The 264,131-nt window shown below is 41.3% G+C and overlaps 7 protein-coding genes across 11 annotated transcripts; 6 read left to right on the top strand and 1 right to left on the bottom strand.

Moving 5' to 3' along the window:
- The first annotated feature begins 2,250 nt into the window (after positions 1-2,250).
- On the top strand, positions 2,251-15,989 carry porcnl (porcupine O-acyltransferase like). Its single transcript, XM_072681844.1, has 14 exons — positions 2,251-2,398; positions 3,635-3,670; positions 5,282-5,423; positions 7,240-7,432; positions 7,655-7,698; positions 9,098-9,279; positions 9,992-10,122; positions 10,209-10,334; positions 12,063-12,163; positions 12,283-12,359; positions 12,725-12,788; positions 13,738-13,823; positions 13,988-14,089; positions 15,638-15,989. The coding sequence occupies exons 3-14, from the start codon at positions 5,288-5,290 to the stop codon at positions 15,734-15,736; spliced, it is 1,341 nt and encodes a 446-aa protein (XP_072537945.1). The 5' UTR covers positions 2,251-2,398; positions 3,635-3,670; positions 5,282-5,287; the 3' UTR covers positions 15,737-15,989.
- Positions 15,990-17,241: 1,252 nt separating this feature from the next.
- On the top strand, positions 17,242-34,575 carry csde1 (cold shock domain containing E1, RNA-binding). Of its 5 annotated transcripts, none has more exons than XM_072681845.1 (21): positions 17,242-17,332; positions 20,776-21,425; positions 22,414-22,709; positions 24,885-25,074; positions 25,326-25,498; positions 25,954-26,040; positions 26,552-26,649; positions 26,736-26,817; positions 26,927-27,055; positions 27,184-27,309; positions 27,399-27,614; positions 27,774-27,914; positions 29,248-29,418; positions 30,550-30,657; positions 30,956-31,131; positions 31,262-31,374; positions 31,544-31,663; positions 31,871-32,049; positions 32,177-32,340; positions 32,678-32,810; positions 32,892-34,575. In XM_072681845.1, exons 3-21 carry the CDS (start codon positions 22,584-22,586, stop codon positions 32,937-32,939), a joined length of 2,580 nt encoding a protein of 859 aa, XP_072537946.1. In that variant the 5' UTR covers positions 17,242-17,332; positions 20,776-21,425; positions 22,414-22,583; the 3' UTR covers positions 32,940-34,575. The 5 variants fall into 5 exon arrangements, with proteins under 5 accessions (XP_072537946.1, XP_072537947.1, XP_072537948.1 ...); XM_072681846.1 differs by having other exon boundaries at positions 26,555-26,649; XM_072681847.1 differs by having other exon boundaries at positions 25,326-25,435.
- A 2,005-nt stretch (positions 34,576-36,580) lies between these two features.
- LOC140556848 (ras association domain-containing protein 8-like) lies at positions 36,581-38,491 on the bottom strand. Its single transcript, XM_072680943.1, has 2 exons — positions 38,374-38,491; positions 36,581-37,914 (listed from the first exon to the last, which is right to left on the bottom strand). Exons 1-2 carry the CDS (start codon positions 38,474-38,476, stop codon positions 36,581-36,583), a joined length of 1,437 nt encoding a protein of 478 aa, XP_072537044.1. The 5' UTR covers positions 38,477-38,491.
- Positions 38,492-40,483: 1,992 nt separating this feature from the next.
- On the top strand, positions 40,484-43,872 carry apex2 (APEX nuclease (apurinic/apyrimidinic endonuclease) 2). The gene is made up of 6 exons (XM_072680944.1): positions 40,484-40,647; positions 40,751-40,834; positions 41,239-41,419; positions 41,523-41,666; positions 41,774-41,843; positions 42,451-43,872. Exons 1-6 carry the CDS (start codon positions 40,533-40,535, stop codon positions 43,570-43,572), a joined length of 1,716 nt encoding a protein of 571 aa, XP_072537045.1. The 5' UTR covers positions 40,484-40,532; the 3' UTR covers positions 43,573-43,872.
- A 598-nt stretch (positions 43,873-44,470) lies between these two features.
- On the top strand, positions 44,471-49,646 carry lrif1 (ligand dependent nuclear receptor interacting factor 1). The gene is made up of 5 exons (XM_072680945.1): positions 44,471-44,784; positions 46,017-47,553; positions 47,792-47,848; positions 48,025-48,261; positions 48,555-49,646. Exons 1-5 carry the CDS (start codon positions 44,777-44,779, stop codon positions 49,449-49,451), a joined length of 2,736 nt encoding a protein of 911 aa, XP_072537046.1. The 5' UTR covers positions 44,471-44,776; the 3' UTR covers positions 49,452-49,646.
- Positions 49,647-51,474: 1,828 nt separating this feature from the next.
- On the top strand, positions 51,475-133,986 carry dock8 (dedicator of cytokinesis 8). Its single transcript, XM_072681850.1, has 48 exons — positions 51,475-51,670; positions 68,432-68,543; positions 77,785-77,960; positions 78,668-78,739; positions 78,897-79,005; positions 81,605-81,820; positions 83,645-83,730; positions 84,643-84,709; positions 88,844-88,993; positions 90,002-90,082; positions 90,169-90,328; positions 91,027-91,157; positions 92,572-92,665; positions 94,083-94,245; positions 94,695-94,809; positions 95,104-95,174; positions 96,622-96,766; positions 98,399-98,500; positions 100,108-100,203; positions 100,323-100,557; positions 101,702-101,866; positions 102,224-102,393; positions 102,482-102,577; positions 103,128-103,223; positions 103,692-103,841; positions 104,981-105,094; positions 105,596-105,751; positions 106,536-106,672; positions 107,528-107,691; positions 107,818-107,966; positions 108,441-108,623; positions 109,228-109,354; positions 109,638-109,725; positions 110,059-110,155; positions 111,199-111,333; positions 111,555-111,707; positions 116,020-116,178; positions 117,481-117,581; positions 117,938-118,130; positions 119,108-119,251; positions 120,055-120,186; positions 120,317-120,451; positions 121,912-122,001; positions 122,239-122,475; positions 124,554-124,697; positions 125,256-125,362; positions 127,973-128,143; positions 130,928-133,986. Exons 1-48 carry the CDS (start codon positions 51,618-51,620, stop codon positions 130,977-130,979), a joined length of 6,279 nt encoding a protein of 2,092 aa, XP_072537951.1. The 5' UTR covers positions 51,475-51,617; the 3' UTR covers positions 130,980-133,986.
- A 2,103-nt stretch (positions 133,987-136,089) lies between these two features.
- On the top strand, positions 136,090-241,522 carry aopep (aminopeptidase O (putative)). The gene is made up of 13 exons (XM_072681851.1): positions 136,090-136,106; positions 138,418-139,309; positions 139,426-139,592; positions 139,713-139,857; positions 141,121-141,462; positions 167,388-167,577; positions 168,408-168,514; positions 185,518-185,620; positions 186,649-186,756; positions 194,189-194,249; positions 204,343-204,405; positions 206,717-206,800; positions 241,411-241,522. The coding sequence occupies exons 2-13, from the start codon at positions 138,585-138,587 to the stop codon at positions 241,440-241,442; spliced, it is 2,127 nt and encodes a 708-aa protein (XP_072537952.1). The 5' UTR covers positions 136,090-136,106; positions 138,418-138,584; the 3' UTR covers positions 241,443-241,522.
- Positions 241,523-264,131: the final 22,609 nt, after the last annotated feature.

The raw sequence follows: 264,131 nt of genomic DNA on the forward strand, positions 1-264,131 counted from the left end.
ACGCACTATTTCATCTCTGTATATATATTTGTATATTTGTATTCTGTATTTTTTTTTGCTTATATTTCTATATTTTCATATTTTTATATTCTATTCTTTAACTTAAATGTAACTTATTCTATTATTATTTTCTTCATTTTTATTTTATTTTTCTTTTGCACTTTTGCACTTTACTTCATTAAGTTAAGGTTTAGTTAAGTTTAAATGTAGATTTTTATTGTATAGCTTGATGTGGGCAGACTGTCAAAAAAGCATTTCACTGCAAGTTATACTGTGTATGACTATGTATGTGACAAATAAAATTTGATTTGATTTGATTTGATTTGAATTGGGTGGTGGGCCATTTCCAACACAGTGTGTGTGGTGCTCGTTTAAAGTACAGTGCCAAAATGACATTAGTATAGGTAGGAGTGAAAAGAGTTGCTCTAATAATTATAATTAAAATTGAATACCTGTATTGTAGCTTGTATTGTAAAGTAATTTCCAGTTTTCAGCTACTAGCTATGACTTACCACACAATTCTACCAGTGCTTGGATGGTAAAGGCTAGCATTTGCTTCCTCCAAATCACATAAAGCAAACTAACCACATCTGGACAGCTAAACATGCTTCTAAGAGAGCACTAACTACCAATTCTGTTACACCAGCTAACACACACCTGCACTTACTAGCATAGTGCTGAGTCATGGAGAGAGGGAGGGCCATCATACCCATCCAGAAAGAACCAGGTCACTTATGTTCTCTGGGACTCCTCCTTGAAACCAAAGAACCCTCTGATTACACAAACAAAAAAGGGAAGAAAGAAGCCAATAGTGATCATGGCTCTATAATGAACCATGGGCTTTACAGAAGAACTCTTAAAGAATCGTATTGAGTATTTTAAGTTGTTCTGCCTCAGAATGGATGATTTTCCTTTTAAGGTGGGCTTGTGGGAAAAGCTGGTTGGCTGGTTTATGTCATAGAAACAGCTCACAGAAGCATATCCTAGCCTAACTAAGCTTAGCACAATTGACAACAGTAACAAGAACAAAAACAATATTTTTGTCATCATCATCCCCTAATATTACTGGTAGACATGTTGCTGTCCACTCTAGGTCCTCTCTGTGTCAAGTCGGCATGGTGTGCAGCAAAATAAGATTGTAGCTGGTCGGCCTAGGATTAACGTTTAGTCACTCCAAAGGCTCCAGAATGTTAAATAACTGCACTGATCCTTGTTATTTTGTACATTTTGTACATTTCGGAGGCATACATAAACTGACTCAAGACATATTTTTGTTATAATTTACCACTCTACTTTTGTAAGGTTCTCTTTCGAAAGAGGACACAATTGTTTGAGGTTTACAGCAGGACACTACCATGTAGCAAACTCTCATTATGCAGCCAAATAAAGTTTTCCTTTATTATCCTATTCCTTTATTCATTCCTTTATTTATACAGCAGCTATTTTAAGAGTATATGCTTATTTATTGATCACTGCAACGCAATACATAGACGCTATAAGGAACAGGAACTAGACAAATTGACACAATATTGCAACTATGAGATTTCTTTTAGAGAATCAATTCCTATATTAAAAACATTGAAACAGCAAAAACAGATGTCTGATAAAAACTACATTTACTTGCACCTTGTTCCTCAGCTGTAAACAGGTACATTGATGGGTGAATAGATACATATTTGTTTTTATTTATTTCTTATTGAAAATGTATTTGTACAAGTATAAAGGTAACATTGATGTCAACAAAATAATGCAAATATAAAAGTATTTAAATAATAAAAATTAAAAAAATAAAAATAATACAACAATAATGTTGTTAGGATCCTCATCTACATACAGATTATTTGGAGTTGTTTCCCTTTACGAAGGAACCGCTTGATTTAATACTAATAAAAAAAACTGCATCTCTAATGAGCTGTGCTTCAGCCCAGACTGCCATTTAAACGAGGCGCAGCACGAAATAGCCAATCAAAACAGAGCTTATTTACATATCTGAGTCTTAAAGACGCAGTAGATTAAATAGAGGATTTGAAATAAGGGTAGCATTTGAATTACGACTGTTTTGGTGCAAACCACACAAACGTCGCAAGTGGACCCCCGGGAACAAAAACCCAGGCGGAATGTCGGCTATGGGCCCTTTAACAGACGGCGAAAACTAAACCAGGGTTCACCTGACCCCTACAGGCTGCTCGCGGTACTACAGCTTACGCGCTGCCTGAATCAAGGTTGGTTGAATTTGCTGGACTACTCCATTTCATCTGTTACTTTTCTGTTGGCCCTCCCGGTTCAGCAGATGTTTACAGCTGTGCCCCCGGCATGGAGAAGACCCCTGTACGAGCTGGGTGACTTATCGGAGTCCTGACTGTCCTGGCTCTTCGTTTCCGGGTACTGCGGCAGTGAGGTAAGAGAAGAGAGGCTCCTGAACTCAACGCGGTCCCGTACCGAGGCTGAAGTCTGCGCTACCCTCACACTTTACTAGCACTTCTGCTCCTTTGTCGGCCTGGAAGAGCATTAGCGAGTGTCTCATCAGTGCTACACTGCGCCTGTAGGGCGAAGGCGGCTCACTTCCACTGTGAGCGTAAAGGAAAAGTTGCAGGCAGTCTCCGGCAGAAAACCAAAGGCATTCCTGTGATTCCTCTGCCGGACACAAAGCAGCAGCAGCAGCACCTAGATTAGCTAACTTCTTCAAACGCGCCACAGAAAGCCTACATATCCCATATATCCGCCGTCTGGACTCGCAGTGCTCAGTTTTGACTTGGGGAAATTTGAGCATGCAGCACGTTGTGCCCCTGAGGCTGAGTTAAGAGAAAACTGTCAGGTTGTAGCGCATATCTTTGTGACCCAAGAAGAGTCCGGTAGAACCATGCACGGCAGATTTCTTCTACTGGAGTAGGAGTGAGGTGTACTGACCTTTAGTGTCTTTGGGCAGGTATGCCAAATTTCACGATGTTCCACAGGTTAAAAAAAATTAAAATAAATAATAATAAAAAAAAGCTTATGAACTTTTCGTGACTAATATCATTTTTAAGAAGCAGATCGGATAAATAATAAAATGCGATTATTACTTTGAAATACGTCTTAACATTTTTATTTTATTTTAAACATTTAGGCCAAATGTGCAGCTACATGTAAATACTCACAAAAATAAACTAAAAGAAATGATGTAAAAAATTATGAAACTTTATACATTATAAATCAGGTTTCTGTTTTGCTAGGAAGTAAAGCCAAAGTAGTTTACCATGTTCTGGGCCCTTTACAGTATGAATTTTACCTGGTTACCCAGAATTCTCTTGGGTTCTATATTTCATTTGAATTGCTTTACTTCATAAACTGTAGTTTGATGTATATGTATTTTTCTGTACACTAAATTGTTATATATTTAACAATATATTTCATAACATTGATGGTGGTCTTTGTTCAATTGATGAGTTCTGTCTGGAGGCCTGCTACTGTCATGGGACGGTTAATTAAATCCGAATGGTGATGCTCCAAAAAAATCAGTAATTATCTGTGACTTTTCTGTCAATACTGAGAAAACTACAAGGACGTCAATATTCATCAATATTATTGGCTCATTATTGGGCTCTAGTTGAAACCCATTGAACACAGACTAATGTCTTCCACTCTTTCCTCCTAGGTCCTGTGTGTGTGGGTCTGTGTCTGACAGCCTGAGGTGGGTAAAGTAGCTGCATTAAGTAATAAGATGTAAAAGTAGGAACCAAGATCAGCCTGAGCAAGAGTGTGAAATGTAACATCAATAAAGCGATTAGGAGCTAAATTAGGAATAGGAAAATGAAGGTGGAACTGAATAGAAGGCTAATTCCTCATGTACAGCACCCTGATAAAACAGTTTAACCCGTTTGAAGGATTAGTTCAGCGAAAAAAAATGGAATGACCTTGATTTTACCTTTAGCCTGCATGCAGTCGATCAGCTGAGACATGTTTGGTATTTAATTCTTTAATTTACAATGGGAGATGCTAGGCTAGTTGCTAACTAACACTGGAGTTGGATTGTCACCCATCTCCTCTCGCTTTATAAACAAATAAAGATGTGCAGATAAGTTTAGCGTTCATTTTATAGACCAAATTAAGTCATACCAACCTCTAACCTCTTAAAAAGACCACTCATCTTGTCTAGTTTAAAGACCTCCTTTATTCAAGAACCATTGATTAGACAGTAAATTTAAAGCTGTGAAAATGAAGGCCAAAAAAAGCATTCTATCAAAATTAGAATTACTGCTTTGTACAAGATAGGCTACAAAATAAAGTTTCGGTCAGTACTGTTGGATCAGTTGTGAGAAAATGGAAGCTGCATTATGCTGCCCAGGCACTGCCTTGACAAGGCCTTTCCTCAAAACTCAGCATCAGAGAAAGAATGGAACTTGTGAGGGAAGCCACAAAGAGGCCAACAATCACTTTGAAGTAGTTACAGAGTTCAGTGGTTCAGACTGAAGTGATGGTGCACCAGTCAGGACAGTGATGTCAAGAGCTCTGCATACAGCTGTCTTGTATGGGAGGGTGGCTAGATATTACTGAAGACAAACCGCATGAAAACACCAGATTGACCCAGCTAAAATAATGTTTTGTGGTCCGATGACAAAAGCTTGAGCATTTTGGCCAATATTCGAAATGCTGTGTTTGATCTAAATCTAGCACTGCCAGTTTCTTTAAAAAAATATACCCCGACCACCACCATTGTTAAAATTAAGGGATGGATGGAATAAAGGTTCTCTTTCCAGCCGGACAGTGATCATGAACATCAAAATTTTGAACAACAAAAAGGTGAAGCAATGGCCAAGTTAAAGTCTGGATCTCTGTCCAACCGAGGGTCTGTGGCACTTTTGATTTGAAGATCCAACACACCTGAAAAGCTTGGAGCAAACCAAGCTATCCTAAAGCATTGATGGTGGAAGAAACAGCACCCAAACAGACTGTTCAAGCTGTTATTACAGTAAATGGTTCTGCTACCGAGTACTAGGATTGAGATCTTATGCAGCATTGTTCAGTTTTGAATTTTGAAAGATCTGCTGACACTAATGAACATTGATTAGAAAACTGTGATTTACGATCATATTGGTTTTCAATACAAATCTGTATATGGGTCATTTGTAACCCCAGACATCTGGTGACTGTGGGGGATTAAATATTGGTACTCTATTTATGTGAATATCAGCAAGCTATTATTTGTAAAAATGTGCAAATCCATGAGTAAATCCATTCAAATGTTATTTACGTACATGTGACTGAATTCATGTAACAGCTCTGCTGACTGCATTCTTTGCAGGTTGCCATGGAGTCTTTTGGGCGGCAGGAGTTTTTGCAATTTCTGGCAGAGGGCTGCATTTTACCCACAGCGCAGCAGGGCCTGGAGCAGGTGTGGCAGCTACTGCTTGTCTGCCTGCTGTGTCGCATCGTCTGCAGACTGGGTGAGATAATCTGTTATCAGGCTTTTACTCTCACTAAGGGTGTTTTTGGGTGGTCCAAAAATAAAAAATCATATCTAATCAAAAAAATTGCCTTTAATCAGAAAAACCAGTGATTCCTTACAGCAAGTCTATTCAGTTTATATTGTTTAGTCATGGCTGTATTTTCAGTGTATATAGACAACATTGAAAACAATACTAGCTTGTTTTGGATTTGTATGTTTGTAAAAAAAAATTTGGCCAGAAATGATTATATACTTTTGCTGTGGGTTTCGACTCCAGTCCTGGGAACCTACCACCCTGCACAGTTTCAGGTGTTTTCTTCCTCCAGCACCTCAAAAACCTGCCTCCAAAACCTGATCCAGCTCATGAAGAGTTTAATATGTGGCTGACAATCTGGGTGGGGATCATTTGAAACTATACAGGGCAATGGTTCTCTAGGGACTGAAGGTGAAAACCATTACCTAATTGAATGTTATGATACAATTACAATCAATTCCACCATTTCAAAATCTATACAAATACTTGCACCTTCAGATAAATTTTCCACCCCGAACATACATTGCTGGGTAGAAGCTACAGGCAGTCATTAAACCGTTCACAAATATGTCCCTCAGGAGTAAGTGGGGGTTTTGCTAGTAAAATGCTTTAATACTATCCATAGACTGGTTTCTGTGCTACATCATCACAGAGGTGTGTGTAATTCAGAAAGCGAAAGAGAAACAAGTACAAGATGTTGTTGTGCAGTAAACTGCAGCAACCACAGAGAAGATGGATGGAAAATGTTCAATATTCCTTTGCCAAAACTGTAGAAAATGAGAAATGAAACAAACAGAAATAAATGGAAAAACAAACAAACAAACAGATCCGAGTCTGACATTGTATTTTATTATATATCAACTAGAATTTACAAGTGGTGTGAAATCTATGTTAATTACAGCAGTTGACTAATGTTACAATTCGGCTATGTTTCCAGAGCACTTTTGCCCCCTGGCTGTGTGTATACCCAGTAGTGTTTGTCTACAGGACACCTATCTATAATACTGGCATTATAATAGTCTGTACTCACTTTGCAACCAAAGTGTTGGTTGTCAGTAAAGTGATTGATATGTCAGTTAGAAGAGCACAGGTTTTGTAGCTGACTTCTCTGTGAATTCCAGCAATCTTACCTGCTTTACTTTAAAGAAGGACTGATTAAATAAACTGGGTGTTCAATGCTAACAGTACAAACTGATCTTCTTTTGTTTTTCCACTTAAAAACAAAATTACAATACATATTTGTGTATTTGTATTTATCTTACCCTCAGTGCTTTTCTGTACGAATAAACACTGGCCCTGTAATTAGTTTTACATCTACATACAGTCATATTTTATGTGCATGTCTTGCAAAAACGTTTTGCTGTTTATCACCTTTTGCCATAATTTGAATCCGGAAGTTGTTCTTTACATTATATCCAAGTTTTAATGATGTACAGACCAATAGAAATGCTCCAAAACTACACAATTGTTTTACATTGACTTATAATCAAGGGTGCAATATGGGGGAGGTTGTACAGTTCTAAGGTCCTGTGACTTAGTGTGGGGGCCAAAATCCCTGACAGTCCCCCTGTTTCCATTGAATGTTATGTAGGATGTTTTCTCCTCCTTATATACAAGTTTCCTTATATATATAATATAATATAATATTTTTGCATGACCATGACAATATAGGTCTTCTGCACTGTGCTGTATACACTTGTACATGTAGTTGTAATGACTTGCTGATTAATATGTGTCTGTGCTCAGTTTAATAGGAAACTACTTGTTTTTTTTCTGACAGGTATTCCAGCTCACATGAAGCACCTGAGTTCAGTGGTGGGAGGCTTCTATGTGCTTTATGTGTTTTTTGAGCTGCACATGGTATGGGTGATCATACTCAGCCTTCTCTGCTTCCTCATCCTCTTCCTCTGCCGAAAGTCCAGCAGCAGAGGAGTGTTTCTTTCGCTTGCCATCCTCATCTACATGCTTATGGGGTGTGTACTCGATAGACTGTACATCTGCACTCACAGTTCTGAGTCTGACAGCTAGAGCGTTTATGCTTTATTTAGAAAGCAGTTTGAGGATGACGTTTCCTTTGTGAATTAATGAGGCTTAATCACAGTGCACTGAAATCTTCCGCTGGTTATCTTGAGCTTTGTTGAAAGATTGAACAAGTTGTTTTTTTTTTTGTTGTTTTTTTTTTTTGTTCTTTACAGAGAGCTGCATATAATAGATGCAGAGACTTGGCATAAGATGAGGGGTAAGTAATACTTGTTAGATACATTCTTTAGAGTTAAGGCTCTTAGTTTAGGCAATGGACCCTTTTCATATTTCCGGGTTCTCACTTCCATCCGTTTCTGTTAGGAGGTCATTTGGTTTCTGGTCGAAACTTAAGCAAATTGCACAGTCCAGTTTTGAGGCATTTCGCTTATCATCTTAATTACCTTAGCTTTGCCTCTGATACAGTACATTAGGCTGTCCAAAAATCCTACCTATACTTTTGCTGGGAGTATTTTCCTATATGGTGCTTTTGGCCTATCAAAATACTCTACCTATATTTTATTAAGGCAGCTTTACATATAAATACACTACGGTAGCAAGCGGTAATAAGTCAAAAAAACCCTTTTACTGTACTGTATGAAACACTCAGATGGCTAAGGCTTTATTTACACTGCAGGGCAAATTTGAATGTTGAGAAGTGTCTAAATAGGACAGTAGGAGTGTATTTCTCTTAACAGTACATGTATTTCTAAAGCAATCTGTCATGGTACAGATGTCATAGTTCAGTGTTCAGTCAGACTGAGGATGCACAGTAAGCTGTAGAAGAAGTGTCCCCTTGGTGGACAAAGATTGATGAACGCAATGCAGAACTACGATTCAGAAGCACTCATTCCACTGGAAACCTTTAAGGTTTAAGACGTAAAGTAGCAAGTAAAGTGTGGCATTGTAGTGGATTGTGTCATCTTCCTGTTCGCTTTCTCTCTCTCTCGCTGCCTAATGTAAAGCAGGTGACTCTTTGTCCTTTATCATTCACTGTTCTGTTTGCAAGTGACACGACTGAAAACACTGAATAGATGAGGACTGTGTGTCAGTGTTGTTGGACAGCTGTTGGGAATGTGTGTGGAAACGCAACGCTATACCAGCTACCTCAGGGGGGACTATATGACACTAGGTGGAATTAGCGGAACAACTGTCTGTTTACAATTAAAGACAATGAAAAGAAGCATAGCTTGATGTATTTTGGGGATCTTGTTACCTTTTTTCCCCCCTGTTGTACCAAATTTGTGCTGAAATGTAATGTCCAACAACTGAACTATGGCTTCTGTGTACCATGACACTCTTAAGTTACCGCTCAAATTTATGCAAAAGAAATAGCACATTTTAAAAATATTTATTTTTCCTAATATGTTCAATTCAGAAAATAATGTCATTTCAACAGGGGTGCCCAAACCTTTGCGTTACACTGTATATCACGACAGTGCTGTACATAGACACAAGGTGCAACATCAGTACCATAAAACACCATTTATCAAGATAAGTAGGATGGATAAATTAGTTGCACCACTTGCCTAGATACAGAATTATTATTATTATGTTTTTTGTAAGAACAATACTTCAATGCCTTTATTAGGCTTAAGCTCTCTCTGTTGTATGTCCAGGCTCCCAGATGGTGGTGGCCATGAAGGCCATTTCTTTGGCCTTTGACCTTGACAGAGGAACCGTGTCCTCATTTCCCACAATGTTGGAGTTTTTGGGCTACATCTGCTTTGCAGGAACGGTCATCTTCGGCCCGTGGATTAGCTTCAGCAGTTACATAGATGCTTTGGATGGCCGCAAAATGGTAATTATTTTGTCGATGAAAGGTTCTGGTGGGTTTGTGAATGTGGGTTATTAAATTTGTAAAAACAGACTAAAAAAAGTCAGTGACGGCTATAGAAGTCATTAAAATAGTCAAAAAAGAGTCCTAATCAACAAAATACATACAAATGATAAAATAACTTCTGTTTTTACCGGATAAGAAAAACATTAAAAATGTGTCATTATTTTATTTTATTTTTTTCAAGTCAGAAATCCTGAGAAAAATGATTATTTTGACAATCAAGTGCTTTTTCACATGCAGTTGTTTCTCCTATATCTGATGGGAATGGGCTTCCATAAATGACAGTTAGGGGACAGTGTTAAATTAAGAGTGCTAAAATTTTATATGTCACTGTTGATCTCATGCACATGCAGTTCATTACACTGAACGTCGGTCGTAATAAAACATGGGAGGGGCTAACACTTATTTCTTCTCCCCTTCTACAAAAAGTGTGGGTCACATGCTCCACTTGTTCCATTGTGTCGAGACATAGTGTGAAGTCCCAAATTTCTCCATCATTTGATTAGATTCTTTCTGTGAACACATTGGTTGCACTGGAACTTTAATATGGACAACCCTACCCCCCATAATTTACACCAATCGAAAAGTAATCGAAAAGTGCCCTGCATGTTGCCATCAATGTTATTTGAGTTTAGATGTTTACAGTAATGTAAGTCAACTTGCTTGTTTGCAGAGCGTTGCTTGGTTTGGGAAGATTGCTATAAGCTTTGTGAGGAGTCAGGTTTGCCTTGTCATTTCTACCTGCATCGCCCCGTATCTCTTCCCGTACTTCATTCCTGTCTATGGAGATGGGCTACCTCGCAGGTCAGTTCATGTATTTGTGTGACGGTTTGAGGCTGTGTACAACAAGGATTTAAGAAAATGACATTTTCTCTGTTGTTTGTTTTCAGATGGCTTCATGCCTACGAGAATGCAGTGTCCTTTCACTTTAGTAATTACTTTGTTAGCTATCTCAGCGAGACGACTATTGTCATGGCTGGGGCTGGATTTTCTGAGCACAAAGACAACCTTAAATGGTATGTGGACATCATTTTCTTTTCTCTTTTTCCCCCTACCTACCACCCTCCCCCCTCTTTTTTCTCCCTTTCTCTCTTTTTCATTTTCTACCACAACAGAAAGTGCATCTCTATGGAATAAACCTAATTATCTCAGTAATTAGCCGTAATTAATACATTCCAACACCTTCCAGTGAATGCTCAAACACATATTCTCTTGCATTTCAGCTGTGTAAATTTGGCCATGTTTGAAATGGTTTATATCAGTTCATCACATTTAATAATAACAAACACTACGCATTATATTTTCAGCATATTAGGGCAGCATTACAGTATGACATTGTTCCTGGATTTAAAGTCGCCAAATTAAGGATTTCTTTAATGGATAAATCTTAAGTATGTGGCTGGTTTGGGTGAAACATGCTCAGATTTAGTTTTACAAGTTGCCTATTTACCACCCTGTTGTTTTGCCTCGGAATGAAATGCGCTGGTTTTCCTTTAGTTGCTTGAATAGTGCAGGATACAGGCACTGAAAATGGCTGCCAGTCTCTTTCTTAGAACTGCAGAAGACGTAATAAAAGTCAGGTCAGTATATTACCACTAGTGTACATACTGAATGTTTAACACTGCACTGTGGTAAACAATAAATGCCTCATATGCTTAATATTAATATTATTTTAATAAATAGACTGCTATGATGCTGAAACTCCCTGCAAGGTTAGCTTTTAGGGCCCTATTTGAGTGTTCTTTTGGCGACCCGTGAACCGCACACCGTACAGCTTGATTTAGGGCGTGACCTGTGTCTTTGCTATTGTAAAGGCGGGAAAAGAAACACGCAGAAGTTAATTAATCATGGGTGTGTTTTGGGACGTAACGTGCAATAAACCAATCAGCGTGTCACTTGCCATTCCCTTTAAGAGCCGGGTGCTGTCTGACTTTGGCGGATTGCTTAAAAGCAAGTGGGCACAAAGCAGTGGGCACGCATCTGTGTTGACAATTCACTGCCAAGATAGGAATGAACATCTGACTGTTAACGTCTGCCTAGGTTGTTTTCAGTCAGTGGCCTGTATTTTCCATTGCCAAGATAACAATATGCCAGAACTTGGACTTGAACACACCCTTATTTTGAAACCATCACACCCACCATATACATGATACACCCTATTTTCACACCTTGCATGGTTTAAAAAGAAACAGTGCTTGTGAATATATCGTGTAAGATTAGTCTTTTTAGCTTCGCTTTCATATTCTCCCAAAGTAGTTTTTGCACTTAAAGCTTGAAAAGCTTTCGCTTGTGGGCTGAGTGTATGTAAATTAGATTTTTTTTTCCACAAAAAGCATGTCACTTCCATGTACTCAAACTCTCATTACTCTTGCTATGCCAAGGTAAATGTAGTTTTCCATTCTAGGGAGTCTTCAGTAATAATAAGATGTGGACATGCATGTACATCTGTGCAAAAGTCGAGTTAATTGTCAGGACAGTGACAGTTTATTTGTGCAAAAAGAATGTTGTTTCATGTGTGCGTGCGTTAGCTTCACCATGTTTACACCTCTACTTATCTAATCAGTCCTTTATTAAAGAAAATCAGGAGAACTGCTGGTGAAACTGAACAAATCCATACAGTTGCTGGAGCAATTAAACCTGTGTTATTCTAATGAACATATCAAGGCCTTTACTGAATACAAGACTTTTGCATGGGGTTTTCATGTTGTAGAAAGCGTGATCTGAAAAATGCTCTTGGTTTATAGGGATATCACAGTTGCGAGACCACTCAATATTGAATTGCCTAGATCGATGGTGGAAGTGGTCACCTCCTGGAACCTGCCCATGTCTCGCTGGCTAAACAAATGTAAGCATTTTAAATAGGTAAATCTGTCTAGATTGCTGTATCTGACTGATACTGCGTAACCTACCGATGCTTTAGGACCAGGCCTTTCGTGTTTGTGAATTTGATGTCAATTTGTGCAGATGTCTTCAAGAGTGCTCTCAAACTTGGTACATTTCCTGCCATCTTGGTTACATACACAGCCAGTGCTCTACTGCATGTGAGTATGGGTCTGGTGAGATTTGTTATTTGAATGAAGATGCACACAGTTTTTTATAATTGATATTGTTAGTAGTAGGAGTGGTTGTAGTAGAAGTAATATTTATTAAATATTTATTTATTTAAAAATATTTACCCCCAGGCACCACTCCATTGTGATGTGTAGCTAGTTGGTTTAAGGCTGTTAATTCAAAGGTGGAAACAAATAAATAATTTGCAGTCGAAATGAGGAGCTGAGTCGTGACTTCTACTGTTAGACAAGCTTCAGTGGACGTCATAGCTGTTCATCTAGAGACCCCTAGTGGCCAGTACAAGGTTTTGCAAAGGCCAGAATGATGTAGAAACATAAACTCACTCTCTCTACAGGGACTGAGCTTCCACCTGGGTGCGGTACTATTGTCTCTGGGCTTCATCACCTACGTGGAGCACGGTAAAACATGTGGTTTCAAATCAAATCCCTAGTGTGTTAATTAGGACTTTACCAGTGTTTATATATTAGAAAAATACTAGTTAATTGATACCAAACAAATGGTATCAATATACTATGTTAAATAAATAAAATGGTATATTTAATTAAATTGATTGGGGTTTTTTTGTGAATAAACATAAAAATATAATTTGCACTAATGTTGCATCTGCAAAAATAATTTAGAAATCGTGAACGCATCCACAAATAACATTATAGAGGAATAAAGCATTAATGGGGGCTACAAATTGTATTGTTAGAAATGCAGTAAAATGCATGAATTGTACAATACTTTCATCATCAAATACACCATCAAATTTAATGCAAATTGTATTCATTCAGTCATTCATTCATGGATTCACAGGGTAGACCTGTATGACCATACGCTTCAATACACCTGCAAATTCAGCTACTTCACACGTTGTGCAGTGTCATCGGCAGGAGCCTGAAGTTAATACCATCTCAAACCTTCAAGATGACTAACTTTTGTCCAGGGAGCTTAAAATACCAATATGATTCTTATACCATTGTGAAGCCCTAAAAATGTTGTATCTGTTCTTTATCATCATCTGATTTATAATCATTTCCAAAATCTTCCAGTGAGAGGAAAAAAAAGAATCGAAAAAGTGACCAGCAAGGCTTACATAAGTATGGCCCAACATTCATCTCACTGTGGTTGTACAGTATTTCAGCTGTTTGACCTGTCCCTGATATACAAATCAAAATAAACATCTGCCTATCTGAGGTACAATAGCATGCAGGGAGTTTCAGCATCATAGCAGTCTATTTATTAAAATATTATTAATATTAAGTATATGAGACATTTATCGTTTACCACAGTGCAGTGTTAAACATTCAGTATGTACACTAGTGGTAATATACTGACCTGTCTGTTTCATTACGTCTTCTGTAGTTCTAAGAAAGAGACTGGCAGCCATTTTCAGTGCCTGTATCCTGTCCAAGCGCTGTTCAAGTGACTGTCATCATCAGAACAAAAAGGTAGACTGTTGTTTTAACAGCTTGATTTATTTATTTATTTATTGGATTGGACCACATTGTGCTCTTTCTCCTTCTAAAGAAAGATCAGTGATTACATTCCTTTTTCACAGTAGCTGTGTGTGTTTGTTTCGGAGTGCATTATAATTATTTTTTTGTCTCTCCAGGCTGTGTGGGTGTATGTGACAAACCTGTTCTTCAGTGCATTGTCCATTTTTCACCTGACATATCTGGGCTCTCTTTTTGACCTGGATGCTGAAGATGAGAAGGTTATTTTTACTGTTCTTTTTTCATTACTGGGGGGGTACGTCACGGTTCAGTTCGCACCGTGGTTTGGCTCTCACGGTTCAGAGTGTTAATTAAGCAGGAAAGCGATTATATTCACATATCCAGTGTGCTTCCACACACCCAGAAACACAGACGCATTGTCGTCATCCAGTCTACCATGATTTCATGAGTTGAAATAAAATGCTTAATTATTTTCAGTCGTCTCAAAACCAAAGGTCAGAACAGTGAGAGATTAACCCTCGGGAGTCTATGAACGAGACAATACATCTAATTCTATCAATATCGCCTCTGTGATAGTAATGCAGCACAGACATACGGTTTAAACTAATTTCCTGAATCTGTAGAGACTGCTTTTTTTATTGCACCTATTGTGAGATTGTTAGTGACTCACATCTGCTGTTATGGGGCAGTGGTGGCTCAGCGGTTAGAGCACCGGGCTATCGGTAACAGCATTGTGGGATCGATTCCCGGGCTCGGCAAGCTGCCACTGTTGGGCCCTTGAGCAAGGCCCTTTACCCTCTCTGCTCCCCAGGTGCTGGAGTTGGCTGCCCACCGCTCTGGGTGTGTGTGTACTCACTGCCCCTAGATCACTAGAGTGTGTGTGTGTGTTCACTACCATAGATGGGTTAAATGCGGAGGACACATTTCGCTGTGCAGTGCACACTGTACAGTTACAAATACATGCACCTTTTTTTTTTTTTTAACCTTTTTATGAGGCTGTGAAGACTGGTCAAGATACTCGTCTCTGCCTCTTGTCCTGCCTAACTGGTGGATTTGTGTGTCACTCATCTGCCTGTCATCCATAATTGATGGATTTGTGTGTGCGTCTACATTTTGTGTATAACTAAGAAATGAACACATTTACAAACACTAAAGTCTCTGAAGTCTGGCGAGGTAGACATGGTCGAAGGGCACGAGACAAACTGGTGGATTAAAGATGTATTTAAGAAGATATGCTCTTAGACCCCAGAGAGTTCAAAGTAAAAAGACACAAAAACAAGCATTTAAGTCTTTCTCTCTCTCTCTCTAGATGTGCCAGCGACAGCGACAGGAAGAGACACTATAGCGAGTAGGAGGGGTAGGGGGGCGGGAAAAACAAGACTACAGTTACCTTAGCAATACTCCCAAACTACTACAGTTCCCACAATAACATGCAAATCTAAAAGCTTACAGTTTAAGGTTGCCAGGTTTTACCCTAATAGTACTGTTTATTCTGTTCATAGTACTGTAACTGCATGCACTGAATAGTAATCTCCATGCCATGATGGTTCAGTACAAATACGGTTATACGGTTACACCATTATTCATTACCATTTAGGTCTGAGATTTAAAAAAAAGGAATTACTCAGGAACAACCCAGTATTGCTTACTAAACTGGGATAAGAATATATCGGCCTGTTCTTTCAGTCTTGTACATTAAGTAGAAGAACAACTGATGGCCACCAAACAATTGATGAAATATTGTGTAAGAACGTTACCATATCTGATATGTGTGTCTAAGACTAACCCTTTCTGGTTTTGTCTTCCAGGGTTACATGGCAAGCCACACCATTCAGAAATGGTCAGAACTAAACTGGGCCAGCCATTGGGTGATGTTGGGGTGTTGGGTCTTCTACTGGCTCATTTGAAGCTGGATGTGAAACTATGGATCAAGCTTGAGGACCTTTCTCACTCTGAAATCCCAATGGACTCTAAGCAGAACTACAACAGACTGTCTGTTCAGTGATCATGCATTGCAGAGATGCCTGCTTACATACTTTATATTGGCACTGTTATACATATCTTTAATCGTAATACATTTTCCCCCATGTACTGTATGTGGTAGATCTGGGAAATCTAGGTGAAATAGCTGAAAATGGTTTTCTAGTTTTTGTTACGTTTTATACATTACCAAAAACAACAATAAAGATATTTATTGTTTTATAAGAAAATGTGATGGTGATCTTTTGTGTACAAGTGGCATCTTATATGGCATACGCATATGAACACTAACTCACAGGATAAGTACTGATGAATCTAGAGGAAACCAAAGCTACATTGTCCATCAAAACTGTACAAAAAAACTTTAGAATTAAAACTGTGCCACCATGCAAAGACAGCAAACCCCAGAGCTTATAACCACCAACATATTATTCTTAATAAAAATGACACATATATGTGCATGTATTATTTTATACATGTAATGTTTCTTAATATGATAATATGCTTAAATTGAAATCCATGATAGCAGGTTAAGTAGTTATCCTGATTAATTTTATTTTGACATATGGCTACAGGCTCCATATATAATTAAAGGCATGATTGCATGATTGTAATTGATGGACATTTTAACCAAACATATAATTGGCCCATTGATTATTTGTATCTAACAAATATCTAGCAAATTAAGTATTTACATTGTAGCTTGGACTAATGTATAATACCAGAAATATGTTGATGTGTTTCATGATGTTTTTTAGTCTGCATATGGTGTTTAAGATTTAAAAAGACTCTTTAGACAATTATGGCTGTTAAGAAATTGGGTCTGTTATGACAATTCATGATCAGTAGATAATTCTTATTTTGAGCACACACTTGAGTTAAAGGCTTGTGATTTTTGTCATTTAATTAGTTAAAGTTAACTGCAACTTTTGTTGAAGTTTTATGGTTTTATGTTCTCTTTTTGGTGTCGTTTTAGTCTAAATCAAATCCATTTTATTTGTATAGGGCTTTTTACAACTGGCGTTATCACAAAGTAACTTTACAGAATCAGTAAGAAGATAAAATTACTACTACTACTTATAATAATAATAATAATAATAATGATGATAATGATGATGATGATGATGATGATGATAATAATAAGAAAAACCTAAAAGAACATTGACAGGTGTGACCATAACACTGTCACCAACAAAACATGGCATTAAACACAAAAACGAAATGAGTGATTGGTCTAAATGCTAATGACTAAAATGGAACTGGAACAAAAGATAATGATTTAAATAATCAACAATGTCTTGATACAGTTCAGTAAGTAAATATAAGACTCTAAGAGTCTCTGTCTATCTCTGATTATTATTATGGTAAGTGTATATATTGTTTTAGAAAAAACATGTTCTGCTATAACCTCATTATGTCACGCGCGCGCGTGTGAAATATCGCGATATCCTCCCCTTCTTCTCACTACGTAATGTGCCGTGCTGCTTATGGCGGCGCTGGTGACAGTGCTGAAAGCTGTTGGGGTAAGTTTTTCCTCTTTTATGTGCGAGATACGCAGATGTAAGGCTACGGGTTGAGTATGAACATCAAAACACGTTATATACGCTACATTGGGCGACTTCGGTGTCGTATTGAGGGCATGTATATTGTTTGAGTCATACGGGAAGGCCTGGGTGGGGGCCGCGGTCCTCACCGCTCGTTTCAGTGCCGCTAGCCCGTTAGCTCGCGGGCTAGTCGGGTTAATAAATCACAGCGGTAGCTAGCTCGTGCTCCCTTTAACTAAACGTGTCGACCCCAGCTTTAAAACAAAGGCTAGAGACTTCTCTAAGTGTGGCATTATGTTACTCAGCTAAATTAAAGCCGCATTGTTGTCTTAAGTTCGACGAAGTGACGAGATGCGCCGTTTTGTTGTTTCAACGTGGCTCAGTGCTAGCCAAGTCCGCTAACGTTAGCTAGCGCTAGCTCCCGTTAGCCCCTCACCGCAGTGAGATCCACTAGTTTGTCTTCTCTTTGTTGTCCGACATCTTAAGCTTGGGTGACACAAAGTGTATTTTAACCCTTGGAGGCACAAACACAAGCACTGATATGCAAACACACACACACACACACATGTCGCAGCATTTTCCCAAGACGCAACAAACGGCCAACATGGACCTCCGAGGCCGGGGTCGCACATACAGAAAGACGTCTTCAGGAATCGCGTGGTTGGGGGACAATAACTGTGTCAAACACGTTTAGCTGCATTAAAGCTGGAGTCTTTGCAGGTCGAGTTCAAAACACAGAAATCCGAGTCCTAAATCGGAACTTCTGGATAGTTAAGAGGTTTAATGGTTAAACTCTGGACGTGTTCTCGTGAGTGGTTGGAACATTTGGCAGGTTCTTGGTTGGTTAAATCCCTAATTCCTTTACTGCTTTAAACAAACGAGTCCCAATCTTTAGCTACAGATCCGGTTGCTTTTTTAGTTGATTTAATCTGATTTAAGTTTTGCTTAAAAGCAAATCTAATCTACTACTTGCTTTGTTTCGACGGGTGTCTCTTTAGTCCGCAAGACAATAGTCGACGAAGTCGGACGTTACAGAAGTTTTGTATTAATAGTCGGTGCAATTTCAACTGTTTTTTTTTTTTTGTTGGTTTTTTTTTGGGGGGGGGGGAGCAGGAACGCCGTGCTGAACGCTGGGACACGCTGCAGCTGTGGAGCGCGTGCCTGTTTTTCCCTCGAGCCTCGACACGCTGCAACTGTACAGCGCGTGCTTTTCAGCTGTGCGTGACGCAGCCAAAAACAGGGCGCTTCAGAGCCGCCTACCAGCGGCAGCGTCATCTTCCACATCCGAGAAGCCCTCGCTACGCACTAGCAGTGTTGAAACTTGAAAAGCATAAACACTACCTCGAGTGCCACTTTGGTATCTACAGGGTGGTCTCTTTACCTGGCGGATGTGGAAGCCTTTCAGTTTGATTTTTTTTTTTATTTTTGTTGCAGTAATGGGTCAGATAAGCATGCTCAAAAGGTTGGTGTAGTGGGTAATACCACCCTCCCCCGTGGCAAACAAGGGGTTGATTCCACCGATAAGAGTCTTGAGGCGAGACTCAGCATGTTCACCTACTTGTTACTCATGATTCTTCTTTATCTTGTCAAAATGCAACTAATGTAACTAGGCTGTATCACCATAAAACCAGAAGTTCCTTCAAATTAAGGAGTTTGATGGGGTAAACACTGCTAACCTTTTAAAATTATATAAAATCAAAGGTTCAAAATGGCATGTTTATGTATTAGCAGGTTGGCCTACAGCTTTTTGTTTTGGGGACTGCTCCCATTAAAGTTATAGGGCTATGGTCTTCAACCCTGCTCTGGGAGAGTTGCCTTCACACAGACTTTAGGGAAAATCCTAATCCACCTTCACCTGATCCAACTAATTACTGCCTTGGGAAGTCTTTGATTGGCTGAATGCAGGTGTTAGATTTGGGTTGGAATTAAAATCTGCAGACATTTTGAACTCTAAAGGATAAAGACGTAGGCAAATGTTTGTGTAAATAAACCTTGATTATAGTGCCAATTTCTTAGGTCACACCCAGGATAGCGCCTGACCCATTTGTGAGTCTTGTTTTGACCATTGAGATGGCAGTGTGGTAGTTTGTTGCAACACACTGACTATATTAAGTGTTGTTCCTGCCTTTTAAAGATGGCCTTTCCTCTAGTAAATCAGTGCCATCGATTGGCTAGCTTTAGCACCTGAAAAGAGACAACCTCAAAGTTCACCTGGAGCGGATCTTGCTTGAGCGTGTAATGTAAGGATTGTTGGTGCAGTTGTTGGCCATTTGAAATAAGCTCTAGGTCAGGGTAGTGTTCCATAAATACACGTCTAGCTGGAGGTATTCAGAGGCTTGTTGATCTGCTGGATGGGTGCGTTCAGTCAGCTGCCCTTGCATGTGTACAGGGCAACTGAGGAAGCTGTATTTTTAGGCCTGTGGGTGAAGAGAAGTCACTCAAGTCTGTGGGGTAGTTTGTGGTTTTTTTTTTTATTATTTTTTTTTAATAAATATAGGAAAGTACATTTAGAGAGCAGCCCAAATTGCCCTTCACATTTGAGTTTAGTCTTATTTTTGGCCCTGCTTTGACATTTAGGGGACATTTTAGTAGATCAATTACTCTCAAAATTTATCTTAAATGTCTAATAGTAGATTTTGGATAACTTTCTTGTAAAGTGAGGTGTTGTGAACTGGAGGGTGCAGTTTGCAACACATGGGTTTCTGAAGTGTGTAAATGCAGCATTTTTGAAGCCGTAGTTGGTTCTAAGATGTAATGCAGTAAATGGTGAAATGTATAGGTATGCATACAGTCTTAAGATTTAACACTCCCTCCTACTCAGCACAGTAATGTGTGTTCTGTACGTTGTAAAATGCAAAACTAATGACATGTGAGACTAAAACTTGCTCCTAGTGGTTGACTGCAGTCATCAGGCAGTTTAAGTGTGTAGTTTTATGAATGCAAAATAAAGTCGGGCCTATACTGGCATATTGGTTGAGTATAAGCCTGGCTCAACCTCTGCTTCTTTGTTAGCTTCTGCATTGCTGTAGTAGAGGTGGCATAATCTCACATTATTCATGTCCTGCAGCAGTCATGAGGTGTCTGAAGGTACCAAAGCAGTTTTTGCAGCGTGAAACTAGTTTGCAGTGAAACTTTAAAACTTCTCTTTAGTTCTAGCAAGTGGCAGTTATCTAAAAGACATTATACATGCTCATAATCTTGACGTTTTGCTCTGTAATTTCAGGTTCCTGTGGTTAATGCTAGCATAGATCTACATTTGTATTTTGTTAACTCAATTAGGATGTCATTTAGTGACCACATTTTGGGTCAGAAGAAACCAAGGCTGAAAAAACAAGTTCATGGTGTCTTCTGGCAAGATTTCTATGCAGTAGATCAATTAGTAATCTTTTCCTTTTTTTTTTCTCTCCTCTCTCTCTGAACAGTATGAAGTGAAAAAGAATTGATTTGTGTACCATCTGAAACTCCTACTTCAAGTTCAGATCACTCAGAAGAAACAAAACCAGGAAAAAAAGAACATCCCCTGAAAACGACCCAACGGTGCAACAACTCTGAAGACAGACAAGACGGAACTTCATTCTATGAAAAATTAACAGTGTAAACCAGAACAACCAAACAAAGCAACCAAAGATCTTCAAAAAAGGGAACGACTAGACTGAAGTAATCAACCATCAACGTTAACGGCAAAGACGATACTTGATCTGAGACAAGAAGTTTGTGCCTACTCAACAGCTTTGACAAAGCACACGTCCCAACGCTGCTCCAAGCCCTACTCATCCTCCCCGCACCTCTAACTCTTCTGGGGTGCGGAGAGGGCTGCTGTCTGCTAGTTTAACTTTCTTTCTCAGTTACCTCTGTAGCCCTTCTTTTTTGTCATTTTCCACTCTTCATCTTGTTCAAAGCATTGTTTCCACACCTGCGTTTGCCTTTTTTTCTTTTTCGTCTCCCTTTTTTATTCTTTCTTCGTTATTAGAGCGTGTGCCAGAAATCTGAAGTAAATAAGTGTGCGTGCTTAAGAACAAAGAATCTAAGTGTTTGACTAAGTGAAAACAGCGTTCCACGACACCTAAGCAAGGTAGGTCTTCCCCACTTCATTTCTTCTTTTCTATTTTTATTGTTGTTTGTCACTGCAAACCCAAATGTTGGTGGTGCTTATAGTGGAGTGTAGAACCAGTGACCCCAGTCCTGAAATGGAATTGCTTTTATATTTATACAGATATCATTGCTGATTCACTTAACTGCACAAATTAGCATTCCTGTGTAGTATGTTTTAAACAAGCCTGCTGCAAACCTCTGCTTTTTGGATTTAAATGTCTTATGATGTCATCAGATAAAAGATTATGAATCTGACAATACATAGCTACTGACCTTCAGGTTACATAACATAAAACAACTTAAACAATTTCAGAAGCAGTGACATGCTGCCCTTTTGCATGTTTTAAACACTCAAATGTTGCTAGAATTTATAAGATGCAGTAAATGAAGACGTAATGCTTTTGTTTTTCTCCACGCAAAGGCATGCCTGTTCTTGCTCAGTGTAACAGAGTTGATAATGCATATTGCTTGAATCTGTTAAACTGGGCCAGTACTTAAACGGGTTGAACGGGTTTAATTATGTGGCAAGTTATCATTGTGTGGGCTGGATACGCTTTCCAGTCTATTCCCAAAAAATCCAAATTCAAGCCTGGCTATGTCAGTTAAGGGTGAAATATTAAGTAGCTGTGGAACAGTGGATCAAAAAAGAAATCGTCTCCCAATGCAAAAAATGTGACCGTGTATTGTGGATTTAAAATAGCTCTTTAGCAAATGTGAAAACAAAGCTTTCAAAATATTTAATACATTTTATTCCTTTATTAAATAAACCACTTGGACTTTTCTTGTGCCATGCACATTCGGCTTGCCTAAAGCATTCCTGTCCCAACACAGACCATGGCTCCTTTTTGACCCAGACTGTGCAGCTTTGCTCACTGGCTGTTGTTGCTTTTTCTTCTCCCTCCTTTATTTTTTTTATTTTTTTTATTTTTTACCCCACCACCCTTCTCTCCCTATCTTCACCTTTGCAGAAATCCAGAGGTTTCAGCTTCACTTGACAAAATAACAGGAATGTTTAAATAAAAAAAATTTAAAAAAAAACTTGACCGGGAAAAAAAACGAAAAGGGGGACAAATTAGTAAACCTGTAATCCAGGTTAACCCAGGTGTGGCAAATTTGGTTAGAGTTGTATGGGAAAATAATGGGCAGTCCCTGGAAAGGCTTTGTAGAGTTTACCTTGCCTGCGTCGCCTCCTGCTGCGTTTGTTAGCGCTGACCTGAGCAGCACCTCCCCTGTTGGGCTCAGCCTGTCTCCGTACGGCCGATCCGTAAGTGCCACCCGTCTGCCTCTCACCCCACCGCCCTCCCTCATGCTTTCTTTCTCACTCTTCTCTCCTGTCTCTTCCTCAACCCTTACTCGTCCTTCCATCGAAACACCCCACTTTCGTTCCCCTCTGCACTGTCCAGCTTAACCTTTCCATGACCCCACCCAGTCACCGGGCTCAGAGACTAGCTTCGGCTCAGAGACGGTCAGAGAGGGGTGGCAGGCAAGGCCAGGGACGCTGTCTGGAGGAGTTGCAGGGTCTAAACCAATTTCAGTTGCTTTGTGACAAACCCATTACCTTCTGAGAAGTTGAAGGCTAGCTGTTTTGCTGGCAGCCAGTGAAAAGAGCCAGAGCCAGTATTTGGTGTTTAAGATGATTCGTTATGATAACTGATTTCCCCTTTTCACTGTCTGAACCAGCTCTTCTTTGATGTAATGAAGTCTGTGTCTTAAGCAGCTTTACTGGAAAGTTAAGTATTTTAGTGAAAAAAAGAGATTACGAAAAGTTACGCTTGGTGGCTCCATAAGAACAATTCTAACACTGGCAAAGTACGCTGTGTGAAAGCCTCATGACTGAGTTTGTTCAGGCAGATTTGTGTTGACCTATATATTTTTATTATTCCTGGGGCATTTGGTTTTAATCAGATTTTTTTTAGGGTTTGCCACCGAATGACCCAGTGGTCGAGGCTGGTCATTCTGTGCCCTTTTCATGTAACCAACCATTTGCCATCGCTGTTTTGTAGTAGCATCCTTTAGGTTTCGAACTGATCATAATGGCTCCCGAGAGTTCCCCCGGCATGTTGTAGAACAGAACAATGAATAGAATTAGATCTATAGTTACCTTGATTTATTTATTTTTTTTGTAGGCTTCATTCCTCAGCTGTCATGATGACCCTTCTGTTACTCCAGCTTTTCATTTTCCTAAAGCGGTGCATCTCTGATGGTCATGCATGTGAAATAGCTATTATTGTATCTACACCCACTTTAGGGTGGGGGGAGGTTAAGAATATCGGCTTTAGTGTGGCACATGTCTTGAATGTCAGTGAGAATACAAAGCTTTACCCATGGTGGGAAATGAATCTCAAGCTGTCATAGGCCTTCCTTGTGTTTGGCATGGGTTTAACAGGTTCTACATGCAGATCAGTCCCAGACGGTTTCCTGAACTGGGTCTCAGATGCCCCCTCTCTATTTTTATGCAGAGATGTGATGTAAACTTGGTGGCTTTTTGTTTTAGATAAATGAGTAGTGCCTTTTTTTTTTTTTTTTTTTTAATTGATCCTCTTTCCACCCCTCTCAGTTTCCTTTATCCGTAAGAACTCTGCTGAAGATGGAGAGGACATGCACAGATACATCTGCCCCTACTGTTGCTGCCCCTGTCCCTGCCCCTGACACTTCCACCTTCAGCCAACCAATCCCCCGCTCCGCCTCTGTCTCCTGCCACACATCTCGTGCGGCATCAGGGAAAAGGCATAAGCGTACCCCTTTGTATCAGAGATCTGTAAGTGGGCATGTTAGAGTGCTGCCCTACCAGTCTGACTTGTCGGACGCTAGTTGTCTCTAATTGCATGGTTTTGAGTTGATTTTTGAAGTATTAACCAGCAGTCAGTTTTCAGACTGAAGATTTTGTAGCTGAATGTATTTGGTTTTGCGACTAATTTTTCACCACGCTTGTTACTGATTTGGTGTCCTCAGTTGGAGTAACAAAAATGACACCACTGTTGCATGTGTTTACGCTGATAAATTGACGTGTGAGTGAGTTCACGTCACCTCTTTTGAAGCATGAGTTTCAGTGAAACAGCCAGAAGGTGCTGGCATTGTTTGTATTGATGTTTTAGTAATGAAGTGGTGTGAATCCATAGAGGCCTAACCCATATAACGCATTGGACTAAGTCTGAATGTGTCCCTTTTGTTCAGATCACCAGTGCAGGCCGATTACACTGGAAAACTGTCGCACGGTCCTCTGGGTGTGCTAACCACAATGAGGAAGCAGGGACTGCTTGTTGGGTTTCAACTGCTTTACAAGTTGTACATGAACCTAATTCACATGCCAAACACACATGGGGAAGAGATGTCGTGTCACACCTGTATCACTTGTGCTCATAAAACGTCTCACGCCTAATAAGCAGGATCTAACATTTCATTCCTGCATCTTTAGCTTGGTCTTATTATTTCCATTCAGATGAGTTTCGACCCAAGTCTGCTGCACAGCAATGGCTTTGCGAACGGTACTGGCGTGGGCCTGCGGGAGACTGGTGTGGTGGAGAAGCTGCTCACCTCCTATGGCTTCATCCAGTGCTCCGAGAGGCAGGCTCGTCTCTTCTTCCACTGCTCACAGTACAATGGCAATCTGCAGGAGCTCAAAATTGGAGGTAAGTGGGTGATTAAGCAGCTGAAAGGCCCAACCAAAAATGTTTGGCTAATGAAATCAGTGAGGGTTGTGTGAATTCCCAATGAAAATGCAGTAGATAAAACATATGTGGCTGCATATGATTGTCATGGTTTTCATGAAATGAGCTGTCAAAGAATTAGCGTTGCCATAAGTGCAATTGTGGTGGTGTTCACCTCAGTTCTTTAAGGCACACTTCTTATGTTTTCTTTCCCTTCTCTCCACTGCTTTCAGATGATGTGGAGTTTGAGGTGTCGTCTGACAGGCGCACTGGCAAGCCAATAGCTGTGAAGCTTGTAAAGATCAAGGCCGAGGTGCTGCCCGAAGAGCGAATCTCTGGGCAGGTGGGGCCTGACTTGCACGCCTCTCCCTTTACTATGCTGCATGGTTATATACATCCACATCCAGTTAAGGAACACATTTTCTCTTGGTTGTTTTTGTCCTCGTCTGATCAGTGTCAATTTGTTTATTTTATTTATTGGGTGGGAGGGTTCAGGCTCATTTTAAACTCACTTGTCTGGCAATGTTTGTTCAAAAGTGACTCTCATTGGATAATCTGTTTATTACTCCAAATAGTCAAATGTAGACTGGTTTCCCTTAATTGAGGAACTTTGCTTTTTTGTGGGTTCACAATGGGCTTGAATGTCTTTGATGTGTCTTGTTGTGTCAGTTGGTTTTTTTTGTGTGGTATTAGTGGGTTATGGGACCCGTTTTTATTAATTTACTGCTGTAAGCGTATCAGTTTTCACCTTCGTGTCTCATTTAATTGTTTAATTGACTCGTAATCAAACATTTTTAAATCATGTGCTGTTGGTTTTTTGCCAGTGCTTTCTCTAACTGTGTTGATGGTGCTGCTATACAGGTAGTCTCAGCCATCCCCAACCACCTGGATGGGAAGTCTGCACCTGGCCAGGTTCCCACTGGCAGTGTGTGCTACGAAAGGAATGGGGTATAAAACTCAGTTTCTACTAATCAGTGTAATCTAAACTTGAAACTAAACTTTAGTAAGGCTGGTTTCCATATGTCTGTGTAACTGTCTATGGATTTGCTTTTATGTGTTGACAATATTGTAACACTTTGGTCCTATTTGATCTCAGCTGCTGTTTGTACATACTAAAATAAAGATCTATTAGTTTGCTTGGTGCCTATTGAAGGAAACTGGTATTATGTCAACCTGTTAACCTTTAAAAAAAACATGCAATATAAAACCAATAGTTTTTAAAAGATAGATATTTAAAGTTTGAGCTGGCACAATACCACTTTCTTCTGATACTAGTGCAGTTTTACCATTTAAGGTGGATCAAAAAGTTTAGAAAAGGAGCTGACCTCAGCTTACTAAATTTGATTCTTTACTATTGTTGCAGTGTGTTGATCTGTGCCATCTCTAGTTGATAGAATGATATTCCTCTGTTGATGAATGTTAAGTGTAGATTAACTTTCTATATGGAACTTCCCCCCAGGAGGTGTTTTATCTGACCTACACCCCTGATGATGTGGAGGGTAATATGCATCTGGACACAGGAGACAAAGTCAGTTTCTACATGGAGACTAACAAACAGTGAGTACTCTTTTAAAGACTTATTGTACTAGAAACATCAAGTAACACTAATACACATGTATCTAAGATGTATGTTTGCCTTTTAGTACTGGAGCAGTCAGTGCCCGTAATATTGTGTTGGTCAAGAAGAAGCAGATGAGGTGTCAAGGAGTAGTTTGTGCCACTAAGGTAAATGTGCATCTATATCTAAAAATATGTAGAGAAGTTATTCATACAAAAATGATTTAAATAATATTTCAAGTGTCTGTCTGTTAAAGTTGTGGTCTTTCCTCCTTAGGAGGCATTTGGATTCATCGAGAGAGCGGATGTGGTGAAGGAGATTTTCTTTCACTACAGTGAGTTTAAGGGTGACCTAGAGGCACTGCAAGCTGGAGATGATGTGGAGTTCACCATTAAAGATAGGAATGTAAGTATTTACATGGATTTGCAAAATCTTCAGTTAGTTCAGACCAGTAAACGATACTCCATGTTGCCTTTCAAGTAGAATGCGTAGGCAAGCTGTTATCTGAACTCTTCCCTTTTCTTTCCATATAGGGGAAGGAGGTGGCTACAGATGTGCGTCTGCTCCCTCAGGGCACGGTTATTTTTGAGGACATCAGTATTGAACAGTTTGAGGGCACGGTCACCAAGGTTATTCCGAAGGTTCCCACCAAGAATCAGGTACGTTCCCACCCCCCCTTTCTAAACTGATTCAACTCCGCTGAGTGGCAGAAGTTGCCGTAGTCTTGAAGGTGGTGTTTTTCTCTCAGAACGACCCCCTGCCTGGCCGAATATGTGCTAGGATTAACTTCAATGAAAAAGAACTTCTGTTTGGAGAGAAAGATACCAAGTCTAAAGTGACTCTTCTGGAAGGAGACCATGTCCAGTTCAACATTTCCACTGACCGCCGAGACAAGCTTGAACGCGCTACAAACATTGATATCCTTCCGGACACCTTCCATTTCACTAAGGAGGCCCGGGAAATGGTGATGATCTCTTCCTTTAAGTTGATTGAATTAATATACAGAGCTAATTAATAAGTTAATAAATAAGAACAGTGTGGTATAATGCAAAACATTGGCTCTTAAAGTTCTCCTCAACCCTAGCCACCCTTATATTTTCTTACCTTCTCTGTCGGTCTCTAGGGCGTGATAGCTGCAATGCGTGATGGGTTTGGTTTTATTAAGTGTGTGGACCGTGATGCCAGAATGTTCTTCCACTTCAGTGAGGTTTTGGAAGAGAGCCCACTGCACATCTCTGATGAAGTGGAGTTCACCGTTGTTCCAGTGAGTTACAGAGTGGCAACACATTTTAATAAATTTTCATCCCTGTGCTGTCCTCCTTATGCATTTAGTGCACAGCTCTAGTCCTCTAGACACAGGCATGGAGCCCTCATCCAGCGTTTTACTGTTTTTAGCCCATAACTTTCAGTTTGGGCTTGGTGGCTTGTCCTTCAACATGGCCATATTTAAAACGTTTGGCTTGTTTGATTGGCTAACACTCTTAGGGTTTCAGCTGCGAATGTAATTACCAATTATCTTGGTCCACTAAAAACGGGATGAGAGTAATGTTAGATCTTCCCAGATGGATCTAATGGGATAAAATGTCATTGCAGAACTACAACAAACCGGGTGGTTTTTGGACCAAAAACAGCAGAAAATAGACAGCATAACAAATGCACTGTTTACCTGCTGCTCTCTAATTTATGCAGAGGCTAGGGGTTACTCCAAGTTTTCCTCTTCCCCAACTTTCCGTTCCGCCTTTAATAATGCAGCAGTTACGCTCTACTGTTGAAATGGACTCATTAGAACTGCGGCACTATTTCAGATGAGGTTTCAGGAGAGAAATTCACCTAAGAATCTAATTTTCACACTTGTTTTAGCTGCTAACTGGTAATATCTCTGCATTTATCAGTTCAAATAAAGCTGTTTAGTTTCCTTCACTGGAATAAGGTCTCGATTAATTCTTTCTGGAGTTGCTTTCCAAAAAATGAGAAGTTTGTCTGCAGCAGCTAAGGATCATGTCTATTAATGCCTAGAGGACGTCCCTGCTAGGGACGTGCCCTAGCAAATATAAGGATCCACACTTTAAAAGTCGGTACCCAATCCATTAAATATTTCTGCATCAGCCCTCGATCCTGAGCCACTGGATTAAATTGGGACATCCCTAAATGTTTTGCCATCTTATGAGGTAAAGCTGGTAGTGGTGCTCTGGTGCAAACGAGTTTAATACGCACTGGAGGAGCTCAGAGATGTGTGCTCTGAGACTTGATGCCAATCAAACAATTTCTCAGGACCCAAGGTAATTTTTAATCCTGTCTGAATAGGGCTTAAAACATGCAAGTCTTCATCATTCCAATTTTTCTAATCGAGATGCTGCTTTGTTCTGTGGTGTTTGACAGTCATTTTTTGGTGTTTTGGTCGGTGTGCTCTGTTAGGTATTGTATTAACAATGGCCATTTAAAGTGGGGCTTTCAGAAGGAATTGATGTGCACGCTCTCCTCTGTCTTACATTAAGTGTGTGTGTGTGTGCGCGCGCTAATTTGACTGTTCTTGATTTGAAGCTTAATTCGGTTTCCCACAAGCACTGGGCCCTAATGTGTCACTTGTCTTTTGTTAGGACATGCTGTCTGCCCAGAGGAACCATGCAGTGAGGATCAAGAAGCTGCCCAAGGGCACAGTGTCCTTCCACACCCAGTCTGAGCAGCGCTTCATGGGCATTGTGGAGAAGGAGGCCATGTGTGCTTCCAACAGCAAGACCAATGCCAGCCCCAGCAAGGGCAAAGAAAAGGTACATTTCTTGTATACAAATTAAATCAGACCCTTCCATATCGGCTTGCTTTCAGTTTGGAGCTGTCAGTATTTTTTTCTTTTTTTCCCTTCCTCTCAGCAATAAAGTAGCATTTAGGAACCCAGTTCTGTTTTTGCAGATTATTTTTCTTCAAGGCATGAGACCCTTCTGCCTCTTACTTTTTGCCTAGGCTTTCTTTTTCATCCTTTCTTTCTAATCTTTGTTTCCATTTCCTTTCCCTCCCCCTGTATCAATCATGCACCTCTTCATTAGAAAAAAGAAAAGGTAGGCTTCTGTTTTCTGCATGCTACCTTTCAGACAACATGCAGACACTTCTTACAAAACAAATGTCAGGGGAAATAGTTTACAACAAGAACACCTTGATGTCAGTTTGTTGCCCTATTTTACAGAGAACCTTATTTTTTTTTATGTGGAGGGCATAATGACTTAAATTATCTAATTTTTTTTTCATCTTTCAAGGTTAAAGTTGATAAGGTCAGTTGTGAGATTTAATGATTTAGTTATTGGCATGATTTTTTTGGATTGTTTGTTTTTTGTTTTGTTGTTGGTATTCTCCCCTCTTATGTATATGAAGTTTAAGTACCTGCTGTAGCAACCAGGGACAGGGATACTGTTTAACTAAAAAAAGGCTTCTGTCTAACTTCTAATCTACCACTGATTTCACCCCACGTTTCATACAAGTATTGCCACAAACATTTAATATTGATGGTTGATTTGATTTTCAACAGACTAATCACTCAGCTTGCATTTGTCTGATTGTACTCATGCTATTACTTTATAGCTGTTCTGCATTGAGTCAGTGTTCATAGAACAGCCTAATTAGCAGTGATTAGGCTAATTAGAGCATATTTTAAATGTTGCAAAAAAATGAGCTGTTATGCTTGTGTGTAACTTGCTCCTCTGTAGCATTTAACTGGAAGAATTAGGCATCCTATACAACCATCTTGTTTGAGAGCTGCCTTGTATTACAGACACAGATTAATGAAATCCTGTGTTAAATTTATAAATTGTTTAATCCGTTATTTTGGAAATTGGATTTGGCTTACTCTGTGTCTGGTGGACCAGTTCCTGTCCTGTGTTCTGACTGACCTTGTTGTGCTGTGTGTGCAGGATATAGAGGAAGGAGTTATTGCATATGAAGACTGTGGCGTGAAGCTGACTGTGCCATATCATATCAAGGACCTGGATGGATGTGTGTTCCCCCAGTTAGGAGATAAGGTACTTTACTTGATTAACTTTCTAAATACAGTTCAATCCACTAGTGTTGGAATAATGGGTGTTAGAATAATAAGAATTTCTCTTTGCTTCAAAACGTTCTAATAAGAAGGTGGATGAGGTGCACAGAATAAGCGTCAACATAGGATAGGATATTACTTCCACATGTAATTGTCTAGAAAATTTAATTATCTTTGCACAATGAGAGTGTAATCAGCTAACTGACCTCTATTTTAAAGAACCCCTATTTAAAGGGCCAGTAACTTTAATTAAATGAAGTTCGTTGTGTAATGCTCTTCAGGTGGAGTTCTCAATCAGTGAGGTGAAGAGGACTGGCCTGCAGAGTGCAGTCTCCCTTAAGATTCTCAACCGCACCACCAACACAAAGAGGCTTTTGGGCTTCATTGCAACACTGAAAGATAACTTTGGTTTTATTGAGACAGCCAATCATGACCAGGAGATTTTCTTCCACTACAGGTAATGCATATTCTGGCCAGGAGCTCAAGCTGTAATACATTTTTGAACATATATTTTAGAATTAAGATGTTTCATTTCTAATTGTTGAAGCCATTCTTATTTATTTTTTTATCTTTTTATTTCTGTACAGTGAGATGTGTGGTAATGTGGACAACCTGGAGCTGGGGGATGCAGTGGAGTATACTCAGGCTAAAGGCAAAGGGAATAAAATCAGCGCAGAGAAGGTCACTAAAGTCCCACCTGGTATGTAGGTGTGGGATGGGGTGTTTTTGGTTGTTTTTTTTGTTTTTTTTTAATTATATAAAAGCACTTGGTGGCATAAGTGTATCTGGTTGGCTATGAATCTGGTTTGCTGGTGTTTAAACCACAGAACCTGGAGCTTTATATTAAAGAGGTTTTTTGTTTTTCTCAGTGAATGGAGCCGGAGAGGATATTAGCAGTAACGTGTTTCTGGGGAAAGTGATTCGGCCCCTGCGCAGCGTTGACCCCTCTCAGACTGAGTATCAGGGGCTTATTGAGGTCACAGAAGAAGGTGAGCTGCTAAATCATCTATTATTCTGTTTACTTTATTCTTTCCAGTTCAAAATCATGTGCTTAATTTCTTCACTCTGGGCATTCAGAAGCAATACTTGCTTACTGGTTAGTCTTTTAGGCTAGGGCCTGGTTCTTGTTAAAGTTTAATCATACTGGTGTGATTCTTTACTCATTTGCCCTGCCTTGCTTAACCCAATCTTACCAGGCTCAAGTAAGACACAGAATTATCCATTTGGCATTGTGGGAATGGCCAACAAGGGGGACTGCTTGCAGAAAGGAGAACTGGTAAAGTTTCAGCTGTGCACCGTGCCTCAGACAGGACAGAGGATGGCCTGCAACGTTGTCCCGCAGCGCCGCGCTCTGGTGGAGTGTGTTAAAGACCAGGTAATGAAACTGTTCACAACGGTGTTGTCCACTGTGTGACCGTTTAAATAGCATCTTCTGACAGTTAATATGAAGGTTCTCTGTACTACCTGCCATGTTGTAACCTATCACTTCTTTATTTTCCCAGTTTGGTTTCATCACATATGAGGTAGGCGAGAGCAAGAAGCTTTTCTTCCACATGAAGGAGGTGCAGGATGGCCTGGAGCTTCAGGCTGGAGATGAAGTGGAGTTCTCAGTCATTCTAAACCAGCGCACGGGGAAGTGTAGTGCCTGCAATGTCCGCAGAGTCAGGTGTGGCAGTGATCACTTTTGTTGGGTATCTGTTTCAAAGGGGTGCTTCATTAGCTCATTTTCCAGTGTTTGCCCAGAGATTCTGGTCTTATGCATGGACCACACAAGATAATCCTGCTGAGTCTCCTAGTCGTGGCTAGTGTCTGGAAATAATAAACTAGTTGTGGTGAAAAATTGGTTTAAAAGTATTCTTGTGTTAAGAGGGCAAGTTTTGAGACTGCTGCTGTTTATAGCAAGTTTTAATTTAGTAAGTTGGTAATTTAGGTAATTATCTAAAGACTTAAGCAGTCTGAATCTACTTTTGAAAACTCACTACAAGTGTTTGTGTCCAAACCAGCGAGTGTCCTAAACCGGTGGCAACCCCTCGACCTGACCGACTGGTGAATCGACTGAAGAGCATTACCCTTGATGATGCCAGTGCTCCACGTCTGGTGATTATTAGACAACCCCGAGGTCCTGATAACTCAAAGGTAAACTCTCCAACTTTTTTGTTTTTGTGTAGGGAGGGAAGGATTTAACTTTTATAACCTGACCAATGTCTTTCTTTCAAGGGCTTCAATGTGGAGAGAAAGCTTCGCAAGGCCAGCGTGATCGAGTGAATTTTTATGTTCACTGCTTCTCCCTCTCCATGAAGACATGCAGCACCTCAGAAAACAGAAGCAATCAAGACTAAAGGACAGGGAAGGGATTTGCACTGTTAAACACCAATAAACATGGAGTCAGATACACATGCACACGTGTACGTACACACACACACACACACACACACACACACACACACACACACACACACACACACACACACACACACACACAAACATACATCCGCATGCACATGCCCTCTCCCTGTCCCTGAATCCCTTCCAAAAAAAAATCCACTCATCTCACTTTACCTTTCATGTTAGTGTGATGTTTGAGAGCTTAACAATGAGAATTCCCAGTTTGTGAGAGTGTATGTGTGTTTTCTGTGAGTTGCGTAACAAGTATTTTTTAAAGAAATCTTTGAGGGAATGAAACGTGTAGGCGTTGAGACAGAAAAGGAGGTTTCACAGTTCCAACACATGTGAAAGTCAGATGTGGAGAGAGTAGGCTGGCTAATATGTTCCTGTTTTTGGCTCAAAGTGAAAACGTATGGAATTGTGTGCCTGTTCCTTTTATTTTGTCCTTTGTATTTCTCCCTTGTGGCAGTGTGAGTGAGGGATGTCTGGAGCGTTGTAATTTCTTCAACTTCAGCTAATTTTGTTCTTTCTGTCTCTTACCGGAAGCATACTCACTTTGTTGAGCATCCCAATTCCAGATCAAGCTTTTCAGTGGAGAGATGTTTAGTGTGTTTCACAAGCTTCTGTTCCGTTGTTTAGAACAGCTTTTGCAACCACTTGCATTTGAAGCACTGCTCTAGGCATAGACTGCTCACGTTTGTGTTTTGTTTGTTTTTTTCCTCCCCCTTTTGTTTCCCCGCCCCAATTTAAGTTTGAGTTGATTTATTCTTTGATTTATTTTTTTTTTATAATAAACTTTACAGTTGTCCTTGATTTCACAAGCTCATTCATGTTCGTCAGATGCAGAATTCCTAATGGCTTCTTGTCCCCTAGCCCCCTTTTTTCTTTTTTTTCTTTTTTTTGTCCTCCTCTCCCCATTGCACACCATACTTTTGCTTTTTTTATTATACTATTTAAACTCACTGTCTGCTAATGGAAAATAAAGTAAGATTAAGGTGCCTAAAGTCTGTAAATGAAACAAAATAAAATAAAAAAAAAAAAAAAACCTTGGGGGGGGAAAAAAACGTACTGTTTCCCCAGTCCCCAGAACAATCTTAGGGTGGCTTTTTTTTTTCTTCTTCTTCCTTTTTTTTTTTCCCCCCCTTTTCTTTTACTTCTCCTCCAAGTAGAATTAATACTGGTCTGCATCCCAAGTACCGTGGATGAAAAATGCTATATGTAATGTGTGCTTTTTACTTAGTGGGAGGTTTCAAAAAAATTAAACAATAAAGCAAAGTGTAATGTGAGAAATAAAACAGGAAAACAAGACAAAATGATCTATTCGAAATCATGAAGATCAGGATTTCAATAAATGTGGATAGAGACTATTTGCTGTGCTTCTTACTGAAAATCAGAATATAACTGTTATGAATTTTCTCTGGAGACCAGTGGGTTACTGTTGAGCCACTTGTTCTCTGCTATACTTTTGTTAATGGTCTTGAATGAAACAATTGAAATAAACGTTTTATGAAAATCACTTCGCATGAGGTAGATTTATATGTTCTAATGCACAGAGAACATTTCCAGTGCAAAGGAAATTGTAGCTTTACAGGAGAAGGGGGGGGGGTAATGCTCCCAAGTGATTTTTGAAGCATTTTTATTAGTTTGTTCATTATGGAATTTTGATCTAATATAAAGAAATGCCTGATATGGCAAAATGGAGATGTAAGATGTTACATTAACATTATGGAGGTAATGGTTTTGGTAGTACTGTATTTGGATTGTTTGTGTGTTGGGTCTTTCCTGAAACAAGCTCTTAAACAAACCCGAACACTGCCTGTATTTAAATTAGTTTGAACTCCCAGGAAACAAAATCTATACATATGCCAAAGTGTCAAGAAAAGCTTTCCAATAACTAGTAAACATGCTGGTTGAAAAGCATGCTAGCTTGTATTTATTTGCTAAGCTACACAGGAATTGCTGAATGGCTTCCAGCTGCATATGTAAGCATTACTGTAGATCAATTAGAATAGGTATTTGAACAGTCCTGCTCAGCATGCTGTTCAAATTTTAATATCATGAGACCGAGACCAAGACAACACCTAAAAACTAAACAGTACCTCGCCATTGTGAGGCTTCAAACAGGATGTTCAGACTGAGTGTCATCAGCAGGTTGCAACAGAGAGACTGGAAAAGTGTCGCAGAAAGGCTTAGAAGTAGACGTCCTTTGGCCACATCCCACATGGATGACCACTTCATTGTGAACAGTGCCCTGCGGAACTGGATGTTAAATGCCACACAGCTCCAGGCACATGTAAGGGAGGTGAGAGGCACCCAAGTGTCATGTCAGCCCATTCGAAACCACTCACATCAGCCAGGGTACCTGACCACACCTCCACGCACAGGTGTCATTGTCTTGCATGGGCCAGGGAGCAGACGACATCAGTGCTGTTCACTGATGAAAGTCGATTCACGCTGAGCAGAAACGATGGCCGTCAGCGATGTTGGAGACGTCAAGGAGAGCGTTATGCATCAGCCACTGTTGTCACCAGATAAGCCTTTGGTGGTGTCTAGTCAATACAGAACTTTGTGTGTGGTACTGTTACAAGCCCATACTACTTGAATAACATCATTAATCCAGTCATTGTGCCTCTGCATGAACAACACAGGCCTAATTTCATCGTCATGGACGAGGTCGCATGGTTAGGGAACGGCTGCTGCAGAGTGGGGTACCTCAGATGGAGTGGCCTGAACTTTCTCCAGACCTGAATCTTATAGAACACCTATGGGAACATCTGAGTCGCTGTATAGAGGCTCATAACTCGTACCCTGCCCTTCAAGAAGAGTGGAATGCCATGCCTCAAAAGCCAATAAGTCAACTTGTGAACAGCATGAGACCTTGTTGACAAGCTGTAATTGATGCTCAAAGACACAAGTTAACACAAGTTATTGAGACACTGACATTTTATGTTGGGGTATAGCCACCACTGTTGTTGGCTTTTGTATCAATAAATTGCTTAAGATGAGAAAATCATCATCCATCACCATTGCATGCTTCTACTTAAATACCCTACTTTCATGATATAATATCACTGTAGCGTGAACCTTTTTACGGTTTCCATCAATTTCACCCGAAAGCCAAATACCCCTAACTTTTTGTGAGTAATATATTCTAGCAAGCTACGTATGTAGCCATGTTGTCCATCTTTCAGCTAGTCTGTCATTTGTCACATTGGCCATATGGTGCTAAAGGAAGTCTTGCCTTCTTTAAGGCATCACCACATAAAAGCTAGAAGATTGCCTTTGTTGTCTACATGTTATATGTCCCCATTGCTCTCACACACATCACTCCATATGACACTGGGAGTCTTACAGGGATGTCAATCAAAAGTGCTTAACTAACATAAAGACTACACCCAGACATTTCTCAGACAGGTCTGATTTATTGGCCTATTGTGTTTCATCTAACACCCGACATGTTGATGTTTCCAGGGACCTTAAACTGTAGGAAACCATCAGAATTGTCACCCATAATGCTCTTCTTAAACCCGGGTGCTCCCCAGGTATATTCTTATTTCAGAGCAGTGCAAAGTGTTCGGTGTCTGAGCCTCTGTCCATCGAGTCCACCATTCCCTTAACTCCGAGGGCCCACTCAGCTGAGACTCTGATATCTGATTTGCAGACACTAAGACATTAGGTAATTTAGGTTCCACACTGGTGATTACATTCTTCTCTTCGCTGTCTCCTTTTAGGTTGTCAGCTGCTGCTTTCCCCTCCTTTGCTGATTCGGAACATCTCGAAGCACAGTCTGGCTCAAGTGATTTTGCCATCCCTTCAGATGCTTCTTCCTGGCACTTCTCAGTTCTTAGGTTTGTCAGGTCCATTCGTTGCAGCTTGCGTTTATACGCTTCTAACTTGTTTTTGCACTCTGCAGCTTTCTCCTTCAGCTCTAGAAACTGCCTCTGCAAGTCTTTCTCGTAGCCCTCCTCCGCCTTCAGTTCGTTGAGCCAGAACTCAAGCTGTTCCTCATCTTCAGAAAGTTCTGAGGTTGACTGCCTTTCTGCAAGCTGCACTTCAAGTCGGCCAATCTGCTCATCAGTCGACTCTGCTTTGAGCTTGAGTTCTCGGAGACTAGCCTGCTGTTCGATGACCAGCCTTCTCAGTTCAGATGCCTCATCCTGCCCTGCTTTAAAGCATCTGTCCTGTGGGTGTGTTACCCCCATTTGTTCCAGAGTGTCCAAGCCCTGGTCCTTTTTTGGACGTTGATGTTGCTCGCCCTCTCTTCTTCCACACGTCTCATTCTCATTATCCTCTCTTCTGTGCTTTCCAAGGCAACTGATTATGCCCAGGTTTTCGGTTGTGTTTTTCTCTTTCTTGTCTCCTGCCTGTGGTTCCCCAGAGGCTAGAGGAATTTTGCCCACTTTAACCGGCACTTTATCCCCAAGGCAATCTCCTTTATCGTCCTTGCTTTTCCCCTTATCTCGTCCTAATTGCTGCTTCCCGCTCCTGCCTAGATTCTCCAGCCAGCCCCAAGCTTCCTCCATTAGCGTCAGCGACTTCCTTTTGGGTCTCTTCAATTCTTCGGGGGGAGGCTCGGAGTGGTTCCGAAGACGGGACAGCGGTGGCAGGCTCTGGCGGTGCAGGCTGGTCACACCACTGCCCCGCCGCATCCTCCCCCCTCCCTCAGCTCGTCTCAACTGAGCTCTTGGCTTGTTTGCCCAGTCCCCTAGAGAGGGCCCTAAATGCTGCAGGGTGAGTTGGACCTCCCTGGCTTGTTGACCGTACTTCTCCAGGGACTCTAACAGCCGCTCGTCAGGAGTCACATTGCGCTCGTACTCTTTGAACTTCTCTCTCAGAGTGTAGCGTCCCGTCCGTCCTGTGGGAGAAGACAAAGACCACAACTTTCTGTATGTAGTCTGGACTGAATACACAAGTCACATTTGTATGCGACCACATTTTACAGCCATCCGGTTCCAATGTAGGCTGCATTCTGTACTGACCCTTTTTTCGTACATTGGTTAATTTATTGACAACTGGTGTCCCTACATGATGCTGGAATTAGAGATAGTATTACCCACATCGATGGGTTTCAATATCGGGTCAGCTGATAGTTCCCAATCAGATATTGAATAGTTTATTGACTAAATCTTTAATAATCCATATTTTATCACCCAAGATGATACTGATATCGCCTAGAACACCCTGAAATTTTCTTATCATGAAAACTTCAAGGTTCTTGATTTACATCTTAGTCTCTATAGATATACATACTGGTCCTTTTTAATGTGCTCTTACTTAAGAGGCTTGTTTCCAGCAGGAACTGCTGTTTACTTACCCAGAGCTTGGGCTAAGGCGATGACTACCTCTTGACATGTTGTGTTTTCGGTGACTCCACAAACGATGCGTTGGACTCCTTCAACATACACCTTGATCTCCATTCTGGGTTAAGACAAAGTCCAGACATTTTGCCTTTCTGTTAGTCCGCATTGCCAGGCTCAATTTTAAATACTATATTCACTCTTTTATTTGAATGAACAAATCTAATACATTTAAGATGTTTATGTACTGTGGTAAATCATGGTATTCCATTCATCACCACCCTAAATGAAACAAGGACAAATACCACTTTTATAATGTTGTGCGCTCTGAACTATACAGTAGCTTATTCATATATGAATGATTAATATACAAATAAGCTACTGTAAGCTAAAGCTAGCACAAGAAATAGGTAGAAACCTCTACCTGTGTGTTTAAGTATTGATCACCCGATCTGTAGAGGTAGGTCCTTCAGCCTGGAACTGAAAATCCCTTTGTTGAGATCGTGCCGGCAGTGGTGAGTAAAGTGTGCGTCTGTACAGGCAGACACGTAACCCTGACTCCTCTGGTCATCCACCACTGCACAGAGAATGTACAAACCCTTCCTTCCAGTAAACACTGAGATCAAGACTGATAAAAGCAAGGGGGACAGAACTGCTCTATTTTTGTGCTTGCAATTATTTCTTTTTTTGCTCTTTTTGTCGGGGGTTTATCCTCATTCTCACTGTAAACACATTCAAAAGACAACCTGCTTTAAACAGTACAACAACCAGGGACATTCAGTACTGCCATGAAATGAAGCACCAACATCTCCGCCGCCCTTTAGGTGGGTTTAATGTTAGAGTTTTCAGATGATTCTGATTGATCAGAGAAGCTGCATCCCCTGTTTACTGTACTATTTACTGTAGCCTGCACAGATTGTAGGATGTTTCTTTATTTAAAGCCCAGAAACCTTTCAAAATCTCTTAAACATAAAGGTGCTTAAAAAGGTTTTTGAGCGATACCACAGAAGAGCCACTTTTGTAATTGAGCTGAGTGTGAGGAACCTTTTAGAGATTTAAAGCACCTACACTTGGTGTAAAGGTTCTTCACAGGTCTTCACACTCACTCAACTCTATCACAAAGATGGTTCTTCGAGGATCCGAACATGGTTCTGCTATGGCATTGTTCAAAGAACCCTTTGAGGTCCCTTAATTTTTAAGTATATCCATTCATTTCGCTTGTGCTTTTTGCAGTTTACAGTCAGACCCATCAATGTTGGTAGTTAGTCAAGCTCTCCTAAACTAAGTATACATTCATTTGTGTTTTCTCCAATGGCTTTTTATCTTTTTTTTTACCATACTTTGAGGTCCTCTATAGGGTTAAGTACTATAGTATCCATAAGTCCCAAACAATTGGGTTCGGTTTGTAACGTATAACTTGTACATATGTTTGCCTAGTTAAATGACTATATACATAGTTAGAGACTAATTTAACCAGATTGCTCTTAAAGTACTGAAATTTCCCATATCACAACAGTTTTTTACAAAAGTATTTTACAAAAATATTATATTTAGCATTTTCCTCTTACCTTCTACCATCACTTCTAGTTTTTTTTTTTTTTTTTTTACACTTGGGGAAACACTTGATTGTGTTTCCCCCTGCTCAGATTTAACTGAATTATGAAAATTAAAAATGTGTCGTGTTATTAATGATGAGCTGTAAGATTCAGCATTAAAGCCTACCTAACAAACGGCTCCATAGAACAACGAAAATATTTTATGAACATAAGTTATTAAAAATATTAATTTCTTTCCTATGAATTTGTTGTTTATCTTTTAGAAAATACTTTTTTTTATTCAGTATATTGTCGTTTTATTCAGTTACACATTCCCAGATGTCGGAATGAATTAATTTGTAAGTACTTTTTACTACATAAACTATTTAATAATGTGTATTACCTGTATTATATGTCATTGTTGTCATAAACATACATATAAACTTGTGTTATATGTAAACATACATGTATAAAACGTTATGTGCTCATTTCGTTGGTTTCGCTATTTTTGCGCCGCTAACCGTCTGTCCATGATCTCATAGCCTCATTATCTCGCGAGATGTGCGAGTCACGGCTTCCTGCGCGCGGTCCTGTGTGCTAATGGCGGAGCGGCAAACGCTGTCAGCAGCCCTGAGACGGTCATGAAGATTATCACCTGGAATATAAACGGAATAAGAACTTTTAGGAATGGCATCAAGAAAGCGCTGGACTCGTTCGACGCCGATATCATCTGCGTTCAGGAGACGAAAGTGACGCGTGAGTAGTGTGGGTTTAGGGTTATTTAGTAGTGAGCGAGGCGCAGGTAGTGTGCTGCTGGGCTCGCTCACACTTGGTCATTGGTGTCTGCTGTCTCGGTCAGGTGATCTGCTGGACGAGAGGACTGCAGTTGTAGATGGCTACAACTCCTACTTCAGCTTCAGCCGAGGACGCAGCGGATACTCAGGTCTGTTCAGTGCAGCAGAGGAGGCGCATGTCCTTTCACTGCGATAGCTAGTGTTTCCAGTTATTTCTTTGCTACATATATGTGTGTGTGTGTGTGTGTGTACAAGTTCACAGGTTTAGGTGCCCCTGGTCAAATTACTACAAGTATCTCCAAACATACAAAAAAAATATGTTTGCAGAAATTAAAGATATATATTCTCTGATCTTTGCCTAGAAAATGAACTATGTGTCTTTTGATCAGGGGTGCCCAAACTTGTGCATACTTGCAACTTTTGTCACTCATTTCAAAAATGAGTTAGTAAAGCTTACCTCCACTGCATATTACTGGAAAACAGAAACTAATGAAAGCGACTGTGATTGAATGTGTGTGATTTGACCTCGTTTTGACTTTGTAATGCTGAACAGGAGTTGCAACCTTTTGTAAAGACTCTGCCACACCATTCGCTGCTGAAGAAGGACTGAGCGGTCTCCTCGTCAACCATGCAGAGGCTGTTGGTTGCTATGGTGATCAGACTGCATTCTCCACTGAGGAGTTGCAGTCACTGGACAGCGAAGGACGGGCTGTCATCACCCAGCATAGATTTCCGTAAGCTTGTGCAGCACAACTGATTGAGGATGAGTTTTTTTTTTTTGTTTGTTTTGTTTTTGTGCTGACTGCCACAATTCTGATTGTTGATTGTTTTGTGCAGGGGAGCAGAAGGATCAGAGACGTTGACTGTCATTAATGTGTACTGCCCACGTGCAGATCCAGAAAAGCCAGAGAGGAAGCTCTTTAAGCTGCAGTTCTACAGGCTCCTCCAGAGCAGAGCTGAGGCCATCGAGGCGTCTGGAAGGTGAGCGGGACATCAGTAGTATTGCGTGCACATTTTGCTAGATTAGGTTCCTCCAGAGTTGCATTGTGTTTTCCTTTGCATTGTTTAAGTGCTTTCTTTGTGTCCAGCCATGTGATCATTCTGGGGGATATCAACACATCTCATCGGCCCATAGACCACTGTGACCCAGATGATGTGGTAAATATCTAAGGGCATTCTGCACTGTACAGTTTCTTGCAGTCAGTATTCTGTTCTGTAGGCCCTTCACAATCATAAAATCTTAGGTGACAATTCATTTTATCTAAACATTTATCATTATTGTCTTTTTTTTTTAATTCATTGCATGTAACAAAAGTACGAGCTGAAAGTGAAGGATCATGGATTGTAGCTGTGGAAATTAAGTAGCTATTAAATGATGTAATACACAGATCAAGCTCCGCTAAACAAACACTACTCTCCACTTTTTTCCTTTTTTTTTTTTTAAATGCAATTGCAAATGTTTGTTAGGCATATTCAGATATTTTTTAACCCCATGAGGCCTTCTTTCCACTGTCAATATGCAAACTGCGGTCATTTAATTGTGGGGAAAAACATTAAATTCCAGACTCCAAATCATTTACATATGTATGAAACTCACCATACATATGTATGAGTTTGAATATCTAAGTGTTATAACTTCTACCTTTTGTTGTTTTCGTAAAACCCATGCATGATGTCTTAATGAGTGTGTTTTTTTGTCTGTTATTTACATTCATAATTGTGACAAAAAACTTCAGCATTTATACCTTATTTTCTTCACATACAGGACAACTTTGAGGAGAATCCAGGCAGAAAGTGGCTGAACAGCTTTCTGTTTGGGTCAGCGGAAAATGGAAAAGAAAACGAAGAGGATGAAGAGAAGGCAAGTTCTGAGACCTCCCAATCTCCTGGTGGGAAATTTGTTGACACCTTCCGACATTTCCATCCAACGCGTGTCAATGCCTTCACATGCTGGTCTACGCTTACGGGTGCCAGACAGACCAACTATGGCACACGCATTGATTACATCTTTGCCAGTTGTTCACTGGTAGAGAACAACTTGCAGAATGCAGATATCATGCCAGAAGTGGAGGGTTCCGATCACTGTCCTGTGTGGGCACAGCTAAGCTGTACCCTCGTACCCAGTCCCAAGTGTCCATCTCTGTGCACACGCTACATGCCAGAGTTCGCTGGCAGACAGCAGAAACTCTCCCGCTTTCTGGTCAAAGTTTCTGAGCAACAAACTGCTTCCAGAGAAAGTTCTGAGAGCCTGCCTGGCTCTCAAGAAGCTGGGGAGGTACGTGAGAATGTCAGTCCTGAAACAACAGGCTTTAGTGCTGGGAAGAAAAGACCTTCAGATGGACCTCCTGAGACCTCTACCTTTAAAGGGAAAAGGACTAAATCCGTTAAAACAGCTGCTAAACCTCAGGGCAGTCTTTTGGCCTTCTTTAAACCCAAACTAACCCCTGAAGTACCTTCCAGCGAAAGCTTGAAGCCAAGTTCAAATCCTACTAACTGCATTGAGAGCAGCTCGGAGATCCATGAAAATGATGCCACGGACCACAACAGGCTTACAGAGCACCTCACAGAGGAGGGTGCGGATAACTCCAGGACCACAAGGACTAATATTGGGGTGGCAGGTTCTCAGGACAAGAACCAAAGCAATGGCACATGTGATAAAGAGACAACGTATTCCAAGAAAGGCACTGATTTTTGGAAATCGGTTTTTCATGGACCTCCCCAGCCGCCACTGTGCAAGGTACACAAAGAACCCTGTGTGCTTCGGACTGTAAAGAAAGCAGGGCCTACGTTGGGCCGGCAGTTTTTTGTATGTGCCCGTCCGCAAGGCCATGCATCTAATCCAGAAGCTCGATGTAATTTCTTTGCCTGGGTGGATAAAGGCAGATAAAAAATCTAGGCCTTGTATACACAAATTATGTTTATATCTCCCAGTAGAGCCACTATGATGCTGACTTTCATGTTTTTTTTTTTGTTTTTTTACATTTGTGTATATATATGTTTGTTTTACTGTACCAATAAAAGATGGTTATATTTAAAGTTGATTATTTCTAGTCTTTTAACACAACACACTTTTTGTCTGTGTTTTTTCTTTTTTCCCTCCTATCCATTGACAGTTAAAGCTGGATTTGACATGTCTGGGTCGGCGACTAAAACATAATCTGATTTCCAAAATGTTTTAAAGTTGAAGATGACATTTTTTTTTCAATATTTTGAACAAGATTACTTTTTTTCCCACTGTTTTTGTAACAGTTTTTGTAGCCAGCTAATAGTCTATCCATAGATTGTATAGGTTGGTGAATTTGGGGCCATGGCAAAATGTCTTGTGGTAGTCCGTTGTAGATGCTGAGGTTAGTTTGGGATCTTCATCCTGCTGAATATTTTTTGATAGATAGGTAGTGTAATGTTTGGAAGGTAGGTGTAATACACTGATTTTGCCAATAAACAATTTTTTTGCCAATACAATATTGATTTTTCTTTTTAATATATACACATACCACTTTGCAGATCAGTTCGTCCTATACTAACTGGACTACTTACAATATTTACAAAAAAAAAGAGGAAAAAGAAGGAAACTAAAGGTGCTCAATTGTTTTGCATGTCGCTTTAAAATGAAACTATGATGATGTAGGTGCTCCATATCTGCATTCTTCGTTTCGTGGACGATCAGTCATCAGTAAGGCCCAAAGCTACTACTTGAATCGCTTGATATCTGATACACTGATAGAGCCGCACTGCTGTACCCGTAGCACCCGCCCTATTCCCAGCCTCCACTTCTCTCTTGTACTTACAGGTAGCTAAAGTTGGGAGGTGCGGGGCTCCAGTCTCAGACTGCATATTACTACATCGAAAGAGTATGTTACAATAGTACACTAACACTACAGGTCTGAGTTATCTGGCAGTGCAGGCATTAGTACAGCTGATAGTAGTGCTCTGCAGGAGTATGTGGTCTAAGACGCAGCATAGGCTTTTATTTAAAAAGCCCTTCCGCCCGCCGCCGCTGCTGGATTCACAACCCTGACGGTCTGAACGGTGAGGAGTTCAAAAAACACCCCAACAAACATCTTCAAGTGGAATGTTTCCAAATATTCATCATGGAGAAGTGAGTATTTCAGTCCTAGGTACAGACATTTACAACGATATTCATGTTTTCTGTGCTATTTTCTGTGTGAACAGGTAAAATGGCGCTTGTTTTGACCGACGATGCTAATGGTAACGTTAGCGTGCTAGCTAGCTAGCTAAAATAAAGCGGTAGCTTTTCGTTAGAAATGTGACAAATTTGAGCTCTCGAAGCATGTAGCTTACGTTATTAAGTAGAAACGTGTCGTGTAATGAATAAGTAGATCGGTCATGTTATATTTTCCCTCTTGTTGTTCTGGTAGCAAACACTGGTGCTACCAGAACGCTAGCTAGCTAGATAGCTAACGTTAGCAAGCTAGCTTGCTAGCACCATTGGTCCTGTCGGGAGAAAACTGTTAGCAGTAGCTAGCTCCACTAATCGATAGTTCAATTGTAAAAATGTTGTTTTTGACCTAACAGATAATTAACATAAGCAGCATTAGCTACCTAGCTAATTCTATTTCTCTCGGCTTCTGGTGTACCCTGTAGCTAACGCTAGCTAGCTAGCTAACAACTCTGTACACTGTATCCGTGAGCAACTAGCATTAGCTAGCTAGCTAGCTAGCTGGATAGGGCTTTTCTTTTACTTGGCTAGTGCTGGCTAAGTTAGTTATTTTGGTTTTCTAGTGCCCTGGTGCACAAATAAGTAACTAAGCCTGTGTTTAACTAGTTACTGCTTAAATACGAATTACACCGTAATTTCAGCTTGCTAATGTAGCTAGCTAGCTAGCTAAAACTAGCGGAATTCCATCACAGTAGCTGATATGAATAATTCATAGATAGATGGTAGCTAACTTATCAATACAATAACTCGCAGGGCTGCAAACTCTCACGCAGTGGCCGTGAGACCCACGTAGTTGGCTGTAATCTCACTGATTACCACGTATCACACATTTTAATGATTCCTTTCACAACCCCTTTTCTCTAAATGAATTTGACTGCTTGTAAAGTTTGGACTAGTCATGGAAGCCTTCTGAATGAGGTTCATGTATTGAATCTACTCCCCCCACTCAGCCTAGTGCTTGATAGATTGACACTACTGTTGCCTCATATCTGTTCGGCACATTTGGGGCTGGACCAATCTCAATCTCCCCTCAAGTAAATCACTGAATTCAGGTGGCTACTACACAAGAGACCTATCTAGCTTAATATATTTACAGACAAAATGTATGTAATTGTTTTGTAACTGTTTCTTTTCTTTTTCTTTAATCACAGCGGAACAGGAGTTTACTACCAGGCAATGCCAGCAGTGGGACCTGATGGGAAAAATGTGATGAAGTTAATTCCAGTTCAGAAAGTGAATGGGAAATTTTTTCAGACACACATACCTTCTGCTAGGAATGATTGTCAACCTCAGATTTATCATCAACCTGCTCACTTCTCCCCTGTGTCTGTGCCACAAAATAAACTCCCAACGCTTCTGCCGACAGCAGATGGACGCTTTATTTTAAAAATGCCTCCTGAAAGCAACACTTCATTGAACCCTGTGAAAAGTCACCACCAAGGAACTATTATTAAGAACTTATTGAAAACCACTACCAATCAGGTATGTGCCCCAATAGTCACTCCAAAATTGACACAAAACGCATTACAGTTACCCCTGCAGAATAATAGCAAGGCTGTTGCTGTGATTAACAGTCCACAGCAGCCTGTGACTGCAAAATCGCCTGTTCTTCCTAGTGGACATTACCTACAGATCCCTCCCAATGCCACAGTTAGGACTGTCCCTGCCTCTGCACTCCCACAGTCCATCAAAAGCCAAATATGTAACTCTTTAAATGCCCCATCAAACCATGCAAAGGGTTTACCAACGGTTGTATATGTATCTCCAGTCAATTCTTTAAAACTAGGTCCCAGTCAGCAGTTGGCTGGTTTGAGAGAGAGTGAACACACCCAGAGTTTGACTCAGATCCCTTCCATAGGCTCTGTGAAAACTGTGAATGTGTGTTCTACATCTAGTCCCAAGGCTGATCAAGGAGCCACCACTCCAATGAAGTGGGTGGTCCAAGAAGGGCCAGGAAGCACTGCACCATACCTCATACCAGTGACTTCACCTAACATGACCTCTGACATTGTCAAAGCAGTCAAGCAAATTGAAACAGTGAAACTAGTGAATCAAGGTCCGACAGGAGAGCTTACATCTACTCATGCTGTCCAAGAAAAGATTAGTCCGGGAAAGGACAACGCCCTTGTAATGTGCAATGGAAAGGTCTACTTTGTGGCTAAAAAAAGTTCAGAGATTACAAAGGATGTGATCCCTGGAGCAGGAAGCAATCCAAACATCAAAAATTCAGTCCAGCCCTCTAGTGCTTTAAGTATAGTTCCGGAGCAAAACTCAATACACGTTCCAGTGAGTAAAAATCCAAACGAAATTATTGACCTGTGTGATGAAGATGATGAGAGCTCCCCATGCACAGCATCAAGCAGGTTATCTTCACTTGGTGAAACCGCAAGTGAGAATGACGAAGACTCCAATGTCATATTCGTGTCATACATTCCACCAAAATCTGAAACTGAGACCAGCACAAACATTGCAGAGACAGCTCCACAGAACAATTCTGGGAAAGATACGGACAACCCTGGATGTGATGCAGAGAACATGGAAAAAGGCTGCGAAAGGGACATTACACACAGCCCTGTCATTGACCTTGATGTCAGCAGATACAAAGATAATGCAGCTGCTGATAAACAAGTGAAGAGAGAAGCTGTGTCAGAACAGGCAGCGGAAGTCTGCAAGGAAGTCACAGAAAAGGTATCGTCACCATTTCACGCAGGAAGTTTTCAAACAAGAAGTTTGTTTTTTGTAGTTTTTTTTTCCATTTGTAAGCCTTTGAAACTATCAGTAATGCTATTTTACTGAGTTTAGAGTACGATAGACAGTGTTTTTACATTGTGGTTTGTGGCTACTAAAAGAAGCAAATGATTCATATCCTGTTTTCTGTGTATGTGCTAATCGAACAATGTATTTGCATATTTTGCTTTTTTTTTAGATTTCAGTGGATTTGGGTATCCAGTGCAAGCAAGGCAATAAAGCAGATACTGAAATGGTAGGTAAAAGGAACATATTGGCAGTTGCTAAACCCTGGAGGACATGGGACATAATTATTTGATTGCCTTTACTGCATATGCCTCAAGTGTCTTTTGTGATCTTGTATGTGTGTAATATACAAGGTTGTTACCATGATGCTAGAGTTAATATTGTCTTTTTGATGTTGTTGTACAGCCTTTGGACAAACCAGCCTGGGAAGAAATACAGCAGCAAAAGAGTGACTCTGACCTCAGAAAGATTTTTGGGATTACTTCTGATCTAAGAATTGGCCTAGAGAGGATAAATCAAGCTAAAGAGCCATATCCACAACCTGAGAGAAGGTCCATTAACAAACGCACTTTAGAGGGCATCCGCAAACTGATTCAGGAATCACAGATAGAGATAAGAGTCAAACAGCTGATTCATGCACAGGTGAGTTTCTTTCCTATGCTTAAGAAATATATTATGGATAAACAGTAACGTTTTTGGTGATATGTGAAATGTTTGTGTTCAGTTTGTGCCACGCTTTGATTTCTTTTTGTAGCATCTTTAGCTGCACATTGCGTCCAGTTGATGTGGGTAGAATAGAGCTTTGGGTGTGACAGCTTTGTTGGCTTGTGTTTTTATTTGTGTTCCCAGCTGTAGGTCAAAATCCCTACATCCCTTGCAAGAAACTAATGTAACTGAAGAGTACAACCTGAATATTGATTATGTTGCTCTTTTAGTCTACCAATCTGCAGGTACCGGTTCCCAGAGAAGAAAATGGCCCAGAAGATGCCAAAAGGAAACGGTTGGAGGGTGGTAAACAGAGGACCTGCTTTGACTCGACTTCATCCAGTGTCATTAATTCTTCACTGCAATCTAAGGGTACAGTCAAATATGACAAGCAAAGCGTGTCCGTAGATGCCTGTACAGACAGCAAGGTGTTGCTGTATTGTCAGGGTCCAGAGGAGGAAACTCCATCCACCAGTAGTTCTTCTGAGGTGGCAAAGCAGACTGTTGAGCCACTCAGTTCTTCCTCCTCTTCTTTTCAGTCTTTGGAATCTCAAACTGCAAGGATTCCTGCTGACAGTACGGCTTGCATATCTGTGTCAAGGAAGACCCCAGCCCGACAAAGTAAAGGGAGTGGGAGAGTGTGCACAGCATGTCCATGTGGAACTAAGGTTGGAGCAATCGCAGCGATTTCAGCATGTAAACCTCATGGGAAGCCAAGTATGCCTGCTGTCATTGATTCCTCAAATCAGGCTAGCAATTTAACAGAGACAAACAGAGATTGTAATACTGTGGAGAAGGTACTTAAGAAGTCTAATTCAAGCCCACCAAAAAGCAGTGTGTCGGCGAAGAAGTTTGGAGACGAAAAGGTACATAGCAACCAATTGCACATAAAGCCTGATAACGATCTGTTGCAAAATTTTTCATCTTTAACAATGCAACAAGATGCCGTTAGTCAACCAGGCTCGAGTTCGGAGGGAGCAATGAACGGCAGCAGTTCCCCCATTGAACTGTACTCTTCTGTAATGCTTGACTCTGAGGAGATAAAGCGACAGGAGAGAATCCAACGGCTTAAAGACCTTCTGAAGGCAAAGGAAGCGGCTCTGGAAAAGCTGCGGCAGAGCATGTGAGAGAAATTGGCACACATCTGAACTCTGAAGAGTAGAGCCATCAATACATGAAGCGGCTCTATGTTAAAGAAAAAAAAAAAAAAAAAGCAGCGTCTTGTTCTTCAGACTATGTAAAGGATTTTTTTTTATTTAGTGTGAATTTTGCAAGATGTTTTACGCAGTTGTTTCTCTTTACTACGTATATATATATATATATATATATATATATATATATATATATATATATATATATATATATATATATATATATATATATATATATATATATATACACACACACATATATACAGTTTGTATTTAATGCTTGTCATTTTTTGGTTGTTGTCATACTCTGTCAGCCAGCTTCCCAGACCCAGTCTAAGACTAGGCTTAAATGAAGTTTGGGACTGGTCCACTGTATTTAAGATATTCTTTGCGTATTAGCAATGTTGACATATTTTGAATACGTTTAGAACTGATGAAATGTGAAATATTTTAAAATACGGCGGTTTGATTGTACCTTTTTAACCTGCCTTTCTAAATGATCTTTTTGAGAACTGTCCATATCTGCAGTTATAGACATTCATTTAATAAATGAGAAAATGTACCTTTATGAAGGTTAGTGCGTACCTCCGCACCCATATTGTCCAGCAGTTTGCATGCTCCCATCAACTCCCATCTACAGAATTCAAGTCCTTGTGAACTTTCCTTCATCAGTACTGTTCATTTTGCTCAGTTTTAAGAAGTCAGAACTTACCCAATGTTTGTGCGCTTTTATTACATTGTTAATTAAAAGTGTTTTAACAGTCCTGTTTGGTACGTATATGTTTTTTTTCTGGGGGAGGGGGGGGGTAGAATAGAGTATAAATTGTACACACAGAGTTTTAGACTGTGATTGATTAGTAATGCCCCTTTTTAATCCCACCGGCCACAGGTGTGCACTTCATGTCTGTCAGTAGGGGGCGCTCTTAGACGGAGCTTTAAACACTTTGGACAGGAGATTACTTAAAAAAAAATTATGCTAAATAAATAATAATTGTAACTTGTTAGTAAATATGAATTCGTTGTCTGTGCACTCAGCAGTGTAGTAGTTATAGTCCCGTTACGGCGGGTTGTATTCGTATTGCTCCTCTGTCTGAGGAGAACCTGGATGAAGTCGTGTCCACTTGCAGAGATCAAAGCGCGCAGGTGGATTCTCACGTTTTCTCTTAACGTTTTAATAATTTATAGGATATTGATATTTTCTATAAATATAACGGCCGGTTTTCAGTCACGGTCGCTCAGTTCACCTCTTGTGTTCAGCATTAACGAGAAATCCTCTTCAGTCAAGACTTTCCTCCAAAAACTTGCACCTCGATTGAGCACCTACAGTGTCGTTTCCGTCAGCAGAGGGCGCCCTTTTTTTACCCTTTTCTCAGAGCTGTTGATCAGCTCCCCACCACAGCGGTTAACCCGTTTATACCCAACCTCCATATCACAATCCAAGGCCTCACAAACTGTTCTGATTTGTCTAAAGTTTAAAGTTTTTTTTTTTTTGAAAGCGCAATTATCATGAGCAATTCGCTTATTTCCACAAACATATTTAATATTCATATTTTCTGTTGACATATTTGGAATGATCTGTTTTAAGTTTGCCAATCTAACAAAACTCAAAAAAAAAAAAAAAAAAAGAAAATGATAAAAAAAAAAACACACATGTTTACTATCTCATGATTTAAGCCCGTTTACCTGCAAGAGAACTGAGCACACATGACGCCTCATGTTTTGGACATGGTGACCTAAGGACGAACATGGAAAATGTAAAAATAAGGGAAATACAATAAATATAAAATAACTAAAATTAAATCAAATAATAGTCCCGGGGGAATAAAGCTTCATAAATTCACGCGGAACCTCATTTATACACAAATCCAGACCTAGTAAAGCCGCAAGCCGCACGTTTCTATCTTTATGCCCCCCCCCCTCTCTCTCTCTCTCTCTCTCACTCACTTACTCACACACACACACACTCTGCTAAAGCGTGTGTCCACTGCGTTTGTGTGTGTGAGTGTTTGGGGAGTTCAGATGCGGAAGTTTCCGCCCAGAAAATCCACTGATACAGTGAAAGATGCTGCCCGCGATGTCATCTGCTCCTCGCTCGGGATTTTTCTGCACCTCCGGGCCGTGAAGCTCTCGGACTGAGCCGCTATGGCCACCATGCCAGCCTCCGAGCGGAGGGCGTTCGCTCTCAAACTCAACAGGTAACCCGTCCTTTTTTCACTTCACCACGTCTGAGCCCTGGACACAGCTGAGAGGAGCCTGCGTGGACTTTGAAACGCTGAACTTAAGCTGGCGGTTTTTTTAGGGATATGGGGAGGAGGGAGAGGGAGAGGGAGAGCAGATTCCGGAGCAGGCAGATACACGCTCTGAATGGCCAAAGCAGAGGAATGAGCTCCTCTCTGACGAGAAAGCCAGAAACGTCCCTGATGAACACTTCTCAGGTGGAGTTGAGCAATAGGGGGAAATATCGCAGAGTTCTGTTGGAACTGACACAGGGAAACAAACTGCTGTCTAAAAAGTTCAGGTTTGAGCAGTTAAAGGGGCATGCAGCTGTTCAGTGCTGGGTTATTTAACCCCTTAACACTCCCAGGCTTGTTACACACTAAGGCATGTTACTCAGTAACTACTGGGCCTTCTGTACAAACTGGTGGGCTATTCTTTGGTAACAGAGGCTTTTTAAGGGGGGAAATGGCCTGTTTTGTAGATGTATTTGCCTCTCCTATTGCATACTATTCCCCTTGGTCACACTTATTGCGTTTGGGTTGTTTGTGTTTGTGGACTGAGAACAGTTGTATGTCATTTTACAACTATGTAAGTTGGCACAGTTCTAATCGGCTGTCCTTCAGTCTAAAAGCAGTGCAGGATGAAACACTCATTAACTAGCTATAATGTAAACGGCAAGGCTGACCTGCTGTAGAGCGAGTGGGCGGGGTTACGGACATGCTTAGATCTTTGTGACATCACAAAAACAGGGAATTCATCGATATCGATAACAAGGTTGTGGGTTCGATTCCCGGGCTCGGCAAGCTGCCACTGTTGGACCCTTGAGCAAGGCCTCTCTTTAGCCTCTCTGCTCCCCGGGTGCTGGAGTTGGCTGCCTATCCCTCTGTGTGTGTGTGTGCTCACTGCCCCTAGTTCACTAGTGTGTGTGTGTGTGTGTGTTCATTACCACAGATGGGTTAAATGCAGAGGACACATTTTGCTGTATATAGTACAGTGACAAATATGTGCACCTTTTTTTTTTTTTTACCTTTGTTTACATACTACATCAGACAAGAGGGGTATGTTTGTTAGTACGTCATTAGGGACCCTTTAAGTATTGAGGATTTCCACACCTGCTCTGTTCTCTACACAGTGATCCAATTAGTACAGTAAATCATCTCAAAATGTGCCCCTGCGGCGTGAACGAGAAACAAACCGTAGAAGTGTAAGAGCTTAGACACTTCGACTGTAAAGCTATAAGCATTTCATTCCCTCACATCCCACTCTAAACACTGAGATCCGGCCTGTTGGATCATTTCCACCTCTGGTGTGAACCCTCTTTCCTGCCCTGACCATGAGGCTGCACAGGAACAGCCCCTGTTCGCGGTCCACATATGGTCCGGGCCGAGGTGGAAGTTCTTATTGTTCCTTCTCTCACTCATAGCAGGTGGTGAGGAAGTGCATAAAGCCATTGTACTAAATAGAGGTCCAGTGATACAGCTTAGAGCCCCCATAGGAAAGCATATCTGTTATGGCCCGTATCACACTTTAGAAACACAATGGTTCATTCATAAAAAAGGCTGTCATATGCTTGGGACGGTGCAGTGCAGCGATGATATGCTGCAAAATAGGCTGAGCCGCCACATACACGCATAAGTTTGTCTGAACGACTGTATACTGTCTAGGCGTTGTGTTGGAGCTCAGTCGTCAGCTTTATCCTGTAAGCCAGAGACAGTTACGTTTACTCAGGTACAGGGACTTGAGCACATTGTGGATGGGTAATTTCCTACGTTTTTATTTTTCACTTCCACTCCAGTGTGTTTGAGAGGAAATGAGTGTGTTTACCTCTTCAGTCATTAACAGTTCATTACTCATTAGTTCACGCTGGGTTTTATGTACAGCTTTGCTGTTGCTCAGATCTCTCATTCTTAAGGTTAAAAAGGGAAGAAGAGAAGAATAGACACATACAAACTCCACTTCCTATGCTGATAGCATCTGGATGTATTAAGACGTTCCAGGTCTTGGACGGTGTTTTTGAGCTGCTACTTTTGTTCTTCTGCTGAAATGATGTTTGGAAAGTTACTTTGAGATGATTTCACTTCTTTAGTTTACAAATTCTGAAAGTAGGAAATGATACATGACACTATGAGCTTCAAAAAAGCACTTTTAGCAAGAAAGGGTTCTGTTTTGCTACATACAACCATTTTCTAAACATTAAAGAACCATTTGCAAGGGGTGTCACATCACAGACAAGAATGAGAACCCTTTAAAGACTCGACTCTATCTAGAACCACAGCTTTGAAGAACCCCTTTCATTTCATTACTACTCTGGACGCTGGATGTATGTTTTTGATGTTGGTGGTAAAGACAGAATACGAGAGATAGGTGATGACAAATATCATGATAGTTTAAAAAATGTTCACAGTACAGGTAAACACTAAAGGCCCTGTTTACACCTGGTCACTTCATGCATATTGAGGATCAGGATTAGGTCTGGATCAGGCCAAGCCTCCTATAAATGCAGGTATAAACACACCCAAGACGCATTTAATCCAGATGGGAATCCAATCAGTCAAACCATTTCAGGAGGTGGTCTGAAACGCATTTGAACCGCATGTTATTGCAGTGTGAACACATCCATCTCTCCAGGACACATTCAACGACTGAAACCCCTCCCAGTACAGTCAAAACATCTGTAGTAATTACCATGCAACGAGCAAATTCACATATTTCGTTAAACACCACAATCCAGAAACCAGAAAGCCAATTTTAGTGTACAATCCAGATTCTAGTAACATGACATGAACAGGTATAAACAGGGTCGGATTGTGTTTTCTTTATAATGGCATGCAGTTTGTCAGTGTTTATTAAGTACAAATATAAGGGAACACCTGTACATCTACACATTTCTGCCTATTCATTCATTCAATTATCTAGATTTCTAGAACTGCCGATCTTCTGGGATTTTCAGCATAACAGCCTCTGGAGTTTACTCGGATTGATGTAATAAAGACATTTAGTAAGCCACAATCTGTGGACGCAAACGTCTGGGTGATGAGAGAGATCAATGGACAATGACCAGACTGCAGGAGAGCTGTCAGAAAGGCTACAGTAACTCAGATAACCACTCCGTACAACTCCACGACCACGTCTGAGAGCCATCTGCTGTATTTACGTCCGGTCAGGTTATCAGCCAAGAACAGAAAGCTGAGGCTGCAGTGGTCACAGGATGACCAAACCTGGGCAGTTGAGGGCTGTGGTATAGTGGGGGATTTGTACCATGAAAATGCTTCTGAGAAATCTGGGGAAATTGCGTGGCGCAATCTTGTCAACATGGACCAGAATCGTAAATGAAGCAAATCCATGTTGTGAAGAAGTGAGGCTGTTTTGGAAGCAAAGGAAGGCCCTATCCAGTATTAGTGTAGTGGTCATTGTGCTGAATGAGCGTACATTAACATTACCGATCACCACGAGGGGCACAGAATCCAACATTCAAACGCAAAGCTGCAGGGTAGAAGTTAAAGAGTTATTTTTGCTTTTTTGATACTCACTGTTTCACTTCCTCTGTAACATGACTAAAAAGGAAATGGTTACTCACCAGTGCTTAAGAAAGAAGGCCAAAATGTAGAATGGTGATGGACGGATGGAATGTACCCACATGCTGCTTCCCTCATGCTTTTAGCACTCAGGTTGGTCTCATGAGGATGATTACAGAGTTCTCTGCTTAAGGAGAACTCAGCATTATGGGAACTCCTGACCGGTCCGTATTGCTACATGCGACCTCAGTAGGGAATAAGGGAAATCATGTTACTGAGGACTGTTACTGTTTTCTGTTTTACCCTACATGGGCTAGCTCAGATGGGGCCAAGATAGCAATATATCCTGATGTTCCTTGTGTAAGACATCATTGAAACACTGCCAACAAATCTTGATATTTTATTAAATATTTTACTATACGGGAGCACTAAAGTCATTTTTGTAAATAAAGTCTGTTACCACTTTGATTTAGCAGAGTATCACCACTTTACAACTCCTCTAGGGGGCGCTAATCATAATGTGACAAGGGCCAGGCGAATTAATGTTATCTAACTTAGCTTAAAGTGCAGTAAATAATGCTGCCTTCAACTCATGACGAAAATATCATATTGAGTGCACATGAACGCACCCACAAACTCGTATTTCTGAGTGGGAAATTCAGATTTTTAATGAGCCCGACTTCGAAAAATCCTACTTTCTGTAGTCTATATTAATGGTTTGTTCTCACCCACATGTAAAAATACTGGATGAAAATATTGCTCACCTAAAGCTTTATAGAAATACTTTTGCTTGTTGTTTGTTTTGTTTGCAGTAATTGTAAACATAATTGCTCTCTGTTGGCAACAGAAAAACAGAAAAAAAAAGAATTTCCAGGGTGTTCATATTGTTTCTGACCAAAAAATCATACTTGCGAGCCACAGTGGGGTACACTGTGATAGACTAGCTCCCTGTCTAGGAGTTATTCCTGCCTTGCATCTAATGATTCAAAGTAGACTTTGGAGTTTATTGGGCAAAATATTTGGCCCAATGGTGTCCTCCTGGTGCCCTGCTTTCTTCCCACTTTCCAAAAACATGAAGGGTAGGTAAATTCACCATAGATGTGGGTGTTTAAGTATTGATGGGTGTGTGGTATCCTGGGTTGGACTGGTATCCTGTCCAAAAAGGTATGCTTGTCATGCGCCCAGTGATTCATGTCATAAACATTCATAAACATGTCAAAATAAACATTTGGATGTCTTATCTGATATGCATTGGGACATTAGTTATCCTTAAGGGTGAGCTGATACCCTCTTATCTAATCTCAACAAGGCCTTAGCGGAGGAGCTATGTTAGCTCAGTTTAGATGTTTTGTGGGGAAAGAACAAAGCAGTCGTTGCAAGATCTAAGGGTATTATTAGTGGATAAAGTGTGTGTATGATAGGGGGTGTGTATGTTTGCAGAGATTGTGAGGACGGGGCACCATATCTCTAATGCTAATGCTAGATCTGGCCCTGGCTGTCCTGGTGGGCCACTGCAGTGCACTGTATGCTGTACCGTAGGTATGAACATGTCGCAGGCTGCGCAGCATAGTGCGATTCCTGTAGGCGGTCAGTCAATAGAAAATTCCACACAGTTGCCCTTAAAGTACAGCCCGGCTCTATTTAACGCCAAGCAACCTGGCTGCCTCATCTCACCAGAGACCACTTTTTGCTGCAGTTGCACCTGCTTACATTTGCACAAGTGCTTTGAAAGTGCAACGCTTCAGCATTGAAAATGAGTGCTGGTGACTCTGCAGGTAGTTTTCAGCCGCTCGGGCACCAGCAGCCTCTTTTCTCTCCATCTTCTGCTGAGGGCTTGCTTTCATTTGCATGAATGATATCATTCACACCCCATGCTCTGGAGTTTACGGCATGGTTGGTTATTGCTGTGCTGTGCTCTGGCCTAGTCACACAGTTGCCCAGGTGTTTTGTTTTTTTCGTCTTGGTGCTCTGTTTCCTTTTGTTGTTTTGAACTGGAAGTATTCAGCACATTCTATTCAGTTCACTGCGTGTGAATCAAAACTATTTCATGAAAAGGGGGCAGAGATTTCATTCAAGTTGTCCATCAAGCTAGCAGCAAGGTGGACGGCCGCGGGGCCAGGCCCTGTAGTGAGAGTGGCATCGTGCAATAGAAAAACAGCAGTTTTGCATACTGGAATTCCTCCTGTCAGCAGGAAGGCTGTTTTAAAGGGAAATGCACGACCATATCATTGCCTGTAGTTCATCTTTTTCTGTCACGTTGCGCTGACGTTGAACTTTCAAGGAAACCCTAACCGAAGGAAGTCGTGAGGCTCCAGTTGTTTCTCAGTAGTGTCATGATTTAGTCATGATTTAGACAAACAAACTGTGGTCTCTGTTCTGTACAGCCCCAAAGCATCTGATTATTAAATGATCTTATCACTGTGTAGACCACGCTATTAGCATATTCTTTCCTAAATACAAATGTTCTTTAAGAGTATGTGATTTATATATATAAATCTGTACACACACATACATGACACCAACTTCCTCCCATAGGTCACTCTCTTTACAGAGCCTATTGACTTATTAAAGGTTTTATGTAAACACAGTGTTGCTACTGTTGAGCTCAGAGGGTAGATTACACTTTATTTATGTTTAAATATGGATCTCATAAATCTCATAACGTCATAAAAAAACAAAAAATGAATTCCTTGAACCAGTTTAATAGGCATACCACACATTTATTTGTTCTCCCGCCCACAAATTAGTGTGATTAAATGTTTGAATCAATTGTCATCACAAAAAAAAAAAAAAAAATACAAATAATAATGAAATAAGCATGAACAAAAACAACCCCCTTTTTTTCTTCCAGCACCAAAAGTGGGATAGAGCCTTTGGTCAAGCAATAAAAAATAGATAACTGTTATTTCAAACAAAACAATATTGTGGCAAAAAAACCAAATCAGCTTTATGGTGGCATTGCATTTCTATTGCAGTGCCTAGCTGCCTGAAATATGAAAAAAGTAGCCTGAGAGTAATAAAGACCACATATTAATACTTCAAAAACAGTGGCATGTGGTCTTCAAGTACTTAAAACAAACAGTACTGTGTTCTGGAACTCACTCAACCTGTTTTGGCATGGCATGTCAACAGTGGTGCCCAGCCTGAACATTAACACCAAACAGGTAACCCTGTTGATCCTAAAAAGAAGAGCACCATCATTATATGTCACTAACAACTTCCTTCTATATAAGGAGTCAGCTGTGTTTTGACTGTCAAACCGCTGAATAGAATCGGATACACTGGAAGCCCCTTGCTTAATGCCAGGCATGGACTAGAGGGGTGTAGAGCCCCCCAGCATAGAGCTGTGGAGCACTGGAACTGTGTTCTCTGGAATGATTGTTGGTGCCCCATCCAATACTTTTTGGATGAATTGGGGATGAGGTTGGGTCGTGATCAGCCAACATCCTGACCTCACTAACACTCTATTTATATATACATCTCAATGCTAGAGGCTTTATACTCCTCTAGCCCATGCCTGGCATTAAGCACGGTGCCACTAGGTTTATATTTATCTGCTCCAGAGAATCCTATTCTATTGGCAGTACTTCTCTACAGGGACTAGACAAGCTGTGTGTATGTGTGTGTGTGTGTACATTTACACATCTGTGTCAGCAATGGGTACAACTTAAAGCAGCTGAATGCATTCATTAGAAGGGGTGTCCACAAACAGCACAAAATTTGAACATACAATGTACATATGTCTGTAGACATAAACAGACATATGGGTGCACTGAATTCCTTTGAATTCCTTTAAATCATTAACCAGTGACAGCCTTCTAAAGGAAGTCAGTTCTGTCTAAACAGCAGTCCTGATGTTTGTCGTGATGGACAGTTTAGCTTGGGTTAACCCCTTATAGACGCTGTGGACCATCGGCAGGCAGAAAGTGTTATTACAAACTTAATAATGTAATGTATATTACATTAATTTATAATTAATAATTAATTAATAATGTAACTTAATGTAATAAGAGAATTGCGCTACCGTTTGTACAGACGTCCCTACTGAGTAGCTCCTGAGTGGTACAACTTAGTGTGTAATAAGGCTTGAAGTGATAGGGGGGAAATCAGCTGAGTGGCACAATCCTCCTTCATGAGGAGCAAATCTCTTACCGCAGTAATATTTACTCTTAACGCCACAGCAAATCTAGAGCTGTGTTTTATGAATCTAGCCCACAGATTTATTCTTCCCTAAATCGAAATCTATTATTTGTCACTGTGTTACTGTGGTTATTCCGTTCATTCATTTTTTTGGTTAAGACTCCATTTCAAACTAGGAAGATGCAGCAGTTGTGGCTGTTAGTAAAACAGAACAACGCACGTCAAGTTGACACTTTCCTCAATCATATAATTAATCTGGGTGTGTTTCTGCTCTTTGTCGTCTGGTATGTTGTGGTTTACCATTTATACTCAGAGGATGTTCTGCATCGCAAGCTAGGCCAAACTACACTTGATGACATTAACCTATTTATACTTTGCCCTGTGGTGTCCTGTACTCTTTTAAACAGCCTATGGGCCGCCGGCAGAGAATAGCCCAACCGGTTTGTACAGAAGTGCCTGTAGTTACTGAGTAATACACTTTAGTGTGTAATAAGCCTGGGTTCAACCCCTTATAGACATGCATAATATGTGTGGGCCTCACTTTAACTCTTAAAACTAACTAACTGACTTAAATATCCCTTTTATAGTAATTGCACTCTACAGTGCTTATGCTGATAGCAGGTACAGGATAATGATAAGAGTAATCACTGGAGCAGCATACTATGGACAAAATACCAGCAAACACAGGGACATAGGACATAGCAAAGTAGGGCTGGGCGATATGGTCAAAATGTTATTTCACGAAATTCAAAGACATTTCACGATACACAATATTTGACAATCGCAGACAAAATGCATCATTAGTGACAGGTTTTTAAAAACTACTACTACACTTCCGATACTCTCCTGTACTTTGTACAGTGATTCTTATTTAAAATGTGCTGCACCTCACCACAAAATTCAGCGTTGCTTTTTAAAGAAACATCTAATCAAGAATTTCACTGGTAGAGTAAGTTATGTATTCAGTTATTCAAGTACCAGGTTAGGTTCAATAAACTGTTGAACCAATTGAACCAGACCCAGTTACACGGTTTGGAATGAGATGTACAGTTGATCAGTGTTCTTCATACAAAATAAAAGTTTCAACAGTTTCAAAATAAAAAAGCAAAAGGGCCCACAGCAAAGATTTGGGCCACCTGCATGGTCCGTACTTAGTATTACACAGTTTGGCATAGCCTGCAAATGCTTCTTGCAGCCAGCTTAACGTCTTTCAGCCCTTGTTTGAGGGATTTGGAGTCACTCTTCCTCGCAAAAGGCTTAAAGTTTTGTGTGATTCTTTGGCCATCTTGCATGCACTGCTCTTTTGAGGCCTATTCACAGATTTTTAGGAAGGTGGAGAGGTAGGGAAATGGTGTGGGCCATGGCAAAACCTTCAGCTTATGCCTATTGAGAGAGTCCATTGTGGATTGTGAGGTGTGCCAGCTTCTATTTTACCAACAGTCTGATATTTGTTTCCAGAATTTGCTGGAATTATTTCCTCTATGGGGACCAAAGTATGGTCAGTCCACCCTGGTGTTTACCAGTTGGAGATATGTGTTTTGTCCATGAAATTCTGCACCAAAAGGAACAGGTACTCCAATCACTGCACAATTTAGACCACAACTCAGAGCATCACAGGGCTCCTGTGAGCATTGGGGCCTTACTTCGACAAATTTCAAGTCATATCAAGACCAAAGAAAGCTGTAGTAGATGATGTGTGGCTAGAGATTTACACAGAGGTTTAAAAAGGCAAATACTGAAGTTCTGATACCTCACCTAACTTAAGTAGCCTGGTCTTTTTCACCTCAAACACAGCAAGCTTCTGGAACAGTAGTAAGCTCATACCAATGCTTTCTGTGCTGTGTTATGCTACATGATGCTAAATGGCATTGTGGAGAAAGTAAAGAGATGGCTTTAATGGAGAAAGTAGATAGCTGAGCTGGTCTCGACACCAGACTTGAGGACTAGAAGACTAGAAGACACACAGGATAAGAAGAATAGAATCATTTAATACATGAATCTAACAGTTGATAAGGAAATTAACAGCGATTCCAGGCCTTTGAATGGAGATCTTAAGATCATTCACTGAATAATTTTGAATTTTAAGGAGTTAAGTAATGAAAACTGACAAGAAAAACTGAAAGCAGTAAAGCACATTATTGTCTAGTAGGAGCTCACTGTGACAGTGAAAGGACAGTCTTTGTCTTTCTACAGTAGGTTAAACCCAAAACAGACACATAGCCACCTTGGTTTGGGTGCCTGTTGGTTCCCTCGTTTGCCTTCAGGCCGAAGCTGGGGAAGTACTAACACTAAGTGTTATTGTCATGTCGACAGAGACCTCACTTGCATCTCGAGTAGGCGTCTGCATGGTGATTCTTCATGCTCTGTAATTACCTTTTTCTGCTCCAGAGGGCTGCTCAAGGCGACACAGTAAAATAATGTGGTTCAAACGTTTGGCACTGCTTTATTGGGAAGGGAACATGCTTGATGCTTTTTCCATGTGAAACAGCAGTTAAGCAAGTTTGCAACTGAATGTGGCAAAATGCAAAAAAAGCCTTTCACTTTTGATTTATTTTATAGGCTAAGCATGATTCTCAAGTTGTTTCTGTTGCTTCTGAGATACGTAATTGAGGCATAGTGTGTGGGGACGAATGTCTCATCATGCTTATTATGCCCCAGGCAAAATACCTGCAGCTCAATCATCAGGATGCAATAAACAGCATCAGTAAGAAGCTATGTGTTACTGTATGCGTCATATGAGATAAGTGTTTTTCGTTCTTAGAAACATACGCAGAACCAAACACAAGTGTGTCAGAAGCGTATTGTAGGTGTCACTATGATTAGTTCACTAATGAGTGTTTTCAGTAAAATAACACAGAATTAAGTTTTCCGCAGCAATCAAGAAACCCAGGAGACTGATTAGGTTACAGGGGAAAAGCCTCCATTATATTTAGTCCACATTCGAAGTGAGGAATATGACAAAAGCCAGAATAACCTCTCAGCTAATGGAAGAATTATAGGATTTGGTTGCGTGTCGCTCTCGCTACATCGTCGTTTTCAAATTAATGTCACCATGTCTCTTAACCTCATGCTCAACCACCTCAACCAACATGCTCACGTGGGGCTGAAATGGGTGGAACGTGGGCTAGGAGGGTTCCAGGTGGGCAAGAGCTCTGAGCGGGTGCCTACATGTGTTGTTACATCGTAACAGCCCACCCTAATCTCACATGTGTTTCCATCTGGGCCCCATGTGCAGTGTTTAACCCCACATGGGCATGTTATCTGGGTCAATGCAAAGCAATGCAAACTGGCTGACTTGTTCTTATGTTTCAACAGTGGGGCAAAGAAGTTTGAAGGAGTTTGTGAGGCTGATCTGCTGTGATACTTCACATCTGAGTTGCCCAAAGGAGGCTGCAGTAACTTTTACTTCTTTTAAAAAATAGTGGACTAAGGTTATGAGTGTATTACAAGGGCATTGAATTTTTTATAGGTCTTAAATCAGAGGCTATATTGCCTGAATTGAGTGGCCACTGCACTACATTTTATACATCTGCACAGCAGCTTTTTGTTGAAATTACTTTGCAATTTTTTGAATAATTGATTTATTTGTATTTTATACATTTGTATCATTTGTATAATCAGAGTTCTGTAGGAACAGGTTTGAACACAAAAAATATGAACAATCAAAACAAGTCTTGGCCTCAGAATCAGAAATTACATTGAATTTATATACACTGACAAGCCATAATATTAAAACCACTGAGAGGTGACATGATTAGAATTGATTATCTCACTACAGCCAGGGCACCTGTCAGAGGATGGGATTGACATATTAGGCAGCAAGTGAACAATCAGTTCTTGAAGGTGATGTGTTGGAAGCAGGAAAAATTGTCAAGCATAAGAGTCTGAGCCCCTTTGACAAGAGACAAACTGTGAAGCTGGACGACTGAGTCAAAACATTCTTGGAATGCAATGGTCAGTACCTAACAAAAGTGCTACAAGATTGGGCAAACGGTAAACCTGCTACTCAAGGCTCCCTAAAGAGATCCATGGAGGCCCCATCTCACAACTTACAGGACTTAAAAGATCTGGTGCTAACATCTTTGCTCCAGGACACCTTAAGAGGTCTTGTGGAGTCCTAGCTTTATCAGGTCTGAGCTGTCTTGGCAACATGAGGGGTACTTACACGATATAACCCAGATGGTTTAATAGTTTTAACTGGCCGGTATATATTACTTCTTGGATACACTTGGATATAAAATGCATGCATATGTGATAAAGTATAAATAATAATTAAAAAATGTGATTTTTGTTCATACATGTTGTGTCTTATAAAATAAGAAAAAATAAAGAGATTTCTTCCAGTGGCTGATGTTCAGTAACCGCAACAGTAGTGGTATTATTAATACTATTACTTTTTTAAAAAGATAAATAAAAACTAATGAAAGCTGTGGATGTTGGCTGTGAATTTTAGATAGATTGTTATTTGGCTGTTATTGTAGTTGTGAATAGGATCTACATTAGCTATAGCCTTTCATTTTCTATGTGTCTAGTTCTATGTGTATTATTTGTTTGTTTGTGCTGTGCGGGTCGACCTATGGCAGATGGGTTCCTCGGACTCTTGGTTTCTCCCAAGGTTTCTTCCTCTTAGTATGAGGGAGTTTTTCCTTGCCACTGTCGCTACCACCTTCATTGTGGTGCTTGCTCATAAGAGGCGTGGACCTGGATCTCTGTAAAGTGCTTTGTGAGAACATTTGTTGTGAAAGGCTCTATATAAATAAACTTTGAATTGAATTGAATCTTCATTATGGTCAGTTTACTTCCATTACCGTCATTAATGATCTGGATATTGTTGCCCTTTATCTTTTAGATATCGTTGTTGTCTGACAAAAACCTTGTTGGTCTAGTATTTATAAAACTTTGACACAAAGTAAAGAACAACTGCCAGATTCACATTATGGCAAAAAGTGAAAAATGGCAAAAATGAAGATGCAAGGTTTTTGTCTGACAGTGCTGATTTGCTATTTGTCTCTGCCCAAAAGCTGTACATTGGAATCACATTAGTGGGCCTTAAATATCTGTGTCAAATCTTCAAAGACATATATAGACATAGATAGTTTTGCATGGTGGATTATTTTTTTACTGGTCCAAGATTCCTACAAAATGTGCTCTACTGCTTCATTGAACATTAAAGGAAGAGGCTTAGTTCTGCTATCATGAAAGGGGAAGTTGCACCAAACTGTGCCAAATAAGCATTACTTCTGCAAAACCTTTCATTTCAAAATAACAGCAATAGAAAAAAAATCATTACATTAGAAAAGACTACTATATAGTTTATTTGGAGATAATAATAGTAAGGAATAATAATGAAATCACATTAAAATGATATATTTCTAACTATTTTCTATTCAAATGTTTTTTGTTATAAAACATTTCCATTACTTTTTTTTTTTTTCTTGCACGAAATGTTCTGCATACCAACTTAGCGGGGGTGTGTAATCATATGGCACAGGGTGTGTGTAGAATAATTACACAGGCTGACACAAGCTGACCTTTGCACTGTAATTCTGTAAGCAACTATTATGGAATCTGGCATTGAGGGAGCTGTAATAGACCTGCAGCGAACCAGAAGAGAAACACAATAGTGCACCAATATTTGCTTTAGTTCTCTCCTGGAAGACTTTGCCCTCGGCTGTGGAGAATTTAGATGAGCAGGGCTTGACCTTTTTGAGGTAGTTGTGGGAGAATGTGTGTGTCCTTGTACAGTTGTATTTAAAAGGTTTAAATACGCCCCTCTTCAAATGACATGCTGTGTTGATTTTCTATCACAGTATTACAGCACAGTTTCTAATCATTTCCATGCCATTCCATTTTGGATTGGATATGGATTTTCCCCCCAGTATGTTAAATTAAGACAATAAACATTGATCATGTAGTTAATTTGCCGTGACGTTACACACTTTTGAGAAAATGCAATTTTATTTTTTTGGTTAAAAATAAGCAATAAGAGCTTCAAGGTGTCTTGGAAGGAAAGATACAAACTTGGAACACTTGTTTTTGGACATTTTTGCCCATTCCTCTTGGGATATGTGGGGAGCATCAGTACACAGACATTTTTAGCTCCATCCACAGATCTTCAATAGGATTCAGGTCTGGGCTCTGGCTGGGCCACTTAAGGACATTCACTGAAATCACCCCTTTGTTCGCTTGGCTGTTTGCTTCGGGTTGTTGAAATGTTGGAAGGTAAACCTTAGCCCCAGTCTGAGGTCCAGAGCAAGATGCTACCACTGCCCTGCTTTACTGTAGGGATGGCATTAGCCAGGTGAAGAGTGGTGCCTGGTTTCCTCCAAACTCTCCTCTTGGTATTCAGGCCAACAAGTTCAATTTTGGTTTCATCAGATCAGAGAATCATTTCAGATCAGGAGTCCTCTAGGTGCCTTTTGGCAAACTTCGAGTGGGCTGTCATATGCCTTTTACTAAGGAGTGGCTTCCCTCTGGCCATTAAGTTGATATTTGTAGGATGCTGACTGGATGGTGGATCTTCTAAAAGTCTGGAACAACAAATAAGCTTTACGAGTGATGGTGGCCGCTGTGCTCTTGTGCTCTCACTGTCTGCAGATAATTTCTTTGTGGTATTGGCAATCCCCAATCATGTCCAATTAGTTGAATTTTTCACAGGACAGGGTGTCCACACCTATTATATTTTACATTTTGATTTTGAATAAATGAGCACAAATGTCTAAAGACCTGCTTCACTTTGTCATCGTGGGCTATCTTGTGTAGATGTTTGGGCTGAAAAATGTAGACTCAGTCTACTGTAGAATAAAGTAACATAATAAAACGTGGAGAAGATGAAGGGGGTGTGCAGACTGTATACTAAGGCCTTCCACCACCACCACCTCAGAACTATCTGGCACATTGGGGCTCCAGATGATTCTGCAGACTAAGCCACTTCCACTATGATCAGAGGATTCCTGGTGCAAACCCCAGGTCATGCTGCTTGCTATCAACAGCCGTAGCCTAAGAGAGCACAATTGGCCCTGCTCTGGGAGGTTAGATGGATCTCTCTCTCTCTCTCCACATCACATCAGTGTGATGCTGACCACTATCTTGCGGCGTGTATTATTCAGTAACTACAGGGATCTCTGTATAAACGGATGGGGCTATTCTTTGGTAGTAGAAGTCTGTAATAACACTTTTGGCCTTATGGCGGCCTATAGGCTCTTTAAGGGGTTAACTAGTAGAGACTAGTGCAGATTTGCAGCGCTTGACTAGCACCATATAAACAGTGATTAGAGGCTCAGCATTCACATCAGTAGACAATGCCAGTAAATAGGCGCAATTTATTAGACTTGGGGGAACCTTTTTGCCAGTGACCCATTTTTTGTCCGGGGCTTTAGATTGCTGCTTGCACAATAGCGCAGTGTTGTGGAGTAGAACTAAAGTCTGTTGGCGAGGAGTGGGCTGCGAGGCGACTAATTTTACTGCTCTGTGTGGCTGAGCCAAGAGGAAAACAGACAGCATTGTGAAGTTGTGTTGGCAGGGATGCTGAGGGAATATGAATGAAGTGGATTAGGTGTGAAAAAAGGCCTAATTCAATTGGATTGCTGTGTAGACACATTATGGTGATGAATCTTAATCAAGATTGTAGAGTAGATGTTGTGAGACACTTTCTGACTTCTGAATTACAGAATTACAGCTTCCTCCATATTGGGTTTGTATTTAACCTGTCAGGTTATGGTCTAATTGCTACTTATTTGATTTTGTCTAATGTGGTAAGAAAGCACAGGTGTCCAGAAACACACACATGCATCAATTAAACCTTCCTAATGCTCTGGAAAAGCTTGATCACACTGCCCAAATTTCATGCTTCATTTAAGAAATAGACTTCGTAGTGTTTTGATGCCAATTGCTTCAGCTGGTTTGAAAACGTCTTTATTGTGTAGTGTTCATTCTCGCCTTCCTGCCAGGATGCAACCATACAATGGTGTTCTTTGATACACTTTTGTTCTTTTTTTTTACACAGTTTGTAGACACCTGCGCAGCCACCCTCATTCTTCTGAAAACCAAATTAAGTAGTGAATTCGACCTCAGCAATTGCTGCAGTAACAGTCTCTACCTTTTTGGGAAGGCTTTACACTAGATGTTACAGCATTGCTCTGAGGATTTAATGGCACTTAACCACAGGAGTGAGAGTGAGAGGCCTTTATGCCTGTCAGTGCTTTTCTATAGAGAAACACATCTTAACTCACTAATTATAAGGAGTGTCTGGATCCTTAGTGTAGACACTCACTGCCCACATTATTAGAAATGCCTTGCAAGTGTACATGTAGTTTGTAGTCTGGTGTCCCGCAACATTTGTGTGCTTAGTTATAGACACTCATACCGTTACTAAATGAGATTTTATATGAATTACTCTCCACAACTATAGGGGGAGCCCATGAGCAGAAATGACCAATTCTCACACAATGCTGCTTTAATGTAAAATAAAAATAAAAAAAACAGTTTAAAGAGCTATATCACAAAGTAAGACACACCATATAGCTCCAAAACAGTTAGCATAGTAATTTTTCATATTTACATATTAATTTCTCAACGTAAACTGTACTGTTGACCAAACTGAGTTGAGTTAACTCAAAACTCAACAGTCAGTTGTTACTTCATCATTTCAACTTGACCTGACTTTCGTGTTTTACAGGGGCTGCTATCACCAATTCCTTATTCCTTTACAGCTGTTTTCTTAAGTCGCCTTGCTCCCCTACATGCTTTCTGACTGCAGGCAGACTGTTGACTTTATAGATGAAAGGTTATAAATATGCATCAGCTTGTCATGAAAGGCTTTATCATGTAGCTCTACAAATGCTGTGTGTCATAAGCAGTTGCTATTTGCAGTTTCTTCTCTTTACCAATGAAGGGAAGTGGACTAACACACACATATATACACACACACACACTCACACACACAGAATAAGACACACCCTCAGAAACACCTGTCATCTGCACAGACACTCCCCCTGGAGATCTGAACTAAACCCCCTTCCATATTTCTCTCTCCTCTCCTCTCCTCTCCTCTCTCTCGCTCCTTGTCTCTGGTGTGTGTCTCAGGCACTCGTCTGCTGAGATTCGGAAGCACTTCACTCTCGGCCATGGCACTCCACAGAGCGGCCTGCACCAACGCCACAGCTCCAGCATCTCAGCATCCTTCTGTTTCAGCGTCGTGAGTGACACTTCTTCACCTAGCTGCTCATACTGTGTGTCATGCATCACTGTGTTTCTCTCTAGGTTTATTTTGGCACAGAGGCTTTTGTATCGTGTCGGTGTGTTTCTTCACCGACCTCTCTGTCCTTCAAGCCTTGTGACCTGTAGGACATTCCACAATGTCGTGTTATGTTGGGGTGTGGTATTATTGCTTCATGTACAATAAAAGCAAATAAATGTATAAAATGTTTCAAATGAATCAACACAGGTGTCAGATAATCAGTAGGAAGCTATAATTTAAAATGACAAATTACTAAAATGATAAATATTACAAGAATATTTGTTAATTACATTCAGTAATTACAATTTAAATGTAACATTTAAAGTCATTTTATTCTTCTTTATATCATTTCTAATGTAAAAATATTGCATAATCCACTTAAAATATAATGTTTCTAGCATTCCAATTAGATGTTTACAGGTTTTAGAGAATCAGCAGGAATCTACACAGCTAAACTTTGGTCATTTAAAAATTACAAAAATGGTATCGCTTTATTTGGATGGTCCATTATAGAGGCCTTCTAGATGCTTACCTGACGTTCATATAACATTCAACTGAATGCCTATTAAATGCAGCTGAGCTATAAGCTGAATGTTAATAACTGTCTATTAAATGTAACCCTAACCATAACCTTAATCTTACCCTTGAATCAACTCTAAATCCTTACAATATTCTTAACCTTACCCTTTAATATTACCCTTTAATCAACTCTAAATCCTATTCCTACCCAAAATCTTAAATGTTATGGTTAGGTTTCAGATTAAGGATTTAGGGTTGATTTAAGGGTACGGTTAAGGTTAGGGCTAGTTGCAGGGTTACAAACAATTGTTTACATTCAACCTTAGAGTTTAGTTGCATTTAATACATATTCAGTAAAATGAGCATCTGTAAGGCCTCTACCACTTAAGTGAACTAGGTGGGTGAAGGGCCTTGCTCAAGGGCCCAGCAGTGACAGCTTGCCGAGCCCGGGTATCAAACCCACAACCCTGTCATCAATAGGCGGGAGCTTTAACCACTGAGCCACCACTGTCCCACTATCTACCAAATCCCATATTTTAGCATATATCATATACACATGATGTAAGTTACTGTTGTACTGTTGTAACATATTTAATATGCCAAGCAATTAAAAACTTTTGATCTGTAGTATGTGTGTGTTTGTGTGTGCGTTGGGATTGGAGATAGATACAGAGAAAGAAAGGGTTTGTGTGTGTGTTTGTTAGAAAGGAAGGACACAGATGTGGGGAAGGCATTGCGTATGTGTATCAGTGTGCTCCATGGTGTGTGTGTGTGTGTGGTTTATCTCTAACCTGCTTCTGATCCCTTTCTGATGGAAATGGGTCAGGGCCCAGCCCACCAGAGAGCTCCAGCTGCCAGTTAACCTGCAGCTTACACACGCACACACACACATACACAGACACACCAGTCTTTGATATCTGCGGATTTGGGATAGTGGAGGCTTTTGAATAACATAATCCCCCCTATGATGTTTTCCTATCACACTCCAGGCATCAGTGGAAGGTCACACCAGTGTGTGATAATGATGAAAGTATGGTGTTACTGTAGATTAATAACACTAGATACTGTACATCTACAGTGATGTGTTATCACTGATATTACAGTGTGTTCTGATGTGTTGCGAACAGTGGGGGTAGGAAGATAAAGAGTATGTGGATGTGGGTTTGGAAAAGCATGTTTTCAGCTTTGTGGTTAGTTGGCCCTTGTTTTGACTAGGAACGGATGATATGGCAAAAAAAAACCTTGATGCCTGATGACGTGTTTATGATACTCAGTTTGTGCTTCTATGCGTTTCATGTAAAAAAGTAATGCTATGAAAAAATTATTAAACACTTTAAAGGAATAGTTTGCTAGAAATTAAATGAGCATGAATGATCTCACACCCCAGATGGAGTCTGTCAACCAACACATGTTTGGTATGTTTTTTAGTTTAGAACAGGAGATGCAAACACTGGACTTAGACTGTCACCAATCTCATGTATGTAAATATACGCCCAAAAATGTATCTCAGGCCACTTAAAACTTTACTGTTTGTGGTTTAATATACAGTATGATTTACTTTCTATAAACACAAAAATAAACTTCTTCACATAGTTGAATGATGGGCCAGCGATGTCAAGTAACGGTTCCAATGTTAGATTACCTGTTTAAGTATATCTGTGCTATTTTATTAATTAGTTGTTTTTTTTACTTTTCAACTTTTTTAGCAGCTTGTTGTAGATTTTTGACGCTAATAATCTAAAGATTTTGGCAGGTATTAACCTAGAGTAGATTAATAACAGTCTAAAGCCCTATTCGGACGGGATGAGTTGGAGTAATGTCATTTTACTACAGGCCGTCTGCAAAATGTATGACCGATTCGCACAGGATAAGAAATCTTGGCATAAATGACTGAAATGGAAGTGGCTCACCTTATAACCCACTTATAGTAATGATGAAATTTTAACACATATGTAGCCTATAGGCCGTGCTACACAATGATCATTACGGCAGATGGAGTCCACCAGCCAAGACACCAGCTAGACTGTGAATGTTTACTCAGTGTGCTCAAAAGAGACATGTAGACAGTTTGTCTAATTGTGGATTGATGTACGCCCCGGTCTTAAGCAGCTTCCTGCATTTCTATAACACGTTTTCTATGGTCCTCTGAAAGCTGTTTGCATTGAGGCACGATTCACACTAACCAGTCTTTCTTGAGAAGAACAGATTTGTGATTAACCAGGCTTTGAGTGAAACCCACACTTGTAATCTCGTCTCCCTAATTCAAACAGCTTTTGCCAATGGGAGAAATCATTAACACACAGGTTCACTTACTTTTTCTAGCCTGCACTGTGGACAGAAGGTACACCTACCTATTCTTGCAATTGTATGTTATATGTGTATAACTGGATAAAAATATTACATACCTCAAGAGCATCCTTAGCATGATCTTTTTATTTGGGGTGCCCAATACTGGCCCTGGAGATCTACCACCCTGCAGAGCTTGATACATCTTGATACAGTGTGTGTAATAGAGGCCTTCAGGAGAACATTAGGGCCAGGTGTGTTGAATCGGACCACTCTGGGATGGTAGATCTCGCTAGGGAAAAGCGTATCATGGCATATAATAAATCACAGCTATAATAATTGTATCGGTGCTGACTGTGTTGTTTTGTGAAATGAGGGAACAATGGAAATGGGTCAATGCTTGGCCCCACACTGCTTGCACTGCTGACCAATGGAGCTGCAGTTTTCTCCACTGACTAATGACACCCAGTGGACATGTCTGCCACCCTCTGGATTGTGTGCCTTTTCACCAGAATTGACAAAGGAAGTGGTGATGACATCACATCCTCCTGTCAGAAGTCTAACCACATGGCGTGTCACTTTGCGGCTCGAGCTTGTATAGAGGAAGAGTTGTGCAGAAGCAGACGACCAAGGTTTTTATTTCCGGGCAACGCCATTTTGTCACTTTCCCTCCGGCTGGCCGTGAAAACACAGGGTGAGATTTTTTTTTATTAATGTGGTTTGTAGAGATGCACCTGTTCTGTTTATTGTACAGTAATGGATGCAGCTTGCTTTGGGTATGAGCAAGGCTCTTGCTATTCAGTTGATGGAAAAAATATGAATGTCTTGATGGTAATTATGGAGCAACAGGAAATTGGGTTGCTTTGTAACATCAACAGTAGGTTGGTGGGTTTCTGTTGAGATGAATGAGGTGGGATCCATCACTGCGTGTTTCTTTGGTGATGATGCATGCCAGAGCTTTCTTTAGAGGATGGTGTGTTCATCATATTTGCTGTGTTCATCACTTGCTTTGAGAATGCTATGATGTAGGAAAGGTCTAAACTTCTGTACTTTCACAATCTTCTCAGATTCTGCAGCTGTCCAGCCTTTTTTAACTAGCAAGACTCTATGGGCATTAAGCCTAGTCTTGGACTACATAGCGTTCTGAATGGTGATTCTCCATTGAAAGTAAACTTTAGTCTAGTACTAAGCTTAAAGCCTTTCTGAGAAACCAGCCCTATGTAAGGTACCTGCTGCTTAGAACCTGGTGGCTTGATAAAATATATATTAAGAAGTGCTGCTGGTGTGGGACTGTTTAGATGTTTGCTTCTTTGTAGATACTCTGTTTTCTGAGAATAGGCAGATTTCTAATAGATAAAGGGATCCGCTCAAAGAAAATTGTCTGACTGACTGCTCTCCTCTGCTTTCCGAGGTGAAGGGAAGAAAGAGAAAACACCCTTAGGCACGTGGCACATCTAGATTATGTGTTGACGCCTTTTTTTGATCAGTGCCTTATCGTGCACGTTCCAAGTATGCAGATATGCAGATAGAGTTGTCTTTAACATCAACACCGGCTAGATCTTGACTGCAGGCACATTTTGTTGCTGTCTAAGATTACAGAAACTGTTGGAGCAGAACACTGTGCAGGAGATATCGCTTGCACAGACCTTAAGCATGAACATCATTATGTAACTCACTAGCTTAGTCTTTGCTCACTTTATCTTTCAAGATCATGCCTAAAGCTATAGCTCTAGTTTGCACATACACTATATGTCCAAATGTTCGTGGACACACATTTTATTGAATTCATTCAGCTACTTTAAGTTGCACACATTGCGGACACAGATGTACAAAACCACACACACAGCTTGTAGAGAAATATTTGCCAATAGAATAAGACTCTGTGGAGCAGATAAACATGAACTTATGGGCACTATGCCTAATACCAGGTGTGGACTAGAGCAGTATAAATGCATCCCAGCATTGAGCTGTGGAGCAGTAGAACTGTGTTCTCTGGAATGATGGTGCTCAATCTAATACTTTTGGAATGAGTTGGGAAGTTGGAGATGAGGTAGGGATGGTGATCATCCAACATCCTGACCTCACTAATGCTCTTGTTGCTGAATACAACCAGATCCTTACAGCAATACTCCAGTATTTAGTAGAAAGCCTTCCCTGGACAGGAGACACAGCTACTCTAACAAAAGCAGGACTAACCCTTTTTTTACTACCTTTGTAATAAAACAAACAAAGAACGAGCAGGTGTCCCAATACTTTTGTCAATATAGTGTATTTTCTCCCATACCTAAAATATAGTAAGTGAGCAAAGCCATGTTTGGTGTTTGCAGTTTGCCTCTGCAGTTGTACAAAATTTTCATTCATTTGTAACGCTACAGAGATATGAATGTAATATCTCTCTGTAATCCTGACCCAAAAAGATTTCTACGTTATATTAATGTTTATGTATTGAAATTGATGTAAACAGTATGTGGAAAAATATTGAATATTGGCTTCAGCCCACTATTTTCATTTTTACTCCTGACACTGTGTGTAGCGGAGTGCGATATGACAAAAATATTACATACACAATTTTGTATCCCGATATGTATCCCGATATTTTGACACACCCACAAAACCCACTACAGAACTTTTTCACTAGTTCACAATTACCTACTGCTGAGTACTGATTTCACACACCTGTTGTCCCCTGTATATATATTGTCGCTGTCCAATGAAAGACATGTATCTTCATTTTTGTCTGTTTTTAGTTTTCTCCCACTTTGAACCCTGTAGCTACACTGTGTAAATAATTGTGGATAAATAGACCAATAGAAATGCTCTAAATTACTTGGAATAAACCCTAATTTTACATTGTCATTCCATTTTGCCTTCTTCTTTAAAGTCACCATTTAGGACGGTTTGTTACCTGCCTTAGTTTTGTCTGTGTGAACCGAGCAGTTTCTCTCTGTTTTGGATTTTTTGTTATGACTGTGTTTTGCCTTCGGTTTATCCCCTTTTGTTGCGGTAACTGCTTACTGGTTTGGACCCTTCCTTGTTTTCCAACTGCTGTCTGTCAGTTTTTTGCTCCTCTGTTGACTTGGTCTGGCACAACATTTTTTTGGTCTGTGTTTTTTTTTCTGCAAGCTTCTGACCATTTCATCCACTGTTACACTGCAAGGGTCCTTCAGGTAAAGGTAATGGTTCTGTATGCAGCTGAAAATTGACAGGAAAGCTATGGGCACCAACTGCTTGAATCCATGGACCCATTCTGCCTTGTGTCAACAGTCCAGGCAGCTGCTGGTGGTGTAATGGTGTGGGGAAAGTTAAATCAGCACACTCTGGGTCTGTTAATACTAATCAATCATCTCTTGAACACCCCAGTCTATTTGAGTATTGTTGCTGAGCATGTGCATCCCTTCATGGCCACAAATTACCCACCTTCCAATAGTTACTTCCAGCATGATAATGCAAAGCAGCGAGTGTTTGACCAGTTCATCCACCGTTACACTGCAAAGGTTCTTTAGTAAAGGTAATGGTTCTGTATGCACACATACAGAGAGGTCAGCTTAGAATGGCCAGACTGGCCCAAACTGACAGGAAGGGTACGGTAACCACTGTACAGTTGAGGCCTTAGGGGGGTGGGCTACAACAGCAAAAGACCTACTGAGGCACACAGATGGTAGGGTCAGAATTTTGCACCATCTGCTTAAACCCATGGACCCTTCCTGCCTTGTATCAACAGTCCAGGCTGCTGCTGCTGGTGGTGTAATGGTGTGGGGAAGGTGTTATCGGCACACTCTTGGCTTGTTAATACTAATTAATCATCACTGAGATTTAAGTGTTGTTGCTGACCATGTGCATCCCTTCATGGCCGTTACCCATCTTCTAATGGCTACGTCCAGCATGATAATGCACAACGTCATTTCTAACCAGTCTCTAGATGTAAATCCAATAGAATGCCTTTGGGATGTGGCAGTGTGAAAGTGCTCCTGTGAAATCTGCAGTAAATCTGAGAGATGCAATCCTTGTCAGCATGGACCAGAATCTTTCCAACATCTTATAGAATCCATGCCACGAAGAAAGTGTTCCCAGAGTTGCTTTTCTCTCCTGGGGGATACTTTAGGCTCTTTTGTGCTGTTGCACGTGTCTACGCTGCAGAGCGTTGCTGCAAAGCACCTCATTGACACGCCAGGAACTGTCTGGGCAAAGTCATGACACAACATGCCCATCCACTGTTGGATACTGAAGGCAATGCATACTTTCTGCAGGCACTGTTTAAGTGGTTGCTGTCGGCAATGAAAAGTCATTTATTATGCCTTATCTATACCAGCCCAGTTTTTCACTGAACTTCCCTATGTTTGCACGTTTGCACATTTTTTGTTGTTTGTACAAGCGTTTGCAAATTGCTTAGTACATGGTCTTGTGTGGTGTTGTGTTGCGCTATGTTGCACCATCATGGCCCTGGAGGAACCTAATTTACACAAGCACTATAAGGCATTTCCTTAATTATTAAAGAGTGAGATTAGAGGAATTTCCGATTTGCCGAAGAGCAAAAATTTGGGAAATAAACTGTCTTTAACTGTAATTAAAAGACTGCTGTCCTTCCTAACTGTCTAGGCCTCTGGGCTCAGTCTGGAGCTGCTAGACTATGTCGAACCTTGCTTTAACCCTTGTCAGTATTGCTATTTCTGTCTGATTTTCCCTTGAACACACAAGTGTCCTAGATTTAAATGCTAACCATGGCCAGTGCTCATGGTATTTGTCCACAATCAGAATGTTTTTAAACCATGACTATTGTTTGTTTTTGTCTCAGGCTGATTTTAAGAGATCTTTTACAGATTTAAGAGATTTTAACAGAACTTTTAATCCTATCCATTTTTCGATTGAAAAAAAAATAAAGACTACCTGCAGTGTGACAGTGTTCATCTGTTAATGTTAATATGAGCTTATGATGATCCTTTAGGAGAGAATTCAGCATAATAATACAGTATTTGATATGGGTTTTGGCTGCTGTGGTTAGGGTCGTTTCTTAGCAGCATAAACATCAGCCGGACAAACAAGAACAAGCACAAGCGTGTGGTTGGTGTGCCACAGCTGAATGATTGGAGAAACCTCAGTGTTTTCTTCGCATTCACTTTAGTTAGCTTATCAGTTCTTCTTCTGGAGTTTCTAACCTTAACCAAATCCAGATCTAAAAAAAACCCATTAAAATCATAACTCACTGGCTGTTGCTATAGCAATATAAATAAAAAACAAATCATATGCGAATAACACTGTTGTGGTGTCTAGTGTGGTGAAGTTGCAAATAAGGGTGCATAAAAGTGCATAATAATAACTTTATCATTATAGGTTATTATATATATTTTTGACGACTATGCAAAAACTCGATAAGGGGGAATTTTAATGAACAGCACGTTTATCTTGCTTGCTGTTCAAACAAGCAGATTTGAAATGTGTTGAGAATGTAACAATAACCTAGACTGTGGTAATGCTGGATGAACCAAAGCCCTGTGTAATGCACACAGCTTACTTAATACACATGCACTCTTAAAAATAAAGGTACTTCAAAGGGTTCTGTGAGCGATAGCATGGAAGAACCACCTTTGGTTCCTTAACGAACCATGTTTATTAAAGAGATACGTGAGCATGAAGAACCTTTACATCTAAAAGGTTCTTCACAATCGCACAAATGTCCAAATGTTTGTGGACGCCACTTGTAATGAATGCATTCAGCTACTTTACGTTGCACTTATTGCTGACACAGATGTGCAAATGCACACAATGCACAGCTTGTCGAGTCCCTGTAGAGAAGTTTTGCCAATGGACTTTCTGGAGCAGATAAACATGAACCTATTGATTTCTCCCCATTCACTTTTGTTTATTTGGCTTATCATTTCTTCTTCTGGAGTTTCGTACCTTAACACACTAGCCGCAACATATATTAAATAGCTGCAAGCTAAGACACACCTTAACAATGCTTATGCATGTATTAAGAAGTCCCGTTGTAGTAGTCATCAAATAATAGCACAGCTGTCCACATGAATGAATGAATTTCACGAAAGTCTGGGATTTATTAGACTACATAACATACGATCTGCAATGTGTTTCATGTACTGTAACATGGTGAAGATTAAAGTTGTGTAATGGTTACATTTAGTATATTTACACAGTTTCCCTCCAAGGTTTATGGCTTGCGTGAAGTTCCAGTCTTTAGGGTTGCCATTGCAGGCTTCCGTTAAAAGAGAACACATTGGAAATGAGAGAGAGAGAAAGAGAGAGAACCAGCCTCAAGATCACTGTCTTCTTCCAAACTCTGTGTACTGACTAGTGAATCCATACAGACTGTGTGTACACTAAACATATGTGTGCATGTGTGTGTATTTATGGTTGTGTGTGTGTGTGTTTTTTTTCTTAGCCTCATTCATATGACGCGGTGGAACCGGTGGATGTGGAGGAGTTTCTGATGACGCAGCTGCGCAGCGGGGATGCCGAGCTCATGCAGGAGCTGGGAGAGTTCCCAGACGATGACCTGGATGTGGACCTGGTGGACAGAGAATGCCGGACCATTCGCCACTCCATCCCCGAGGAGGGGTGCGTTCAAATTTAGTACACTGTTGTTATGAACGTGTGTGTGTGCTTTCTTATGAAATGCACTTTAGGAAAATGAAGACATTTTCCAAATCTAATAAAAAATAATTCATATGCCAATAACATTATGCTGTTGCGGTGTCTAATGTGGGGAAGGTGCAAATAAGAGTGCACAAAAGTACAAAATAATATTTTTTATCATTATAGGTTTTATTTTTAAAGGTTTTGATGACTAAGCAAAAACTCAATAATGGGTCTTTACTGAAAAGTCTGTTTATCTTGCTTGCTGTTCAAACAAGCGGATTTGAAATGTGTTGAGAATGTACTAATAAATAACCTAGACTGTGGTAATGGTGGATGAACCAAAGCTCTGTATTATACACACAGCTTTCTTAATACACATGCACTATGAAAAATAAAGGTACTTTAAAGGATTCTGTGAGTGATAGCATGGAAGAACCACATTTGGTTCCATAACGAACCATGTTTGTAAAAGAGATATTTGAGATATGTATGAAATAAAGGTTTGTCAGACCTTTAAAAGGTTCTTCACACTAATGAATATACTTATACATATACTTTATGTTGCACCCCTTGCTGACACAGATGTGCAAATGATCACTGACCAAAGCATTCAGCATAAAACAAAACTGTATAGGTGTATGTACATACATATGTGTATATAGATATATATATGTGTTTGGTTTCAGGGTGGAACTCGATCCTCACGTAAGGGACTGTGTCCTGGGTTACACTCAGCCTTGGCTGGTGGTCAGCAGAAGGTAAGCACATACTCCACAGTTACGTACCCTTCTGAAAAATTTGCCTTAGATTAGATATAATAAGATATAGATATAATAAGTTAACTGTTGGAACTGTCTGTGGCAGAGGTGTGTCTACTGAACCGGATGGTATCTGATCTGTTTGACTCCTGTCTAGATGCCAAGGGGATGGCTGGAATGCATACTCTGAGAAGTCAGGTTTTCTCAAGCAGCTACAAAAGCAGGTCTTTGAGACAGACGTTCAGCCTGAGAAACAGGAGCAGCCGGTACAGTGATTTCTGCTGTTGTTTGACTGATGCTACAGGAACTAACTGTTAAATGTTCTACTGTCATAAAAACACTGTTAAATACTGTTGTGCTGTAACCTACAACTTACAAGAACTAGCATATCACCTGTTTACTGTAAGTAGATCCTGGAGTCCTTTGCTGCTGCGCGCCCCTCTATTTTAGCTGTTAATTTAATAACTTGAAGTCAAGTTATTATTATTTTTTATAATATTTAACCTCTTCTTTCTTTATTTCCTCAAGGCCCTGCCAGATTTCTATTCTGATTTTGAACATTTTGAACGAGAAAGCATATGACTAGGAATATAGGTCACATATCACTTATGATTCATTGTTTTGTTTTGTTTTTTATTAAAAAAGCTCACACAATTACTTTTGAGAAAATATTGTGTATTCAACACGAGAAACCTTGTCTATCTTTTATAAAAAACACAGTGTGAACATGGATGCGGCACAACTACTCAGTGGGGCCTGCAGAAAGACCAGGCTTGTAAATTAGAATTAGTGTTCTTGATGATGTTCTTGCATAGATGCAATGAAAAAAAAATCTACAAGATAGTTTGTTTGAGCAGTAAGTGTTTATTTTGCTTAATAAATACAGATTTATTGATTTAGGATTTAGTTTACAGTGATGTTCATTTACCAAATTTCCAAACCTCTCCTTCCAATATTACATGAATATGTAGCTGTCATCCCGTACCTGGTTTGGCTTCATTAAGCTTAATTAGATGTGCTGCTGCTGGTGGTGGACGAATTATTGCGATGACTGGGATGGATGGTGATGGAATCAAGCCTGATTTATTTTCTTGCTTAAAATGAAAAAAAGAAAGAATTTCTTGTAATTTATTTTAACAGCATTTATGTTTATTTTAATTCATTTTAAAGTTTCTAATTTTCTAAAATTTCAGATGTATTTACAAATACAGAAACCCAGACAAGTTGCCCAGACAAATGGTGTTATGCTTAAACAGTTATTATATTTGACAATTCATAGCTGACAACTGGTAGTTACATCAGTTGGTAAACCACTGTATAACTAAAGCTGCTAAACCTACTGACGTGTGATTCGTTGTTGACCATTTGAATACTTCTAGTTGCTCTTCAAAATAAAGGTCCTGCAAAGAGTTTTTTGAGGGAAGCTATATAAGAACTATTTTGGTTCCATAAAGCCATAAAAGCATTTATCAGTATGAAGCACTTTTATATGGGTAGAACCCTTTATGCTGACATAAACTGAAATCTTTAAGGGGTTCTTCACCCATATATCTCTTTTATGAAAATGGTTCTTCTGTGCCATCGCTCAAAGAACATTTTGTAGCACCTTCACTAGGCCAATATTATCAGAATTTGCAGATCTTTTTAATTGCATTGTTAAGCCAGTACATCCCATAACCCAGTTACAACCACACTTGTGCATTTAAGTATTGATAAATCACTCAGCCAAATGAATGAAGAACCAAGGAAGTATTACATGTGTAGAGGTTGAATGTGTAGAAAGAGTGGAGCAGGAAAGAGATGAAAGGCTGGAAGAACAGAACAAAGGTTTTCCACCAACATTTTTGGCTCTGTCCCACCTTTGTCCCATCGGCCAAGGGCAGACACAATGAAGCTTGAATATTCATTCAGTTTGAATCCTCCCAGTTAGTGCTCCAGCCCTGGCTTGCCAAGTCTTAATTACCCAAACCAAAGCTACTTGTTTCAAAGCATGTATTTTTCATGAACTTGGAGCCAGAGTCCTTGGGAAAACTACCCCCCTTGCAGCCATAAAGGACCTTACAGGGCCCCACCATTCACTCTGGGCTTAATTAGCAATCCAGTGGGGTAGTAGAGAATCCGCCAACCAGCCCAGGTCTGGGTTGAACCAGGACATGGAGGGTGTGGACAGTTTATGTCATGGACTAGACATCCTATATCATGTAAACGTCCTTGCTGTTCAATGTGTGGGCCCATCCGTATGGTTCTCATGATAAATTGTGTTTAACACAAATCTCCTGTAATGTTCTGAAATTGAACTCACCAGTAATTCCTATGGGCTTTCCTGGAATGAGGCATTACTATTGGACTCATCAGCATGACCATTACTGATCACATGCTGGATAGCAGAGGCCCTGGCTGCATAGGGAGAGTCCTTGTAACTGCAAGTTTGCATATCCAGCCTGGCTGAAAAAAAATCCTAAACCCTCTGAACCCTGAGGAAATCCTGTTGCGAGGTGTTATTGTATTTGATTGCTAGACTATTCTCTCTTAGATTGCAAAATAGAGGGGTGTAACATACACTGATGTTACTGATATTAGGCTATAAGAATACTAAGATACTAAAATACTAATAATAAGAATGCATTATTTTTTAGTCAAAATAAAAAACTTTGAAAATTTTGAAATATATAAAGATTATTTTATACGTTTATATATTTATTATTAAGTTTTCATCTTAGGTACAAAGGTCTTGAAAGCTGTTGGTTTCCCTGATCTAACACACTTACTAAACAGTATCTGCTAAGTTGCACTTGATGCCACTTCTGGACACCCTTGCTCTAATCTGAATCATGTCGTAACTTTGTCACTGTTGCTGCTCCTCAGGTGAAATCTCCATCCCTGGCGGTGTTATGTGATGACGACAGCACACAAAGCACTGTCACCTCTTCGGACTTTGACCTGCGGGGGCTACAGCCGGACTCTCGGCTGGACAGCCTCCTGCGCTTCAGTAACCCAGAGGACCTTGACCGCTTTAATCTGGAAGCTAGGCATGGCAACCGCCACCCCGAACTTTTCTCCCTCTACCCACCTCCTGATGAGGTGAGCTCCGACCTGACGCCAGCCACATAAACATATGACATGGAATTATTTGAATATTTATAATTATACACAATCGAATAACTCTTAAAGGGCCCATTTTATGTTCCACATGGCTTGTCTAGTCCCTGCAGAGAAGTGTTGCCAATAGAATAGGACTTTTTGGAGCAGAACCTATTGCCACCATGCCTAATGCATTGAGCTGTGGATCAGTGGAGCTGTGTTCTTTGGAATGAGTACTTTTGGGATTTGTTGGGGATTTTAATTTGTAGAAAGTTTTCCCTGGACAGTAGAGACCGTTACTCCAACAAAGCAAGATAAACTCTTTTTAATACCCTTGAATTCAGTATGAATGACAGCACAAAAACAAGGGATTCAAACAGGATGTTTTGACTTCTCAGTTTCCTCCAACTGTATAAACTATATGAGGAGGTGGTTGCAACTAACTGTCAGTAAAATGAGCCCTTTACATTCAGTGCATCACGTATTTCAGTGTAAGAATACTGCATGGTATTTTGAGCAAACACTGCTCAGATGTGACATTTGAAGATGCTGAACAGCTTTCACATGCTGACGTTAAAGGTATGTGTCGAGCACGGCTCTCAAACTCCACAAAAAGGAGTTAGTGCTCTCCCTGCTTTATCACCCTGTAATTACCTTGACAATTAACCCTTTTATGAGTAATTAGTGTCATTTTGCAACACATTTGATTTACATGTTGATATAAATGTAATTACAAAGCTACAATTAATTTAACTTTAACTTAGTTAATTACATAATGAATAACATTTACATTTGACTTAGCAATAAGCTTATTGCACTTTTGACTTTCTTCTGCTTGCTTTGAAGGTAAACTATGATAAAAAGGCTCAATTTGCAAGTCCAAATTTTCCTCAAATGTAATAAATGATAATAAATTATCGGCGGTTCTACATGAAAAAAATTGATATCTATAATCCACATTTTCTGCTGAATTTTCTGCTGAAAATTACATACAAAAATAGAAACAAGTTACAAAATATATTCCCAATGTGGAATTGCCATTTTGACTCTATTCTCCCCCATTCCACAATCTAACCCCACCCACCCGTCTTCCTCAGAAATATATATAACACAAAAATATATAAATACAATGGACTGCATCTATTAATAGACTATTTAATTTAGTATCAGGCATAGATTGTAATTCGCTTATGTATGTCAGATCTGGTTCTCAGTATTGATTTTTAATTAATTGTTTGCATGTAAAGATTGGTGGCAGACAGGAGGTTAATTTTGGGTTGTGTGTAAACCCTGGTGACTAGATTGCTCATGTCTTCAGATCCCACTGTTCTGATTGCATAAATAGTGAACTTTCCTTTCACTCAGATTTTATGCTGATGATGGTGTGTTTTTTGCAGTATATGGAATCATAACAACTGTATCATGACTTATCATACTGCCAGGTTCTTGCCAATATACAGCCCTAACATACACCAATGGGGGCCCTAGGAGAGTTAACTGATTAACTAAGGCAGATGGGATGAAACAGGGAAAGCACTGAACTGTGCAGTGCTGCAGCACTGGGGTTTCAGAGGCCTGCTGTAGATTTTTATCAAGTTTACAGCGAGACATACACTGAAAGGAGTAATACACTGAACTTAATATTTCCACATAAATGAAAAAAATATTTTTAGAATATATAATAGATTTTTATCATCAGTGTTGATGAAATACATTTTATATGGTAAAGTTTGGAACATGTACATTTAATGCATTACGCTTTTCTTATAGGTCCAGTTCAGTGCAGAATTTGAGTTTAAGAGCTGATTTTCTTTTCATCTACAGGAGGACATAGTGGAGATCCGTCCCATTCCTGATTGTCCGAAGGAGCACATGGGCCACAGGATACTAGTGCGATGCCAAACCTTCAGGTAATCCCCTTCGTCTCCTTAATTTGAGTTTCTGATTCCCAGCATTTAAACTGGGCCGAGGCACTCGGCCAGTAAATGTCAAAGCACAGGGTCCTTTGACGCCAAGTCTTACTGCCTCTTTTCTGGTTCAGCACACATCATGCATGGGATCTCTCGTCTGCCACATCTGTTAGTAGAATATAGGCTAGTCAGAATGAAACAGTCAACGATTCCTCTTCTAATAAACAAGACATTTTTTTTGTCTAATTTTTAGTGTTGCCAAGTGGTCAGACTGTGTTTGTTCTATTCTAGCATTGCACACTCTATCCACAATATGTCCAAAAGTTATTAGACACCTGACACTCCAACATTTCTTCTAAAATGAAGAGTATTAATTGAATTTCTCCCCCCTATGCTGTAGTAATACCCTCCTCTTTGTTGAGAAGACTTTTCGCTAGATGTTAAAACATTGATGTGCCAATCTGATTGCATTCAACCCCAATCACATTAATAAGTAAGCTCAGGTACTGATGTTGGATGAGTTCTGGATCGAAAAACAGCAAGTCCATTGCTCATAATCATAGCCTAATTCCGGGGGGTTCTATACCCCTTCTAGCTGACCCTTGTCATTGACCATGGTCATCTTAGGCTCATGTGCAAATATTTGATAGTCTGTTTAGTTTCTGATGCTTCTTTGCTTTTTTCCTGACACTGAAATATGAATAGCTTATACTTATTGGCCATTGAATGGAGGGTGATCTCTGGCGTCTATGCGGTACTATAATAACAAAATCTTGTTACAATAATTAAAATTACATTTTACCACATTCACATTTTTGTAGTGATGATTTGACACTAAGATTAAGATTTTTGATTTTGCATAATTATTATGCTTTGTTTATTACACTGCTTTTATCCTTTTGTCCTCCACAGGTTTGAGATTGAGATTGAGCCCCTGTTTGTCACCATGGCCTTGTACGACCTGAAAGAAAAGAAAAAGGTCAGTATCTGTTTGGCGCCACAGAAATAGTGAAGCTTTCTCCTAAAGGCTATTGATTGAGCATTCCCATCAGAAGCACACAGACCTTATAAATAGCGGCTGTGTTGTTCTCTATGTGCGCCTTTTAGCCCTGATTAGGATGCTCTGCTCTCAGCGTTTTATGACTGAACTGACCTGCAGCACAGTGATTGCAGTCATTTTCATTAAGCATATCCGTATCCGTATCCGTACACGTGTGTGTGATTTTGGAGAGCAAGAAAAGCAACAAGTAAAGTAAGAAGTAGTGAGATTACATTTTTCACTTTTAATTACTTAGTCTGTAATCCCATTACAGTTAAAGAGAAGTAATTAGGCATTTATAATAGACCATTGCCATTTTTCTATACATTTTATTAACATTCTAAAATGATTAAAACATAATTATACATAAATATATATATATAAATACATGAATAATTACATCATTTACATTCAGTGTAAATAGAACAGGGATATGCAACAGACTTTATGTTGCAACATACATTTACATTTATGGCATTTAGCTGACGCTCTTATCCAGAGTGACTTACAAGGTTACTCGTATCACAGAGGTGGGCCAATGTAGTGTTAGGAGTCTTGCCCAAGGACTCTTATTGGTGTAGCGCAGCATAGTCACCCAGACCGGGAATCAAACCCTGGTCTCCCACATGGTGTAATAGCTCACTGGCAGGTAGTGGTGTTATCTGTTGTGCCACACCAACCACAAGATAGCAGAAACATTTTGCATAGCCTTTGCCAGTTAACCCACTCCTTCGTACCTTCCCCTAGCACTAGCAATGCTCCTAAAACTCGGAGGGTAAGGACTTAAAACACGTCTCCTCACATACATGTAAAGCCAGCCACCGCCTATTTTCAAATCATAGGATGATGAGGGGAGCTGGGGAGCACCATCTGCCCACCCAGAGAGAGCCACTCTCAGTGGTCAAAAGCTCATTATTTTAGCATAATAATGTCAATAATACAGTCAAATGATATTTCCTCTTCTAGTTACAAACACGTAGATCGGTTGAAAGCCTAGAATCGACACGATCAACAACATATTGCCTCCTGTTTTAGTAATAATATTTTAAAATATTCATTTACAACATGCTGTTGCCTAATTGAAATAGCATACATATGAGACCTTGTTTTGACTAACCTTTTTTTAATTATTATTTGTTCCCTCCTTGCCTCATTTCCTAAAGCCAGTCTGTTCCACTTGTAGGAATTTAAACTGACTGAATAATAAGGTGGAAAAGCCCATTTCCTTCCCAAGTGGGTTTTAGCAGTCTGTGCTGGTTCTTGGATTTTTGTCCACATCACATAAATAGACAGCAGATGTCATATTAGACAGAAATCTCCTAAAGTACAGCATTAATCCCCCCAACCCCCCAATCTGAGACTGCAGAAGGTTAATGCCCAGTTCTGACAGGAATGCTGATTATGTGCTAAATCTGGATGTTTCTGCTTGCTACTGTACTGGAAGAGTGAAGCATTTAGGGATAGGAGGAGTGCTTGTTTTATGATTTAAGGACAGCCACTGAAGCACCAGTTAGCATTCCTGCAATGTTTGAATGGCATTTGAATTGCTTGAGGAATGCTGATGATGATTTATCTTGGCCTTGGCATGCTGATTAAGAGTGAAAATCTGGATCTGATAAAAACTGAGGATTGACTTATTAGAGGTCAAAGCATGTACTATTTTCTGAGGACATGTGCATGTTTGTTGGCTCATTCATTGTCAGAAAAAAAATCAACAAAAAAAAATATTGTATTTATTTTGATTAAATGTACACTGTTAATGAATCGGATTAGTGGTTAGTTTCACTGGCGTAACTGCTGGGGGTGCATGGGGAAGTTTGCCCATGGCTCCATGGTTATGGGGGCCCTCATATAGATACTGACACAACTGTAGCTTATACCCGTGACTCACAGAAGGATTCAAGTCCTAACAAGATACATCACCAGTTAGTCTGCCTGTTTTTTTAACCCCTGTTATTTAGAAAGTTCATCCATGGTTATAGTTGTCAAACAGACGCTTAGAACCTTAGAACTCCTAAATCTTAAAAGAGCTAAATGATTCAATTTAAATGATGTAATAAAAATATGTTTGCTATGAAAGTAAAGATATGCCTTAGTGGAGCCAGGTGTTTCTTTCTGTATATCGCTGCTATCCAATGAAAAGCATGAATCTCCAGCTTTGTCCATTTTTAGTGTTCTCCATTGTTTGAACCCTGTAGCTACTCTCTACACTGTATTGGACCAGTTACTTGGAATGCATTTTTTTACATGAATGTTAATGAGGGTTTTTTCTACCTTTTTTCTGTAAAGTTGCCATTTTGGAGATCCATGTTTTTCATTGGACAGCGACAATATGTAGGTTATAAAGTCCTAGTTACACCTAGTTTACAATTTGAATGATGATCAGAGAATCACCAGACCAGTTATTGAATCAAAGTCAAATTAAATAATTTCAATCAAATTAAATCATAATAAAGCTGTATTTATTCTCATGAACACCCAGGGGGCAATATTAATACTCAACTGTTAACACTCAAATCACTTTTGTGTTCTTCACTGAAGAAGAGGAAACCCACACCTGTAGGATCTCACCAGTGTATGTATGTTTGCTTTTTTAGATTTAATGCATATGAATGACAATTCAATGTCACAAATGTTCCAAACTGTGTGTAAATGGAACAAAAATGAAGTAAATGAAGTAAACTATTTGATTTAACTAGCTTTGGTCCAGGCAGAACTTTGTAGCAGTTAGTAAACAGGCCAATACAATGTTCTTTTCAGTATTACAGTGGAGGATTCATTGTAAGACTGGAACATTAAAACATTTGTGCAGTGTTTTGGTAGAGCTAGCCTAGGCAGTGCCAAACCCTGTGTGATAAGTGACAATCACTGCTAGTGAAATTAGCCTTAAATTAGCAAAAAGTAACATTAAATAAAATGATTATTCTACATTGTGGGTTGTTTATGAAATTTGTAGCTCGAAGCAGCATTTAGTATTTTTTGAAATGATTAAAAAGCATCAGCTGAATTTGCTGATACCTGGAGATACCCTGATAATGCATCACTGAAATTTTACTGCTGTTTTTTCGTAATAGTATGACACAGAGTTTGATGGATGCTCACATTTAGTGGTATTTTCAGAGTGGTTGTGTGTTACTGTTCACTTAAGCCTATTTTAACAAAATCATAAAAGATCTAAATTATTCTGTTTAAATTAAATATTTTAACATATGTTAGCTATCAAAGTAAGTATGTGCTTTAGTGGAGCCCAATTTCATGTTGTATTTATAGGTTATAAGGTCCTAGTTATGCCTCTGATGATCAGAGAATCATCAGACCAGGTCATAAATCACATCACATCAAGTAAATTTTTTGTATTTTAATGCATTTATGCTGTAGTGTTGTTTTCTGAGTGGTTGTGTGTTACTGTGTTTACTTAAGCCCATTTTCATAGTTTGGCCTTAAAATAAACAAGCAGACAGAATACTTGAGAAATCATGAATATAATATATATCCCAATTGCTATATTATATATGAGTTTTTCCAGTAAGATTCAGTGTCAAAAACAGACAAAAACATTGGCAAAAAAGGACTGTTTTACTTTCTGCAAAACAAGACTATACACACTATATAAAACCTTTTGCCTACACAATCTGCTTTTCTGCTCTTGTGATCTGGTCTGAAAGCTTGGAATATGTACTTTTACTTAAAAGCTATGAGTTACGCTGTATTTTTGCCTGGTGTGTTTTGTATTGGGTGCCACATAGCAGTTCATTCATCACTGGCAGTTTAACTCCGGCAGTACAGCTACAGCTGTGGATTACTGTGTAGGTTCAGGGACATGCGTGGTGCGCATGTTTAATAAATTTTGCATGGTGGGTGGTTTTCCGAAGGCTCATGATATGAGTCACTATTTTAACATAACAGCTGGGAGCATCTTGAAAGTATGAATCTTTACACTCGTAGCCAAGTTCACACCTGCGCGGCTCTCAAACTCTTGCAGTTTTGTGATTGTATTGATTGTAGTGATTGTAAGAGAAATCATAGACACTGCATATTCTATCATAGTGAAATAATGTGATAATGTTTTGGCAGATTTCAGAGAACTTCCACTGTGATCTGAACTCAGAGAAAATGAAGGACTTCCTGAGCTCTCACACCCCTCACATCGACTCCTCTACCCAGGCAAAGGCGGCCATATTCTCCGTCTCCTACCCCTCTCCAGACATCTACCTGGTTATTAAGGTAACTCCACTGCGGTTTCCCCTCTTAGCTTCAGCAGTGCAGCTGAAGATGTTGGCTCCTAAATGCTATGTAACTGCTTCACTCATGCAGAAAATGTACTTGATTACCCAAGACATGTTTGCTTTAGTTTAACGCTAAAACTAAAAGGCTTATATTGCTAACAGCATAACAACTGAACACATTTTGAAAGGCAACATGTAATGGAAGCTTTTACTGCACCAATTAACATAATGGAAACTGTATGACTAAGTTATGTAACAAACAAACAACAACAAATAAATGGAAAGAAAAATAAACAAATAAAACACATCTCTCATCCCCTTTGAAGTAATTTGATAATATGTAACAAAATAATGTATATGTGTCATATCTGGGGCCTATATTTTGCTGTATATAAATTAGTAGGCACATTATTTATGTGTCTGTCTCATACAAAATATATCTGATAAAGCATTTTCCCCTGCACTTAAAAGTAAGCACTTAAATAAATCATTTTTAAAAATTTTATATTTTAAAACTTTTTATAAAACAATATTTAAACATACCAAAAAGTAACATAAGTTGAGTTATGAAGCTAATACAATTCAATTCAAATCCAAATTGACTTACTGACATTCTTTTTTACGCAAGTAGAAATCTCAATCTGAATTTTACTTTATTTCTTATTATTTATTCATTGTAATTAAGGAAATTAACTTCAAAAGCAACAGATTATGATGATAAATGATTTTCCATGACAAGTGGAACAACTGCATTCACCTCAGTTTAAGGCTCTTTTTCATTTACTCACTGACATAAGCTGTTCATAAACAGTCCAGCATTGCTTTTATTCATGCACATTCACATGTGTAACATAGTCCCTATATAGAGAGTTTGTATATGGATGTATGCTGAGTAAACCCATGTAGTCTGAAGACATGGTGTGAATTCATTGCATTTAAGTGTCCCTGTTTGTAAAAATAACAAATTGCAAATGATGCAATAATGACATGTATGTATGTGTGTTAGATCGAGAAGGTCCTGCAGCAGGGGGAAATTGGAGAGTGTGCTGAGCCTTACGTGGCGATGAGGGAGAGCGACACTGCGAAGGTGATCACAAAGAAAACAGAAGAACACAAGACATAACGTTGTGTGTCTCTTCAAACACCTCTCACGTCTCGTCTCTTCTCCTTCAGAACAAAGATAAGCTAGAGAAGCTGAGGAATCAGGCGGAGGGTTTCTGTCAGAGGCTCGGTCAGTACCGCATGCCCTTCGCTTTTGCCACGGTCAACATCGCCAGTGTGATCAGCACAGCCACAATGGAGCGAGACACAGCTGACTCGGACAGCCTGAACGGTGGGTGAATACGGGCCTGCTGAATGGAGAAATACAAACCATACCCTAACCCTAACCCTTTCTCGAGACCCCCCCCCCCCCTTGCCCCAGCCTAGCGAGCTTGGTCTGCAGTTCGCAAGCAATTCTTAGAATTGTTGTCCAGTGGATTAAGACGCTGCCACTATGATCAGAGGATTGCTGGTTTGAATCCCGGGCCATGCTGCTTGCCATCAGCAGGAGTCCGGAGTCCGAGGAAGCACAATTGACCTTGCTTTCTTAGGAATGGGTCGTGGGCGCTTCCTCCCTACATCAGTTCTAGTGTGATGTTGGTCATCACAGGTGTCAGCTGTGGGCACTGGGAAGCTTTGCGTCCCTCCGAGCGCACAGGCGTCCTAGCAAAAAAGATAGTGGCTGACATGAGGAGATGTGCTTTGTCTTTACCCTTCTAGGGTTGGTAGCATTGCTACTGATAGGGAGAGTTCACACACACAGGGATTGTGTAATTTAGCCTCCAAATAAGTGCAAAACTATGAAAAAAAAGAAATTTATTGTCAGTAAATTGAGTGAATTGAGACTGTAAAATGATGTTTGGTCCAGTTTTGCACAGTTTTGTATAGAATAATACATGCAGCTTACCTACTAATGTGGCATGCTGGGTTACTGACTCATTTTATTTACTGAAGTGTGTGGGGTTTTTTGGTTGTTGTTCTTTGAGTCAGGCCGGAGCAGTTTGGAGAAAAAGGCTTACTTGCCTAGGCGCAACTCTGAGAGATTCAGCATCCTGGAGGACCAGTTCAACCTGTCGAGCTCCAAACCCAGCTCCATAACTATTTCTACCTTCTTTAAACAGGTTAGTCCTTAAAGCGTTTGAGTTTAAAAATGTTCACATTTACATGAGTTTACCCTTACACCACATGTACTCAACCAGCCACAGTGACACAAGTCATGTTAATTTAATAGCTTTAAAATGTAGCTTCAAGGTTAATGTGGCAAACAAGTGATGTGCAGCACTTCCTAAACATCACACTACCTTCTGCAGTTTGCATACGGGTGGAGTGGAATATACACTCTCATTATTTGTTAGCTACATTAACCTTATGTAAGCCCGTGCTAAACTAAGGAAGCAGATTCCAGAGGTTAAATGTATGTTGGCTGATCAAGTCCAGTTGGTAAAAGAGAAACTACTGTAAATTAGCTACATTTTTCACCAAGATATAGCTTTAGAGGTGCCGGCATTTGTATTGTTTGAATTGTCTTTAAACATAAAAAGGGCTCAGATGCAGTTTTACAAGCCTATTTACAACCTTGTTATTTTGCCGCAGAATGAAACTGATTTTCCTTTCATGGTGGGATTGTGAAGAAAAAAAAGACGAGTCCTGCTTTTATTGGCTAGTTCATGTATTAGCTTAGCCTAACAAGAAAAAAAAATGGAGTCATTCCAGATGTGTGTTGTTATCCTCTCCATGCCCTCTCGAGGTGGTATGTGGTAAGGAGATTGTAATGGGATGCTGGCTAACACCCACTTAGTTCACTGGCTCTGGCAGTCTTTCGGCTTCCTCTGCTGAACCCTTCTCCCTTCTTTGGGCAGCAACTAGAATTAGCTTTTAGCCTTTTTAGCATTCCATATTCTCACAAAGCAGCTATTGTGCTTAACCCCCAAAGGCGTTTGCTAGTAAGCTGGATGTGTGTCAATTTTGTCAGTGTAAATTGACCTGTTTTATAGCTCTGTTATAATTATTGTGGATTTTCTTTTAAATAAAGTGACAACACAGTATAAGGATTGTGATTTGTCATTTCCACGCACTGAACTCTCATTATTCAGTTATACCAAGATAAATGCAGTTTCCCACAAACTGAACTTCTGAGCATTTTAAAATAGTGCCATGTATTATAAAATATTAACTATAAATATTAGCTCTTACTAAAGTAAATGTAAAAGAAAATTTTTGATTTCTACCTCACCAGTTTTTGCTGATCACCTTGAGACTGCTCAGGGCCACATTTTCCACATTTTCAAGCAACACTATTTAACACAATATCCACACGATTTGACTGACCTTTGTCTGCCACATTACATTCTGATACCATTACATCTCGGAATTGCAGAGGAGTTAAGCAACCTTGAACAGATAAAGAATCCCATTACTGCCACTACCAGGTGCTCTGTCACTGGTTTATTGTCACATCCAATTAAAATGTTCATTTGATGCATTGCTGTTTTAATATTATGAGAATAGTAAATAATGTCTGTGTGCGTGTTTCAGGAAGGGGAGCGTCTCAGTGATGAAGACTTATTCAAGTTCCTGGCAGACAGCAAAAGGACGTCCAACATCCAACGGCGAAGCAAGACGATATCAGGTGATGCTCCATAAACTCCCTGCATAATATTCTTGCATCAGTCTATATACCAAATATCTCATTACTGCTACTGGGAAAACTTATTTCCAACCGTATCTTTTAAACGGTGCCTTTAAAGGTTCTAGGATTTAACATAGTTTCTTCTATATTATCTAAGACAACTCAGAGACTCTTTATTCATTTTAATGTTTTAACCCCTTCAGCAGCCTATGTACTGCCTGCAAGTCCGAAAGTGTTATTACAAACTTCTATTACCAAAGAATAGCCCCACCAGTTTGTACAGAAGTCCCTGTAATTACTGAGTAATACACATTAGTGTGTAAAAAGCCCTTCTGTGTAAAGGGGTTAAGGTTTATTTACCTTGTTCAATAGTTGTTTATTATGAAACAACTTGTAGGCAGTACTTTATAGAACATTTTAGAACATGGTACTGTATAGCACCACAGAAGTCCCCCACAGTTACATTTACAACATTTTGCTTATCTGTAGCCACTTGCATATGAATCCTGTTACACAGGTAGAAGAATGTAGCATTAAGAGTCTTGCCAATGGACCACGCTGGGGATTGAACCCTAGTCTGCCATGGGGAAGATGGTGTTGTTACCCCTCTACACTACACCAACCAACTTGTTGGTTATGAGTCAATAGAATCCTTTCCAGTTATATAGAGCTCTTGTTTTCTTAGACTGTACATGAAGGGGGCAAGACATTATACCACATATTTTTAATAATTTCTGTTGATTCATTCATTATGAGAAGTTCACACATTGTAAAAGGCAGCTGTTGGTCACTGTCTGGCAAAAAACCTTGTGTGTAAAAAATGGCAGAAGAAAATAACCTTCTTAATTTCAAAGGAAGTCATTTAGAATATCATTTTAGAGCATTTCTATTGGTCCATTGGTTTACATTTATGGCATTTTAGCAGACGCTCTTATCCAGAGCGACTTACAAGGTTACTCGTATTACAAAGGTGGGCCAATGTAGTGTTAGGAGTCATTCCCAAAGACTCTTATTGGTGTAGCGCAGCATAGTCACCCAGACCGGGAATCGAACCCTGGTCTCCCACATGGTGTTGTAACTCAGTGGCAGGTAGTGGTGTTATCTGTTGCGCCACACCAACCACACACGTGGTCTTGCCATAATGTAAAAAACTGCCAGATTCAAATTTGAAAATTGCAGAAATGGAGATACAAGGTTTTTTTATGTGACAGCGGCATGTTCTTTTCATATGTTGTAAAAATGAAACCTGAAAAAGGTAGAATTACAAGGTTTTGATCAGACTATCCATCTGAAAACATGGAAATTCTGATCAGCTGTGGGACTAGAGATAAGAACCAGATATCAGAATGGAGTCGGATAAGTGCAGCATAGCATTCATGCTTTGGATATTCCTGTATTTGGGTGTGTGTGCTGGCAGGCTGTTTCAAACTGGAGGTGACCCCGTCTCCAGAATCAGTGATGCCGTGTCTGTCTCCTGAGCTCATCCCCATAAAGCCAGCTTCAGAGAAAAGCACGCGGCTGATCAAAGAGGTGCTTGAATTCCCCTCCAACGACGTCTACGTTCCACACAGCATATACCGGTCAGTTCCCACATGCACACAAGCACACATTTACCTCCGAAATGAACCTGGTTAGGACTGTCCTGTGCACACAGAGAGAGTTTTAAACATCCGCCACTGCCATGTCATTAACCTTGGCTTTCGTCCTCACATTGTGGCAGAACTAAATGTGACAGTTCCCCTTCATTAAATGGAAGAAGAGTCTGGAAATCCAGATGACTCAACGGATATCATTTGTCCTGACAAATCATGACCTCTGAGCTCTGGACATGGAGGACTGTGGGTTGCATGAGAACTCATGAGTGATTTGTGGGTGTTAGGCGCCATCTACTGCTGAATTATTTCACTACAGCAGGACAAAATCCTAGAATCTAATATTTTGGACAGTTGTCCATTATTTAATGTTTCAATATTGCTCCTCATATAATCTCCATTCCATAACGTTTGTCCTGTCACTGTTTTGTGTGCAGGAACCTGCTGTATGTGTATCCTCAGAAGCTTAACGTTAGTAGTCGCGGCAACATCCGGAACATTACCATAAAGATCCAGTTTATGAACGGAGAGGACGCCAGTGCAGCACTGCCTGTAAGTACACTCCCCCTTCACACATATTAGGACATGAGACCATGTCTTTAATATAAAGTCTATATAGGCATAATTTTAAAATCACCTGTTGAGACTGTTGTATAGGAGTTATATATATGTATATAGGGGTTGGGGTTATATAGGAGTTATATATATATATATATATATAGCAATTGGGGTTATATAGAGAAACACACACAGCAAGACAATTTGTCAACCCTCGTGCCAACTAGCTATGGGTGTAAACTGCTGCTACTTTATGTTAACTGTGCTTGTGATTGTCTTTCTGTAAAGGTAATATTTGGGAAATCCAGTGGTCCAGAGTTTGTGTCAGAAATCTGCACCCCCATCACATATCACAACAAGTAAGACCACTTTCTCTAAACTGCCGGGCTTCACTTTCTGATTTAGCTAGAGCGGGTTTTCTCAAAGCCAGTCCTTGGGGCCAATGCGGTACACATTTTTGTAAACTGCCCACTCCAACACACATGACCCAGTACATAAGGTAACTTCATTCATTGATTATTAAGCTACATTAGGTGTGCTGGAAGATACAAGGGAGTGTAGGGTCCCCAGGACTGGGATTAGGAACACCTAATAGATAGAGTGCAATACAGTCTTTCAAAAAGCTTTTAAATGATTTTCTTTTGTCATTATAATTGTTTTTCTGATGATTATTTTATTGGATAAAACAATAGAAAAACATCTTCTTTACTGTCTTTTTAATGTAATAAATATCTGAATATCATTTAAACTTTAATAACCTTTGAACACATTTCCTAACATCTTGCATTCCTTTCATAACTCTTTGAAATATATCTGATTATGTGACTTCTTATGTGAGCTCTGTTTTATGCATGTTTTTTTTATTTGAGAAGTAATAAACATAACCCCTATAGATTATCATACATAAATCACAATATTTTTAGCAGATCTAAAAATAATTACTGTGCAAATGTGTGATCACCTTACAGAGTCAGTACTTGTTTATACTGTCTTTGGCAGAAATCAAAGCTAAATCTTTGCATGCCTCTAGTTCTGAAATATCCTTGGGTCGTATTGCCTGCACAGCCTGTTTAAAGTTCATTCACAAATGTCCTATGATGTTTATGTGAAGAGACTCTGAGTGCCATTCCAAAAAGCTTCTCCTTAGATAGTCCATGATAGATTTTGAGGTATGTTTGGGATCATTATTCTGCTGTAGAATCCATTCTCTTTTTGCATCCAGGATCAAAACTGCTCATATTTGTTTTTTGGAATCCATTGTTTTCTCTCCACTCATACACTGTTGCCAATACCACTGAAGGCAACACAACACCAAACTATAATAGATCCACATTCATTGCAATATGTTTGCTGATTGTAACTAAACACTTTTTACTTCATCAGCCCACAAGCAAAGTTTGTGCAAGCAAAACTTTTAATGCAGGTTCTTGGCAATCATATGAGTGGGGGTTGATTTGCCTTTCTTACCAGCATATAAGCAGTCCTCTCCAAGAGTTTTCTTGGTTTTCCAGATCTCACCTTAAGATCCACAGTTTTCCTAAACTACCATTTCTTAATAACATTCTTCACTGTAAACACCGCATATGGTCATTGATTACCATTGATTACCACATGCGGCCAATGACACCATGCAGTCATTGATTACTTTTGTTTTCAGATGTCTAGACAGTTGCTTAGAGGAGTCCATGGCATGTACAAGGTTTAGTACAAGGACTCTTGAGATTGGTTGTGTTGATTACTTCTCAATTAAAAATGACAAAATGTGTTGTTTAGCCAAGGTCAGAACTGTTTATCTGTGGTGTGCAGGTCTCCAGATTTCTATGAGGAGGTGAAGATCCGGTTGCCTGCTCGGCTGACTGAGAGACATCACCTGCTGTTCACCTTCTACCACATCAGCTGCCAACAGAAGCAGAACCAGAGTGGCAGTGTGGAGACTCTCATCGGATACTCGGTTAGTCTCTGAACAGCAGCGCGGCCAGTTGCACCTGATACTAATCAAACTTAAGACTTGACTGATGAGCTACATTTGGAGTAAGGATAAATGTATATACACTGACAAAAAAATAAATGAAACATCTCATAATTTTATGCCAGTTTTATTTTAACAGTGACACATAGAATATAAAAAGAAAAACTGAGAAAATTACATGAAATGAGAAATAATACTTAACTTGAATTTCATTGAAGGAAAGAAGTATTTGACCCCCTAGTAAAACATCATTTAATACTTGGTGGCAAAACCCTTGTTGGTAAGCACAGCAGTCAGACGTTTCTTGTAGTTTTTATAAGGTTTGCACACACGTCAAGAGTAATTTTGACCCACTCCTCTCTGCAGATCCAAATCCTTAAGGTTTTTAGCCTTGTGTAGGTCAACAATTTTGTCCCTGACATTTTTAGACAGCTCTTTAGTCTTGGCCATGGTGGAGATGTTGGAGTGTCACTGAGTCTCTTGGCAGGTGGCCTTTTACACAGGTGACAATTTGGGACAGGTGTCTCTCATGCAGGTAACAACTTCACTGAGATTAGAGTGTGTCAGTGGTCTGTGGGAGCCAACATTAGTTATGTTTTTTAGGGAATCAAATACTTAGTTTTATCAATGAAATGCGAATAATTTTTATTTAAATATTATTTAATTTTCTAGATTTTCTTTTTGATATTCCATCTCTCACTGTTTAATTATTTGTCAGAGTAAAAATGTTCAAAATCGTTGGGGGATCAAATACTTTTCCTCCATTGTATGTCATTTTTCATGCACTGCAGTGTCCTTACAATGTTTGGGACAAAGACACATTATTCCCCTGTGTGTCACTCTAAAGTTGAAATTACAACACTTTTTACACAGTCTCCTCATTTTAGGACACCATAATGTTTCATTGTATTAATGTTCATTAGTACAGGCATTAGATATCTAGGCTTGCTTCTGAGAAGTCTGTAGTTGCCACTATTTAACATGAGGACAAGAGCTGAGCCAGCGAAAGTGAAAGAAGCTCTTATGTGGCTGGAAAACAAGAAAAACGCATCATTAGACGCATCAGTCAAACCTTTGGATTACCAGAATCCACTGGAATATCATATCATAAGAAGAAAGAACAAACTGGTGAGCTCTTTAATTGCAAAAGAAGACATCCACTGCTGATGGCAGAAAAATCCTCAATAATCTTCAGAAGACTTCATGAACAGACATACAGAGGCTACACTGCACTGTGCTAACCCCTGAAACAGAATGGTCAAATCACAGTTAGCAAAACAGTGCTTGCTGTAGAATTCTTGAAAAAGGTCTCATGGACAGATGATATATATTTAAATTTAAATACGTTTCAGTAAATGGCTCCAAACTTATTGGGTGACACTTCATCCTACAGCAAGATAATGAGCCAAACACACTGTTAAGACAACACAGGTGTTTTTCCAAACCCGTACCTGGTTTGTCTCGAACATTATGGAGCGCACTGTATTCCTTTAAAATAGCTATAATCTGTGTATTATTCCTTGATGGGATTAGCTTGCATACACACAGTGGCGTTTGTTTGCTTATCACTTATTCAGATGGCAAAGTGATTGATCTGATGTGTTTTGCCTGCAGTGGTTGCCCATCCTGAACAATGAAAGGCTGCAGATAGGACAGCACTGTCTACCCATCGCTCTGGAGCGGCTTCCTGTGAACTACTCAATGCATCCCCCTGAGGTAGAGTGTGCCAAATCACTACTGGCATGAGATCTGTTAAAATGAGTGCAGTTGTCTCATTTCATTACTGTAATGCACTAGAACGGAATGTCCTATTTGGCAGCCGGTTTGCGTCACACTTCCCCGTGACATTTGTGTTTATGTAAATGCACCGGAGACATTTTTGTTTATTTAGAGCTGCAATCAAATATATTTCACACAGTGATGCTTAGCAACTGTTTCTGATGTGTTTGAAGGGATCTATTCCTGTATCCTTAAAGGAACATTAGGCAAGGTTCATGACACACGACCTTTAGCAAATCAGTTGGTCAATACAACACTGGAGCCATTTTTCCCTCTTTAGAAGCACACCTCTCAAATGGCCTCATCATGCTACACACATACTCTACAAACTCTTCTTGCTATAGCAGTGGCAATATGGACAGAGCGAGCATCAAACTCCCATGTCTGAGGGGTGTGATGGTGTTTTGTACCCTGATATGTGGGTTTGCCCAATATAACATTTAGCTTCTTGATGGTCATAGTTTAAACCTATAAAGACTGGCTCATAGTGACAGCTGCTGTGAGAATAGTCAAACATGTTCTCTGTGTGATATTTCTTTATAATGCACTCCAACTGAGTTTCTCAGTCACTACCTGTGTTAACTAGTTAGCATCGTTAACTAGTCCTGCCACAACCTTGTATCCCTATTTTTTCCTATTTTTAACTTTTTGACATAATGTGTATCTGGCAGTTTTTCTGTAAAGTTGCCAGTTTTTGTGTGACATCAACGGTGACCCCGTTTACACCTGGTCATGTGAGCTAGCATCTGGATTGTATTCTATAAGGTGAAGCTCAAATGCGCCTCAGACCACCTTCAGAATTGGGATTTGGGAATTTGGTTTAAATGCATCTTGGATGCGTTTACACTTGCATTTTTATGTGGCTTCGTTTTATCCAGTTATAATCCTAATACTCAAGACACTTGAAATGACCAGGTGTAAACAGGTCATTGTGGATCCCTGAACATGGTTCACTCACTTTACTCAGCTTTCTATGTGATGAAGATGTATCTACTACCACTGTTCAACAGTTCAGCACATTATACAGTATACAATTCACAATGTTTGCGTAGCTGTTGCTAAATTCTGCATCCAACTTGATCCCCTTCACAGTTGTAAGCAGAGGCAGAGAAAATTGACCAATGCTCCTTGAGACCACTCCCTGTGTGCCAAAAACTAGCATGGTAGCAATGAACTTTGCATGGGCTCCATTAGACATAAATGCTCTTTGCTCGTAGTCAGAGGGGTCTAGTTTTTTATGCAAAAGGCCAGTGTGACTGCATGGTTTTATTCCAAACAAGCAGCAGCATACCTGATACAGCTCATTGTTCTTAAGACTGAGGTGGATTAAAAGCCCCATTTGCTGTATTTTTCTATCATTTTATTTTGTTAGTCTGACTTTGTTGGCTTCATTAAATATACTGTTTCCCTGAGCCATTAAGGCCAATGTATGTGTGACCTCTTTTTAATTGGATGCTCTGTGTTATGCTTGTAAATTCCTGTAATCCCCAGCTTTTCATGGCTTGTTGATTTAATATACACAAGCTCTGATTCTTTCCGAGCAGAAAACGCCGACCCAGGTGCCACCAATCAAGTGGATGGACAGTCATAAAGGTCTGTTCAGTCTGGAGGTTCAGTCGGTGTCTTCGGTTCATATACAGGTGTGTAAAACCCATCCCCCACGCACACATGGACGCTCTCTCATATAGAAATATTTACAGCTTCATATTAAAACCTGTTTATGACATATGTCTATGCCTGTCACTATGCTCTGTGCCAGGACTCTCATCTGGAGCGGTTCTTCACTCTCTGCCATGCTCTGGAGGGGAAGCCCACCTTCCCCATCCGGGTACGGGATGAGAAGCTGACAGAGAATAAGCTGGAGCATGAGCTGAAGCTCAGCATTATCTCACTGTCCTCATCGGCACTTGAGCCGCTCGTCCTGTTCCTCCACCTGGTGCTGGACAAGCTCTTCCGTCTCATCATGCAGCCCATGGTCATCGCTGGGCAGACTGGTGAGGATGCTGGTTTTGTTGTAAAGAATGAATTATTAGATGTTTATGGAAAGTTGTGTACATGCATGCATGCCTGCAAATGTTTGAATAAGTAAGTGAGTATATTTACAGGATTTGGCTGATGGATCCTATCCAGAGAGACTTACAAGGTTACTTGTATTACAGAAGTGTTAGGAGTCTTGCCCAATGGCTCTTTTTGGTGTAGCACAGTATAGGCTGGGAATTGAACCCTAGTGTTGTGTGGTAGCTCACTAGCAGGTAGTGAAAGTTATAGATGAAACATTCTTTCAACATTTTAAGCAAGAGTAGTGTGTTTGCTTTGTACAGTTTTGGAGGAGCGACATATAAATATTTGGTCAATCCAAGATTTGAGCTCTTGTAACTTTTACCAAGCTCTCAGGTCTTAATTAGGTTATTTGGACAATGCCTTTTTTTCACAGTTATTGTTAGGACGGGCCAGGTGATGCAAATTTCAAAGACTCTTCAGACCTTATCCTCGCAATCAACAGCAACAGACTTCGCTAAGCAGCTGCCTAGCACTTGAAATGAAAACAACTGATGACCCAAAAAGCTGTGTACATGAAAAAGAATACGTCATGTTGGTTCCCAATCAGGAACTTAGTATTGGTCATTAATTTTAATGACTTCATCAGCATGTCCAAAGAGATGACGGCACGTTGAGCATGACTACAGTAATTTTATCAATATTTTTTTTTAATAATTCTGTTTTATGTAAAGAAATGAAATTCTGAAAGTCATGTTATTGTGTTTGGCAGTTCATGCAGCATGACAGGGTTGAGTTGAGTTTTTTTTTTTTTTTTTTAATTTGGCCCAATGTCTCTTATTTGTGATAATTTAATTAAACTAATGATGATGATGACTAATTTAATGTCAGTTTTGTCGTTTGAATGGGAACTGCTTGTCCTCTCCTGTAGCACTCCTCCAACTCCACTGGAACATACTGTGACTACTCCTGTACTTCTAAATACACTATATTCACTTACATTACCAACACTCTCAAAAGATGGCTTTCCTGGAGTTTGCTCTCCAGAGACCAGTGCTGTATTCTGTTCATGACTTGAGCAAAATCGCTATTTCTGTTTACTGTTTTCCTGATCTGTGCCATTTTTGTTGTATTTTTTAGCAAACTTGGCCCAGATAGCCTTCGAGTCTGTGGTGTCCGTCGTTAACAGCCTTCACAACAGCCAGGAGCTGGCCAAGGACCACCAGGGCAGGAACTGTCTCCTAGCAACCTACCTTTACTATGTGTTCCGGTTGCCAGACACTCCCCTTGAACTCCTCCACACAGGTGCGACCATTACTTCACCTTGGATTAGCAGTACTGATGCAACACTCTGGCTGCAAGGAGCAATCATTGTGTGTTTGTTTACTAAATCAGATTAGATTTATGTCAGAAAGAACATTCAAGAAAGGGCTTCATTTAAAGAGGGAATTCTTTCAAACCACTCTCAAATCTAACTTACACAACTCCTCACACCATATCTAAAGTTTGCTTTTTTAGTTCTACACACTTGCCTCACATTGAATTTTAAGCAGGAAAATGATGTCATGCAGGCTCTGATGATCTAGGCCACTGTTATTTAGTAAAGTCCATTGAACCATGGAACTGCAGGCTGATCCATGCTGTGTGTTGGTGCGTTATTAGGTACAGGACCACTGTCTCAGGAGAGCAGGTACAGCACTATGGGTCGAGCCACAGCCACAGCTGTGGGCACCATGCTGCTGCAGTCCCGTATCCGCTCCAGCAGCAACCCTGACATACCTGCTCCACTCAGCTCAGAGGACGCTGAGGTCAAGAACATAATGGCTGGGAAGGTACTAACACACACACATCGCTGTCCTATCAGAATGCCTGTATTTTTTTTTTTGTTTTTTTATAACACCACATTTCAAAATATTGCAGGGCTTGAATCATCCTGGAAGCAGAATGTCCACTATCCTAGATGTTACCAGTCACTCTCAGAGTTCCTCTGGTAGCACACGGCCCTCAAACAGAAAGGTAACACACTAATTTCTGGATGTATCTGTAAATTTGTTGGGATTTTGAGGGACAAATCATTTCTTTTTAAATGAGCATGTTTTCAACTTTCATTTATGTATTTTTGCTCTGCATTAATTATTAGATCAAATTGACTCATATTTTGATGACCATGAAGCTTAGTGTTGCAAAATATACACCAAATATTAAAAAGGTGTTTATAAGGGTTTATGAAAATAAGACCCTTATAGGTATTCTGTTCTTACTTAATTGAAAAGTAACGATGAAAATCCTTGAAAGTGTTTTGCAGAGTGTGATGTAAGTGTTTGGGTTTCTGTGGCCCAATGTCTCTTATTTGTGATAATTTAATTAAACTAATGATGATGATGACTAATTTAATGTCAGTTTTGTCGTTTGAATGGGAACTGCTTGTCCTCTCCTCGTTTATAAAAGTTTTATAAAAATAAAAACCCTTATAGGTATTCTGTTCTTACTTAATTGAAAAGTAACGATGAAAATCCTTAGAAGTGTGTGGCAGAGTGTGATATGAGTGTTTGTGTTTCTGTTGCAGCAATTTCATGAAGAGCTGGCTCTTCAGATGGTGGTCAGCACTGGCGTCTGCAGAGAGAATGTCTATAAATACTGCTGGTTCTTCTTTGAGCTCCTGGTGAGAGCTTGGGTCGAGGGGTTTAATGATTGAGCTCATGCAGTTCCTTCAGAACAATCAGGACAGTCATGCATGAGACCCATCTTTCACGTCTTTACATTTTAGAGGAGAATGTTATGTATTTACGTGCTACCTAACGATACATTTGATTCATGTTCTGTATCGGCATAATCATATCTTCTGACCTTCTAGTTAGTTTCAGTTAGATGCCTGGACATAATGGATGGGCTTTCCTTGTCCTAAAAAAGGACTGAACACGCAAAAACAACTTTTGTTTTTGCTGCTCATTTCAATGAGCTGTGAATGGGAAATCATTCAATAATACATTAAGGAAAATCAATAAAAATACCATAAAATGACTTTATTACAGGCTTTGTTACAATCTTATCCACAACCATGACCTCTTGATAATTATGATTAATATTTCTTTTTTGTTTCTGTGTGTGTGTATATGTGTGTTTAATCTAGGTAAAAGGCATGGCCCAGCATGTCTCACACATGGAGAAGCAGGGAGTGCCCCGTAAGAGTCGCTTTTCTGACCGCTTCAAGGACGACATTACCACAATTGTTAATGTGGTGACGGCTGAGATCGGAACCATACTTGTGAAACAACAAAAGGTCACGATTTTAAAGTTGCATTTTGTCTTTGCCATAACGAAAATGGCTATATCCAACCTGGTATCTTTAGTGTAGGATGATGCTGTGAGATTCTCAGCTGCGTTTTCTTGCTGTAGCAGTGGCAGTTGGCCAGAGCATGCATCTAACTCCCATGTCTGAGGTGTGTGATGGTGTTAGCATTTAACCTTTATAGGTTATGTTGCCTATCACAGCATTTAGCTTCTATAAACACGTAGAATTGTTGTGTGTTCACTGTTCTTTGTCATGAGCTCCCATGAGTTGTTCAGTCGCTACAGCTGGCCAGGTTTACCCAAAGCTTTACTTCACTGTAATGATGAAGATTTATCTACTCTATCTATTATGTGTAACATGTGTCACACAAACACTTCAGTGCAATATACACTTTCACAACATTTACACACCTGTCCAGGAAGAAACACTGTTAATTCTATGTCTAATGCCACCTCCTTTACGTGTCATAATTTTGTCCTTTTTGGAAAAGCGCTTTGAGTGATGACTGTTTTAGCTGGTTTCTTGTGATGTTTTTTGGCTTACCATTTTCCGTCATGTTTTTGTATCCAAACAAATGGAGATGGGGTATCTCATAATTGTGATAATTAAAAAATTTGGTATCTAAAATAATTATAATATAATAGCTAAATAATAGCAATAATATACAATAAATAAAATAATATTTAATTACATACATAATATGTTTTATTGCTCCTTAGTGGATTGCCCATGCATTGCATGCACCAGAGAAATACATACAGATTTAGAATATACAGAATATAGATTGTAGAATATAGAGTTCAACTGTTCTGTTTTATATGTTGGTTTATAATAAAAGTCAAAGTGTTGAAGTAGTGTCAAACTTCTTTTTAAAATAGTTAGTCATAAGGTTAAGTACACATCACAGTATAAAAGAATTAGTATTTTCTGGCAATTATTTGATGGTTCAAGCTTTAATGGGCTGATACACATTATACTGTGTCACTAATAAAATGTATTTGTTTCATAATGTTTTACACTTTATTGATTTTATAAGAAAAAAGGGGGAAATCATTTAAAGAACCTTTTTCATTCACAGTGAACATGAGAGTAGATTCATAATGTGTTTCTTTTTCTTTGTCTGGCAGGAGCTGGATCAGGCTGAGAAGGTGAACATTAGTCTGGCTTTCTTCGTTTACGACTTGATGTCCCTCATGGACAGAGGATTTGTCTTCAACCTGGTGAAGAACTACTGTAACCAGGTAAGAGCTGCCAGTTTTGATTCATTGGACGTTCTGCTCTACATGCTTGGTAGATACACACTGAAACATCTTTAACTACATTGAACCACTTATCTATTAACATCACCTTAATGTTCCCAACCATGAATCCAGCAGTCACTTTAACCCAACCTTAACTTCACCTCAACACCTAAACCTAACCCTGAATAAAATCCTAACATTGAAACCTAATGCTGGTGAGAATCAGTTGAATATTAACTTGTATATTAACAGTTAACACTACAATATTAACAGTTGAATATTAACAACTGTAGATGAAAGATCATCTATAGACTGTCGGTAATCAGACTGTAGATCTGTAGATAACCTATACCCATACACTAGCCAGACAAAGTAGGACTAAGGTGTATAATATTTTAGTGTATTTTAAACAACTGTCCCACTACTGGTATTGATTCAGTCGAGTAGCATTAATGTCATACATTGTATTTGTGCTCACTGCTGTGTGACCTCACATTCCAGATGTCAGCGAAAAGTGTGTCCATGTCCACTCTGATCAGTATGAGGCTGGAGTTCCTGCGAGTTCTTTGCAGTCACGAGCACTACCTGAACCTGAGCCTTTACTTCAGCAGCCCCACCTCTGCCCCGGCCTCCCCCTGCCCCTCCATCACTTCGCAGGTCGGCAAGCCACACCCACAAACAGTGATACACACAGAGACAGACCTGTTTTCAGGTCCAGACCTCAGGACAGACTTGTTTGCAGGCACTTTTAGAATAGGATAGTAAGGTGTGCATGCCTTGGAAAGCATGTGTTTTCTTCCTACCTTAATGGCAGCAAATAAGTTGCAATATGACATTTTATAAGTAATAGGAAAATGTAAAAACTGCACCAATGCCAAAAACACCACTAAAAGATTCAGTCCCTTTCCATTAGTCCACTAGTTTTTAAAGGCTAAATATGAAGGACATTCATTTGAAGTAAGTAGTAGCTGTTTTGTTAAAACGTGACAAAGCAACTAATATGAGTCCAAGGCACTCTCTTACTGCAAAATATATTATTATTATTATTATTATTATTACCAGAGCCAAGATGGCAAGGATTAAAGCAGCTCTAATTCTGAAATAGCAGCTGATGAAGTTCTCTGAAAGTCAGCGATGCTCAGTGTCTTGTTGATTTTGTCCTTGCTATGAAGCAAGTGAAAGGTTGAAAGCTTTATAATATTTTCAGATGTAAGAGAGAGTGCCTCAAATTCATTTAAGAACAGGCTTCTCATAATCACTGCCTTTTGTTCCTTTGCAGAGAACATTTGCCAAAGTGCTGCACTCTGGTCATTTACATCAAAAGCTTGCAAAAGTTGTATAATTCTTGTTAGCTACCACCTTCAGACGAAATGCTCCACTAAGTGACACTGCTGTGTGTGTGTGTGTGTGTGTGTGTGTGTGTGTGTGTTTGTGTTTTTAGACCTCAAGCTCATGTAGTTTGCAGGATCAGAAGATTGTGGCCATGTTTGATCTGTCTCAGGAGTTTAAACAGCAGCACTATCTGACTGGGCTGCTGCTTACTGAACTCAGTGCAGCACTGGACATGGAGTCAGAGGGGTCAGTCAAATACACTTAACACAGACGGAAAATGTTGGCACTTTAGGCTTATTCAATGAAGGCTTATTATTGTACTTATGGTTGTAATGCATTAGTAACACATTTGCACAATGTTCAATGTTACTGTTTCGATTACAGTCTCATATACATATCAGAGTAAAATGAGATGTTTATAGCTACTGGCCTGTCTAGATAACTGTAGCTATAGCTGTTCAATGCAACGTGTTCTTTAACGAGTAGTAGTAGCTTATCTTATTACATAATGAGTAAATGGCCTTAAACATATGCCAATCTGAAGATAAAACCCATAATACATAATAATTCAGTCTATAAAGTTAAATGATCTTGTGCAGTGCTTATGCTGAGCTAATTTACAATTATGTCCAATTCTGTTTACCCTAACTGGGCAACTTAACCGAGCAGTCACACACGCTTTTTGTGGTAACATAGAGATGCATTTTATAGTCATGTATCCGCCGTTCCACAAAATAGAATTGTTATGGGTTGTAGAACAGAAAATGTGATCATTTTCTTTCTTGCGTCAACTTTTAATGTAACTTGAAGTACATGTCTGAAGAGCTGCGTCAGATCAATACATGTTTTGTTCAATGATATCCAGTGGATATAATCATCATTACACACTCTAATTAATGTGGGGAATAAGGTCACACAGCCAATAAGTTTTTATTACAGGTCTGCTGTACTGTCCATTCTGTTACATTGCCGGTCAAATGGTTAAGAATCCCACACATCTGTCTATGTTTCTTTTATTGACTGTTGTATTGCATTTAAACGCGAATGAAGAGCTCAAAATATTCTTCTGCTAATTGTGAGGGTGTGTGTATGTGTGTGTAGGGGTAAAGTGCAGAGAAAAGCCATTAATGCCACATACAGCCTGTTGTGTGCTCACGATCTGGACACTCGATGCACAAGGCCAGATGTGAGGACTAAGATTGCTGCCCTCTACCTCCCCCTAGTGGGCATCATCATCGACTCCATCAACTACCTTGACTTCACAGGTGCTGGGATCATTCACAACACGCTCTTTAATTCACACCAACTGCACTTTCATTTACAAGCTCTTATGCTAATATGCTGTTTGTGTGTGTGTGTGTATGTGTGTTTGTGTATGTATACTTCTGCAGTGTCAGAGTCACGTGGTGGAAAGGGCAAGTCCAACGACGAGGACGACTTTGAAAACATCACTCCCATTAACCAGTCTGTTGCCATGGCGATCGCAGGGAACCCCTTCAACACACTGGCGAGAAACGCACTGGTGTCTATGGCTTCAATGGTGAGAGGGTTTTGCCTCTCCATACCATAAATGTCCTTTTTACACTTGTCTGTCTTATGGTATCAAAAGTCAAAAGTTTGGACACATTTCTTTTCCATAAATGTAAAGACAGGCCTATACATGTCTTTTAAAGACTAATCTAGATTGTGAAGTTAATGTTTATCTCTATATACGCTTTATAATTTTAAAACGTTTTGGTTACTGCTTAATGTAATTTTTCAAATCTTTCAAAATGTGCAAAATAGTAAAAATAAGGAAAAGCCCTAAAAGTAGATGTGCCAAAAATTTTGACTTTCACTGTAATTCCGAAAGCTTTTTAAAATCATATTTGTTGTGTTTATCCTCTGTTTTCCTCATTTGTTGAGTCCTCTGTATTCAGCGTCTCCTGCACTGCGCTGCTCATGATCTTTGTCAGTAATGATCTTTGGTATCATTTGGATAGTCAATAAAGGCCCCTGTGTCTTTATCTCACAGTCAGGAAAAATTGGCAATACGCTGACAGCAGAGACCAGCCGCAACTTGCTGGTGTGTTTCCTGTGGATCATGAAGAACGCTGACCAGAACCTGATCCAGCGCTGGGTGGTGGACATGCCCTCCTCTCAGCTCAGCCGCCTCCTCGAGCTCCTTACCATCTGTGTCTCCTGCTTCGAGTACAGAGTAAGAGCTTGTGTGTTGTATTATGCAAAGCGGTGGGTTCTAATGGCCAGATGACAAATTGTGTTAGTTTTAGAAGTAGTAAATCCATTCACTGTTCCAACAATGCAGTTTTACCAATGCCACTGGCAGCAACACAGCCCCATGCTTCACATTTGTCAAAGTGTTCTTTTTACAACATGCTGCCCACTCTCTACACATACCTTTACTAATTGTGTGCAAATAGTTTGGTTTGATTATCCATTCATCCATCCATCCTTCCATCCATCCATCCATCCATCCATCCACCTACCTACCTATCTAGCTACCTATCTATCTACCTAATGGTCCAATATATCTATTCATCATCATTCTGTCATTTTAACATTTGCTCTTTGGCTCTAGTGTTCATTTGTACATTCATTTGTTTGTATGTAAATCTGCTCTGTTGTTGCATAGGCGGTAACCTCACGATGGATCAAGCATGTGTATGTGTGTAAATACACATGTTAATATGTTTTCCTGTTTGTGAAAGTCTGTGCATGCTTGCATTGGTGTGTAGATGTGTGTAAATCTCTGTCTTTCTCCATACATATCTGTACGCCTGTGTGTGTGTTTGCCTATGTAGGGGAAACAGAGCTCAGATAAGGTGAGCACACAGGCCCTGCAAAAGTCGCAGCAGGCTAAAGCCCGTCTGGAGGAGGCGTTGCTGGGAGGCATGGGGGCCAGAGGAGAGATGATGAAAAGGGTGGGAGGTGAGCGTTCTTCTTCCACCGCCTCAGACCCGTCAGACAGAAAAATCACTGTGCACTCAGCTTTCGGGCAGACGCAATGAATAATGTAGAGGCGCATGGATACTGAAGGAGCTATAAAAAATGATTGCTTTGCAAGACATCCGCATGTGGGAGTATTGTATTGTCTACGAGAAGTCAGACCTTTTTCCCCTTTGATGGAGTGTTGACTTCCTCAAATTGAGTTGTTTTCTGAGCGCTGGTATTGTCTCCCTCTCTCTCTCTCTTACTTTTCCTCCTGTCGTAGGTAACGACCGAACCATGGGTCAGAGGGAAAATCTGCGCTGGAGGAAAGACCTCACACAGTGGCGCCAGACCAACGACAGGCAGGACAAGTGAGTGCAGACAGCATGAGATCATTTCACCATATTTATGAGGAACTGTATCATTCCATCCAGCTCCCAGGCTGTACACCAAACCAAAGCTATTTGTTTATGCAGTGCTTTTCGTGGTCACAGTGCAATGCAAGGCTCCGTACAAAGTGACACACGGTTAGGGACATGTGAAATCAAAACAAATCAGTTTGAAGCGAAACTAAAACTATACAAAATACAAATATAAAAACGTACCAAAGAGAAATATAAGATTAGTGTTTAGAAATTAACTCAAATACAGCCAAACCGAAGTCCACGGCATCTGTGAAGTATTTCTCTGTGCTGTGTTTGCAGATCCAAAGCTGAGTTGGATCAGGAAGCCATAATCAGTGGGAATCTGGCCACGGAGGCCAACCTCATAGTACTGGACCTGCTGGAGATCATTGTACAGGTAACAAAGAAGAACATGACCTGTTCCACCTTGCTTGTTTATATAGTTCTTATTAAGCCATATTAAAGCACCCAGTGATGGCTCATAACAGTGTGGGCAGCTTTGACTGGTCCTTATGAGAGTTTACTTTAATCTAAAACGTAAAGAAACCAACCTATCCTCTTATAACCTTCTCATAACCTCAGAGGGTTGCTTAGAGGAGTCCATGTTTAATGAGTGTTAGTACAAGGTTTAAAAGGCAGAGGATTTATAAAGCTTGTAAATCTGATCCAGCTGACAGTTCCTAATTACAATTGATGATATGCCTCAGGCCTGATTTGCTAATCAAAGTCCTTGAGGCCTTGTAAAAACAAATGACGTTTTTATTCTCGAACAGTGGGGACATTTGGCTGTTCCCCATGAGGGTTCACTTGAAAATCTAAAAGACCCAAAAAGAACCAACCAAAGTGTCAGAGTAAGACATAATGTATCCATAGCAGCAGCAAACCTACAAAGACAGGTCATCCTTGATCTAAAACCACTGAAGGCTTTCTGACTGACCTTGATCTTGATCTGTTTAATGCCTTTTTTTCTGCATCATTCATTTTAAGGCAAAAATGAAGACTATATCCATTTCCTTACATTTACATTTACATTTAGGCTCTTATCCAGAGCGACTTACAAAAGTGCTTCGCTATTTACTCAAGAAAAACCTCAGCTAGTTTGAATAGACAAAAAATGTAAAGATACATCTAAGCTTTAGACACTACTAAACACAAGTCAATATGGAGACCATGGTACTCTGCTATTCGTCCAAGTATTCTCAGAAGAAGTGTGCATTTGAAGATAGCGAGCGACTGATATACCCCAGAAACATTGAGATACAAGCCTAGAACTTTCTTCTGGAACAGTAATTTGAGTTTCTGAACGGATTAAACAAATCTGAGATACTCAGTCTCTTTCTCAAATCTGATGATTTAAGGTGAATTAACCCTACAATAAAACACAAGTCAATGAAAAGGGTAGCAATACAAGTGTATGTTGTGTGTTTGTGCATTTTACAGGCTGTGCCGCTAGCTGATTGTAGGGACAATGCAGTCGGTGGAGTTCTGAGGGTTCTCCTGCACTCTTTAACATGCAACCAGAGCACCACTTACCTATCTCACTGCTTTAGCACCATCCGGGCACTCATCGTGAAGGTAGGCATACAAGCCGGCGATTGTCTTCCTCTTGAAAAACACAGTGAACATTCAGTGAAAAGCCCTCTCTGACTGGGCTTTGTAGAGGTACAGGTGGTAGGTTACAGGTTAATTAAGGCTGTGGAGCAGCAGAGTGGAGTTGCTGGAGCTGCTTGAATGTCATCGATCCTGTACGTAGCGTGAGCTGTGCTGTTGTAACCGTCTGTTTTGATGTGTTGTAGTTTGGGGACGTGCTGTTCGAGGAGGAGGCTGAGCAGTGCGCTGATCTCTGCCAGAAAGTGCTTCACTACTGCAACAGCTGCGTGGACAGCAACCGCAGCCAAGCCTGCGCTACGCTCTACCTCATCATGAGATACAGCTACAGCTCAGCCAGCGTAAGACACACACATACACACATCTTTTGATTTATACTTTATGTGTTTAATGTAATGTATTTGAGTCATATATTGATTTATATTGAAGACAGTTTTAGTGATTAGTCATGCAAAGCTTGGGTACTTAAGCGAGTATCTCCAAAAAGTTAAAACTTAAAAATGAAACTTTTTCTTACAATGTTTTAAGGATGCTTAGTGCATTATTTTTGCTTGGTTTCAATGTAAGAGTGGATAATGTAAAGAAGAACCATTCAAAAGTTTTGGTGCACTAAGAGATTTGAGCTCTCAGAGAACTTTTACCTCTGTAATTTGCTTGCTAGGACAATGGCTAGGAATTAAGAAATTATAGTTCATATATAGATTATAGTTATAGTATAGTGAAGTTGAGGTCTAAAAGGCCAAGAACATTTCCAGAGAGAACAGCTTATAGGATTGCTAGAACAGCAGATCAAAACCCTCCCCTGACTACATAAGCACTTTTGGGAGATTTAGCAGACAGTGGTGGTGTACTGTTCTCCTGTGCAGCGACACCTGTACAAATATGACTTTCATGTAAGAGTCATCAGAAGAAAACTTTCTTCGGTTCTCACTCAGTAATTGAGCGTCAGAGATTTTCAAAGTGACAGCTAAACAAGCCTAATGCAAGGACTGTTTCCAAAACACAGGTGAAGTCCACTATGGCCCTTGGCTTAAGCCATGCCACTTTGCCATCTGCAGCCAGAGTCAAAGAGAGCACAACTCTGTCCCCTCATCACTCTCAAAGTGATGTTGGCCGGCTCAGGTGTCTGTTAGCTGGTGTGGTGGAGCTGTAGATCCGAGGCTTTCCTCCGAGTGTGTTGGCTGCCTGGCATTGCCACGTTGAGCTGCTAGTATCAAGAGCGTTGCTGGTGCTAGGGGGAATTACAAATGGGTGGGTTAATTGGCAGTACATAATTGGGAGAAAAGAGGGTAATCATTCTTTGGGCTTGCGTTGCAGCCAGTGGCAGGAGGAACATTTCACAGGTACAGGGTTGGATTCCATTAAATACCAGCAAATTCTGGAAGCAAACATTACACATTCTGTAAAACAGCTGAAAAGGTCCCAAAAACATCTTACAGTCGCCTGTCACAGTCCCTTGACCTAAACATCATCAAAAATCAGAAAGTTGGTAGACCTCAAAAGAGCAGTGCATGTAGGATGGCATAAATACTCCTTCATAACAACAAAGATATTTTATACAAATATATTTACATACAGACTAATACACATATACACATTCCACAATTGTAACATAGCTCAACTTATCACACACAAACACACACCCACACACAAAAAGCCCCTGTCAGGAATTTCCAAAATAATGTCATGGCCTGCCAAGCATTTATCCCTGAGTTTACTAACAGAGGTCCCTTAAAATGGGAAGACGGTGGAGTTTCCACAAATGCAGTGTCACTAGAAGCAGCACAGCACATACCCAACATGATTTTCCATATTCTGTGAGATGCAGCTGGACTACCATACAAAATACTACAGTCAGACAAAAGAAAACGAACAGAGACGTTGCTCTCCACACTGCCTCAGCACAGGACAGATAACTAGGCTTATTATTATAATCAGTTACAATTCTAATGCCCACAAAATCTTTGTGTTCCACTGCTGCTCAGCAACACTGATGATGTCCTTTGAAAGCCTCCAATGCTGCAGTGCCCAAAACTAGCTTTGTTGGTTGCTGTGGCTTCTAATTGGGCCTTCAAAGAAGCTGTCACGCCAGCATGGCCTAACTGCATTTGCATCCAATTTCTTTTGCTCAGTAGTGTCACACCTTCCATATTCCATTAATGATGCCGTGTTTGGGAATGTCTGTATGTTGGAGTTTGGTCTCTGCTGTGCGTGTTGGTGGATGCACTATTTCCTCTTTTCATATTGTTTGTTCCCCCCTTCAACACCCTCCCTGACACACACACACACATACACTCTCTCACACACATCAGCCCAGCCCACCAGATGGCCATGTTGTTTGCTTTCTCATTCATCTTTAATGGGGAAAGGATGGATTTCTCCCGCTGTCTGTTTGCCTGATTGTTTGGTTTGCTCTGGCAGTCATCTCCATTGTCATTAGTATAACCTTTGAATGAGTCACGTCGATTTCCTTTCTGCGAGAACTGGCTTGTTTTTTCCTCTTCCCCTCCCGGCCTCATTCTAAAGCCTTGGAATCAGGTTTTAAGGCCAACATTGGAAAAATCACCCCTCCGATATCGACGCTGTACCATTCTTCACAGCGAAAGCTGCCCCAACATGAGAGACGGCGGTGTCTCAAGACGCCTCGCACATACGGTCAATTTAACATAATGGTGCCATCGAAATGATCCATTGGCAATTATGTCCGAGTTAATGGGGGGATCATTTTGCAGCTTCCTGATGCTAAGCAAGACGGATGGCGCATTTGCAGCCCTTGGCTGGGTCTGCCCCAGAATCAATGAGCTGAGGCTGTGACAGCGATGGCCAAATGCGCTTGGCACTGTGCCAAGTTTCATTCTCAGCCCTATCACCTGCACAATGGCATCAAACAACCCCAGAGGCTAACCCAGATAGGGGCCCTCAGAGCCTGAGATACAGGATGTTTTCCGTTTCCATGCTTAATCAGACTTCAGGGCCTGTTGACTTGAGGGCAGCTATTTTCCGTTCACTGTCAGAAACCAGATATCAGATCATGCTACTCTAGGGTTATGAATACACTAGGGCTAACCAGGGGGCAATTGACTGGGTCTCACATTGACTGGACCCCCTTAAAATCATTATTGAGGCCCCTCAAATAGGTGCTGACACTGGTGCACACCCATGACTCAGAGAAAGATCCAATTTCCTAACAACATACCTCACCATTTAGCTTCTATCAACACTACACACATAGACACACAACCCTGTGCCTGTTTATCCTGCTCTTATTTATAGTACATCTCCTCCATGGCATCCTTTTTCAAACAGATACCTCACAACCTGCAACGTGATGTATTTACTGTTGCTAACTCTCTAACACTAATTCTAAACTGAGAAAGAAATGATTATCTGTATACACAGCAGGAGTTCTCAGAAATCTGTGTGGCCTTGTGTCGTATCCCTAAATATGACATATATATATCCGAATGGGTAATGTAAGTAAACATGCAGGTTAGCATTAGATGCTAAAAGGTTGCGTGGCATGGCCTGAGAATATCAGCTTATTTGAGGCAATAGTGAGTAAACAAGCAACATCCAATTTTACTCATAAGTCATTTCACTAATTGCTTTTTGCAATGGGACCCATAAGATTTGAAAGCATGCTCCAGTACTACTAGCTAGCTTAACATGATAGCCCTCACAAAACATGACGAGTCAGTATGCCACGATGCCTTACAATACCTTTGCAAATGTGTAGCAACATCAAGCCGAGCCTAGAAGCTATAAAGGCTGTTAAGTAGGTACTTTATCCAGGTTGACTGAACTGTAACATTAGCTAATATATCAGTCATAACATTAAAACATGAATTATTAATACAGTGGCTTATTGAAACATTGTGCTGTGGAAAAATCATGTTCTTGGTTATGTTGCTTGGCAACCACAACCCACTGTTAACAAACTACATTGTTTAGCAGAACAATAGCTTATTGCGACTATTGTTATTAATAATAGGAAGCCTCCCAAGTTATACAAAAGTGTAGCAAACGGCTAGCCTAGGTTAGAGCGCGGGGCTATCGATAACAGGGTTGTGGGTTAGATTCCCGGGCTTGGCAAGCTGCCACTGTTGGGCCCTTGAGCAAGGCCCTTTACCCTCTCTGCTCCCCGGGCGCTGGAGTTGGCTGCCCACCGCTCTGGGTGTGTGTGTGTATTCACTGTCCCTAGCTCACTAGCGTGTGTGTGAGTGTGTGTTCACTACCATAGATGGGTTAAATGCGGAGGACCCATTTCTCTGTACAGTGCACACTGTACAGTGACAAATACGTGCACCTTTACCTTTACCTTATCTGGATGCAAAAATGGTGCAAGTCGTAGGTGCCCAAGGCTGATGTGCCTGAGGAGTGACGGCCTGTCTGGCTATGTGTTGTGGAGTCCATGCTTCGAATGATCAGTGCTGGTTTGGTAGCACGAGGGGTACCTACTCTATATCATGCAGGTGGTTTTAATGTTACGGCTTATCAATATAGAGATAGATAGACCAACAGACACTGCTACAGACAGACATAGAAGTAAAGTAAAGTTAAAAGACTTCATATGCTGAATGTGTGATGAATGTACTTCATTTAGGCAGTTTTTAAGGTGTTCTGGATGTGCCTATTTTCTTGTTCCCTGGGCAGAATTTCTCTAGAGTGAAAATGCAGGTGACCATGTCATTGGCGTCTCTTGTCGGCAAATCCTCAGATGTGCGCGAGGAGTACCTGCGTCGCTCTTTCCGGACCATTCTAGCTTACGCAGAGGAAGACGCAGAGATGCAGTCCACACAGCTCCCTTCACAGGTAATACCCTGAAGCTAAACCAATACAGCACACTGCTGTGTATTTAACATGTAATGCAATTCATAAGCCTCAAATCAAACCAAATCCTCCCAGTCTAGACTGCTCAGTCAATCAATAGCCCAGCAGGAACGCAGCCAGTGAAATTATCGTCTCATCCGTTTGCTTAAAGGCCAAACCATGAGAATAACTATGAGAGTTTTCTGTCAGTCTTTGATTGTTTGGCAGACTGAATCATGCTCATTTTTTGGAGTGCACTGAAATTTCAGTTCAAGAAAAAGGTTCCAGTTCCAGTTTTACTATCTGATTGGCTGAGCAAGGTTTATCCTGAAATATTCAATACACACAGTTGAATTCTGTATTAATGTATCAGGTTATTAAATAATAATCACTGATTAAGACCAGTGGTGGCACAGTGGTTATATAGCGCTGGGTTATTGATCACAGGGTTCAATACCAGGGTTCATGGCTGGCCCTGTGCGTTGACCCCATCCTTTGAAGCTGGGACATGTAAAGAGAAAATTCTTGAATTGACAATAAAGGTTCGTAGCTCGTGTTGCTTGGCAACTACATCCTAATGTTAACAAACTACAGTGCTTGGCAGAAGAATATTGCTTATGCAATATTGCTTGTAGAATATGCTTATTGTGACTGTTACTAATAATAAGTTGGGGGAGGGGGGCTCCCAGAGTAAATTTGACCCATGTTTTTTTTCTTTCCTGATGAAATGACGAGGCCAAATCAAATCTAAGTGCATTTACTGAATACCTACGTTGTAATAAATTCCAAATGATCATGTAGATGCCCATATTCCTGAGATTTACTCCCTTTTGAGGTCATTTTTTGTTCTGTGATAATTGATCTGTGTATTTACATTAAATTATATGTTAAAATAAATGGCAATGGGGAGGATTGTGGAGAGATCTATTATTATAAGTGGAGGCTCGTTAAGGTACTATTAAGCCCTGGACATAGTCCAAGATAACTTCTGATACTATAAGGCTCACCTTTTGTGGTACGGACAGAGCCATAGAAGTTCAGCCAGAGACGTTATAAATGTGAACAATGGTGCTGGTGTTGGAAAATCCCCTCGATTTAGAGATCTGTGCAAGTATTTTGATTACTAAATTAAAATAACACCATTTTATTACATTTACATTTATGGTATTTAGCTGACGCTCTTATGCAGAGCGACTTACAAGATGACTCGTATTACAGAGTTGGGCCAATGTAGTGTTAGGAGTCTTGCCCTAACTGTTAAAGTGCATGGCTCATTGTTTTTTATCTTGTGCGTCTTTCTCTCAGGTGGATGAGCTTCTGAGGAACCTAAACAGCATCCTCTCAGATACAGTGAAGATGAAGGAGTTCCAGGAAGACCCTGAGATGCTTATGGACCTTATGTATAGGTAACACTGACAGCACATACAAGCACACATAAATCTCACTCACAGCTACTGCTGCAATCTCCCCGTGACTGAGTGTTAGTCTCCATCTCCTGCCTCTGGGCTCCTAATGCTGTGGTTTCCTCCTCTGCTTCCCATTTGCCTGTGGTTTCTGCTGTTTGTCTACTGTTTTTGGACTTACCATGGAAACCATGTGGCTGCGTTTTAGCCCTTGATCTGGCCCACAGTGCGCAGAGGCTGCATGTAAATCTGTGAAAAGCACACGTGCCCTTGATTTCAGGATGTCGAAATTGGGATTTCGCAGCCTAATTGCTCTATCACAGCGAGCCGAACCCCACGTTTGCATGTGTGTGTGGCAGGATTGCCAAGGGCTACCAGACGTCGCCTGATCTGCGGCTGACCTGGCTCCAGAACATGGCGGAGAAGCACAACAGCAGGAACTGCTTCACAGAGTCGGCCATGTGCCTGGTGCACGCCGCCGCCCTGGTGGCTGAATACCTCAGCATGCTGGAGGACCACAAGTACCTGCCTGTGGGCAGCGTCACATTCCAAGTAAGTGATGAATACAGGTCAAAAGTACAGGTGGCGTGCCAGAATATGCACTCTGTTGTGTGATCCTTCTCACCTTCAAAATAAGGTATCAGATAACTGGAACATGGAAACAAGTACTCCCGGTGACTCATTCAGTGACTCAAAGTTAGGGTCAGGACCTTTTTTTACACTGAGAAACAATAATACACTTACAGAGTGTGGGAAACATGGGCTGATGAATGTAGGAATAGGGATGTAGGAATGTAGGAATAGGGTCTTCATTTCACTACCTTTGTGTCAAATTAAATGAAGTGTGGATTAAATGTATGTAACTCCAAAACAAATTGTGGAGTTTCATAATCCAGCTATAGGACAGAGGCAGTAAACTCTACCTCTGTACCACGCCACCACCTAACTCTGTCTATGTGTTATCACTTTTATCATCCCCCCTGGCCAGAGGAGGGGGCTATAGAGTCAGAAACACACTCTCTAAGGGTGTTCATACACTGTATAAGTGGAGCTGTCATGGAATAACCTTGTATCTCCAAAATAAAGGAAAAAACCTACATTCCTAACTTGCAATGGAAGTCAATGTAAAAAGATTTGAGAAGTTATTTCTATTGGCCCACTCATCATAAAATGCCACCAGTGTAAAGAACAACTTGCAGATTCAGAGTAGGTCAAAAAGTATAAAGCAACAAAACTAGGTTATAAGATACAAGGTTACAACATCTCTCATTCTTCACTGCATTTCATTTCCATAGCATTTACCAAAGGACTCCAAACAGTTCACAGTAGTTCCTAAATAATGATGTCTTAAAATGAATAGTGTAGGTTATAAAGGGTTAATCACTTTTGGGTTCAGACCTTTTGTGACATACAGTTATTAGCAGAAGGCTTGTTGTCTTATGATTAATATTTCAGCTATTCACATACCCCTACAGCATAATTCAACTCTTAGGCCCACAGAAGTAATCAGTGTAATTCCCCCCTGACAGAACATCTCCTCTAATGTGCTGGAGGAGTCTGCGGTGTCCGACGATATTTTGTCTCCAGATGAGGATGGAGTGTGCTCAGGACGCTACTTCACAGAGAACGGCCTGGTGGGCCTTCTGGAGCAGGCTGCAGAACTTTTCAGCAATGTGAGTTAAACGTACACCTAGGATCAGTTCCTGGACCTTGCTTGACCTGCCGTGTGATGAAGTAGATGTTAGTGGTTGGCAAAAGAATAGAACATAGAACCTGTGTGACTTTAGACAAGGTAAAGCAAAAAATGCAGCAGTCCCTAAGTTAGCATTGTGTGGTCAGCTGTAGTCTGAGGTAGCGCATGTTGTACGTTGGAGAGGAGAAGAGATGGTAAAGCTAGGGTTATCTTTTACCCGCTCGCCTCCTGCGTTTTCTCACAATATTTTCAGGACCCTAAGTGGCCGCTGAACTTTATCCTGCCGCCATCTCAAACTAAGCCAGGATATGTATACTTTGCGGGCGGAAATATTAGTCAAGACGTGTTGGGTAACAGTTTAGGATTTTGGAATTGGCCATTTTTTTGTTTATACAGTATTTGCATTTGAGGGAATGACACAACCGTGTTTGAGGTTCACAGTATGTCACTTCCATGTACCAAATTATTTAATGCTGCTGTGGAAAATACAGCTTGAAGCAAGGAAGGTTTATAACCTACTCATTAGCATCATACAGACTGCAAGCCTGATTTATCACACCTTTACCACTCTTCTCTCTGTAAATAGACTCTGTAATGTATGATATTTTTGATATTCCATAGTAAAACGAATTGTAGAACCGAAAAATAGTAGCAGCCATGAAACCTGAACATTGTCTAACTGAAACCTTTTCAGTGGATCTCAAATTGGGCTAAACTTCTTCTTGATCTGATCGTTGATGTCACATGACGTGCTGTGTCCTCTGCTGTTTTCTTTGCTGGCAGGGTGGGTTATATGAGGCAGTGAATGAGGTGTACAAAATCATCATTCCCATACTGGAGGCCCACAGAGACGTCCGGAAACTGTCCACTACTCACGACAACCTAAAAAGAGCCTTTGACAACATTGTTCAGAAGGTAAACCAGAGAGCAGATGGCGCTACTCTAGACCTTTGTCTTGGGCCAAAATAGCATGGTTTCACCAGACGGTAACTCTTAATGAAGTTATCCTCAGAGTTGAACCAGACATTTTTCTGGCTTATTTCAGGGCCATAAGAGGATGTTTGGAACATATTTCCGTGTGGCCTTTTTTGGCTCTAAGTTTGGGGATCTGGATGAGCGGGAGTTCATTTATAAAGAGCCAGGAATCACGCATCTGCCGGAGATCTCCCACAGACTAGAGGTATGTTGTGTCCAATGTAATTTTAAGAAATTAAATGATATAATTAAATGTACTCTATAGGCCAAAGGCATGGAAGCAAGCAATTTTCTTTGCTTTTATTTATTTGTATAGAAGAGTAACATTAGACACCTATTTCCATTAAAAAAAACCCTTTACATTTATCCCGTTGAGGGCTAGCATTTTTTTCTGGACCCAGGTCCATTTGTTTCTCAATCTCTGGTCCTCCTGAAACCAGTGGTCTGAGGTTTGTGTCAAGCTCCGCTGCAGGTGTAGAAGCTATCCGCTCCCAGCGCTGTGTGTGGGGTTGCATGATTGGTTCATTTTTCCACGCGACTGCCTCAACTTGTATGGCTGTATGGTTAAAACATTCCCCCTGTGAGAACAGCTCCTTGAATAGCTACTGAACAGCAAAACAGCAGCACCACAGAAACAGGAAGAGCGATGAATACACAAAAATGAATGATGAATAAAGAAACAAGGTGAGCCTGACCGTTAGATTTAGAGTCAAATTTATTTATGTAGCGCTTTTAACAACAGACAGCAAAGCAGCTTTCAGAGATCCGAGTCAGAGCCCCATGTGAACAAGCCAATGGCGTCAACGACAGCTTTGTGACCTGCCATTTTGAGGAACCAAGACTCAAAAAGGAAAACCATCAAATACAGCAAAAGCATGAAATGATGGATACACAGTAATGAAAAACAAATAAGGAAACGGAAAGGAACCCAATACCACACTGTGCAGAGATTAATGTTAGAAGTCTTTTCACTGGGAAGTGAAAAGACAGTTCAGACAGTTGCATTATGTGGAATTAACCATTGAAACCATTGCATGAGAAGTAACTCTGTGTTTGTATGAACAAATAAGGAGCTTAGTATAATTTGAGACAGATGAAAAATGTCTGGTCAGTGCTGTTTTGAAAATATTTTACAATGAAGTCAACGTGCCAGCAACCAACACAGCATATTTATTGGAATCTAGCTGAACCAAATGTGTTTCAGAATTATTTCATTGGTTTGCTGTCATGTACTCTTACTCTGATGTATTCTATGGGGAAAGCATTCGCAGCCTGTTGATAGCAGTCCCTTACACTAACCGTTTTTTTTTATTATTATTTATAAACTCCTCATTAAACACACCTGATTCAATTAATCAAGCCTTCAAGAGCGTCTGAATATGAGAATCGGATGGAAATGATTAGGCGCTAAAACTCTACGGCATAATCACCAGGAGCAAAACAAATGAAGAACCAGTGTGCTGTTGCTGCAGGCGTTTAGATCATACCCTTCTGATTTATGCTAATAAACATGCTACAGCCTATTATCTCCTAAACATAAAATGCCCATGTTTATTTTTAGAAAGTTAGTGTTGCCTCCAACCCTTTCGCTTGGAGTGTACATCTACAGACCTCACTAATCATTCTTATTGTGTGCAAATCACTGAATGTGTCTTGTTTCTGAAGAATTTCTACAGCCAGTGTTTGGGGGACGGTGTGCTTGAGATGATAAAGGATTCCACACCTGTAGACAGAAACAAACTGAATCCCAACAAGGTACTTAACACCAGACATATTGCTAATTTCAGCATCAGGACAATCAAGAGCTAATCAGGCTTTCATCAACAGCAAAGCCTCCTCTTACACTATAAACAAAGCACTTGTTTAACTGACACTAGGCTTGATTGTTAAATGGTACTTAAGTGCTACTAAAGTTTTCCATTGAAAAAGTTTAGCCTCATTGATGTGCAGCTGTGTGTTTCAACCTATGAACTATGGATTGTTTGGAATTAGGCTTATATTCAGATCACCTATGTGGAACCCTACTTCGATGACTATGAGATGAAAGACCGCATGACCAACTTCGAGAAGAACTTCAACCTGCGCCGTTTCATGTACACCACCCCATTCACAAAGAGCGGGAGGCCTAGAGGAGAGCTATACGAGCAGTACAAGAGGAAGACCATCCTGACCACCATGCACGCCTTCCCTTACGTGAAGACACGAATCAATGTCATTCAGAAGGAGGAGGTAAAGAAAGAACTTATCACCTACGAATATCATCAGCTTAGATTTAGGAAAACACTGAATGGTTGCACAAAGGGGTTGGAATGGTGTCTCAGGAGTGTTGCCAAAAGGTTGCTATAGTATGGTGCTACGCTCTAGTTGGTTGGGTGTTACTAGTATATTTGTGTGATTGTGACAGAAAGGGTGCACAAACCTTTGCACGTCATTCCTTCTGCAAACCCATTCCTTTCTATGGGCAAAAAAAATCTGGTATGCAAAAAACATACATTTAATTAAAAAGCTGTATACAAGTCATAATCACAAAAAAAGCCTTACCCAAAACCTAAACCTCACCCTGGCCCTAATCCTAAACTTAACCTCAACCCAGATCTATTCCTTTTATGGGAAAGAATCTGTAACTGCTGTAATTGCTGTAACGCCATACAAATCACAATGACACAGTCACACAATGACCCAGCACACTCTAGTGTTTGCGTTATTGCGTAACCATAATTACATAGTAGGAGTTACATAGATATGGTACATTCATTTTTGTGATTGTTTTGCTTACTTCACTGCCAGTAAATGCCAAAAACATGGCAAAGGAGTCAAAGAAAAGAAATGGTATTATTCACAAAACAAAACTATGCACAAACAGTTACTTATTTTAGTTTCAGCTGGATTACATCATAACAGACCAGACAGCACATGGGAATTCATGTCAGATCATTCTGGCAAAGAATAAAAGAGGTGCATTTCTGCCTCTAGAAGTGACTATTTGTTTAATTTGATTTATAGAAATGCTTGTAACACATTATATTGTAGTAATGTAATTATGTAATTTGTAAATACTCCAAAATGTAATAAAGTAGTGCACTTAACTTAGTCAAAAATGTAATCAAACCAAACTTGCCTAAAAATGTAACACAGAGTCTTGGCTGTTAATGTAATACCATTCTTACCAATAATGTGATATTTGTTACATTTTCAGGTTGATCATTTTTAATATTTTCTGGAATTATTATTATTACATTATAAGGGAGTTATTTTTAATACAGGAGACAGTATGCAGGTGCAGGTTTGCTTTGTCATTGCTCTATAGAGAGTCCAAAACTAAAGAGAGCTATTAAGTCCATACTTGGGAAAGAAACCCCTTAAGAAACAAAACCAGAGACGACAACAGAGAGAACGCAATGGAGGCACATACAGCAGTAAGCAGTTAAACTGCACAATTTGAGACAAAGACACAGAGCAAACACAGGGTTATTGTGCTGCGTTCCTGTGCTATCGAAAATATGGTAAATATGAGTTCCCGACTTTAATGCACATTATTTGAATGCATAATCTGTGTGTATTTAACTTGATATAGAACAGCACTATTTATTGTTCTATCCCTAGTAAATTGAATGACATTGCGTCCGCTCCGACAACAAAGCAATTGAACGTGACGTGCTCGTAATCTTACTTCACAAATAGAAAGTGAAATCTTCCGACTAGCACATGAATGCAGTGTAAGTGCTTAACAGACAACCTGAGACACCTGGTGGGTAATGAGAGGGCAGGTCTACAAAAGAGACACAGGTGGAAACACTAAAGACTGGGCGGGGCTAGGACGGAGACAAAGATCAAAATGGACACAAGGGCCTCAAGTACAATTTATTTAAGTATAATTAATTTATACATAAGTAGTTTATATATGATATATATTAGTATTATAAGTATAAGTGCCTCCCTACACTCTATTTTACCCAGCAAGTCTTATTCCACACTAAAGTGTATTACTCAGTAACTACAGGGACTTCTTGGTGGGGCTATTCTTTGGCTTTTAAAGAGGTTAAATAGGTTAATAGAGCTCTCAGTAACTAGGAAGAAGGCACAATTGGTCTTAATTGGTCAGCTGAGGTAACCTATGCAAACACAGATGTTTTGTTCACCTTAAACCCATTGTTAGAAAGTGTGAAGTGTGTGGTGCCAGCCAAAGGAGTGCTTTTCAGGTGAAATTGTCTCTATAGACAATGAAAACAAGTGCACTTGAGATAGTCAGAAGAGGTGTCATCTGAACGTCCTCTTATCCTCCTATTCTTCCCTTCTTCTCATTGCAGTTTGACCTCACCCCGATTGAAGTGGCTATTGAGGACATGCAGAAGAAGACCCGCGAGCTGGCCATTGCCACTCACAAAGAGAAACCTGACCCGAAAATGCTGCAGATGGTTCTGCAGGGGTCCGTCACAGCCACTGTCAACCAGGTCTGTCCGTCTCACCTGATCATTTGCGCTCACTCACTCCACTCGTTTACTACTGTTTCGCGTGGCAGAGAACTTTTTCCATCTCCGCCTCAGGAAATCTCTCTGCTGTAGTCTCAGGAAAAGCTTGCGGTAAGCTAAGCACAGTGCATTAAAGTGATGTAAGCCGCATAAGTCAGTCTGAAAGGTTTTAAAGTGATACTCCCCCTTTTCTGGGGGCCGTGCGGGGCTGTGGAGTAACAGTTTACAACACCAATCATGAGAAGTTTACTGTTGCGAATGTCTCCGAAATCCTGAGGAGATGGCTGTGGTTACGTGATAAATGCCAGTTGGAGGGACAACATAGGAAGCGTACAGCAATCCCTCCACCGCCTGGCTCCGCAGCCACATCACTCAGACAAAGACCTATTCATGATCTTTCCCTTATGTGTTGACTTTACCTTGTGGCCTCCAGTGCACGAAGCATTCATTTTCTACTCCAGCACCCAGAGTGAGAGAGAGAGACCTCTTTATTTGCCTCAATCCTTCTTACTCTCTCTCTCTCTCTCTCTCTCTCTTCAGGGACCTCTGGAGGTGGCCCAGGTCTTCTTGAATGAAATCCCAGCAGACCCCAAACTCTACCGTCATCACAACAAGCTGCGCCTGTGTTTCAAAGAGTTCATCCTACGGTGAGTGTGGCATTTGAGAAAGAGATACAAGTAAGCAACATTTCTGGCAGGTCAATGATCCATTGATGTCCTTTCTCAACTGTGTGACTTTTTGGTTTAAAAAAAGATGAAAAATACTACTACTACTAATAATAAAAACCAAGCAAAGCAGTTAGCTTTAAGAACCGCCATTACTTTTAATCTGAAACATTTGTAAAGATGGCTAACGCGACCAAAGAAGTCTCTAGAGAGGTCCGTTTGGGGTTCTTCCTTGCATATCCACTGAAAGATCTGGCAAGCCAAGGTTTAATGTCTTTCGACTGCATTTGATTTGCATTATGATTATATTGTTTAAACTAAGCTCCAAATAAACGAGACCCTAGCACTCTCTTTCTCTCCGAACATATGGAATGTTTGAGGGAATGTTTCAGCTCAGCTCCTGAAGGTGGCTTTCATTTCGGAAAAGTGTTCGTCAGGACCTTGATTGCTGCCAGAACACCGCTAAATATTTACTGTAATTTCAAAAATGTTTATTTTTGTCCATAATCCATTCAGGCTGGCATGCCGCTTATAAGCCACATTATCCGATAGATGTTATAGTCTTCTTATACACTGACATACTGACTGAAAGGGTTATGTACACCTCAGAAAAAGGGTGGACAATATGATGATGTGGTATCTGTGTCATGATAAATTATTGCTAAGAAAAAGTTCCACAACATTTGTAGCTTTCTGAGGTATTGCTCTACTGATGGAAGATGGCAGTAGAAGTTCAAATCTCACCTAATCATTTATTAGTGATCTTTAGCCATTTCCACGGTTTAACACAATAGAAACTGGGCTTTGGGGAGTAGTTTGTTGGCTAGTCTAACTTAACCAACACATGCTAATGTTGCTTACATGTTCTGTAGCCTATTATAGACACATATTCACTGTACTATACAGTAATATGCTTTACCAAATGCTAACAACCCTGGTATGATTGACCTGATTCCAAACTTACTTGCATTGGCCACCAACACTTATCACCATGGTTACTGTAGTCTCTTATGTTGAGACATTCCAAAATCGCACAACAAAAAGTAGTCCGACTTACATCAGAAAATATAAATAAAAAAACTGATGGAAGGTGGTGAGGTCAAATCCCACCTAATCATTTATTAGTCATTTAGAAGTAGCATTAGAATTGGTATTTCGTCCTCATGGGCTCCCCCTACAGGTGGAGAATGTAATTTGCGCTTTAAGCCAAACTTCAGGAAGAACACACTTTGCACATGCATTACTAGACTAGCTGAAAGAGACAGAACCGTCACTGAAAGGGGGAAAAGCATGTGGACTAAGGTGGTATTGGGTTATGCAGCGTTACACAGTTCTCGCAAGCGTTGTCCTGCCCACTTCACCAAAGTTCCATAGTTCAGTTGCATGCCGAGCCCGGAGTAGCAGTGAAATAGACACTATTCCTCCTGTTTCACGTCAGTGGAGCTTCACAAGGATTTTAAAGGTGTTATTGTAACATACAATGCTACATTATGTTAAGGAACTGTTGACTCTGCTCATGCCTGCGTGAAGGTAGTACTGATAAAGTTAATCGTTGGAATTGTGAGATTTTTGCTATTCTGTGTTTCCTCTACTGGATTTACGTTGGGTGGGCCTACACTGAAAGATGAGGATATTAATTCCTCAATCAATCAGACCAATCATAATCAGGGTAGTTTCAGGTAGAGTCTTACCCAACGACTTTTTTATTGGTGAAGTATGGTGTGCTTGCCTGGCTGGGGAATCCTAGTCTGTTTTAGAGGAAGTGGCAGTGTTATCCACTACGCTACACGAGTGAGACAAGTGAAACTGGGCTTTGGAGAGTAGTTTATGTAGCCATAGCTAGACCATTGTCCAACATTGGGTGGTCTAAAATGTTCACACAGTTCTGATTAGACTAATCACTCCATTCTAAATATAGTGTTGGACTTTAAGGATCGTAGTATTGAGAGACGAGACATCATTTAGAGATCTGCTGTTGGTAGTCTGTTTACATTTTTATGATGTTTTATGTGAAGACATTAAATATTGTTGTGTGTTGAGTTGTGTATTCAGATGAAGTTTTATTAGTGATCTCCATATAGACTACAGCAGCATATTTAAAAAAAAAAAATGTAGTCAACCCAAGAGCTTCAACAGATCATTTTTACAAACAGTAGATCATGTAATGAGGCTGTGTTCAGGAGGTCTGTGTGCCATTACTTTTGAACTGTGTGCCATTTATATTAAAATGTGTGCCCTTCAAATGAACAGACCTTTACAACAACACACGGGTAAAACCATTAGGGTGGCAGTAAATCTACTATCAGTATTTAAGCATGTCTTTGTTCTGACATGTTCCAGATTTGGATGTGGTGTGTGTATTTTTCAGGGCCGGCCCAGTGTGTTAATGTTTTTGTGGCTTTTCCCTTGGCCGTCCTTCATTTTATGTCTTCAGCTCTGAAAAGCCTTCCAGTAACAGAAAAAAAGCCTTTAAATCATGATCCCTTTCAATCACAATCACGCCCCCCTTCACAGTCCAGTTCCTACAGCCTCAGATTGCTCTTTTCCTCAGCCCTGTATGAGTAGCTCATTGTACATGTGTCCCTGTTGCAGGTGTGGGGAGGCAGTGGAGAAGAACAAGTCCCTGATTACGCCTGACCAGAAGGAGTACCAGCAGGAGCTGAAGAAGAACTACAACAAACTGAGGGAAAACCTGAGGCCCATGCTGGAGAGAAAGATCCCAGAGTTGTACAAGCCCATTGTCAAACCTCGCTTTGAGAGCAGGTACTGCAGTCAGGCAGGCACTTAATATGTAGCAAAGCATTAAAGCAATAGTTTGGAGAAAACAGTTTTGCTCTTACCCCCAGACATGATCGCTGTCTAAGCTTCTATAGTTTGTTTTTCTAACAAGTTTATAAGTAAGTACCAATTGCCATCATGCAAACAGCCCAATTAAGTTATCACACAATTTCCTTTTTCATCAAATGTTTAAGTAAAGTCCAGTACTAAAAGTAAAAGTACACAGTGGAGCAAGTTAGCGTTCCTCTAGGACTATGATGGTGTTGTCATGATCCACACGGTCTGACAAGAATGGGTGAACACTCACAGGGGATGGACCAAGGCGAGAGTTCATTGATCACAATAAACCATAAACAAAACAGAAATGCAGCAATGACTACCAGGGATAAGGAGGAACAGAAACAACAATCGTGACAACCAATACTGGGCAAACCAAAAGAACACACCTGGGGCTGGTGAGGCACTAGGGCTGTGCTAGCTGCCGGGGCTGAGCCAATACCGCTACTCAGAAACATAAACTTCCAAGCCGAGCTTGGGAAAACTAAGAACTAGGACATAAAGAGTAGCGCTAGTCAGGCGCATTGAACTTACTAGACTTGAGAGCGTGAGGAGTCAGCCGCCAAACCTAGACGACTGATCCGGTCCGAAGATGAGGAGAGCTAACTGCTGAAACTGGAGAGCTGGAGAGTCGCTCACTCCCAGAGCTCCTGGACCCAAGCTCGCTGAACCTATGAAGCTTGGCGAGAGATCGCCGCAGACCTGCAGTAGCTCCCTAATGGACCCTGAGACGAGAGCTGCCTAGCTAGTTAGCTTTCCCTGCTAAGCTAGCTAGGTTGAAAGAGTCCTCTGTACGAGGATGGACTCTACAGACTAGACCGGTGAATCCTGAGTCTCTACCGTGAACTCCATAACCTGGGTGCATGCAGTGCACTAAGAGTAATTCTCTGCAACTGGCAGCTGACACTAGCCCTCCTTAAATACACCAGCCCACAGGTGTAACACATAAATCAAACAATGAACAGACACATGACAAACACAACCTAAAACCAAGATGGCGATGATGGGTGTCAACACAAGAGTCCTTTTCAACATAAAAGTCCAGAACATAACTAAACATGACATGAACATGACAAGACTTTGAAGGGGGAGTTCTAGATTGCCTGTGAGCCGCGGCCTGAGACCGCCCCTGGGGCGGGCACGGCGGCGTGGGCGTGACAGGTGTAACATAGAGCAACACAACACTACACAAGACTACATAAAGTGAAATGTTCAAATCCTTGTGTAAAGAAACGTGTAAACATGCTAATATAGTGCTGTAGTCCTACATCCCATTTACCTCGGAAGTCGGACGTCACACCCAACGTTCCATTTAAACATTCCTATAATGGTACACTATTTCAAAAAGGTTTTTATTGTGAACCTAGTCAAAATATGTCCCATTTATATTATGCTATTAGTGCTGGGAGGCTGAAGGCTAGCATGTGCTTCCTCTGAGTCACGTAAAGCGTAGTCACGTAAAGTTTAAGTGCCAAGTGTAAAGTGTCAATTCTGTAATATCAGCTAACAGATGCCAACACTGGTTAGCAGCATGCTAAGTGATTGGGGGAAAGTGAGGATCTAACCACCCAGAGAGAACGAAGCCGATTATGTTGTTTTGAACTTCTGTTAGTTATGGAGCAGCTGGAGCAGTTACTTATGGATGGCTGTGGCATCACTGGAGATTCCACATGCACAGCATCTTACTCATATAAAACTGGAGATATCAGGGCAATGATATACTTATAATAATATACTTAACTGAAAGTTAAAAAATGTTTGATAACTGTGTATGATGGTGTAACACAAAGCACCGCAACACTACATGAAACTACTACTAGTGCAAGAAATAATGCAGTAATGCTGCCTTCCATTTACCATGGGAATGATGTCACACCCAAGTTGACCGCGTTCCATTTAAACGTTCAAACACTATTTCATCAATACATTTCCAAAGTTTTATGGTGAATCTAGTCAAAATATGTCCCATTCATGTCTCAGGTTAGCATTGTTAGCTAACCTTGTGTCAAAAATGACCTGCCTCTATGTGTACCAGCAGAGAAAACCCCCAGAATGATCTTTCTTTCAGCTTGAAATATGATGATCTTTTCTAGAAGGAGCCCAACATTAGAGAAAGTGAATCACTGCCTTCAGACCTCCATGAAAGCTGTACACCACTAGGGAAAAAGATGATCTCTGGGTTATCTTTGAGCCTTAGGACATGGAGAGTGTACAGAATGTTAAGACTACACAAGAGTTAACAAGATCTTAATAAACTGCCTCTTACACATTCCACAACCACTATGTCCACATAGTTTCCCAACACCGTCCCACAAGTTCTCATATCATGTTAGCATATAAAGTCATTTTTGTGGTTCTTCACAATGAGGAGAGGAGAGAGAGCCCTTCAAAGACATTAAGAACAGCTGCTAAATATCAGAGTATGACATATGTACATCTGAGCAGCTCATTATTTACCTAGGATCACACTTTTGCTAAGCCTGTAGATAGAAAGCCTACATGGGTGTTTATCACTGTACATCTCACAGCAGTTAGGCCTTTGATTCAAGCAGACGTCACAGCTTGGCTGTAATTGTCAGACCACACTCGTTGTGGTACAGTGCAGTTCTCTGTGTAAAAATTCAATATCATTGAAGCTCTATTTCAACTCATCAGATGAGCTGCCCTTTGAAACGCGTCTCCTCCTCCTTCTTCCCATTTTGTTTGGAACAGGGACTCCATCAAACGGCACAGTTTCCGCCGCACACAGGAGGAGAGTTCATGATGTCATGAGAATGGGATCTCCAGGGGACATCGGGAGGAGAACGTTCCGTCATTCAGAGGAGAGGAACACTGCTGGTGTTTGGAGTTCACCCACACAGTATTAAAGATGCCAGAGCATATCACATATCACATCACAAATATCATCAAAGTGATACTGAACATATAGATCATATCAGCATGACCTTTTACAATAAGCAGGGGTGGAAAAGTACTGAGAAACTGTGGAAGAGTGGAAATGTGTGTACTTAAATTTTTTGTGTGTCTTTCCCCAAATTCCTCCCTGATTTAGTCTTTGCCAATTTCCTCATCCCATGATGCTACCAGTGCTGGGCGGGTCAAGGCTCGCATGTTCTTCCTCGGAGTCACGTAAAGCCAGCCAGCCACGTTTTTTTTTTACTTTTAAAATTATCGGACAGCTCAACACGCTTGGAGGAGTGTGTTAACTGCCAATTACATCAGCTAACAGATGCCAACACTGGTTAGCAGCATGCTAAGTGATTGGGGGAAAGTGAGGCTCTAACCACCCAGAGAGAACAAAGCCAATTATGCTGTTTTGGACTTCCGTTAGTTATGGATGGCTGTGGCATCACTTTAGATACAACCTACACAGCATCTTACTTATATAAAAGTGGAATTAATAGACCAATAATATGCTTGTAATAATATTCTTAACTGAAAGTAAAAAAAAACTGTTTGATAGTGTGTAATGTGGGACAGCTACTAATGGACAGTACTAGTCTTTGCCCACTTAGACTAAAGATGGCTGGATTTCCCAAAAGCATTACATAACAAGGGCCATCTTTAAATGTTAGAGTAAGCATCACACTAAACACTCCCTCTACAAGTTAAAATGTATTGCCAATTAAAAAACAGGAACATTTCTAAGTTCTAAGTCTAAATAATACAGTAGGTGGTAATATTTCTTTTCTCTTAGAAATTAATTTAATAAAAAAAAAGGTTCATTTTTAATAATACTTGGGTAAAGTACAAATCGTCCAAAAATAATACTCAAATACATTAACATGTTCAGTCACTCAGGTGTTTTCCACCCCTAAAAGTCTGGTTCGGTCCTTGTGTTCTTCATTTATTCAGTTGTGCTATTGCAGATTTTCTGGCCGTGACTCCAGCAGGTTCGTACTTTGGTAGTTGGTAAATAACTAAGCATCAGTTGAATCAATCACATTCATTATGTGAGCTCATGTTGAGAATGGTCAGCCTTTTCCAACTCAATATCAGATATTTTTCTTGTCTAGAAAACATGACATGAAATCAAGTTAATATATACAGTCTTAAGCAACAACTTGGACACTCCAGGCACATTTTTAATTTTTTGTTTTTTATTAAGAAGTAGTTAACTCTAGATGAAGTCACTGTAGATAATTAACCATAACCTACTATATTTTCAGCAAATCTTAACATACAACTGCTCTGTCTTTCATAAAATTAAATAAAATGTAAAAATCTAGCTCCAGGGGCCTGGAGTTCAGGGTTCAATCCTTACAACCCATAGTTCCCAGTTGGCTCCTGACCCACTGTGACCCTGACTAGTATAAATCATATAAAAAGATGAGTGGATCAGTGTGTTATGTGCAAACGTTTGGCAGTAAGTTAAGAGAAACAGTGTGTTTGAAGAAAACTGCATTTCATGAAAAAAACACCTTGCCAACTGTGAAGCATGGGGTGGATCTAGCATGCTTTGGGTGGTGTTGTTGCCAGTTCTCATTGTAAAAGCATATGTTAAAAGACTGAAGCTGAAAAGAGGATGGCTTCTACAACAGTACAATAACCCAAAACATACCTCAATATTAAGCATAGCTTACCTAAATGGGGAATGACCCTCACAGTCCTCTGACCATAACATCAGAAAATTAGTAGATGGATGACCCAAGAATATCTCAGAACTAGAGGCCTTCCATAAAGAAGAACAGGGAAATTTCTGTTTATAGGACTTGAAAGACTTTTAGTGGCTACAATAGTCAGCGTTGTGATTTTGGCCAAAGGTGGTGTGTCTCAAACTTTTGCACAGACTATACTGATGATTTAGATTATTATTTTGTTTTATTGGTTAACTTAAAAATTCTGTATTTTATGTTTAAGGAGCTACAGGATGTTTTACTACTTCCAAAAAAAAATAGTGTCAGAATGTGTCAAGATGCCCAAATTGTTTCATAATATATATAGAGATTTTTTTTAATCAAAGCTATTAATTTATTACTCTTATGAAACAGCATTCCTTTGAGGGAACATACAGTTAATAGCTGTTATCTAGCAACTACCACAGCGTGGACTTTGAAATGTGGAAATAAGTGGAATGATTGGAATTTTTGTGTTTGAGAGAGAACGTTCCTTGGAAACACAGTTTGAACCCGATGTCATAAGAGAGATTTCTTGGATCTCTGCCTTTAGGCCGCTGTCACAGAATATATATATATAAATGTATTTGAACAGAGATATATGAAATAGATGTATATATGTTTTGCTGTATTTATAGAGAACTGTACTTACAATATGCTCACTGGTTCGATCAGCACAGGCTCTGATGCACCAAGAAAAGTGTCCGCATGACTAATCCCATCGGTATGAGTCAATAAGACAAATGAAAGCCAGCATTGTTTAAAATGAGATAAAGCACAGCGGCTGGATTTATCAAATGTTGAAAATGGATATTTTTGGTGTTTTGTTATTTTGTTGTGTTTTGGTTAGGACTTTTTAGCTGAATGTTTTCTTATATTTTTATTGTGCCTAATTCTAAAAGAAAAACGATTCCCCTTAGTCATGTCATCACAGACTACAGAAGCGTTCTGTTTCGTTACCAACATCACCCCACCAGTCGGTCTGTTACACACCTTGCTGCTCTTAACACTGTGAGAACTGTTTGGTTTTTAAGATGACTAGATTGTTTCCTGTCGCCAAGGTCTCATTTAAAAGCACACACGTGGAAATAGATTTATTATATTTTATTATAATGATGTTGTGCACATGAGTCCAATAAACTTTTAATGGTCAAAGCTGTGTAGCTGTTTGTCCGTTCCAGCTCAAGACCCGTGAAGAGAGACGTGAAGCACATTTTTCACATATTTTTGATGACATGTTGCTACTACACAGCGCCACAGAATGATGTGAATGAGTAGAATTATTCACTTCTTATACAGAAGTTTTATGTGTTTATAAATAGAATCATAATCAACATCATTTACAAAACTCTTTAACATCAAAGTGAACACTGATTTCTACATTGATGTCAATTAAATAAAAATTTAATATGTGCAACAGAGGTCCAGGTAGTTGGGTGCTAATAGTCTTACAGTGAAATGCATAAAGTATAGAGGCACCTGTCTGGAAGCTCCAGTCACTGACTACAAATACACCATGAAGGCAAACGAACAGTCCACGCAGCTAAAGTTGAGGTCATGGGTTAAAGTCACTGAATATCCCTTAAATCCATCGTTCACAAGTGGAAGGAATATGGCACATACTGGGAAATCCACCTAGAACAGGCTGTCCTCACACAATGAGTGGCTGTACAAAAAGAAGACTAGTGAGGGAGGCCACCAAGACTTTGTATGACTGACTCTATAGCAGTCTGCTTTCTTAGTACAGTGGACAGTCTCTCCGCCTGTCAGCACTGGACTGTTGATGACAGGGTTGTGGGTACGAGACCTGGGCTTGGAGAGCTGCCTCTGTTGGGCCCTAGAGCAAGGCTGCAGCGATGGCTGCTCTCACAGTCACTGTATGTGTTTAATTGCTTGAATGGGTTAAAGGCCGAGGCCAAATTCCGTCTGTGTCCAACACAAATGGTGAATATGGTTGTCTTGTCTTGATATAACTGAACTCCAGCGGATGTTCAGGAACTTTGATTGCTTTCCATCTCAGACTTGAGATTGTGTGGAGTGTTCTCTTGTCCTCATGGTGTATTTATAGTCAGGAATACTGATTAACCAGTGCCTGGACCTTCCAGACAGGTGTCTTTATACTACAGTCAGCTGAGACACATTCACTGCACTCGGGTGATCTCCATTTCACTAATTGTGAGACGACTAGAACCAATTGCCTGGATCTCTGTTGAATTAGGTCAGTCACTTTAAAGGGGTCATTTATTTTACATGATATATTTTTATTTAATTGACATCACTTAATAAAAGCAATAAAAGATAAGGGGATAAGAGGTAAATAATTTTATAGGCACTGTATCTCTGACTTTTGAGTTTCTTCTTTGTATTGTGGTGCAAAGATCTCCAGGTCTTATGCTGATAGATGCTGGATATTCTAAGACGCTACTCAACGCTTAAGCAGTATTTTAAGATGCTACATTTGTACTTCTACAGATTTCTTGATGGAAATGTGCTTTTACTGTTACTTAAGGCACTCTTTCACAGAACTCACAGTAGTTTTGGTCTTAAGTATGGGTTTAGGCTACTCTCCCCACCTCTGGATTTTAGTGACAGTATATCCCGGCCAAAAATCCTCACAAAAGACATTTTAAGCTAATAGGCTTTGCTGGTACTTGCTTTCAAATGGCTTGAGCTGGTCTTTGAAGGTCATGGTGACTGACAAGCTGGACCTCCAGGGGGGTATTTCACAAAGCAGGATTTCTCAGTTAGCCAGATAGCTTAAGCCCAAAGTTGAGGACTGTACGGTAGGGACGATCCTCAGCTCTTTTACTTTTCAGGACAGGCCTGACATTTCAGGCTTATCTGACTAAACTCAGAAATCCCACTTTGTGAAATACTGATCAGGGAGGTGATTTTTTTTAAGGTAGCCAATCTGAATTTTGAGCAAGGATTTTTTATATAATGATGCCTCTGACATGTCACATAAAATACCAGAGTTATTTTGCTTCACATTTTTGTTTTAATTGCCACCATTCGCTACTCCACTATTATTATTATTATTATTATTATCCGCAAGCGCCTTTTCTAGGGAGTATGAAGGGAGTACTTAGACAAAACGTGCAGTCAGCCACTCCGCCAGTTTATAAACACTGCGTGTGTGTGGGTGTAAGGCAGGAATGGTAAATCCCTATTGTATGTAACTCTACTGCCTGGCGCAACAAAGTGACGTCTCTCAACGTGCAGCGCGCGCGCTCGGCGGCTCCAGCACTTGCTAGTGGAGCCACGGGGAGAGCCAGGTTTGTGGAAGCAGCTGGTCGTGTTCACATAACATCCACAGCACGGCGGTCACTCGTAGCCTTGTAAGCGGTCTCACTTCTGAACACAGCCGTTACCAGCAGGTTAACGACACATGCGATGACCAGGGGGGGTTTTAGGCAGTGGTAGAAAAACAGCAGCAAAAGGTGTCGTTAAGGTTTACTAGCTGGGTGAGAGTCCCCCAGCATTTCATGACACGGAGCCCCTCAGTGTTTAATACAAGCAGGAGCCTGAGCAGCTCTCACAGCACTGCTGTTTCACTAACTTTAGACGTGTTTGAGGACATTTGAGGACATTGCTCATGCTCAGGCCTCTGGATATTAAAAATTAGTACTTATTTACCGACCGAGGTATTCAGCTAAATACTAGTGTCGACCAATGCTGTATAAATCAGCGGTTCAGGAGCGAAGCAGTCCGTGAACCAAAGAGTAGGCGTCCAAAAACTGGAGAGTTGGATAAACTACGTCCCATGTTTTTTAACGTCATTGACGTTTATTATAATTCACATGGAATTAAAAAAAAAAAGTTCTCTATTTTCGCCCTTTTTTGACAGAAACAGCCATATATAGTTCATACTGTTAGTATGAGCTGCCGCGGCACGCGCAATTTAGCGAACACAGCTTTCAGTAGTTAGCTAGCACTAGCTAGCTTGCTTGCTACACTACGTGGACAAAAGTATCGGGACACCTGCTAATTAATTCTTTCTCCTAATCAAAGTTATTAAAAAGCGTTTACTACTGTTTTTTTTTTTGTTTTTTGGAGCAGCTGTCTCAGCTATCCAGGAAAAAAGGCTTTCATCAACTCATCCCAAAAATGACTGGATGGAGCACCAACCGTCAGAGAACACCGCTCCACAGCTCAATGCCGGGGGGCTTTATATACCCCTCTACCCCAAGCCTGGCATTAGGCATGGTGGCTGTAGGCTCATGTTTATCTGCTCCAGCGAGTCCTATTCTATTGGCAGTAGCTACTTCTCTACAGGGACTAGGCAAGCTCTGTGTCTCTGTGTGTGTGTGTGTGCGCGCGCGTGCGTTGGCCCATGTGTGCAGCTTACAGTAGCTGAATGCGTTCGTAAGAAGGTGTGTCCACAAACATTTGGACATGTATTTATTGCTTCATAAACTTGATTATAACTCGATGTGGTTTGAGCCACTGGGTAGGAGAAGCAGTGAGGGTTCATCAGTTCACATTTCTATAGTTTCTCTCCATGGGTCACGTTCAGACATTATCTAATGAAGTGCACACTTTCAAGGTATACAAGAACTAGCCTAGGCTAATACTGTAGCCTAACTAGGCTGAAGTAGGCCACACTTTCCACTCTACTCAGCCTGACACTGTGTTTTAGTGGATGAGAGGGAATTCCAATGCTCCAGAAATAATTAGTTAAATCGATACTTGTCAAATGTTTGGACACACCTTCTCATTTAATGTTTTGATTATTATTTTTTTTATTTACTAACTTATTTCCCCCTACATTGGAAATTAATTCAGAAGTAATCCAGACTGTGAAGGCACACCTAAGGAATTATGTAGTAAACTTAAAAATGTTAAACAAACCAAAAACCATTTATTTAGGTGGGCTGTTATCTGGGCTGCTGTCAGCTTCTGGTTGCCGAGGCTGGTAACTCTGATGAACTTCTCCTGTGCAACAGAGGTAGCTCTTGGTCTTCCTTTCCCGGGGCGGTCCTGATGAGAGCCAGTTTCATCATAACGTTCAAAGGTCTTTGCAACTGCATTTGAGGATACTTTCAAAGTTCTTGAAATGTTTCGGATTGACTGACCTTTTCCTTTAAAGTAACGATGGACTTTTTTTTCTGGACTTAGTTGAGTAGTTCTTGCCATAATCTGGATTAGAACATTACTCAAATACAAACTCTACCACTTCACAACACAACTGATGTCTTAAAACTATAAGAGGGCAAGAAATTCAAGTAATTGACTCTTGACAAGGAACTGCTGTTAACTGAAAGCCATTTCAGGTAACTACCTCATTAAGCTGACGGAGAAAATGGCACAATGTTGTCTAAGCAAGAGGTGCCGACTTTGAAGGATCTAAAAGATATTGTGCTTTGTTTAACATGTTTGTTTGTTTACAAAATAATTCCATGTTTGTTTTCATTGTTTAGTATTAACCTCCAATGTAGAAAGCTTTATTACCACAATTATGAAAAAACACTGAATTTATTGTGTGTTTAAATTTTTGACTGGTACTGTATTTAATATCTTCTGTTTAAAAATATATATATATTTATCTGAATACTCTAATATAAAAGTGTATCTTTTCAATTTCAGGCTAATATGACTCAGGGAATGGAGACACTGAGTGCTGCACTGTGGAATAAATGCCAGTATTAACCATGAAATGAATCTGGAGTCATACTGTAAATCATATCCTGAAATAAAAAAAAAAAAACAAACAAAAAAAAAAACTCTGGCCGAACTGCTCAACACACTCAGTCATGGAGTCTACGCAGCAACTTGACCTGGACCCTAGTAAAGATGACCTGCCTTTGCGAGCCAACACCAATCACATGCTGGTCAGGCACTATGTGCTGGATTTAACTGTCGACTTCCAGAGGAAGGTCATTGGTGGCAACATTGTCTTGTTTCTTGAGCCTGGAAAAGGAGCTGATGGACTAAAGGTACATTCCACCCACTCGGAAGATCCATGCACTCCAGATGTTGTTGAAGGTGAGGAAGCCAGCTGTTCTGCTAGTGCTACCCATGTGCCTGGTGATGCAGTGCCATGTGGAGAGAAAAGTGATGTAAGTAAGTGCTCATGGGATGATGAGAGTGAGGACTTCACCTTGGTATTGGATTGTTGTGACCTGCTGGTGTCCAAGGTGGAGGAGGTGGATGTGTCCACTGTGCCTGAGCTCAGGAAACTTGGAGATGAAGATGAAATGGATGTGGTCTCCAGCCAACATTCTTCATTCGTTTTAGTTCAGAGATTAATAGCTATACCTTCAGACCAGTGGAGACAACAGCAGGACCTGTATCTCCAGTGCAGCCATGCTTCTGGTGCTCATACCCAGCCTCTACTGTTCCACATGGACCAGTGGAGCCTTCAAGTCAAAAAGAAAGGGGTGCAAACCCCCTGTGACTTCCCCCGAATCCTCAGGATCTGGTATGAGACCAAACCTACAGGAGGCTCTGTGAGGTGGACTAAAGACCAGGATGACAGGTGAGCCCAGACTACATCTTCTGACAGTAGAGGCAAAGGCAGCCTTGCCCTGACATGCTGTATACCTACAGGCCCAAATAATCTTGTGAATTATGCTCGTCTCTCCACATGTCTAGGGGCTGTGTTTACACCATGGGCTCTCCCATCAACAACAGAGCCCTTTTCCCATGCCAAGAACCACCTGTTGCAATGTCGACCTGGCGAGCACGTGTGAGGGCCCCGTGTGAATATACGGTTTTGCTGAGTGGCGAGAATCAGGCCAGTCCCGTGCCTGAGGAGACAGGTCAGTTGAAGTGCAGTAATTTAGCACATAATTGAACAGAAATGTGCGGTTTTGCTAACGCGTCCACTAAGAACCCTCTGTTGGATGAGCTTAACTCCTATTTATCGCTCTGTTTGTCAGGTTTCTTCCAATGGGATTATTTTGTTACTATGCCTATGCCTGCCTCAACTTTTACCATAGCAGTGGGCATGTGGCAGGAAGCCAGGGCAGGGGCTCCCAATCTTGAGGAGGGGAAAAATGAGGAGCCTAGCGCAGAATTAAGCTGGTATAGTTCTGATGTTCTTAAGTGTCGGGATTCAGTTGTCTGTGATATGAAGGTGTCTGTTTGTTGATGTTAACACAGAGTAGTGGTGCATTGGTCAGAAAGTGGCACATTCACTGCATCAGGTTTGGCATGTTAGAATTGATTGATGGGTCATAAAAATAATATATACAAAATTATATAGAAATAAAATATTGGTATAGTTTGGTTTTATTAACCTATGGCAGTTCTTAAATGTGCTGCAGGTGTAATGTTAGGAATATTATTTGCAGTTACAATAAAAATAAAAATAATAATAATAATAATAATAATAATAATCATAATAAAAACAATAAAAGCTGCAGGCAGCAATCCAATGGGTCCAAGCACCCCAATGATACCCAATGTGCCTTTATAGGGCCTATATAAGCAAATGGTGTCAGATCCTCTTTTAGAGGCTGTGCATGTGACTGAAAAACAAATGTCCAAGTGTCATGTCCAAAAAAAAAAAAACCTGCCAGAGGACCTGCCAGACCACTGTTTTAGAATGAATAGATTACATGTTGCAGTGAGGGTCGCATCAGCACATTGATACCATTTATTAAAATATTGTCCCCTCTCCACTCTAAAATAAAACTACTGCCTTCAATTTAAACAAACAAAAACATATCTTAAGTATTGCTGCTTTAATAAAAATTCTCAGTTAAAGAGAGAGAGAGTTAAATGTGTACTAAGCTTAAGTCTCTATCAAAAGGTGGAATTTATCCACAGTTCAAAAGACTAAAAACATATAGACGCCTCTTCACCTATGGTAATTTACTCGGGGGATTTGCAGAAGGCCAGAATGTGCAGATGTGAGATCACGTGGTAAAGTGTAAACACACACAGTCAGTGAGGAATGAAGGTGCTTGAGCACTTAAAGCTTCAAAAGCAAGGTACAGGACTTACTAAAAGATGCAGATAGCTAGTGCAGTTCTTCCAGAGCCGGGTGAACTCATACAAGAGATAGAGAATTAATTGATGGGGACAAACATAGGCCTAACTTTCTTTGTCTATATGCCACTCCTGTTGCATTTGCATATTTACATTACATTACATTTATTTAGTTCTGGATTGTACCAAAATAATCATATTCAATTAAATCATTGTAATTGATTTAATTTCATGATGAATTTAGTAATTTAATAGAGAACCATGCTTTTTAAAAATGTTAAAGGCTCAGATTTACACTCCTGCTTTGTGCTGTACTGCTTAAAAAACTTTAGAATTTGTCTGTCTTTATTGCAGCAGTAGCATGACTTCAGTTGGAAGCCGACCTACAGACCAATGCTTTAAGATTCAAAGCTCACGTCCCAAGCTGACCTTTTCTGCTAAGGAGGAAGATGAGCAGAGCTCTTGCTCCCATGTGAATTATCCATGCCGTTTCGTGAACAACACCTCCAGGGCGCAGGTCGTCTTACCGCATCGAGTGTTTGCCCCATTTTGTCACCTGCAGAAGGTAGAGGCCACCGTCCTGCCCCTCCTGCCCCTTTGTCTGGCTGCTGCTCACTCTGTTTTGGGTGTCCACCCATTCTCACGCCTGGATGTGCTCATCGTTCCTCCTGGTTTCTCCAGCCTGGGCATGGCCAGGTATGTGCACTAAATAAGTGCTGCTCTAATACTCCCGCTTCAACTCAGGAAGGGCTTGGTAACTAGATAATTAGTGCCCCCATTTTTTTGCCCCCAATCTTATCCGAGTGTCTTAATGCTGAGTATTGGCTGATACCGATCTGATCCAGTCTTTGTGTTTATATGAATAACACAGTGAATCACACAGTTTAGATAAGATGTGCTGCTGATTAATACAGTAGTAAAGTCACTTTATTTTTAGTAACAGTTTATATAATTAGACATTCTGGACTGATTTATTTAGTTAAGTAGAGACTTTTCTCAAATGTTTAAAATGCAGTCAAAACACTGTGTGTGTTAGGGTCTAGTGGTACACACTTTGGACTGATATCTGTTGCTGTTTGCCGACTACTGATGTGAAATAACTGGTTTATAGTGGGTGAATGTGCTATGTCTTAGGTTTCTATAGCGTGTGTAGTAGCATTAGCTAGTTCTCGGTTCTGAATGCGCTCTTTAGTTCTGGTTTGAAAACAAAGGAAGATGTGCGGTTCTCCCGCTGGTAAAGTGGAGCGTTTCAGCTATAGTTTTTTAAAGTTGCAGATATGGTGTTCTGTTTTCATAGTCCACTGTAAAGTAGGTCCACATTGCAGACTCTGAACTCTAACATTTTTGAGAACACTCCTCAGTGCTGCCGGCTTGGAAAAATATCTGTTAATGGTCCATTTAAGACACCAGGTGGTACTGGGCTGGGATTAAAATACCCGATCCGTTAAAATGTGCCTGGATTGGCCCCAATCCTGATCCTCTGGATGGGATCAGGACATTCCTAGCTTAAACTATATGCAGTTTATGAAGTTCCAAGAATCTGTAATTGGCCTGAATCTGCAGTTCTAAATGTAAAGGTGCACATATTTGTACAGGTGCACATATTTGTACAAATATGTGCACCTTTACATTTAGAACTGCAGATTCAGGCCAATTACAGTGTACACTGTCACTGTACACTGTCACTGTACAGTGTACACAGTGTACACTGTACAGCGAAATGTGTCCTCCGCATTTAACCCATCTGTGGTAGTGCACATACACACACTAGTGCACTAGGGGCAGTGAGTACACACACCCAGAGCAGTGGGCAGCCAACTCAAGCGCCCGGGGAGCAGAGAGGGTAAAGGGCCCTTGCTCAAGGGCCCAACAGCCAAGCCCGGGAATCGAACCCACAACCCTGTTATCGATAGCCCTAGCTCTAACCGCTGAGCCACCACTGCCCCATGTACTAGCACACTACACAGTATACTTATACAGTATGCTGCCTCCTGTACAACTTGTCCAGAGTTGAGCCCTTGCTGTGTGGCAATTTAGCTCTTTCGTTACACGGTACACGCAGCCTGATGTGTATTACACTGCCAAGTACATGTGGCTGCTTTGAAATAAAGTACTTTACAAGCATGTCATGACAGGCAACACGCGCATGATCTCCTGACGACGTTAATCCGCTTGTCTTTGCGCATACTTCCCATATTTTGCTTCTCGTCTTTTCCATCTTAACGTTGACAGAAGCCATGCTGGTGCTCACCGCTAATGCTCTTGGCATTATGTTGGTTCCTCAGAAGGTCAATGGAGCACTATTTAGCCCTGTTTACCAGAGAGCACCTCAGGTGGTTTACAAACACATCAACCCCGCTTGTTTAGTCTGCATAGTGGTTTCTGAACAGGAGGGCTTGGTGGAAATTCAGTCACCACTTGTTTCTGTATTCATCGATTGCTCTTGGGCCTGCTAGGGAGGTCACCATCTGTTTGTATCAAATGCTGTTGTGTACCAGGTACTCGGTTCCTGCACTCGAGGTGGCAAAGCAGTTTCTATGAATGCTTGCTTTATGAATCTGTGTAAACGTCTCTCCCCTGCGTATTTTAGAAGATTATAGCCAAGGGGGTTGTTCTGAAGAGGCTGCTAGAGCGGTACATTTTTTTAAAGCATTGATTTTTATATATTCTATATTTTTGGTTTTGTTTGTAGTCTATCAAGTATTATGCTCTCTCTCAAGCTTTGCATATTTTCAGATGCTAAACAAAGGCTGTAATTTAATAGAGCAGCGTGCCTTATAATTTGGAATGAATCATCTCCCGAGACATAAGCAAGAAGCAGAAAGGAGGGCCGTTTAGCTGCAGATCGAGTAAACATACTCTTGGGTGGCCGTAGGTGTGTTCCTGTGTTTTCCCACCATCTCTCAGTCCAGGAATAAGTGTTCCACAGGATATGAGGTCATTACGCTCTGCCTCAGGCAGGTTCCAGTCATTTAGCCAGAGAAAATGTCGCACTCTAATTAGCCGTAAGTATATAATCTACACGTTGGTCGGCCTGCCACTGTTTCTTCTTTTCCGAATTAGGCGCTCCCTCCCTCTTAGCCTTGAGCTAATACGAAGCGCAGAGCTCCACACTTCTTCTGGACGGCGTCTGCAGAGCATTATTGGTGGCCTAGCAGTTTGCTGCAGCTCGAGTCTGTTAAATGACACCTAGTTGACAGAAATATTGCTCGTTTGTAAGAGAAACCGATTCTCGCTCTTCCTTCCCTTCCTTTTGTTTGGGTCACGACAGTAGACAGGCAGCAGTTGCCCCCTCCTCAGGGAAATGGTCTGGTCCTGCGAGCCTTGTTTAAAAAAATAAATAAATAAAAAAGCCCAGATTGAACCAAATGAGAAGAAGGAGCGTGGTCAACAAGACTGAGTTTGGGGGCGGGCGAGAGGGGCAGCTTTGAGGAGCTGTTCCCCCAGGATGTGGGAGAGGATGTGTGTGGATTATTCCCAGCAACAAAAGCCATTAGCTCCTGGAACTACTTCAGAGACAGAAGCCATTTAATCTAAAAATTGGGAAGTATGTGGGCCTGAGTCCTTGGGGCCTAGCCAGCTGCTGCTTTTATATCATGCTCCTTCATTTACAGTCTGGGTTTGGGACATGGTGAAGAGGGGGGCATCTTTTTGTACTCTGATAAGAGGGAAAAGGGAGGGCAGGAAGTGAAAGATTAAGAAGTCAAGCAAGGGCAGGCCAGACCCTGACGTATGTGTTTGCACGCTTTGCCTTTTTTCTCCAATACCCACATTACCTCTGCTCTGGTCTCTTAACAATGGGGGAAACAAAACCCCCCATGGAGATCCTGGTTTATCGCAGAAGATCTCTCGCAGAATCAGTGCTCTCTATATTTCAGTCACGCAGTATTTGAAATCATAGGAAGCACGTCTGGGAAGAATGCGCTCGTCATTCCCGGGTTCGGGCGCTGTCATCAGGTCACGTAGGGTAGGTCTAGACCGCGGCTGGAGTGACATAATCACACACTCAGAGGACCTCCTATCTCCTGATCTGCAGCATGTCATGAAGCCTGAGACGCACAGGAAGGGCCTGGCGTTTTCCTCGGCTTTGAAGCTGCTCGTTTCGGGTCTCTTAACAGCTTCTTTTTTATGCTGTAGCAGGACATAGTCGGAATACTTCTAGTGCCAGATGTGCAAATATGGGCATCCACTGGAGAAGGCTTCTACAGCTCTAGAGTCCCGAAATGGCTTTTTTTTTTCACACAGCGTGCCAAAGGAGTGAGGTGCTAAATGAACGTGTCTAGATCTGGGAACCCGAATAAACCAAGTCTTTAAAGGAAAAATAATAATAAAAACCCCCCACAAGTTCCTGCTTTTGCTTTTATAAACAAGGTTAATATCAGTCAGTGTTGCATGGTGGAAAAGGGTACCACTAGCACTTGCTGTAATGATTTACGCTTCGTGGGACAAATTTTTGCCAAGCAGTAGATTGAAAGAATGCTGAGGTCTTTAGGGAGTGCTCCTCTTCAAGATGCCTCGTAGTCCTCCTGATGTTCTCACTAACACTTCTTATCTCTGGCTTTTTATACAGAACCTTTGCCAAACCACTTAGAACACTTCTTTCAAACATTAAGCTACATAAATAGCACATCACGGCCTATTACCAAGCAATTACTTTGTTTCTGGAGCTTTTAGCTGACCTTATATAGCTTGCCAGGTCTTCCTGAACTCGCAATAATTATTGATGCCCTTCTCAGAAGCTTTATACTTTTAAGTGTTTTTCTGGTGTGCAGCTGAGGAGATGAAGTATTCTAAGAATTAGCAAGTCATAAAAGCATGCTCTAGGGTCAAACTGAACCGTCATAGAGCTGTCACCTTCCTAAAGAGTTATGTGCTCCACCTGCTTCATGGACTCTTGAAAAATTAGCAAAAGGCCTTTACAGTTTTGCTTATCTCCTTTAGCTACTCCTGGTCATGATCACACCCTACTGACAGAGGGTAATGACAAAAGAAGCCAACAGCCCTGGGGGTCCAACTGCTGGCTATATTTCATAGTCTCACCTGTTGCACATAACAAGGTGGACATTTGACCCTTGGTGTTACCTAAGCTGTAAATGAGGACCTAAAGGAGAAGATCTTCACTCCCTTAGGGTGAACGCTAAACGGAATAGTTCAGGCGGAAATCTAATTTACAGTTTCTCTTGACCCCAAACATAGGCGATTCGCTGAGGCATGTTTGGCATCCACTGCTTTCTTCTGAAGTTTTACACTAGACCTGCTTATGTGGTTTCTGACACTGTATGACTTACTGTTCTCTATAAAAATTACAGCTGGCCTGAACAGTTTTGGACATGTTTCAAATGTGACGCAAATAAACCGAAATCACCTGTGAACATATTATTTGCCTTCTTTCAGATGCTAATTAGCCTAGGGCAATATGGAAGGCATGTAGCTTACTGAGAGGTGTTTGGATAAGGATAACCATAAATATAAGGATAACTATATTTATGTATTTGAGATGATTTATCAAACCTGTGTCGCATCCAAGATATACAAACATTTTTCCTGATGTCTCACTTAAAGACCTGGGATTTCTAAGACTATTTTTACACCTGCACTTTTTAGTTGGCTTAAATCTGTGTGAACACAGTAAACGAACTCTGTTGCAGACCAGAAAAACTACACCGACACCTTTGTGAAGAGATGGTCTCATCTTTGGGGCGAGAACGTGATCTGACCCCAATCCGGACCCTCTATCAGGTGTACTCTGTGGGTTTGAGCTAAACAGCTCCCATAGCCAGGTGTTAATCTGGTAAACTGCCCAGATAATTGACTATAGCTATGAAACAAATGTTGAATTGCACAGAAATGTGCACTAGTCCAGAACACAGGAGCTTCTTCCTGTGTTTACTTTAGTGCTCCCGGCCCAGTCAGATCTGACCAATAGGCAGACAGAACTTTCTCACGTGGTTTGATGTGGCGCTTGATTTATTTATTTTTTTTCTCGTGAGAAAACCAAACAGATATAGGCAAATTGCTCTATTAGCTTCAGGGGCTGCATTGACATTTTCTGTGTCTAAATGAAATGTATTTTAGGCTGAAGTTTCTGTGCCTGAAAAAAGACCATGCTTCCAATCAATCAATAAAGAAATGAATACTGACATAAACAAAGTATACAAATAGTTACACTCAGCCATCCCTGATAAAAAAGTTTTTGTTAATAAGCTGGAAAGCACATTATTAAAGTTCATTTAGGGATGATTTAGGAATACAGTTTGCTTGGTGTTAACTGGGGAGGTAAAAGCGTGTTAGCGTACTTGATACATTGCTACATTAGTCTTATAGCTAGGCCTTTCATGATAACTAACTTATCATACAATATATTGCCCATTGTGTTTATTGAAGTGTTTGTTTACATTAAAAGGATCGACACCAATATTTTAGCCAGTCCTGCTATTATGTTCTCTTGTATCTGCTCTCTGTGGGAGGCAGGGCACAAGTCTGTGAGCAGGCAGTGACACCGGTTGTGTAGGAAAGCGGTCCAGTGCTTGCAAAGTTCAGTGCATAAGTAACCATGCCAAGACGTGCTACTCAAGGCTAATAGATGTTTTTTTTTCTCAGAATATTGTATAATTTCAGCCAGAAAGTTTGGAAGAGTAATCACTTTCACAGCTGCGTTCCACCGCTACAGTGTAGGAACATTATATCAGTGGCATCAAATGATAAAATTACAGTAATATTGTTTATCGCAGTTATTTCTGGGCCGAAATATATCATCTATAAAAGAAGTTATTGTGTCAGGTCTACTTGTAGCTCGAGGGCCAAACACAAAGAAGTAGATAAGCCTTCATTTGCTTAAGTAAACCCCTCATAAGGATGCTGTAGATCATACCTAAATAATCATACCTGAAGACCCATCTCTTCCAAGAGTATATAGGCAAAGTGTAGTGTATGTTGGGTATCTGTCGTGTATCTAGGTAACCATGTCTTTTGTATTTGTCAGCATCTAGCTTGAGGTATCTTTTGGATCCTAGCCTATACAAGCTACCAAATTTCTGAGTAAACAGTGAGGCACTTTTGTGGGAAGTCACTCTGGATAAGAGTGTCTGCTAAATGCCTTAAATGTAAATAGGGTCATGTGAGGCAGCAGTGCTTATATGAAGTACCTACAATCTCTAACCTGCTTCTTTTCTTCATAAACTACAATCTGCCACATTCATTTGTGGAGTGTAGCCTAACAAAAGCGACCTTTATCATCTATTCAGCCTCATCCAGCAGAATCAAACTTAACTGTTGTGCAGACTAAATAACTGAGCACTTGAAAGGGACGAGGGCACAACAGAACATGGAAAACAAATGAGAAGCTCTGGCTTAATATCTGCCTTTCATACACTGAAGGTACCAATTGAAGTTTCATAACTGCTTAAAAATCTGTCCCTTTGTGAAGGCTTCATTTTAATCAAGGTGCATTTAGATGGCGAGATTGGCTTCAGGCCCTTCTCGAATGCTATATGTTTATTAAACTGAGGGCAAGTCTGATTGGCTATGCTGATTGGATGACTCTTAAAATGTCCCAGACAATGAAATGTTTGGACAGTATTCCACACCTCGTTGGTCTGCTTCATAATAATGACGGCGAGGCAGATATATTTGTATTGACTGTCTCGAAATGCTACTGTTATTTTAGGGTGATTTTTGTATCTCACAGTAATGCTGTTAAATTAGTATTAGAAGCGGAAGACTGTGGGTTTTTCCTTTAACTCTTCGAGGTCTATTCGTTATGATAGTTTTTTACCAGTTTTTCTACTTTTAGGTGGAATCAAGTCACCTTTTGGAAGCTTTTTGGAATATAAACATCATTCATTTACAAATATAATTCCATGTTAAAGTGGCCCTAGAATGTCTGCACTTTCCTTGGAATCGTTAAAATAGGAGAGTTTGGTACATGGAACTGCTGTATAGTTTGAGGACTAAAGTAATGGGATACCTGTGTTTTCGATGTTTCTTTCGAAATCAAAGGAAATTAAAAAAAATAAAAAGTGAATCCGTGCTTTTGTTGCAATAACTGTCTCAAATACCCAGGGAAGGCTTTCTACTAGAGCACTGCTGTGAGGATTTGATTGCAATCAGCAATAAGTGAGATCAGGATGTTGGATGATCACCTCCCCACCTCATCCCCAACTTTTTCTAAAAGTATTGGGATGAGGCAGCATCATTCCAGAGAACACAGTTCCACTATGCCACAGATCAATGCACGGGTGGCTTCATACCCTTCTAGTCCACATCTGGCATTAGGCATGGTGTCAGTAGAGACATGTTTAGTCCTGTTCTATTGGCAGTCCTTCTCTACAAGGACTATACAAGCTTCTGTGTCAACAGTGGGTGCAACTTAAAGTAGCTGAATGCATTCATTAGATGGGGGGGCCCAAACATTTGGACATGCAGTGTACCACGAACCACAATCACCAGTGTGTTCTCCTTCAAAAGAAACATGACATGACACCAAAACATGGCTGGAAAGGGGCCAATTCCAAATCCCCAAATCTGTTGCATAACAGTCTTGACTTGTTATAGTCAAGCCTCCCAGATTGTGCATGAATCTACATTACCCAGTCGACTAGCAAAAGCTCCAGTCAAAGCTAATAAAACTGTCAAATGCAGCATTGCTTTTTGGGAGAATATGGTGTTGTTGATCATGCTACCACCAGAAGTTGCTAATGCAGAGAATGCGGGTTGCTACGAGACCACGGCTTTTCCTGTGCCAGTGTTCGCAGAAGGGGAACTTGGCACATGACGCGAAAGCCCGGGATTCATTGTAGGGTAAAAGCTAACGCTAATCTCTTCTCTCTAGCATATATATATATATATATATATATATATATATATATATATATATATATATATATATATATTTTATGTTTTAAGCGCTATGGTTTTATTTGCATGTTTGCATACATACATATATAAACAAGTCTATCATAAAAATCAGCATGTTTTGTTCTAAGGCAAAACTAACTAAGGGTTGTAAAGAGGTTAGTTAAATGGCATTAGACCATTTTCCATCCCAACTAAAGTCACAAATTCCCGTTAACACATTAAGCACACCTTAAAATACTCAGAAAATGCATTCTTCATTTTTTTTATAGACATCTATGTTTTTGAAGCAAAATAGCTTTACAACAAACTTTTTAACTACATAAAACATAAAAATGACATTGGCTTATGCCTCACTCTCCACCTCTAAGCAAATGCAATTATGGAAGAAATGACCAGGTTCATGTCTGACTTTTCTTTTTTTTTGTTTCAGTGTTAAAGAGTGACAAAAATGTGCCATAAATGTTGTGTTTTTTTCTCTGTACAAAGCAAAATAACTTTCGTTTACAAAAACGCGCCCCTTTTATTGACAGCAATTTCTTTGCTTGAACTACAAGTTCAAGAGAAATACTTCATATAGAACGATCACCTCTGCAGCACTCTGATGCTGATTATCTCAGTACCTCACTACAGCCAGGTGCAGCTCTACTTCCAGTTCCGCCTGGCAGTTACAGCAGTTTGTGACCTGTCCTTTTTCGCTTGAGGAACGCCAGAGTTATATAAGGTGTGCTTGGCCCCAGGCTTTGGGGCCATTGTGCTTATTTGAGCTGTTTGAGCCCTCTTAAAATGACCATATGGGGGAAGGACGGCCAAGTCCCATGGGTGCGGAGTGTAATGTGGGCGACGAATGTGAAGCTATTGGAATGCGCTAGGCTAGCCAAGCCGAAAGGGAGGCTGAGATAACACAATTTAAATAGACTCTCTCTCTCTCTCTCTCTCTCTCTCTCTCTTTCTCTCTCTCTCTCTCTCTCTCTCTCTCTCTCTCTCTCTCTCTCTCTCTCTCTCTCTCTCTCTCTCTCTCTCTGTGTGTGTGTGTGTGTCACGCTCGCGCTCTCTCTCCTCCGCTCCTCTGTGATTGCTCGGTAACCTAAGAAGTGTGCGACAGAAACAGAGTCTTTCAGAGCGGAGGGACTTTGGCACGAGAGACAGCTGTTAATCAAATTGTCAAGGATGAGGTGTTTTTCTCTGAAAGTCTACTGAGAGGGGATTTTTGTCCCCCACCCCTTTCCTTTTCCATCCGCAGTGCACGCACAAAAACCCCAGCGGATGAAGGAATGCCAAGCACGCCTGCACCTGAAGAAGAAGAAAAAAGGGAAACGAGGCCTGTTTCAAAGGACAGTTTAGCGGTCATAAAGGCGAGACTTTGTACTTGCTGTTTGGCTCGTCCTCTCTGTGGCACTTTTTCACCTCTCCACGCTCCTCCTTTTTTTTTTTTTTTTTGGGTTGGAGGCCGCACTCAAGCCTCTTTCTCTTCTCATGTCCAGATGCCCTCTTTTAATGAAGATAGCAGGGTCCAATTTAGAGCACACGTTGTTATTATAAGTACATTCCTGCCTGGTTATCTTGGGGGGCCCTGCTTTTTACCCACTTTATCTGCCTTACGGGTAACCGTCTCTGGAAAGCTTCGGCTAAGGCAGAGGCCCCTACGTTTTGCCCCTTTGCCAAGCTCAAAGGCTGTCGGCAAGCACGTAACCGTCTTAGAACTTTCAAACAAGGCTCTGAACCTCTGTTCCAAATGGGTGGGAGATGTAAAGGAAATGAATGGTCAGTGCGGCGTGTCTGCGTCTGAATGAATCAAGGTCGAGAGAGTTTATTTTGGCTGGAGGGCTGATTTGAGGCAGTTGAAACGGTGGCGGAATCGCTTGCGCTCCTAAACTGCTACACACAGGAGCTGAATGCTGGGAAGCCATTGCACAGGGTCCCCGGGGGGGAGCATCTGCAGCCCCAACTGCAAAATATATGAAACCATTCAAAGCCTTCACAAAGTTTTCAGTTCACCTCATCCTATGATGCTTGGAGAAGGCCTGCCGTTAAACTTAATCAGAGTTCAACAGGCCAAGAGAACCACCCTTCCTCCCCGGACCTCCACTGAGATGTGCACAGCTGATGTTAGAGCTTAAAAAAAGAATTCTTAGAACTGTGTCGAAGATGGAGAGCGGATATTACTGCCGGGGATTTTGACTCTCCATCCTTCTTCTCCTTCTTCTTGCGGTTTCAGGATCAAAGCCTGAAGGAACATCTACATACGCGACCTGTCACCAAGAAATGTGTAGCAGAGTGTTTGCAAATAGGCAAATGACAGCGCAGCCAGACAGAGTGGTGAATCTGATTGCATTGCAGACTTTGTATTGGCAGCATTACGCCAGGCAGATCATCAGTCTTTCATGAGCATCCTGGGCCTTGCAAAACTCAAACTCCATGCACCTGGCAGCCTAAGATCATTTCTGTCGATACTTATCAGATTGGATCCCCTCTGCAGATCACCTTATTGGACCATAAATTGTTGTCTACTCTCTGTGTGACACTTTGATTAAATTAGTATTTTTCAGTATGGAATCAGATATAAAACCTTGAATAACCCAGTCGATGAATCCATGCTCTGCTTTCTGCCGTAGCTACAGTTTGGTTTCATCAGAAACTATAGCTCATAAAAACTCAAATTCAGGTGTGATTTTTGAAATTTGAACTATATGTTTATATAGGTATATATAAACCATATGTTAAAAATATGACTTCATGTGGTGACAAGCAATTAAACTAGGTTTATTTAACTCAAATAAATACTGAACTATTATTTGATTTAAAGTAATTATGACTTGAATAAACCTAGTTCAATATTTTTAGCGTGAATTAAACAGACAAACCACTTTATGCAATGTTATCAATGAAATTACAGTGTTATTAATAAATCTCAATTGGGTTGCACCATGGAAAGTGTGCTGCAAGGCATTTGAATCTCAGCTGTTAATAATCAACAGTTTAACAGCAACTTTATGGAACATGATAGTTGTGAGTTTTTTTTTTTTTAAACCCAGTTTTTGCCAATTACCCAACCTGCTCGTTAGTACTCTCTCCCTATCACGTTATGCTTCTGACACTGGGAGGGTAAGGACTGATACATGCTTCCCCCGACATATGCATCACCAGCCACCACTGCTTTTCCAACTGCAGCTAATCACATCACCAGGCAACCAACTTGCTCAGAGGAAAGCACCAGTTGCCCAGCTCTAATGCATCAGCCAGCAGACGCCTGTGACAGCCAGCGTCATACTGAAGTGATGTAGGGACAGAGGGAGTGCCATCTACCCAGCAGCAAGGCCAGTTGTGCTCTCTCAGGAGCAATCCTCGGGTCATGGTGACAGTGCTTAGTAGAGCACTTTCGTGGAACAAATTGAATCAAACATCTAGTCAGAATGTCAAAAACGCATCACATGATCACTTGAAACGATCCCTTTCATCCGTTCATTTCAGTGGAACAATGGACAGGAGGATAAAACAGTGGGTGGTATACTGAATGGTAAAAAGAGACTCTCCTGATCAAATTTATACAAGACTGAGTTTTTTATTTTGTCGATCACCAAAGTCATAACAAACCGCTTATCAAAGCTGACTTTTCTGTAATCTGTAAAACATTTAAGTCAAAGCATGTGGTGTTTTTGTTTACAGGGCAACAGCTGTTAAAGTGGCTACTCGTGCCAACAGATATTCTTCTTTGTTCGCCTGCTGTTATTGTGATCGATGTAAATCAATACTTTTCTCATCTCTTGACACTCCCAATTTTTTTACCCCGGGGACCCAAAGCATGAAAATTATTGCAGAAGGGGAGGCTGAGATGTAGTCCCTGATGAAGGCGCCTGTAGGACAGGACGAGCGAGTGAGCAATACTGAACATACGCAGAACAAATCAGAGAGACAAATATATTTAACTGCTGATGGATAAATAAATAATAATAGAAGATAGATATGACTAAAATGCTTTAGATGTGCGAATATAAACAACATTGCAAGTAAAAATGAATATTAAAACCATATGGACTAAAGTCTTTGGACACCTGCTCATTTATTCTTTCTTGAGAAATCATAAATATTAAAGAGTTTATCCTGCTTTTGTTGGGGTAACTGTCTCTATTCTCCAGATAAGGCTTTCTACTAGATTTTAGAGCATTGCTGTGAGGATTTTATTGCATTCAGCAACAAGAACGTTAGTCTGGTCATGATGTTGAATGATCATCACCTCACCTCATCCCAAACTTCCTTGACTCACCCCAAACGTATTGGATGAACCACTGTCATTCCAGAGTACACAGTTCCACTGTTCCACAGCTCAATGCTGGGGGGCTTTATACCCCTCTAGTCCACACCTGTCAATAGGTTCATATTTATGTGCTCCTATTTTTTTTTTTTATATCTGTGTCAGCAACAGGTGCAACTTAACGTAGTGAATACATTCATTAGTTTTGGTATCTTTAAGATGTTACATTCACCTCAAATCATGGAAGGAATTTCACAAGTCTTGGGAGGCCGAGTGTAGTTTTTGTTGGTTGTGCAATCAAGTTTTTAGGGATAAACGTGGTTGATAAGCCACATAAAACATATACAGTTGAGTCAGAGAGGCAGCTATCCCAACAGTGTGACCTTTCACATGCATACAAAATGCATAGCAGCTCACTCAAAATTTTCGAGAGTTGCACGCTACAGTCTCAGATTCAGTTCAATGAGATTTTTCCAACAGCCTGTAAAAGTTTTTTTTTTTTGGGTGGAGCAAAAAACAGGTCAGTTGACTGAGACTGTCTAGCACACCCCAAATTAGCTGCTGTAACAGACCAGAGCTTTAGACCAAGAAGCATCTGTCCACCACTCAACATTCTTTGTGGGACATAACGGAAGGAGGCATTTCCTCACTTTTTACCGGAACGAGAGGTCAGTGAGATTGCTGGGCGATAAAGTCATGAGTACAGTCCCCGGCATTCCACACACGCCAGAGTGCTGGTCTCATTCTCACACAGAAGATAACCTTGAGCTCATGAAGAGAGAGAGAGAGTAAGGGAGGGAGAGCGAGGCCTCACTGTAAACACGCTCCTTTATGCAAACATCTGCTTTTGTTCCTCAGGCCCGGATGACCATTCCTGCGCAGGCAAACGCCCCCGGAACTTTCAAAGCACCACTGCTGAACCGTCGTTAATGCAGCCCCAGTCAGTGTTAACATGTTGCGAAGGGGCCCAGCGAAGTACACAAACAGTGAAGGGGGGGGGGGCTTCTGTTTTTCCAACGTTCATACAGTAGTGGAGTTACACATGGATCACATTGCTCCTGAAAAAAGCAGCATGCCTGCTCAGCTATGAGATAGCATCTATAGCAGATGTTTATCGTCTTCCTTGCGTTCTGGAGGTCTTAGGTTGTGCGTCATTTTGTAGTCATGCCCAAATAAGAAGTCCATTGAAGGAAAATGAATGCTGTGGAGGGTGTATCTAAACTAAACAGAACCCAGCTAGTATGCTTATGTGGGGCTTACATGTGTGGAACATGGGCTACGTGGGTTCCAGGTGGGCATGGGCTCTAGGTGGGTTTGTAAATGTGTTGTTACTGGGACCTAGTTAGGCTTCCCAAATGGGCCTCATTTCATTACACCCTAACCTCACATTGGTTGTATCTAGGCTCCTTGTGCAGTGTGCAACCAAGATGGAGCTTATGGTTTACCTCTTCTGGTCCCATCACTGACTCTAGTGGGAATCCATATGTGGGGCCAACATGGAACCCATGGAGGTTTCCAGTGCCAGAGGAAGCAAAACAGCCACAGAGCACCGTGGCCATGCTTCACTGTAGGCAGGGCATTCTTTTCAGCATGTGCTTTATTCTTCCACCTCAGCTTTGCTTTAGCGCTCCTCAGAACAGAATTCCAAAGCGTCTGTGGCTTATTTATCTGGTATTGAGCAGATTGGAGCTGACTTTTCTTAAGCTTTTGGGTCAGTAGAGATGTACAGGCATGGAGAACTTCAGTGCTAAGAATGTGCCTTACTGTGCATACTGTAACACTTCAGTGTCTGTAGCTGACCTCCCTCTCCCTTGTACTCTTGCTTGTTCACTGTGCTCGTCTTGTACTGGCCCTTCATCTTTAGATGTTTGAAAATTGCTATATACATTAAAAAGACTTATTTATTATTATAATTATTACCTCCTGTTGGACAGAGAGCTCATCTGAAAGCTAATGGAAAATAACAAAATGACCACACCGGCCCAGAGGTCCACAGCTTCTGATATGGCAGTGGAATGTTTATTGGCAGGATTCAGTTTTTGCTGCATATAATGTACTGCATGTGGACAGGGCCCACACAGCACTCCAAGAACTGAGCTACAGTCCAGACAAGAATTCCAGACATTCAAAGTCAGGGATTTCTTTTTTTTTTTTGTTGTTTTGTTTTGGGGGGGAAAGAAGGGAAGGGGATTGTGGTAGGCGTTTGTTGTGTAAGACCCTGTCAGTCCTCATTGTGAAATATAAAGCGGGATTGGAAGTAGAGAAAGACAGGACCTGGATCGTGACAATAAGCAACCGCTCCTTTCAAAGCAGAGCAGTCTGTAATATATCATAGGAGTGCTTTTGAGAGATTATCAATGACCCCCTTTTGTCTGAAGCATCGTGTGCTGGCCTGTTTGATGTGCATTTATGAGCGATATGCTCTCTCTACTTGTGTACCGCATGGACATTTGCCCCACCTGTGACCTTCTCATGTTCCCAGAGTCGACTAATATGTCACCACCATATTGAAAGGAAAGCTGCTTTGTGAGGAAAGTCCATTTGTGTGTGTGTGTGTGTGTGTGAGTGAGTGAGAACTTCTTTTTCACTGTGGGTGTGAAACCAGCGATTGAACTCTTGAATTGATGTTTGGGAGACAATAAAACTTGGGTAAAGTCAAAAGAAATGCATCCGATCTTCATAAAAAGCCAGGTGAAGCACTCATTTTAAGGGGAGCCAGAGCTATGCAATGAGGTGACAACTACCACAATAGAGGGTCTGCACTGACGTCGCGTTCCCGCTGGAACACGCCCCCTTTAGTCGGACTGAGTGGCAAAACATTCTGGAACACTACTACTGCGTTTATTAGGGAAAACGGCCAAACCGTGAATGAAACATGCAACTATCTGCTCAAGTTAAATGTAGCGATCAAGTGATTGACAGTGATGTGTAGCCAGGAACATCCAGCTAACTAAGGCTCAAAGGATGAAACCTCATATATGGGAGCACACAGTCCAGTAAACTTTAGGTCTTTAGGAGTGTTTTCAGGCGCATTTAGTAGACTGGTTCATCCAGGTTTGCTAGCTTTTCCCTTTCTTAACAACTACAGTTTTTTAGAGCGCGTCTTCACCAAACAGTGACCTCTCACGTTTCTGATTCGGAATTGGAAACACACTGTTCATGAAAATCTCATCACATACGGTACCAGTCAAAAGTTGGACCCACCTCTCATTAAATGGTTTTATTAATTTAAAATAAAAACTATGAAGGAACATGTGGCATTATAAGCAAACAAATTCTATATTCAAAGGCTGCTTTTCCTTCACTCTGTGGTCCAACTCCTCCTAAACCACCTCAAATGGGTTTTAGGTTGGGTGATCATGGAGGCCAGGTCATCTGACACAGCACGCCATCACTTTCCTCCTTGGTGAGATACCCCTTACATTGCCTGGGGGTTCTACATAATTCCATAATTCTGTGTTCCTTCATTGTGTGGATATCTTCAATATTAATTGGAAATGTCGAAAATAATAAAAATAAATAAAAAACAGTGTATTCAAACTTTTGACTGGTACTGATATTGTACATATTTTACTTATGGGCATAATTTTTGCTTTGTATAATGCTCTACAATGTCCCTAACAGTTTAGTAATTGCAAGATGATTAAGATATTTTTTTTAACTCTCAGTCAAAGAATTTTGACCCCAGGTTTTTAGATCTGGTCTTGAAACACTACATAGCTTCTGCATGTAAATAATTATTAAATAAATGTTTACTCATGTGGTCTTTCACCATCTGTTTTTCCAACTTTTCCAACAAGTTATTTACAATATTTAAAAAAACTCCTGTTAAGCATTTAGGATTCTGGGGAGTTGTGCCAATTTTGATGCATACCAGGGACACCATGTTCAAAGACCATTAAATTCCCTAAAAATCTAGTTACTCTTATTATTTAGTCTACTGAAACATAAAGAATGCCTTTTGGTTTAGTTCTCTGACATTTGTAATTAAACTGTGTCGTAAATTGCACACCCTGTCCAGTATCCAGCTCTTAATTGTTTAAGCTCTACAGCTTCTTGCACTTGGGTCAAATAGTCTTTTTTTTGAAGGTCACTGATCAACAACCATGACCTTGCATATCGTTCAATCTCCAAAATGGTGACTTTACAGAACAAGGCAAAAATGCTTTTTGCTTTAAATGGAAGTCAAAGTAAAATAGGAGTTTATTCTATAGTTATAAGTAATACAGATATTTTCTATTGGTGTATTCAAACAATGGAGAAAATTACAAACTGGCAAAAATGGACATACATGTTTTGCATTGGACGGCAGCGATATGGATAGCTTCAGCGCTTTTTAACGAACATTGTATATCATAGAACAGTAGTAACACCCCTTTTGAAGTCAAAATTTTGTACTTTGGTAAATATATACCATTTTAAAGATGTATATAATTGCCTCAGAGCTTTAGTTCAAATCTTAAGATGCATACTTCAGACAACAGGCATTTCCTTAACACTTAAAACCCATACAAATACTAGACCCTCTCACACCCAAAACACATGCACAGACACTGCCTTGGTAACTGACTCTAGGAGCATAGCTAGTACACTAATGTTACCCTTGTAGGACTATGCTTCTCTGAGTCTGACCAAGCTATTTTTTTAGCTAGTGCTACAGCATAATTTAGCAGTTTGTGAGCAAATACAGTAACTAGCTGAGCAGCAAGCAGTAGTTTGCATGTTAAGGCTAGACCATGGCTTTACACACAATGACCGGTACATTGGTAACATCGCCTCCATACACACAGAGCAGACTTTGTCAGGTGAAGACTGCATAATTTCAGCCAGAAAACCGCATGTGTGGTTTGGCTTTAAGCTAAATGAGTGTGGAGAGCTCATTACGTGAAAGAGCTAGTATGTCAAAACACAACTAACCCATCCAGCTTCCTAAGCTAGGAACTAAAAACACAGTTAGACAGGGACCTTTCTAACAGTTTGGAAAGCTATTGCTCCACAATTTAAATATAAATGATCAATAAGTGATCATACAAAATGGTGGATGCATACAGATAACTTCCTATATAATCACAGACATGCTGCCATTAAAACACGGTCAGCACTAAGGTGGTTTACGCTAAAGTGTTTCATTCCTTAATTACAGGGATTTCTGTACAAACTGGTGGGGCTGTTCTTTGGAACCAGGACCATTACATTAAAATACAACTTCACACATAAGAGAAGGTAGCCTGGGGGGAACGGATACATGCAGTTGGTGAGTGATGGGTGTAGAGAGATGTCTAAAATGCAAATAAATGATGCCAGGAGCCATTGTGAAAATGTCAGGAACTGCATGTGGGAGCGCTGTTTTGTGCAAGCCCTTTCTGTGCAAGACTGAGAAGCCCTTTAGAGTTTGTCTGTTGGTGCAAAATCAGGGTGAAATCTGCTGACCTGACTTGTTTTTGCTTGTTCATGCAAAGTAATTCAGATTTCTTGATCTAAGTGACTAAAGTAAGTAGTTTTTACTATGAACAAACTCCCAAACTATTAATAATGAAAAGTTTTATTTGTGTAATTGCTTTCCTATACTGATAAATCTGCATTGTATCAGAGTCTTTAAACAACAATAATGTAGTTAATCACAATTCTTTCTGAGAATACATCACGACTGGTCTAAATGTCATTTGCTATGTAGGTGTTTTTACTTTGCCAAATATTACAAAAATGTACAATTGTTGACTCCACTTTACCTTAAGAGTAATAGAACATGGATTCTTGGGCAAATATGAACCAACACACAAATGAATTTGACTTTCGCCTTTAACCCATCCTTGCATAAACACACAAACACACTAGTAAGCACACATATTCTGGAGAAGACAGTGAGCACACATTTCCAGAGTGGTGGTCAGCGCTAGCTGTGGCACCTGGGGAGCAGTTGGGGGTTAGGTGCTTTGCTCAGGGGCACTTCAGCCATGTCCTGTCGGTTCAGGGGATCAAACCGGCGACCTTCCGGTCACAAGTCTGTTTTTCCAACCTTGAGGCCTGGGCTTCCCCCCCGTGCTCAGACATCATCATCATCTAGCAGCACCCTATAAGCTTCTATAGCACTCAAAAGCGAATCTGAAAGTGGTCTAAGCAGAGGTAGTGATAGCGGTGAGAAGATCAGATTGCCATTTTGACTGAAACTGAAGTCATGCGCGTCCATAAGAACAGCCTTGGGCGTGTAAATATGATTCTCTTATATATTCCCCTAAAGTGCTCTTGTGAACAAAACTGTTGACTTTGACATTAAGGGTAGGAGGTGCCTGCCTTTGTGCTGTAATCTATATGTGTACCTCCGTTTTTACCGCTGCTACTGCTGGTTAAGATTACATTTGTCTCAGCCTTGATGGATTCTCCCTCGCTCAGAGCGACTTGGATGGCGTTGGATGCAGTCAGTAATAGAATGGCAGCCTTTGGTTGTGTGACAGTTGTTGGCTCTAACTACAAAAGGCCGCTTATTTAACTGTTGGGAAATAAGCTTAATGCACAAAGGGTACAAATAAACTCCTGGGGATAATTTTAGACGAGGCATGATTTGTTCTTTCCAGCCGCCCCCCTGCCCCAAGCGGCCGTGTTTGGGCTCTGGCCTTCCGCCGAGAGGAAAGTATGAGCTTGATTCAGTTGGGTTTGAAATTGGAGCCATTATGCTATTCTTTCTCTCTACCCTATGCTGGAAAACAGCATTTTTACATTTACACCATCTAGTAGATTTGCTTTATCCAGTGCAATTTACAGTCAAAAACAGTTGCAGAGGTAGGCAAGTGTAGCATGGGAGTGGAGTCTTGTATTTTATTATTACTGAGGTATACTATATGCCTGAATGTTTGTGGACACCCCTTCTGATTAATGCATTATTTAGCTACTTCAGGTTGCACCCATTGCTGGCGCGGATGTGCAAATACATACACTCAGCTTGTTTATTCCCTGTAGAGAAGCATCGCAAATAGAATAGGACTCTCTGGAACAGATAAACAAGAATCTATTGGCACCCCATGCCTAGTTCCAGGTGTGGACTTGAGTGGTAGAAAGCCCCTCAGCATTGAGCTGTGGAGCAGTGGAACTGTGTTCTCTGGAATGATGGTTGGTGCTTCATCCAGTACTTTTGAGATGAGTTGAGGAGCTGTGGATGAGGTGGGTTGGTGATCATCCAACACCCTGACCTCACTAATGCTCTTGTTGCTGAATGCAGTCAAATCCTCACAGCAATGCTCCTCCACAATCTAATAGAAAGCCTTGCCTGTACAGTAGAGACGGTCACTCCAACAAAAGCAGGATAATCATTCATATTTTCTTGATAATATTGCCTCCTCAACCCCATCGTCCTATTGCCCAGGCCTACAGCTGGTATTTGTGTTTGTGAGTGTGTGTGAAAGAATGTGCTGTTCATTTTAGGCTCTCATTTCACTCCCATGCTCAGCACATTTTAACCTTTATGCAAAAGGGCAGCGGCCACACAGAAAAAGGAATTGTTTATTTGTACTGTTTTTTTAAAATCCTTTGACTGTTCCCTTTCCAGAATTACATTAGGCATTCGAACAGCAGATGAAAATGTGGCCTTTATCCATCTGAGTCCATGTTTGTCAGTTTGGTCTTCATTACGTATGCCACGTTCTTTAGCAGGTTATGCAGTCAGTCAAGGAGCATTTGAAAACCTGACTTTGACTTTGCACAGCTCAAGGTGCATAGAGGGGTATATTATAAAGAGGGGGAGAAATGGTACCAGATGGGAATAAACAGCATTGGTCTTTAGGAGTTACTTTGATATTGGGTCAGTCTAAAATGAAAGTGACTGTCATAAAAGGCAGCCCTAGGCTTGTAAAGACCTGGTTTAGCTGGACTACGTTAAGATCAGCTTAGAAATGCTAAAGACCTAATAGACATGAATGCTCATAGAGGTTCCATATGGAACTGCATAGTATAGACTTAAAACACATGTTTGTTTTATACACAATTGGTCAAAAGTTTAAGATCACCCTTATTTTTCCAGTTTTTATTGACATTTCAGAGGTTTAAGTCTAGTTACTGGACTTGTGATGGTACAAAGGTAAGCAGTAAACTACCAAGGGGGCTGAAAATACTCCCTTTGTCCCCTTTTTTCCAGGGAACAAGTCGTCATTGGTTAACAACTTACAGCTGCTCTGTAGCAATGAAAGTAAATGGAGGTTTGAACATTGATGCAATAATACAGATGTCCAACCTTTTGCTGTATAAAAGCATGGTGTTTAGACGACATTGCACATTGCTCTAGTGATTACTAAAAAAGTACAAATAACAAAGAAATGCTTTAGAGCTTTATAACTTCACAAAAGTTGCCTTTTGGAGAAATTACAGTTTCCAACACAAACTAAAGGAGCTTGGAAATTGGAGAAAACTAACAGGAAGAGGACTGGCTGACCCAAATCCACAACAGCATCAGAACACTTCCGAACACTTCTGAGAGTCAACAGCTTGTATGTGATGGGTGGCTCACATGTCAACACCTTATAGGACAGCTTAACACTAGAGCATATCTCGGTTTCAGCGGTGAGGAGTAGATTTGGAGCTGCAGATTTGACTAGTTTAGGGGTGGCAGTAAGATGCTAAGATGGTGAAATAAGGAAAGCATTTCCAAAAAGCTGTTAGGCCCTCATTATTGCGCCCTCCCCCGGGGCGATCCCGAGCCGCCGCCCACAGGCCCAAATAAAGAGTTCCGGTTCAATTCTGTTCAGTTGAGTTGATTCATTGATCGTTCATTGTTCATGTATTTCACCTGGGACTGGGAGTCCTTAAGGAGCGTTACCCCCTGTTGTTCACTGTCGTGAACTGACTCCATTGGGATCTCTTAAGACGCGTTACCGGCGTGTTCAGGTTGGCTCAAGATTGCGGTCCACATTCGGGAGAAAGTCTCCACCCTACCCTAGAGGCAAGCGAGGTGCGTTCGCTTCCTGCTCAGGTTTCAAGGCGACCCACGTTAAAGGCAGTATGCTGCAAAGTAACGTTAGGTCGGTCTTGCCTTTCGATCTAGCGTCTGGTTCCCCAGCCTCCCCCCTTTTGTACACAGAGCACAGCTCTGTCCTTGGTTTCGGTATCTCCCCTTTAGTTCTCCTCCTAATTTTACTCTCATTCAGCTCCCTTTTCCTCCCAGTCCCAGGTTTGTTGTGTTCGCCATTTTGGGTTGTCACGTTTTGGTTCTGTTCATGGTTTTGCCCACATAGCTGCTTCTTATCCCTTTGTTTGGTTTTGTTAATAAAGCATCTTGCTTTGATCTCTATCTCTGCGAGTGTTCATCCCTTCAGGTCTGGCCTCACACGCCATGACAAGTATCACAGCTTGTAAATGCATCCCTTATTTGAGGGATTTTTGCCTATTCTTCCTTGCAGAAGGTTTCTAGTCCTGTGAGCATGAGTCATCTTTTGAGGTCTGTCCACAGATTTTACGTGATGTTCGGGCCAGGGGACGGTTTTACATACTGTCTGATGTTTTGCTTCCAGAATTTGCTGGTATTTCATTGAATTTGCTCTTCCCTCGATCTGTAAAACATTCCCTGTGCCACTTGGCTGTAACGCCAAGCCCAAAGCATTATGAATCCACCCCCGTACTAACTAGTAAACTAACTAATAACTTAAGCTAAGATCTTAAGTCTTCCAGACCTCAACTTGACTCCCACCATTCCTGTTCCATTCAGAAGAGCAGGATTCAAGCCCAGCACTGGAATGCACTCGCGCTAAAGTGTTCCGGCCAATCTAATTACATCACTTTGCTGCTGTTTTTGCCGAAAGTCTTTATTCAATGGCTTCTTTTGTTAGGAAACATACACTTTGTTCAAAAGGTGAATCTAGTGTGCCCTTGCAGACTGCATTCGAAATTTCCTCTTAGATGGCGTGTGGCGTGTCTGCTGTTCAGAAAGTGTTCTTCACGTATAATCAGCATAGTTATGAGACAGCTCATGTCCTGTTTCCTGGAAAAGAAAAGGGAGAAAAAAAACAAACATCAATGGCCTGACTGCTAGTTCTACAGTAAATTATAGACCAGGAGTTTTTTTTTTTTTTGCATCTGCATGTGTACTTCTTTAGAAATGCATCCGATCAGAATTTACATTCTTTTATAGAGTATACTGCATTTGCCCTATAATCTCTGCAGTTGTTCAGGTCAAAACAGGTGAGCACGTCTAACAGTGTGTTCCTTTGGACGTTAGCCAGCGTCTGCTTTCCTGTAGCAGCTCCTTTAAACCCTTCATTCCTCTTTGTTTAGATAACAGGGGGAAGCATACTCTCAGGCTCGGTAAACTCTATTTATGAGGAGAGCTGTTTAGGCGTACTCACCGGCAACAACTTGATGACTTCGGTGAATCATAACAACCTGAAGGGAAAGTATGGGTGCCACGTTCTGCTCTGAGTCAGACCTAGCACTTTGTATGGGCTTCCTGTGCTTTTGCCGAGGCCATTGTATGCAGTGGAGTGAAAAGAAGTCCTTTGAGAGCGAAGCCAGAGGATTGTTTGGTGCCATTGAAAGAGGGCGGGAGGGAGCGAGGAAAGCTCTTGGGTTATATTATCATCCCAAACGATGATCTGTCAGTGATCTGTCTTTAGAATAGGAGCTTTACATATCCACTGACAGTGTGTCACATTTGAAAACCATTATGCAGGCGAGTCAAGGTCTGAGAACATAAAAGAAATGGGTGTTGGTTCCCTCACTTGTCGGAACTGTTCTGAACGGCGTGCCAATAAAAGGCTGTTTGCTGTATGGGCACACGCTGGCCAGCCTCCAGGAAAGGTCACCCAAGGGAATTCTCAAAAAAGACGCTAACGCTAGCATAGCACCACGGGAAGTTTTATTTGTGGCTGGAATCGTCTTTTTAAAGCGGTAGTTTGGCAGAAACATTCCGGTTTAAATGTGTAACACAGTAAAAAAAAAATACTTCAGTTCTGAGCCTCTATATGGGGACATTGTTTTTTGCAAAACTTGCTGTACAAAGTTTAGTTTTATACTTATAAGTCTCAAATAGGAGAAATAAAAAAAATGCACACCAAGCAAAAGCCCGGGTCTCAGGAGGTTAAACTTCAAGTGTCACCAGTTCTCTGAAGAGTGGCAACTCTCTATAACATTTATCACCGGAAGCTTGATTCTAGCATTGTAGTCAAATCCCTATTACCTATGCTGGCAACAATGAGCATCATCATAGTGAGGTTAACACAAACCATATTTGCAACTTTTGAAATGAATTAAAAGCTGGCACATTCTCGCAATTTAGTGACTATGTCTAGTCTTAAGGTGTAAGCAAGCTTTGCACCTCTTGCACAAAGCCACACCCCTTACTCCGCTCCCCCTCCTGAGGCTGCCAACAAGAGCAGTGGTCATTAATTATACAAAAGCTCCTCTCAAAAAATGTCAGGCTGATTATTTATTGGCTACACTGCACTGCTCCATTCCACCCATATCCGTAAGCTTTCAGAGAATGTGCACAAATACAGACAGAGTGGACATAGAGTATGGACAGGAGGCTCCGTCCGCATCTGTATCCGAGCAGAAATGAGCCTTCGTTTAAATTTGCGTGTGGAAGACACTTCATGGAAATGTATGAATAAATAAATAAATAAAATATTTACATATGTTTTTGTTGCCAGAAAAAGTTACATTTTAATTGAAGATATATTTTATAGCAGTTCATCCAAGTCACTGTAGTGATTTCTGTCTTAAAATCTTGGCTACAACTTTAGTAGCAATCATTTTCAAATCTTAAATTTAGTCAAACAAAGTCTTTTTTATTTTTATTTTTTTTTATAGATGACCCTATGTTGCAGTGTCAGCCAATTGAAGTTAGCTATATTATCCTTGTAGCTCCACTGCAAAACCTGCTGATTGACCGAAAGTGTTATTACAAACTTACAAACTATTACCAAAGAATAGCCCCACCCGTTTTTACAGAAGCCCCTGTAGTTACTGAGTAATACACCTTAGTGTGTAACAAGCCTGGGAGTGTTAAGGGGTTAAGAAGCTAATTTCAGACACCAGACATGTCAAACAGTGTGTATTTAGCTTTTTTTTCCCCTATCAAATCTGGGCTTCTACAATACGTTTACATATACGTCTGAGCAGTTGTATGTGCTTGGTGGTTAACTTGTGCTATGAACTTGACGGCATTGTTGACGTGAGTCGTTTGCATTCGCTGGCCTGTTCCTGAGCTGTTTTTGAAGAGAGGTTGAGCTGCTGACAGGCATGGCTGACGTTTTGGTGCGCATGCTCTTTAATTTAGCCCTATTAGCACATGGAGCAGGAATGCTGGGTAAAGGGTGTAGTCCGGATAGCTTCTCCAAAATCCGCAGGCATCATTTGGGCTCCGGGATCCTCCTCCTTAATGATAGAGCGACTGGGAGAGGAAAATCCCAGACTTTGAAGTCGGTTCAGGGTGGCCGAGGTGTGTGATATGCCAAAACTGGATCTGAGGTGACGTCGGAGCTGAGACAACATATCATCTCTTTTATGAGAAACTCTCATACCTCTCATTTTTGAGAGTTTTGAAGAGGGTTTTTTTTTTGTCTTTTGAAAGTTGATGATCTTTCAGATTCTGCATTATTTGTGTTTTACAGCATCTAAAGCAAACATTTATGTACTGTAACTCTTGAGATTAGTCCATAAGAGTTCACTCATAGGAGTTTAGACACTCTAGCTGATGTTTTGAGGTTATGCTGAAGAAAATGGCTATTCCATCCACTTTGTGCAGCCCCAGAGCATGATGCTACTATCCCCATGCTTAACAATTGGTCCAGCATTGTTGGGGTTAAAGGTGTCGTTTCTTTCCTGGACATCGGCTTCTCAGTCCATGGGAGTGTAAAACTTACTTGGCCTTAGACAGTGATACTGAGAACCTGCTGTAACTCTTTCAGACTCTGGCAAAGGGGCTACACCTCCCAATAACCTCTCCAATATACATTCCTGTCTAATGTAAATATATGATCATCCATCCTTCTCTGATCCCCTTGGACTTTTCCATTGTACTGTGTGTCGGTCAATCCAATGTGTTCCGTCACAAACCTTTTTAGGAGAGCACAGAAAAGCTGTCAGCTTTAGTCAATCATGATCACTATCAGAGAGTTAAGAGGCCTTGGCTTTGGCATGGAACTTTCAGGACCGCTGAATCAATTCCCTAAGTGGGTGTATGTATATGTATTCACTATTTATGTAAAGCTGCTTTGTGACGACAACAATTGTAAAAAGCGCTATACAAATAAATCTGACTTGACTTGACTTGACGTGTTTGTATACTTCTGATCCTGTATGTGTAATTTCTGTACTGTGGTTGGTTCAGAAAACTCCCCAAAAAAGGAGTTTGAATTGATGAGATTTGATGGCTGTAGGATGTGGGCCCTTTAGGAGAAAGACATATTCACACAGTGACTAATAATATATTGTTGGTGCATCCTTTCAACATAAACTATTAACCAAGACATAAACAAATGCTAACATTAGCCAGATTATTCACATGTATCTAACTGTGTTTGTGTGTCTTTTCCAGCCCACATATTATCTTCCTGTCCCAGAGTGTGCTGGCGGGTGAGAGAGGCCTGTGTGGGGCGAGGCTGTGCCATGAAATCGCCCACTCCTGGTTTGGCTTGGCCATTGGAGCACGGGATTGGACGGAGGAGTGGATCAGTGAGGGCTTTGCCACCTACCTTGAGGATGTGTTCTGGGCCAAAGTCCAGCAGGTATCTGCTCCATTGCAGAATCAGCAGCATGGTCAGAACAGTACTGGTTGTTCTGGTGGCTTTAATCATTTAATCATCATTTAATTGCATATATATATATATATACACACATCTAGATGAATGGTATATAGTTCAGGTACTTTTATTACTCCTTAAGTTTTGATATTAACCTATCACCCCTATTGGTCAATGTCCGAATCTTTGTGAAAACTGTGCTAAAGGCTTTTAAGAAGAAATTTCTTCTTAAGACCGGTTGGTTAATCAGGCGCAATGTTACATGCATGATAAACAGAATATCCAGAATTGGTGATTTGGTCTAGGGGAAGAATATTCCGAACAGACAATGACATTATTATTGTTTATCATTTAATGAATCATCAGCAATATACATGCTTATTTAAATAATACAAACAACTCAAACCGAAGTGATAAGTTAATGAATATAAAATAATGAATGAATGAATATAAAGATTCATATTATAGTCAATGCCACACGTTTCATGACACGTGGATGTGCAGGGTGACTAGTGCTGTGTAAGCCTGCTCATATAGAGCTTCATTACAAGTATAAGGCTGCCACAGACAATTGCACAGAGATTTGAACTGGATTCGCTGATGGGTTTTGTACATAAGCAGGGACTGTGCCACATGCTGTTTAGCAGACTGGGCTGCAGTTATAGGGTTTGCCTGAGTGACTTAGAAATGTAAGCAGTCTATTGCTTTGGCATTTCAGTTTTGCATTGTGTGATGTGATAACCATCTTATTATTTTTATTTTTATTGCTTTCCCGTCTGTCTCTCTCTCAAACTCGCTGACCCTCACTCTTTCAGCTGGCTCGCAGCGAGGATGAGGAGCAGAGGCGGCTGAAGGCCCTGCTGCGTTGGAGGAGGCTGAAGGATGAGTTGGTGAACTCAGAAGAGGAGCTGCTGGTCCTCAGGTTTGACCAGTCACCTTTCACACACCCTCACTATCTGCCTCTCTTTCAGACCATGTAGCCTCATTAGTGATAATGATGTGCAACTGCCACTTACACAGACATTCACACACACACACACACACTGCTTCTTAACAGTAGCTGATGCCCAGGTTGTATTTTTACTGCAGTTAATATGACCAGTTTCCAGTGGTATTATACACACTGGATCTTAGGGTAACTTACAGGTTTTAATGCCTTTTATGGGTCTTTCAGGCACAGTCTACCCTCCTGAACGTGGTTGGTGTGTTATTGATACATATCACAAGTGGAGGGCTCAATACATTCACAATGAAGGGCCAACCAATATAGATTACTTGGCCAATCATGCCAATCATCCTGGCTTTTGCACAGTGCTGTATGTGTCTTTTCTGGTTGATGGGCTATGGTAAAAAAAAATGCATCTTGGGATTTGACACCACCTGAAGTTTACGGTTTTCTAGACTTCCACCCTCAAGTCAAATCAAGGGTTCATGTTTTTTCTTGCCCACTCCCCTGCAGTCTCGGTTCTCTCCTACCTGCTTTCTTCTGTCTTCTCTACCTTCACTGGCTTAAAATAGCATTTTGGCTCTAGTATAACCTCCTGAACTCCTACGTTCATTACAATTTAAGGACTGCCCAACATACAGTACCAGATTTCATATACACAGGAGATTTCAAGTAGGCCTAAGTTGTAGGACTGTGGCAATGTGTATGTCTGGAGGTGGAGATACTACTCAATCCATGCAGCTACAGTATGTTAATGTAGTGCTTCTTTTGTTGTTCCTCCAGACTCGGCACTATGTAACTTTGGTGGGCAGGAAAACACATGCAGGATCTTTGTGACGTTGAGAGTCATATTCGTGTGAAATCAGATAGTATTACATTACATAGTCTTAGACAGTGGTGGTTTAAAGCATATAGGAAAAGACCAGGAACAAGAAATACTCATTTTTGCATAATGCTGCTTAAAGCGCTAGTGTTAGTGTTTGTGTGTTCACTGCCATAAATGGATTAAATGTAGAGGTTGAATTCCTTTCTACTGCTGTGCAGTGGTGGTTAAAAAGAGTGTTTAAAATTCACCAAAATTTCAGTTCATTTTCTTCACAATTTAGTCATTTACAATTCCCGTCAGCAAGATGGGACTCCCCTAACACACAGTGCTTAGAACTACTGTGAACACCACATTGCGATTCCTGCATTTCCATTGCTTCCCATGTCATCCCGGTTTTTGCCCAGTACTGTGCGAATCTTGCCTGCCTGTTGAGAAGCTCTGTGCTATAGGATTGTGGTCCAAAATGCAGCTTGGGATATGATGCAGCCTGAAGTTTACAGTTTTGTAGACTTCCACCCTCAAGTAAAAAAAAAAAAAGCTCTCAGTTTTTTCTTGCCCACTCTTCCCTCAGTCTCAGTTCACCACTGCCTTAAAAATCGCTCTTTCTGCTATATTTACTACCTTAATTTCATTAAAAAGGATTTAACAAGCAAATCATTTCCAATGTATCATTGCTTGAGGAAGAGGTGAAGTGGCGTGTGATCAAATATCCTCCATTTAAGAGCACAGTGCCTCTTGGCCTGGTTGCTGGGGTTCTGCAGAGGTTGTGGGTGGGAGTACATTACTCCTGGCTTAGCTTAAGAGAGAGAGAAAATAACTGTGTGTGTGTATGTGTGTATGTGTATGTATGTGTGTGTGTGTGTGTGTGTGTGTGTGTGTGTGTGTATGAGAGAGCAGGCCTACAGAGCTGTTTCGGAATTTCATTGCCACATTACCAGCAGGTTTCGCAGATCCACCTGACAGCCCATATCTGGGGCCCCTCCACTCACCCCTCCTACAGTAATGCTCAGTAATTCTCATGGGTCAAATGCTCAGACTCCTGATTCTTGAGTTGCTAAGTCTAGTGTAAGGTAGAAAGAAGGATCATATAGCAAGTTACATTCATGATAGTGTAGTACTATTCAAAAGGTTGGCCATGCCTAATTAGATGTATTTTTGGAATATTAATGAGCCAGGTTTGTAAAGTGCAATGGCAGATTTACTGTAATATTAAGAGGAAATGACACAATAGTATGGAAACATATTTGTAAACAAGGATTATCGGGAGGATTTCATGGTTTGCTTGGAAAGTGCTGCTATTGGGCTTTTCCCCCTTTTGTGTGAAGCATTAGTGATTTGGTACAGCACACCATCACGTAAAACAATTATCTGATCAATCGACCTGAATGATCTGGCAGTAAATGGAAGTTACATTTAATACCAAGTTGATATTATTTGTTTTGTATTTGACTTTTTTTTGTTACTCATTAGTTGCTGTATTTTACTAAACAGTACTTCTGCTTCTTTTCTTAAAATGCGTTGCTCTGATTCTGAGATTTCCTGGCCTTTTGGCACCCACACAGGAGCTGAGCATTGGTCACGGAATAATATATTGATAGAAGAAAGCATTGTGTAAAAAGATTGTTTTCCAAGTCATTTTGGAGAATTTCATACATCATACATTTTGGACACAATGTGAAAAACCAACTGCCAGAGTTAAATTATGTCCAAAAGTATGGCAGAAATGGAGGTACAAGGTTTTTGCAGTTTTTTTAACAGGTCAGTTTTGACTGGCATCGACTAGCTTTATGATTAGGATTAGGGTGGCACTGCTACTTTTGAGTTATAGTATATATTTAATCTGGCCTGTTGAGTCTGAATCTATAGTCTTATGTTTATAAACTTGTTATAGACAAGACATATAGACAAATATAAATGTTAAGCAATATAAATGTGAAGCAATGATCATAAAGAGTCATTATATAACTGTAACTTTTATGTCCTTCTGAATGCATTTGAGCCAGTCAGGAGTGTTGTGAGGTAGGTTGGGTCTAAATACCTTGGGTAGTCTCAGCTTCAGATGCTCAGCCTGCATGTAGACATACCATCTGATGTTTAGTGTTAAGCTGACCACAACTATTTGCATTTTGGCAGTTGCATTGCATGTGTATACGCACTGTCACACAGCATACAGGATTTGGATAGGAGTGTTGCTTTTCCAAGTTAAATTTTAGTCAGCAACTCTCCACAGTGCACTGGACATTGTGATGAAAAATGAGCCTTTTAGAGCAAGATGCATCCATGAGTTTGTTTTTGTTTTTTTTGTTTTTTACACAAATGCATCCACCTACAGGCCTCTCCAACAGCAGACAGTGCTTGGTTGTTTTGAGCATTAGTCAAATGACTCATTTTTATAGTAGGTGATTCTCTGCCACATTTAAAAAAACGAATGAATGAAATGAGCAGCAATTTATTTAGACCAGTTTAAGGAAATCCTATGACTGTGTTCACAGTATATCGCCTTCACTACTCCGCTACGTTGCTCCTGTGCTCAAGCCGGCAAACCACCCATCAGAAAGAAATTCAACTTAAAGTTGTAACTTTCATTTCTTAAATGATAAGAAATGAAAATTGCCTGTCATTGTTAGCCAGTTCAGTACATATGAACTTATGCTGCTCTGCACTACGTAGGCAAACAACGGTGAACAAAAGTGAATGGCCGAGATGTGCGCAAGAAACAGTTTGCCTCTAAAGAGTGAATGCGGCTTTAGTTGACTTTGCTTTTCTTATTATAATCGTTGGTCTGTATTGGTGAACATTTACAGCGATTCTCGATTTATTTATTTATTTTTTTGAACTGCCAGTGTTACTTTTGTTGGATTAAATGAATGCCTTGATTCATAAATCGCCCACAGACACACTCAGCAGACTCCTTCTGAAGTTGTTTAATGCTTTTGTGGTCTAACCACAACAGCCGTAATTCCTTCATGCGTGACCGTTTTCCAACCTCTCTTTACCCCTTAGAATGAATCAGGCTGTGTTGTTACTGTGCCTTTAAAGGAATCATTTGGTAAAAGATCACTTACTCCAGGTGGAGTGGATTAACCAAGTTGCTTGGTATCTGAAGTGTGCTTTTGTATTTATTTATTTATTTATTTATTTATTTTTTAAAGAATGGAAGAGGTTAGGCTAACGTCGCTAACAAACACTGGACTGTCACCAATCCTATCTGCATGAAAGCACGCTGTCGACCCCCTCACACCGCATCCTTGTCTTCGTTAGTTTCTCGTTTTTCTAACTTCACGTTTACCTTTACCATTGTTGGATTACACGCATACCTCGATTCATCAAAGCACCCACTGAAACACTATTGCTTTTTTAATTCTTATTTATATTGTGTATATAGTGTAAATTATTTATCTAAATTTTGTAACTGAGTGTCTTGCTATCCCTTTCTACTGTCACACTGTGAATTTCCCCACTGCGGGACTAATAAAGGACTATCTTATCTTATCTTATCTTATCTAACAGTGATCTGTCAAGATGCTGACTCTGCGATATCAGGATTGCCAGTGGCAGTATCGCAGCACAATGTATTGTGCAGCCCTGTTGACGGTTGACGAATATGACTCAACGTGTTCCTCTCCGAATAGCTTGTGACAGCTTGCATGTGTAGTCTGTTATTAGTGCTGAAAATTGTGTTATGAAATGTGTGGGAAAGACATTTATTAAAATAATTAAATGTCATCAGTGATGTTACACTGTTGCCATAGATCAAATGAGCAGCTCGTAGTTGTAGCTCATGCTTGTGTATATGAAATCTGAAGGCATGCCGCTCTGAGATTGCCCTTGACAATTTTACAAGCAAAATGCAGCCGGTGTTTTCTGAGGCACTGTCACGGCATGCTTATGCCAGATTTAGCACTGTTGAGGGAAGAGGGGGGAGCAGGCTTTAAAAACACTCACATACACTCAGCGTGTGATAGGGCTGGTTTTTGTGAAATGAAACGAGCATAAATTACTTTTCATGTAATTAAACCCTCTGGAGTCTATAAGGGCTTTTTCTCATTTGTGGCATATCTTCTTAAATTCACCTACACAGGCACTTGCACATATGTTTTTATATCAGAGTGTTCAGAACCATCTCAACTCTCACTATAATGAGAACCAATGTGATCTAGTGCACTGTGCGAAGCGATGCTAATCCCCAAACCTGAAAAATTCAAGTCCTACTTAAGAAATCTTTCATATTTCTTGTGAAAACGTACCTTTACTCATGTGGACAAATTGTTTTTGACCTTGAAGTGGGTTTAGCAGAGTCTTAGCTTCAGAGAAGTAGTGGAATGTATGAATACAATAGTTAATAAATGTTATAAATATGTTATAAAGTGACTCCAGGGGCTTAAAGGGGTTATATTCAGCATTGTTTTTAGATTTTGTTCTCTTGGTTTCCTGTTGAAGTTACTTAATGCTTTGTGGGTTTATTTATCACACGACTGTTTTCCAATCTCTCTTTATCCATTACAATTACATAGGCTGTTTGTTGTTGTGCCTTTAAATGAACTGTTTGGGGGAAAGATCTCCCAGATGCCTTCAATCAGCCAAGACGTGTTTTGCTGTCAGCTGTTTGCTTCTTTTAGAGATGGTAGGCTAATGTTGCTAACGAGCACTGGACTTGTGGTTTAAAACATGGTATGACTTGCGGCCCATGGATACGTTTTGGCCATTCGCTTTGCGTTTCAGCATTTAAAACATTTAAAATTAGATATGCGTAAAATAACTGATTAGTAACATGGAAAACGGGAAACTAGCTGTAGCTTTTAATCGGTTGGTCATTTTTTATTTGGCAGAAGGCACCCCCGAAATGAATTCTCTCTTTGAAACTGCAGTGGTGGCTCAGCAATTAGCGCTCCGGGCTATTAATGGCAGTTTGTGTGTGGGTGTGTGGCGCAACAGATAACACCACTACCTGCCACTGAGTTACAGACCAGGGTTCGATTCCCGGTCTGGGTGACTGTAGCTGCGCTACACCAATAAGAGTCCTTGGGCAAAACACCTCTGTAATACGAGTAACCTTGTAAGTCGCTCTGGATAAGAGCGTCAACTAAATGCCATAAATGTAAATTTAAATGTTGTGGGTTCGATACCCGGGCTCTGCAAGCTGCCACTGTTGGGCCCTTGAGCAAGGCCCTTCACCCTCTCTGCTCTGCACTGCGCTGAAGTTGGCTGCCCACCTCTCTGAGTGTGTGTGTGCTCACTAGTGTGTGTTCACCACCACCGATGTGTAAAATGAGGAGGACACATTTCGCTGTACATACAAATACATGCACCTTTACCTTTTTTCATTTTTGTAGTTGATGCGTTTTGTGAGGGGAAAACGATTAACAATAATATACAATAAATGATGAACCTCGTTTACCTCATCACAATATAAAGTATCATGCCGCACATTGTGGTCCAGTTTGTAAATGGATTAGTACTACAAGACAGGATGGTACGCAGACGATAATATAGTTCCAGTTTAATCCTAAATGCTTAAATAAAGCCTGTCCATGTTTTTTTCACAAAATTATTTTAGAAACTTGTGCTTCGGTGGATTGTTGAAGCCAAAAAGTTAAGATTTGAGCTCGAGATTTAGAGTCGAGATTGGTAAAGTCCTATGTTGGTTAGCAACATTAGCCTAGCACGCTTCAGAAGTGGACTAAAGAAGCACACACCTGGAATCAAAGTCTTGGTTGATTAGCTGCATCTGAAGTAAGTGATTTTAATGTGACCTGTTGTAATTGGCTACGCTGTATTGTGCCTTGTTCAGTCTGAGCTAAAGTACTCCTTATACCTTCAGCAGAAATGGGTGGGGCAGAACTGCTATAGGCTGAAAAGGTGGATACAGCATGTAAATGAGTTTTCATGGCATCACAAAAACAATAACTTAACAGTACTCAATATTCAGGTTCTACTTAAAATGATTTTAACTGCAAAAACAGAACTTTATAAGCCCTAAAATGGAACCCTATGGAACACCACAGAATCTGGGAATCTGGTTTTTGCTTCAGGGTTAATATCTAAATCCTTAACCTAGAGTTTAAGGGGTTAATGGATGACAACTTTCCATATATTGAATAAAACACAGTGTGTAAAAGCTGTATATGATGTGAGAGATGTTTAAGCAGTGTTTTGTACGTGAGGCTTTTCAAAGCATTTTGAAAACACTGAAGGAACGTTGGGAAGAGTGTGCTAGACTGAAAGAGATTCTCATCGATTTGCTAACGCACCCTCTGCTCACTGGTGCTCAGAAGCATTGGCCAATTCATCCATTCATGTGGAAGTGGAAGCTGCATATTGTGTGTTTGATGAAAGCCTGTCACGCCTTCCACTCGCCAGCAGCTTTCTTTTTTCTCTTTCTGTCCATCTGCATTTGAACATTTCACATACTATATTCTGTATATTACAGTGTGATTTTACATAAGACTCATATACTTGATTGTTTAATGTATATTATAAAATGTATAAATGCCCAGTTAATTCAACAACTTGCAACTGCATTGTTTGAGCCATACACACTTCCCAACCTAAACTTGGAATTGATTACATTAGTAGTGAGTTTTTGATTAAATGTATGAATAAAAACGTCAATTAACTTCTATGTTTTTTTTAAAAAGGGGAATGAGTCTCTCGTTGTTTTCATTAAGGAGTTTAGTTGGGAAGTCGAATCATTTAACAAGTTTGTAGACATGGAGCATTTTCCCACTTGAATTGGTTTGTTCACACAGGGGGAAAAATCAAGCACATCAAAATGTGTCACAACAAACCACATGAGAATGTTCTCTCAGCTTATTGGTCAGACATGTCTGGGGCAGGAGCAAGAAAGTAAATACAGGACGAGGGGCTTTCTGTTCTGCACTAGTGCATATTTCTGTGCAATTTAACATGGAACAACAGCAGAGCTGGCATTTGTTCATAGCTGTAGGAAATGATCTTGGGCAGTATACCAGGTTTGCTTTGGGCAATGGGAGCAGTTTAGCTCAAACTTGCAGAGTACACCTGATAGCAGGGTCAGATCGAGGTCAGATCACATTCTCATCACAAACAAACCACTCCAGAGTTTGGGACTCTGTTTGGGACTGGGCCGAGACCCCCTCCTATCCCACCAAGGGTGAAAACGAAACCAGGATCCGATTTAACCGGACTAAAATGAGCAGGTGTAGAAATGGCCTAACCCTAATATACAACTAACCCTGACGTGTGGAGGCTGTACTTTAGCCTGGCTAGATCTCAGGTCTAAAAAGGTACAGTGGGATATGTTAGGATGGTGTCAGTCTCAGGCACTCGGTCCATATGTAAACAGAGGGTTCAATATCTGTTGTGCATCTGTGTTGTAACACTGTGTTGCAGCTAACCCCACCGTGTGGAGGCTGTACTAGCCAGCTGGCTAGCTTTCTCTGGGAGTGGTAAACACTGTGCTATATTTCAGCCACCAAGGAGATATTATAGGAACAAATTCAGGGGCTAAATGTACTACTCCGTAATCAAAACAACACTTATGGTGGGGAATAAAAACAGCATTATCGTAAATCTTGAGAAAGATCTGTCCAAATGCAGACAAACTGCACAAATGGCATTTCACAGCGAAGCTTGTTTAACTTGGACCTGTTTAATCACATTAACAATCTGTGTTGCCTTTCACCCCGCGTTAGCCCCCTCTCCCCTACTCTATAAAGATAGTATTCTACTGTGGAGGGCAAAGTGGTTTTGTAGTTGTGGCGGAGTGACCATTATTATTTATGTAAGTTTAAGTGTAGCTTAAATCACTTGATCTATGCAGTTCTAAAAAGTGTAGCAGTCTTCCAGCCCCTGCCCTGCCGCTCTGTTGATGAATGCGTCTTTTCCTTCCTAAGCACATCATAAATTACAGTGTTTTTTAGCACTGAATTGTTGTTCTGACACCACCTTGACAATTTCTTACCTAAAGTCTCTGCATGGCGACTCATTATTGTTGTTTCAGTCCCACCGTTTTAGCATTGTCAGCAGTTTTGAGGTTTTTAGAGTTTATTTTTTTTGCTGTTTTTGGTCACGCTGTTTTCAATTTTGCTGCCTTTTGTTATTAACTGTGATCTGGCAGTTAGAAAGGCTCAAATCCACATGGAGTTGCAGCAGTGCATTTCTGAGCTGAATGACAACTCTGTTTGCTGTAATTGACAAATGTCGTACTGGCATAGGTCTTCTTACTGTGGAGTGTTTTGAAGGGCTGTCTGGAGACCCCGAGTGACCTTCCGGCCTTTAAAACAAGGGCATATTGTCCAATGCACCAATCAGCCCAGCCAGTTTGTTACAAATCGTTCTCCTCTAATGGAAAAGACGCGCGGGTACAGTTGCGGGTAGGCAGTAGGATTTTCTGAGTATTTAATAGGGATGAATGTAAAACTGTGCATTATCATGCTGGAAGTAGCCACTAGAAAATGGGTACCTGTGTGGTAACTGTGACCATGAAGGGATGCACATGGTCAGCAACAATACTTAAATAAGCTATGGCATTCATGCAATGCTGTATTGGTGTTAATGGGCCAAATCTGTTCCAAGAAGACAATAAACAACCTCTGTTTACAGAAGGCAGGTAAGCTGCTGTTGTCGAATTCTGACCTGACCGTCTGTGCACCTCTGCAAAAATCAAGATTGATCAGACCAGTCTACGTTTTTCCTGTCTTCACCTGTCTGATTTTGATGAGCTTGTGCTGCTTTTCTGCATTTTGATTGATGCCCAGGTGTTGCTTTATATGGCTTTCCATCACAACATATAGCACAGAAACTGTGCTTACCCACTCACTCGCACTCTCTCTGGGTCTGTTGACATTTTCTGTCTGCAGATCTGTCTGGTGCTCATTGAATGTTATTTTTTTGTTACACCCAAAATCAGTAAGATTACAGATTAGTTAATTCATTGCATTTTCTAGTAATGTTAGCTGAAGTGAAAAGCGATAATTAGCATGTGTTTATTTATTGAGTCGTGTCACCTGGACTACTGTGGATTTGTGGTCCTGGTTTGAGTTTAATAGAGTGCAGTAATAGTAAGATACCTGTAAGAATTAAGTGTGGCATCACTTTCACTATTGCAATCGGACTGAAATTAGGGATGTCCCAGTCAAATGATTTTGCCGTTTATCCGATCCAAGTCTCTTAATGCTGAGTATTAGCCAATACTGGTCTGATCTTTGCTTGTATAAATAATACAGTCACACAGTTTACATAAGCTGCGCTGCTGATTTATACAGAAGTAAAATAACTTTCATTTTTAGTAGCAGTGTTTAACGTGAGACATTCTGGGCTGATGTATTTAGATTTAGTAGTGACATTTCTTAAAATGACTGTTTTATAGTGTGTTTAACATCTTGTAATCCAGTCTGACTCTCCTCCCTGACCAATCAGCTCCCAGCTTCTTTACAACACTGCAGTCAAATCACTTAGTCTGCATGTGTGTGTGTGTAATGGCACACATGCTGGATTCATATCTGTTGTTTGTCAGCTACTAGCTAGGTGCTAGGATTTGGGTTTCTATAGCGTGTGTGTATTAGCATGTGTATTAGCATTAGCACTAGCCTCCACCCGGTTCTGAATGCTCTCTTTAGTGCTGGTTTAAAAACAAAGAAAGGCGTGTGGTTCTCCCGCTGGTAAAACAGAGCATTTCCACCGTAGATTTATGAAGTTTCAGATATTATGGTCTGTTTTTATTTTTTTAACTCTCTGAAATGGATTAGGATTTAAATATTTTAATGGATCAATACCCAATCTATTAAAATATGCCTGGATTGGCCCGGATACATCCCTAGCATACGATATTTGCCGTCTGTTTCTCCTAAAAAATTGTTGTAAAACACGCTAACGTTTCTAAATGTGTGCATTCGTTTCAGTTTGGGATCAGTCGTAAGTTAATTAGGCACATCTGGGTTTCTGCTATGAGCATCTCAGGACAAAAAACAACAACAACCTGTTTATACAACTGCTGCCAGCCCCAGGAAAAAGTTAGGAAAACTGAACTCTTGACGGAATATTTTCCTCTGACTTTGGCGGTGTGCTGCCATCACTGCTGAGGGTGCAGAATTTTCCCTCTCTGCTCCACTGAATAATATGAAATAACAGGCTGTCCTTTGTTCATCCACAGTCAGTATGTAAACACAGCAGTAGATAACCTGTACACAGGTGTTGCTACTTCTTACTATGCAGTTAGACGTCAGTTCACCTTATTTTATTCGTGTAGTTTTGCCTCCTCTTTCTTAATTATTCCATTTGTTTTTCTACATGCTGAATAAATTCTGAAAAAAAAAATTGTTAAATGTGGTACTACTTTTTTTTTACTGGACGTCTTAAAATATTACGTATGACACAAATTTTGTTCGAAATTCAGGATTTGAGTGGGGTTTTAAGTGGATGTTTCTTAGGTTTCTGCAGGAATTTTCTTGTATGCTGAATTTTTGGCAGGGAAGGAAGAGATGCAGTCTCTTTTTTTCCTCACGCACTCCCTCACTGGGTGGGCAGGACAGATAGGAGCACCCTTATAAAAGGAGCTCTCCTTATCAGAGTCACCCAGAGAGCGAGCGTGAGTAAGCACAGTTTCAGTGCTATATTTTGTGATGGAAAGCCATATAAAGCATCAACTGGGCATCAACCAAAATGCAGGAAAGCAACTCGTGGGCTGACAGCATTCGTTCTGACTCATCCTGAGTCGGCCATAAAAAGCTGGTGGAGTGTTTTAGCATGGTCTGTTTCCTTCACCTGAGTGGATCTGTACATGTCTGGATCGAAGGTCGTCTTGGCTGTCATGGAGCTTAGTGACCTGGGCAAGAATAGCTCCCACATTCTTGGTGTGGTCCCAAGTGTTCTGAACATGTTACAGGGACCAGCTATCAAAAACAAATCCCTGAGGCATTGAGCATCAGCTTTTATATTTGACCTTTATATGTTTATGGCCTTATTGATAATGGATCTTCTGATGCCAGTGGAAAAACATAATTTTTTTGAGATGTATGGAATCCAACAATTAGACAATGATCACCAACATGGTTCCATAGCAACAAATGACTTTGTCCAAAGCTAAAAAATGAAAAATTCCTGATTGGCCAAGTCGGTCACCTGATGTGAATCCTTTTAAGCATGCCTTTCACATGCTGATAAAAAAATGTAATGGGACTAGCTGCCAAAACAAGCAGGAGCTGGGGATGGCCGCAGGAGAAGCTTGGCAGAGCGTCACCAGAGATGATACTCAACACCTGGTGATGTCTGAGTCACAGACTTCAAGCAGCTTTTGCAGGCAGCAGATCTAGTGGTGCTTGAAACTTGTGAACCCTTTAGAATGTTCTGTATTTCTGCATACGTTTGACCTACAGCTTCATCAGATTTTCACACAAGTCCTTACTGTAGACAAGGAGAACATGATCAAACAAATAAGACACAAAAATAGACAGATCATCAGTGGGATGGCACTCAGGTGTAAATGGGCATCCTGTTTTATTTAAAGAGTGAGGATCTGTCAAAATCTCCTCAATTCATGTTTGTGAAAGTGCATCATGGCACAAACAAAGGAGACCATTATTACTCTCCCCAGCAGGGGTTGGCCAACAAAGATCACGCCAAGGGGAAGGTGTACAGTGGTCCGCAAGGTCACAAACGAACTTAGGGTAACTTCTAAGCAGCTAAAAGCCTTTCTCACATTGGCCATTGGTCAGGACGATCTGTCCGTAAGCTCAATCTCAAGAAAACGTGGGTCATGCCACAAGACAATGACCCTAAGCACACAAGTCGTTCTGCCAAAGAATGTTTAAAGAAGAATAAATGTAATGTTTTGGAACGGACAAGTCAAAGTCCTGACCTTAATCCAATAGAAATGTCATGGGAGAACCTGAAGCAAGCAGTTCATGGAAGGAAACCCACCAACATAACAGAGTTGAAAGTGTTTGGTATGGAGGAATGAGCGAAAATCCCCCCAAGCCAATATGTAGGACTAATCAACAGTTAACAGAAACATTTAGTTGCAGTTATTGCTGCATAAGGAGGTGGACCTTCACATGAACTGTTGCTTTCTGGTGTGATATTAAAAGCACAGATCTGTAATATTGGATAGTTTTTCTCAATAAATAAGTGACTTATATTTTTAACTAATGACTAATATGTTTGATTGGATTCTCCTCGTCTGATGTTTTAAGTCAAATTTTATGCCGAAATAAGACAATTCTAGAGACAAAATAGACAATTCTAAAGGATTCACAAACTTGCAAGCACCACTGTATGCAGTAAAGCAGAAAATATGATTCATTTACTGTAAATTCCCTTGCAAAGCCTTGCAGCAGAGGAGGGTGGGGGTTGGGTAGTTTGGATAAAAAGGTCTGTAATTTACACATGGCAAAACTAAGATGGAAAAAATGTCTCAAATATTAGATATTTGATCATATTTATCAATAATAATAATTATTGATTAATAATTAGTCCAGTTGTTGGAGTTCAATTTTACAGTCGTGGAATACAAACACAATTATACCACAATAGTATGGAGGGCACTGTATATGTATATGCAGAAAAGTGTGGTAAGAAACAAAAAACTTATATTCTGATCTTTATTCTGATATTTATCTGATTGGAACCAAATATGAATTATGTTATGTTTACATTTTTGTTTAAATTTCTATAAAAACAAAAAAGTCAGTTGTTTACATTGTTGTCTAATTGTGACCTGAATCTGACCTCAGTTTAAACAGATCACAATTGTGCAAAAACAATGACACTCCAGCTGCAACAACCACCCAACACACATAGCTGTCCAGTGTCGATTAATGGACTCTCCTGAGAGATCTGAAACATTCCTTATGGAGAAGAAACAGCAGAACCTAAAGCCCACTCAGTGCAGGTTACAGGAAAGTGTATCTGTGTTTTCAACTGTTAGACGGTTAGACAGACAACAAAAACCATGCTTTATTTCGTTTACCTGCTGTAAACGCTGTAGAGAGAGATAGACACTGGATAAAGAGACTCAATTAGCATGAAGAAGCTCCTTTGACTCCCTTCTTCTATCTTTTTTAGAACATCCTTGAAGGAACCCTAATATTGAAGAGCTTTTTGTTAGCCTTTTCCTGTGATAGGGAGTAATTCTTCCTTGTTTACACTACTTACACTTTCTCGCTCACCCTGCTAAATAAAAAAATTCAAAGCGTAACCAGATTGAGTTGGCTTGACTTAAACGATGCGTAAATTCCGATCCGGCTTAGGTATTTGTGCCTTATGGACTGGTGCAGCAGCAGCCAGTGTTTGCTGATCCCAACCTCCACATTTGATGGATCGGGCCACGTGTTTTTTTTTCCTTACAGTTGCCCCCCCTGATGATGTAGAGCTCCTTAGGAGGTCCGGATGGTCTCAGAGGCGTTAAATATAAACCCTCATGCATAGACTTGTCATGATCAATACCACAATGTCAGAAAGACAAAAGCAGCAGTGTGTAGCCTACTCATATCCCCCCTCCCCACACACACACGCACTCAGGCCTTTTAATGCCGCATCTGCCTTTCGTCCATGAGAAAAGAAAATGATTTGCAGCGGAGTAGCATGGTCAGGGCACGCGGCGCCTGCATATCGATCCAACAAGGCCGGCATTGCAGGAGCCCTTTATAGGTGAGCCCAGTTAATCTCCTGATGCGGATCGATACTTTTTAAAGCGGGGTAATCATCACACATGCAGCCATGGCCACCACTCCAGCCGCTGTTTGTTTGCCGGTGTCTGGCCATGCTCTCAGGAAGTAAACACTCTATCAGTCATTAGCTCCGAGGTTACACTCGGCCACAAAAAAAGGAAACCAAAAAACAACATGCTATAGATCACCTTGAGCCCGAGAGCCGGATTGGCCGCTTCCTAGGTTCGCTTGCACTGCTATTGTGCTAATGCTACTGATTCTAGTGCTGAATATGGACCAGACAGGATACACAGGGATTTCAGTGCATGTGTTGTTATATACAGTACTGCGTAAGAGTTAGACTGCCAGAAAAGTGTGTTTTTGTGTGTGTAAATGCTGTGGAACATTAGAATACATACGTAATATGTAAACATAGGCACTGTAGTCAGAGAGTGTGTTTTTTTAGTTCAGTTATGGATGCATTGGTTTGTAGAACACAGTCAGAAGAACCCAGGCTTAGTTGCTGGCTGTGGATACTGTATGTTTTTGTTCAGTTCCACCAGAAGCTGTAACAATCCCACAATGCACAGCAAAAAGTGATGTACACTAGCAGACATGTAGCAGAAAACCCACAATTTATCACGCTATTTGGATTGAAGATTCCCATGCAGCTTCTCTGAAGAGGGCCGACGTTCAGCTGAAGCACAGCTGTGAGCTCGCACACATAAAGGTAAAGGTGCACGTATCTGTCACTGTACTATGTACCCACGTGTGGTAGTGAACTAGGGGCAGCAAGCACACACACACACACACTCAGAGTGTTGGGCAGCCAACTCCAGCACCCGGGGAGCAGAGAGGGTGAAGGTCCTTGCTCAAGGGCCCAACAGTGGCCGCTTGCCGAGCCCGGGTATCGAACCCACAACCCTGTCATCAATAGCCCGGAGCTCTATCCGCTGAGCACCCACTGCCCCATGACAAGCTGGGTAACCACCTGGTTGAATTCTGTTTCCTATAACAGTGCTCTATATAGTGCTCTGGATCTTTGCATGTTAGGGATACTGAATAATGCACAGTGTCAGACACAGCTTAGCTGTTGGTAGTTGTAAATACTCGCATTTCTCAAGGAGAACCTGACAAGTGGTTAATATGGTTAACCACAATGTGTTGTTTATTTATAAGTATTGTGTGTTGTTTATTTGTTGTATTTTTTCACGTTTTTTCACTGTTTTAGCAAAACAAATAAGCCATTACCTCTCATATAAACAGCTTTACAGAACATTTTCACACTTCATTTACTTTCAGTGAAGCGAAACAATTTTGGTTTGCGTCCCATTCAGTTCTAGACAGGCAGTGGCCGGGCGTAGAGGACTGTGGGAGTGGCAGTGGAGGTAAAGAAGAAAGGAGAGCAATGAAAACCTAAGCCTTTATAACTCAACACAAATGAGGATTCAGTTTTGCCAGGCAGCAGCCATTCGGATTGCTTTTCGCCATGTGTCATGTCCATATTCAAACTACCAGCTAATGTTTAGATGGAAAAGTTTGCCAGAGATTATTTGTTATGTATGTTTTGCATTTCCTCCAAAATCAAGACAAGAAGACAAGACAACCATATTCACCATTTGTGTTGGACACAGACAGTGACTGTGATTACACACATGCCAGCAGAGGCATCTGATATCCACGATATACTCATAAAAGCACATGACAAATGTATCACAATACAATAAAATATTGTCATATTGCCCAGCTCTAAATGCATGATATTTGATGCATAAACCTTGTGTCTCCCTCAAATGGCAGCTTCACAAGAGAATGAGAAACCTTCAGAAGGTAATTTTGTCTTAGTCCATTAAGCAGGAGTCCATAACACAAGTATATGTCACAAATGGCAACACTGGTTGCTTCAGTGAGGATTTACAGACACATTCAAAATATAGATATTTTTTCAGAATACTTATATACTGTAAATAGTGCCTGTGTATGAATTCATATATGTGCAACACCTTAAAGCCTGTTTGGAAAGCATTCCAGGAGGCACCTTGTGAAGCTGCTTGAGAGAATGTGTGGAAGTGGTATCAAAGCAAAATGTGGTTCACTTTTGAAGAATAGAAATTCTGCCATAGCTTAGATTTGCTTAAGACTCTCTTAACCATATGAGTTATTTCAGTTCTGAGAACTATTATTCTAGAGTGTAGATTCCATACAAAAAAACACACCATAAGACTGTGAGAGCAAGTGTGTCGATTTCCACTTTTGGTAATGTGTTTGCAGTGATTTCAGTGTCGATAACATTTGTTTCTACAGTTCCTCTATGTACCAGGCTCTGTCAGTACAGTAAGTGGTGAGAGCAGAGCTGGCCCTGCTATCATTTTGCAAATGCATGCATATCAGAGGCATTTAGTGGGCTGTTAAGTGGGTTTTAATGCCTACTGCTGTCAGGGTAACCCCACTCAGACCCATGAGCAATGCAGCAGTTTTCCTCCACAGCCGTCAGTCTGCTAAGTGCACTGTATGCGTGTGTTTCTCAGGCCCAATAAGGACACCACAGGAGAAGTCAGTGAGTCTGGAGCCTCCACAGTGAAGCATGCGCTTAACCCTGGGAAACCATTCATGCAAGTACACTACTTAAAGGTACGTGCGCGAAAGCTAACCTTCATAGCCTATACGCCTTTGAGCAGTGCTATAGAAGAACAATTTTTGGTTTCATAAAGACTCTTTTTGGGAGAGATGTGAGCGTGAAGAACCTTTACATTGACTTTTTCTTTTAAAAACCTTTAAAGCTTCTTTACACATACATGACTCAAAGAACCATTTGTAGCATCTTTATTCTGATATTTATCTGATTGAAACCAAATATGAATTATGTTATGTTTACATTTTTGAGAGTAAAGCCCTATTTGGACAGGATTAGTTTTACATGGGAAGGTTGGAGTAATGTCATTTTAACTACAGGACGTCTCTAAGAATTTTATGACCGATTCGTACGGGGTTAGAAATCTCACGATAATTGACTAAAATGGGAGTGGCTGCTGTTCTGTGACCACTGATAAAGGATTAGAGGATAATAACCGATCTCATAACCCCCTTATAGTAACAGCGAATGAACGCTACAGAGAAGCATCATACCTCCTAAGGAGATCTCAGGCTCCTCGTCCTCTAAATTTGAGTATTGAATGGTGTTCAACATACAGGTTTGCCGTGCCATGCATGACAAATGCCTCCTCAATGGCCCCCAATACTTGAGAAAAGCCACAAAAGGCTCCTTTTTCACAGGATATGACAGAATATTTACCCACACGTCAATTCACAGGATTAATAGAACCTGAGGTGATTTTTATGCCTTGTTTTACAAAAGGTCAAAGGGGCCGGAATCTCTACCGACGTGAGAGCGCACAGTTCGTAAAAATGACTGTTCAGGAATAAAATCACTGAAAAACACTGGTAATAACTACATCTCGCCACCTTCCCATGTAAAACTAATCCTGTTTGAATAGGGCTTAAGAAAGGAAAAGCTTTATCGTGGTCATTAATCTTCTTGTAATTGAACCTAGCCGAGCCATTCTAATATCATCTTAGTCTTTTAAATTTGCTCTAGATAATGTTTGGGAAAGCTAGCATATTTTTGACTAAAGCTCTCATATTTCTGAACTACCTCCAAGGGTTACTTTTTCCTGAAGTTCCTGGCTTCTAAGGTGGGCGAGGACGAGTTCCTGAGTTTCTTCAGAGTTTTTGTGAGACGGTTCCATGGCCAGCTCATTTTGTCTCAGGTACTGTACTGGAATATAAGAAAAATAAGACTGTTACTTTTCAGTTAATCCATAACAAATACCTGTTCATGTTTAACATAAAGCAGATTGATTCAGGCTTTTGCTTCCAAATTTAGGGCATTTAGCAGAAGCTCTTCCAGAGCGACTTACAAAATGACTTTACTGTTTACTCAAGAATAACCTCAGCTAGTTTGAATAGGCTAGAATTCAAAGATACCTCTAAGCCCAGACACTACTAAACACTAGTCAATATGGAGACCATAATACTCGACACTTCGGCTAAGTACTCTCAGAAGAGGAGGGTCTTCAGTCTGCATTTGAAGACAGCGCGCGACTCTGCCGTTCGGACACCCAGGGGAAGTTTGTTCCACTACCATGGAACGAACCACCTCCCGTTGCCAGGACAGAAAAAAGCCTGGACGCTTGTCTTCTGTGGGTCTTAAAGGATGGCGGGTCAAGCCGAGCCGTACTTGAAGCTGGAAGGGCTCTTGGTGCAGATCGGCTTTTGACCGTTATCATCAAGTACGGAGGGGCTGGTCCGTTCTTTGCTTTGTAGGCCAGCGTCAGGGTTTTGAATCTGATGCAGGAAGCAGCTACAGGAAGCCAGTAAAGAGAACGCAGCAGAGGAGTCACATGGCTGAATTTAGAAACGTTAAAGATGACCCATGCCGCTGCATTCTGGATAAGCTGCATATTGCACATCTTAAACCTAAAAAGTAACACCTAAAGGTCTCAAGTCTCTACAGAGTGCTGACCTCACAACAAGGTGTAACAAAAATATATATGGGGTTTGGCATTAGTCATTAGTCTTATCCTCTATACAGAACATCTGATATCTATCACATTAACGCTTAGAACGTTTAAAAGACGCTCTTGTCCAGTGTTGTGGACTTAGTCGCCCACTCAGAAAACATCCCTAGCTAATGTGTGTGTAAAAGTCAGAAGATACCCTTGAGCTAAGATATTGCCGGACATGAGAGTCTTGATGATGCTTACACCTACATGCAAAGATGCAGTATAACTGACAGCTAGATTCAAGCAATACACCATGTCTGATACGGAGATGCAATACAATACATGCTGAAGCAGGACATTACAGTGCAATCACAGTGCAAGACTAGTGCTCAGATAAGTGCTCTTGAAATAGATGGGTCTTTAGTTGCTTTTTAAAGACAGAGCAACTCAGCTGTTCAGACACCCAGGGGAAGTTTGTTCCGCCACCTCGGAGCCAGGACAGACAAGAGTCTAAAGGCTTGTCTACTGTGCAGTCTATGAAGCTACAGGAATCCAGGGAAGGGTAGCAAAAGGACAGCAAAGGAGTGACATGGCTGAATTTAGGAAGCACATGTAGTAGGCTGTAATAGGCACGCGAGCACTGGAACCAGACTTTGGAGCAACAGAAGAAGGTTGTCCGGCCGGATAAGTCTTGTTTTCTTTTCTTGTGGATGTAGAGGGCAATGTACATGTCCACCGTTTCCAAACTAACTCATGCTTTTATAACTAGCAGGTTGGACTATTGTAACGCTCTCCTTTCTGGCCTACCAAAAGCTACAACACACCAGCAACAGTTAATTTAGCACTCTGCTGCACGAGTGCTGACTAAGAGCAGAAGGAGAGCACACATTATCCTCCAGATCTTCTCTTTTATTTGTTCCACAAAGAAAAACAAAAACCTTTGGTGATGCTGCTTTTAGCCACTATGCTCCAAAATGCTGGAACAACCTTCCAACTGATGTTAGAGAAGCTCAAAACATTGAAAGCGCAAGCTAAAAACAAAAAAATTATTCAGTCTGGCTTTTATGTCATGTTTTGTATAAACTTTTGCTTAGTCTTAATATTCATACTTATATACTTCTTATTATCTGCAGTATTTTGTTTTATTTTGTTTACTATTTGATTTTAAGATTATTCATTTTGTTTATTTTTTTTACCTTTTATCATCTTCATTATTTACCTTTTATTTTTATAATAAATATTTTTCTTTTTTTAAATCCTATACTTTCATCAAATATCTGTAAAGCACCTTGAATTTCAATTTGTCTGAAAGGGTACTTCATAAATAAAGTTTGATTGATTGATTGATGAGGAAGTGATGGCAGAAGATGGGGAAGAAGACCAGTAGAGGAATTGTGGGGCTCTTGGCAGTGTTCTGTCAGGAAACGTATGTTACAAGTACGACCTGCCTAACCATTGTTGCAGACCAAGAACACTGCTAACTGGCAGTGGTGTTTCCAAAAGTTAGTTATCTCTTGAACGCTTGAAATAATGGCGCACATTGTTTAGAAATGGTTTGAGGAACCTGGCAAGGTTTTGTCATGGTTGCAGTGGTCTCCAAATTCCCCAGATCCTAATCTGATCAATCATCTGCGAGATGTGCTGGAACAACTACTTCAGTCCTCATGGCTTACAGGACTTAAAGGATCTGCTGCTGAAGTCTTGATGGGGCCAGATAGCACAGGACACCTTCCATGAGTGCCAAAAATTGATGCAATTGATGGAAACAGCACAGTGTTTCTTGAGGCCAAACCGATTCTACATCTTAAAAACCTATTGTTTTAGCAGTTTCACAACCATGGCTTTTCTCATACTTGGCGCTAGTATACTTTACATACTTTTCCACCCTTCCTCAATGTTGGGTAGGCAAGGAACCCTAACAAACCCAATGTGTCCCTTCAGTGGTCTTGTGAAATCCATGCCTTGATGATTTAAAGACATTTTGGTGGAACACAACATATTGCATGTTAATCAGGTATATAGGGGCATATTTGCTTAGTTCACAACATCACGTTTTAAAAAGTCACTCAGAGTTTTTCTAAAGGATCTAGAAGCTAGTAAATGAGATTCTTGCTTGCTTGTTTACTGAAGCACACATTTCTGTCTTTCGCCCACTGCATTCCCTCTCGCTTTAACTGTATTCTGAACCCTGTCTCTTCTTTGGAATCTGTGTAATGACTGATTCTGTTCACTGGTGTGATACATGTAGTAGTTTCTCGGTCTTCTATATGCATCGGGTTTACATTTGTTATCAATTCTAATAGAATTAATATGCACTAGCTGCTGCTCGACCCATGTTCTCAAAGTTGGGAGACCATTTAGGATCCCAAATTAACACACCAAAAGAGCAAAAACGACCAATGTTTGCTGTAACTACATCTGTGGGAATTTAATTTTTTTTAATTTTTTTCTCGCTTGCTGCACTGATTAGTAAAGGCCTTTTGAAATACCCTTGCCCATGCCAGGCTTCCGAAATATATGCAGAGACTGTTCTTTTGGGTGGAAGGTTCATTGGATTTGATTACAGACTGAATTTGTTCATGTCCACTGTCTAAGACCCACACTGGCAGGAAGGAGAGGTGGGTGGGGAATGCAATGGGTATATATTTTTCAGATGGACCATAATTGTATGTTGCACTTGCTGACTCTCTGATTGTCTCATGTAGGATTTCCTTCAGATGTTTCTGGATACGTTCCCAGCTTTGAGCAGGTAGGCATGAGCTCTGTTAACATTGTGAATGTTGCGTAGTTTTTCTGATGACTGATGACTTCCTCCGTCAGCAACTGGTTTTTAATGCAGGTCTTCATTATCGCTACTGAGTAGGGACGCACAGTCATGCGGTAAAACAGTGGTGCAGTCAGGTGGGTATTGGCAGATAACTTGTAAAAAACAAATACAGTTCTGTGCAGAGGTTTTAAACACCTACACACATTAGAGAGGTTTTACTGACAAAAACACCAGATCATGTTAGTACAGATGCACATAAACATAAATGCAGTAAATGGAACATTTTGAAGAAAGCAGCTGACCTCCAGAGTGGTTCCAGATTTCTCTTAGACTCTTTCTATCGCCAGCTCACCTCAACTTTGGCCCAATCTTGTGCTAAAATATCTGCATTTAGCCTGTTCATTTAGTTGCGTTTGTAAACATATAGAAAAAAAGGTACATTTCTCCCTGTAATACAAGCATATACAGTCTACAGTCTAATTTCTACATAAATATAGACTATATAGATTTTTATAGTCCTAGTTTCTACATTTATAAATGTTTGTGTCTGCATCAGTATCGACATTCAAAAAACCTGGCATACTGGCATTGGGCCCCAGTTCCCTTAGCAGGGCATCTCTGGCCTATCCATGCTTTGCACATCTTCATTTTTAGCTACTTGCTAAGCTGAGAAAGCTTTAAGCTGTACCCCACTGTACTCCACTGTTGTGGAGCAGTGGAACTGTGTGTTCTCTGGAATTATTGTGCTCCATTCAAAACGCTTGAGGGAATGAGGTGGGGCAGTAATCATCCAACGTCCTGATCTCACTAACGCTCTTGTCACTGAATACAGTAAGATCCTTACAGCTATTCTCCAAAATCTAGTAGAAAGCCTTCCACGGACAGTGCTCAGGTGTCCCAATACTTTTGTCCATATAGTGTACAAAAGTGTTTACCTGAATTTCATTGTGTATCATCAGCAATTTCATTGTGGTTTTCAAACGGCCTTGTTTTGATTAGCTGCATCAACACAGGACAGCTTATCATCATTGCGCAAAATATATATACCATCGCTGTCCAATTTAAAAAACAAAAACAAAAAAAACCCTTGTATCTCCAAAATGGTGACTTTACAAAAGAAGGCACAAACTTTGAATGGAGGTCAGTGTAAATTTGTAATTTTCTATTGATCTATTCCTCCAGAATTACTCTTACAGGGTACAGAGCAGCTACATGGTTCAAACCATTGAGAGAACTAAAAACGACATTTTTCTTTGACCAGGACTGAGCTGTATGCTACAATTTCCCATTGGATTGAATAAGACTTTTGCCAGTGTACTGTAAAGCTTCACCAGCCTTACAGCAGTTGCTAAGGACAAACACATTTGTGGGCGGAGCATGTATAAGTCAGTTGTGTGAGTGTGTTGGGTGTAAATAGGAGTTAGATTTCTTCATTTCCAGACCCAATCTAAACCTGTATTATCACCACAGAGGCTAACAGATGTTTTGGCTTGTTGCTGTGAACTGTTATCATATTAGCTCCTTCATTCCACTCCCCAGCTTGTAATTCTGTCTTTACTTTTATATGTGCGGACATGCTGTTGTGATTAAGATTGGGCAGCCTAAAAATGCAGTTCCCTCCAAGCAGCCTGCCTTAACTGTGCATTTCCGTGGCTGGTGGGAAGACGTGAAGCCATTTTTAGGAATTTTTTATTTATTTAGTCTCTCTCTTCATGTCTGGGTCCAAACATCTGTTGGCACCTATATTGAGCTTTCAGCTCAGGTGGCTCAGTCCAAAAATCCAACGCCCATCCTCCCCACTCTAATCGGGCCAATTCAGTCCTCTGCTGACCAAGTCAAAACAAATTCAGATTTTGTTGTTAGTAAAAATGACAGCTTGTAACAATCTCTGCATTTTTCGGTCTTTCGCCCACTGCATTCCCTCTCGCTTTAACCGTATTCTGAACCCTGTCTCTTCTTTGGAATCTGTGTAATGACTGATTCTGTTCACTGGTGTGATACATGTAGTAGTTTCTCAGTCTTTCTCAGTATATGCATCGCGTTTACATTTGATATCAATTCTAATAGGATTAATATGCTCTAGCTGCTGCTCGACCCATGTTCTCAAAGTTGAGAGACCATTTAGTATCCCAAATTAACACACCAAAAGAACAAAGGAAATGTCATTTGTATAAATACTAATCTACTGTATAGTATAGTATAGTAAATAGTAATTACTAATACTAGTCATAGTCATGTGCTCCTCTAATCGATGTTGTCACAAAGTTTTACAGAGATCGGGGTCCAAACTTATTTTGAGCAAGCCAAGGGTGATAGTGGCATAGAAGAGGCATTAGAGGAAAAAAACATGAGAGGAACCAAGACTCAAACGAGAAAAAGCCCTTCTCCACTAGTCGACACCAGATAGCACACCAAATAACAGAACAAGCTGGGTCACGGGAAAGAGGGAGACACAATAGGAAGGAGGGAGACACAAAGAGGTAATGAGGACCATGACAAATAGGACTGTTGCAAGAGTTTGCACAGCGGGAGAGCTTAGACCAGAAAGTAGGCAGGCAGCAGCACCCAACCACAAATGCACTTGCACTGAGCAGACAAGAGGGAGGGGACAGCTTAGGACATGAGAGGGAAAAGAAAAGAGAAAAGTAAGATGCAATTTAGAAAGACTACAGCACTAACAATCAAAAACCTGGAATCAGAGTAGTACAAAACAGCGGCAAAGAAAACTGTTGGGGAGCTTTGTGAGAGAAAGTCTTTTCCCGGCAAAAGACTCGAGCATCTGATTTGGACCAAATCAGACAGACTGAACACAGTTTTCAGTGTCTCTAAATAAAGGGCTAAATGAAGTCAACGACGGGCCAACCAGATTTAGCCCATAAAAACAACATCCACATGACGTCTGGTGCTGGGTGAGTACATATAATTGGGCCTATAATTTCAGTCAGCTTCAGGTATGGCAGTACAGTAGTCTCATTGCATTGGCAAGTGTTTGTTGGCAACAAAAGGGTTACATTTTTGATCCTCCAACTGGAAAACTGGAGGATAAGGGCTCTTTCAATGCACAGTAACAGTCTGTTTAATTTAAAAATGACAACGAGAGGTTAGAAAGTGGTCATGTTAAAAATGAATTATGACTGTTTTTGGGAGGCAAGACCACAAAAATATTCTTAGTGGACGACAGGGGGGAAAAAAGAAGAAGAAAAACCGCATTAGATGACCATTTTCAGGTCATCTTTCAGGTTGTTTTCTGTGCCAGTTCCTTAAAAGCAAGGCCTTTATGGTTGGTTTCCAATTTAACAGTGAAATGGCATTAAACAGTTTTAAGCGTGGGTAAGATTCTCTTTTTGATTGGACTTGCGTGTAAGTGGACTATTTCAGTAGCTGTTTAATTTAATCGGAACTCTTTCCCAGAGCCAAGGTCAGCTAATAAGACCGTAGCAAAGCCGGGGCGAAATATGCCCTTGCTTTTATTCTCCTAGAGCTCGGAATTTGATACCGCAGTGTTGAATGTTTGCGATGTACGCAGCTTCAACCTTAGTTTCCAAGCTGTTTGTTGGTTTCTGGCTAAATGTGTTTGATTGATGCGTTATAGGCTAGGACAGTTGCCCTCATACCTGACTGGAAGAATCCATTAGTTGATTATATGTTCAGGCAGGTGTGCTCCTGCAAGCTAACAAGATTGCGGTGTTCTGAAAGGGCTCTGGCTCGAATTACAGCACAGAGAAATACAGGGTTGACTCAGGCATTCCCATTGTCCAAACCTACTGCACGCATACCTCCTGCAGCATTATTGCATGTGGCGTTTTATTTGAAGTTTTCTATGATGAATCACGTCAAGGGAGCGACGGAACGAGGAGCTGCTGTTCGTTCGCAATCGCATCTGCGGAGCTGCTTCTGATTTTTCTTCTTTCCTTTTTTTTTTTTCCCCAGTCAAGGCCTCACCCTTGGAGCTGTTTATTCGGACTGGCTGGATACACCTGGAATTCCGAAGGTAGGAAAGAAAAGAGCAAACCTCCACGTCTGTTTCAAGCTGTTTGCTTAATCAAGAAAGATTAAACGTGCTCTGATTATGCAAACACAAGTGACTGCAACCTTGTTACACAACAGCTGAAGTGCTGTTTGTTTGAGTGCTGCCCCTGCTTCACACTCAAGTGCTGTAGAAGCGTTGAAAATTAGTTTTGTCCAACGCGAGGCTTTACACAGGGCCTGAATGGAATGGCTTCCTCACTAATTTTAGCTCTATTGAGAATTGTAAGCCTGTTTAAGTAGGGTTGCTATCACTACTTAATGCGCATGATGACTACATAGAGATGCAGGGCAGATGTTACAGCGGAGTGTTTCATCCTCTGCACTGGATGGCTCAGGTTATTATTGGATTTGACTGTTGTTATACGTTCTGGGAGGAAATTCGTCTTGATCCCAGGCTGAGATCATGTTTCGGCCTCAGCTTCAGATTCTTGATGTGTGGTCCTACGCAGGATGTGCTGGATCTTTCCTACTCAATCTTACAGTGGAGGAAGATTGGCATTACCTTAAGTAGGTGCTGTGCTTTCTGTGAGCAGAACCGACATACGTTCTCCCTAGGGTACCCATGCATTTGTTAACGAATGGCGGAGCTCAGCTAGACTCCCTCCTGGTAAACCAATCGGCAGGCATCAGTATGTGGAGAATGCAAATAGTTGGGTCCTTAAATATCCAAAAATCCAAGATTTTGACAGGCCTCCTTCAGTGATCAGTCTTTTAGTACAGTGGTTCTCAGACCTGGTCTTGGAACAACACCTCGTGTTGCTCCACCATCTGGGTGGAGCAAAACCAAGCAATTGTGGGCGTTCCTGATTTTGGAGGCGTTGCAAACATCGCTCACAAGAGCTAATTATGATGATGGAGGAGCAGAATAAAGAGCTGCTTGCTGTAGCTTTGGTTGCTAAAAAATATGTCTCAATTATATGTATATGTATTTATGTACCAGACAGTCCTGTGGTAGCTCTCACTGCATTCCAGTCTGGTTATTGACGTCTTTGTAGTCCTTAAGGCTACAGCTGTGTAGAATAGGGTGTCCTGAAACAGCAATAGTAAGCAGTTCTGGCATCTCGTTTGTTTAATTTTCCAGGCAGAAGCAAATACAGCGCTTGCCACCTTTATGAACTTTAACTTTGTGAATGAAGTAAAATGCACCATTCCAAGAATTGAATGGCTTTTTCACATTTCCCATTTTTTCCATTTTGCATTTGGTGTGATTTAGACAGGGAGACACTACAACATACAGGGCAAAGATACTTCAGATCCCGGCTTAATAATCACACCACACAGATGATACTGAACCCATACCTCCTGACTACTGGTAGTACCTGGTAGTTTAAAGAAACCGTTTGTTGAAAATTCACATTTCCAAATAGCATTTTCTTCAGGTCAGCAGGCTAGCAATGGGGCTACTAGGCTAATGTTGCTAACAAACACTAGAAGTCACCCAAATCTTTTCTATAAAAACATCTCACGACCAACTCAAATTGTATCCAGGTCTTCAATGAAGCGTCATAATAAAGAAAGAAAATATTTTTTGCCTGCATTGCATGTATGTAGAAAAAGCCTGTTTTTAAGGCATTTCTCTATTCTACTGCTAATTCATTTTGTTTTTTGGGGGGGGTTACCCAATTTTCCTCCCCAATTTTAGATTACCCAACCCACTCATTTGTACTTTTCCCCTATCACATGTATCACATGTAATGCTCCCAACATTGGTAGAGTGAGGACTTCCAGAACATCCACCGCCTTTTTGAGGAAAGCATCGGGTAACCGTCTCTGATGCATTAGCTAGCAGACACCCAGCATCACACTGAAGTGATAGAGAGAGACAGGACTATCTACCCACTCACAGAGAGCAAGGCCAATTGTGCTCTCTCTGGCTCCGGCTGCTGATGGCAGGCAGCATGGCCTGGGATTCTAACCAGCGATCTTCGTGGCGATCTTTGTCTTCCACTACAACATACATTCAAGTTAACTTATTTATCAACACCACCAACCCAGCCCCCTCTACTGTGGCTTGTGTAGCTGTGTGTGTAGATGCTACGGACCAGATTCGTAAAACACGTTAGGCGCTGTGTCGGAATGCATTTATTATGTATTACACAAGTATAAATTAAACTAATCATGATGATCTTCAGTGTAATGAAGGTGCTTTAAAGCAGCATTATGCGAAAATTGTACCACTAAAGGACATGCTTTTCTGGACAAGCTGAAAAATATAGAACCGTCACTGAAAGCAAAAGAAGAAGATAAGATAAGGTAATCCTTTATTAGTCCCACAGTGGGGAAATTCTCAAGACTGCTGTGGTAGAGTAATATTACAGGATTTAACAATAATATGACTTAATTTACACAGTGTTACACAGTTCTCCCAAGCATTGTCCTTTTACCAAGTCACATAGTGCAGTTAGCAGCACGTCAAGCCCAGATTAGCAATGCTGAAAATGCTGTTCTCTCTTTTACATATCAGTGGAACATTCACTATCATTTTAAAAGTGATGGTTTAAGGTTTAAGGCATATTTTACGTACTGTCGCTTTAAAACACGTAAAAAACATTGTGAGTTAAAACCAAAGATTAAGAAAGAGCATGAACCTTGCCATGGTGTTGTGGTGATCGTTCTCTGCTCTTATCCAGCGCCCCATACCTCCTTTGTTTATGGCAGACATCTAATGGTGCATAGCTGCCAAAACCAACACAAGGATCAATTTTGTCATTTTAGATAAAAATCCCCCCCCCCCAAGCCATTACTGTGGGCTCGATAACACATTGTACTTGAACGTCCCTCAAAGTAAATAATGGCAGGAAATAGTTGGACTCCACAATAAACAGTCTTTGCCTCTCACTCTCTTGCGCTCTCTCTCTCTCTCTCTCTCTCACACACACACACACACACACACGCACAGAATATATGAGATACACACACCCACAGAATGAGTAATGAGATGGGAATAGAGCTCTTTTTTCCATTGGACTATTTTTAAGACAGTGGGCATTTATGAATAAGTGGGAATATTGAGTTTCTGAGGTGAGCCCAAAATCGTCCCTATCTAACTCTCATGGCCTCGCTTGGCCTCTCGCAACTGCTTGGGCAGCCACAGAAATGAAACAGTGGTTGTGAAACAGATTCTTATATCCAAGATTGCCATTATAGGAGAAAAGGCTGAAGAGGCCGTCTACCACTGGCCTTGCTCTGCTCGGCTAGTCTGAGCCGGTGACTGAGCCGAATTGGCATGCAGAGAGGTGCACTGAAGGCTTGCTGGAGTAGAGTGCGATTCACTTCAATATCAGCTGCCATACACCTCTGCTGTCCAGTATGATGGCTCTGTCATGGCTGTCTCACCTTTTTCTGCACGTTCTTGATCTACTCTGTCTGCCTGTGTGTGTGTGTGTGTGTTTGCGACAGTGAGTGTGTCTGTCTGTTTCCGTAGGAATGTTTGAGGATGGCTGGGAACGTGTAATTCTGTGTGTGGACGTGTGATTACATATGTCTCCCTGTATGTAGGTGGGTGTGTGGTTGTATGTGTTATAACAGACGAAGGGAGGAGGTGGAGATGGGCAGTATGTGTGTGATGTGTCTCAGTGTGCTTGTACAATTCTAGTAAAAAGACTGCTATGCTATATGGACAAAAGTATTGGGACATCTGCTACTGTCTACTGTCTGCGGATGGAGCACCATCATTCCACAAAGCACAACCCCTGTTCCACAGCGCAGTGCTAGGCGGCTTTATACCCCTCTAGTCCTTGCCTGGCATTAGGCATGGTGCCAATAAGTTCATGATTAACTGCTACAGAAAGTCCTATTCTATTGGCAGTGCTTCTCTACAGGAACCAGAGACAAGCTGTACCTTGTCTGTGGGTGCAGCAATTGCATCTTTGTCAGCAATGGGTGCAACTAAAAGTTGCTGAAGGAGTGTCCACAAACATTTGGACACACAGTATACCTTCATTGAAGGTGAGAGAGAGAACATAGATATTATTATTTTCCATTAGAACTACAGTGAGGACCTCAAACCTATGAAATACATGGATTACAGTAGTGGACAGGTCTTAGGGAGAATAAACACAGAACACGGGTTTAATTGGTCCAGGCACTGTATGGATTTCGTTAGTTCCACCAGCAGCTCACCTGATTTTGCTTATCTAGGGATTGATTAGATAAACTAGGTGTTGGATGATGACTGTAAATCCTGGCCTTCCTCAAGGAGAGCTTTAGAAATGGTTAGGCTACCACAGTCACATGCAGTCACAGTTAACAGTTAGTTTGTAGTTATTCTAATGATTATGAAGATCTAACCATGTTCAGAACAATAGCTGTAGCAAGCATACAGCTCTGCTACTGTTTCATACTGTGAAACATACAAGAGTATGTACTCAGACCTGCAGGTAACTGGGAAGGTGTGGTCAGTACACACTGTGTACACATATAGGCACACACACAGTGTGCATTGTCCACATCTTTCTGTTATATATATATATATATATATATATATATATATATATATATATATATATAAAATAGACAGTTTATTGTTTTTTTAGTTGATTAGGCTTGCATTTTGAGTTTTAGAAACGCTCCAAAATAGACATTTGTCCAGCAGAATAAGGCGCGGTCACTATGACCAGAGGATCGCTAGTTCCAATCCCGGTAATGCTTCTAGGCCCCGAGAGAGTGCAATTGACCTTACTCTCTCCAGGGTGGGTAGATTGCACTTTGTCCCCACATCACTCCAGTGTAATGCTGGCCGGCACTGGCGTCTGCTGGCTGATGCATCAGAGCCTGGTACACAGCGCTTCCCCAGAGCGCGTTGGTTGCCCTGGAGATGTTGAATCCACCGCAGTTTGGAAACAGAGTGTTGGAGGAGGCGTGTGTCGATCTTCACCCTCCTAGTGTCAGGAGCATTGCATGTGATAGGGGGCGAATAGGTACGGGTTGAGTAATTAAATCTTTTTACATTCATTTTGCATTACATTACATTACATTCTATTGAAAGTTAAGAAAGTAAAGGTTAAGTTGCCATTTTGAAAACTATTGAAAGGTTTTTGAATGACAGTGTTGAGCGAGAGAGGCAGTTAGAGCCACCTAACAAATGGATGTTATCATTTATATCGCACTGTGTGTGTGTGTAATAGGGGAGTGGCCCATCCAGTAGTGATTTCTCAGCTTGCTTTCTGATCTTGTTCTGTGAGTCACTAAATGATAGCATCCATTTGTTAGTTGCTAAAATTAAAATGCGAATACCCGCTCAGTATTGACTGACAAATTCCAGACGTATGAGAAAAGCATCCGATCTGTCTGTTATTAGTGCATCATTTTACCTTTTTTTTTTGGCACATAAGCTGAAGGCTAATGAAGTTAAATTCAGCCCGATCCTAAAGTTTAGTCAGGGACACCAGAAAAAAGGTTCTGATTTATTTGTATAGTCCCCGTTATTAGCAAACCATCTGGTGAAACTGAAAGTCAATAATAATAATAAGTAAAATGATCATGATATACATATAAAGTTACATTTTAAACCCAAAGCCCAGATTATAACAGCACCAGCATCACAAGGAGCCTCCTGGGTTGTTTCTCCAAAAGATCTGTAGATGCACACTGTATGGGAAGGGGCTTGTACACATCTGTACATCAATCTAGAGTTGGGCGGTAGAACAGTAATATCGTACAGCACAGTATTTTAAATGTATGACACGTATGATGTCATTGCGGTTCTGTGATTATCTAGCGCATGTGCATGATGCACTGAAAACAGGTGGGGAAAAGTTAAAAGGCAGAGCCAACAAACCTGGTGCTACATGTGCCCCAAACTAGTTGAAAACACCTGTAAGACCATTCACTCTTTGTGCTCTCAGATATAAGGCTTTTTCCTCCCTATATCCTTAATTCACGTAGCCGCGGTTAGCTAAAAACATGGAACACAGTTTGTACTGTCACAACAACTTCATTTCTTCTGAAATCAAGGCAAACATTTGCATATTTGCAGAAGTAAGGGCAGTAGGGAGCTCAGGTAATGATGTTGGATAATTAGTTTTGGATCATAATGCCACTTACATTCATCCTAAAAGTACCAAATGGTGCTTCTTTGCTCTGGAGAACACAGCTCCACCTCTTCCCAGTTCACAACAAAGGGGGTTTATACTCATCCATAGATGATGCCTCTGAACTAAGCATTAGGACCTGAAGCTCAGGTCCAGTTGCTCCAGAGTTGTACCATTTAATTGTCCAGCGCTTTCCATGGCGTTTTTACAAGCTGTGCGTGTGCAAATGGACACCTGTGTCACCTTAATGGAACCGAGTTTAGTACTACAACTACTGCTCACTGTTTAAATCAGCCTCAGAAAGCATTTCAAGCATTTAAGCATTAGCCTTTGGGCTAAAAAGCTTTTAACTGAAGGACAACATAGACTGGAACTGTAGGCAGGCCTCTGTAAAGCTCTAAAGCTGGACTGTCCGGAATAAGAGCCGCCAGCAGATCCATAAAGCAGCCATGTGAGCCGTCTCTGCTAACAGTGGCAGTTTACGGCCTAAGAGCGCACTCTGCACTGCCCACTCTCTCCCCGGATATGCTCCAGAGTCACAAAAATACCCTCATGTACACACACACACACACACACACACACCGACTTACTCTTCCCAGGAGTCGCTCAAGACCCACAGCTCGTTTAACCCTCCCAAACAGTACACTATTGTTGCAGACAAATTGTCCGCTAAAGGTGACCATTACTCTCAGCATAAGTAAGTAAATTCCAGGATGTTCACAGTTCACACGGGTCAGATTCAGAATTCGAAGAGATATGACACAGCGAGTTCTCTAAGGCTACAGTCACACAGCAGGTAAAAGTGGCCTAAAATTTAGCCAGTAGGCCACTTTCATATGTGGTACTGAAATCCGATTCGAATTCTGAATAGCCAGGTCGGAATTCGTGCGACTTTTCGACATTTGCTGAAAGAGGGGAAATGGACGACAGCAGTGAGGGAAGGTTTCAGTGGCGGGACAGCGAGGTAACAGACCTCCCTGAACACTTAGGCTGGTGTCTCTGTTGAAACTAATTTAGGAGGCAGATATTGCAGCAGTCACCCTTGTTTGAAGAAATTTCTAAAGAAATGGGCGAACGCAGGCACAGGGGGACAGGGCTGCAGTGTCAAAGGAAAATGAAAAGCTTTAAACGAAGCCAAAATCTGTTCAGACGAATCTCTGATATAGGTCACATTAAAAAGAACAACCTAAAAAAAAGAAGAAAAAAAAAAAGCACCGGATTTGGTTAAAAAACTTGATTTGGCCCATTTGTCTTGCTGTGTGAACTATTGGATGCATTTCAGCAAATGTAGGAAATTACTGAAAGTCCTCATTTTATCAGGTTAGTGTTTGCGTTCGTGCTTTATAGCATCCTGGGGACGAATTCTTAGGAACAATAATCTTCTTAGGTTTACTTCTTTTTCCTTCCTTCATACCTCTCGTCACTGAATGCAGTCAAAACATCACGACAATGCTCTAGAATCTAGTAGAAAGCCTTCCCTGGACGGTAGAGACAGTTACCCCAGCAGAAGCAGGCTAAACCTTTTTAAAATCTTTTTAATACCCTTGATTTCAGAAGAAACAATGAATGAGCAGGTGTCCCAATACTTCTGTCCATTGTAGTTTTCTACACATGGCCACCTCTACCTAAGAGAGAGAACGCTTTGACAAACTGACGAATTGTGTGCAGTCATAGCAACCCCTGCTCCTAAAACTGTGCTCAGTACAGCTAATCCTCATTTAGCCACAGCCTGGATTGCGGCAGCAGCTCATAGGTGAGGAAAAACAACAGATCCTCTTCATGTAAGACTCTGTGGTAAAAGATTTAGATCTGTTTGGGCCAGAACGTCCCAGAGAACAGCAGATTGTGGAAATTGCACATATGGGACTGTTGTAGGTACTCTTCATGAGCCATTGCCCATGTGAACCTCCCTTTTGGGTACTATTGCAGTACTGTTGATGGGGACTTCTAGCCATTTATCTTTGAGGTCCTGTGTTACGACCTTTATCTCAATACCTTCCAGCTTTATAGAAATAAATATGACATAAATATGTACATATAATTCTTCAATTTGAAAGGTGCTTTGAGAAACCTTCAAGAAAAAGTTTTTAGAAAGGAAAGGTTCCTTCCTTGAAGGCTCACCAATCCATGCAGTAATGCAGTGTAATTACTGGTGATGTGATCGGATCGGTTACACCCATTGCTGATACAGATGTGCAAATGCACGCACACACACACTCACACACACTCACACAGCTTGTCTAGTCCCTGTAGAAAAAAAAGTACTGTCAATAGAATAGGACTCTCTGAAAGAGAAAAACATGAACCGAATGCCGGGTGTGGGTGTGTAAACCCCCTAGCATTGAGCTGTGGAGCAGTGGACGTGTGTACTATTAAGTTGAGTTGGCGGGAGGTTCCAAAATCTAGTAGAAAGTCTTCCCTGGACAGTAGAGACTTACACTCAAACAAAAGCAGGATACATACTTTTTTAAGACCTTTGATTTCAGAAGAAACAATGAATGAGCAGGTGTCCCAATACTTTTGTCTGTATCATGTATAGAAAGAAATTAAAACTCATTTTTAAAGAGAACTTGTTCCCTTAGGATCTTTTTGGTGGAGTTTGATGTTTGGCTCAATGTTTGAACAATGTATATGCATTTGTATTGACATTATTATTATTATTATAATTATTATTATTATTATTGACTTTGGTTTGGGGAGGTGGAAGCGAGGGCTTTGGGGAGGTGGGAACAGGGGTGGTGTTGACTGTGTGTAGGTAACCACTGTTTACAGTGTTTACTTTGACAGTAATGTCATTTGCAGCATTCATGACCATAAGCATTGCTGCTGAAGTGAACTGAGAGAGAGAGAGAGAAAGAGAGACATAGAGAGGGTGAGTATAACTTTGAGAGAGAGAGAGAGAGAGAGAGGTAGAGAGGTTATGTATGTGTTGCTGTTCCCAGATGTTTTCTATTACCTGGGAGAGGTCTGTCTGTGAGCTCCTCCATTACCTGAGCTTTTGTTCATACCATTCCCCTGTGTACACACACACACACACACACACACACACACACACACACACACACACAGACACACTGTGCAGAGATATCCATCAAACAGATATAAGGAGAGTTAATGTCACCTGTCCTGACTGCAACCTTTCGTTAAATGGCTTCATAGTAGACGAGCTTTAATGTATGTGTCTGTGAGAGCTACTGGATTGTACTTCAGTGATCATGCAAGGGTGTGTGTGTGTGTGTGTGTCAGTCAGAAAGAGAGAGAGAAAGGGAGAGAGAGAGGGAGAGCTCCTCCCCAGGCTGTATAGGGGAAAGCAGTGTTTGATTACAATGAGGTTTTACTCCCAGACTTGAACTGCTACTGCTCATGCTCTCTCTCTCTCTCTCTCTCTCTCTCTCTCTCTCTCTCTCTCTCTCTCTCTCTCTCTCTCTCTCTCTCTCTCTCTTACTCTCTCTCTCTCATTCTTTCTTTCTTTCACTCTCTCTGTATTCTGTCTTTCTCTCTCTTTCACTCACTGCCTTACTTACTCTCACTCTCATTCGGTCTAATTCTCTCTCTCTCTCTTTCTCTATCTCTTTCGCTCTCGTCACCTTTCTCTCCTCCCTTCTCTTCCTTATCTCTCTCCTTCCCTCCCTCTCTTCCTCCCCTCTCTCTCTCCTTTTTTTCCTCCTACTACCTTTTTCTTTTTTTACTCCGCTGGTGTCTCTCCTCCGCTGTGTTTTTCCTCAGTGTGACAGAGAGAAAGAGAGAGAGAGGGAGAGCGCAAGAGAGAGGGAGCAATGCGCTGTACTGGCGGAGCAGACTTTAATAAGGTTAAGTGCAGCTTGCGCGAGAGCTCGAAGAAGAGAAAGAGAGAGAGTAACGGAGCGGAGGAGTAGATCAGCGAGGATCTGACGCCTCATTTCAACTTAACAAGGGATTTTTTCCCTTCTCTCTCTATCTCTACTCTTTTTCTCTCTTCCTCCCTCTCCCTCTCTCTCTCTCACCCTCCACTCTACATTCCCAACCTCTCTCGCTCTTCTCCAGTGGCTGGAAGAAATCAGCTCGACGTGGGCGCTCACTCAGACTGTGCGAGAAGTGGAAGAGGAGGTAAGTGGGCAGCATTGGGTTTTAACGGAGCTTCTTCGTGTCTGTGCACTAAGTTGATGCTTCCTCTCTCGAGTTCACGGCTGATTCTACATGCTGTGTTGTGCTCTTGCTGTTGTGTTGCCAAATAGGTATTTCCATACTGCTGTGTGATCCATTAAGTGTGTGTGTGTGTGTGTATAGATTTGTGTTTGCCTTGAGACCGCTGTGTGTGTGTGTGTGTGTGTGTGTGTGTGTGAGCGAGAGAGAGAGAGAGAGAGAGAGAGAGACGGTTTGCTGTTAGTTGTGACTGGAGCATCACTCAGTGGCTGAGGGAGGAAATCACAGACTAGAGAGAGTTCGGTTTGGAGTTAAGGAAGTCTGTGTTTTAGGTGTGTGTGTGTGTGTGTGTGTGTGTGTGTGTGTGTGTGTGTGTGTGTGTGTGTGTGTGTGTGTGTTGTGGATGACTTTCTGCTGCTTCAAATAGTGGTGGGTCCAGTGTGTGATAGTTTCATTAGTACTAGATAGAGCATGTAGTTGATATACACTAGAGACAGTCGAGAAGGAGAGCGGGTAAGAGTGCAATGGTGAGAGAGAGAGAGAGAGAGAGAGAGAGAGAGAGTGTGTGTGTGTGTGTGTGTGTGAAACTTTGAGAAAGAGAGATATAGATAAAGAGACTTTGAGATTTTTTGAATAAGGGAGATTTTGAGAAACGTGGGAGAGTGAGAGAGACTTTAAGGAGAAAAGAGAGAGTGACAGAAAGAGTGGCAGAGAATGAAATGGAAGAAGAATGAGAGCAAGAGACTGAGAGACTTTCAGATGGAAAGAAAGAGAGAGAGAGAGAGAGAGAGAGAGACATGGAGGCTTTATGAAGGGGAGATAAAGAGGGACAGATGAGCTGGAGGGAGGAGAGAGGGAGAGAGACTTGGAAGGAAAGAGTGAGAGAGGCTTGGAAGGCAAACAGAGAGAGAGAGACTGTAAAGGAAAAGGTGAGAGAGGCTTGCAAGGAAAGAGTGCGAGAGAGGCTTGGATGAAAGGGTGAGAGAGAGACTGAGAAGGAAAGAGTGAGAGAGAGAGACGGGGAAGGAAAGAGTGAGAGAGAGAGAGAGAGAGAGACGGAGAAGGAAAGAGTGAGAGAGAGACTGGAAAGGAAAGAGTGAGAGAGAAAAAGACGGGGAAGGAAAGAGTGAGAGAGGGGCTGGGAAGAAAGAGTGAGAGACTTTTTGAAGGAAAGAGTGAGAGAGAGGCTTGGAGGGAAAGAGTGAGAGAGAAGCTTGGAAGGAATAAGTGAGAGAGAGGCTTGGATGGAAAGAGTGAGAGAGAGGCTTGGATGGAAAGAGTGAGAGAGAGGCTTGGAAGGAAAGAGTGAGAGAGAGGCTTGGATGGAAAGAGTGAGAGAGAGACTGAGAAGGAAAGAGTGAGAGAGAAGCTTGGAAGGAATGAGTAAGAGAGGCTTGGAAGGAAAGAGTGAGAGAGAGGCTTGGAAGGAAAGAGTGAGAGAGAGGCTTGGATGGAAAGAGTGAGAGAGAGGCTTGGATGGAAAGAGTGAGAGAGAGACTGAGAAGGAAAGAGTGAGAGAGAAGCTTGGAAGGAATGAGTAAGAGAGGCTTGGAAGGAAAGAGTGAGAGAGAGGCTTGGAAGGAAAGAGTGAGAGAGAGGCTTGGATGGAAAGAGTGAGAGAGAGGCTTGAAGGAAAGAGTGAGAGAGAGGCTTGGATGGAAAGAGTGAGAGAGAGGCTTGGAAGGAAAGAGTGAGAGAGAGGCTTGGAAGGAAAGAGTGAGAGAGAGGCTTGGAAGGAAAGAATGAGAGAGAGGCTTGGAAGGAAAGAGTGAGAGAGAGGCTTGGAAAGAGAGTGAGAGAGAGGCTTGGATGGAAAGAGTGAGAGAGAGACTTGGAAAGAGAGTGAGAGAGAGGCTTGGATGGAAAGAGTGAGAGAGAGACTTGGAAGGAAAGAGTGAGAGAGAGGCTTGAAGGAAAGAGTGAGAGAGAGACTTGGAAGGAAAAAGTGAGAGAGAGGCTTGGAAAGAGAGTGAGAGAGAGGCTTGGAAGGAAAGAGTGAGAGAGAGGCTTGACTGAAAGAGTGAGAGAGAAGCTTGGAAGGAAAGAGTGAGAGAGAGGGAGAGTTTGAGAAAGAAAGTAGAAAGAGCAGAATATACTTCAGGAAGGAGACCGGAGAAAGAGCGAGAGTGAGTGAGTGTTGATTTTGCCTGTTGATAAGCTGTGAGGATTGTGCATCTCCCTATAAATACTTATTCTCTCTCTCTCTCTCTCTCTCTCTCTCTCTCTCTGTCTCTCTCTCTCTGTCTCTCTCTCTCCCTCTTTCTCCCTCCTGCAGGTTGTAAAATGGATGCTTGTGAGTGGCGGTGCTGGAAAGGGCACCAAGCGGAAGAGAGCGGGGCCCAAGGTGAACTTCAAAGAGGTAAGACCCCGCCAAGCCGGCTTTAAATAGCCTCCGGCCCACCCTCTCTCATCATCCCTCCATTTCCCTCTCCTCCGTCTCATCCTCTGCCATCTCCCCCCTTTACTTCTAATGAGTGTACCTTTATACTTCTTTATATTTCTTTATTCATTTATTTATTTATTTCATCATAGTTTTGCGTAATGGTCTGCTCACTGCCTGCTGCCTGCGACTGCGTTCTCGTCTGCACGTAGGACTGTTTGCTCAGTTGTGACGTGAGTTTATCAGATGGGGCTTGGTGGACGTTAGCAGACTGCCGGACATTAGAGGGCCGGGAAAGGACCCGCAGTAGGGCTGTAGGGGGAGTAGACGAGGTAGTAGGCAGGACGAGGCAGATGAGGAAAATGGCATGATGCGGTCCTCCTGGCTGGTCATTTTGTCTGACCGTGACTCATCAGGTTTTCTCAAATCAGCAAAGCTTCAAAATGGCTGACCGTAGCTCTGCCTGTTGCTCGGCGTGTGGGTCTGCGTGCTGTTGTTTACTTCCACGCTCCGGCCGTTTATCTGGTGCGCAGAAGTTCCGAGCAGAGTTCTGCACATTCCACAGTGCAGTAACCACCATGACCGTCAAACAAGACAGATTTGTGTGAGTGAGTGAAGCGCCGCTAATCTTCACGCCAAATGGTTGGACCCTAGAGGACCAGTGTTGGGTTTGACGTGTCCCAAGCAGCTATAGAAGTGTGTGTGTGTGTGTTTGTTTGATGTTCCCTGACTGTGTTTTCCTTGAGTTTCTGCTGTGATGTAATGTCTGTTCTAAGCTCCTGCTCTTGTGAATTGAGTGAAATGGGTGAGTGGATGGGAGGGTGGGTCTGTGTGTATGTGGTGGGTGAGTGTGTAACTGGAGTTCAGAGAATGCAGTACCTCTTCACAAACTCTTGCGAACTGTAGGACATGTTGACTGTGCAGTGTCCGAAACTGCTGGGAATTTTCACACCTAGTTCTAGAAAGTCCTCCCATCCTTGGGTGTACTACTAAGTACACCAGTCTGAACATGCCGGACCCTGTATCGAGAACCCTTAGTGCCTATAGATTTAAATAGAGGCAACCCCATTAGCTCCTGTGCCTTTTCTGTTCTTTTACAGTACTCTTCCTTCTCCTTTTATGTTGTCCATGCTAATCATCAGTGAACTGAAGCAGGTCTGTAGAGTTTAAGGGGTTTATTACTTCTTGTATTTGCATCATTTTTTTGTGAGACAAAGAGCGTTTATGCGCGATGATGTAAATCTAGGCGAGCAATTAACGTCTGCATATGGGTTGGGCAGTGTGACTATTATTGTATCATTATCCTGATAAATGATGAGACATTATGTTTAATTTCTTTGATTATACTGCATATTGCATGTTGTGGATATCTATACTGAACAACTGCAGAAAAAGAGAGGCCCTGTTTAGGCTTCAGTTCAGTGCAGAATAGACGAAAAAACAATACAATAGCCTGTAGCACTGCCCTTGAGAAACTTTCAGATCTGATACTGTGGAGGAACCTTATTTGGTGCTTTGAGGAACCTTTTTCTTCTAAAAACCTTTTCTTAAACGTCCTCCTCCACAGTTCCTCAAGGAACTTATACTTTTACCAGTGTATTTTGCATTTTTTCAGATGGTAACATAGTTACTATAGAAGTACCAACTCTTCTAGCTTCTAGTATTGAAGCTTAATGAGTTGTAATAAATAGCAGTTGTACACAGGCAGCATGCGTCACGGCTAACATCCAGTAGACGATTGCGTTTATTTGGTTGGAAGCCATTGTATTGCCCGACTTGAAGGCCCTCATTCTTTTATTATTTTATTATTTTATAATTTAGTTTGATTTCTTATTTAATGTGTTCAGCTGTTGTACTTTGTAGCTTATTAGTAGTGGCTAATGTAATGCCAATGGTTGGAGTTGGGAGATACGCCCTGTAGTTGGTGAATTTCAGTGAAGTATACTTTCTAGTACGCGCTCTGATGAAAACTGCCCCCTTCAGTCACAAGATTATGTAAGTAGCTTATGCTGTCCACCTTTCTACGTACCGCCCCAAGATCCTCCCTGTTGACTAGCATACCGCATTGTTTAATGGGAGCTTTTGATTTTGTTGCCTGTGATTGGGCGCTTTGCATGTCGGTCAGATTGCCTTTTCTCTCAAACTCCGTGCTTCTCAAACTGTACCTGTGTCTGGCTGATGAGGCTGTGTCTCGGCTCGGTCTTACACAGCTTGCAGTGGAGTTGGTTTCGCCATGTTTAGTGTTTCCACACTGATAACGAACTTTGAGCAAAACTGATTTCAGGACTCTCCTCCGGCCTGAACTCGTCAGCTGCAGCCCACAGCAACTAGCCAAACAAAAAGTAGTTCATTAGGTGCTGGTGTTCTGTTTGCACAGCCTATAATGAAGTGCAGTCCTTTCTGCCATGGTTAAATAAAGTAAGTAAGCAGTAAAAGACAGATCACGTGGCATGTGAAGGAAAGAAAGCTCCCTGAAGGATACAAGGCAAGTCTTGGAGTCTACACAAACAGCAGATGCTGCAAACTTACCTGGCAGGTTGACACCTTCGCTGCACATAAGTTGGGCTGAAGAGGGGGGGGGGCAATGGAGGGATATGGGGGGTGGGGTGTTGGTGTAGAGCCCATGAAAGGAAAGAATGGTCAATTACAGTCTAGTTGGCTCTGCACAATGGCCCGGGTGGGGAGAGCGAGAGCGAGACAGCGATTGTTTGAAGTTCTGCCATAAAAGCCAGCCTGAAAGGAAACACTAGTGACCCCTCACACACACACAGACACACTCTCTACCCTCTCCCCTCCACCACTCCACCCTGTTCCCAGCTTGTATAGGATGGCAGTAGCCCCTGGGTCCTCCAGGTGTATTTTATATTACTTATTCACAGACTTCAAAAGCACAGTGCCCCATCCTCCGCCTGTCCATAAATCAGACTCAGGCGCTGCTCTTAAACAGGCCGGTGGGACGGGGAGGGGTGCAAGAGAGAGCCAGAGGCCCCGACAGGCCCTGCACGGCTCCCACAGGTAATTACATCATAGCTAATTGCCACTGTCGAGGGCCAGACACCCCCTACTGACCCCCAGACTGAGATCAGGGTCATTTTAATGTGAAATGAAAGTTTTGGGCCGGAAAAGAGTGGGGTTTTATTGCCTCCCTTTTATGAATGTGAGTGTGTGTGTGTGTGTTCAGGGGGTTGCTGTGGCATATTAGTTACGCTTTTGTGATAATGAGCTTCATTTTGCTCCATTTTCATCCAAAGCCAAACTAATGAGAGAGCTTGTCTGCAGCACTAGCTAATCGTGAGCAAGAGGGAGAGGGGGGAGAGAGCGGGTCAAAAAAAGAGGGGGAAAGAGAGAGAGAGAAAGGGAGAGAGAGATAGGAAAAAGTAAGAGAGAGAAGAAAAGCTTGAATGGGATAAAAAGTCTGAGAGACCAAGAGGAGGAGCGGGAGAGCAAAAGAGAGAGAAAACGAGAGACTCCCAAGAAGCAAGAGAGAAGGCGAGACTTTAAGAAAAGAGCGAGATAATGGAGAGAGTGAGCTAATGTGTGAGGCGAGAGAAAGACTCCAAGGAGATGGAGAGAGAGAGAGAGAGTTAATGGGGAGGGTGGCACAAGAGTGAGGGAGAGAGAGACTCCAAGTAGCGCAAGAGAAATAATGGAGTGAATCTTGCCATTATCTCGCTCTTTTCTTAAAGTCTCGCTTTCTCTCTCGCACCCCATTATCTCTTGCTTCTTGAGGGTCTCTCGTTGGGGTGCGAGAGAGAAAGTGAGACTCTAAGGAGATAGAAAGATAGAAGCCCTTAGAAAAGAGAGAGATACTGGAGAGTGACTCAGAGGAGATGAAGAGTGTGAGGGGAAAGAGAGGAGAAAGACTCCAAGGAGAGAAAGAGACTGTGAGAAAGAGAGAGCAAGAGAGACTCCAAGGAGACAAAGAACGAGATAATGCTGAGGTCAGAGAGAGAGAGACTCCCAAGTAGATGGAGAGAGCAGGAGCACATAGAAAGAGAGAGTCTAAGGAGATGAAAGAGAGAGAGATGCTTTGGCAATATTGTACTCATGCCAGTCAAGTCCTCTTGATTATTGATCATGGAGAGATATGAGAGAGAGAGAGAGAGAGAGAGAGAGAGAGACTCATTCTAAGAAAAAAGAGTGAGGGATAGAGAGAGACTCCAAAGAAATGAGGAAAAAGAGAGATAAAGGAGAGAGCGAATGTGTGTGTGTGTGTGTGTGTGTGTGTGGGGGGGGGGTGTTCACAGCAGTCGGGGTGAAGTAAGTGCAGTGTGAATGCTGTTAGCATTAAGTCACTGGTTTCTGTTGGATGGTGTGTGATCTGTCTGTTCCATTAGCTAATGGCTAACTGAAAGTCCCAACACAAGAGGAAGCTCCTCACCGTTTGAGGTTTTGGCACTTGTGAAATCAGTCTCTGTACACCCTTACGCACACACACACACACAGCGGTGTGGACGAGAAGGGAACACTCATATTTAAGTGTAAGCTAATCTGCTTTCCCTAATCTACAGTGTGTGTTAGCGTTAGCAACCATGGTAACAAACAGAATGAGCCGAATTTAGGAAGCTGTCCTATTTCACGCTTTAGTCGCTCGATACAGATCCTATTTACCCTCAGCACACGGCGCAGATTTGATTTGTGTGGAATTTCTTGGCCGGATGTTTGATGTTCCAGTGTGTGTGTGTGTGTGTGCGTGTGTGCATTGTATGTTGTGTGTGTTTATCTTTGCGTGTAGCCCTCCTGTCCTCCTTTGGCAAACTATGTATATATCCATATATCCACATGTGCATCCATCTAATCTGCTTCCCCTTATCTCTCTCCCTCTCTCTCTCTCTCTCTCTCTTTTCCTCTGTCTCTACCTCACACCCCCCTCATCTTCCTCTCTCTTCCTTTCTGCCACTTTCTGCCTCTCTCGCTCTTTCTCTCTTTGTCTCTTGCTACTCTTTCTTTTTCTGCCCATCTCTCTCTCTCTCTCTCTCTCTCTCTCTCTCGCTCACCCTCTCACCTGCTTTACCCTCATCTTCGGGCTGGGCTAAATGGCCCAATCTGATTTATGGACAGTTGAGGGAAATAGCTCCCTCAACCCAGCCAAAGCATGGTGCACACACTCACATAGAAGTCGTACAGTGTGTGAGTGTGTTTGCAGTGTGTGTCGGAGGATGAGAAATAAAGAGAGCTGTCTGTTTTTAGTGAATATTTTGGAGTCCACAGCGTGAAAGCTGACCCAGAATTGTGTGTGTGTGTGTGTGTGTGTATCCGTGTGTCTGTGTGTCTGTGTGTCTGCCAGGGCCACAATCTTACACCGTGTGTTATTAGAGAGCAGCTAACGTCTGCAGGATCTATGAAAACAACAGACAGTGTAATCTGTAAACAAAAACACTGTTGACCTTTCCCTACGCTTTGCCTTGTTCTCTGAAGAGGGTGAAGAGTGTGTGTGTGTGTGTGTGTGTGTGTGTGTGTGTGTGTGTGTGTGTGTGTGTTCACATCATTCACCCAACATGTGAACGCGTTCTGGAGTTGGAGTAAGAAGACAACCTTATTCTGCAAGTGTGAGATGTGTGCCGCACTGGTGACAGGGGTGACCTGCTTGGCTGGAGGTGTGTTCGGAGGGGTCTGACGGCGTGTGTCTTCGTCTCGCTGTGTGGGAATAACCTAAAGGCCGTGTCTAATCAGAGAGGAGCATGTGAAGGGCAGGAGCTGCCCAGAGGAAAGACGCGCTGGAGAGAATATGCCATGAAGTCACATGCTTTCTATTACACACACGTACGCACGCACGCATGCCAGCACGTTACATTCCACATTCCTCACATAAGCGAGATTTCGGGCTGCACGCACTCTCTCTCACACACATACACACACCGACAAGAAGTTCTTTGACGCCCTGACTGTTTTCCTCAACAGCGCAGCGCTGCAGTGGTGAGGATCTGGGACAGGTCGCTGTAAATTAGCCTGTGTTAGGAGGGCCGGGCGGGTAGCAGAGCAGTTTACTAGCTGATGGTTGAGGTAATGAAGGGATGTTCTTTGCTCAGAACCGAGGAGCCACTTTCATTTGGACACTTAGAGGTCTGGAGTTCTTGTTGTAGCTCTGCTATAGGATTTAAATGTGACTACATCATTACATTACAGTGAGTTACACTGTTAAATGCATTTACAGTAGATTTGCATGCTGTATCGAGAGGCTCGATACTATACTATACTCGTCTATCTACGGGGTGTTTCGGTTCTGTGCAACATGATCATGAGCATAAGACTAAATGAATTTCAATGTTTTAAGGATTTGTATTACATATTAATGGAGAGTTTAGATCATTATGAAATGTTTCTACCTGTGGCAAACTACCTTTTATCTTCAGTTCAGGCTTCACTCTTAAAAATCAAGGTGCTTCGGAGGGTTCTTCAAGCAATGCCATAGAAGAACCTCTTTTTGATGTCCTGAAGGCCGAACCAATGGAGGATTTCTATTGGCTGTATAGAACTAGATACCACAGTACATGTCAAATCCAGTTCAGGGCATTCTCTATGCAGTTGTAGCTTCAGTGGTCCTTGACGTCTGATTTTGGCCAATTATGTGCATCAGAAAACCCTAACCGAAGGTACTGGAATGCTGAGGGTGCTGTCAGTAATATTTGTATGCTGAGAGGTACAGATTAAGACCAAATCAAAATAATCAAACATGTAGAACCTTTCTCTGAAGGCCTAGAATGCCCTAGAGGCCCCCCTCTGTCTTCTACTTACAAACAGTGTCTCAGTGTTCTCAGTTGAAAGTATAGAATCCCACAGAATCCTTGCTTCTTCCAGTGAGCCGTGAGTGAGAAACAATACTGTTGTTCTTTAGCTGTTCTTTGTAATAATTGCATCATTTTAAAGCAAAGGTACAAGGAGAAGAAACTAATATGCTACTCTGTGTGTGTGTGTGTGTGTGTGTGGGGGGGGGGGGGTGTCCACATTTGCTTTTGTTGTGAATATGCTGTTAGTGTGTGGTAGTAGCAGTGGGTTTTGATGGGTGTGCTTGCATACTTTCCTACATCAGACCTCTGTCTTCCAATGAAAGCCCATTAGGCCCATATTGCCTTTATTTGACTCAGTAATTGATCTCAATGGGGAAACGTGCATAGTGCTGTAATGTACAGTAAAGCACATTTTTACAGCCATGACAAATGTCCAAATGTTTGTGGACACCCCTTTCTAAGGAATGCATTCAACTGTTTTAAGTTGTACCCACAGCTGACACAGATGTGCAAATGCACACACAAAGCTTGTCTAGTCCCCATAGGGAAGTACTTGCAATAGAATTGCATTCTGGATGCCAGGTATGAGCTAGAGGGGTATAAAGCTCCCCAGCATTGAGCTGTGGGGCAGTAGAACTGTGTTCTCTGGAGTGAAACTGCTTTATCCAAGGCTTTCGACTTTACCAACGCTCTTGTCAATGAATTCAATCAAATCCTGATAGCAATAATCCAACATCTTATAGAAGGTCTTCCCTGAACAGCAGAGACAGTTACTCCAACAAAAGCCGGAGAAACTCTTTTTAATACCTTTGATTTCGGTAGGAACGTTGAATGAGCAGGTGTCCGAATACTTATAGTGTATAATCACAGTTCATGCAGCATGACTCCAGGTTGAAATTAACGAGAGGCATTCCACTAACTAACCCTTTGAGGTGAAACACATTCGAACTCTTAAAAATAAAGATCCTCCAATAGATTCTTTGAGTGATTCTTTGTTTTAGTCTGTGTAGATTATTTAGCTAACGTGTGCTAACGTTTGGACACCATTGTTCCAATGAGATGTTTTGCTGATTTTCCTGGAGGACCCCTGCCCGGCACATTTTAGTGTTTTCCCTGCTCCCAACACAACTGATTCAGCTAATCAGCTAATGAACAAACCCTTCCTGAGTTGAAGGTGGTGTGTTAGAGCAGGAAACCATTAAAATCTGCAGGATAGGGGGTCCTCCAGGACCAGGGTTAGGAACAACTGCTTTACAGGATCTAATATGCTATTTTTGTGCAATTTTTACAGTCCAATTATTTAAACGTTTTAATAAAAGGTTTTTTAATTCTTTCTTTGTGACGGACTGCTGTATTGACTCCCCTTTTATACAATATAGCCCTAATTAGTGTAGCATTATGCTCTACAGCATGCAAACAGTAACCTTTTGCAGCCTGGGACCTCCTTCCCGTGCAGCCTCCACTGATTTACTCACTGAATACAGTCAGATGTCAGATGTTAGGCGCTAGATAGCACCTAAAATTGATGGGAGCAAGAACTTCTCCAGTGATGTGAGATTTTAAGCTGCTGCTACTGAAACTGTAACAGTGTAATAGACTCACCAGATATTTTTCCTTAACAGTGTTGCGTTTGAAAAGACCCTTGAGACGGATTACACTTCTACTATCTCTGTTCTCACTGAAACCAGACTTGATCAAATCAAAATTAGGTTTGCGAACCAATGGGAGAGCTCCATTGGCTGTATCTGTACCTACATGTTACAACAATAACTGATCGATTTTGGATTGATCCTCATTTTTTTGCACAGTTTGGTCTACTCTCACTGTTCTCACCTAGACCTACACTTCATGTCTTCGTTGTGCATCAAGTTGTAGTTTTTATTCGGTTTCAGTTGCAGAGAAAGGAGTAAAATGAGGCTGTGAGATAGTGGCTCTCTAATCAAGTGTCTTTTGTTTCATATCAAAGTTGGCCAGTGGACCCCGTGGCCATATGACCTGTTTTAACCTGTGTTTTGATTGATCATGGAGATAATTGTGCATAATTAACTCCAGTCTGAAGTCACCCCTGTCCTTTGTGGGGTGTCTAGATGTTAGGGTTGTGTAGTTTCAGGAACCTGGCAATATGGTGCGTACCTCTGTTCTATATATTGCAATATGTTGTGATATTGTAAGAAGATATTTTTGGATTATTAAATCTTAGTAAGACTATAAGTATATAAAACACACCAGCATATGCATAAAAAATGCATAAAGCCCATCAGACTGACCACCAGGCTCCCCTGCACCCTTGTCAGACTAGCTGCCCACCCCCCTGTCACTGCTACTTGCCTATTGACTATGTTAAAATCTACAAGGACTCTTAACTATCTGCCACTTTTATTATTATTGACACCATTAAGTCAAGTCAAATGTATTTGTATAGCGCTTTTTACAACTGTTGTTGTCACAAAGCAGCTTTAGATAATTAGTAATTAGTAAAAAGTCATGAAGGATCCAAGACCCCCAGTGAGCAAGCCAACGGTGACAGTGGCAAGGAAAAACTCCCTCATAGCTGGAGGAAGAAACCTTGGGAGGAACCAAGACTCCCAAGGGGTGGGACCTGACCTATCCTCCTCTGGTCAGAACTATTTATAAATTATTGATAAAACTTACCAAACCATCTGATCATATTCATAATATAATAATCATGGTGTAGTAGAACCTAATATAGTCATAGCAGTGATGGTAACGAGTAATGATAGTTAATAATGGTGATATTAATCGTGGCAGATAGTTACGAATCCATTTAGGTTTTAACATGGTCATTAAACAGGTAGCAGTGGTAGGAGGGTGAGCCGCTGGTCTGGCATGGGTGGTGGTGGGGACAGGACCTGCAGGTCGGACTGGTTGGAGGCAGCTGGTCTGACGCAGGTGAGGGGGGACTTCAGCGGGCAATCTTCCAGCAGGTCGGGCTGGATGACCATTTACTCGGAGAAGGTAAAGAGACAGAGACAGAGTTAGTTCTGACCATCATTACACTTATTACTCTTACCATCTCTACTATGATTATATTATTTATACCAAATTCCAATTATTATGATTATTATGATATAATACTATGTTGCACATCTGATCACAGAACAGTCTTATGATGTGATTCCGTGAATTCTATCAAAAATGTTGTGAGTCTTGGTTCCTCCTAAGGTTTCTATCTCCAGATCTGAGGGAGTTTTTGCCTGCCACTACACTGTCGCCTTTGGCTTGCTAGTCACCACTGGTTTGTTCACTGGGGGGTTTAGGTTTTTATGATTTATGATCTCTTGTCCTCTTACTGATTCCTGTAAAGCTGCTTTGTGACAACCGTGTTTGTTAAAAAAAACACTATACAAATAAATGTAATTAAAATAGAACAGAATATCGCAATACTTCGATATATTGATGCTTTCTTCACCCCTATTATCCTCTTTCTCTTTCAAAGCCTTTTTGCTAGTTTCCTCAGAGGACCAGAGCTTGAGGCGCAGGCAGCTTTTAACGTGAGTGGTTTCCTCAACGAAAGAAAGAGAAAGAAAGAAAAAAAAAAACACAACACCCAAAAAAACAGCCAGCAACATCTCAGTGTCATTAAAACCCATCTGTGTTTGTCTTTCTCGTGCAAATGGAAAAGGCATCAGTCAGGAAATACGCGGTCACACATAGCATTAACCGATTACACATGCCATCTCTCTTTCCCCTCCCTCCACCAGTGCTCAAACTCCAGTTGGACTCGAGTCAAATAGCATGTTGTGAGTAAAGTGCTCCCTCATAAATGTGAGGTAGCTTATAGCGGTAGAACAAAGCAGCCCCCCCTCCCTTCAAATTTCCTTCTCACATAGTATAGCATATTGTTCCCCAAGCCTATGAATGGGGCCTCATTTGGTGGGGAATGAAATCGATGCTCGGTGAACTCAGCCGTCACCTCATTGGCTGGCAAGCGGAACTCTAAAACATCTGTCAGGGCGAGAGATATACGGAGAGTCAGAGAAGGAGAGAGAGAGAGACGGCTGTTGTGTTTCGGTAATGAGTGAAGGAGACGGCGGCTCCCACAGACGACTCCGATGCTATTAGCCTTGCTCTCCACCCCCTCTTCTCGCAGGGTCCGTGGGGGGACAGACTTGTAAAGCCAGCAGCATTCATGGCCATCTCTTTAATGCACGGGCGCTTAGTACTGCCGGGCCTCAAAGAGGCAGGGATTATTGAGGGAGACACACATGAATCCAATAAGCGCGACTTTTTTAAGAGGGCTTTGCCGTCGCCGGGCTTTTTGCGCAGATCAATTTGGGAGCGTTTGAGCCGAGGTACTTCCCAGTCAAGGGGGGAAATTGTTATTGCTGTAGAATTGTTATTGCACTGTGGGCATGATTAAGTATGAGCTGCTGTAACTCTGTTCTCGGCTTAACTTTATTTTATTTTTTATGGGTTTTTTTTGTTTTATTTTTCTGGAGATAGCCTGAGAGGGTGCTAAATGTGGTGGGTGGTTCAGAGACAGTGCAATACTCTGTTTTAACTCCCTATAATAAGTCTTTTTAATTAAGGACTCAAGGGCCTAAATTCCGAAGCAGTACTTGGATCTGGAGTCGCTGACCATATTTTAACTTTTTTTTTTTTTTAATAGACCAACTTTTCTTCTGTAGCTTATTAACACAGAGGAAATGGGTAGTCGTTACTGCAGAGCATGTGTGTTTGTGTATAACCCCAATTAAGCACCTGGACAGTGCACAGCTGGGTGGTGTTAAACAAACTCGGAGCTCGTCTGTGACTTCAATTTGAATCTGAGAGAACTGTGTTACGGGTTTATAGCAGATCAGACAGACGGATAGAGTGGCATGAAAATGTACGGCCACCCTTGGTCAAAATGTCTGTTACTTTGAATGGTTACGTGAGTAGCTGATGAACCGATCACCCAATGGCTTAAAGATTCATTCTTTTAAAGAAACATTTTTTTCAGCATTTTACACAAGATTAGTGTATTTATTTATTCAAATGAATGCAGTAGAATGCAGAATTTTGGAATCTCAAGACAAGAGATCTGTTAAGGCTGTAGCTTGTTCGCAGTTATCGCTAGGAAAGGCCACGTGATGCAAATCCTGAAGCTTTAAAACCTCAAACCTTGTTCCAACAATCAGCAGCCATAGGCTAGTGTAAGCAGCTGTATAGCAAAAGCAAAGCAGATGAAGGCTGTAAGTAGTAAACCAAGACCAAGGAAGCTTTCCAAGAGGGCTGTTAGGAAAAGGCTATGGAAAATGAAGCCCCTCCGTTTGAATGCAGCACCACTCCAAAAGTCTGCTAAATCTTTCGTGCACTGTTCTACTATGCAGCGACACCTGCAAAAATATGAACTTCATAGTAGAGTCATCAGAAGTGGCCTGTCCTGTGTCCTCACCACAACGTTCAGCCTTAGATGTATTCAATTTTGGAAACAAGTCCTGTGGACTCTGATAAAGTTAAATTAGAATGGCAATAGCAGCAATGAGCAACGGTATGTTGGAAGAATGAATGGTGGGGGATTTCATTAAAAGAACACTTTTCCAACTGTTAACCCCCTCGAACTGGTTTAATATCCACATATTAATCTCTTTCGTTTTGATGGGTGATTTAGCATATTTTGTGGCGTCCCACTGGGTCCTATTTTAGGGCCTATGAAACTGATGTTAATTATGACATTAATGTAGTGAAAGTGAAGAAGTGTGGGCTTACAGGATCTAAAGAGGTTTAGCATGAGGATGGTTTAAGCATGCTTTGGGCTTGTGTTGCAGCCAGTGGCATGGGGAGCATTTCTTTCTCTTTAAGCTTTAAATGCTTATATCTAATATTAGATAAAAAAAAAAAAACGTAAAGGCTAAGTGATTAAATTATTTCAGAGAGATCCATTTGAAGGAGGCTTCTGAGTGAAATTTAGTGCCCAGAGTGGACAAAGACCAGAACCTCTTCACTCTTAGTGACTAGAGTGGACCAGAACCTGACAAGACTTTTAACAAGCCTGAGCCAAATATTTATATATATTTATTTTGGCCGAAATGACACTGATGCTGGAGTTTTTAGCCGTGCATTATGAATTCCAGCTCTCATTTTTGTGTTTGTGGAGACTAATGGCTGTGAAATGTTGTAGTAATAGAATCATTGCTTGACGTGTCATCTTGTAAGCCACACTCGCGAGCTTGTCTGGACATCATTTTTCTCTTTCCTTGTCTGTTGTTCTTTTGTCTTGCCTGGGCCTCCCAGCGCTGCCACGTTTATCGAACCGCCTCAAAATAAGCGGACATAAATCCTCTGCACCGAAAGCGCCACTGGATGGACGCCATTATGAAATTGTTGCAGTGATTTCTGGGGCGGCTGGCTGAAGACCAGGAAAAAAGCCCTTATCAGATCCATTTGATGGCACTATATTTGGGTCTAAAATGCAAAGGGGCCTAGGAGAGAGTGCACTAGCAGTACAGGCAGGAATAGCAGGCGGGCCCCAATCAGTGTGTTCTGTGCTGGACAGCTAACTGCAATCAGCAGCACAAAAGGATAATGGAGATAACTGTGTGTGTGTGTGGGTTTGCCTTTTAGTGTTTTTTGGATATGTCATTTGAATGCCAACTTAGCCTTATGCCAAAAAAACTATTCTACCATCATGTCTTTGTCTGGCAGTTTTACGGCCCATTTCAATTTATTTATTTATTTATTTATTTATTTGTTGGGATTTTAAAGCTTTATAATGTTGTAATATCACATTTTTTAAAAGTAGGTTTACATAGTTAAATGTTAGTTTACTGACCTGTTTGATTGACTGTTATCTGCTGTGAATGCTGTGAAGGTCTGTTTATTAAATTTGTTTCTTACATCAGACTTGTTGCCACAGTAACAAAAAATGCTATGTATTTATTATTGTAGCCGATAACGGTGAATCTAGTTCTGATGATATCTTGGTCTCGACTCTTATTTACTCTTCAAATGAATGCTGTGGGACTTCCAAATGGCGCAACTGCCTAAGTGCTGGCCTTGTCATCAGGTGATTGCAAGTTTGATCAGTGGCCAGACGTCCAAGAGAACGTAATGGGTCTTTTTCATGGCTGGATAGAATGGACCACCCTCTCCCCCATACCTCCATGTGATTCTAATCAGCATGTGCATCTGCTAGGCAGTTAGTGTTGTCCTCCAAGCGTGATCATCTGTCCAAGGATGTTATGTTAATGGCAGTTTAAAAAGAGGTGGTTGGCTGATTTCACCCTCCCAGTGCTGGTAGTATTCATTGTGTAATTGGGAGAGACCAAGCTCATATGTTGGTGGCCAAAAAGAAGTGCCATAGAAGGACTGCTTGTAAGAACATTGCCTATTCAATATACTGGATAGGCCTTGCTCATTTCCTTCCTTCCTACATTAAAAGGTCCCTAACTACTTATAAACCTACAGATTGTGCATTTACACAGCTCTGGTGAGGAGAACGATCCCTGAGCCGACAGAGGGAGATGAAAGACATTGGCTATAGATAGCCGCCAGGTGTGTTCCTCTCCATTTCCGCTTGCCTGTCCTGTCCCATTCTAGCCTATGAGATGAGTGGAAACATGGGGAAAACAAAGCCAGATGTAAAATGTACTCAGTTAATGGTTTAGTCCTCATAGCAATGATGATGTCAGTCTAACATTACAAGAGTTGTGGGTTACAGTAGAATTTGAATTGAAATAAACTAGTCCTGTTAACATCTGTAGTTGTAGCCTATTAGCACGTACCACTTCCATAGCTAAGAATCGTCTTGTTAAATTTGGTGTCTCTTTCTGTTTGCTTGCCGTTAATGTAGTTGCCTCCTCTAGTGAAAAAAACATTGCTGTCCATAACAGACAGCCCTGCTGAGTCAGAGTGTAGTTTGGTTTGCTGAGGTCTTTCTCTTAGCAGTCTCAAGACAGGATGCCATGCGCTCTTAAAAATAAGCCACTTCATAGAAGAATGTCTGTTTTTTATTTTTTAACTTTTTACCTAATTTTCCTGCTAAGTTTTAGAGAGCCAATTACCCAGCCCACTCGTTAGAACTCACGCCCTATCACAAGTAATGCTCCCGACACTGGGAGGGTGAGGACTGACCCATGCACAACCAGCCACCACCTACTTTCGAACTGCCGCCACCAGTGCAGCGTCACCGAGCAACGAACGCACTCGAAGGAAAATGCCAGGCATCCAGCTCTGATGCATTGACTAGCAGACGTCTGTGCTAGCCAGCATTACAATAAGTGATGTGAGAGAGACAGAGCAATCTACCAACCCGGAGAGAGCAAGGCCAATTGTGCTCTTTCAGGCTGTGGCTGCTAAAGGCAGGCAGCATGACCTGGGATTCGAACCAGCGATCCTCAGGTAAAAACCTCCTTGAGAAGAAAGTTCTTGTAAAAATCCACTTAGGCAGTTTTCAGGAAGCTTCTGGCAGTCACCAGTGTTTTCCTATTTGGGATTTCTTCAGTTTACGAGGACAACGAGATCCATCTTTATGAGCAAACCTGTGAACAGTTAAAAACAATTAAAAACTCCGGAATCTGACGTAGACAAAGAAAATTCTTAGAAAGATACAGATGGTTGAGGCCCCATGTTTGTGATAAAGATGTGTGAGTGTGAAGAACCTTTAAGTTGGTAAAGAACCTTTACATCAAGTGAAGGTTCTTCACACTCACACATCTCCATTACAAACCTCTTTATTGTGCCAAAAGAGGTTCTTCTTTGACATCACTCAAAGAACCCTTTGAAGCAGCTTTATTTTGAAGAGTGTGCGACTCTGTGTGCTTGTGTGTGTGTTGTCTTTGTGCATTGCCTGTCTGGTTTCTCTAATCTCTTTTGAGAGAAACTGCTTGTCCTCTTCGGTTGCATGGAAACAGTCTAATTTGATTTATGACCTGAAGGAATACTCCAGCTTTTTTTTTTTTTTTTTTTTTAATATACAAAAAAATAACCTAATCTCTATTTGCCACCTCTGTAGCATGCAGCCAAATAACTCTGGGCACTAATTTCAACATATTTTCCTGTATTAAGTAGAAGAATAGAAAATCCGTTGACTCAAAGCACACGTATAGTGGAAGCCAAAGAGCAGATGTGATGCAGATGCTGTAGAGAGAGTTTGGCAGTGCTCCTGTAATGTCTCTGTCAGCTCCAGAGGCCTCTGTGGTACAGTGGCATTTGACTGACAAGTACTTAAAACTGGACATGACTTTAATCTTCCTTCCACATCTGCTGAGCTTCTGCCTCTCTTCTCTCTCCTAGCTGAGCTTTGTGACTAGACATGAACAGTGATAACGGAATCGTTATCGGCAGATCGGCAGAAAGAAGTTTAGATTTGAGTGGATTTGAGTCCTATGCTGCCATGAGTGGTTGGGACGGATCTTATCCAGTAATAGGTTTAGGGTTAGCATAGGTATTATACCCTAGTTAACCCTAGAGACTGCACTGTTTACTGGAATGATGGTTAATTTGCATGCAATATAAAATACTTGATAAATATTTGGCAGTGGGTGGCAATCCTGCCCTAAATGTAGCAGAATAGGGTCTGATTCCGCAGCCCAGCAAACACACTGAACTACACTACACCATCTACACCTTGGGCTAGACTGTTAGTCACTATAATGCTAATACTGGGTTAATAATCACAGTTTCTGAGTGTCTATACAATGGCATCAGTATTGGTACATATGAATATGAAAATATATCAGATATCAGTTCCTATGTTGATTCACTAAATGACGGCTACATTTGATGGCGTTTTATCCCTCAGTGGATCGTTTATAACGTTTCTGTGGTTTTATATAACAGAAACAGGCTTATTCTACCTTCAGGCTTCTCCATTGACGTTCTGCCTTACAACTACTTAAGACTTTGGAGGGTAGTGGAGAGCTCAAGTGGTTTTGATCAGAAACAACATGAACAGCCTGAGGAAAATGCTATTCTTTGGGTCTGTTTGTATGTTGTATTTGTATCTGTACTGCAGCAAAGAAAAGAGAGTGAACGATGAGAACAATTGAACAATTGTATCCAGTAAGAAGTGCCAGTAACATGTACGTAGCCATTTGTCTGCATGTGCGTTAGAACTAGCCATTAGAAATAGATCTTTTTATGTGTTGCTGATCAACAAAAAAAAAAACAACAGCTAAAAAAACAGCCCATTTAAAATGATCAACTTGATGACTTATCAGTGTTAGGGAAATGATCAATTATCAGTATTAGGGAAATGATCAATTATCAGTGTTAGGGAAATTATCAATTATCAGTGTTAGGGAAATTATCAGTTTTAATCATTGATCAGTTTTAAGGAAATTATCAATTTTAACAATAATCAGTGTTAGGGGAAAAAAAAAACAACGGCATCAGAATCCTCCAATGTTTGCCCACATATTGATTGTGTGTTCTTGTGTATACAGAATGTGTTTCAGAGTGAGTAAAGGTCTTGCTTGGCTGTCTTTTTGTGTGTGTTCACACTTTCTCTGTGCTTACTTTGTGGGCTGGAGGTCCAGCCATGAATGACGGTGGAAGACAGACACACAGTGAGAGAGAGAGAGAGAGAGAGAAAGAGAGAGAAAGTGAGAGAAGCACAAGAAAGGAGACAGAAAGAGAGAGATCTTCTGGGTTTAGTCCATACTGAATACCTCGAAGCGAAGGTGGTGGCAGGAGGGGGGGGGTGTTGGTCTCAGCAAGTGACCCATCTGCCACATGTCTCTCATTTTTTATACACATCACACCAGAGCTTAGCCAGGTGACGGCTCCTCTCCGCCCAGCAGGCCCCGGGTGACCACTGCAGGCTTTTAGCTCTCAGTCTGTTTAATTTAGACCATGCCACTGTCTCACTACTGTACCCTGACCTGGGCTATTGACCAAATGCTTTTTTACACATATAGATGTACACCATTCAACCATGACATTAACAACACGGCCACAATGCAATGGCTAGATGACTGGATCAGAGCATCTCCAAAACATCAGGCAGGTCCTGTGGGGTGTTCCTGGTATGCAGTGGTCAGTACCTACCAAAATTTGGCCTCCAAAAACCCCAGATCTTAATCCGATGGAGAATCTGTGGGATGTGCTGGACAAACAACTACGATCCATTGGAGGCCCCATCTGAAAGCTTACTGGACTTAAAGACTCTGCTGCTAAAGTCTTGATGCCAGATACCACAATACACCTTCAGAGGTCTTTTGGAGTCCATGATAAGTCCGTGATAAGATAAGATAAGGGCCAGATGTGAAGGTTCTCCACCAATGTAAAGATTCCACACACAAAAATCTTTCAATTAAGTCAGAAAATATGGACTCATATGTACCAAAAGCTAACCCTGCAGTGCGGAGGCTGTACTATAGCCTGGCTAGCTCTCACAGAGAGCTCTTTAAATGCTTTAAAATGCCTGCATTTGTAGAGTGATTATAAATAATGTAGGCATAGAACTCCGTAATTAGAAAAGCACAGATGATGAATAGTTACTCATTTAAATATTTAATCCAGTGAAAAATGTGAAAAGCAACAAATCAGATAACACCAGTTCTTCTCTACAGGCCCGAATTTGAAGATAGAAAGAAGGTCAAACAGGGAGTGGGAAGAGAATGAATATTGGCTGGAGGTTTGAGGGAAATATTCCAAAGCCAAAGCAGTATTGATATATGTAGGATATAAGGGTCTGCCTCAGTGCCACCTGGGTGTAAAGCTCAGATGTATATTTGAGAGAGCAATATACCTATAAACCCTACAGTCCAACAGTGAACTAGAGTCTTTATCACACTTCTTAATATCATGGCCCACTGCTGGGTTTGATCAGATTTCTTGCTTTGATTAACTGCAACTTAATAGGAACAAGAAGCTTATGCTGTGGCCCACCCGTATCCCTGTTAGCATGATCGGCCTGAAGGCTTCTTCCCCACCATGCCTTGTAAAGCAGGGGACCGTCTTGGAAAGCCATCTGTGAATTACCGTGGCGATGACACGCGCGTCGCGTGTGTGCCAGTTCGACTTGGCCTGTCTGGCGGGCTGCTCTGTGTCGTGGGTTTCGCCTCCACTTCACCATTGTCTCTGAGACGATACACATGTCACACACAGGCTCTTTTGATGCTCTTTTAGGCAGGTATTATCAAAGCTGCTTTCAACAGGTGTTCCTCGCAGGAAGTGGAGATCTATGGCTTTGATCTTCGCCGCACTTCCCTCACTGCCTTGTTTACCAGTCAATCATTGTTTGGGGGATGTCTGTGTGATCTGAGCACCTGCGATGATGCGGTACAGGTTTGTGGCTTTGAACGTCCCCCTGTGCCCTCGGTGTGGGTGAACAAGGTGGTCCTGCTGTGGGACGCCAGGGGTACAAGATATAGACAAAATGTAACATTGTGACTATACGAATGCTAATATGTAGTGCCTACTAGTATATGCTGCATTGGTGATCTCCACTATATGGACAAAAGTATTGGGACATCTCCAAAAAGGGGAATTAGAAAAGAAGATGGAAGATATGTCCTGCTTCTGTTGGAGTGTGTACTGTGTGTACTGTCTAGCGAAGGATTTCTACTAGATTCATTTTGGAGCATTGCTGTGAGGATTTGATAGCAAATCTGTGACTAGAGACGAAGGTATTGGATGATCACCACCTCACCTCACCTCATGTTTGACTCCCCAACTTATCAAGTACTAGATGAAGCACCGTTATTTCAGAGAACACAGATCTCTAGGTGTCTATCCGTGTCTAGACTAGCTAGTCTAGATATCACTGCGTTTGACCTTCTGTTCACACTTGAGCCATCCTGGTATTTCTCCAGGTTGTGTTCTAGGCCTTGTGCAGGAGTTTCGACATTGGCTTGTGTTTACACTTAAGCCCTTCCTGTTTAGTTATCATCAAATCCCTGGTTTAAAAAAAAAAGGGGGGGGGGGGTATGACATCGATATCGTAAAGGCCAGTATTCCGACCTGACATTATGGAGCCCTACTGGATGCAGCCTTGCTGTTCTCGCCCCAGAGCTGTTTGTTTTTGTCACCTTGCCTTCACTTCTTGCTTTAGTACTATTACGAGCACAAGTGGCCCTTTTGTTCCTCCTGTGAAAAACTGCCCTTTGTGTGGCTGCGTAACTGTGTGTTAAGAAGGATGTTTCTCTCTCTCCTCCCCCCTCCCCCCCCCCCCTCTCTCTCTCTTCTTCGCTCTCTGCCAGAGAAGAAAAGCTGCCTTTGAGGGCCACACTCTGAGGCTGTGGTCTGTGGCGAGGCCGTTGATTGACAGAAATTAATTAAACTTCCTCCGTCCAGTGTATGCGTGTGGTGCGAGACCGTTAATGACTGTCACTCCATTTCCTGCGTGTAGCCCGCATGATTCAGTCCTACATATGGGCAGATAGGATACAGTTGTGGTCGGACGTTTACATACACTCATCATGGACATAAATGTCAAGGCAACATTGGGCTTTCAGAGGTTTCTTTTGAACGGTTCTTTTTTCTAGGCCTGAATTAGTGTGTATACAGGTCATCTGTAATAGAAAAACACATGTAGTTTTCATTAAATACAGGGTCTGAAATACACATACAGCATACCTAGAAATTTAATAGCAAGTTGCACATTCAATAGACACTTCTGGGAACCATCGACAAGCTTCTGGCATAATTCTGGGTGGATATCCGATCAATCCTCTTGGCAGAGATGGTTGGGTTCTGTTAAATTTGTGGGTTTCTTGGCACAGACCTGACTGTTAAGCTCATATATATATATATATATATATATATATATATATATATGGGCTGATGAGTATCCTTTCAGTATACCTCAATCAAAGTGGACGAACAAGCTTTACACTTACTTTTATTAATTCATTTTATTAATGATCATTCAGTGACCATTCGTTATGTTCAGGGTTTAAGGAGTTAATACAGTATTTAGACCACTTTGAATTTGAACAGGCAGGTGAAGCTGTTTTGGTACCTATGTTTCAACAGATTGGGAAAACCAGCTGTTAGCTAGCACTAGTTAACTTAAACCTTTTAATATTAAACTGTGATTTTTCTTAGTTTTTCCACTGTGTTCCATATTCTGCTTTTTCAGTCCTCTCTACAGATGGCCTAAAGCCACCGATCTCTTCTTTTGCTGTCTTTCGCTCTTTGGGGAAGTAAAGAAAATCATAACCTAGGGTTTGTTTTATTGTTGGACGAGCAAAATGTCACGCAGCAGCTTTTAGGCACGGTGACACTATTATGTTCAATTTGGCGGCAGCGATATGATTTGGTCATTTGGACAATAGTGAAGTGACATGTGGTTGCTCTCATCCATGATGTATTGGGAAAAAAAGAGGAGGTGGTTCTCTTTTTTCATTATTTCATCCTCTTTGTGCAAAGTAGCAGTTCCACAGGCAGCAAAAGAGCATTGTGCTACAACCGCCATGCTTGGCAGATGATACAGTGTTGTTGTGTATCCTGTGCAGGCTGAACTTGAACTTGAACTGTCGACAGTGATACTGGTGTTCCCGAAGCTTCCAGTTCATGGTAGGCCTGTGTCTCAGCGATTCTTGGGTCGTTCCTGACCATGCCATTAATGTTAAAAATGAGTGCTTGTAAATGTCTGGTCAGAACTGTAAATGCAGAGAGCTGAAGAACACAGATAACCTAAAAGCCGTTGTGGCACACGCAAAGAGCTCCCGCATGTTCAGCTTTTATAATCACAGTTCAGGGTCATGGTGAGGACCGGCTTAGGGCGGCCAGAGGTACGTTTAATAGAGCTGACAGGTGTGCGCTGTCTAGTGCTTGTGTATCAGTCATGTTTGTTATCTCAGCTGCTGGACATTACACTTGGACGCCTCTTGATTGCTGCAGCTCAACCTGCATTTTGCTGACAGGAGAAAGGCTTTCGAAGAAGATTTGCAGCCTCAAAGCCTCTGGAACATCACACTTAAGCCGAGGATGGGGCCAAATCACACATCCTGGATTTATGAACTTGAGGTCTGTTTATGGTTTGCAACGTGTTGTTTTTGAGGATTGAGATGGTGCAATGTGGAGCATAAGATATTCCACACCAACACAGTCATATAATAATAATAATAGTAATAATAAGTGTCTGTGTTTGTCGAGCACTATTTATAAGTAGCAGCTCAGTGATTTACAAGCAAGTTATAAAATTCGGTAATTAAAGAAAAGCACAATAAAAATTTTATGCACAATAAAACTAAATGAAAACAATAAAAATTTAAATACAGGCAAAACAAGGTAGAAATGAGAAAATCGTTGAAAACTGACTTTTCGTATGTTTCTTATGAGTGTACTAAACCTAATTGGGTAATCAATAGTGGCATATAGTTAAGAAGTAGTAGAAGTAGTAGTAGTAGAAGTACAGTAACAGAGAGAGGCATCTCCACAATGTCTGTAATTTACAGCAGGTATTTGAAGAAGAGCAGAATCTGCAGATCTAGGATCACATGCTGGAACATGAACAGAACGGTCAGTAAGGTGGATATGTGCTCGGCCATTTAGATTAACTATAACTATAAAATCTGAGGCCGGATTCAGAAAGTGTTTTAGGAAAGAAGTTCTTTCTAGATGTTTTTACTTACAAAAAAACTTCAGATGAATCGATATTCTTCAAAAGTGTTAAGAAATGAAGAAAAATGATGCTTCAGAAATAATTCGAAGAACAATTGGTATTCTCAAAAAGGTTCATAGAATTTTAACCACACGATAACCTCATACTTGTCTTATGAGTATGAATTCACTGCATGAATTGAACTGAATATTGGAAAATTAACAATAAAAATCTACTTCGCATTATTTATGATAAGCTGTGAAGATCAGCATAAAAAACTGTTACAAAGGAACTAAATAAGGAAACAAGGACAAGACTTTCTTAAGAGAAGATTGTTTTTGAAGAATTGCATTTAAGAACATTTTTATGATCTGCTTACTGTTTTTTTTAAGATCCTCCAAAGCTACCAAACTGTCTCTGGGGTGGTACCTCACTTTTCACTGGGTGTGTTTTTAGGACCTTAAATCAGCAAACCTGATTTCACTGCATTTAAGGGTTGTTATGGCCCCATACACTATGTGTCAACTCATCCTTTTAATTAATTCATATATTTATTTTTTCTAAACGGGTTATTGAACAAAGATGCACTGTCCTCCTGAGAGTCTCCTGTGAACCTAATGACCATGTTGGATCTTCAGTGGTACATTTTACAGTTTAGGCAACTGTGAAAATTTGAATGCAAATTCTTCTTATCTGGGCAGCCAGTGTTTATTTACTCAAAAATAAATACAAGTAACTTATAAAAGTGTTCATTAAAACATCTCCAGAGTCTAGTATTATGTATAGCTGTCCAGCACCTGGTTTGGCACTGTGTAATTATGTTCAATCAGGTGAGCTGATGACGGATCAGGTCCATGCTCTGGTTTGGGGGCGTCTAGGAAAAATCCAGAACCCATATTTGTTCTTTAGACTAGCTGCTTTCTTCAAATTCTGTGGTTTAAATGGCTTTAAATAATGTGCTTAAAAGGTGCCTTAAACTAATTCACAGTACTGTGCATTGTTTGTACCTTGGTAGAAACCGGTACCGTCCTTTTTATATAGTCAGTATTGAAGATACAGGCAGGGGCACTGAATGGGGGTGATAGGAGCATTCTAAGCGCCTGTGGACCCGGTGTTGTATCTTTTCATGGGGCCCAAAATGTCTGGCAGTGCTCCTGGACACAGGTAACCCAATGCTGTTCTTTCAGTTCAGTCTGGATACAGTATCAAACACAGGCTATCAAATACATTCTGTTATTGTCTGTAATGAAGCCACGCATTTCTTTCAAATAAATGGGTAGAATTTGCAGCGTGAAGCAGATCATTCACACCCTCAACACTATCATACCAAGATTGCCCAAACAATATATGTGTTATTGCTGGATTGAAGCGCTGTTGGTTTCTTTTTTATTTTTTTGTACATGTTAGATCCTCATCTATTTAAGCTGGTCTCATATTTAAGTATAGACAAACAATTGCAAGTCTTGTATGCAGAAGACAGTTGAAAGAAGTTGCCTGTTTAGATATAGACTCTGACATTCTGCTTGATTGCAAGGTTATGGAGAAAGGGCATCCAATTATCTTGTGGAAATCCGGGTGTGCTTGGCGTACACAGCCACCGATGGCGGAGGACGTGATAATGCTTTAATGACGATGCAAGTTTACACCTTAAAGCACGGAAAGGGCAGCGGATGATGGTTTGAAAATCCATTATCCTGCATGAGACGCCACCCCGGTAAAGCTCTTTTGCATATCATTGTGGGGTTGTGCTGCTCTGAGCCTCAAAACACACCGCTTTCTGGATTCAGACTTATCAGAGATTTTTCAAGCACATAATGTTCACATCATGCGCTCCTGTACTATTTGTACTGTGTATTACCTCATATAGCGAGGTCAGCAGAAGCCATTGACCCTCCAGCAGCCCCTGGAAGATATAGCCGCTCTGAATAAAGACTCAGAATGCAGTGCGAGCAGGTGGCCGTTCTCCTTCTCTTGTTTTTTTCAGCCCCTGATGGATTCACCCCCATTAGCCTTGGTGACTCTGGTGAGTCTTTTTTGGCCCTGCTCAGCAAGTGCAGACTAATGTTTTGAAATCAGACCGTTCTGTTTCACTAAGTGACGTCTCATCGACGTGCTGTCTGGTGCGGCCGGCCTGATTATGGGCCGGAATGGATCAGTACCCCCCTCCTGCCTTTAGAACAGGCTGAACTCCTTGAGGGTGACCAGTGCACAAGAGTCAGCATGTCTCTTATCTTAACTGTACAAGAACCGGCTTTGACTGTTTAACCAGGGAGGTGTATTGATTTCTCTCAGCTCTACCGGCGTGGTTTTTACCTTTTACCTTCAGCACAAAGCAGCCAAATATCACAATCTAATCTGTTGACTGACTCGCGCAACATCTAGGTGGGGATTTTAATCAAACCCGTTAGGACTCCTTAGAACATACAGGCAGTGTTGCTGGTGTAAAGGGCAATCCCACCCACATGTGATCTATAATTCAATAACGTCCCACATGCCCTCGCAGTGCACAGAGGAGCTAGCGTATCGGCGAGACTGAAATGACTGAAATGGAAAGGCTAGGCTGCACCTGAACCCGTATGTTGAGCTCATTGGTGTTTGAAGTCATGAAGCGTATGCCGTAGCCATATTGGGTTGCCACACCATAATTCTCCAGAGGATTGCCGCTTTTGGGAGATGGCTTTGGACTCCTTTGGAGGTCTGCCCCAAGGGGAGCTTACTGGTGGGAAAAAAAAGATCCAACGAAGACAAAAATGAAGGGAGGCAGGAGGAGGGGAGGGAGGTTGGAGGGAGAGAAGTGAGTGTAACCCAAGTACCCCAGCCGGGGCTTTATGCAAGGGGTCTGCTCGTGTTTTTACGAGCCTGTGGTTAGACCAAATAAAACTCAGTGGAGCAAGAGAATCGCTGCAAAAATCACGCTCACCCCTTTTAATAATGTCACCCTGACTTTGTCTCTTGAGCAAGGAGAAAGGGGAGACGACAGCCATGCATTCTACCACGTAGGACCCTCCGCGGAGAGAAAGGGAGATGGGTAGAAATGAAGGATGGGCTTCTGAAAAGGAGAGGGCTTCGTTTCCAGGGTTTCAGACAAAGTCTTCATGTAGATAAAAGGCACCTCTTCAAAAGCCATCTGTGAAAGTTTCTCATTGGGACTCCAGACGGGCTCCTGACTTGGCCTTGTCCGTTTATCTGCGTTTTTACAATCAGTGCTTGGCCCCCTTTTCTGTTTGTCAGTGCACTTAGTTTAGGAACAGCTTCAAATAGTTCAGCTAGCTTATTAGGAAGTGAGTCATGGTCACCCTTATTGAGACCTTCCACCAATTCTTTGCAACTGATGAGAGAAGTTGAAATGGCCTGAGTTCTGGTCTTGTTTTCCGTTGAAAGCGATACAGTGGGATGAGGATTCATCAGACTTTTCCGTGCCGTCTCCTCGGCAGTCTTCGATGTCCTCGTGGTGTTCCCAAGCACTCCAGCAGTTCCAGCACAGATCGCACCCTCCGGCACACACCGAACGCACGCGATCTCAAGTTCCCAATTTGGCGTTTTGTGACGTTGCCATGGAAATGCACGAACAAAGGCAGGATGCCGGCATCCCCGTGGGGAGCGAGAGTTGAGTTGTGCGACTGCTCTTGGACAGGCAGCTTTACGCTGGTGTGAGCTACGACATGACGCAGTGGCGGATCCCATGACGGGCCTGCGAGCCGGGCCGGAACACGCATGTCAAGCCGAAGGACAGGCTGCCAGAAAAAGAGGGCTTTGTCTAAATTTGGCCGCACGTAAACAGTGCAGACCAGTTACAACCCCGTCACACCCCGCCTGTCTTGTGTCTCCCTAGTTCAGCAGCTTTGATTTTTAAGGTTTTGCAGTCACACATTTCTCACAGAAGCATTTGTGACTTGATCAATCATTAATTCCAAGGCTACCAGTTATAGAAACTCACAGACACACATACATTGCGTCGTAGGTAGAGAGTGGGGGGAGAAAAGGTGGAAAATATGAGCTTCATCATCTTTGTCGTTTTTCCTGTGTTTGCTGAGCATGCCATTGATTTCCTGTGTTATTGTGCTTGCGACTGTCACTCATTTTGAGTAAACCTACACCCGCGTGCCAGAGGACTATTGTTCCAGACATGTACTACATGAGAAGAATTCCCCTTGTTTGTCATTTTCAGTCAGCCGTTCAAAAACCCTGCATTTGATAAAGGATGACACAAACTCCCCCACACGCGTCCAACCTTAAAACAGAGAAAGGAGGCACTCTCCTCTCTTCTGCATGGCTGAGAGACCTGCATTTTGTTAGAGGATGAAAGGATGAAAGCGGTTCCTCTGTGTTTAGACGGGTGCGGGTGAAATGTGAATAGTAGTCTTCATCAGATGTGACAAACAAATAGGTTCAGATTCAAGCTGATTGATTGATAAATGGATTATGTAAATGTAAATAAAACACTCAGATCTAAACTTTAGCATGATAACATGCTGTAACACTGAAAAGTAGGAGATAATGGGGGGAAAGAGGAATTCCACATGCTTCTCCAAATTCCTGCATAGTTCAGTATTTAAAAAGGTCCTTCAGAGTGATTTGGTGTGAAATGGTTCATTGTAGCGAAGTGTATGCTCTGAGGTTTTCTTTACAGTAGTAGTGAATGAATGCAGGGGTCACAGTGTCTTCAGCACAAATGTAGTCAGTTTATTTCTTATCCCACCAGTAAACCTCTGTGTATCTTCCGAGTTTATGTGTGTAATGTCGATAATTGTAGTAAATCTGAAAGAGACACATTTTCCGTGGGGGCAACCCTAACAAATGTCCAAAGTATACCATTGCTCTAAAGCTCTACACTCTTGAATAAAAAGCTTTCCACAGTGCTGTAAAATAACCACTTTTGGTTTGCTAAAAAGCTTTGGATTCTTGGAGGGAATCCTTAGTTTGTACATTTTCATTAGTTCCAGTAGATGTCTCATTGATCACAATGTTACGGTATCACAGTTACGGTTGCAGCGGTAACCGGTTTCATTGTATACCACGGTATTAAAATGCATGGTTATCATACCATGGGCGTTTGCTTATTACCAGTACTAAAGAAAAAAAGAAAGCCAGCTAAGAATGTCACCCATATATGCACAGCTCCGCTCCTCCTCGGCCGCACCTCGGCCACTGGCGCCACTCTTAAGCACACAGCGGCAGATTTAACCATCCTCCATCCCCCTAAAATCTAAAAAACTAAAACCAGCAGTGTGGGACTACTTTTAAAACTTACAAAACGAATGTGAGGATGGGTAACTCATTTGCAAACAATGTGGACGTAAAGGTTTTGCATAAATATTAGTCATATCAGCATTGTTTGATTAAAATCTACTTGAATCCGCTTCATTTTTTACTAGGTGTGGGTGATTTAGTAAAGAAAATACTAGATCACAACATTTTAAACCATTTTTGTAGGATTAGCTATATGTATCACAATATTTAGAAGAGGAGACAAAATGCACTGCACCAGTAGTGGCAGATTTTAACAACTGCTGTCTAAATACAGTCAAATTCTTACTGCAGTATTTGTTTTAATCTGCTGCCCTTCATCCAATTAAAGAGGACCAATTATGCTCCATTTGAATTGGCTTAATATCCAGTATATGTTCATAAAAAGCACACTCTGTATTGCAACATCAAAATGTGTAGCCAGTAGCCGCTGATATCGGCGGGTATCTGAATATTTTCAGACCCCTAAAACCAGTATCAGCTTTGGTGAGCAGTTTGCATATAAGTCGAGCCCTAGTTCACATAAAGAGCGCAGTGTTTAGGGTTGTGTGTGTGTGTGTGTGTGTGTTCCCGTGTGTGAGGTGAGAGAGACATTCAGAAGATGACTCATTACAGGGTGGAGTCGTGGGAAGAGCAGAAGTGTCAGCGGCTCTTCGAGGGCACTGTAGCATGTTGGGCTTCATTAGTGCAGGACTGTCGAAGTGAAGCGATATGACACATTTCTCTGAAGGGATTAGAGAAGAATTTGTTTGACTGATCCAGTAAGTGCTCTTTGTTGCTGTAAGGCTTTGGCCTCGGGTGAGTTCTAATTGAAGCCCAGTGATGCTGCGCTTGAGGCATGTGGCTAAGCAGCGGCGGTGGCAGGGTGGGGCTCCGCGCATTTAAGCCTGTGCGTAAGTGTGTGTGGTGATGTGTGTCTGTCTGTCTGTGTGTCATTCTCTTTCACTTTCCACAAGCAGAAACATAAGCTCAGCACCTATGAGTCACCCTGCCTCTTTTCAGAGAGGCGTAATCAGACACAGGACGAATTGCCAGCACCATCTATCGCTCCATTCTGAGGCCCTGTTTAGGCCCAGCTCAGGAGGTCCCTTCAAAGGTGCCTGTGAAATTACACTGCAACCAGGCTGATAATCACATGCATTGTATCAGGAGCCATGTATGTGGGAGTCCGTCAGGGTGAGAGATTGGCATGGGAAGCCTCTATTGAAGCGAGTCAAAACAAAGCAAAAAAAAAAAATAGGGCCGTAATTTTTCATTAAGCTCCTCAGGATGTTTGTTTGTGTGCTGCTAACTTTTCCATGGCTTTAATGGACACGGCATGAACGGGCTCTTTCATGTGGGGAGGATTGGAAAAGTCAGCGGAAAAGCAAACACTGGCTTGGCCTGGAGCGGCCACACGTGTGTAAGCGGGGCGGTTTTGGAGGTTTTGCGATGGCTGTGCATTTTAAGGAAGCCAGTGTGGTAAGGGTGTGGTGTTTCTGGGGCTTGGTTGTTGTTGTTGTTGTTGTTGTTTTTATTTTTTTGGATCGATTAAGTCATTTCTTTTTGCTGCACACGTGTGGACTGAGTGCAGTTCACCATGGGTCTCATCTGGGGTCTTGTCAGGGATGCTCAATACACAGAGTTTAAAGTTATAAAGTTTGCCAATAACCGACATTCTGAAATTTCCTAAAATATTCCATTGCTCCACAGCCGTCTGAGATGTGAGTGTGAAGAACTTTTTAAACTTGAAAAGAAGTTTCTGTAATTCCAGCCAACTTCCAGTGGTTCTAGACTTGAATTCCTCTGCTTGGTAAGCAAAGATATAATCAGTTTGCATAGCTTTCCCTTCACACTCAAGTAAAGGTGTTTCAAATGGTGCTTTGAACGATGCAGTTGAAGAACATATTTGTTTTAATAAAGAACAACATTTTTAATAGAGATTTATGAGAAGTGTTTTTTCTATGCACTCCAAAAAACTCTTCATTTAGTTATGGGCATACCATAAAAAAATATTTTTTTAACCTACACAAATCTCCTGTGACAAAAACGCAACAAAATTTGGCCAATCCCACTCAAAATAGTAATATTCCCCTAAACCAATACAATTTCCTTTACTAAACATTACTACACTTAACTAAACTAATACAGTTAAAATCATAAACTTTTAATAGTTTATTAATAACAGCTACCATCTTCACAAATGCTGTGTCGAAACACGTCTCAGGGTTTCAAAGGAGTACCACAGTGGTTTGGAGTCTTGCTCTAAATATTGGCGTTCATGTGATCGCTGGAAACGAAGCTTCATTACGTCACTGAAAGACATTCACGTTTCAAAGCTGAGGCGTTCCGCTGCAGACCTGAGTACAACTAGCTGAATATCAAATATAATCTCACATGTGTATGAAATAAAATATTTTAAAAAATCAAATATAACTGCATATCTGCGAGTATGTAGCATGTTGGGAACGACTACACACTGACAGTGCGTAAAGGGGGAGGCACAACCAATATGCAAATAGAGATGCACTCCCAAGCCCCAAACTGTCAGTGGCCAATGATATTAGATGCAGGTATGGGCATGGTCAAGTCAGAACATACCTTGCGTGCGGAATTGCTGAGATTTATGCTAAGCTGATACTAAACCTTGAAAAGATTCCTCACACTCACACATGCTTTTTCTTTTCTTTTTTTCTCTTTTTTTTTTTTTTTTTTTTTTTTTAAATGGCTCTTTAGCCATTTCTCAAAGAACCCTTTTTAGGCCTTTTATTAATATACACTCTTAATATAAACACCTGATTCATCACAGCTTCAGAAGCATTTAAATATAAGAATCAGATGGAGAATCAGATGTGATTAAGGCTGCAATGAAGTTCAAGAACATGGTGGTAGAAGATGTGGAATTATGTGCTGCAGATGCTTCAGACCAAAGCCTTTTTCTACATTACTGTCCTCTGTGTCTTGAAAAATGTTAGCATTGCTTCTACCTTTGAGGAGCCCTCTCTTTTACGTAGCTTCCCTCTCTTTCTTTTTTTAAACCTATCAGCAGCCTCTTCCAGTAGGATTAGCAGAGTGTGACTGTACCAGCAAAGTGGCTCCCGCTGCTAGCTATAGACCCACACTATAAACAAGCAACAATCAAGAGTATTAAAAAGAGTTTATCCTGCTTTTGTCTGAGTAACTGTCTCTATGTTACTCCATGGAAGCGCCAAGAGCGTTAGTGAGGTCAGGATGTTGGATTATCATCACCCCACCTCATCCCCAGCTCTCCAACTCATCCCAGAAGTTTTGGATGGAGCACCATCATCATCATCATAATTCCAGAGAACACAGATCCACTGTTTCACAGCTCAATGCTGGGGGGGACTTTATACCCCTCTAGCCCACGCCTGGCATTAGGAATGGTACCAGTAGGTTCATGTTTATGTGCTCCAGAGAGTCATATTCATATTGTTGGGATGTCTCTACAGGGGCTAGACAGTCTGTGTGTTGTCAAGTTCATGAAACCAGTTTGAGAGGTCTTTTGCTTTGTGAAGTTGCCAGTAGAAGGCAGGTAAATTGTACCATTAAGGAATGCCCAAAGTGTGCCAAGAAACCTTTCCCACACCATTACACCACCTCCACCAACCCTTTACTGTTGACACAAGGCAGGTGGGGTCCACTGTTTCATGCTGTTGACGAGCCTGTGCTGAGCCTGTGCTGAGCCATTGCAGCCTCAGCTTTCTGTTCTTGGCTGAAAAAAGTGAAACCTGACATGGTCTTCTGCTGATGTAGCTCATCCACCTCAAGTTTGGACGTGTGGTGCCTTCTGAGATGCTTTGCTCACCACTGGTTAACTGAGTTCCTGTAGCAGTTCTGTCAACTTGAACCTTGCCATTCTTTTGTTGAGAACTATCATCAAAGCATTTCTGGCTGTAGGAAAATTAATTTAAGTTTATTTGCAGCTGGATACATCTGGCTGATGGATTGGGTGTGGGTGGTTTGTCCTGGATTGCTGCTTTTGCTGTCAAATTTGGGCACATTCCAGCCCATTTGTTCCTCAAAGTGGAGAGGGCTTGGTTGTCCCGAAACAATTGCCATTCCCTGAGGCAAATTGAGTGTAGCACGAACACCCCCTGCACTCCACCCCCTGCACTCCACCCCCTTTTATAACTTTAAATTCCTCTCGTCTTTCAAAGGTGGTGGATCCGATGAGCATGGGTGGGCCCATGAATGGTGCTTAACGACGGCACGAAGGCCAGGGAGACGCCACTAGTTTTATCAGCCCGAGAGGCAGAAGACTTTATTTCTTTTCTTTTTTTTTTTCTTTCCACCAAATTATGTCTTCATTGAGTCTTCAGGGAAGAAAAAGTCAGACCCTAACCGCCCATCTTTCAAAGGAAGGCCGCATTATGAAGTTTCTCACGGTCAGGTTACTGTAATTTGGGTTTTATGTGACTTGCGCTAAGACACAGTAGGAGGCTTTTGTCTGCGTGCTGCTTTTGTGAGACCTCGAATGGCCTTTGAGAGTGTAACTGTAAAATAGTTCCCTCTTTCAGTAACATGAACAAATATAGCGCCTTTCCTGGCTTAGGCGGGGTGCAGCCCGACATTTCCTAACCATTTTAGGGAAGGGATTTTCTAACGGATAAAAGCCGAGTGAAACGGGGCTCCGGAGACGAGAGGATGAGGAGGAAAAACGGGATGAGGAGGTAAAGGTGTGAGATGAGGAAGCCCAGGGAGTCATTTGTAAAAGAGGCGTTTGTGACTGTGTGAGATGTGTGTATTAGTGTTTGGGTGAAGTGTGAATGTGTGTGTTGTTCATAGGCAGTGTGTGTGTGTGTGTCAAGCGAGGGAGCGAAGGGAAAGAAAGAGAGAATTAGCAGCTGTGAATTGGGATGAGGGGATGAGATCAGTGGCTGGTCCCAGGCTGAGTAGCTGTGTGTGTGGGTGTGTGTGTGGGTGTGTGTGGAGAGAGGAGGGAAGTGTGTTGCGGGGAGGAGGCTGTGCATCAGTGCTGTTCAGATCCTGATGTGATAATGGGGGTAATAATAGCAGCCCTGCCACCACCCATCTCCCACCACATCACTCTTTCTGCCATGTCTCTCTGTCTCTCTCTGCCTATGTTTCCCTCTCTCTCTCTCTCTGCCTATGTTTCTCTCTCTCTCTCTCTCTCTCTCTCTCTCTCTCTCTCTCTCTCTGCCTATGTTTCTCTCTCTCTCTCTCTCTCTCTCTCTCTGCCTATGTCTCTCTCTCTCTCTCTGCCTGTTTCTCTCTTTTTCCTTTCTTTTTTTCTTCTCTTTCTTTCTTCTCTCTGTCTTGTCTTTGCTTCTCTCAATTTCCTCTCTCTCTTTCTCACTCTTTCCTTCTCTCTCTCTCTCTCTCTCTCTCTCTCTCTCTCTCTCTCTCTCTTTCTTTATTTTTCTTTCCTTTTCTCTCTTTCAGTAAACCAACTTTGTCTTTTTCTGTCTCTTTTACCTTTATCGATTGGTCAGTCGGCCTCTCTCTCTCTCTCTCTCTCTCTCTGCCTATGTTTCTCTCTTTTTTTCTCTCTCTCTGCCTATGTTTCTCTCTCTCTCTCTCTTTCTCTCTCTCCTTCTCTGCCTATGTCTCTCTGTCTTTCTCTCTAGAGTTCAGGGTCTGCTTTGCTCCTCTTTGGTCTGGTACAGTTTGCTGTGCTGACATTGCCATCTTATAAGAACTTACACCGTGGGAGTTTGTAGTGACCGTCTTCATGTGCCTCAGATGAAGCAGATCTGGTCTGGTGATCATGCTGCAATACAGAAGTCGAGCTGATCTACCAATTTATCTCCCACCTGCCCACCCCCGTCACAGCACAGCCATCATACGAAGTCTACATGTATACTGCCAAAGTGTGTGTGTGTCTGTGTGTTTCTTAAGGACATTATGGAGCACTGTGAATGTAAATGATAGGAAGTACATGGTACGTCATTCTTTCTCCATTATCAACATCATGAAATCACTGCAAATGCTGTCGGCTAATGGCTGCAGCAAAGTTGCTGATGGCTAGTGCTGAAGGAGGTAAGGAAAGAAGGAAACTCGATCCCTGGTAGATATAGATGCTTTCTCCAGTAATCAGGTTAGGCCTGATTTCCATACTGTGAGATCAATGGCGGCATAAACGCAAGTTTTCCCAGCACTTAAATCCCGCTGTGCTCCTGCCCTCCATTTACTGTCTCTTCTCCATGAGCGATTACGCAGGCTCTGCTTTACGAGAGGGGAGAGAAATATGATTTTCCTCTTATTTAGACGATTATCAGAGGGGGGCTTCTTTTCAGGCAGGGAGTTTTAATAAGCGCGACCTGTTTTTTTAATTTATTTATTTTTTCCTTCCTTTTTCCTCCCCCTCCCTCCTCCTTGCTTTCATTTCATTGCGACTTCGGAGTAGTCCTCCAAACTCCCCGCCTCGTGCTCAAACGCACCGCTTTCTAATTCTCTTCAAAGTGAAAAGGAACATCTCCTGGGTAACTTTCTGATAATGCCACAGGGCTCAATGGTATTAGGTTTTAATGTCATTTAGGGCTTATGAAAGTGGAGTCATTTTTGGGGTTGTTTTCATTAAAGTCTGTGATTACAGCATTGCAGGCCCAATAGGAACTGTATGAAATTATGGCGAATCTTTGTATCAGTTCCATTCAGGCTGCATAGGGTGCAAACCTGTGTAGTTATTGTGTACTTACCTTGCATTGTTTACGGTTAGAGCAATTTGAAAGAATGTATGTACGCAAAAGCAATTCCAGGGTTCCCACACGTCCTGGAAGCCCTGGAAAATCTAGAAAAACCTATTATCCCAGTAATAAAAACTCCTGGAAAATGAGAAAATTGCTGAAAATGCCCTGGAAATGCCCTGGATAATTTGAGCTTTTGAGCCATTTCTGAGCCATACTTTAGCTACCGATGCCCTATTTATTAAAGTTTGTTATTTTACATTTTTAAAAGGATACATGGTGTCATGCCTTACAGTGTTTATAGTGTTATAAATGGATGAATAGGAAAACTAGACTGTCCATCTGTCCACTCTAAACCCAATGATCATTACATTTATAAAAAAAAACATAGAAAAAGCATAGAAGTCCTGAATGTATGAATGCTGGATGTTTTGGAATAACGGTATTCCACATTTTTCCTATTTATTTCAGTTAAGTCCGGAGCAGCTGGTCCTGCTGCTTGAGTTTCTGTTAGAAGAGGCGGAGCTGAGTGTGTCCTGCCTCCGCCTGCTGCAGACAACATACAGCCTGAGGAACCAGGATGCTGAGGTAAAATCTTGCACACAGCCAGATCTACCATATATACTGACTATATATACTTTCTTTATCGTATTCTTCCCCTTGTTCTTCCCCAATGCTCCACTTAACACCTGTTTCTCCGATACATGTGAATCCAGCCACTGCCTCTTCTTAAACTGCCACTAAAGCTCGGCCACACCAGCTAATAGATGCCTGTGTCGGCCAACATCGCCTTAAGAGTGATGAAGGGAGAATGCGCCATCTACCCACCCAGAGAGAGCACAGTCAGTTGTGCTCTCTTGGACTCTGGTCGCTGATGGCAAAGCGGCATGACTCCGAATTCTAACTTGCGACCCCTGGGCCATAGTGGCCACAGTATGCTGAATATATGCAACAATTAATAGTAAAGCTTTTCTGCGATTGTGTAGATGTTAACCAGGTGTAATTCAAGAAAGAAAGACGGTGGTGTATTTTGTGGCATGACCAAAAACAACAGAAAATAGACATTTTACATGCTCACATTTTGTATACTCATGTAGGGACAGCATAGTACAGCACAGATCAAATTCACAATTCATACAATTAACCCAGGGAGAGAAGGGCATTGTTAGTTTTTTACATTTATTTATGTATTTATTTATTTATTTGAATGTAAATCTTCTTCACAGACCTTGTTGTTCTCAGCACTGGTCCGATACACTGCTGCAACCGAAGGTGACATCCTAATCACATTCACTTTAGCTAATCACATTGCTCCTCTGCTTCACCTGCAGTGCGTCTCGTCCCGTTTCGTCCCTGGGTGGGCTTCTCAGCTCAGACAAAATGAGCAGCTTCCCTAAAATACAGTCTGGCTGTGTTCATATTTGGAGCCTTTTAAGTTCTGATTATTAATGAAAAAGCACCCAGAATCTACCTCTTTGGTTTAGAAAGTGAATAGACCTTTGCTCTCCCTTCAGAAAAACCTGAGGAGCAAGTTAGTGACCTACTGTCCTACTCTTAACGCTTGTCAGAGGTGCTGGTCTGGAGCCTGGTTACTCGTGGCTTACGATTGGACAGTCTGTAGTTAGAGAGTGAAAGGTATACTAGGATTGGTTTTAGTTGTTTTAGAATGTAGTGTGGTATAATCCCCCTGAGCTAGTCTGCACAGCCTGTGCTGTATTAATTAAGCAGTGAAATGTAAGCATGCTTGCTGTTTCCACACACATACCGTACAGCTGTCAAACAACAATGATGCAACCTCCTCGGCCGAGCCACCGCTCTCTCTACGTTGCTGTCCGAGTTCACTAACAAGTTTCCCCACACAGCTGATTTGAAAGAAGCAGGTGGATCTTTTAGCTCCTGTGAGCTGTACTTGATTAACGGTTAAGATTTTGAGTGGGATTCTCAGACTTCAGACTCATCAGACTTCGTGCATAGGCCATCACACTTTCTCTGAACGACTGCATACCCTGTGACCGTGGCATTACAGCCCTGCTCTTTTCAGAATACAGACATGCAGAAAGAAATGCAGTCAAAGTGGGAAAGTGTCACCAGTGATATTTAATTATTGACTTATGCAGTTACATCTTATTAGGATAGCAGCACAAAAGTACTGTAGACCCATCCAGCTTAAAACTCCTCTGTTCCTGCCATTTCTTATCTGCTCTTAGCAGTGCTTTAATGTTCTCAAATGACAAAAAAACAATGTCTAATCTTTTCACATCATTGTAAAACAAGGCTCTTTCTGTGCCAAAACACCGGTATCGCAACGCTGATATTCACATTTCTAACCATTCCGTGCTTCATGCCATTTTTTTCTACGTCATTGCTTGGAGGCAGCCTTAATCCTGATCTGTACAGCGTGATTCCATCTTGTTAAAACATGCACTCCGGCGCATCCAGCTGTATCAAAAGAGATCACATTTAGCAGATTAATTCCGAAACACAACATTTCCTTTTCAGGCAGTGAGGATCCTTTTCTGCAGCAGGTTCCTGCATTTCAGACTTCTCTCTCAGTGAAGTGCAGTTAGCCGAGCGCTAACCTCTCTGGTATTTAATCTGCTGATTCAATTACTCTTCTAGCAGCCAGTTAGGCCGCACAGTGAGTGTTGCTCCATTCAGAGCAGTCCAGCTTCTGTCCGGGAGCAAAATCTGGCAGGTCAGCGCTAACTGCCAGCCCCTGTTCTTTTGTAACAGAGCACTATTTTATTTATTTCGTGAGGCTAGCAGATGGAAAGTGATCGGAGGCAGTAAGCACAGTGAGTCCCAGACTACCACGGCTCGTTTTAGCCCGGAGCCTGTGGGGAGATTTTCATCAGGACCTTCCAGGAAAAACAAAAGGCTCTCTAAAAATAAATTGGGTTATTACTACCACTCCCCCCCCCCCCCCCCACCCCCCAGTCTCCTTTCATCCCTCTCTCTCTCTCATTCTCTCTCCTGTTCTCTCTCGTTTTTTTTCTCCTCCTCCGCCCTGGTCCTGATGGCTCTTCTCCTCCCAGCAGACGTAATTCTCCTGCTTACTTGCCATTTATTGCCACGCTGAGGTAATGTAGCCTTTTAGCATGAGCTTTATTAGCTCCAAGGGCAGGGCAGAGCTCAGCTCTTAGCACTTTCTGTTTAACATTCCCTCAGACTTTGCCACAAGCAACGGAACTGAGACATTTAGTAGTTCACTGAAGGTCCTTTTTTTTAACAACACATATTTTAATGCTTCAAAAAGTTCCGATGTAGACTATAGAAACACAAATGGTCAGTTATGTTTAATGAATGACAACAAGAACTTTTTCTGGTTTAACTTTAGTGAATAGTTCGTCAGTACCAGAAATGTTGCTTAATATGAAATAGAATTTTACATTTATATAGTCACTGAATGCAGTCACTAACAATAGAATTTTACACTTTTACGGTCACGTACACGTTTTTACATTTATGCCGTCACTGAAAATAGAATTTTACATTTAGATAGATAGATACTTTATTGATCACGAAGGATATTTAGCAGCCAGTAGCACACAATACAGCACAGTAATACAATACAATAATAACAATAAATACCTAACCAGAGATGAAAAGCAGAACAGTAATAAAGAATAAGAATGAAAATGTAATATGAAAGTAAATAAAAATAAAAAAAGATGTCACTGACAGTATATTACATCTTATATAGTCACTGCCATACACTTTTATAATACTTTATGGGGCAGTGGTGGCTCAGCGGTTAGAGCGCCGGGATATCGATAACAGGGTTGTGGGTTCGATTCCCGGGCTCGGCAAGCTGCCACTGTTGGGCCCTTGAGCAAGGCCCTTTACCCTCTCTGCTCCCCGGGCGCTGGAGTTGGCTGCCCACCGCTCTGGGTGTGTGTGTGTACTCACTGCCCCTAACACGTGTGTGTGTGTGAGTGTGTGTTCACTACCAGATGGGTTAAATGCGGAGGACACATTTCGCTGTACAGTCCACACTGTACAGTGACGAATACGTGCACCTTTATCCTTTATCCTTTACCTTTATCCTTTTTACAACAGTCACTGACCATGCACTTTTTACAATCTATTTTTCATTGACAATAGACAATTGACAATAGATCTACAATTTGCAGTGTCAAAAAATAGATTTTTACATTACATTTTACATTAGAATTTTACAGTTGTGCAGTCACTATCAATTGAAATGCATTCATGCAATTACTGACAATAGTCACAGTCACTGACAATTTTACTTTTGTTTTACAATTCTCATTGCAGCTACTGACGCCAGAAACGTACAGTTATGCAGTCAGTGATGATGTGATCTGTTGGAGGTTCTGAACCGCCTCAACACAAAACCACAAACGATTATGCTGTACTTCAGGGCTCATGTTCTGCTTGAAGTCAATGTAAATCTGAAGATTGCCCAGGGCCAGACAGCTCTGGGTTTTAAAGCTTAGCTTTGTGAGTAGGTGAGGAAGAGGCTAAAGGTTAGGGCACAGCTCGCAGATGGCTTTTAGAGTTTGGTCAGTGCACCCTCAGGCCTGCTTCCACTCTTTTAAACAATGATTCCATTGCTTTGCTGAGGTTTCCCTCACATCAGTGTGTCGGAGTCAGCGGGTAGTGCTTGAGGTGGGCTGCTGAAGGCATGGTGCATACCTCTAAAAGACTGGAGCAACCTCATACACTGAGGAATGTAGCGTATAGCGTGTGTGGCGTGTGAGCATGGGCAGAGGCGTGAGGCTTTAGCGTGATGGCATGTTGTTTCATGTGGGGACTGCGTTGTGTGTGTGTGTGTATGTGTGAGTACCATCTGTCGGTCAGGCACACAGAGCACATTGTCCCACAGCTACTTTCAAAGGCCCGTCTCAAAGTTCACTCGGTCAAACAGGCCAGGAAAAGAGTATTTGATATGAGCCACGCCAAAGAGACTCACAAATTCACTGAATATGGCACGAGATGTGTGTGTGTGTGTGTGTGAGTGAAAAGGAGGGTAGTAGTAGAAGCAGAGTGAAAGTTTCTTTTTTATTATAGCTCCAGTTATACAGTCAAAAGGCTAATGTCCTAGACCAGTGGGGAACAAAGTACACAAGTCCTGTACTTTACTAAAAGTTTACTGAAAATGTTATATTCAAATTCTATTCTCTTTAAAGTATTGCTTTAATCAAAAATAAAGTGGTTTATTCTAGCTGTGCTAGTTATGTTGGTTTGTTGTTGATACAGAGTAAAAAAATCATTAGTCCTATTCTATTGGCGGTACTTCCATACAGTGACTAGATAAGCTGTGTGTGCATTTGCACATCTATTTCAGCAATGAGTGCAAGTTAAAGTAGCTGAATAAAGTAGCTAATTAGAAGAGGTGTCCACAAACTTTTGGACATATAGTGTAAGATAAAGACAGCACAAGTAAGCACACAGTGCAGCTGTTGGAATGGTCACTCCATTCATTGAAGATAAAGAGGTAACATCTGCTTAATAAACTGGTAACAGAGTATCAGTAACACACTGGCACCATATCAGTGCAGAAGCGGCAGTGAAGCATCTGAATACACTGAGGTAAATATCTTGAAGATGTTTTGTAGATGCATCTCTAACCTGAAGTAGATTTACTGCTGATAATAGGACATCAAGTAAACTTAATGGATTACTTCCATTAAGCAAAACCTTACCCAGCCTTACCCAAAACCTAACCATAACCCTGGCCCTCAATCCGAAACCTAATTCTAACCTTCATCCTGGCCCTAACCGTAACCTCAACCCAAAACCCTAATCCTACCTCTCATCCTGGACCTAATCCTAACCTCAACCCAAAACTGAATCCTAACCCTCACCCTGGCCCTTAATCTCAGCCTAATCCAGTTAAGCCATTCGGATCATTGTCCTGCTGCTTAACCCAACTGAGCTTGAGCTTCACAAACTGACAAGCGGAGGTTTCAGGATTTCTGGATTTTCTGACGGAGCAGAAAACAGGATCAAAAAATCTTCCACAAAGTTGATTAATAAGTCCACAGAATATAAGCCCTGAATCTAGATCATCTAGGGATCATCTAGATGTTTTTTGGCAAATGTAAAAGAAGCTACTTCAAATGTGACAAATGTGCAAAAATAGGTTATTTTTCTCAGCAATATAAAACCAGCAGCCCAGTTCACCACACAGTGCTTTTCCAGCCACTCTTTAAATACAGCAGAACTGATAGACACAGAGAGCACCGGTACACAGCAACACAACTCCTTGCTTTTAGAAATGGGTAAAATCTCACCCAGGTGTTTTGGATAATGGTGGTATTCATCCATTCATTCATTTAAGTAGTTCAACAGAAGTAAATAATACAGGCAGGTCTGAAACTGTGTCACATTATTAATTCACAGAGGCAGTTTTTTTTTTGGCATGTGTGTTTGTGTGTGTATATGTGTGTGCCCACTCTCTCCCCTCCTTACCATGCACTGGCCTGGCAGCTGCAACAGGGCTCAAAGCTGCATTCCTGGGGAGAACCCGTAGGCAGGACAGCTGCTGTGTGTGTCTCTCTCTCTCTCTCTCACTCTCATGGGAGATGCAGTAATTACACAGGGCATTCCACAGTTTATTAGGACTAGCATGCATGTACATAGCCTCACACATTTACATGTCCGTTTCCTCACACACACACACACACACACACACACACACACACACACACACACACACACACGTGCACACAAAAAGATCAGATAAGCTCCTGCTTTGTCGTCTTTTCAGTCATGGCATTTTCTCTCCAGCCTATACTCTCTCTCACACATACACACACACACACACGTTCCTAAAGGACACTCAGTTGTGATGGAACAGACAGGCTACAACTGAATCAATTAATGTGAAATTGCACTCCCTCCTCCCCCCCAGCTTTTATAATGGGAGTAGTGTACTTGTCATTGTCCTCAGGTCGGAATGCTGGGAGGTAAAGGAGCACTGCAGCAATTTCCAACCTGTTCTCTATCTGCTGCAAATTTGCCACATGGTTGATTACCGTAGATGATAATTTTGACGTATTCCCGTATACTTCGAATATAAACAGGTAATCTGTTGAGGGACAGTCCCAATAATAGCAAATTGGCAGAAGCATAATTAGGCCATTGGTTTATGTTATAATTGGTGATTCACCTAGATTTTGGCCACCTAATATTTCGGCTAAAAAGAGTGAAAAGTGGCTCTAGCTTTTAGCTGAAGTGGAGATTTGTAGCTTGATAAAACTATGTTAAAGTCCATTTTTAAAATAAATCAGTTTAATGATGAATAGAGCGAGAAGCAGTTGGTTAACAGTTATTCACCATGCCCCCAAGCATTGAGCTGTGGAGCAGTGGAACTGAGGGAAATGAGGTGGGTTGGTGATCATCCAACATCCTGACCTAATTCACTAATTCTCCTGTCGCTGAATGCAATCAAATCCTTACAGCAGTGCGCCACTATCTACTAGAAAGTCTTCCCTGGACAGTAGAGACAGTTGCTTCAACAAAAGCTGGATAAACTCTTTCAGAAGAATTTCAGAAGAAACAATGAACGAGCGGGTGTCCCAATACTTTTGTCCATATAGTGTATTTGTAATTGTTCATTCCGTGTATCAAGAGATGGTACAACACTTAACTTCTATGCTATAGATTGTCTTAGACATGATATCCAGTTTGATGCACAGAACACAGTAAAAACAACAGAAACAGAAAGGAAAGTTGTGAATGTGTAGCCATGGGTTTTTTAAAATGACCAAACAAATCACAAATGCCAGCTCCAAAGACAGGATAGTATAGTACAGTACAGTACGCAGTTATATCAGTATATTATGACCACCCACCTAATAGTGCGAATAACCACCCTTGGCTTAAATGACACTAGCCCTATTATCATGCCCTTTTTGACAGCAGTCAAATTGCATCCTTTCCCCCTAATGATCGCTACAACTGACTGGTGTGCTCGCTTATTTATATGTGCACATGGCATCTGTGACGTCCAGGGCAGAGTTCATTCCAAACCAGGGGTGGTTATAATATTCTGATATAACTGTGGCAGTGGGTGGAGGGTGGTAGCATCTCGGAAACAGAGCAATCGATGCGACACTGTGGACCAGTTAACCTCTATGATGCACTCCTTCCATCAACATAATACAGCCCTTAGCACGGTGTCTCGCTAGTGTAATCCGAGCCAAAGGTGGTTATTCCTACTATTAGGTAGGTGATAATATCATAATATTCTGATGTCACTGTATATTAGAATCTAGTATATAGTAATAGACTGAAAATGATCTTTTATTGCCTTGAACGTTTGAAGAATGAATAAATGATTGTTCACTATGATGGTAAACAATCCTGTTGCTACGTACTGTAATCATTTTTGTATGTTAATTTTATGACACATTAATTTAATGACATTTTCTTTGTCAGATTTTTCTGAAACAAGTGTTTCTTTTTTGTGCTTTGTAGTTTTATGTTTAGTAAGTTCAGTCGAAGGCTTTTTTTAATGCGACACATAGAGACTAGTTTGAAAAATACTGCAGTGTTCCTTTAAGCAATCTTTTTCAGGCATTGCTGTACCAGTAAGAGTCCCTTTCCTTCCTGACACACATTGCTTTCTTTCACTCCCCATGTCTACACATCTACACACACACACACACAGTTTGCCAGTTACTCCCTGTGTGTGTCCTTCTGGTAATTACAGCTGGGTGTTTTCTCTAGGAAATGGCCTGGCTTGCCCTTGCTCACTGTATGAGTCTGGCTTTCTCAGTACAGTGAAGCTGCCTCGCTCGCTGTATGTGTGTGTGTTTAGAAGGCAAAGTGAGCCCCGGTGTCTCCTCATAGCCCATGCAAGGCCGGGTGCCCCATTGATGGATGGCACAGCTTTGATGAGGCAGAATATCTGCACAGACAGAAATGCAGGGGGCCAAGCACTGCTAATATACACTAAGCGCTGTGTGTGACCAAGGTTTCCCGTAACGCTCTACGACATCCTCCAGAGTCGCTTCACACCTTCAGCCTTAAGCTGAACACTCACTTACTCTCTCTCACTCTTATGCTCTCTTTCTCCCTCTCGCTCTTACACACACACACAAACGCACACACATGAACGTCTATCTCACTCTCTCGGGCCATTAATCATTAAACTCCGCCTGTCACCTTCAGGCTCCATCACACACTCCTGACCTCGTCACTCCCCCCCACCACTGACTTAATTAATCCCCCTCCCCACAGTCACACACTCACACGAAGTGAGAGAGCAAGAAAGAAAGAGGAGGGGTCTAAATAGAGGAGAAAAATACAAGGTGTAAAATGACAAAGTAATGTGATGTAATGTCTAGAGAGTTAAATGTCAAGAATGAAGGCAGCATTATGGAGCATTGGCTCCTGGGCTCCCCCTGCAGTCGAGAAGTGCCATTGATGTTTTGAGCTCTCTCTAAAGGACACGCTTTTCACATGCATTTCTGGACAAGCTGAGGGATATAGAACCATCCCTGCAAGTGAAAGAAGCATGTGGCCTGCAAGAACGTAGTGTTGCACAGGTCTTGCAGATGTTGTTAACCCCACTCACCATAGTTACGGAGTGCAGTCTGCAGCTTAGAGATATTTCCCCTATTACAGGTCAGTGTAGCATCACAATGATTTTAAAGGTACAGATATTTCACAATGTTCCTTTAAATAGCATTGAGATGTAGCTTGGCTCTCTCTGGGTGGAAAGGTTGGCCCTCCCTCTCCCCTAATGTTGGTGTCATAATAAAATTAGTCGTTATTGTTCTGTTCAGTGACAGTGTGTTCACCCTCCCAGAGCTGCTAGCATAATGTAAAGTAGTGGGAACCTTGCTAGTGGAGGACACTGGTAATGGCTATATGGAGTAAAATTGGGAAACAAATACCTGGAAAAAAGAAATAACACAATTGTGGTATAGTTTAATACCTGAATCCATTTCATTTTAGATGACAAGAGGCTTTTGTTACTGCCAGAGCTAACTATAACGTTAAGGAAGGGTTAACATTCACTTTCATTAACTTGCTTTCATAACACACAAAGAACATTTTGCCAACACAGTCACTGTTTTGCCGATTCAGAAAGTCTGCACCAGCCAGAGACACAAAGCAGGAGAAAGGAATGGAGAGGAGGAGAGCAGAGAGAGAGAGGAGGTGTCAAAGGACGAGGGAGCTGGCTGGCCTCCCTAAGGTTAATGTTTGTTTGCTTTAGTGTGAAGGTAAAGCACTTGACGACAGGAAGCGTGGTTATCAGCAGTTCAGCAGTAGGGTCCCCATCACCAGCGCAGTGCAGAACAGAACAGAACAGGTGGGACAGAAAATCTCTGCTAGCGTTTAGCACATCTCTTGCTTACCAACTTCTACCCTGCAGCACTGAACTCCCCTTACACACCTTTCACACTTGTATCTCATTCATCCCAGACCTGTTGAAAATGGCACAGAATAGAATAGAGTGTCGCCAGAGGTCCCCCATAGTATAACCGTCTTAAGAAGTAACTATTCCTTTAACTATTCTCGTATGCTGTTGACATCCTAAACTTCTTTATTTATGTTCATAGATACAAGAGGAGACGGTTTCATCATGCTTTGAATTAGTAAATAATCTTGCTTTGTGGGAAAAAAACATAATAATCTAAAAATTCTAAACAAAAAAATAGTCAGAAACATAAATGTAATTTATTATATTTCAGTTACAAGAAAATATTTTACACTTTTGAGGGAAGTGAAGATTTACCAACACTTAATGTGGAGATTATTTTTATAAATAACACCACAGCCCATATTTAATACACCCATTAAAGAACCACTATGTCTGAACTGGCTGCAACCTTTACATTGATGAAGAATTCAGACATGGGTCTTTATTGGGCATCACACAAACATTCAACACTCAAAACCTTTTAAGGCACCACGTAAGAGTGTAAGTAAGTGTTAAGTATGGCTATATATGTGTCTTATGTATTATTTATAAGTATGTATATCATAGCTGTCATGCAAAAAGCTTGTATCTCCATTTTTGCAGTTTTTCTATTTTGAGGACATGTCAACCTGACAGTTGTTTTGTTTACAATTTCTGTCACAAATTCAGAAAAATGAAGATACAAGGTTTTCTGAACTTGGGCTATTGGACTCTAAAATGTCCAATTGATGGCTCCAGCCTTGCATTCCTCATATAGCAGAAGAATAACCAGCTAGTCTGTCTGTTATGTATTTTTGGCATAATACGCTTTAAGATGTGCTAAATCTGGGAGTATAAAGGCTTCTGCTTAAGAGATTCTAAAATCTTTATAAATTTTATAAGGTTTATAAATAGACTTTATTCCATGCAGCTCACAGTCATTTCTGAGTGTTTGTGCTGGTGTAGTTCAGAGCGTCTGGGGCGTTTTCAGGCAAGGACTCTTTAAGTGTTTCTCATTTGTTTACTGGGGTGGATCAGTGTCCCAAGAAACAGATCAAATGGGCACAGGCAAACGCGCCCTTAGTTAAACGATAGCAGTTCATGTCTTTTGTGGCCCAGCAGAGGGGAAAAAAGGAAGCGGAGATAACACCAGACAGTTTTGTAATTTTCTGCTTGTGCTTTCATCTCTCGCTCAACGTGATCAGAGAAGTGAGGGTGCACAAGGAGACATCTTGCGAAGGAGGAAGAGGAGGAGGAGGAAGGAAAAAAGCAAAACAGCCCCAGTGTGGAATGTGCGAGGTAGCCAGTCAGGTGGTGTGTGGTGGTGGTGGGGGGGGCAGTGTTGTGTGAGGTCAGGGAGTGGACTGCCGGGGACAGTATTGAGATGAGAGAGAATAGGAATGAGGAGAGAGAGAGAGAGAGAGAGACAGAGCCAGCCTGTGATCTCTCCGTGCAGCACTGCTAACAGAGCTCTCTTTCATACACTAAAGCACACCAGCGTCCGGTGCCAAAGAGCGGCCATTTAAACTGACCAGGACACACACACGTGATCATGTGATCTTATGCTCTCTACCCCCCTTCCCCTCGAGGTCTGTGCCTCTCGCAAACTTCACATGATTGTGTAAAGGCTTTGCTGCTAGTGTTTTTCTCTCTTTCTCTCTCTCTCTCTCTCTCTCTAGGTGAAGCATCGGTGGTGTGAGCTGGTGGTAAAGCATAAATACACAGCTGCATATAGAGATGTGGAACACTTCCTCATTCATAACCAGGTACATCAAATGATCATCATAATCACTGGACCTGTTGATTTAATCTGGAACCTGTTGATCTGAAGGGTTCTTCGGGAAAAGCTGTGTTATGATGATAGGATGCTGATATGCTTTTTACTATGGTCTTTAAGTCTTACCGTTTCTACCTTTGCCCAGTCAAGGCGTGTTTGTTGTCTGTAGTTTACATGATGCTAACTAGTCAGAGAAAAGCTTCTATTACTTGTTAGTTTAAACCCCACCCTCTAGCATCATGAAAACTGCCTGCCCATGAACTATGGACAAGAATTCATGTTTCAGGATGGTGGACAGCCTTACTTTTTTTTTTTTAACAACCTGTCATAAACAGGACAAATGTTTTTCGGCTGATGACTGCATGAAATTTGTATTTAAGATTTTCTCAAAACTGGGCATGTCAAACTGTTAAGTCGAGTTAGGGATGATCCAGAATTGATGTTGTAATCAATTTGGGTTTAAGATACATTTCATATATTTAAAGACTACTTTTTAACAACCTTTTACAGGAAAGATTTGACACTTCCATGAAGTTCATATTTGTGCAGGTGTCGCTCCACAGTAAAATACCAGTACACCACCAGACCTCAACATGATCTCCAGTGTTCCTGTTGACTGCCATTTCTTAATTACACTACAGACTGAGAAAATGGCTAACCATCCTCTTAGAGGAGCCCATGACTGCTGATTGTTTGGGCAAGGTCTTGAAGAGTGCGAGTATTTATTTATTTATAAAGCTTTGATATCTGCATCACCTGGTCACCCTTGCTAAAAGTTATCTGAGAAGTCAAATCTCCGGGGGTGCTCAAACCTTAGCATGGGACTCTTTCCTTTTTCCACTCTGTAATCTCTGTAAACTCTGTACACACAATCTAATCTGATCTGATATGAAATGTGTATTGTCTGAAGTTGTCTGTCTTTGGGTTGCCAGTTTATCAACACATATGATTAATATATATATTCAGAAGATGGTTCATTTTATTCTTCCACTGCCTACTATCAATGTATCAAACCGTCTGGTGGCATTATGTGATAGGGGAGTTCTAGCTAGTAGATGGGAATTGGCAATGTCAAAATTAGATAGGAAAAAAAAAAAATTCTGCTGAAATTTGGCTGAAAAAACAAAACCCTGCTTATATCCATCAATTAACACTGTGCTAACTACGCAGTTCATCACATACTTGCCGTTGGGGCATGTCAAATTGGCCAGTAATGTCAAACAGAATGTGGTGTCGGACACTGTAGGATGTGTTGTTGTCTTTTAATATGGCGGAACGTACATCATCCCAGCTATCATATCCATGTGGGGGCTGTATGGATTACCCAACTGGGAACCAGAAAGTTTTGACCTTGGGTTCCACATTGGCCCCACATATGAGTGCCTACTAGATTCAGTGATGGGAGCATGAGGGAAGCCTAACCAGACCCCAGAAAAAAAACGCACGTACAAACGCACTCGGAGGCTCATGCCCACCTGGAACCCATCTAGCTCACGTTCCGCCCATGTGAGCCCCACATGAGCATGTTGACTGGGATATACAGCTGGTTATGGCAGTGTCCACCATCTTGAAATCTGAATTTTGCCCATAAATGTACCCTTTGGTTAAGGCAAGTGTTTAATGCTTAAGGCAGGGAGGTATACATGATGTTAATAGTTGATCTATAACCTTCCATTAGCTGCATTAGCCTCATAGCTGCAGTGCAAAACTGATGGTGCTTGTTTTATATGTGTGCAGGCTATGGGTGTGTATTTATACGGTGAGCTGATGCTTCAGGAAGACGGCCGCCAGCAGGCTTTAGCCCGGCGCTGTCTTTCAGCCATCAAAGACGACATGGACCAATCAGCATGCAGCGTAGTGGAGGAAATGATTCTGTAATTCAGGAAAAGAGCAGGTACGGCTCCTTTTCCAGTGTCAGCACTCCAGTTTTTTCCAGTGTCCAACCAGTGTTTTTGTTACCCGACCTTTCAACTGTCAGGAGTTCGTTACCAGAACCGGCAGCCTTGTTCTGAACTTGGAAATAACCTCGCTTTGAGAACACAAACAATTGTATGAGATCATATTTGTTGAAGAAAGGGGGTCAGTCCACATCAGTTACGTCATTACATCTCACCTTGCCATGTCAACACGTTTAAAAGTCAGGCCACATGTGTTTTTGTACCCAAGTCCCAAGCGAAGTTTAATTTCCTGTAAAAGGGGAAATCCCATCAAGCACTATTCTTCCTAATCGTTCCAAAAGCAAATAATCAATGCAAGAAAAACACAGCGTGCAGAAACGCACCCCTTGTGCTTTGAAACTTAAAATGGGCCATTGTTGTTCTGGCCCACTCCGTATGCCTTGGCCACAATGGCTCCTCATTCTTTTATCACCTACAGCCTGCCTCTTCCATGCTCTTTCAGGAAAGCCCGTCATGATCTGTTTGTAGGAAGAGGAATTTTGGAATGCCTTCCTTAAACAGATCTTGGGCATGAAGAAAGGCTCTGCAATGCCAGGTTTTTCCACTCTCTCTCTCTCTCTCCCTCTCTCCCTCTTTGGAGACAGTAGATCAGGGGTCATCAGAAGTCCAGCACAGTTTCCTTACTCTGGCAACTCCTAAACCTTTTTGCTAAATTGTATCAACTGATAAACTGTTTGAGCTGTGAAATCACCAACCTGTGCTGGACCTCCAGAACCAGAGTTGAGTATAGTTTGAATAAACAGTTTTTGGATGTTCACCTTATTTATTTATTTATTTATTCATTCATTTATTATTTTGCTCTGAAGTGCTAGATCATGCATACGAAAGGTGCTCCCAGGTTCATCAAAGCCTTCTTTCCTTCTTCCAAGCTGTGAGAGGAAAGGCAGTGAAAGCATCTCCCTTTGAAGCGAACTATATCTCCGTGTCTTCACGCGTCGATGTGATCCTGTTTAACCGCATTGGACCTGGGCTGAAGGAGCCGCTAAATACTTGTCAGACTCTGGGACAGAGGACTTATAGGTCCTGCTGGGCAACTAGATAAATCCATTAGCTGTCTTCCACCAAACCCTTTTCCGGTGAAGCCCGCCTGCGCTTTCATCTGCCAACGAGACAGCTTTATGTGTTTGGGGATGAGAGAGGAGCAGCTTTTTCCAGGCCGTTGGGGTTTGTGCCGGCTGCAGCTCCAATAAATCACGTCGCTCGCAACGGCCATCCGGCGTCCTGCGCCTCCGCCGCAGCGTTTGCTTTGTCAGGCAGCCCGTTTGTCTTTGTCGGACGACGTCTGGCTGTTGCCGTTAATTTGCTCGCGAGGCGCCTTCAGCCTGAGCGTCCTCCACGATGTGGGAGATGGAGGCTGATGATAGCGGATGACACCTGTTGTCCCAAAAGTGTGCTGCAGAATAAATCAAGCAGGATTACAGCTCCTATTAAGTGTGATTAATAAGGGGGGTGTTAGCAGATCACGAGGAAAGAACTGGAAACAGACTGTTTCCTGTTTTCATCAGAGCACTTTCAGTACGAGAGGATTGTGCCATGAAGCCGGAGCTACTTAAAGAGCCACGTAGCTAAGAAACACATTTCAACCATTCTCCTCTCATGCCAAAAATAGTCAGTCAGCCAAAACCAAGAATGTCCGTTGTCTTAAATTTGCTTTTGGAGCTGAGAGGCTAATGTAGCTAAAAAGTAATGAAAGCTTATGACCACCAATTAGCATCGCACTTGTCTCGCACCTTGTTCATTTCAAATCATTTCAAACATTTATCAATATTTGAGTTTGATTTTCTAAATGTTGCTTAAATGAACACTTCAGGGGTGACCAATTTAACGAGTGGCCAATTTGACGTCACCCTCCCAACCTTTGAGAATGTACATATTTATGTACAGCTTTTTATTTTATTTTCTCCTTTAGTAATAAATCAGTGTTTATACATTTTCACTTCATCCAAACCTAAAAACATTTTTTTTATATAACATGTTTTCCAACCTTTCCAGCTTTTCCTTTCAGGTTTTTGCACATTAAGTAATTTTTAATGAGATATGTCTATAATATGTCATCTCTAATTTTGCCATTTTTGACAGCAAAGTTGAATCTAGCAGTTGTTCTTTAAATTATGTTGTAATATAAATGCTCCACAGTCACTTGGAATGAAAGCTTTTTACTTTGACGTCAAGCAAGTTTGCCATTTCGGAGATACAAGGTTTTGGCATAACAGTGAAACATTACTGTTTTGTTACTTGTTAGCTGCATTAGCATTTAGCATTGCTTAAGTTCATGCATGAGCATAAATGTATTTCACTTGGTGCTACGGTTGATAGTAACCACCTTTTTCCTCCATCAGTTTTATACTGTGGCTCTGCAGAAGAGAGACAGCTCTCCGTATAGATCCCAAATTTAGGCTGCATCCCGAACAACCCCACCACATAATGTGTAAAACACTAAATAGTGGGATTACTGTGGCTGCAGTGGAAAGTTACAACTAGTAGTCACTTATTAACAGTTGTTCAGTGGGAGTGATGTTGGTCCTTATTCTTTTGGGAATGTTGGAAGCTGAATGGAAAAGAAAAGCTTTCCAACAATGAACCAAACTGAACCAAACTGAGGGCAGTAGCACACGTCTCTGATACCCTCGTATTGAGCGGTGGACAGCAGGTTCAGTAAGACATAAACAGCTTGCTCAGCTGGGAAAGGAAACAGAGATAATTGCGCGAGGGCAGTTTTGAAGGGAATTGTTACCTTTCAGGACAAAATATGGATCCTAAGCTGAGGCTGCACAGTATTCCAACTGGCATTGTGTGCCCCCTTGGCGTCGGGCCAGCACCAAACATGTGTTGGTAGGGAAACTTTAAAGGAAAACTACATATGAGTTTTTCCTGGAACTTTTCCAAATGTTTCCTTTCAGGCAGCACTTATTAAAGCTAGCATCCTGTAACCGGATATCTCTTATACTGTTACTTTACCTGCTGATGACTATCAGCATAAGAGCCTGAAGCTGAGCGAGGCTGGTGGAGGTGCAGTGAAAGAGAGGCATTTGGGCCTGAAGGTTGGTTTCTCTCCCTCTCCGCTCCCCTATAAGGCCTGGGGGAGCTGGAGGCCGCTGCAGCGCCTCCCGACGGGGCTAATGAGGGACATAGCCGCGGCTCAGCCGAGCGTGGCCGATGGCAGGAGAGCGCGAGGATCCGCAGACCTGCAGGTTTCTCCTTTCATCTCGGGGGCTGTGTGGGTTCCTGGCGTGCTGATTTGTGACTTAAGATAAAAATCACATTGCCAGGGATTACCACACAACCCACCGCCCAGACGGCTGCCATGGCAACCGGAGGCACCATCGCAGCGCGGCTGGAGGAAAAAATAATAAAAGAAGACGTGACGGTCCGGGGCTTGAAGGAGGGGGCTTAAGGAAGGAGTGGAGAAATTGCGGAGGAGGAAAGTTTTTCCTCTCTCTCTCTCTCTCTCTCTCTCAGCAGATGAACGATGTGGGTGAACACACACACACACACACACACACACACACACACACTCAGAGCATGGAAGAATCTCTCAGGCCAGGTGCAGAGCTTAGCTGATTGGTGAACAGTGATTGAGCTCTTTGTTCACAGTGGCTAAGTTCTGCACTTGATGAGAGCATGACAGAGAAAGACGGGGGGAAGAAGGGAGAGAGAGAGAGACAGAGGGAGAGAGAGAGAGGGAGAGAGGTGTAGAGAAAGAGTGAGATGGTGTTTTCTTTTCCTGTGGAGAAAGACCTGAAGTGTTTATAATTAATCCTCTGACCTGAGGAAGGACTTACTGCCACTCGGGAGGGAGCGCGAGTGAGTGTGAGAGAACTCTGGAGGGGCCTCAGGAAAGGAAGCGTGGAGGTTTAGTTTTAACACCACAGAGCTTCGTTCTCTCCCCCCACGCCCCACTTTCAACATCACTCTTCTTTTCCAGTTTCTTCATCTCAACATATCGTCACTCCATTTTCATGCATTTTTTCATTTTCATGTTTTTTGAACACAGCAGCTGCTGTGGACAACATGTGATCATGGTTCGATGAATGGGCCAATTGAAATGATCCAAAATTAAAGACTAAAGAATAAAATTCTTACCAAAATTTTCTGCAGTCTTGTGCAAAAGTTTGCGGACCCTTAAATCAAATCAAATGAGGTGTTTTATTTTCTAGGTGAAAAGAAGTGAATGAATTCTCTACAGAGAAAAAGGTCTGTACGTTGTAATGGACAAATTCTGTGGGGAATATTCAGCAAATAAACAGTAACTGTGCATGAAAATGTGTAAAAAGGTGAGGTCCAATACCCCCTGGACAGGGCACCAGTCCATTGCGGGGTACTACACCCTCCCTCCAAGGGGCAAATTAGCACAGACGATTCACCTACCATGTGTGTAGAGAGGAAAACTGCAAAAACACACCAGACTCCTCACAGATAAAGACCAGGAGACCAGGGCATGGATCGAATCCACAATCCCAAGCCCAATCCCATGCACTACCTTTACACACTAACAAACCTTTACATATGACTGCATATCCCTGATCCCTGAGCAAGCTGCGACAGTCGCTAATGGTTATACATATAGAAATACAGCAGTCATTTAAATGAAATAGCTACAGAGTACTTTGACAATTACTTGATTTGGCCAAGCAAACCAGACACAGCCTTTATGAGACTTCGAATATTCTAAAATTTAATATTAGAAACTGTTAGAAACATGTAAATTGTGTATGTAAAATGTAAAAGCGCCCTTCAAGATTCTTGACCTTAAGTGTACCTCACCTTAATGTAACCGTTTCAGTATTTATTCTTTAAGCTTTAAAAATGGTCTTCACACTTGCACGTCTCATTTACACACAAAATTGATTGGTTCTTAACAGAACCAGAAAGTGCTGGTTCTAGGACCTTGATCTCTTGATTGGGATGGTAAATTTGAATCTACTTTTTTAAGGGAAGAACTGTGACCGCACTACTATGAACCTAGTTGGTTGTTATGGTGAAAAGACACTTTTGAGATTATCCAGCACAGTTCAAAGCAGTCGCCTCCATGAAGAGCTGATTGGGCGGTTCCGCTCACTGAGCGTAGGATACCACAAACTGTATAATGAAGTGAGGGCTGTGTTTGGCGGGCCAGATGACGAGCAGCTACGAGACACTCGAGAAGACCCTCATGAGGGCTGAAGAGAAACAGACCGAGGTAATGGAGTCCGTGGAGTGAGAAGCCGGAGCCCAGGAGTCTTCCTCCTCCTCCTCCTTCTCCTCCTCCTCTTCGTGTCTCTCCTCGTACAGCTGGTGAAGATTTACCACCTCCACCACGTGAAAAACAACATGGTTCTGCTCCATCTTGCTGCTGGGTCAATGTGCACGGGAAGCGCCGCTGGAATTCTGAGAAGTGCTCAAGACAGGTGGTTAATGAGGTCGGAGACGTGCAGCCCACAAAGACATGAAAACGTATGCGTGGCTGGCTTTTTTTTTTCTTCCTCTTTTAAAGTACAGGTCTACTTTTAGCCTGCGTGGTTAAAATAGAGAATGCCGGCACAGGAGACAGGAAACACGTGGAGCTAGCGGACGGCTAACGGTCCTTTCTGCCAGCACACTGTCTCCTAAGCCATGACAGATGTAGGAGTTAAATATGAAGTCGGGCAGAAGCAGGGCCATAAATGACTATATTTAGAAACTGTTTAAAGATGCATTACCATCAAAGGCTAGCACAAATGGAATTAGTTGCCCAGGCTGTATTTAAAATATCATTAAGTGATATTCCATGGGAAATGAAGTGCTAAGCACCTTCACTGGAAGCAAATTAGGCCCGTCTGACGGCTCCGCCGAGGCTGCGGCAGCCTAGCGCTGTCTGCCCATGTGTGTGCGTGCGCACACGTATGGGTCACATACGGGCAGTGTTAGGACGGAGCTGAGAGCCAGATGGACCTGGCCTCCCGTGCCTACTGAGCTGATTACAGTACTACAGAAACACTGGCTCAGTTCAGCAGGAACAGGAGTCTGGTCCACAGACCCCCAAAGCCACAGCCGCAAAGAGCAGCACCCTTCAAGACCTTCTCCTTCACCTTTCTCCTTCAGCTGGTGTGTTAACATGTACAGTATTTAGTGTAAGGTGGCTTCCGCTGGTCTGCTTCATAAAATATATACACAAAGTGTACTTTACCTGACTGAGGTGAGCCTGGCATCAGCAGAGCCGCTCCATTTTAGTCATGTGATTAGTTCCGAAGGCCTGACGTCTACACGGTTGCACATTTCCGTTCCTTTCCTTTGTAAAACTGCTCGGACTTCTTTGCTTGAGAAAAGTACGTTCCTTCTCTCTTGTCTTAGGGGAAATGATGCTGTTTTGTTATTTTTAAATGCATTGTTTAGTCTCAGAGATATCAGTAGTCGTTCAGAATTGCCTTGAGGTGAAATGATGCATCATAGGGAAAATGAGAGAATGATTTTATTCCTTTCTGTTTAAACACAGATGTGATGGGAAGCAGGGGTCATGAGTGTGCCAGTGTAAATTTACACGTTTTATTACCTCTCTGAAACCATATGGTTAAATAGTAGAACTAAATGGTTTCTTTAGGGACTATTTTGCCTTACAATGTCCAGAACCTAAGGCCAGGAAACATCCAAGCTGTAATTTAGTCACTCTGGCAGTGAGCCTGGGAACACATTCAAGCTGTGATGCAGAGTCGATCCAGCAGACGGCCTGGAATACAGTTGAGCCCCAAAGTACAGTCACTCTGACGGCAGGCCATTAAAACATATGAGCTCCAGTGTAGAGTCACACTAGCGACAGGTTTGGGTAATAAAATATCTCTGCAAGCAAGAAGGGTTGTACAGGATGGTTTTGTGACTTTTTAATCATTTATTAAATGTGCACAATGTAGGAATTTAAATTGTATTATGCTTCATTTCATGCAAGAGATACTATTGTTTCCTCTTTGCAAAGCAAAAATACTTTCTCCTGGGCTCTCCAGATGTTAGCCAAGGTCATGTTTTTAAGAGGGGCTATAATGTCAGTTATTCTTGAAATGACTTCTTTGGATTTAGGATAGGTTTTTAATGTGTTGTCTAATTCTGAATTTTGGAGTAGATCAGGAATTAGAATCTTGACTTCACAGAAAGTGGTGGACTTGAAAATAACAGAAGATCAGTGAAGGACTCATAAATAAAAATAATAAAAATAGAGAATCTTACGGGAAACATTTGAGTCTAAATGTAGATTCACTCCTGCAGCAGGCCTGGGAAAATACCCCAGCCCAATGTAAAGGTTCTGGTGGTGGCTCTGGGAAAACATCTAAGCAGCCATGTAGAGTTAGATGTAGAGGTAGTTGGATTGTTGCCCCAGGAAGCATCACACTATTACAATATAGAAACTCTTAGGTGGGAAATTGAAGCTCTGGTATTAGGCAGCACATGTATAAACACCACCAGTGTAAACAATGCAGATTGTGTACGTTTCTGTAGAGTGGAGCTGTTCACATCAAACCACTGCTCAACAACTTTGATTAACAATCAATAACTAAACCTTAATGTCCGAAGTTTGTGCTAAATTACAATAAGCCTCATACATGCTGACCACTGCTGAATGGTTGGGATTTAGTATGTTAGTAGTTATATTAGCCTAGAAGCTCCAGTGCGAAACCAAACATTTTCTGAACAACTTTTCTGATTGGCCGTATTTCAGGTAAATTTCTTCTTTGTCTCATTTACATTAAGCTGACATGTCAGTCTCCGGTCTTGTCACTTTGGTACAGGGTTCAAGATCACCTCTTCGCGCAGTGTGGAATCAGCTCAAGGGAACCCACACAAACACATGGATACTTGAGGCCACACCTGTTTGGAGCCAGTGTCTTCTTTAGAAGGAAATGTGATCTAGAGGAACTGATTGTTACATGTGTAAATATGAAACTGTGCTGCTTAATACTTTACCAGCTGCTTTTAAGAAAACAGATGATGAAGTCCTGGACTACAGCATTCACAACTCCAGGGAGCTAAATCTGCATTGTCTCCCATCTCCTGTTCTCAGAGCTGCAGTAAATCAGATAAATGAAAGCTGTTTGTGTTGAAAACAAGATCAAGACTCATATTTTCATACTAAACGTTACCTCAGCGGCACTAGCATCGTCCTGCAGATATCGCCATTACAGCTCCACTGGCAGCACAGCACGGGTTGTTCGTGTTTTAAATGGCACTGCAGAATCTTTATGGTTATTATTTTGTAGTCATTTCATTCTTGCGACTTCTTGTGACTGCTCTGATCTGTCTGCTATGACTTCACTGTTATTTTGCTCTGTTTGATTGCATTGTCTATGTGTTTTTGTTTCTTCTGTAAAGCACTGAGGCTTTGGAACCAAAATGAAAGGTGCTACACCAATAAAGTTTATTACATTTTTAGCAGATGAGAAGATATGATTGCTTTATATATATATATATAAATAAAATTGTCTCCCCAATTTTACATTACCAATTACCCAACCTACCCGTTAGCACTCTACCCCCCCCATCACCTGTAATGCTCCCAACCTTGGCAGGATGAGAACCAACACATGCGCAACCAACCAACGCCTCTTTTCGAACTGCTGCTGATGCAACTTCAAACGCATCGGCTAGCAGCCGCCTGTGCTGGCCAGCATCACACTGAGGAGAGAGATCCACCCACCTGGACAGAGCAAGACCAATTCCAGTTATGCTCCCTCCCAGCTGCTGACGGCAGGCAGCATGACCCAGGCTTTCAACCAGCGATCCTCGGAGCAACCTACATAATTGTTAAGCTGCACTTGGGTTATCATGATTAAAACGAACGTCTTACAATACCTTTCTACATGACTGGAACAATGTTCCCATTCCAAATGCCCAATACGCCAAATGTGCACAGGGTAGACAGTAGGGGTGTAATGGTACACAAAAGTAACAGCAGCAGCGCCCCAGACTTCAATAAGACTGAGCCATGTGTCTTTTCATTTAATCGGAACAGACAGTCCCCCCTCAGGTAGCCAATACTGCCGGTGATCATTTAGCAGTTAAATGTAAACGTTAGCAAATTTACACACATATACACAAACACTGGCACTTTGTCCTGGTCCAATCCACCATGATT

This window comes from Salminus brasiliensis, chromosome 6, assembly GCF_030463535.1.
Source record: "Salminus brasiliensis chromosome 6, fSalBra1.hap2, whole genome shotgun sequence".
NCBI classification, from domain to species: domain Eukaryota; kingdom Metazoa; phylum Chordata; class Actinopteri; order Characiformes; family Bryconidae; genus Salminus; species Salminus brasiliensis.

Coding starts and splice junctions, on each gene's coding strand:
- porcnl (XM_072681844.1), top strand. CDS start 5,288: ATGGAGTCTTTTGGGCGGCAGGAGTTTTTGCAATTTCTGGCAGAGGGC. Junction 10,123..10,208: donor GGAGATGGGCTACCTCGCAG/GTCAGTTCATGT, acceptor GTTTGTTTTCAG/ATGGCTTCATGCCTACGAGA. Junction 12,360..12,724: donor CAGCCAGTGCTCTACTGCAT/GTGAGTATGGGT, acceptor CTCTCTCTACAG/GGACTGAGCTTCCACCTGGG.
- csde1 (XM_072681845.1), top strand. CDS start 22,584: ATGGGCAGTCCCTGGAAAGGCTTTGTAGAGTTTACCTTGCCTGCGTCG. Junction 31,375..31,543: donor GGTCACTAAAGTCCCACCTG/GTATGTAGGTGT, acceptor TGTTTTTCTCAG/TGAATGGAGCCGGAGAGGAT. Junction 32,050..32,176: donor TGGAGTGTGTTAAAGACCAG/GTAATGAAACTG, acceptor TTATTTTCCCAG/TTTGGTTTCATCACATATGA.
- LOC140556848 (XM_072680943.1), bottom strand. CDS start 38,476: ATGGAGATCAAGGTGTATGTTGAAGGAGTCCAACGCATCGTTTGTGGA. Junction 37,915..38,373: donor CGCCTTAGCCCAAGCTCTGG/GTAAGTAAACAG, acceptor CTTCTCCCACAG/GACGGACGGGACGCTACACT.
- apex2 (XM_072680944.1), top strand. CDS start 40,533: ATGAAGATTATCACCTGGAATATAAACGGAATAAGAACTTTTAGGAAT. Junction 40,648..40,750: donor TCAGGAGACGAAAGTGACGC/GTGAGTAGTGTG, acceptor TGTCTCGGTCAG/GTGATCTGCTGGACGAGAGG. Junction 40,835..41,238: donor AGGACGCAGCGGATACTCAG/GTCTGTTCAGTG, acceptor AATGCTGAACAG/GAGTTGCAACCTTTTGTAAA.
- lrif1 (XM_072680945.1), top strand. Junction 47,554..47,791: donor GCAAGGAAGTCACAGAAAAG/GTATCGTCACCA, acceptor CTTTTTTTTTAG/ATTTCAGTGGATTTGGGTAT. Junction 47,849..48,024: donor ATAAAGCAGATACTGAAATG/GTAGGTAAAAGG, acceptor GTTGTTGTACAG/CCTTTGGACAAACCAGCCTG.
- dock8 (XM_072681850.1), top strand. CDS start 51,618: ATGGCCACCATGCCAGCCTCCGAGCGGAGGGCGTTCGCTCTCAAACTC. Junction 84,710..88,843: donor ACCTGAAAGAAAAGAAAAAG/GTCAGTATCTGT, acceptor ATGTTTTGGCAG/ATTTCAGAGAACTTCCACTG. Junction 102,394..102,481: donor AGAACATAATGGCTGGGAAG/GTACTAACACAC, acceptor AAAATATTGCAG/GGCTTGAATCATCCTGGAAG.
- aopep (XM_072681851.1), top strand. CDS start 138,585: ATGGAGTCTACGCAGCAACTTGACCTGGACCCTAGTAAAGATGACCTG. Junction 185,621..186,648: donor TGCAAGTACACTACTTAAAG/GTACGTGCGCGA, acceptor ACTACCTCCAAG/GGTTACTTTTTCCTGAAGTT. Junction 186,757..194,188: donor GCCAGCTCATTTTGTCTCAG/GTACTGTACTGG, acceptor TTTTTTCCCCAG/TCAAGGCCTCACCCTTGGAG.